The 267,328-nt window shown below is 56.4% G+C and overlaps 20 protein-coding genes across 34 annotated transcripts; 13 read left to right on the forward strand and 7 right to left on the reverse strand.

Moving 5' to 3' along the window:
* The first annotated feature begins 4,042 nt into the window (after positions 1-4,042).
* ZNF385C (zinc finger protein 385C) lies at positions 4,043-58,522 on the forward strand. Of its 2 annotated transcripts, none has more exons than XM_086766518.1 (9): positions 4,043-4,180; positions 10,082-10,330; positions 45,412-45,554; positions 49,676-49,786; positions 51,819-51,990; positions 52,463-52,807; positions 54,091-54,278; positions 54,473-54,586; positions 55,310-58,522. In XM_086766518.1, exons 2-9 carry the CDS (start codon positions 10,084-10,086, stop codon positions 55,532-55,534), a joined length of 1,545 nt encoding a protein of 514 aa, XP_086622644.1. In that variant the 5' UTR covers positions 4,043-4,180; positions 10,082-10,083; the 3' UTR covers positions 55,535-58,522. The 2 variants fall into 2 exon arrangements, with proteins under 2 accessions (XP_086622644.1, XP_086622645.1); XM_086766519.1 differs by having other exon boundaries at positions 54,473-54,571.
* On the forward strand, positions 33,153-40,153 carry C25H17orf113 (chromosome 25 C17orf113 homolog). Of its 5 annotated transcripts, none has more exons than XM_086766513.1 (4): positions 33,161-33,284; positions 35,976-36,140; positions 36,225-36,604; positions 37,905-40,153. In XM_086766513.1, the coding sequence occupies exons 3-4, from the start codon at positions 36,473-36,475 to the stop codon at positions 39,435-39,437; spliced, it is 1,665 nt and encodes a 554-aa protein (XP_086622639.1). In that variant the 5' UTR covers positions 33,161-33,284; positions 35,976-36,140; positions 36,225-36,472; the 3' UTR covers positions 39,438-40,153. The 5 variants fall into 5 exon arrangements, with proteins under 5 accessions (XP_086622636.1, XP_086622639.1, XP_086622637.1 ...); XM_086766514.1 differs by having other exon boundaries at positions 33,247-33,284; positions 36,076-36,140; XM_086766510.1 differs by having other exon boundaries at positions 33,153-33,284; positions 36,076-36,604.
* Positions 58,523-58,562: 40 nt separating the features above from the next.
* NKIRAS2 (NFKB inhibitor interacting Ras like 2) lies at positions 58,563-60,662 on the reverse strand. The gene is made up of 3 exons (XM_086766528.1): positions 60,490-60,662; positions 60,002-60,243; positions 58,563-59,598 (listed from the first exon to the last, which is right to left on the reverse strand). The coding sequence occupies exons 1-3, from the start codon at positions 60,581-60,583 to the stop codon at positions 59,359-59,361; spliced, it is 576 nt and encodes a 191-aa protein (XP_086622654.1). The 5' UTR covers positions 60,584-60,662; the 3' UTR covers positions 58,563-59,358.
* Positions 60,663-61,196: 534 nt separating this feature from the next.
* DNAJC7 (DnaJ heat shock protein family (Hsp40) member C7) lies at positions 61,197-81,528 on the forward strand. Its single transcript, XM_086766524.1, has 14 exons — positions 61,197-61,305; positions 71,070-71,158; positions 71,685-71,809; positions 71,904-72,017; positions 72,597-72,671; positions 74,164-74,282; positions 74,624-74,777; positions 75,438-75,602; positions 77,563-77,654; positions 78,781-78,854; positions 79,353-79,499; positions 79,686-79,838; positions 80,304-80,366; positions 81,235-81,528. Exons 1-14 carry the CDS (start codon positions 61,223-61,225, stop codon positions 81,270-81,272), a joined length of 1,491 nt encoding a protein of 496 aa, XP_086622650.1. The 5' UTR covers positions 61,197-61,222; the 3' UTR covers positions 81,273-81,528.
* A 5,233-nt stretch (positions 81,529-86,761) lies between these two features.
* CNP (2',3'-cyclic nucleotide 3' phosphodiesterase) lies at positions 86,762-93,267 on the reverse strand. 2 transcript variants are annotated; one of them, XM_086766521.1, is made up of 4 exons: positions 93,135-93,267; positions 90,405-91,074; positions 89,731-89,873; positions 86,762-89,162 (listed from the first exon to the last, which is right to left on the reverse strand). In XM_086766521.1, exons 1-4 carry the CDS (start codon positions 93,135-93,137, stop codon positions 88,710-88,712), a joined length of 1,269 nt encoding a protein of 422 aa, XP_086622647.1. In that variant the 5' UTR covers positions 93,138-93,267; the 3' UTR covers positions 86,762-88,709. The 2 variants fall into 2 exon arrangements, with proteins under 2 accessions (XP_086622647.1, XP_086622646.1); XM_086766520.1 differs by lacking the exon at positions 93,135-93,267 and adding an exon at positions 91,152-91,296.
* A 192-nt stretch (positions 93,268-93,459) lies between these two features.
* Positions 93,460-103,802, reverse strand: ODAD4 (outer dynein arm docking complex subunit 4). The gene is made up of 12 exons (XM_086766417.1): positions 103,673-103,802; positions 103,100-103,231; positions 102,635-102,788; positions 100,688-100,749; positions 99,666-99,822; positions 98,495-98,719; positions 97,281-97,488; positions 95,704-95,790; positions 95,279-95,475; positions 95,001-95,101; positions 94,433-94,511; positions 93,460-93,662 (listed from the first exon to the last, which is right to left on the reverse strand). Exons 1-12 carry the CDS (start codon positions 103,787-103,789, stop codon positions 93,460-93,462), a joined length of 1,722 nt encoding a protein of 573 aa, XP_086622543.1. The 5' UTR covers positions 103,790-103,802.
* Positions 103,803-105,929: 2,127 nt separating this feature from the next.
* ACLY (ATP citrate lyase) lies at positions 105,930-135,589 on the forward strand. 2 transcript variants are annotated; one of them, XM_086766488.1, is made up of 29 exons: positions 105,930-106,010; positions 114,080-114,249; positions 115,524-115,646; positions 117,142-117,204; positions 117,439-117,629; positions 118,589-118,668; positions 119,235-119,369; positions 121,209-121,323; positions 121,795-121,931; positions 122,316-122,377; positions 122,549-122,666; positions 122,826-122,980; positions 123,384-123,474; positions 124,637-124,666; positions 126,424-126,565; positions 128,436-128,604; positions 129,090-129,194; positions 129,449-129,645; positions 129,813-129,894; positions 130,250-130,360; positions 130,915-131,042; positions 131,236-131,329; positions 131,677-131,831; positions 132,511-132,661; positions 133,197-133,340; positions 133,539-133,652; positions 134,167-134,249; positions 134,489-134,565; positions 134,758-135,589. In XM_086766488.1, exons 2-29 carry the CDS (start codon positions 114,091-114,093, stop codon positions 134,850-134,852), a joined length of 3,306 nt encoding a protein of 1,101 aa, XP_086622614.1. In that variant the 5' UTR covers positions 105,930-106,010; positions 114,080-114,090; the 3' UTR covers positions 134,853-135,589. The 2 variants fall into 2 exon arrangements, with proteins under 2 accessions (XP_086622614.1, XP_086622615.1); XM_086766489.1 differs by lacking the exons at positions 105,930-106,010; positions 124,637-124,666.
* Positions 135,590-136,561: 972 nt separating this feature from the next.
* On the forward strand, positions 136,562-141,175 carry KLHL11 (kelch like family member 11). Of its 2 annotated transcripts, XR_015261121.1 has the most exons (3): positions 136,562-137,034; positions 137,123-140,408; positions 141,158-141,175. XR_015261121.1 is itself a non-coding variant. In XM_086766904.1 (2 exons), exons 1-2 carry the CDS (start codon positions 136,562-136,564, stop codon positions 138,717-138,719), a joined length of 2,070 nt encoding a protein of 689 aa, XP_086623030.1. In that variant the 3' UTR covers positions 138,720-140,515. The 2 variants fall into 2 exon arrangements, 1 of the variants encoding a protein (XP_086623030.1); XM_086766904.1 differs by lacking the exon at positions 141,158-141,175 and having other exon boundaries at positions 137,123-140,515.
* Positions 141,176-143,045: 1,870 nt separating this feature from the next.
* Positions 143,046-155,750, forward strand: NT5C3B (5'-nucleotidase, cytosolic IIIB). 5 transcript variants are annotated; one of them, XM_086766906.1, is made up of 10 exons: positions 143,070-143,188; positions 149,096-149,382; positions 149,566-149,664; positions 150,225-150,294; positions 150,769-150,815; positions 151,287-151,372; positions 151,548-151,637; positions 152,688-152,850; positions 153,845-154,045; positions 154,361-155,750. In XM_086766906.1, exons 2-10 carry the CDS (start codon positions 149,380-149,382, stop codon positions 154,469-154,471), a joined length of 870 nt encoding a protein of 289 aa, XP_086623032.1. In that variant the 5' UTR covers positions 143,070-143,188; positions 149,096-149,379; the 3' UTR covers positions 154,472-155,750. The 5 variants fall into 5 exon arrangements, with proteins under 5 accessions (XP_086623031.1, XP_086623035.1, XP_086623032.1 ...); XM_086766905.1 differs by lacking the exon at positions 149,096-149,382 and having other exon boundaries at positions 143,046-143,188; XM_086766908.1 differs by lacking the exons at positions 143,070-143,188; positions 149,096-149,382 and adding an exon at positions 149,395-149,410.
* On the reverse strand, positions 143,637-148,018 carry KLHL10 (kelch like family member 10). Its single transcript, XM_086766418.1, has 4 exons — positions 147,873-148,018; positions 146,855-147,344; positions 144,536-145,237; positions 143,637-143,864 (listed from the first exon to the last, which is right to left on the reverse strand). The coding sequence occupies exons 1-4, from the start codon at positions 148,016-148,018 to the stop codon at positions 143,637-143,639; spliced, it is 1,566 nt and encodes a 521-aa protein (XP_086622544.1).
* Positions 155,751-156,088: 338 nt separating the features above from the next.
* Positions 156,089-162,430, reverse strand: FKBP10 (FKBP prolyl isomerase 10). Its single transcript, XM_086766794.1, has 10 exons — positions 162,220-162,430; positions 160,604-160,749; positions 160,128-160,317; positions 159,694-159,839; positions 159,393-159,582; positions 158,947-159,092; positions 158,439-158,628; positions 157,970-158,112; positions 157,682-157,845; positions 156,089-157,380 (listed from the first exon to the last, which is right to left on the reverse strand). The coding sequence occupies exons 1-10, from the start codon at positions 162,411-162,413 to the stop codon at positions 157,195-157,197; spliced, it is 1,695 nt and encodes a 564-aa protein (XP_086622920.1). The 5' UTR covers positions 162,414-162,430; the 3' UTR covers positions 156,089-157,194.
* A 1,541-nt stretch (positions 162,431-163,971) lies between these two features.
* P3H4 (prolyl 3-hydroxylase family member 4 (inactive)) lies at positions 163,972-168,253 on the forward strand. Its single transcript, XM_086766795.1, has 8 exons — positions 163,972-164,451; positions 165,917-166,066; positions 166,305-166,476; positions 166,565-166,693; positions 166,801-166,946; positions 167,031-167,114; positions 167,271-167,412; positions 167,495-168,253. Exons 1-8 carry the CDS (start codon positions 163,972-163,974, stop codon positions 167,506-167,508), a joined length of 1,317 nt encoding a protein of 438 aa, XP_086622921.1. The 3' UTR covers positions 167,509-168,253.
* Positions 168,254-171,003: 2,750 nt separating this feature from the next.
* Positions 171,004-189,775, forward strand: JUP (junction plakoglobin). 2 transcript variants are annotated; one of them, XM_086766509.1, is made up of 15 exons: positions 171,004-171,074; positions 181,064-181,296; positions 182,266-182,519; positions 182,729-182,967; positions 183,431-183,632; positions 184,250-184,394; positions 184,802-184,905; positions 186,143-186,481; positions 186,861-187,016; positions 187,156-187,275; positions 187,468-187,618; positions 187,733-187,854; positions 188,140-188,179; positions 188,518-188,690; positions 188,907-189,775. In XM_086766509.1, exons 2-14 carry the CDS (start codon positions 181,071-181,073, stop codon positions 188,661-188,663), a joined length of 2,244 nt encoding a protein of 747 aa, XP_086622635.1. In that variant the 5' UTR covers positions 171,004-171,074; positions 181,064-181,070; the 3' UTR covers positions 188,664-188,690; positions 188,907-189,775. The 2 variants fall into 2 exon arrangements, with proteins under 2 accessions (XP_086622635.1, XP_086622634.1); XM_086766508.1 differs by having other exon boundaries at positions 188,518-188,687.
* Positions 189,776-197,115: 7,340 nt separating this feature from the next.
* HAP1 (huntingtin associated protein 1) lies at positions 197,116-203,475 on the forward strand. The gene is made up of 15 exons (XM_086766686.1): positions 197,116-197,212; positions 199,060-199,136; positions 199,268-199,384; positions 199,490-199,590; positions 199,728-199,836; positions 199,963-200,041; positions 200,168-200,298; positions 200,380-200,454; positions 200,528-200,665; positions 200,756-200,820; positions 200,917-201,084; positions 201,197-201,510; positions 201,611-201,829; positions 202,288-202,390; positions 203,094-203,475. Exons 1-15 carry the CDS (start codon positions 197,116-197,118, stop codon positions 203,473-203,475), a joined length of 2,175 nt encoding a protein of 724 aa, XP_086622812.1.
* Positions 203,476-204,221: 746 nt separating this feature from the next.
* On the reverse strand, positions 204,222-204,665 carry LOC147597759 (gastrin/cholecystokinin-like peptide). The gene is made up of 2 exons (XM_086766885.1): positions 204,467-204,665; positions 204,222-204,346 (listed from the first exon to the last, which is right to left on the reverse strand). The coding sequence occupies exons 1-2, from the start codon at positions 204,663-204,665 to the stop codon at positions 204,222-204,224; spliced, it is 324 nt and encodes a 107-aa protein (XP_086623011.1).
* Positions 204,666-209,366: 4,701 nt separating this feature from the next.
* Positions 209,367-210,782, reverse strand: EIF1 (eukaryotic translation initiation factor 1). Its single transcript, XM_086766876.1, has 4 exons — positions 210,631-210,782; positions 210,119-210,282; positions 209,894-209,995; positions 209,367-209,588 (listed from the first exon to the last, which is right to left on the reverse strand). Exons 1-4 carry the CDS (start codon positions 210,659-210,661, stop codon positions 209,544-209,546), a joined length of 342 nt encoding a protein of 113 aa, XP_086623002.1. The 5' UTR covers positions 210,662-210,782; the 3' UTR covers positions 209,367-209,543.
* Positions 210,783-229,320: 18,538 nt separating this feature from the next.
* LOC104474553 (keratin, type I cytoskeletal 14) lies at positions 229,321-234,596 on the forward strand. The gene is made up of 8 exons (XM_086766486.1): positions 229,321-229,830; positions 231,539-231,621; positions 232,166-232,322; positions 232,942-233,103; positions 233,199-233,324; positions 233,432-233,652; positions 234,142-234,179; positions 234,499-234,596. Exons 1-8 carry the CDS (start codon positions 229,321-229,323, stop codon positions 234,594-234,596), a joined length of 1,395 nt encoding a protein of 464 aa, XP_086622612.1.
* Positions 234,597-239,769: 5,173 nt separating this feature from the next.
* LOC147597761 (keratin, type I cytoskeletal 14) lies at positions 239,770-244,597 on the forward strand. Of its 2 annotated transcripts, XM_086766532.1 has the most exons (9): positions 239,770-239,876; positions 239,952-240,279; positions 242,045-242,127; positions 242,414-242,570; positions 242,821-242,982; positions 243,078-243,203; positions 243,311-243,531; positions 243,863-243,912; positions 244,418-244,597. In XM_086766532.1, exons 1-9 carry the CDS (start codon positions 239,770-239,772, stop codon positions 244,513-244,515), a joined length of 1,332 nt encoding a protein of 443 aa, XP_086622658.1. In that variant the 3' UTR covers positions 244,516-244,597. The 2 variants fall into 2 exon arrangements, with proteins under 2 accessions (XP_086622658.1, XP_086622657.1); XM_086766531.1 differs by having other exon boundaries at positions 239,770-240,279.
* Positions 244,598-250,460: 5,863 nt separating this feature from the next.
* LOC104473878 (keratin, type I cytoskeletal 19) lies at positions 250,461-254,046 on the forward strand. Its single transcript, XM_086766552.1, has 7 exons — positions 250,461-250,994; positions 251,370-251,452; positions 251,707-251,863; positions 251,962-252,123; positions 252,460-252,585; positions 252,723-252,949; positions 253,900-254,046. The coding sequence occupies exons 1-7, from the start codon at positions 250,461-250,463 to the stop codon at positions 253,985-253,987; spliced, it is 1,377 nt and encodes a 458-aa protein (XP_086622678.1). The 3' UTR covers positions 253,988-254,046.
* Positions 254,047-261,451: 7,405 nt separating this feature from the next.
* LOC104479080 (keratin, type I cytoskeletal 19) lies at positions 261,452-266,600 on the forward strand. The gene is made up of 8 exons (XM_010119632.2): positions 261,452-262,027; positions 263,022-263,104; positions 263,635-263,791; positions 264,051-264,212; positions 264,614-264,739; positions 264,853-265,079; positions 265,395-265,537; positions 266,336-266,600. The coding sequence occupies exons 1-8, from the start codon at positions 261,452-261,454 to the stop codon at positions 266,359-266,361; spliced, it is 1,500 nt and encodes a 499-aa protein (XP_010117934.1). The 3' UTR covers positions 266,362-266,600.
* Positions 266,601-267,328: the final 728 nt, after the last annotated feature.

Here is a 267,328-nt window from a genome sequence, read left to right on the forward strand (position 1 = left end):
CGGGGGCAAACCTGAGGGCAGTGACAGGGCACTCGGGGAGCCTCTCGCTCCCGCTGAAGCTGGTGGGACCGGACCACGTGCTGGTAAGCAAATTTTCCCCAGGTTTGTCCTAGAGCACACGTTCATCGTCGTCAAGCCTGATGCTGCTCCCCGGATGCTGTGTCACATCTGCTGTGACTGACGCGGAAAATCCAGCCCTTACCTTTCCAAGCACTTTTCCAGGGAAGTTATATTTTGACAAAGTCTCATTTTGACAAAGTCTCATTTTTATACAGCAAACACAGTGCTTGCCTGTGGAAGCGCACCAGGCGTTTGTCAGAGCCGAACTGCCTCACGGTAATGCCTGCGCCGCGCAGATCGCAGAGATCTGTTTGCAAACAGCTTTCGTTTTTGGCACAGGGCTTTTTCCTTCTCCCTCTGGTGAATCCCCTTGCCAGCAGCTGTGGCTGGTGGGTGCCACCCAGCTCAGGCTCAGCCCAGCTGGGCTGCGTTTGGGAGGGGTATAAGAAGATGAGGGGCATAGCTATGGGGGTTTTGGGAGGGGGTGCCCTGCCTGGCTTCGCTGCTATCACTGCTCCTGCATCCCGGCATCCCTGAGCAGGGGTTGCTTTGTCCCCACCATGCTCCGGTACGTCCTGATGTGCTGTGTCGTTTGGGGAGGGTCCTGGCCTGGGAAGGGAAGTTGCTTTGGCTTGGGTGGCGTTTGGTGCAGCTCCCTCTGGAGCCTGAGCTCTGCCGAAGGCGATCCTGAGGTGCAGGGCAAGCCTCGGTTGAGACGTGGGCATTTGGATCCCCATGGTGTGGGCTCCGGAGCCTCCTCCATGAGGTCAGGTGCTTGATAACTTTTATTTTTATAAAGCAATGAGCTTGTTTTGATGGGCTGCTCCAAAGCACTGCGTGGATTTAAATGGATCCTGTTGCAAATACCTTTATCTGATACCCCTGCGATGCCTGGATTTCAAATGTCACTTGCTTAGCACTATGAAATATTTAATTTAGGTTGTAATACAGTAGCCTGCGAGAGCTCCGACTTAAATTGGAGGCCTCCTGCGTTAGTCAGCAGCTATCTACACACTCAAAAGCCACTTTCTGCCCCGAAAAGCTCCTGACCCGGCTGCGGGAGTGAGGGGAGCTGGGAGGGAAGACCCTGCCCACCTTTGCTGTGGGTCAGCGCTGGGACCCGGCGTCTTTCCTGTAAGTCATCGTCGTGGGTGTCCCCTGCGTCTCCCGGGGCACGCATGGGTGCGGGAATGCAACTGCCGCCATGCTGGTGGCTTCGTGCCTGCGGCGGTGGCCGCGGCTGGCCCAGCCTTCTGTGCCCACGGTGGGCATGGTGGTGGCTCGCCGGGAGCCGGCAGCCCCTCGCCAGGGTCAGGGCTGCGCTGCGAGGCGATGGCAGAGCTGCCGCGGGCACGGTGCATGGGCTGGGCCGGCAGAGCCGGAGCGTGGCAGGCACTGGGCTGCGGCTGCATCCTGCCCGGGTGGGCTGGGATGTGGGGAAGGGTCTTTCCTCACCTGGGAACAAAAGCTTTGAGCGGTGCTTGCCTGGCAAGGCCTCCGAGCTTTGCTTTCTCTCCTTACGTGGATCCAGCACAAACCCAGCTGTAACGAAATTCAGTTTGGCTTTGCAGAGGGAGCAGCACTGGCCGGTGCTCTCTGAATTGGGACTTTTAACATTTAATGCCATAATCTCATTCTGAGTCCTGTGTGCGTGGGAAATCATCTTCTCCAGGAATTCACTCATGGCAGCCTCAGCAAGAGGGGCACGAGGCGCTGCGGGGGTGCGGACCCCTCCCCGAGGCAGAACGTGTTTCTCTGTATTTCATTTTCCAAGAGAAAATACTTGCGGCCAGTTCGGCGAGGAGGCCGGCGAGGGTCAGGATCGGGGCAGGGTCACCTCAGGCGGCACGGGAGGGACGGCGCATTCGGGGAACTCGAATGCCAGCAAAGCTGTGCCGAGGGCGGCATCCCCCCGTCGTTATGGGTCTGTGCGGGTCGGGGCTGCGGTGGGGTGACAGGAGCCAGCCCCGTGCCCAGAGGAGATGTTGTCATCTCACAAGTGGTGTCTGGATTTGATTTCAAGGAGATTCAGGAGAAAAAAAAAAAACCTGTTTGTAGTGACTAGGGAGAGCCCCTGAGGAGCAGCTCGGCCAAGACTTGCTCCGCGGCTGCATCGGGTTGCGCTCCTCGGGTCTATTTTAAGAAGCGAGCGGCGCAGAGGAGCAGCCGGAGCCGTCACCTGCCAGCTCCCTTCGGCTGGGCAGTGTTCCTCCAGCAGCCGCCCTGCGATGAGCGGCATGCTATGGGTAACATCCTTGCTTTTTCCCCCAAAGCTTGGTTGAGCCACCTGGTTTATTCCTCTCCTGCCATTCACTTCGCATCCCGACCTCGCTGGCTCCTCCGTGCCCTGGGTGATGCCCGCACGCAGCCGGTTCACCGCCGTGCCCTGCCCGCCTGCGTCCTCCTGGAGCTCTGCGCCCTCCTGGCATCGCGCGAGGGCTCGGTGCTGGGTGGCCACACCGAGGGCAGGCACGGTTCAGCTCACAAAGTTTGTCAAGGTGGCTCTGCCCTCGTCTTTGTGCTGATCATAGGAAACCTGAAGGATTTTGTGATACTGCAAGCTAGGTGTTCCTCAGCCGGCAGCCTGCAGAGAGCGGCCGGGGGGAACGGGAGCTGGTTGGGATGATGAACCCCTGGGGATAAAATCTCAACCTTCCTGCCTCCGTTTGCTTTGCTTTCACCCCCCCAACCCCCCCAGCTGGTGCGAGAGCGGTGGGTGGCTGCCGGGAACCCACCCAGCCCGAGGGGCGCAGGGCCCAGCTGCGGCGTGTGCCCAGGGCAGCGTGCTCGCCGCGCCCAGCGCCATCTCATTTATCGTTCTGAAAAGATGCAGCTCGTGTCCCCTGCCGCCGCCGCCTGTTTTCTCTCATCGCCCCACGCTCTGTCCGTTTGGTCCCCGCTGAAGCTGGTTAATTGGCTTGTGACTGATGCGGCGTTAAAGCTGAGAGATGGTGGGACCCATTCCAGGGGCTTCCCAGGTGGAAGGTTCCTGGGGTGGAAGGGCACGTTCTCTGCGCTGGCGTCTCCTTCGGTTCGGGTTTTAGCTGTCCTCGCCGTTCAGGAGTGGGGCTGGGATCTGCTGATTCAGGGGACGCGTGGCCCTGCGGCGTCGATGATTGCTGATGTGCAAATGAGAGGACAGGCGCAGCAGCGCTGGTGTGCCCGTGCAATGCCCTCTGCGTGCCTGGGGTGCTGCGGGATGTCCTGCTGCCCTTCAGTGCGTGGGAGCGGGGCTGAGGGGGCGACCCTGGGGGGGATCCCAGGGTAAGAGCCAGCCTGGGTGGTGGGGGGGCTCAGACCTGAGGATGGTCTGAGCCCCCTGTGTGCCCTGGTCCGCGTGCCAGGAGCTCGCCTGCAGCCCGGAGCTCTTTGGGAGGGCTCTCTCGCGCTAATCCTTGCTCTGACAACGTGTGGTTTATGTGCTGATCTCAAAATGTGCCTCGCTCCGGCATTAGCAGAGCATATGTTGGGGCTGGGAGGGGGCAGGAGGGGGCTGGTGTTATGAAATGCTGAAAGTGATGGGGGCATGGCCAGGGCTCTCTGAAATCCGTGGCCTGCCCCTGTTTGCTCAGCTCTCAGTCCAGGACGTCAGAGCGTCCCTTGGTGCCGTAGCTGGGCTCCTGGGCTGCCTCTGTCCCGTGGCAGAGCGCCCGCACGCTCGCTGTTACCCTGCATCCCTCTACCAGCGGCCGGTGCCTCTTTACGAAGCTGCCCGGGGGATTTTTCTGGGTGGGAGCTCAGAGGCAGGCGGGGAAGCTTCCCCCATCTCCCCGTTCACCACCAGCGCCGATGTCAGGTGCGTCCGCCCGCTCTTGGCTCAAGGTAGCTCCTCGGGTGCAGCCTCCTGCCAGCTGGCACCCGCCGGCCCGCGTGACACTCGGGGCGTTTTGGAAACTTGCTGAGCCGCAGGCTGGTGCTCGCCCCGGCGCTGGTCTGGAGGCTGCTGATGAGGGCTGATTTAGTGGCGATCGAACCGCGTTTGAAGCGCTCCTTGAAATATGAGACAAGCGTCGGAAACTCTGTGGGCGTAGGGGTGTCTGCGGCGCCCTGACGGCCGCGGCACACGGGCAGGAGCCGGCTGCGAAGGACAAGGCTCAGCGCTCCCTTTGCTGGTGAGCAGGTAAGAGCTGGGGGGCACTGGGCGCTGCCTCTTTGGTGTTGCTTTGTCTTGAATCCAAATGGGTGGGTGGGCTGGAAATCGCCTGTGCTGGCGATGAGGGCTCCTCCGCAACCCGGGGAGTCCGAGGCTTCCCGGGGGCTCTGGAGCGCGGGCGCAGCTGGGGTCTGCCGTGCAGCACTGACCGGATCACGGAGCTGCTCCCAGTCTTAAACCGCCCATCCGCTGAGATTTACACCTGCAAGCCTGGGAAAGCTCTTGGCTAATTGGTGCCTTCAAGCTGGTTTAACGGGGACACGCTGTCAGGTCTGCCGGCAGATCTCGGTGGGAAAGCGCAAACCGAGCTGGGAACGTGACGCGGTGGTTGGAGCGGTGCTCGGGCAGCGGCTGTGGTGTTTGCTGGCTTCCCTGCGGATCCTTGTGGATGCAAGCAGGGCCACCGCAAACCCGGCCGTGGCTGGAGGGGTTTAAGTGAGCTTTGTGACAGTTGTCGGTGGCGACTTTCATGCTAATTCTACTTCCCTTGCTTTTATTTACTATTGCGTGCGCTCAAGCCGAGACAAGGACAGCGATTCAGAGTTATGGAATCACGTGAACTCAGATCAGATTGTCTTTTTTTAGATTTCTCACTCTCTTAGCGAGCTCATCCGGACTCCGGGTTGAGGTGGTGGTTTCCCTGATTCCACACGGCTGGATGGGACAGATCCTCAGAGGAGCGATCTTGGTGCCGCTTTGGCTCCGTGGTGCGGGCGGTTTTGCTTGGGTGGAGGTGCTGGCCCAGTAAAAGACCCACGGGATGCAAATCAGTGCCCGTGACAGGAGGGGGCCTGGAGGTCCCTGCTGGGATGGAGCTGGGAGAATGATCCTGGGCTGCATTGGCGCAGAAACCTCTGGCCAGGCTGCGTTTCACCGCGCTCCCTGTGCCCCAGGACGGCACGGCTGGGTCTGTCCTTGGGTTATCTGGGGTATCAGAGTGGAGGCAAAGGATTCGACGTGCACTGAGCCCACTTGGTCATCAGAATTTCATAGTTTGGCCAGAACCCTACCGTCCCCGGGACTCAGCTCATGCCCAGGCAGCTGCTTTTCTGGGTGCCAGCCTGTTCCCCCTGCTGAAAAGCAGATTTGGGGGGCTCCAGCACGGAGGGTGGGTGGCGGCAAGACCTCTGCCACGTGCCCTGACCTCCAGCTCCTCCTTTGCAGGCTGAGGGTGCGTAAATGTGTCAGCATGCTGCAGATGGCATCGCCCTTGCTAATCCCCTCTTCGCTCCTCCCTGCCCGCGCCGGGGCTGCTGTTGCCCGCCAGCTCCCGGCCGAAGGTGGCCAACTCGGCACGGGGTCTGTACTCGGTGGCACGGCCCAGGGGCTCGCCGAGGCTCGACCCTCGCCGGCTGCGGAGGCGAGGGACGCCGCGTCCCCAGGCACGCGGGTGCATGTCACGCGGAGCCGCTCTCCGGTGCCCACAGCCTGCACGGGAAGCTGTAGTTTCCGAAGAGCGTGGTTTGTATTTCGGAGTTGGACTAAGGGATGTCCCAGCGTGGGGCTGCTTCGGAAGCCCAGCTGCTGACCGCGGAGGGCAGCCGCAGGGACGTTCCCTGCCGAGGGGACTGCAGGGCAGGGCAAGCCTGGCTCCGGCAGCGGCAGCCCGGAGGCTCCCAGGGTGCTGGGAAATGGGATCTCGCTGCCGTGTGCACGCCAAGGGCAGGGCTGGGCCTGGGGAGCTCAGTTGGGGTTCTCCAGGGGCTGAAATTAATTTGGGCTGTGGCATCAGCTCAACAGTTACCCCGGCGCCCAGGGATGCGGCGTCCCTGGGGCCAACGCCAGCGCTGGGACAGAGTCCTGCCGCCCGTGCAAATGCATCTGACCCAACTCCCAGGAGGAGAAATCGCTGTCGGCGGGGAAGTGTGGTCCGCGGGGCGGCCAGGGAAGGGAGCGGTGGCTGCGAAGGTCCTGGAGCGGATGAAGCGGTGTGTTCTTGCCCCGCAAAGCCTCGCTCTGCCGCTTCCCTTCCACCCACGCTCTGAAAAGGAGGGGAGCTCTGCCGCCACATGCTCTATAAATCAGTGCTTCTTATTTCAGATATTTAAGGCCTGGATTTTAAATTCTCTCTAACATTTGTCAGCGCTTTACAGCCTTTCGCAACGTGTTTATGGTGTTATTAAAAAAAAAGAGAGGGAGAGACCTGAGGTAATGGGCTACTGTACAAGAGTATAAAACTGATCTTAAAATTATGAACTGATCTTAAAATTATGAACGTGCTACTCCGGCTGGGGGGAGCCACCTGACCGCTGGGAGCGCGGGGGACGAGGGGACGGAATCCCAGAGCGGGTTTGTTATTCCGGGCGATCACGACCAGCAAAAGCGGTGACGACTAGAGGGGGAAAAGTTCTCTCGGACTGGGAGATTGGAGCCGCAGTCCTGGGCTAGGACTGCGTGTCAGTGGGGAGCCCGGGGATCGGGGACCAGTGTCCGGGGCGGGGGGCTCACTGTGGTGGGCAGCAGCAGTGGGAGGACCGGTGCTTTGACGCAGCGCTTGCCGTGGCGGTGACACCCAAGCCGCTCTGACCTTCTTTTATTTCAGAGAGATTTGGACATCTGTCAGGGAGCTTTTCGCACCCAGCGGGAGCCTTTCGTCCCGCTCGGTGGGTGGTGGGGCCGGTGGAGCCCTGGGGGGCTGCGGGCGAAGGGCAGTGAGAAGTGAAGGGGGTGGGGGGCATCGCAGGCCCAGGGAGGTGTCGTCGGTGCTGATCGGCCTGGTGAAATCTGGGTGGAGGTGGGCGAGTGCTGGCTCAGCCCCCCCATCCCGGTGGAGCTCCTCGCCCCTTGGGAAGACCACCCAAAAGAGGGGGCTGCTCCTGGTTGTCCGTGGAGAAGGCGAAGGCTCGGCTTTCTTGGCCCTGGGGCGGGATGGGGCGGTGGAGCTGGGATGCGGTGACCCTGTGCTCGGTGCTGGGTTTGGCTCAGAGCCCCCCGGTCACCTTGGGGCTGGGGGGGCATCACTTAACCTTCATCGTGCCTCACTTCCATCCTGTGAAAGGGGTGACGGCCCCCCAAAAACATCCTCAGTGCTTTGCTCCAAAGGGGAAATCTGCCCCAAAGTAGCCGTCAGTCAAGAAGACGCAGGTGCTGTGACCTGTCCCAGCCAGGAATCCCCAAATTTATGGTCCTGACACCTGAGAAGCAGAACAGGCACAGCAGAAATTAAGTGAATGAGACAAGCGTGCGCTCAATTAGGACAGACCTTTTAAACCCTGCAACGAGAGCTGGGACAGGGAGCTGCAGCCTAATCAAAGCAACAGCAGTTCCTTTTTTTAAGACAAGGCAGACTTTTGGGATACTTTGTCCACATAATGTTCCAATTTTAGCTCCGTGTCCCAGGATGTAATTGCATTAAAAATACCGGGGAGGGGGAGGATGCCAAGGGCACCCAGGGACCTGGCGCGTTGCGCCAGCGCTCCGTGTGTCCCGCTGCGTCCCTGAGGCCCCGGTTCACATTCCCAATGCTGATCATCTCCCGGATCTGCTTTGCGGCTGCTCCGCTAATGGTTATTCTGGTACCGGCCACCTCCCTGGGGTCCCGCGGGGCTCCCTGCCCGTCCGAGTGCAGTTGGGCATTGATCGCTGTGAGTTTGGGGGGTGGGGGGTGACCATAAATGATGTGGTTTGGTTGGAGTGGGCAGCTCTTGGTGCAGGGCAGCTCTGTCCTGCTGCTGTGCCAGGCCCCAGCATGCCAAGTTTGGGAGCTTTCCTTTAAAAACCATCAGGTGTTTCCTTTTGGGTTTTGTAAATAAAATTTAAATTGTTTGGGGTTTTTTTTTGGTTTTTTTTTGTTTGGTTGGGTTTTTTTGGGTTTGGTTTTTTTTTTTTTAGTCTTTCAGGGCTGTGCCCTGTTTTTTTTCTCTTGTCTCAAGCACAAGGGCTGTATATTTTCTTCTGTTTTCATTGAAATGTGAAGTTGGAGCCTGAGGAAAAAAAAAAATCCTGAGGTCTCTAGAAAGGAATCCAGGGTTAACAGGTACCAGAGGGCTGCACGCAGATTCCAGGCTCCTAAATCCTTCTGCCAAAAAGTAGATTTACTTATTTTTAGTATCATCCTGGTTTTAGGTATGCTGCTTAGTGCCTTAACTGGTGAAGCAGGAGTGCCGCTGGCGCTTTTGGCTGAGCACAGAGGGGTTCAGGCTGGAAGGGATGCTGGTGGCTGGTCCAGCGTGGCTGGCTTGGAGTGCGCTGCGCGTATCCCGGTCCATCCCCACGCGCGGATGTTAATTCCCACAAAAATGGCGTTAATCCCTTTGGGTGATGGTGGTGGGTGTGGGGCGGTGGCATCCTGGGGGTGACACGGGGCTGGCCCCACTGGTGAGCCGAGCAGGGTGGGGGACAGCTGGGACCCCCTCCATCCCTGCAGATCCCGGCTTTCACCTCTGGCTCAACTAACAGCTCGTGGGAAAACATTCCCTTCATTTTTGCCAAATACAGCTTTTTTGGGAGCCGCCCGCTGTCGCCTCAGGGAGCTGGATCTGACGCTGTGGGAATGCTGACATGCGTGGGGTGCTTGCCGCGCCCACGCGCTGTGTGTTTGCGGGGGGCGAGCAGTTCTAGCTGCCCCCGCCGCACCGCGGGCCCGGGCCGGGCTGTTGGGGGCCGCTGTGCGGAGCCACGCGTGGGGTGGGGGTGGGCGGGCGGGGACCCACGCGTGGGGAGCGGCGCGGAGCCTCTGCGCCACCCCGGGGCCGCGGCCGGGGCTGCAGCGCCGGGCTCTGCGCGGCTGCGGGCGCTCCCCACGCGTGCTGGGTGCGTGCGTGGGCAGCCCCCGCAGAGCCCACGCGCGCCGGGCCGCCGGGGAAGCGGAGGCCCTTCGTGGGAAGGGGTTCAGGTTCGAATGGGCCATTTTAGGGAGAAATCACGGGAGAGGAGCCTGCGGGGGCTCGACGCGTCGCCTCCCGCAGCAATGGTGGGCTGGGAGCCCTGGGCCCGCAGTGGGCGTGGGAGCCGTGTCCAGGGGGATGCGCACGGCCTCCCGCCGTCGGCTGGGTGGGGTTTTCCAGGACGGTGGCAGGGCCGGCCGTGGCGTTGGAGGCTGCCGGTTGTCTCAACAAAAGGTCTGGTCTGGTCCCCACTGGGTGCCCCAGCATGTCTCCAGCGTGCCTTTGGGGCCTGTGTGGCCCCAAAGAGGGCTTGGCGCGGGTGTCTTGGTGCGGCGTGCCTGCGTGTATCTGTATCGGGCAGCTGCCCCACTCCAAGGTGGGTGGTAACCAGATTGCAGGGCTCGGGTGACCTTCGTGCCTCTCCGAGGCTTGGTTCTGGATGTCCCACCAGCTCCCGGTTTGGGGTGGCTCCCCTGGAACCGGGCAGCGGGGACAGCGCGGCTGCGAGGTGAGGGCCGTCCCGGCTGGCCTTGGCTCCACCGTGGGCAGCTCGTCCCCATGCGGGTCTGGGAGTCAAGCTCCCCGAGTTGGTCTCTGCGTTCGGGACAGGCACCCGCTTAACACGGGCGAGAAAGCGCTCCTGGCTCGATGTGCCCGTGCCAATCCTCCTCCTGCCGCGGTGGGGATGGGCTGCAGGATGTCGGAGTGGCACACGAGTCCTTCCAGTTGAGTTTCTTGCCTGCGGAGAGTTGGTTACCATCCCAGCTCCGCCTTGGGCCAACCTACGGTGCTGTCCAGGTGTGGCCAGAGAGACTCTAACTGACACGAGGAGCGTTGTCCGGTGCTAGAAACTTGGAAGAAGTGGGTTATTCCCAGCTCCGGGACTATCTTCCTAGGAATACTGCTGCTCACGTTGTCTTGCCTATCTCAGCTCCTTGCCTATCTCAGCTCCTGGAGTCCCCCCAGCCCCAGGCAGCCTGAGACGGGTTTTCCTGCCCCACGTCCCTCTGTCCTCATGGCGGGTCTGTCCTTCCTCCCGCAGGCATGAAGCGACCCCTGAGCCCATCCCACACCCCCGAAAACGGGCTGCGGCTGGTGGAGGCGGCCGGCTGCCCGCCCGGCCAGCCCGAGCAGCGCATGAAGCGGGAGAAGAAGCACCAGTCGTTCACGCTCTGCGAGGTCTGCAACATCCAGCTCAACTCGGCCGCGCAGGCGCAGATCCACTACAATGGCAAGTCCCACCAGAAGCGCCTCAAGCAGCTCAACAAGGGCAAGATGCCGGCGGCCCAAGGTAGGAGCCCATCCATCAGGTTGAGGTTGCCCAAAGGCTGCCCGTGCTCTGGGACAGCTGCTCCACTGGGCCTCGTGCGCTGGATTTTGGGGGATGTTTGGGAACGCTGTGTTGTGTCCTCGGCGCCTGTTGCTTGCTGGTCTGCCTGAACTCGAGGGGCTTCCCCACCGTGCTGTCACTGCTGGCCCTCAAGTGGTTGTGGGGCCTGAGGGCCCCGGGGACAGATGGATGCGTGTGGGTCCCGTCGGTGTACCAGTGCAGTTGCTGGTGCTGTGTCTCCATGAGCATCTTCCTGGGTTTCCATGGATGGCTTGTGCTGATGGGGTGAGTGCATTCAAGGGCAGAGCGGCTGTTGGCTTCTGGGTTAGGGTCTACCTGCTTTCCATCTTGACCCTGTTCCTCCTGCCGCGCGCGTCTGCTGTAACCGTGCTGAGTTTGGCTGCTCTTGACTCAAAATGCTGCTTAGATTTTGGCGCTGAGGGTTAAGGGTGGACTTCTCGAAAGCTCTCAAGTGACGTTTTCAAATATGGTTGAAGATTTTCTTGGAAACTATGATCTTCTGAGACTTCATCTCCATTTTTCTGTTGGAGTGCTCTGCACTGGCAGCCCCTGGCAGCCTGCTGTGCCCTCTGCGCAGATGTTCTGGCAGCGCGTAGCTGCTGTGGATCCCACTGGCCCTGCGGCGCACGTAGCATCCTTGGCAAATTGTCCTGTCGTACTGGCTTGTGGTGGGGGATCTCGCTTCCTTCCTGCGGCCCGAGGAGGGCTCCCGTGGTGCGTTTGCGCAGGGAGGTCGCTGGTCTCTCGTGCAAGGGGAGCTGTTACCCGCCGTTAGCTCACCGGGGTCCCAGCGAGCGCTGGGATGTCATCTGCTGCGACACTGACGCTTGGTGGGCCCTACGACAAAACGTTCAAGCTGAGCCATCCGCAGTTGGCGTGTTTGACGGGGTCGATCCGTTCCTGTGAGACAGAAAGCACCAGTGTTGCAACAAGGGCAGGTTCTGTTTTCTGTTTAGAGGCCGACGTTCAGCACAAAGCCACTTGACAGAAGCGGCAGCCAAGGCAGCTCCGTGCTTGCCCTTGCCAGGGTGTTTTAGGGTCCCTGGTTTTGTTCCACCAAGCATTGAGGTGATGGGCTGGGCGCACCATGGGTGTCGCAGCCCTGGGATGCCAAGCTGTCTCTCATGGGATGTCCCTGGGCCCGTGTACCCAAATGCCGGGGGCCGAGATGCTCAGCGCCCTGTTTCACTCGCTGTCGTCCACGCGATGCGGTGCTGGGGGCGTAGCGATGCGAGGCTGCTGTGAGTTGGAGGGGGTTTCTTTTTTTGGATAGCGGAGCTCCTGTTCGTCACCTAATTGTTATAAAGCACCTCCGTTGTGTGAAGGCTGGCGAGAGAGCAGCCCAGCATTGTCCCTCTGGGCAGGCTCGATGTCCGCTCAACGTTAGCGGCTCCAGGAGGTGCAGAACTGCCTCTGAACCGGTTGTCAGGCTGCGGGGAGAGGAAGGAATATGTCTGCTGGTGGCTAGACGGAGCCTCCGCCGAAGAGCACCGTGGTGATCCCCGTCACGCCGAGCCCCGCTGACCGAGTCTGGCTTCTTCCAAAATGTCACCCTGGTGCTGGCAGCCCTGTTGCTAGCTCTCCAGGGCGCTCTCCGAGCGTACAAGAAGAGCTGGCACTTGCCCCCGGGGGCTGCGTGGGTGAGTGGTCCCGGCCCCTCGCCCGTCAGCCGTGGTGGAGACGCTGGCACACGGCGTGTGCCGTGCCGCTGGGCGGGACCTCGTGCGAGGACAAGGACTCGCTCGCCCTCTGTGCCGTCTGTTGGCCTTTCCCCGGCCTGGCCCTGTGCAGCTGACTGCTGCGGATTTTTCTCCTGCAGGAAGGCAGGGAAACGTGCCCACGAATGTCACCCTGCAACAGTGCCGGGCCAGCGCTCCCCGAGCCGTCGGCCGCGAGGGTTTGCGTGGTGTTGGGCAGCAAACTGAGGGAATTTGTCCTTCCTGGGGCTGGCGCAGAGAACAATGCCCAGAGGCCGGTGTCCCCACCCCAGGGCTGGCGCTTGTCCTGGGACCCCGCTGCCCCTCGAGGAGGGTGTCACTGGCTGCGCACCCTGCGGCCGCTCTGTGGGGAGCAGCGGTCACGGCCGGGGGATTCTGGGTGCAGCCCCCTTCAAGGGCAGCCGGCTCGGTAACCGCCCTGCTTTCCTTACAGACTAATTACAAGTGGGATTAATGAGCTGAGGTCTCCAAAGCGTTTTGTAGCTAATTGATGCCTTTATCTGGCACGAGGGTGAGGAGAAGTTGAGGGGATGGGGAGAGGGCAGGAATATGCTGGAATCCTGTAAAACGGCGTGTTCGGTGCCAGCCCCCCGCTCCCGGGCGCCCTGCACCCCGGCTGCCCTTCTGTCCCCCAAGGAGCTGCGCTGCTGACGAGCAGGGCTGGAGTTCAGTCCCAGATTTGTCAGGAAACATTTGTTTAGTAACATCTGAAGGGCTGGCGAACGAATCTGCAATGCTTTTTGCCAACAGCAAAGCGGCCGCGGGCTGCGGGGTGGTAAAACCTGCTGCGTCGCCCCCCCAGCCCCGGGTAGCAGGACGGGTGATCACGGCAGTGTCCCACACGCGCGCGACGTGCGACGCTCTGCGGGTCCCGGGGTGGATGCTGGGTGCCGGTGCCTTTGCTGCTATTCTCACTGGTGGATTCTGGCATGTTGCGGGGGTCTTAGGTGCAAACCCGGACCCGTGCTCCCCTCCAGCACTTTCCATCCTGCTGAGCACCGAATTTCCTCAAAGGCAGGAAAGTGCTGACGGGACCTGGCTCGCAGCCGGATCAGGAGGATGCTCAGCCCCAGCGAAGCGAGAGGGTGGGCAGCCGGGCGCTGAGGTCGGTGCCAGGGCCCTGGCTGCGGTGCCCTGGCCTTGGCAGACCCCTGGGGATCAGCCTGGAGAAATACCTGCTCCTGCGCTCGCTGGAGACCGGGCAGGCTGGAGCCGTAAATTCCTAGGATGGCAATGGTCGTCTGTGTGCCAAACCCTGCCCTGCCTGTGGTGGTTTTGTTTGAGCAAGGTCTGGGATACGCAAAGGAGCTGCTCTGTTTGTCATCGTTCGCTGACAGATGGAAATATTGCCTGCTATTTTAATGGGAACAGGGCTCCTAAATTCCAGCCCGCAGCTTCCCTTGGACCTGTCTCGATGGGAGGCTGTCCAGGGATGCGTTTCCTACCGAGCCAAAGAATCTCGGAGCATGCAAGTATGCTCTTGGTACTTCTGCACCGTCCCTGACCTCCGCCGGCGTCCGGGGCTCCAGCAGACAGTCGCAGCCGCGGGGCTTTGCTGCGCTGTCAGCCTCACGCACGCTTGGCTCTGCTGTTCAAGGTGAAGTCGGCTTCTGCTTGGCGCAGGCTGCGATTTGCTTATGTGGGGAAATCGCAGGCGGCATCTGCTCCCCTCGCCTCCCCATCCCTCCTGCCCACCCCGCGGCGGTGGAGGAGCGGTGCCCATGCAGGACGCCGCTCCCGCTGCAGCCTTGCTCCGCTCGGCCGGAGCCGACCCTCATCCCCACGCTTTTGGTTAAAAATGTCATTTCCAGCTTTGTCACTGACAACCTTTCCCAGCCTCCTGAGGCGTGAGCCCGGGGAGGTACGTGGCTGCAAATAGCAAATTAGGGCTGGGAACTGACTGACCTGAGGCACTGTCCTCCCCTCCCCATCGCTCTCCTCCTGGAGCCTGTCACCGGCCAAGCCAGCATCTTTGGGTGCTGAGAGAAGGCACCGGCCTGCGGTGATGGGAGCAGTCGCCCTGTCTCCGTCGGCTCGGCGTACACCCAGCCCTTGCTCGGGCTGGGAGGAGAGAGGGCGACTTTAAAGACAATGCGTTAAATGAAATAACTGAGTTAGGCGAAGATGGGAATCTCGGAGCTGGAATCTCTGTCTCGCACTGACATCTACAGCTACATCAAAGGCAGCTTTCGCAGACGCCGCTCGATCTGTTCCCGTTTCCCCTCTGGCTTCTCCGATCGGTTATTTCTGCAAAGGCTGTAACGGCTTGCGTTTCAGGGAGCAAAGCTGTGGAGGAGCTGAGCTGGCAAACAGATGCGATAATCAGTATCATTACAATTTATTAGCTCCCTGCCAGAAAGACCCCGAACTTAAAACCAAATTATTGTTTGTTAGGCATTTTCTTGCAAGGCAAATCACAGATTTCTGTTGTCTCGTGTTGAATTGCAGCACAGCGGCAATTAGATAATGGGATGCCCACAGATGAAAGATGTTTTCGTGTTGCAGATGCCAGTTCACATCCAACTGGGTCACGAGTGATTTAATTACTGCCTGTGATTTCCAAGTGAGCTCGGTTTGCTCTCGGTGTCCTTCTGCTCCTGCGTGCAGGAGCCCCTTGTTCCGGTGCCGATAGAGCTGTGCTTCCCCCCCAAAATGGGGAGCAGCAGCCGCCGGTGCGGCCTCCAGCACGGTTTTTGTGCCGGCGCAAACTGCAGGGAGCGGGCAGGGGCTGGGGGACGAGGGTCTGCTGCCTTCCCTTCTTCCTTGGATGACCCCCGGGGCTGCCCGTCGCAGGACGGGCTGAGCCTGGAGCGTTTCAGGAATTTACTCCTTTGCTCTTCACTGCTCCCAGAAAAGGCCCCTTCCGCCAGTGTCCCAGAAAAGTCACGGGATGTAAAGAGCAGCTCACGCTCCCTCGCTGCCCGAGCCGGCATCCCCGGGCCCTGTCAGCTCGCATCTCGCTGAAACGCGGCGGGGAAGCGTTCTCCTCTGTAGCGGGAGTCTCCCAGCTGACAGCGGCTCGTACCCTCTTGGCCTGGGGGCGGTGGGTGCTGGAGGCAATGAGAAGGACCCCCTGCCCCAGCATCTCCCGTGCCGGGGGGGTCTGAGCGAGCCCCGAGCCCACCTCAACCCACCCTTCCCAGTCCTGGGGGCTGCTGGGCTGCTTCCCCCAAACCCAGCGTGGGGGCTGTGTGGGCAGGGTTGGGCCAAAACACCCGGCGCCAGCTCTGCCCTGGTGTCGCGAGCAGCGTTTTGTTGCCAGACCCCTGCACTGCATCCCCACCCGCTCGGCAGCGCCGCGCGGCGGTAACGGCTCCTTGCGAAGGGGAAGAGCCCGGTTTCCCCAATTAGCCGCTGAAATGTCTGTCTGTGCGCGTTCACGGAGCGGAAAGGCTTGAGATGAGCAGGGAAATCGGTGTGACAGCTTCAGCATCGCTGGGTCCGCGGCGGCGGGGGTGGGCCTGGGGAGGGGAGCTGGGGACCCCATGGGAGCCGGGGCGGCTGGCGGTGGGAGCCGTCTTGTGTTGCACAGGAGGTGCCAGCCAAAACCCCCGTTTTTGGCAGCAGGCAGGGCTTCTTGGGGGTGCTGGGGGGACTCGCTCGCCTCGAATGGCTCCTCCGGCACAGCCTGCGGCACAGACCTAGGCTGCAGCACGTGAAGGCTTGTATATCCAGACAAAAGCGATGGTTGCGGTGTTAAACTGCAGGAGACCCCAAAGGGTCGCGGGGTGCTGCGCTGCCGAACGACGCCTTGGCATCTCCCGGGTGGCCGCGGGCCTGCGTGAGCTGCTCTCGGCTGCAAACGGGGGTCCCTGCGGCCCGTCGCGCTGACCAAGGGGTTTGTGGCTGGGCTGGGATAACCTGACTGTAGACAAGGCCTGAAAACCACCCGGAACATCGCCTGGGAAAGGCACGGAGAGCAGTGGAGAGAGGGGAGCCGGGGGGGTCTGACCACGAGCAGTCCGTGCGGTGTGTGGCGGCTCCGTCATCCTGCTCCGTGTGCTCCGGCGCCCGGCGTCTCCGAGGTCAGCTGCGGGCAGCGTTTCCTCCCGCTGCTCTCTGTTGTCGGAGCTCTTCGGCTGTTAATTACCTAGAAAATGGGTGCCAATCTAATTTTTTTTCAATTTCATGTTATGCATGGAATCCTTTCATTGTCTTTAGTAAACAGGGCAACGCTCTGGGGTGCTTTGTCTGCAATAAAACCCAACGTATTGATTTAAACAATATGCAAACACGCAGGATTAGTGTCTAATTGAGGACTACTCGGGGTGCAACGGCCGTGTCGACGCCGGGGCCAGGGCCGGGATGTCCTCGAAGCCAGGGCAGGCTTCGAGGGAAGGTGCCTGGTTCTTTCGGTGGTGGGAAGGTGCCTGGTTCCTTTGGTCATCGCTGGCAGCCCCGGTCTGTGACCAACCTCGGCAGCCTGCTGGGAGCCGCACCAGTGATGCCGCAGCGGGGGAATGTTGGCTTTTCTGGCTTCCTCCTTAATTCCTACAGTGGTTTACTGCTTTTGGGAATTTTTGGAGAAATGTGGCAAGGAGCACAAAGGGTCCAGCTGGCCTGGGAGGGCCACGCAGGCCCCTGAGTGTAACCTTGGCTGACAGGATGAGTTATAGATATCGGGGAAAAGAACAATTGGGAACGTAAAGGAGCGGCAGGCGTGGGGCTGGGGGGCAAATGCTTCTGCTCAACCCCAGCCGGGAGCTGAGCCTGTCTGTGTCTGTCCCGCGGATGCTGCTGCAGCATCCCAAACTTCAAACCGCCATCGGCGCCCGCCCGGTGTGTGAGAGGGTCTCTGATGTTCAGCGGCAACGGACGCCGCGCCCACCCGTGTGCGGATCGATAACCTCGCGGCCGCGCGGCAGCCGGGTTCGTGTTTTAAGCTTCTGTAAATTTAGCAGAGGACAAGCATACGGAGTCCTCCTGCTCGGCTGGCCTCGGCTGCTCCCTTCGGCTGTAAGCAAAGATGATTAAAAATAGCTTTTTTCAGATCAGATTTGAATAACCTGGCATCTCAGCGGGGGAAATTTAATGGTTTTTTATGTCTTGAAGATGTTTGCTGGGATCAGGTGCCGTGTGAAGAAGCGCGGTTGTGTAATTGTACATTTTCCTTCCCTCTACTCCCAGGCTTCTCCCTTCCCTGTCAGCCTGGGCGCGGGGAGGTCCCTTGTCACCAGGAGTTGAAAGAAAAGCTTCATTCCACTAAATGATCTTTTTATACAAAAAAAAGTCATTTTGCATGGGGGGGAAAAGGGCCCAGGGGCACCTCTCGGCACGTCAGCCTCGTGCCAGCCCGTTAATCCGAAGAAAACTGTTCCCTTTTTAAATCCGCTGAAAATACCCCGTTAACTTGCTCTCTCTCTCTGAAAAGCCCAGCTGTTCAGCTTATTTGGATTAATAACTGTATCATAATTAATCTCTGATTTTATTGTGTCGGGAACTTCAAATAAAAATAAATTGATTAGCTGTTAACTTTTGCTAGAAGGATTTTCTCGATGCGATGCCTTCCCCATCAGGCACTGCCCCCTCCGCTTTGCACCCTGATTTCTGGCCAGAGGCTTCAGGGATTTATTTATTTTTTTTTTCTCTGACACATTTATTCTAAAATCATCCTTAAAATTTAAAGTCTTGGCCAAAAAATGACGCATTGAAGCTCTGGGGCTTTGGCTGTGCGAGTGCAGCCCGGCGCAGGCTGTTGTGTGGTGCTCGGAGGAGGTCGGAGCCCCGCTGTGGTGGGGGGCTCACGGGGCCAGGGCAGAAAAAAAAACCCAAAAGATACCAAGCCAAAAGATAATGAACTAAGATAATATATATCAAGTATAATTTTTGGGTGGGCTGGCAGCCTGGTACCCGGGGCGTGGGGGTTGTTTGGGAAGGGAGCCGGAGCAAGCTGCGGTGTCTCAATGCATTGATGGGAAATGGAGTGGGGGTCTCGCGGGAACCGGCCCCGTGTCCGAGAGGGCGAGAGATGGCAGAGGATGAGGAGGGTGCAGACGTCGGGGCGGGGGAATGGGGTCGTTTGGAAGTGGAGTCCCCAGCAGCGACTGCTGGCTGCACACAAGTGTTGGAGACCGACTCCAGCCCCCAAATTGTCTCCCGAGTGTGAAATGGCTCTGACCTTCACGAGGGGCTTCTCAGGGGAGACCCCCATCCATCCATCGAGGACAGGGCATTGCGGAGGAGCAGAGAGCTTTGATCCCAATGCCTGGTCCTGTGCTTGGCTGGTTCCTCCTCTGATAATGGGCCAGTCAAATTTTTAGTGCTGCTTCCCTCCCCCTGCATCCTTCTTTCTCTTAAAATCGCCCTCATCGAAAGGCTGCGATCATCTCTGGCAGCTGGGATAAAGGGATTTGGTCCGTTGAGTCCTGGGAAGATGCAGCAGCCAGCGCAGCGTTCCCGCGCGTCCAGCTCACTCCGCTGCGGGAGCTCCTGGTGCCGGGGGTGGTCTGGGATGAGGTGCTCAGGATGGGCTTTGGGGAAGCCATCGGCTTAAATCACAGCGTGGGGTGCCCGGGGGCTCTGGCCCTTGGCTGAACCTCCCAGGGGTTTGGTTTGTTCCCGGTGGGACCGCGTGTGGGTGCTGCGGCCGCGGGGTCACGAGGGGAGCGGTGAGGGGAGCAGCAGCCGGTGGGCAGAGCTGGGGAGGCAGAGGCTGTGCTGTGTACAGAGGATGCTGCTGGCCGTGGCGACTTTTCCCAAAATCGGGAGGAAATTGCCTCGTGTTATTTTTAAGCACTGTATTTTGTGAGCCAGTTACTCTTAATCTTGGATTTTGCTGTAATTTTCTTCCATTTGGTTTGCTATCAAGTTGCAACAATAGCGTTTATGGCCACTTAGCTCGGGATGCGTCGCACGTGATGTTAATTAGAAGTGGATTAAGAGCGACGGGGAACACGCAGCCGTGGAGTATTTCCCAGTTTCCTATGTAGCATCAGCTCAGCAGATTGGGAAGAGGAAAGCCTGGGATTTATTTTAAGTGGGGGAAAAAATGGTAAAAGTTGCAGCGCGTGGTCCCAGAGGGCTCCAGCAGCAGTTTCGAGCCGGGGCTGAGGTTCCTGGTGAAGGGGACGAGGCGTTGGGGCTGTGCTGGGGCTGCTGGGACCCCACCGCGTCCCGTCCTGCTGGAGGGGGCCTGGCTGTGCCCCCCGAGTGCTCGGGCTCTGCCGCCCAGCGCCCTGGTGCAAAAGTACGGTTTGCTCCTCAAAACGTCCTCAGAGAGAGGTGAGGGACCGCGGGGGGACGTGACCGTGGGGGCGGCTCTGCTGTTCTTGGTGCCCGCTGCTCCTCTGCACGCGTGTGCACACGCGTGTGCTGCTCTGCCTGAGAAAAGGAGGGGAGCGCGTATTTTAGAAAAAAAAAAAAAAAATAGAAAGCAAACAGGGAGGGAGGGAGGGAGGACTGAGCTGGATGAGGCTGAGCAAAGGTTTGTGGGTAGTGTAAAGCTGTCACTGTGATTTAGGGTCGGCTGGTTGAACTGGTTTATGTTCACAGACAGTAAGTCGTAAGCAATATAAAATTTTCTATGAAGAGGTGATCTTCCCTCGTCATGCTTTATGCCATCTTTCCCAGAGTGATCGCTCCTTTTTATAACCCCGTGGTGTCGCAGCGCGGTTGTGCGGAGAGAGAAAACCGGGTTCTGGCATTTTGAGAAATGGCAACGGCCCGAGCCCCAGGGGCTGGGTTTGTGCCCGGCGGGGCTGAGCTGCGGTCACGGTGCTGGGCTCCCCCAGCCTGACTCCGGCACCTGCGCTCGCGTTTTGGCTAGGTAAGGCCAGGCACCGCCGCTCCGGCCCGGGGCCAAGGGGACGGAGGGTCCGTCATGCTCGGCAGCCGCGCCGGGAACGCGCAGCGTGGCAGGACGTCACTCTGCCCCGCTGCTGGGGATCGCGCCGATGCCGCTATGGGACGGCCAATATTGCAGAGAACAGATCCATGGGTGCTGGGTGGGTTGGCCACGCGTGACCAGTGCACGCTCCGGAGTAGCCAAATTTCCCTCCAGCACAAGGGCCAGTGGCCGTTCCCCTTGGCTCCTCCCGGGGCGGCTTTCGGCGCGTGAGGTGGTTCTGGTCTGCTGGAGCAGGACAGCGTTTCACTGCGGTTGTGGCACAATCACCTTAAATTAGAGCTCCTTCCTTTTTCTTTCCCCCCAAAGCGTTGCTGCTCTGTGAAACCTCAGCGCAGCGCTGCCCCAATTCACCTTTGCTATTTTCTACAGCCACAGATTTACACGTAAGAGTTTCATTTACCTTACCGTTGGCACGTCGGTGGGACTGTCCCGGCATGCTCTGCGCCGTGGCGCTGGGATGCGTGCTCGTCCCCGTGGTGCTGCTGCGCAGCCGGACGTGGTCCCCGGGACCCCCCCGAGGGGCACGGAGCCGAGCGGGGACCTTGCGGGCAAGACCAGAGCCAGCGTCACCCCCTGGCTAGCGAAGCATCGAGAAGATTTTGGGTAGCTGGTTGCCATGCCAACCCCCAGCTGAGCCGATATGGGGGCTCAGGAGCCCTGTGACACCCCCCCACCCCGCCGGGGGAAATCCGCATGGGGCTGGAGGGAACCGGCGTGGCAAACGCTTTTCATCCTCCAGCCAGGAGGATGAGGAGGGAGGAGGAAGGCCCAGGTGCTGTTTGGGGCAGCCCTTGGCTGTGGGAAGGGGATAACGGCGCTGGGCCTTGTTGGATGCTGCGTGGACAGAGCTGCCGACGCTCTGCCTCCGGTGCCAGCCGTGCCGGGCGAAGGGGGCACAGCCGTGCCAGGCGAAGGGGGCACTGCCAGCTGTGCGAATGAACACTGGGTCGGAGCCTGGGAGCTAACGGCGGCTTTCGGAAGGTGTGGGATTGCACGTGGCTCCGCAAGCTCACGTCACAAAACCGCTTCCAAATGTTTCCAAGCTGTCTATGCCGGCTGTCGGAGGTCAGGTGCCGGGTGGGCTCCGTGCTGGCAGCACCGGGCACGTCTGTGCCGGGTTCGGCTCCAGGCTCCTTTCCAGCAGCGCGGGATTTCAAACCGAGCGCTGGGTTTGTGGTCTGTGCGTGCGTGCCCGGGGCTCGGTGGCGTGCACAGGGTTTCCTCGTGTGCTGGAGAGTGGTTGCAGGTGAAATCCTCTGCCCCGTTTCTTCCAGGAGGGGCCCTCCTATATCAGATGGAAAATGTTATGCTCCCGCCCTGGAACTATTTACAGGTGTAATTTCCATCCCTCTTACTGATAATTAAATATTTTTAGGTCATCCAATTTCTGCACCCTATTTGCAGACCTGGCCTGGATGCCGTCGTAATTAGACATCTCCCTGTGAAAGATGATTAACGCGGGCAGCGGCAGCGGCCCCAGAGCTCCTCGGCAGCCCAGCCCGCGGCGGTTCCTGTGTCCCAGCAGTTGCTCGTCCTTGGGGCTGCTCGCGGGCGTCCAGCCTGGGCCATGTTGGAGCCCCGTCCCCGCAGAGGGTGACAATGGATGGAGCAGCCCTTATTTAACGTCCCCGGATCTGGGGACAAGGTGGCCGTCCTCCGTGGTGGCACGCAGGCAGTGGTTACTGTGGCCTTGGTAAAGGGCGAGAATTTTGAGAATACATGTTTAAGCAATTCTAAGCTGCTTTTTTTGAGGTGGATCCTTACTAAAGAGAGGGGAAAATAACGTTTTAATGCCTTCCCCTGCAACAGCAAGGCCCTTAACGGGATAGTTTCCATCAGGGTTTAAAGCTGAGACTTTGTGGAGGAGCTGGGATTAATGAGAGGGCAATGCTGCGCTCCGCTCCTGGAACGGGGAAGATTAAAGCAGCACAGAGAAGAAAAGCTGCGGCGTTTGGCTGTTACCGTGGTTCTTAGCACACGATGGGACCACACCTTCCCTTCGTGGGGAAAATGGAGGTTCAACCCACGCCCCGCCTGGGCTCCTGGCCGGGGGCGCGTGTGTCCCCCCGGGACGGTCCCCCCACCACACAGACAAATGCACCGTGAGCTTCCCTGGCTTCCTTTGCTCTTTTTAGTTGCATAAAAGCAGAAATCTGCAAGGAAGAATTAATTTAAAAATCAGGACACCCCGATCCGGTCAGAGTGGGCACCTGCCCGCGGGCTGGGCGGTTTGACCTGGTCCCTGTTTATCGGGGAGGGGGGGGAACGCGAGCCGCAAACCCCGTCGTCTTTGTGTGAGAACCCCCCGGGGGGGAGGATTCAGCCCTGAAAATATGTTATCTTAATCCTGAGCAAACTCGGGAGCGGGAAAGGTCAGCGCCCGCCTTCCCGGCCTGGCGGGATGAACCGCCAGCGGCGCTCCGCACCTGAGCCCACTGCTTCTGCCGGGGCTCAAGTTACGGAGCGGAAGAAAGCCGATACACCTCCTCCAGCTGGATCGGTCTTGATCCTATCTGGCATCTTTCACCCCCAAATTATACCCTAAATCCTTGGTGAACAAAGTCAGCCAGAAAGGCTCGGCAGACCTGGGCGGGGGGGGGCTTCCTGCTGGTTTTTTTTTTTTTTTTATCCCTCTGTCTCCCTTCTCGTTTATTGATGTGTTCATTGCCCAATTCTGGTCTCTATTTGCCAGGCTGCTTTTGGAGTCTAAGGCTGTGGAGAGCCTGTCCTGGTTATCTCTCAGCCAGCAAGGAGTTTAACGCTGCCCTCAGTAGGTTTCAGAGTAATCGCTCTGTGGTTCCTGGAGCCTGTCCTCACAAAGAGCCCAGAGAATCGGTGGCGTTAGGGACAGCCCGTGCCCAAACCGGGCCTGATGGATCCCAGCCGGACCTGTTCTGCGTCCCAAGCACCGTCTCCATCTCCCTGCCCTCCCTTTCCCTTTGAGCCTGAGCTGCAGGCTCGGCTCGAGCAGACTTGCCCGAGCAAGCCCGTCTCTATGGTGAGCAGAGGCGAACGCTCCCGCTCTGACTGCATGTTTGGGATTTGCCTTTCCCGGGATGTGCGTGATGAGCTGCAGGCTGGGAACTGCCAGGGGGCTGCGGCCACGCTGGGGCAGGCAGCCTTGCCTCCGCTTTCCTCACCGCGCTCTCCTAACGCTCTGCCGTCAGGGCCCCTGAGGTTAGGTATCGAAAAGTAGTGACCGCGGGGGGTGCGCAGCGTCTGACTCAACAATGCCCGTGGGCTTTGATTATTTTTTTTTTTTTTATTGCCTCCCACGCTGTTATGCAGCCAGCTGTCATGGGCCCCTGGGCAGGCTTGGGTGAAGATGCTCGGCAGCGGCAGCTCCGTCGCACGGAGGACGTTGTGGGAAGCATTGGCCGCGGGCTTTGGTCCCCACTGGGTGCGGGGTGGCTGGCGATGCCCTCGGGAGGGCAACGTGGGTCTGGGCCCAGTGGGTGGGTTTGCGCTGCTGCCGTCGGCCCGTGCTGGGGTTCGCGTACAAATATAGCAAGTTATGCATTGGCCAGACCCACGCTGCGTTGCTGGGAAATTTCAGTGATCCGCTGCGGCCGGGCAGGGGAGGGCAAGAGGCGTTAATGGCAGGGGTCTGTAATCACTACCTGCAATTAGCCTCTGCTCCAGCTGGCCTCAAAGGCTCGGCCGTGACATGCCACCATCCCACGCCGCCGTTCCTCTCTCCCTCCCCTCCACGTCCCACCAGCTCGACCCTTTCAGGCGCAGCGATGCCAGCCAGGACCTGCGCACCTGGGTGGGGTAAAATCGGCACCGGCCGGAGCAGGGGGATTGTTTATTGATGAAACGGCTGCGCAGAACCGGAGGGGCTGCGCAGGGCTGGGCGTGAGGCCGGGCGGAGGATGGAGTGTGGGGGTTCAGGGCCATCCGGCTGTCCGGTCGGTCCTTGCCAGCGGGGCTGGAGGTCAGGAGATGTCAAAGTTGCCTGTGGCTTGCGGTCATCCTAAGGGAAAGACTAGCCCCCGGGTCGTTGTCAGCCCCCCGCTCCTCCCGGTCTTTACACCTCCGCTCCCCTCTCTGCTTGATGCTTGCTTGCAGTAACGCCGAACTGCTGATGACATTAAACAAATTAATATCGGGTTTAAATAGCCTGCCAGGAGGCTGGCAACAGGCGGCGCGGGCCCAGCTGTCAATCCCAGATTAGTGAGTGCCCCGGCTCAACTCACCGCTGCTGCTCCCAACCCCAAAAGCAATACCCCATGGTGGGAACGTGAGTGCCCGGTGCGTCGGCACGCTGCCACCGCCGTGCTCGGGGCTTTGCCGGCGCTGCCCCGGTGCCACCCGAGCCGTGTGGGTGTTGGGAGCAGGACCCACGCGCAGGGGGGCCCTGACCATTTTGAGTGCTTCACGGAGCACCAAAATGTTAGAATTTACCCCGAGAGCGCCTGGTCTGGCTGCGGCGCCTGGGAAGGGAATTTGGCATCTCGTGGTTTCCATCTTCGGTTTTGTTCGGCTGGTGGCTGGAGGAGAGGGGTCGCTGCCCAACTCTGAGTTGTCTGGCTGGAGGGAAGCACTAAATCCCTCCCTGTGCTCGCCTCCCTTTCGTCCCCAAGCTGCTCCGGGAGGACATGGATGTTTCCTCTTTTCGCAGGGGGGTTTGTCATTGTTTCCCTCTTTAGCAGCACCGCGCAATCGACTCTGAACCTTCCCTCCTGAGAAGCGCTGGAGGCTGTGGGTTCAGCACGGAGAAGGTGCTGCCATCGGGGCGTCCAACTGCCTCAGCCAAAAACGATGGGGAGGGCAGCAAACCGTGGGCTCTGGGGCTTACACCAAACCCCAATCACGGGGGGCTGGGGTGAGCCCCCCATCCACCCACGTCACCCCATGAGGTGATGCCGCAGCCGCGTGGGACTCTGCGTGTTTCCAGCGCTCGGGGCCCAGGTGGGGACGCTGGGCAGGGGCACGCGGCTCCCGGGCCGCGCAGCCCTCGTTGCCCCTTTCCCCGCGGGGCCGCGTCGCCTCTGCCGGTTGTCTGGCACCCGAGGGATGGCGTGGGGCTGGCTGGGACGCTCGGGCCTCTCTCGGGTGGACAGGGGGAAAAGGGACGAGTTCGTGGCGCTGCTCTCGGACAAGCGCCGGTGTCTTGGCTGTGAACCCCAAAAGCTGAGGGGTGCGCGGGTGACCAGGGTGGGGATGGGCTCCCCGGGCCCACGAGGCTGCTGGGGTCAGGTTGGGGCTGCCCGCATCCCACCCACGTGTGACCCTGCCCCACTGGGGGATTTTGGGGAGCCGCTCCTGGGGGTGGGGGGCAGCCTCCCCTCCCTGAGCAAAGCCGGGGGTGGGGGCATCGCTGCCCCATCACAGCCCCCTTGGGGGGGGTCACTCGGAGATCCTGGGTGGGGGGGCTGCTCCCCCGTTAATCCCGGCACCTCCGGCTGCTTCTCCCCCCGCACCCCGCGTCCCGGCTTGGGCCGAGGCGGGGCCGGACGCGGGGGCGAGGGGCTCGAAGCTGCTGATGGGGGGGTGCGGGGGCTGCGGGCGGCCCTCCCCTCCCCTCCCCTCGCTCCCCGCCCCTCCCCGCCCTCCCCGCAGCCCAGCCGGGCGAGCCGGAGGCACCAGCAGCGCTGAGGCGAGGACACCGGATCCGAAAATGCTTCTCGGTGGGTGAAACGCAACTTTCCCTCCCCCGCGGGAGCAGCCCCCCTTCCCCACCCGCCCCCCCCACCCCCCGCCATCGCCCCCCGCTCCCGTTAATCCGCAGGAAAAGCCGTTTGCGGAGCTCGGTGCGCAGGGGGGTTTGCGGGGGCGATGGGAAGGGGTCTGGGTGCCATTGGAAGGGGTCCGGCCGGGGCGGGGGGGGGCATGGTGGAGGACCCTCACCCTGCTGCTGTCCCGGGGATGCTCCTGCCCGCACGGACCCAACTGGAGCGTTCCCGCAGGCAGCCGGCTCTTGCCGAGTTACTTGGGCTTGAGGAAATGGAAATAAATCCAGGTATGAGTTGTTCTTTAAGGAAAAAAAAAATGTCTATCTAATTGTTTCTCTCCTGGGTGGTTCCGCTAAGGTTACGGGGAGGGGGTGCCTTTGCTCCCCTTGGCAATTTTGACCACAGGCTTAACTTCATAGCGAAAAATTGAGGTGGGTTGTTTACTGCTCCAGAAATACGTGGTGCTTGAGGAGTCCGGGCTCGGGAGAGAGGGGCTGGTAACAGCCTCAGCATCAAATTCCAATATTGATTCACCTGGGGGTCCCCGTCCTGCTCCCATCCAGGCTTCAGCGTGCTAATTTGCCCTCGTGAGATTTTCTTCTTTCTAAGCAAATCAGGTCGTTGCGGTTCCCTATCGCCATCCTGCCCGAAAACCCATTTAAAAAGCTGTTCTTTTTATTTGCATCAACTAAGCCGTGTACCGTACACCCACAAAATGGTCCCTGCCAGCCCAGGCGCACATGCAGCCTGTTTCTCCGGCTCCCAGCCTGCTAATCCTAATTACTTACGGGATTCAAGCTGAGTTTGACTCACTGCATCTTATTGATTTTTCCCAGGGCTGCGAAAAGAGGAAGAAACGGGTCGTGCGCTGACACGGCTTTATTTTTGCCCTTGCTCTTCGTTTGGGGGTCAGCTCCGGTTTCTGTTTCTGTTGTGCCCGCCACGCGAATGTTTGATGCTTTTTGTGTGAAGCGAGGCTGGGGGGGAGCGACCGGCGGCACGGGTGGGGGTGCTTTGGGTGTCTCGGGCTCGCGGAGCAGAGCTGCGGCAGCAAGCGGGGCGTAATGCTGCTCTCGGACGCATTCCACGCACAGATGCGGGGCTGGCGGTTTTATTATCGGTGTTAACTTTCCAGCAGCTTGCTGGGGACGGAGCATCGCCTGCGCTGGGGGTCCTTGCGGGCAGCGGTGCTGGTTCTCTCCATGCATATACATACACATGCGGCGTGCACATACATGTGAGCATGTGTCTCTACATGCTTCCAGGCCGCTCGTTTTCCTCGGGTGGCGTGTTGCTGGCGTGTGCTCATGGGTGCCCGTGGCTGTAGGAACCGCGGGTGGCGTTCTTCGAGCTGCAGTCCTGCCCGTCAGCTGTCTCCTGTGGATCACTTCAATTTTTCTGATAGTTTGAAACTCAGTCTTTGCTCCGTGAGCTGTCCTTCCCTGTATCTTTGGAATCTGTAACGCTACTTGGGATATTTGTCTGGAATACTTGTCAGGTTTTAAAAAAAAAAAAAAAAAAAAATCAACCTCCCTAAAGCTTGCTTTTAGCCTTGTGGTCTCAAACGTGTAGGAAACGTTGTAAAACCACTAAAGCTTCAGTTTTGAACTGGCACTGCCTCGCATGGTGCCAGGGGCTCGCTGTCGATCTTGGTGCCGGGGCGGACGCGGGGCCGTGGCACTCTGGGTAGGGAAATGCGGTGGCTGCTGCCGGCGAGGGCCAGGCATCCTCTCCCTCGCTAGGTATGAAATCTCTCTTCAAAAACGTGGGGTTTTGTGGTCACCTGGCTTCACTCCGTGCTGCGGCGCAAACCGGTGGCGGGCAGCGCAGCGTGGGACCAGGCGTGGGTCCTGATGCTGCTGCTGCGAGCTTGCTGTTGTTAATTGGCTGCTTAATGAGGCTTTGGGTCTGTGGAGGGGCTGAGGGAGAAGGGAGCCTGTCCCCACCCAGCGCTGGGTCTGGCTTTGGGGCTCCTTTGTCCGATGGTGGGGCTGAGCTTTCCCTGAGGCTGTTTTGGGTGGATTTCCCTGTAAACGCAGCAGCTGTTTTGATCGCCAGGGGCTTGCTCCGAGAAATGTCCTGGGGAAAGCATCTGTCCCCTGGTTCCCACCGTGAGCGACACCCAGGGAGGCACGGGGGGCTCTGAGCTCCTCCGGCAGCCTCAGCCTCCCCTTCGGAGTATTTTTAGATCAAGCTGTCATCTAATCTTGACCTCCAGTATGATGTGGGCTAGAAAATATCACTGCGTTTCCAGCATCAAGCCAAGGGTATAATTCACTATTTATTTATTTTTTTTAGACCATTTTTAATTCTGCCTCACCTTGTCGGAGCGGTGGGTTGCTAACGGGTGTTTTGAGCAAACTGTGAACTTTTTTTTGAAGTTTCTGCAGCGAGGATGCTCCCAGCAGGCTGCTGGCGGCTGCGCTGCGGGCAGGAGGCTTTGATGGTCCATTCCAGTGCCCGCCCAATGTCCATCAGCTGGTCATGACTGCAGGGGCTGGGTATTTAACAGATTGCTTGTTTTTTTTTTTTTTTTCCGTTTTCTGAGCGGGATGTTAGAACGAGTAGGCTGGCTGTTCCCACTCTTCTCCGAAGTGGTTATATTAGCACGGTCTGGGTAGGAGTGGCGGAAATTGCAGTGAAATACTAGCGGTAGGAAATAAAAAATCTAATTAAAAAATGATGACAGATGTGTGCCTGCTTCCAAACCCTGGGTACGGCCAGCCTGGCCCCGGGGCAGCGCGCTGGGGAGTTACACGCTTCTGCAGCTGTCAGCGCAAAGGCAGCGGGCGCTGTGCTCGGGGCGCCCGGGAAATAACGCTGCGAGCGGGCGAGGGAGGCGAAGGGCTTTGACTGTTATAAAACTTAGAAGTGGGGGAAATATGTAAATAGATTGGGGTTTGAAAGTCCTCTCAGCCCCCCAGGACTTGCACCCCTGAGGTCTGAGCCGGCGGGACCCCCTCCAAGCGGGGCGATTTCCCGTTTTGCCCCCCTGAGCAAAGCTGGGAGGGACTGGCTGAAGTGGTTTCAGCGCTGGCGGGGCGTCGGGCACAACTGTGACGCCCTTACGCGCGGTGGTTTGGGCCTCGCCGCGGTGGTCTGCGTGCATCGCTTCCCGGCACGTCTGATGTGGGACGTGAGAGGGGGCTGCCACCCTCCCGCGGCTCTGCCACCGACTGCCGGGTGGCCCCGGCCATGTCACTTACCCTGGCCGAGCCCCTCGGTCCCCTCGTGGCTGTGGCTCTGCTCGCTGGGGGCCCTGGGGAAGGGCGTGAAGGAGGCACCTGCCTTCAGGTGCTTCAGTAAGAGAAATCGTTAATTTTCACGGCTAATGGAGGAGACGCTGCGCTGTGAAAAATGTGCGTTGGCTCAGAGGCAACTGAAAAGGCTGGTAGAGACGGGAGCCCCTTAATTTGTTCTAAATTGGTTATTACACTGAACAGTGAGAAAGCATCAATTTCAGAATCTTTTCTCTCTTTTCATTTCTGTCAGTCGCTCCCTGGCCGTAATGAGTTGGACTCGGCTGTAATTTTTAGGATTTAAACGATGCCCAGAGTAAAGGCTGAACTAATCCAGGGCTCTGGTCTCCCCTCTGGGCTCTCCGCATTTCGGAAGGACCCCCACGCCCCAGAGGAGAGGGGGATGGTGGGCAGGGTTTTGGGGAGCAGAGCCCGGATGAGTGCTGGGTGCCTTCTTTCTGCCGCCGCCCCGCGTCGGGATTACCCCGGCTCCTTCCTGGGTGCCCGTCACGGAGCCTTGGCTGGGCTGCGCCGACGCTGGCAGCAGTGGTGTGGGGGACGCCGAGCTGGTCGGGGGGTCTGCAAGTGGGAGGCATGGCTGAATTCTGATTTTTTCAAATCGTTAGCTGACATCCGGGCAGAGCTGGGAATTAAAATCCAAGAGGAGGTGGGCTTGGCACTTGTGGGCACAGGGTGGAAAAGGGGCTTCACAGAGCCACTCCTGCGTCCAGTTTGCTCCCCAAAAATGGTTCATTACACCGGTTGTGTGGGGTTGCAGCTCCCGGGGTGCTGGGTGCTGCCTTTTGAGGACTGGGAGGGAGCCCAGGGTGGGAGGTTGCCTTGTCTCTGCGTTTGCTCTTGCTCCTCAACAAAAAGGCTTTGCCCTTCTCGGCTGCTGCATCGCAGGGAGAAAACTGGCCCTGTCTCTGGTCGGAGGAGTGTTAGCCTGGAGGGGCACGGGCCCCCACCTCCCCAGCCCAGACAAATAATCCAGTTTGTGGCTGTGCCCGGGAGTTGGCAGGGATGTCATCTGAGTTTATTTCAAGGCTCATTCCCTGCCAGCTCAAGTCACGCAGCAAAAGGTTGTGACAAGGCTGCGCGGGGGAAGGCGGCGCGAGGCAGCATCCTGCGAGCTGGTAATGGCTGGGGGATGGAGGGGGTCCCTGTGTCAGCTGCTTGGGGGGGCTTCCTGCTCCACGAGCACCCCGTGGTCTCCAAGACCCGCTGCCCACCCAGGCCACTCTGCAAGGACCTGAGCTGCCCAAGCCAGAGCCCCTGTGCCTGGAGCAGCAGCCCAGGAGCAGCCCCCCTACACCCCACGCACCCCGGAGATGCGCAGGAGAGCTGCGACGCAGCAGGGAAACATCAGGGTGCATCCCGTCCCATTCTCTACGCCGGGGCACCCGCTCCTCCCCGTCACCCTCCAGCCTCCGCAGTGATCCCGTGCGAGCAGCCAGCTCTGCCCATCCAGGCAGCGGATGCCGGGGCGGGGGGGGGCGCAGAAGTATTTTTATTTTGTCTGAGCTGACACGGTGCTGAGCACTGTCTCCCTCGCGGAGGGATGGCTCTCTCCTACGCAAGACAGCGGCTCCTCACAGCCTGCCTTCCTCCGCCATGCACAGCGGACATTAAATCGAACTGTCAGCACCTTCGGGTGCGAGGGACGCTGCGGCGGCAGGCGCAGTGGGGCTGGGGGGGCTGCTGTGCGCCCTCCCGTGCACCCCTCAGCTCTTTTTGGGCCCTGTCGCAGAAGGGGAGCGGGGACCTGCAGGGCAGCATGCGCCTTCTCACCCCCAAAACCCTCCGGGTGCTGCACCGACACCGCGGCCCTCGGGCAGCGTGTGGGGGCTCTCCGGCCCTGTCCCCATGCACAGGGGCAGCCGGGCACCGTGCGGTGAGCTGCCGGGGGACGGGGCTCTCCAGGGCTGCCAGCATCAGTTGTTTGGGGATTTGATATCTTTTTGGGGTAGTACGACTGCATTTTCAGTCTCTTCTGTTCGGCTGCGTACAGATTGCAATGAAAAACCCTTGGGGAAACGCAGCCGATGGGCACCGGGCTGAAGTGCGGCAAGGGGGTGCCAGGGCCTGGCCCCTCGGCATCCCGAGCGGGAGCTGCGTGCCCCAGGTCCGGTTCGGCCGTCAAAGGCGCAGGGCTCCGGTGGAAACTGTGGCTCATGGGGCAGCGGCCGCCCTCGTGCCATGCTGATGATAAATGTGCGCGTGCAGACGGGGCACCTGCCCGCCGAGCTCTCTAGGCACGTCACGAGGGAGAAAAATAGCAACGATCAAATCAAACCAAGGCTGCTGCTGCAGAGGAGTAAGAAGTATTTCCATTTCGGCTCCTTTAGGAAGGACGTCTGACGTCTTGCAGGGACGCAAGGGCAGGGGCACTCGCCAGGGTCAGGGGCCATTTTCTGGCCACGCTCAGAGAAGAGCCTGGGCCGTGCTGCGATGCCGCGTGCTGCCGTGGTTGGTTTGCCCAGCGGGATTTTGGTGTCCTGACTCGTCCCCGTTGTTGCTTTTTTTGAGCGGTTTTGTTTCCCCGCTGCAGATTTTTCCTGCCTGTCTCCCTTTCACTCGTGGTAGTTGCAAACGACCGTGCGTGTATCTGGTGCTGGTGAAAGCGGAGGGAAGGATGGGCAGTGAGTGCTTTTCCCAAATCCGCCTGTTTTCCAGGACTTTGCGTGGGGCTCCTTGGCGCTCTCCCTCCCCATCCCTCTGCTCCAGGTTTGGGTGCCTCTTCCGTGGGTGCGGGATCGGACTGGGCTGCTCCCTTTAGGAACCGGGGTGGGGAAACAAGGTGTTCCCGGATGGAATCCCCCGGTGCTTTCGATGGGTCCCAGTGCAGGGGCCAAGCGCTGCCGGTGCTACCGGCCCCTGCTGCTTCTTGTCCTGGGACGGCTGGCCTTTGCAATCCCTGCTCCGAACCAGGGGATGCGGCAGCCTCCTGCCTGAAAACTGATTAAAAAGGCTAAGTCCTCTTTTCTGCCTTGCATTAGCACAAGAATAAATAGTGCATATTTTCACCCCTGGGAGCCCCTCTCTGGTTTCACCCAGCTCCTGTTAGCATTAACCCTGGGCCGAGGTGGCCAGGCAGGAATGTCCCGAGCAGGAAGAGCCTCTTGCCCCGGGACATGTTGAGGGGCTTAAAGAGAGGAATTCGGGGGCTGTCGTCCCCTCCCTGGTGTGGAGCCAGCCAGAGCCAGGTACAATGCAGCTCCTAATCCAGGCACGGACTGAGGGGCCTGACTACGCCAGGAGAAGGGGGAGTCAGGGCTGAGAGCATCCCCCAGCGCCCGGGCACCGTGTCCGTGCTGAGGGGCTGCGGAGTGGGTGGGCTGTTCCCATCGGGGGTCCCGCGCAACACCGGTGCTCTTTGGGATTTTAGTGTCGTCGGGAACCTTGTGTGGAGGAAAGCAATATTGGTGTAAAATCCTAAGTTGAGGAGCTCTAAATTTCATCTGTGTTTAGTGCTAAGAGAAGGGGGTTTGGCATTAGTGGAGCCGCCGTGCTCGTTAGGGAGCCCCACCTGAGGGAGTGGGTGCCAGCGCCAGTCCCAATGCTGGTCCCGCGGCTACGGGCCAGGACCGCCGTCAAATGGGGTTTGGGCGGGTGCTTGGTTCGAGCCCCGCTGCAGCGTGCGCCCAGGGGCTCGGACCCGGATTTTGTGACAGCTCGGCGGCTGCGGGCAGGCCTGGAGAGCTGCTTTGCCCCCCGGCTGCCCGCTCGCAGGGTGCTGGGGTCCCGGCTCTGCCCAAACCTGGGGACACCCATCCCGGCTGGACGAGCCTTTGCAGCTTGTCCCGCTGTGTGCGCTCAGCCCTCGGCCGAGGGACCCGGGCTGGGGGTCCCCGAACTGCGCGCCCCACGTCTCGGGGGAAGGCGTCCCGGCAAGGGGACGCGGGTGGCGTGCCGGGGGCCGAGCCCCACGCGTTCCTGCTCCCTGGGGTGGAGGGGCTGCAGCCCCTCGCCCGGCCACCTCGCCCACCTTCCCGGTGGCCAGACCGGGGCCACGCGGCCTTCCCGGTTCCTGGCCGCCGCTAGTGGCCACTGCCGCCGCGGGCTGCCGGGAGCAGCGGCGCCGCCAGACAGTCCCCGCCGCAAGATGGCTGCTCCCGTGCTCCCGTGAGCGCGGGCCGGCAGCCGCTGCCTTTGTTCCCGCCGCCGCCGGCTCCGGTGGGGCGTCCGGCTGCGAGCACCGAGGGGGCTGCGGGGGCGGGGGCTGCGCTGCGGCTCCCGACCTCCCGGGAGCTTCTGGGGTTTATTTCTTTTTTTTTTTTGTTTGGTTTGGCTTGGCATCGTTTGGCTGGGTTTGGTGTTTTTTTTTAATTAGGTTTTCCTTCTTTTTTTTTTCCTATTATCTGGGAAGTTGGCAAGCCCCCTCACCCCCAAGCTTATGGCAGCCTTTCAATGGTACGTATGTAGGGGGAGGGCGGGCGTGCGGGTGGGGCACGCAGGGCCGGGTGCGGGGGTCGCGTCCTGCCCCGCTCGCCCTCGCCCGGCCGGGCACCGGGTGTCCGGCAGCCGGGGCCGCTGATGCGCCCGGGCGCGAGGCTGGGAGCAGCGGCTCGTCCTCTTGCGAGCAAACCCTGGCCAAACTTCCCCATGGAGAGCGCTCCCGCCCCGGCTGGGGGGTTCGGTGGGGTCACCCTCGCTCCCCACACACGCCGCTGGGTCCCCGAGCAAACGCTGGCTTTTCCCGAGGCCGGCAGCGATGTGCACGGTGAAGGGTGCCCGGGGCTGGTGCTCTGCTCCATCCCGAGCTCTCCCAGCCCAGTGCACCCCAGACACGAATTGCTGCTTTTATTTTATTTTATTTTTTTTCCTTCTCACGGTAGCAGTTTTTGCTGGAGCGAGTGCTTGGCACTGGGAGCAAATGGGGTGGGTGACAGGGAGGGAACAGAGGAAGCCACCCCCCCGGGGCCGCACACTGCCCCAGTTGCAGCCGGGGCGTGCCAAGCTCGACGCCTGCCCGGCGCGGCGACGGGGTCAACAGGGCTGGGGCGGGCTGGGCACGTGAACCACGAGCGAGGCTGTCAAAGGTGGCAGAGCTGTCCCTGGGCGCAGGCACCTCGTCCAGCTTCGGCGCGAGCCCTGAGCCTCGCCAGGCTGCTGGCACGATCCCGACCCTGGCAGAGCCTGCGTCCCTGGGGAACGTCTGATGGGTGCTGGCAACTGCAGAGGAAACGTTCAGCAGGACAGGTCTGGGCTTTGACTCTCATGTGACAAGTCCGTCGCAGATTCCTAATGAACGTGCTTCTGAGGAGACCCTGCTCTGGCCGGCGCTCGGCAGCTGCGGTGCGGCTCTTAGACCAGCCCGAGGAAGCAGCTGCAGGCCAAATTTTGGACTAGCAAAGCCCTACTCTGAGCTGGGCTGGCTGCTCGGGTCCTTCTGTCCCTGTCCCCCTGCCCGTGCAGAGCTGGCTGGCAGCTCCCGGCTTGCTGGAGGTCAGAGCTCCCGGGGCTGGGAGCGGAGGGTAACGCTCTGAAGATGCACATGTGCCTGGTGAGCTGGGACGGGGCTGCTCCGGGAGCCAGGGCCGTGACGCAGCTTGAACAGAAGCCATGGGAAATACGGGCGCCGAGGGTCCGCACCGTGCCAGCCTCGCAGCACCCATCTCTGCTCCTCTGCCAGCTCCTGTCTGGGGGCTGGTGTTCTCCTCTCTGGACAGAGAGGGGTCTCCTGGCCTTCGATGCCTTTTTACCAGGTTGCTGTGGTTTCTGTGATGGAGCGCTGCTCCCGTCCGGCATGGCAGGAGGCTTTGGTCTGGCTGGCCTCCATCGGGAGGAGGAGAGGGGTCCCTGAGAACCGGGCGCAGCCAGAAGAAACCCGCAGAGCTGCGGGAAGACTCACGGCCCGGGCTGGACCTGGGGGGACCAGAATGCGGCAAGCAAGGATGGGGACTGCTCCCGGGCACCGCAGGGGAAGCGCAGGGGCCGAGGACGGCCACTGTCACCCCTTCCCCTCCCGTTGTCGGTTGAGGGTGTTCCTTGGCCCTGGGGAGGGTGGCAGGGCGAAGGGAGCCTCATGGCTGTGGTGCCGGTGGCTCCACTGCCACCCGTCCGGCATTGCCCAGGGCACCCCGAGGGAACCCCAGCTCCACGGGAGCTCTAACGCCTAAATCGTGAGGCTTTCCACTTCTGTGGTAATGGCTCTGGTTCTTGGTTTGTTGTTTTTTTTTTCTTTGGAAAAATCCCGAGTTCCTTCTGGGTTTCTCAGTAAGTCACACTGACTGACAGCATTCCCTGGCTTGCTCTGCTACTGAATGTCCATTTTCCTTCCTGTGTCTTGGTTCCCCACCTTCCCCACCCTGTGCTGGGTTCCTTCTCCTCCTCTTCCTCCCGCTGCCTTTATCAAGGCTCAGTTTGATTTATTTTCAATCCAGTTCATGGAAGAATGCGAGGATTGGGCTGAGTGGGGCTTAAGTACAGGGAGGGGGTTAAGTGGATGCTTAAATACTTTTGCTGCCCGGTTTCCGTACGTGTGTAAGTGCTCTGCAGGCTCGGGCTCTGGTAGGTGTTGGGGAGCCCTGCGCGTCAGCGCGACGCTGGGCCGGGGCACGGGCTGCCGAGTACAGCCCTGCTGCCGCGGGACGCAGGGTGGCTGTGGCGATTTCCTGGGACGAAGGGATGAAAACACACACATGTGCGTGCAGCCCCCCGGCACGTGTTTCTGCGTCACGCTCGCTCAGCTCTGCATCTCCGGCCCTCGCCGTCGGCGGCTGGGGCTGAGCGCTCTCATTTCAGACGTTTGGTTCAATGCTGGTTCCGTACCTTCCCAGCTTCGTGGGCGTGGGACCTCCCAGCCGCGGCGTGGAGGTCTGGTCTGATGGGAGGCGTGCCTTGCTGCCCCTGTGATTTCGAGGAGGACCACGCGTGCGTGCCGGTCCCACCGCTGACACCAAGGGCTGCCGGTGACACCAGTGAGGTGCTCGGTGGGATCCCCGCCACGCGGCGCTGGGGCTGTCGCACAACCCTGCCCTGCGTGCTGCCGCTGCCGCCGTGCCACCGCGGCTGTTCGTTAGCAGCCAAGAATAAACGATGAGCACAGGCTGAGATTTGCAGGGCCCTAATCCCTTTCCCTTGTGTCTCTTTCATCTCCAGTCGAACCAGGAGAGTTGTAATAGACCTTCTTACTAAATTAAATGTAGAGGCTGCTCCTCCAAGGCACGTTTTGGTTCAACCGTAGTGTTTGATTTCCCAGCCACAGCAATATGGTGCCTCCAGGGAAAAAGCCAGCTGGGGAAACTTCCAATTCCAATAAAAAGTGTAAGCGCTATTTCAATGAGCACTGGAAGGAAGAATTTACCTGGCTGGAGTTTGACTATGAGAGGAAACTCATGTTTTGCATAGAGTGTCGGCAGGCGCTGGTGAAGAACAAGCACGGTAAAGCGGAGAACGCCTTTACCGTGGGCACGGACAACTTCCAGCGCCACGCCCTGCTGCGGCACGTCACCTCCGGCGCGCACCGCCAGGCGCTGGCGGTGAACCGGGAGCAGCTGGCTTTCGAGACCCGCGTCCACAGCCACCCGGAGCTGCGCTCGGTCATCAAGGTGGAGGTGAACCCGGCGAAGGTGGCCGTCCTCACCACCGTCTACTGGATGGCGAAGGAGGAGATCCCAGATGAGAAGTGCTCCTCCCTGCTCGACTTCCAGAAATTCAACCTGTGCCAGGCGCTGCTGGCCTCCGAGCACAGCGAGTACTACCACCCCGGCAGCATCAGGGAGATGCAGGTGTGTATGCCGGGCTGGGGGCTCCGCACCCGCGTCTGACGGCCGCTTTGGGGCCAGCCGGTGCCACGCGGCCACCTCCCTTCACCCACCGCGTTTGGCAGAGCGGGTTGGGTGTCCACACTCACCAGCTGCGGCGGGGAGCTCCGCGCTTCCCAGCACCCCATTGAGCGTGGCCGGCACCCGCTTGGCTTTGTTTCGGGTGCTGCAGGAGCCTTAAGTGCGAGCTCCCATCCCGCGGGCCCCGATGAAACAGGGAGGCAAGCGACACTCCTGTTTCCAGTATTCCCAGTGGAGACTGAAAGTTCCTCCACATTAAACATCGATGCGACACTTGGTTGGTGTCATTTCTCGTTTTCACAAACCAGGAGAAGGCGATGGGCTCCGTCAAGGGAGCCTTGGGCTCATGCTCACGCGTGCGCTTCCAGACACGCAGGGCGAGCAGAGGCGTCCTCTCCCGCCAGCCTCCCAGGCTGCTCGGAGGGTGAACGCTCAGGAGTTCGATCAGCACACGAGCACTGTGGGTTTTTCCTCTTTTGCCCGAAACTGAGTGATCAGAAAGATCAAGTTTAGAAAAGATTCTTTTAATTTTACGAATGCTTCATGCCTGTTAAAATCAAATTGACTTTTTAGTGAGTCCTGGCTGTTTGCCAGGCTTTTACATCTATAAAGAGCCGCGTTTTGCTGCAGATAGACTAAATCCACTCGTTAGATTTCTCAGCCTGAACGCTACTCGCAGCATACGTGCACACCGAGGAAGTTTTCCCTTCAAACTGGGCGTTTGCCTGCAAAGGGGAAAACGGAGCAAAGATGGAAGGGATGCCGGGAAGCTTTGCTGCTGTTCCTACCCATGCTTGACTTGTCAAGCGTAGCAACGATTTGAACTGAGGCAGCAGGTTTTGGGCGTCTTGCCTGTCTTGGGAGCCCGGGTGACGGGGACGGCGGCTCGGTGGTGTTCAGTCGGGGTGAAGCCGTGGGGCTCCAGCCTCCTGGCCCATGGTAGGGACACCCAAGCTCTCTGCGGCTTCACTCAGAGCTTGGGCTGCAGGCCAGGAGCGGGAGGAGAGAGCGTATCGGGCCAAAAAAAAGGGATTTCCAGCTTGTGTACGTACTCGTAGATACAACGTGCTCAAGGGCTTCTCTCTGACTTGGGACCTTGCGCCGCTTTCGGGGAGATCTGTGGGCAGGAGCCTTGCAGCTTGCTCTGCGCCGGGTGCGGTGCGTCTCCTGCGTGCTTTTGAAGTTCATTTGTGTTTCTCTTTCCCTCCCCGCCTGCCCTCCGCATCCCCTTTCGCTGGCTCAGGCAGCGATCGCCAAGGTCCTGCACAACGAGGACAGGCACAAGATAAAAGCCTCGCCATTTGTTGGGCTGGTGGTGGACGAGACGGTGGACGTCCTGGAGCACCGCAGCCTGGCCATGTTCACCACCACCGTCTCCCCGTGTAACGGGCAGACCTCCGCCACCTTCCTGGGGAGCTTCGAGCTGCCCGCCGGGGAGGCCTCCACGGTGGCGGGCAAGGTGGGTGAGGTGATGCGCTCCTTTGGCATCCCCACCATGAAGATCACCTGGCTCAGCGCCGACAGCGCCTCGCTGGTGGCCGAGCGGCTGAGCGGGGTGGGGACCGCGCTGACCTCCCTCTGCCCGCTCCTCACGGAGATGCACTGCTTGTCCCACGGGAGCTCCCTGCTGCTGGCCGAGAGCATTGTCGGCATCGAGTACCTCCAGAAGTACGAGACCACGGTGGATGCCGTATACAGGCTCTACTCCAGCTTCAGGGGGGAAAGCGGTGGCCTGCAGGAGCTGCGGAGCGTCCTGGACCTCTGCGAGATAGACCTCGGGAGCCCCAAAGCCATCCACTGGACTTCTATTTTCCCAGCTGTGGAAGCCATCGATTCATCGTGGCCCACACTGGTGCTACTGCTGGAGAGCGAGGCAAAGCGGTCACCCGTGGCCCATGGCCTCTGTGAAGAACTTAAGAAGTTCCAGTTTGTGGCCTTCACTAAGATCCTCCTGGATGTCCTCCCCATCTTTCAGAAGCTCAGCCGCTTCTTCCAGATTGAAGACTTTGACCTCTCCATCCTGAAGCCCATTGTCTCCGCCACAGCCACCACCCTGCAGGCCCAGAAGAGCGCCAGCGGCCAGAACCTCCAGGAGTTCCTCAACGAGATGAACGAGCACCCGCAGGACGACCGGGAGAGCGAGAGCCGCCTCTACTACAAGGGCGTTGAGTTGGCCAACTGCTCCAAGGTGCACCTCAAGCACTTTGAGCGCCTGAAGGAGAGCTACTTGGAGAGCGTGCGGGGCAACTTGCTGGACAGGTTCCCCAGCAGCATCCTGGAGGCCATCAGCTCCTTCTCAGCCATCTTCAACCCCAAGTGCTACCCTCAGTCTTTGGAGGACATTGGCAGCTATGGGGTCAGTGAGCTGAATTTCCTTCTGCAGGCTTACTCCCGGGTGGTGGTGAGCGAGAGGGCCCTGAGCGATTTCCCTCTCTTCAAGCGGATTGTCTTCAGCCTCAGCCAGCTCTCCTTCAAGGACCTCTGCGTCAAGCTGGTCTACAGCAACTCTGAGATGCATGAGCTCTTCCCAGACTTCGCTGTCCTGGCAGCCATTGCCCTGGCCTTGCCGCTGGGCTCCGTTCTCGCTGAGAAGATCAGCCGGGGTCGGGAGCTGCTGAAGCGCAGCCAGTCGCGCTGCGTGAAGGATGAGGGTCTCTCCAACCTAATGAAGATCGCCATCGACGGGCCAGCCATCAACGAATTTGACTTTGCCTTGGCCATCGAGTACTACGAGAGCATGAGGGAGTCGGGGTTCATCGTGGCGCAGGTGAAGTGAGCGGCGGCTGGTGGAGGCAGAGCCCTGCGGGCAGGGAGCTGGGTCCTGCAGGCAGCCCCACGCGCCGGCTCCACGCCGTCTTGACACCGCTTTTCCCCATCGCTGGTCACTGCTGGGGCCAGGCAGCTGCTGGTGGATGGTGACCTGCTCCGTGCTGGGAAGAGGAAACAGGATCCTTCGCAAAGCCACGCCAGTCCCATGACCGCCCCTCTCTCGTCCCCCAAACATCTCTCTGAATTGGCCAGAATTTAAAATCTTGGGGCCACCTCAAATCCGAAATTGCGATGAGGTTTTTTCCGAGGGTTTGTATTATTTTATTTTAGGGAGATGAAGGCAAATCTTCTCTTGAGCTCAAATGTCACGTTGCCTTTGCACAACAATACCCAGCAGCTTTTTCTTAATACTCTGCAAAAATATCTGATTTTTGTTGCTTTGGAGCCTGGAGAATGAATGCAGAAAAGGCAGCGCATCTTTCTAGCTCTGTGGCAAACCCCGCAATGCCTGGCGGTGTCTTGTTGGTATTCCTTGCGCACGGCGTGAAATATTTTTAGCAGTGGCATCAAGTCATGATCATTTCAGGAGCAAGAGATTTAGAGAACGGCATTGTAACGGCCGAGGAAATAGTAACTTTAAAATGCATCGTTATGTATATATGTGTATGTGTGTATATATATAAATATATATAAATATATATATATTAAAAAGCTCTATCTTAATTTTCCTAGTGTTTAAAGTACAAAGATGTTTAAAAAGACTTTTTTTTGCAATGACAGAATAAATTATAAGCAGGGGTCTAAAAATAATACGTAGTGAATTCCTGGTCTTTTCAAAATGGCATCACGTACCTGCGTTCCCTTTGTGCTCCAGCCAAAGAAAGTCTTCTGACATCTGCTCCCGGGACAAACCCGAGTTGTTTAGCTTGGGTTTTTCCCCTTACACGTTCCTTACACGGCAAGTGAAGCCGTCGGGAGCCTGTGGCGGGTGGGGGATCGGGCTCGTCTGCTGTCGGGGTCTGGGTGCGCGAGCGCGGTGGCCGAGCCAGGCGGTTGGTGACACGTTGCGGGCTACGGGGCTTCTCTGGTTGTGGCCTGGAGGGATGTTTCCTTCAGCGCTGTTGGAGCGGGGTGAGAAGACCCCTCTGAGCGATTTTAATCTGCAGTAAAGCCGATGCAGCGGCCTGAGGCATCGCATCGGTTTAATACCGAGTGCTGGGATCCTGCTCCGCTCCTTCCCTGGGTAAGTTGACGCTGTCCTGCGGGCACTGGGTCCGTGTCCAGCAGTATTTGATCCCGTTGTCCATAGCGCCGATGGTCTCCATTGGTCCCACGTGGTGGCCTCTGGCTGGGACTTGTGCTGCAGCAATGTGGAAGGGCTGCGTGGGAGCTCGGGCTGGGCGCTTCCCGTGCTCCGGAGCGGATGGACCATGCTGCCGGTGCCGGATGGACCTTCCTCTGCCCCTGCAGCCGCTGAGGAGCAGCCTGGACGGCCGGAGGGCTCACATGGCCCCGGGAGCAGTGCTCTGCACGGCTGCCTCCTCCGCTGGGGTCCCGCTGTTTCTCCGAGGGACGGTTTGCCGTCTGTCTGACCCAACAGGTACTGTGCTCCCGGACTCCCATGTCGGATGTGTGGATGCCGTGTTTGGGGTGCCTGGTGGTGTCTCGCGGGCTCCCATGGGCACGCTGTGCCCTGCGCCTGCGGTGGAGGCAGGGCAAGCCAGGATTTCTGTCCTCGGGGCTGGCGGTAGGTGACCGCTGATGGCCCGGAGTCCCTGTCCTTCTGGCTGATCCGTGGGGTGGAGACGCTGGTTTGATGGCGAAGGCTGCTCACTCACAAGCATCCCCTGGTTCGGGTGTGCAGTTCTTGGCGAGCCCATGTCCTGTGGGCTGGGCTCTGCTGCGGGCTGCTTTCTGTGCAGGCTGCGCACGCGGAGGAGGCGGCTGTGGCTCTCGGAAGCTGGAAATGGGGAGGATTTAGCAGGGCGATGCTCACGACGTGCGCCGTCCTCACGTTCCTGGGGAGGCAGGGAGCCGGTGGCAGTGCCAGAGCTCAGAGCAGCTCTGCGGCGCCCAGGGCGGGAGCTTGGCCCTTCCCTTTCCGTTGGGCTCCACTGGAGCTGGGCAGGACAGAGGGGCCATGTTTGGCCGGCGCCGGTCCTGCTGTGGCCATGGAGCAAACCCACCGTGCCGGGGCAGCCGCAGCATTGCCGACTCCAGGGCTGACAGATCCACTGCTCTGAGGTCCAGGTCGGGTTGCTGGGTCTGGTGGTTCTGGGAGCCCTCGGCAGGGCAATCTGGTTGTTACTGGCGTTCCTAAAGCCAAACTGGAGGTGCTGGGGGTGGTCTGGGCCCCGAGCGGTGCTGGGCCTGCTCCGGTGCTGCGGTTGTGGTCCAGCATCGTGACAGGGCATCGCTCCTCTTCCACCAACAGCCTTTGGCACTGGGGAGCGTGCGTGCCTGTTTCCCAGAGAGTCTCCTGGAAAGAACTGGAGCGAATTCAGCCCGTGCTTGGCCGGAGACAAAAGCTTTAAAGCCCTGGGTAAGGAATTTGAGACGCCACCAAAATTTGCGGAGAACACCTACCAAATGGGAGGGAGCCAGGCTGCTGCTGTGTGAGTAAACAGCTCCCGTCTCCATCTGTCCTGTGCAGACTCCGCGCCAGATGCTCTCGCGAGGCAGCCGGCGTCTGCGGAGACGGGTCCTTGGCAGATTCTTGTGTCGGTATGAAAACCCACGGCGTTGTCCCTGCCGCTTTCGCAGGCGTTGCTTGGAGGTTCACACGTTGGTCGTGTTGGAGCACAGCAGTTGCTCTGATCTGCTTCACGGGGAGAAAATCCGCCACAGACATGCATGCGGTTGCTGTGCGGTGTGAAGAGGTGTTGGGGACAGGCTGGGGACAGGCTGGGCACGGTCCTGGGTGGGCTTGGTTCAGTGAAGGACTGAAACATGTCTTTAAATTCCAAGGGACCCCTCTGAGGGTGGCATGCCTGCGGGACAGGAGCTGGGCTGAGCGGATGGCTCCGGGCTGAGCCCAGGGCAGGGGATGTGCGGCATCGCAGCGGTGATGCCGTGTGGTTTGGCGTCTTTCGGTCAGGCCTGGGTGCTCAGTTAAGAACGGCTGTGCACCCTCCCTGCAGAGCCCCCCCAGCAAAGGGACCCCCGAGGCTGCAGTGGCTCAGACCCGACCATCGCTCAGGGGCTAATCAAGCGGCTCGGCGCAGAGGGTGTCCCCACACCGCAAGGACGGGCACAGCCACCCGCTCCAGCTGGGGAACACGCGAGATTTCAGATCGGTTCACGAGTGTCCTCAGCTCGGCAAACCCGAGCATGTCCCGTCCTGGCAGGACCCACAGGGCTGACGCCACAGTGCCGGAGCGCGGCCGTGTTTGCTGCGGAGGTGGGGGCTCCTCTGCCACAATGTGGGGAGAGACAAAGACAGCGACAGACCTGCTCTAGAGCTGCAGACCGAGCATCTGGGGATGCCGTTCACCAGCGAAGCCCACCCGTGCCCGTCACCTTGGGTAAGGTCGTGTCATTCTATCCAGACCTGGGGGCCTTGCTGCTCTCCCCAAAGCAAATCCCCTTGATTGAGTGTCTAATTAATACCTAAAAATACAGCCCGCAGCTGCTGCCGGAATCTGCCCTGCAGCAAAGGTAAGGCAGGAGCCGCAGCGGTGCGGCCCCATAACCTTGGGAAGGTGCCCCAAGAGCATCGTGCAAGCGCTGGGTTTTCCTCCTTTTGCCAGCTGCGGGTGCGTGGCCTCTCCTCGCAGGGTGCCTGAAGGACGGCGACGCTGCCAGAGGTTTTTGGCCCTTTTCCTGCTCACCAGTGGCAGAACCAGGAGGGAACAGCCCTGTCCCCTGCTCAGGGTCCCGTCTTGGTTGGGGGTTCTGGGCTCTCTCCTCTCTGTGCCCGTTTCACCCCTGAGCTGCAGACCCGGTCCAGAAATACGTTTAATCGACAAATCTGGGCTCAAGGATGCGCCAAACCAACTCGGGGTATCGCGGCCTTCCCGCGTTGGTGGGCAGGCGGTGGCCGTCCCGGGGATCCCGTGTCCCCCCCAGCGCCCCCGGGCCACGCGCCCGCCCGACATGGGAGCTGCTCCCTGCGGAGCGAACCCCTCGGCCGTGGGGCCATGCGGCGACAGGCGGGTTTCACCGGGGTGGCGGCGTTGGCTGGGCTCCGAACTCCCCTTTATTCGGTTACCGATGGTAGGGGCAGAGGCGTTCGCCCGCCCCCATTCCTCCCAGCGTGAGATTGAATTTGTGCAGAATTTTAAGGTCGGGGCGAAGCGTACTGACAAAGGCAAGCAGAAACCCTTCAGTCCAGCCCCAAACGCCTGCGTTGCACCCGCCGCTCTCGCGCGGGGCCGCGGCTGCGTGCGTGGGCCGGGGGGTCCCCGGGGGCCGGCTCCCCAGGCCCCGGCCCTGCCGTCTCAGATGATTTGAGGCAGAAACACCATTTCACGCCTCAGAAGGTTAATTACACATTGTTCACCCATTTCTGCTTGCTTTTACTCCCTGCCTTGTCGCTGTTGCTCTATAATTTTATTTATTTATTTTTAAGCAGTTTCACAGATTTCCCTTCTGGGCGACTCCGGAATTAACTCGATCAATGCACGCCTGATGAAGCAAAATGTAATTTTTCCCTGGGGCCAGGCCTGACTCGGGGATGGCTCCGGTGCCGCCGAAGAGCCGCCCGTGTGCGCTCTCCCAGAAAGAGGTCGTTGTCGCCCGCAGGCCCCGCGCGCTTGCTGCTCAAATTCAGAAAATCTTTCGAACTTTGAATTTCAGATTTGTGTCTCGACTCCAGCACCAGCCTGGTTTCTGCCAATGGAGGGTTGGGTGTAGAGCGAAAAAAAGCAAAGCGTTACGGGGCGAGCGGCACCACCCCGCTGCGGCCTGGGGCCCTCATCCTGCGCAGCCAGTGTTGGGGCGCGGCTGCCAAACCAGGCTGGAGGAGGCGCAAAGCCGTGCGAGATGCCAGTGGGATTTTCTGGCTCGCGGCGATTTCAAACCTTTTCTGATTTATTGTCTTTTATTCATTTGGCTATTCCAGTTTTCCCCCCCTCCTTGCTCTCAGAGCTGTGCACGGGTGCGGGAGCCCAGCCCGGACCCTCCACCGGTCGGAGCATCCTTTCCGGGCGGGGGGATGGATGAATCCGGGTGGAAAACCCACTGCGCTCGGGGTGCTGGGACGGGTTTGGGGCTGGAGGCAGAGCCCTTCTGTTTGACCTCCCCTCCTTCCCAGAGGTGTTCTTCTTTTTAAACAGAGAATTATTAATAACTCCAGGCTATTTTTATATCACACGCCAGAGCTCGCGGCTGGTTTGCGGGGGACGATGCAAAGTGGGCGGCAGCGCCTGCCCGGGGAGTGGGCTGATGGCTTGGGATGGGGGAGGCCCGTCCCTGGGGGTTTCCACCCAAAATACCTGCGGAGGGGCAGAGCTGGGGTGCCGGAGTGGCTTGGCCGGGCTCGGGGACACCCAAAATTTGAGACCTTTGCAAAGCCGGGGCGGTGCTGCGGCAGGGGCTGCTCGGATCTCTGCCCCCCACCCAGCAGCATTCGCAGGGATGCTTGGGGCTGGGGCTCTTCTGGCTGCTGCCTGCGCCCAAAAAAAGCACAGACCCGGGTAAGGAGGAGCCCCCGTGGTGCCGGTGCAGGAGAGCCCGGGGAAGGGGCTGTTTTCCAGAGCGGGGGCTTTGACACCTTTCCGAAGGTTCGCAGCGTACCCCTGCGCATGTCGACACTCCCAACACGAAGGTGACTGTGTTCGGCTTTGAGCTGGGATGCTGGTTTTGAGCCCAAAAAGCAAAGGGGTGCCTGGGGCCACCCTGGCCTGGGACCTTTTGCCGAGGAGTGTCCGGAGCCTGCGGCAGATGGTCCTCCATGCCGTGTCCCCCCCCCGTGCTGCGTCCCTGCGCCGCGAGCAGGAGCCACCAACGCTAACGCCGCTCTTTCCCCTCTGCCCGCCCAGGTCCCTCCGGACACAGCAGCCCCCTCCTCGCGTCGTTGCCCATCCCTGGCCGTCCCCTTCATCCCCCCCTGGACATCAAGCACTTTCTGACCTTCAGGCTCAACGGGACGTCACCGCTCAACCTCTTCCCCAACTTCAACACGGTGAGTCCCCACGGGCGGGTGGGCGTCGGCTGCCGGACCCCTCTTCTGCACAACACCGCTCCTCAAACCCCGCCAGAGAATTTGTGGCTCGATTACCAGAATTTGGTAACTAATTGGCCGCTGGATGCTGGTGCAGTGCACCTGCCCTGCCCATAGCTTGGAGCGGTTCCTGCCCAGCCACTGCCTTATGTGTGAGAATTAAAAAGATGATTCGTTTTAACCGAGATCAATTGGAATTTCCTCCTGGAATCAATAGTAATGAAGTAGCTCTGGAGAGCAGTTCGTTAGTTGAAAAATGAATAAAGGAAATGAAAGAGAGAGAGAGAGAAGGTGTATAAAGATACAAGGAGCGTGGCTGGTGCCGCGTGGCTGCGGGCGTCGGGCGAGCCTGGTCGCTGTGGGACTTCTCCCACCACCCGGCTGCCCTGTGCCTCTGGCTGATGGGAGGGATGGGATCTGCTCCGCGAGCCCCTCTCATGCCGTGCTTTGGGTCCCTGAACGCCAGGATTCCCCTGGGACCCAGCATCACTGATTTTTTTGGGATGCCAAAGGGCAGCGGCAGTGGGGAGCAGGACCCGGGGCTGCTCCCCCCTCTCCCCCGCAGAGGCAGGGCGGACGGTTCTGGGTTGGTAAATGCCTGTTTTTTTCCCTCTTGAGCCTGGAAACAGGACTTTCCTCGGCTTTTTCCATGCTTGCTCGCTGGCCTTTTGTACAGGGCTTTGAGATTAAATGTGCTCGGAAGGTGCAAATTATCGCCGAGACCTTCAAAGGCAGCCGCAGAAATTAAGTACAGGATTCCTGCTGCTGTTGAATGGGAGTCAGACATCCAACTCCTTTAAACTCTTTTGAAATCTCGGCTCTAGCCTGTCTCTCCCCTGCGCTAACAAGCAGAAACACAGGAGAGGAGGAATTTTTTGACGCCGTTAAGGTTGCTGCTCTTTGTCTGGGCTCCTTTTTATAGTCGCAGGAGTCAGTAGCTGACTTGAACCAGACCCCGTTGTTTGTTCTGCTTGGCTCCTGCCTGCCCCTGCCTTGGCACGTGTTCTCCAGAGTTGCGTTGCTTTAAAAAAAAAGGAAAAAATTTGGAAAATGACTCTCTTGCGCTTGCTGGAGCCCGGGGGAACTCCTCTGCTGCGGAGGATGAGTTGGGCACGGGGATGGAGACGCTGGGGGAGGCTATCCCGGCTCTGCGGGCACCTTGAGTTGATCGCTCTGAGCTCAGCCCCGAGCCCAGCGCGCGATGCTGGCTGGGCAAAGCCAGGCCTGGTCATCCGGGGCCGGGAGCCTCCCCTTCGGATGCGTTTGTGGCTGAGGCTGGGCAGGCAGCTTTGCAGGGAGCCAGAGCAGAGTCCCCGTCCTCGTGGGATGCAGGGCTGGAGCATCGCTGCGACCCGGAGCCGAGCTGGCGGCTCCTGGTTCCTCTGCCCAAGTGAGCGCGATGCCGGGTCACGGACTGCCCCTGCGTGATGTGGGAGGGGGTGTCAGTCTGGGTATTTTACTTTTTGGGAGAGCTGCCGTGTCTGAGGAGCTGTAAAAAGAGGTCGGAGGGTTTGCCCTTGCTCACCCAGCGTTGCTGGCGATGCTGCGCAGGATTCGGTGTTGCCCTGTGGAGCAGGAGCTGTTTGCGACTGCTCAGCCGACTGCCGTGCGCTTTGAGCAGGTCACAAGGCTCTCATGAACCCAGCAGATGTTTTATTTTGCAGCGAGCGAAACCTTTCCAAGCTGAGCTCTCCTGCCACTTAAAGCAGCAACGACAGGGGGAAAAAAAAAAAAATCCTATTGCAACACAGAAGGCACATCTCGTGCTCGAAAGGCCCTTTGCAGCTCTTGGGGTGCTGCAAATCCCCGGGACCCAGCAGCGCCTCGTAAAAGCACGGCAGGAGACGCGATGCGAAGTGATGCTGTGTCCCTGTGAATTCCGGTGGGAGCGGAGCGCAGGGATCTCTATTTATATCAGGCGGAACATCCAGGGATAAACAAAGTAACGTGAGTCAATAAGAACTGGCGATAAAGCGGAGATCTTTACTCTTCGAGCGCGCAGTGCCCACAGCCTGCCGCTGCCGTCAGCTCCGTTCTGCTGGGAACCGCCGGGAAGAGCCCAGCGCAGCCGGCCGCGGGTGCCGGTACGTACCGCGGCACAGGCCCTCGCCGGCCCTGCAGAGAGCTGGGGGTCACTTTCGTGTCGGGAGCGGCAGTGAGTGCAGACGTTAGGGAGACGTCGATGGTGCGTTTGTGTTTTCATTCGGGAATAGCAGGAGGGCTCCGGGTGCTTCGGGTGCGTTTGGCGCTGCGCGTCGGAGGGAGCCAGGCTGGGGCCGGGCAGTGGGGCTTGGCAAAAAAGCGCTGGGGTAAAGACCCGGGTTGGTGCCATCGCCTTGTGCCCCAGGAGGACGAGGGGGCCCTTTGCTGGGACCGCTCAGCGCTGCTGCCCTGGAGTCAGTGCTCGACCACGGCCCTGGCGCCGTTGGCTTCGCTGGCGGGTTTGGGTTTGTGCCAGGACAGTCTCTGGCCGGCTTTGCATCCTCGTGCCGGCATCTCCCTTTCTTCTGCATCCTCCTCTGCCTCCTGCCCGGTGCTTGGGGCATGGATGAGGCCACGGGAGCTGCCAGAGCTGATGCCGCTGTGAAGGTTAGAGCCATTTTTCTTTCCTTTGCGTGGAAAAGGAGAGTGTTTCTCTTGAAAACAAGTGCCAGCCCCGCTTCTGCCCGCGGCCTGGCAGCGCAGGGAGGCTGCCCGTAGCTCGTCAGGGGTGGAGCAGCACCTTTGCCATCTGTAGCTTCCTCCGGGTCTCCGCTGAACCCCGAACGCCTCTTCGTTTGTACGCCAGATAAGTGAGCGACGTTTCATAGCAAACAGGCACTTCATTAATCACCTGCTTTTACCATTCCGCTCACTCCTGGAAAGGAATTTGGGGTTTTGATAATGGCTCCGTTGTCCGGGCATGTGCCTCGAAGACTGATGCACCTGTCTGAGCGACGAAATGGCTTTGCGGAGAAATACGATCGCCTGAAAACCCAGGGCTCTGCTGACAGCAGGACTCAGATAAGATAATCTTCCTGTGCCACAGGGTAGGGGAACAATGCTTGCATTATAGATTGCAGCCGCGCTCAAACAAAGAGGTTATTCTTATTTTTCCCCCCTTAATAAATGTATTTTGTTTAAGACAATTACGGCTTTTCCAGCAAGTTTGCTGCCTGGGCTGAGGAATGATGCCGAGGCCTCGGGAGAGACAGAAGCACCGGGGGCTGTCATCAGCCTGCACGCATCTGCCTCGCCGCGGACACGGCTCGCTGCGGATAACTGGGGCTGTCCTGGCTCCGCGCGCGTGCCCGCCGAGATACCAGGGGCTGCACGGGCTTGCGAGTCGTCAGCCTTGTTGCTCAATTCGAGCGGGCAAAGCGCGCACCTGACCGGCAGCGCGGCAGCCCCGAGCGCTTTACCGGCACCGTGCCCCGGGCGAGCGGCGGGCACCGTTGTCCCCCCGGCCCCGGCGTGGGCGAGCGGAGCCACGCGTGCCTTCAGCTTTGCACGGGGACGTTTCAGCTCCGTGCCGGAGGGCACGTGGAGGATTAACGGCCGGTTGCTCGTTTGATCGCCTCTGCCCTGTTTTGGTGGTTTCTGCTGCTGCTAAGCCTCTCGGAAAGCTGCCCTGGCATCGCGAGGTGGAGGGCGGCAGCTGGGAGCTCAGATGGAAACCGATGGTTTGCCACCTGTGACACCGGTGTCTGCGGTGGGGCGAGAGGGGACGGGGGGCTCGCAGGGGAGCGTGGTGGGGCCGGGGAGGATGGGGTCCGCAGGCTGTGCCCCCGCAGCGGCCTTGTCCCCTCTGCCAGACCACAGCAGGCGTTTGGCTCCTGCCAGTTTGGTTTTTTCAGGGATGGTTTAAAAAGGACGAGAACAGGCATCGACACCGCGGGCGTTGCCCTGTGCCAGCGAGGCTCCTCTGCCACCCTGGCCGCTCGCTCCTTCCAGACACAGGGCACGAGCCCCGCCGGCGTTCACAGCGGCCCCTCGGCGAGCAGAGCGGGTGCAGGGGACAGCCGGGTCGCCGTGCCGTGCCGTGCCGGGGCGGCCGTGGTGGCGTGGCACCCAGCCGCGCTCTGCCTTCCCTCCCCTTCCAGATGGACCCGGTGCAGAAGGCGGTGATCAGCCACACCTTCGGCATGCCCGCCCCGCTCAAGAAGAAGCAGTTCATCTCCTGCAACATCTGCCACCTGCGCTTCAACTCTGCGGTAAGCGGGGCTGGGGCTGGGTGGGCGTGCGGGGATGGTGCCAGCGCCGGCGGCGGAGCAGGAGCGTCCCAGGACTGGGGCACGGCGCAGCCCGTCGCGCTGACGGCAGCTCCTCAGAGCTCTGCCCCTGCCCTGCTGACATTTCCACCCGCATCTCCCTGCGCGTGGGCCCGGGCGCTCCCGGCGCTGCCGTGTCCCGTTTGCCGCGCTGGCTCTTTCTGCTCCTCACCGTTCTGTTCAGGTCTGTTCCCTGTCTTGGTGTTTGGGCCAAAGCTGCTGATAACAACCTGTGCAATTTTGTCGGGTCTTTGGGAGCGAAATACCATCTTCCCAGCCTCGGCTTCCCAGAGCTCTGCTGTGGCAGCTGGCGTTTTTTCCCAATCTTTTATTCTAAGTAGATCAACTACCTTGTAGAGGGGAGGAAGGAAGCATGCATTGATCCCTGTGGTAGTGAACTGCAGGCAGCGCATCTTTTGTGGGGAAAACTGATTTTAAAAAGTTTGGAAGGGAATTCTCGCTCGAAGCTGGCAGGAGCGGGCTGGGGGTTTGGGAGAAGAGCGGAGCAGCGAGAGCTTCCACACGGCAGCGCTGGTGCGAGTCCACCCGCTCCTCTGCGCCACTGCTGATGGCGTGCGGGGCAGAGATGGCGGCAGGGGCCTCCCGCGCTCATCCCAGCCCCAGCACCTACGTTATCTGTGGGGCTGCCGGCCTGGGAGCATCCCCATGGAGCATTCCCGGGCAGCGAGCCCCCTGGTAGCACGGCCCCCAGCCCAGTCTCTGTGCCGCGGAGGTGCCGTCGCGGCCTGGCCGAGCTGCATCAGCAGAGCCCGGGGCCGGGTGCCGCTCTGCCAGCAAAAGTCAGCGTTTCTGGGCTTAATTATTCCGCTCCGCAACCGAGCGGCTCGGGGATAAGTGTCGCTTTCCCGTTCCAAGCTTCATCCCGGCTGGAAGCGCAGTGCCGGGACAATCAGTCCCACCACGCGCTCCCGCACTCCGTGCCGCTCTGCCCGTCCCTGCGTCCCCCCCCGAGGTCACGTCCCGGTGCAGACCCTCGCATGCCGCTGGTATTTCGGCGCGGAGCGGCAGCGGTGCCGGGTGACCTACTTTGGCTGCAGCCTGGCCCGGCCCAGCCCCGTTATCTGGTGGGAGGTTATTGTTTTTGCTAATGAGGGCCCGCGCTCGCTCGGGCCTTGCGTGTTCCCACGTACCCCGCCGTCGCTGCCCAGCCCCAGACACCATTCCCAGCCCTTGGAAAGCCGCGGGGGGAGGGAAGGGATGCTTCTTCCTACCAGGAAACCTCAGCCGGCCTCCGAAAACGCCGTGCAAATTAATCCGTGCTGCTCAGTGGTACAGCGTTTTAATGCATATTGGGTTTGCTTTCCGTAAATCACTAAACTTGCGGCTGTTTTGGGGACAGTGTGGCATTGTCCCTGACGGCGGAGTACACAAATGTGCAGGTGACTTTCTTTTGTGTACGTTTTTATCAGTTCAGTGCAGGCATGAACCCATCAGCACGCGCTTCATTATGCAGCATTCGCTGGGAGAAAGGAGCCCGTGAACGTGAATTGCATGTCGGACACCCATTAGGTTACGATGGGGGACGTGTCCTCCTCACCAACGTACTTTTAAATTTTATTTTTACAGCTAGCCATTCATTGGATGGTTCTGAAGTCATAAATTTTACTTGAAAGCTTCTTTTAAAAGTGGCTGGATGCATTTAATCAGAGCAGGGTCCTTATCTTGGTTGTGCAACGCGATGATGTCTGAGCGAAGCGATACCTCAGCCCGAACATGTTTGTGTGCACAGTAGTCTGGGGGGAGGAAAGCAGCTTTGCGCTGCACCGAGCCAAAAATACCAAAAATACCACCTCCAAGGCAGCCCTGGCCCCGGCATCAATGTCATCAGGGAGGGGGCTGCACTGGAAACGTGTCCGAGCGGCCGCGGCTCGGGGCTGACGCCTACCCCATCCTCCCCGTGTCCGTCTGTCCGGCCGCCGCACCGACACGGCCGTCTCCGTCTCTCCCTCCCCAGAACCAGGCGGAAGCCCACTACAAGGGCCACAAGCACGCGCGGAGGCTGAAAGCCATCGAGGCCATGAAGAACAAGCAGAAGGCGGCGGGGGCTGCGGCGGTGGCTGCCGGCCGGGATGGCGCAGCCGATTTCACCCCCAGCCCCGAGGACAGTGGGGAGCCCGGCGGCACAGGTACGCGGGCAGGGGCTGCGGGGGAGTCCGGTGTGAGCGACCTGGCCGGTTCCCTGGGGTGCAGCGGCGTTTGTGTTCGCAGCCCCGCCGTGGCCGCGGCATCCCCAAGAGCCTGGTTAAATCCCGGCACGCGGCAGCCTCGTGTCCGAGCATCCCGCCACGGCCAGCTGCCGGTGGGGCTGAGGAGGGCTGCTGCAGGGCCGGGTCCCCCCGAGCTGAGGCAGCGCCGGAGCCCACCCAGGCTTTTGTGCTGAGCCCGGCTGCCATGAGCCACAGATGGAAACAGGAATGGGAGAAACTTTGGGAAGAGCCGTCCTCAGCAGGGATGAACATGAGCAGTGCCTGGGATGGTCACGGGGAGCGCAGAGATGCTCTCTGAAATCCAAAAAACCCATTCAAGCACAGAGAACTTTCCCTTTCTGCCCATTTCTTTCTTTTTTTCCCCCTTTCTCCCTTCCCTTTCCCTCCCAAGCTCAAGCCAACGGCCTGCAGGAGCCGGAGGGCGAGTGTAGCAGCCTGGGGCTGACGCCCAGCGCCGAGGAGTCGCCCGCGGAGCTGTCGGGCAGCGTCGCCTCGCTGGGCTCCCCGCTGGCCTCGGAGCTCTCAGAGGGCACATCGGATGCCACCAGCGTGGCCTCCTCCGCCGCGCAGGTGGCTGAGGCGCAGGCGGCCGAGGCGCAAGCGGCTGAATCAGGTGGCAGCATCAGCTCGGCCCCCGAAAGCGAGAAGGAGGGGAAGAAGAGCAAACAGCACCTGTACTGTCCCACCTGCAAAGTGACCGTCAACTCCCTGTCCCAGCTGGAGGCTCACAACACCGGTAAGGGCATCGCCCACGCGGGGGGGACGGGCCCCTTGCAAAGCCCAGCCGTGCCCCGCCGCCAGCAGCCTTGCAGGGCAATGGCGAGCGTTAATGAATGTTGCTTCGATTAAAAGGGTTAATTAGTGTGGCTTGCAAAGATAAGCGACAGTGTTTTACCTGTGCTGCAGCTGATGGAGTGAATTTTAGCAAGGTCAGATGATATCCTATTGTTTGGGGCTGGCAGGCGTCTGGGGCCCCAGGGTCCCCTGGCAGCTGGACCCCCCGGGGACGGTGGGGGGGGTGCAGCCACTGCAGTGCAGGGGACCCCCCAATGGGGCCTGCAGCTCCTGGCTCACCCCTTTAGAGGATGCTAAACAAGAACGGGCACCCCAATTTTAAAGGGAATGGCCTCCTCTCCCCCAGCTCAGCGAGCACTGGGAACCAGTTCCCCCAGCACCAAGCACCCGCTGGGAGCCGGGGCGGCGGCAGCAGCCACGCGCAGGGTTGGCTCAGGACACCACGGCGGCTTAGCTGCCAACGTGTCCTTTTGCTTTTGTCAGCTCCGGTTACAAATGTAGGAGCTGATTTGGGGAAAAAGAACAAACAAACAAACCCACAGAACGTTTGCAGGCTCGCGCTCCTCCGTGGCTGTCACTGGCGCTCGAGCTCCTTGCTTAGCGCCTTAAAAAATAGAATGAATTAGCGGTGGCTTAAATTACTGGCCCACCCCCACCCCGCCGTCCCGGCGCTGGCAGGGGACAGAGCGCCCTGTCCCCAGGTGTGTGGGGATTTCGGGTTCCTCCTTCCCCACCTCCTGCGGCCCCGCTGAGCTATTCCTGGCTCTGCAGCCGGATCCTCTCTGACCTTGGGCGCAGCTCAGATGCTGCAGCACGGAAGGCGACGCGTGCCCGGCTCTGCAGACTGTGCTAGCGCCCGGGGACAGGCGACGGGCTCCAGCACGCACTTAAAATAGCGGTTTCTCCGAAGGTCTGGCGTGTGGAGAGAGCAGGGGGGGGTCATTGGGAAGCCGAGCGTTCCTGGTCTGCCTGCGAAGCGCGGCTGGCCACGAGAGCTCGGCAGGGCTGGGGAACGGGCTGCCGCGTCTTCCGCGAGAGTCCGGACTTCCAGGTGGCTCCTTGTCCCCTCTGCCAGGCACAGGGAGGTGGGGGCAGCTGGGTCCCAGGGGATGGGGGACGCACAGTGTTGCCGGGCCGGTTGCTCGGAGGGCGTCCTTCCCGCTGCCGTGGCGCTGGGTTTGTTTGCCAAGTCGGCGTTTGCCGAGCGTTCCCTCTGCCGCCCAGGCGCCAAGCACAAGTCGATGCTGGAGGGTCACGCCACCCAGATGCGGCGAGGCCGAGGCAAGCTCCTCTCCCGGGCCGGGCACAAGTCCAAGCGGATCGGCAACAAGGGCAGCATCAACATCCAGAACAAGGCGTTTCACTGCCAAGTGTGCGAGATCTACGTGAACTCGGAGACCCAGCTCAAACAGGTGACGATGGCAGGCCTGGCGCGCGCCTTTCCCCTGGGAGCACAGGAGCACCGGGCGCGCGGACCCCTCTGCACAGGCGCCGGGGGCTCGGGGTGGGTGCCTGCCGGTCCCCTGCGAGAAGGCGATGGGTGTCACCCGCGCGGTGCCGCGGCGCTGCCCTGGCTCCGGGTGATCGGGCTGTTTTCCTCTCCTAGCACATGAGCAGCCGGAGGCACAAAGACAGGCTGGCGGGGAAGCCGCCCAAGCCCAAGTACAGCCCCTATAACAAGCTGCAGAAGAACGCTGCCCTCGCAGTGAGTATTCTCAAGGTATCTGTCTGCCTGCAAATTACCCGCTCGGTTTGCTCGCCGAAACAGCACTCGCCGCATTAGCCATCTCTTCCAGTGGGACGCAGGGCCTGCTTTTCTCAAAGCCTCAGTTCCTATGATCGCATCTAACCTGCTCCCCTCCGGGAGGGCAGGCTGTAGTGGTGAGAGGAGTTTTGAGTCTTTATTTGTGGAAGGAAATCACGGGAATAACGTGTGAGTCCTCTGGCAGCAGCATTCACAACCATTCTTCCACCAGTTTCACGATTTCTGACCAGGAGAGCTGGGGTGGGTGGGTGGCTGGGGGCTTGAGGCGTGGCTCAGTTAAACCAAGCCTAAGCGTCTGCTTGCAGGGACACATGGCTTAGCAGAGAGATTCACGGCAAGTGTCATCCCAGGGCACCAGAGGAACGCACTGACGCAGGGAACGGCCCAGCCATGGCAAGAGCCAGGGCAGATCTCTGGGACAGTGTGGTGGGGCTGGGGACCTCCAGGGGAGGTTGTCACGGCTGGGGCATCCCTGCGTGCTCTGACCCGCCGGCGGCTGAGCCGAGGGACCGGGGCTGTGGGATGGAGCCTGTGTTGGGCCGGGGCCGGGGGCTGCGTTTACCGAGAGCTCAGCTGAAAGCAGACGTGGGCAGGGGCCACCTGCCTGGCCCGGGGAGCTGGGGGCTCCTGTGCGGCCGCGTGCCTCACGCTGTCTCTCCTCCTCCTCCCTCCCTGCAGTCCAAGCTGGCTTTGCAGAAGCATCTCACCAAAACCCTGGCCACCCGCTTCCTGCCGAGCCCACTGACCGCCGCCGCCGTCTGCGCCATGCCTGGCCCGCTCGCCCTGAGACCAGCCGCTGCCACCACCCTCTTCCAAGCCCCGATCCTCGGACCAGCCCTTTTCCGAACGCCGCCAGCCCACGTCCGCACCACGCCGGGCCCCATCGTCTTCGCGCCCTACTAGAGCCGCTCGCCTGCCGAGGGTCCGTCTGCCGCGGGCCAGGCTGTGCCGCGGGGGCTGCGCGCCGCGGGGCGGCACTCCCAGGCGGGCTGCTCTTCTGGCTGGTGAGAAACCATAGTCGTAGACATCAACCCCAGCTTCTCCTTTGCTTCGAGCGGGCTCCTGCTGGAGCAAGAGACCCTGGCAGAGCCCAGCCAGCCCCGCCGCGCGTCCCCGCCGCTCCCCCAGCCCGTGCCAGCCCCCGCGCTCAGCAGAGGAGCCCATCGCACGACTGGGCAGCACATGGGAGAGGACGGTGCCTGAGTCACCAGGATTGTCTCGGTGGCCAGGGGCTGCCCGTCCTTGGCCCGCTGGCTTGTTCGTCGTCCCCGCCAGTGGCCAGACTGGAAGAAGAGGAGCTGGTTGGTCCCTACGGGAAGGAGCATCCCTCTGGCCAGCTGATCCTGCCAGCCCAGTGGGAAGGGAACTGCGAGAGAAGCCTCAGCCCAGTTCTTACTGGGAGAAATGACGCCAGCACAAGCAGAAAGTTGGCAGTTCCCCTCTCAGACCAGGCTGGCTGTGCCCTCGCCAGCCCTGCACTTGCCTGTGCTGGCCAGGGGTTTCCTTGCTGCCCACCAGCCCCCTACACCCCACAACCTCCTCCATCCCACCAGCCAAAGAGCCCCGCCGTGGCGGGCACCAGCCACACCGACTGTATCTTCACTCCGAGAGCAATAGCCCAAGCCCAGGGCCGGCACCTCCTCCCTCCGAAAGCACACTGCCCCCGCCCTGGCCCCCGAGAAGCACACAACCTGGGCACGCGGCCGGAGACGGGCCCCGCTCCAGCCCAGTGAGGACAGGAGAGCCGGGCCGCCCGGCGTGGGCTCCCCGAGGAGGTGACCCCGTTCTCTGTGCCAGCTGTTTGCCTCTGTCCCACCCGCGGGGGACAGCCCTGCCCCTACCTCCCGGGAGATGCTGTGAGGCTGAGTGAATGTCCCTAAAGCACTTTTGGATCTCCAGTGAAAGGCAACGCTGCTTCTCACCTGCCGGCCAGCCGCCGTGCCCGGCCCTCCAACCCCATCCCCGTTAGGAGCTTCCAGGGAGTTGCCGATGACTCCCAAAAACAAAGGTGTCCCCAGCAGCCCGGACAATCAGGTACGAAGGAGCAGGCGGCACCCGCAGCTGCGCCTGGCGCTCTCCCTGTGACGTTCCGGAGAGACCCCGAAGCCGCAGCTCTGCTGTTCACTGTGCTCAGAAAGCCCAGCGATGACCTGGTCTGAAAACTGTAACCACGGCGCTCCGGGTTCCCAGCGCGCTGCTGTAAATAGAAATATGCAGGAAAGTTGCAACCCAAATGGACCTCACGCTGGAGTGACAACCCACCCCGATCTATGCAATCCAGGGGGAGCAGCTTGCCCGCCGCATTCGCTGTCTGCGTTTTACTTTGGTGCTCACGCTGTCCGTACAGCCAGGAGTGGTGGTGGGGGCAGGAGAAACAATGCAACGCTTGGCTCTCTGCAGACGATTCCCTTCCCATCTCCTGGCCCCGGCTGCCGGCTCGGAGACCTCCGCTGCAGCCCGCGTTCCCTCCCAGCCCTTGGGAAGAGGCTGGTTTGTGCACCGAGGAGTCCGCACGCACAAGCACGCACATCCGACGTCTTGGCCATAAGCACTGCCTGGATTTCGGGAGGATTTTGCCCAGCGCGCTCCAGCGATGCTCAGGACGGGGTCCTGGCAAAGGGAGGCGCATGGGAACCGGCCAACGGGTAACTCACGCAGCCAAAATGCTTCTGCTTCCCAGAGCTGGAGCCTCGGGCGAGGGCAGGAATCCTGCACAGAGAGAGCGGGGCGGCACGGAGCCATACGCCTGCATCTGGGGGGCCCGTTTCCCGCCCCGTGGGCAGCGCTGACCCGCAGTGCCACTGCTGCGCTCCTGCTGCCGAGGACAGGAGCGCGAGGGAGCCCCTGGGTACGGCTCCATCTCCTCTCTGCCCCAGGGAAGGAGGGAAGCGGAGAGAAGGCACCAGGAGAAGAGTGAGCTTGTTTGCAAGGCTGGAGATGAAGACAACTGAAAGGTCCTACAGTGGTGGCAGGAGAGCAGCTGAGAGAAGGAAGGCTCCCAGCAGCGCTGGCTTTGACAGGGAGATGGTCCCACAGCCCAGGGGTCACACACAACCTGGACCCCACGTCCCACAGGACAGGAGCCTGCGCTGGCTGGAGCCCGCGGGCGGCGGGAGAACCGCAGCCCCGACAGCGTCACAGTGCCAAGCAGCCGGCACTCAGCCCGGCTCCAGCCCTCCCCGGCTCATCTCACCGTGCTCTTCCCCAGGCCGCCTCGCTGGTCACTCCCAGCCCTGGCCACCGCAGAGAAGGGCAGCGTGTCCCCTCCCGCGGCAAGCCCACCAGCCTCAGAAGCGCGGGGAGCCGGGAGCGGCAGTGCCGCAGCCTGTGGGAGCCGCTCGGCACCGGTGGGTCGTTCCCCTGCGTTTTGTTCTAAAAAAGCCTGAGCTGGAGCCAGCAGTGGCTGCTCCCCTCACCCCTCCACAGTGGAGTCCAAATCCACTCCTACACTCGGCACTTTAACCCCTTGAAAGCCATTCCTTCCAATAACAATAATACTGCAACGCGCTGCGTAAGAACACGCTCCCTCTGTCGCGTCCCCCCGCCTCCAGAAACCCTCCCGTGCTGTCCGAAGCATTTACTGCCTTTGACTTAGCGTACGCTGTACTAGGTAGTAGGGCATAGTCCGTAGCGCTCGATAACGTGTGCCCCTCTGTAAATAACCTTGGAGTGATGTGAACAGTTTGATTCAAACAAAAAAAAAAAACAAACCACCCACAAAAATGGAATAAACAGACTCTAGGGACTTGGCCAGTACCCCTCCTGTAATGTTCATTGTATATTTTTTTGATGTACTATAACTGTTGGGACAAAAAAAAGAAAATATTTTGATAATCGAATCTCATTGCTTTATTGTGTTACTCAGTAAATAAAAGGAACAAGTATAAACAAGCCAGGGCTTTCTCGTTTTTTGGTTTTGTTTTTTTCCCCCCCCCCCAGACCCAGACTAACTGAAGGGAACACGCGTTGCTGGGCAGGACTGGGACACCTTTCCCTTGTCTTGTGGTGGTGGTGAAAGGAGAGTCAGCACCGCGGCAGAGCTGCCAGAGCCCTCAGCGTCAAGGCGCGCCGGCTAAGCGTGGTCCCAGCTTCTGCAAGGTCACGACTGAGCCTGCGCTCCGGGAGAGGGCTGTGGCGTGGCGGATGTGGGCACCCTGCCCTCAGTGCCAGCACCTTGCCCCGCTCTGCTCTGTGCCTTCACTGGGGCAGGATGACGGAGTATTTCTGCGCGTAAAGGAGCAGCCAGCGCTGCTGGGTGAGGGGCGATCTGCTGGGGAACACCGCAGAGCCAGCTGGGGTAGGAGGAGGGAGAGCTGCCCCGCTTACACGGCAGCAGTAAATACAAACCAGAGCCGCTGCGGAGAGGGAACGGATCCCCGCCTGCTGGCCAGCCCTGTGTTGTGCCTCCCCTCTAGCAGCGTACGGCCCCCGCGGCTGCCGGCCCGCACCCAGAGAGCGGAGTGGCATCGCTCGGCCAACCCTGGCTTTTCTGCAGCACCTCCAGACCTGCAGGGGCTGGGCGGTGAAAAGAGCGGTCCCTGTCCCAGTGCAGAGAGATGGGTCACCTCTCTCGTCCTCAAAGACCATCCCCAGCCCTGGGACATCCATTCCTCGTGCCACCGTGCTTCCCCGCAGGCTCTGCGGCGCCAAACAGGCTCAGCAGGAGGTATGTGCAAGGGAAGGAGGGAGTGAGGAAGAGGAGATGGCAATGGAAGGGAAAACAAGGCTCAGCCATCCATGGATCCGCTGCCCTTGTTCTTGCGACTCAGGGGAAAAGCAGACTTGCTTTGTGGCTGCGTCATCTTACTGGCCAGGTAGATGAACGGCTCAATCAGCGTACGCCGGTCTGCCACGGACACCTCCCACAGCTTCACCTTCTCGCCCTTGGCCCAGTGCTGGGCTGCGTCATGGTCCACCCGGCGCTGCTCCTGCAGGTCACACTTGTTGCCCAAAACCACGATGGTGACCTGTTCACAAAAGGATGAGAACAATTCCTGAAGGGACCAAACGCAGAGCTGAACGGTGCTGCCTGGCTCTGCTTTGAAGACCCTCAGCGGCAGGGCCAACCTTGCGGCTCATTCCCCGGCTGGGCCGAGGCTTTTTAAAACACCGCGTTTCCCAGCACTCCCCCTTCTGGCAGCTTCCCCGCCTGTTCGGGGCTGTGTCTCTCCAAGCCCAAAGCGGAAGGGCCCGTTGAGCGCTTGCACACGCAGAAAGCATCCCAGGACAACAGGTGGTTACAACTGACAGTCTTACGGGACAGGAACCCCTGTCACTGTCCTGTGACAAGCCAGAGGAGAGTCTCTGGGTGCAAACTTGAAGAAAGGGAGCAGATCCCACTCTGCAGCCCCTTTCTGCTGTGGTACTCACCTCCTTCTTGTCTTTGGACTTGTCAATCTCCTTCTTGAGGAGCTCCACCCGCTTGAAGGACTCCTTGCTGTCGGTGCTATAGACCAGCACGTAGCCGTCCGTGCAGGAGAAGCAGTGCTTGGGAAGCTCCAGGCCGTCCCGCAGGCCCCGCGTGTCGTAGAAGCGCACCTGCTCACGCACCCCCCGGTCTGTCTCAATGGAGCCCACGTAAATGTCCTCCTGGGTCTCGATCATCTCAGAGCCTGCCAGGGAGGTGGGCAGGGGAGATGTGGGGACCCCGGCCGGGGAGCTGGCCCTGGCACAACCTGGAGAACTGCCCTGCCGGGTAGCCTGGGGCAGGACCGGGGGTCTTTCTTCCTGACCCACCGTGTTTAGGGGGTGTTCGTGCCCATGGGGTCACGGCCCGGCCCAGCTGCAGCACGGGGCTGCCTGGCACCCAGCGGGCAGGCGGGCCCCCGCCAGGCTCCCTCCCCGTTCCCCGCACTCACCAACCACATGGTTCCCGTACAGGAGCTGCTCCAGGATGGACGTTTTCCCCACGGAGGCCTGGCCGCACACAACCACCTTGCAGCTCTTCCCCATGCCGCCTCACCGAGGGCCGCGGGAAGAATCCGCCTGCCAAACACGGCTGTCGGGGGAGGGCTGCGGGCCGGGGGGCGGCCAGGCCGCTCGGGGGGCGCACCCGCGGCCCAGGCCGGGCGGGGCCAAGGGCCCGAGGGGAGGCCGGAGGCCCAGCCCGCAGCTGCCAGGCCCCGGGCGGGGAACGCGGCTGTGCCCACAGCCGGCCCAGGCCGGCGGGGCGAGGCGGCCTGCGGGGCTGCCCACAGCGGGCCGCCCGGGGCAGCGCTGCGGCCGGGCCGAGCCCAGAGGCCGGCGGGGGCCCCACCTGCGCGGCGGCGGCGGCGGAGGGGGCGCGGCGGCCTGGCGGGCCCACAGCGCCCCCTACTGGCGGGCGGACCGGAGCCTGCCGGGCCACCCCGGGCCGCGGTGACAGCGAGGGGGGAAGGGGCCTGGCCCGGCCCAGCCCCGCCCCGCCCCGCCCCGCCCCGGTGCCCGGTGCCCGGTGTCCCCATGGCGGGCAGGCCCCGGGGACCGCTCCGCCCCGGCCGTGCTGTGCTCTAGCCGGCCCGCGCGCCGCCGCTGTCAGCGGAAGCCCCGCCCCTTCCGGCGCCGCGCCCGCCCCCGCCGTCCCGCCCCTCCCCAGCCCGGCCCGGCGGTAAGATGGCGGCGGCGGCCGAGTGCGATGTGATCATGGCGGCGCCCGAGGGACCCGGCGAGCCCGAGAGCGAGGAGGAGACGCGGAGGTAGAGCGGCTGCCGTGGGCCGGCCTCGCTCCGCCGGGCGAGGGAGGCGGCGGCCGGTGTCGCTCCCGGCTGGCGGGGCGGGGGCCGGGCCGGGCCGGGCTCCCTGGGCCAGGGGAGCGGAGGGAGCCGCAGGTGCTTGGCCGGCCCTCCCTGCGCGGGTAGGCGGCGGGGGCTGGCGGGCAGGGCCCCTCCGGCCTCCCCCGGCGGGCAGCGGGGGCTCTGCGGGGGCGGCGGGGCCGGGGTGCGCGGCGGGGCCCGGCCCGGCCCGACCCCTCCGGCCCGAGGGGCACCGGGCAGAGCAGGACGCGTCCCGGGCGGGCCCCGAGGGCAAAGGCCTTTCTCCACGCCGGGCCTCGTCCCGCGGGGAAGGGCTGGCTGCTGCCCCCCGGAGCCCCGCGGCGGCGGCCCGGGGTCCGCCCGGGGCTGTGACACGAGCACAGGCGGTGCGGGGCTGTGCGTGCTGGGGGGCGACGCTTTATTTTGGGATGTCTTGGCTGCGTGTCCCAGGATTAGAACGTACGCCCTGTAGTGGAGTCGGGCTGTCTCCAGGCCGCTGGAGCTTGAGTGTCCTAGAAATAGAAATAACAGCCTTTCTGTCTGGGGGCTGCACTGGCCGCTGAGGACGGGGAAGGGATTGAGTTGTGGTGTAGAAGGGGAAGCTTCAAACCGTTGGGTTTGAGTGCTCTTTGCTGCTTCATCGCCCCCAATTCCCTCGTCCCCGGTACCGCTTGAAACCGATGGGCAGCAGTTTTCCCTCTGTCCTGCCATTCTGTGGATAATGGGGAAAAAGGTCGGTTGCAGGCGTGTGTTTGGGCAGAGTCCTGCTCCAAAAATGTTGTCGTAATTAAAAACCTTAGCGTTTCAGTAGCTAGTTTTTATCTAAAGCGGTCTGGCGCACCTTGCCCAGGGGAGCAGGTTGCTGTCACCTAAGGCCTGGGGGTGGTGGGAGTCCCAACCTTTCTTGCACGTTCTCCTCTTAAGAGGAGGTGGGCTGGTTCCCAGCAGCAGCTGAGCACTGCAGTCTCTGCAGGCAGTGAGATGAGAAGGTCCGATGTCTAGGAAACTCCGCTGGTTCTGCAGCATCTAACGCTGGCGGTTGGTTATCTCCTGGGGAACTGGGGAGGAGAGAACTATTTCTGTAGAAGGTGAGGCAATTGCTCTAGAAAACTACTCGGTGAATGGAATTAAAAAGAGGAAACAAAACTGAAAGTGGCCTCTGAGGAACAGCCTTTTCAGAATAGTATTGGTGGCCTGGGGCGTTCCGTGCTGCTTGTTTACTGTCGGAAATTGAAGGCTGAAGGAGCTGCGCTGGGAAGGAGCTGGCTTCCTGGTGATGTCATCCTAAGGAGTTAAATTAGGTGTTGCTGAAGAGGCACCTGGGTGTTGTGCGTAGAATAACAACAAATCGCGTGGCCTGTAAAGTTGGGAAAGCTCTTTGTGGTAAGTCATTCCTTCCTTCAGGCTAATTAAATGCAATGTTTGAAGTCTCCGAGTGTAAAAACCGTACTGAAGGCACAGTGGTCTCCTGGTAGTGACCTCCCTGCTTCCCAAGCTTCATGGCAGAAGTGACGGGCACAGGAAACCGCTCATGGGTAGGATGGGCTTCTTGGGAAAAGCTGGGAAGGATTCGTGGGCAGCGTTTGGTCCTCGCCCTGCTCTGAGGGGAAGGCTCAGCTGTGAGGAGCAGAGGCGGGCTGGCGTCTGGGTTTTTCTTGGTGTGATAAGGCCAGAGCCGTAGTTCAGGTGATCACCATGAAGCAGTTTTGTCAGGTACTTTCACTATGTTTCCTGTGTTGTGGGGATATTAACCCTTTCTCTTGCTAAAAGAGAAATGTGTGAGGAGGAGATGATTATTCTGCTCCTGGTTATTCTTCTTGGCTGCTCAGAAGGTGCAGGCCTTACACGCTCATGCCTTTCTGCAAACCAGGGCAGGTTTTCTTGGCGTCCTGTACATTAAGCTCTTCTCTGCTTTGGCCCTTCCTGACTTACAGAAATTGCCGAACTTCTGTGGCTTAATTGATTTCATATAATTTAGGGCGATAGTCGCTCTATTAGGGAGAGCAGTTGGAGGCTTAATTAGGTGTCTGATGTTTCTAAAACATCTTGAGCTGTGTAAGGGCTGTGCAGGCACTCTGTGTTAATGGCCGTGCACAAACATCCACTTGAATCTCATTTAGTAGAGCCTTTGTGGTGTCTCTGTGCTAACTTCTATTAAAAAATCAGCAAAAATAGGTGAAAACCTTTCCTGAATCACTGCATCGAGGGTTTCCACGTTCTGTACTTCTGTTTAGGGATTACAATGCGACAAGACACAGATCCTTTGCTTAAGGACTCACCTTCATCTAAATGCCCAATTCTGTTCTCTGTGGCTTAATAAAAATTAGGAAATGAGCAAAAGTGGAGATCTGTATTTCAGAATGATGGGAACGGATGCACTGAAACAGCTGAGAACATGCCAAACGGCTGGCTCACAGGTTGTTTAAGGGACGGGAATAGAGTGTGGTCACAAGATAATTATTGTCTGCTGCTGCATAAATTGTTGGGGTCCTTGTGGAAAAGGGTTGATGTAATTGCATTAATTTTGTCTGCTGGGCAGTAGTGCTGTTAGTGCCAGCTCCTCTGCTGGGGAGCAGCCGATGAGCAGGGGTTGAGGAGCTGTGATGCAGTCAGAGACTGGTCCACCCCCAAAAAGTAACTTTTTTTTCCTAAAAAAAAAAAAAATTTTCAAGGTTTCTAACCTATTGGGAGAGTTATTCCCTGGGCCCAGCTGGTCTGCAGGCCTGAGGTGGCTGGAATTCTACCAGGCAGAATTTCCTTGTCATGTTCCTGGCAGCTCTGCGTTCTGTCTGATGTGAATGCTTAAGGTTGGCTCTTCTCCTCATCCTTCAGCACTGAAGGATGTGGAAGCCTCTTAAAGAGAGATGTCTCAAATTGTTTGGAAGACATCATTATGAAATTACCTGCACAGACTCTTGCTTTTACAGTGTTTCTGCTGCAGGTTTCAGATGCGTTGATGCCTCAGTAGGAAATCAGTTAACCTGAGGAAAGCAATGGATGTGAAATCTGCCGCACAAAGTAAATTGTGCGGAAGTCAAGGAGGTTTCAGACCTTGCCTGACTTTGGGTCGCTAATTAATTTAGCGGATGTTGCCTGGAGGTTGTCAGGTGTTGGTGAGTAGCAAGAATCTTCCCACTGCTATTTCACATGAAATAAGTTGCACCTTGGTCAGGCTCCTCATGAATAAATGTCATTATTTGGTGACTTTCCCAGGGAGTGCTGGCAGGAGTGAGGGGCTGGATCAGTAGCAGGGGCACCGTTGGTGGGCAAGCGTTACGGGATAGCCTGAAGAAGCTTTCACTATTCCTGGTCTACCTGTAAATGGGCACCTGAGTTTCCCAGGCTGTAGATCCAGTCTGTTTTACTAATATGTAATTACTTTATGATCTTATGATAATACAAGGAACAGCAGACGCTGCTCACGTGGCTGTTTACTCTCCCATGTGTTTGCAGAGTACTTGAGTACTCTGAATAAGGGAATTTCTTTATACAACACGAAAAGCTGCTCAGTACCTACAATTCCAGCCTTCTCCTCTAACACGAGACACGGTTTGTTAGCAGTCGTGTTGTAGGTGCAGTTGAATTACCGTGTAATTCTTAAAACTGGCTGGCTTCCTTCATTTACGCCTCTGTAGAAAAACACACTCTTGAGCTGGTTCTAGGCCCTTCCGCGCGTTCTCACGACAGCGACGGTGCCACCCTGCCAGAAATGGTGGGGCCGCTGTGAATTGGGTTAATACGGAGCTCTGCGAGCGAGGTGTGTTACGTAACTGCGCAATTAAAGTTCAGGGCTCGTCGGGCCGTTCTCACTTACGGCTGCGGGGAGAGGTTTGGTTCATTTCTTTGATTTCTTGCGGCTTTGGTCTTCCACGTTCGAGTTTGTCCTGGGGTACTGGGAACATTCTGGGGTGTGTGGCAAGGACAGCGTGGGGTTTTTTACGCGCCTTCTGGATTAAATGTCAGTTATGTTGCTATTGTCTGCTCTTGTGAGGCTGACCTTTCCTTTTGTGTTCTTGCTGGTGAGTCTTTAGACAGATACAGACTCAAGATTTCCCTGGTTTGAGGCTGTGAGTAAATGTAAACCCCCTCCTTGTTCAGTGGGGGGTGCTGACGTGCAGAGAAATGTCTTGCATGGTGTGTTGTTCTGCTCCGCGGTCACTGTGGTCTCCGCAACAGGGTCAGCCTGGTGCTGCCTGCCTGCAGAGGCTGGTCGTAGCGTACGTTGGATATGATTTTGTGTGGTTTTCTGCACCGGAGATGGAGAACACGAACGCTACCGATGGGAGATTATATAGAGAGAAATGTATATATTCCCTTCGCTCTAGTCCTCGGAGTGTAAAACCTAACCCGGAGGAGGGGTCTCCAAAGCGTACGGGGAAGCACACCCTGGGTATCTCCGTGGCCCACGTAGTGTTTGGCTTCTCTTCCGAGTCCTGAAAGAAGGGAGGGGAGAGTATAGGATGTCCAGTGGCAAATATGACAGCTAATTTTAAGCTCTAGACATCGCCTGCTGTAAACTGTATTGAGATCACCCAACTTATTTTACCCAAGCAGCTGAATAACATCTGACAGCTGAGAATCTGGGCTGGATTTCAACCAAAAAAAATGCCAGATAAAGGCACGGTATCCCATTAAAGAACAAGACTCTGCAGGAGTTGTTTAGCAAAGGCAGGTGTGTTCCTTTTGTCAGAGCACCTCAAAAAAGATTGCTTGGCCAGGACAGGATTTTGGAGCCTCCCTTAAATCTTAGATTTTTTAAATTTATTTTATTTTTGTCACTGTTTCGTAATGGAGGCAGGAAATGAAGTAGGAGTGAGGGTCGAGAGAGCAAGTCTGCCACCTGCTTGGCTGCTGAATTCCTGTAGCTGGGTGGTGCTGCCGTACCTGCGTGCACGGGGTCTCTGTCACCACCCCAGATCTCGGAGGTGCTGTTTGTCCAGATCCCACAAGTTTTGGACAACGTAGCAAATGAGGTAGGTCTGCGTATGTCTCCTGAGGAGCTGGGGTAGGAGGGGTGGAAGCCACGATCAGCGCTCGAGCGGGGGCAGCCTGTGGAAGCTCTGAGGAGGAGGCAGAAGTTGTTAGGCAAAGGTGGGATTGTGTCACTGGTGCGCGGGATGGCTGCTTCTCATAGCTCTTCTGTTCTGGGAACGAGCAGGGGCTGCACTCTCGGCAGGGCACAGGGAATAGAGGGAGCCTTGTGATGGTTCCTTCTCCCATCAGGCAGGCAGCGAGCTCCTCGCACTGCGTCCTCTGAGCCGTGCAGTGCGCGAGGGGAGCGTCAGAGCACGCGGCTGCTGCTTGTCTTGATGGCAGGTCCTCGAGGGTGACAGGGATGGGAGTACGTGAAGAATTAGGGATCCTGACAAATGTTATAAAAGAAGAAGAAAAAAAAAAAAGACTAGCTCACAGGGAGAGAGTTACTCCAAACAGTCCCCTCCTTGTGAGCCTGTGGTGCACACAAGCAATGAAAGACAAGCTTCTTCCTGAGATCCTTGGTTGCGACTCTTCCCTGTCTTCTGTGTCCAGCGTGGAGAGGCCTTGAGAAGACACCAGCCTCCGCTCACAAAGCAACCCATTCAGCCAGGATCGTATTTTTAGCAAAGCACGATTCTTCTTCAGTTTCAAAAGTAGCAAGTGGGGAACGCAGCCTACATCAGTGCGAGATGCAGAATGATCTCATTCAGGCTGCAGCATCTGTTTGGATTGAAACAATTACCAGTGATATCAGGAGATCTGAATTTTTTTTCTTGTTATAGCCGGAGACTGTGGTAAACAAGAACTGTTTTCTATGTCAGTGGAGCACAACTGGGGAGAGATGCTTCTGTTCTGTGTCTGGGACCTTGGACCACAAGCCTTGCGTTTCCAACAACTGTCTTTGCATTTGTGTTTTGGAGGCAATTTCCTTTTTCTTTCCCCATCTTTTTTCGTCATTAAGCTTTAAGCCGTGTGAGCAATAGAAATACCTGTGTACTTCCTTTCCCCTAGTGTTGTCTGAGGCATTGTGACTTGTTATATCAATCTGTGTCAAAGTAAATGCTTAAAAGGAAAATAAGCCAATAAAAAAAGAGCAGAAAACAGTAATTCTTGTGTTCGCCTGTTTTCTCTACCATCTGATAACACCAGTGCTTTGTAAAAGTTAGTTTTGCCCTGTATCTGTTTTTCTTTCTTCCATTTTCCTAGCTCTTCCCAGCAGTTTGGCAGACGGGATGCTCTGGCACCCAGCCCTCTAGCTGAATCTGTTAGGCAATGCTTTCTCATAACATGACAGGTAAAAGCGCTAGAAGACTAAAGTCCCTGTGAGTCAGGGACCGACAAGCTAAGGAGGTTCGGTGTTAGCTCAGAGGTATGAGTTCTGCCATTCACGCTGTCCACCCTTTTCTTTAGACTGTACAACAGAGAGCTTCTGGGAGAAGGTACTTCAGTAGGATATGTGATTTTTATTTTCCATTTATCATTACAGAAACACAGAAACAAGAGAGTAAAGTTTTGGTTAAACCGCTTGCTGCCAAGGTTCCAGAAGTGCAGAGTTGCTGGTTATTTTTTCCACTGTATTTTGAATGTTCGTTCTGTAATATTCAACAAAGGTGATTGTGTTTGGGTGCATTTTTAATCATGCAAAGCGTGAGTCCTGCTGCTTGCGATAGAGATCCATCTGACAGGCACGTAATCTTTTGTGGATCTTGTGGCCCTAGGGAAGGAGGAGCGCAGAGGGGTGCTGTACCAGCAGCTGCCTGCCGTTCAGGATTTGACAGCGTGCTGGCCTCTGACGAAGAGGAAGGCTGCAGGACAAGCGCCTTTCTTCGGCGAGGCGGTGGGAAGGCTAGGGCGGAGGAGGTACGGCGGTTTCCCATCTTAGATGAGCGAGTTCACCGCTTGCTGGAACGGGAGTGGACGCAGTGGGGACGAACTGAACCTGGGAGCCGTGACAAGACCCTTCCGAGGCAGTGGAGCACGTGTGCTAAACTGTTCCTTTGCTGCCCTGCTACTTATTCATCTTATTTCAAATAAACACGGCGGTGTGGCTGTGTGTTCTTTCCGTGGTTTGACATCAGCAGTTACAGCAGGGGTGCATCTGCTCCGTCGCTGGAGCGTAGCTGATGGCGAAAGTTAAAAATGAAAGTGAAGAGCACGCACTTCACTGTGGCCCGCGGGCCCTCAGCATGGCAGCTCCCTGTGTCTATTGTTTTGCCAGCTGGCAAAACTGCGACAGCTCAGTGAAAACAACCCTTTGCATGAGGGGGTTGTGTGGGAACGGCCAATGGCGGGCCTGAGTGAGGTTAAAAACACGTGAACGCGTTTCAACACAACTCCCTTTGTTCTTCCTCTAGTGGGCTTGCTGATCATTGCTCCCGTTCGCTGGTGGGGTCCCTCCTCCTCGCTCCGGCTCCTGCCCTGCCTTCACCGAGATGTGCCCTGGGAGCGCGGGGGCTCTGGCAGCGCTCCCCGCCCCCGTCAAGGGCTCTGCGGCTTGGGTTCGGTCCGTCCAGGGTCAGCGGTTTCGGAGCGAGGGCAGCTTCCAGTAGATAAATGCATTTCTCACGTGAGGATCTGGTCTCTAGATGCTTCCAAAATAAAAGTGGAGGGCGGCGGTTGACTCTTCCCAAATCTGCTCTGCACCCTCAGGTCTTGGATTTGACAGCTTACTAAAACGTAGGACTAGTCTGTAGTCTCCAGTTTTTATTTTCTGTACTGAAAGAGGTTTCTCCCTGTGGTGCATTCTAACAATACATGCTCTATAGCTGGAGCAACTTTTCCACTCTTTGAACGTGTTGTAGCTGCAGCCTTCAGTGAAGACGGTTGACTTCTGTCTATTAGGTTTATTAAGGATGGGATTTGGGAAAGACAAAAGCCTGCTTACTCTGGGCAAAACCTAGTCCTGAAGCATGCACAAAACTACAAATTTCTCAAAAATCAGATGTAAAGGTACACAGAAATACAGAGGAGATCACTTGTATTACACTTTCTGCTATAGATGAGCCTGAATTTTTAAAGCTAAAGATTATCTCTGTTTGTAGTACCTGGTAGACTGGAGACTGGTTCTGACTCAGGCCTTTGGCTGTTACAGAGTGGCCAGGTACAGAAATAAAGCCCCCTCAGCCACAAGAGCAGCTGAACAGCTTGTGCTTGCTCTGGAGTTCGATGGAGGTGTTTGTATGGAAAAAGTCCTGTGACTCTTCCCTCTCTAGTCCCATGTTCTCCGATTCGGCTTGCTTTTCTTTACCTTGGGTTTCCCTGTAAATAGCTTTCCTGTAGCAAGCGGTGCAAAGGGACACCTTCCTTTCTGGACCCTTCTTCCAAGAACAGGCTGAAGCCCGACGTTTCAGCACAGCCTGGAACCGACCCGTGTTTGAGCCTGCGAGCGCAACTCCGCTCTGGCAGGCTGGAGGGTCACCTGGCTATTTTAGCTTCCGTGGCTTCTGCTTCACTGCTTCAGCAAAGGCTATGTTCAGATCAGTTGGCGGTTACGCAAGAGGAATATGATGGCCTGGAATAATCAACTTTGGCTGTACTGCTTGCGGTATGGTCAGTTCCCCTGCGCAGGTGATCCCCGTGGCTGGGCTGCTCTAGCAGAAGCTTACTGGTTGTTGAAGGAGAGAGTAGCTGAAGCTCATAAATATGCTGGCTGCGTCCCTGGTGGGACGTTTTGGATGGCATCTGAGCTGGTATGTGTTCTGACAGTTAGAATTTGTCTTCGAGGCAAGAGTTCTGGTTGTGCGAGTGCTTTGGGGAGTGGACAAACAGCGTCTGGCACTCTGGCTACAGCAGTGAAGTCCCAAAAGCACAATGCGAGTCTTCACTGCTGTGTCTTAGAGTGGAGTGATGCTTCTTTTGAGCTGGCCTCATGGATTTTACGTGTTAAACTGTGTCTGGGAGAGGAAGCAAGTGAATTAAATCACTGAATTGAATTCAGTGAAGCTGAACTGAACTTCGGCACCGCAGTACAAGTTCCCTCTCAGTCTGCTTATCTAAAATTGTGAAGATAAATGGGAGAAGAGAGAGAGAAAGGTTTAATTTTCTTCAGGGGAAACTTTGCTTTCAGGAGTTCAGGAGATGCTACTTTAAACCATATGTTGTGTGTTTTTAAATGTCCTAAACTGTCTCTGCAAATGGTTGCTCTTGAGTGTGAGGACTATTTCTGGACCTGTTGCCAAGGCAGTGCCAAGCTTCTTCTTGAGGCTTGCACCCTTATTTTTCCTCTATTTAGCTCTCTCTTGAATGTAGAAATTGTTCTTGGCCCTGTTACTTAAGTATGTGGGACTAATTCTGAAAGATAGACAGCACGCTGTTTCTTGACTTTGCTGAGGTTCTGCAGCACCTTACAGGAGCAGGCTGGCTTGATGAACCATGGGCAGCTGAGTTCTGCTGGGCTCTCGAAACCAGTGCATCTGAGACTGAAGGGAGGGTGCTCAAAGCTGGCTGTAGTTTGCTGTTGCATTCCTGTAATATTCAGCTAGGTAATATCCCTGAGTATCCCTGTCGCAGCCCTAGTAAAGCGATGAAGTGTCTGGGAGCCAGCAGGTCACAAGACATGCTGTTTTCTCATGAGCAGTGTAGACAGAGAAAATCTCACAGCCACACCTACAAGCGTTTTGGAGCACTGAGGGGTTGTACTGGGGTTGCTCGGGGATCAAATGCTTGGTCATGGTCAGAATCTGTTCTGATGCTCAATTCCTCTTAAAATGTGGTGTTTTCCTTCCTTTCAGAGAAGCGGAATCGTTCAAGGAACAAGGAAACGCGTACTATGCCAAGAAAGATTACAATGAAGCATACAACTATTACACGAAAGCCATAGGTGAGAACAGTTGATAATATTAATATTTGCTGAATACCGTGTCTAAAAATCGAAGCTGGTTGCCAATTAAGAATACACCAGCAGGGTTTCTAACACCACATACTGGATGAAAACTTTCTGCCTGCTTTCAGTACCTTGCGCAATTTCACCACGCTGATAATGCAAGTCAGTGCCGACGCGGGTGACTGCAGCACTCCTCTGGTTTTCGTCCAGCCAAGATATTCTCAACACGAAACCAGTCCAGCTTTTCCTCTAACAGAGAGTCATGGTGCTGCCTGACTGAACACCGAAAACTTGTGTTCTTTATGAGTTAATTCCGCATATAGCGCGGGGAGCGATAGTTTTATGGCTTGCTGTCAAAAGAGCTGCTTGACCGTCATGCGTTATCTCAAGCCACTCAGGTGCCGTGTTACAAATTGAGAAAAAAATGTGATTTTTTGAATCCAACCATGGCTTTTTAATATGTTCTACAAGTCGTATAGTTGCGTGCATTACATTAACAGTCAGTGCCCTTCATCTTCTCCAGACACCTGTCCCAATAATGCCAGTTATTACGGTAACAGAGCTGCCACGCTCATGATGCTGGGGAGATTCCGAGAAGCACTGGGAGATGCTCAGCAGTCTGTCAGACTGGATGACACCTTCGTAAGGGTACGTGGAAAACTCTGTACTCCTTATTTGGGTCTCAATACCCTTGTCTTCACCTTTTGCAGCTCTTGCAACTCCCTTTTCACTGTCTTCTCAGGGCCATCTACGGGAAGGGAAGTGCCATCTTTCCCTAGGGAACGCCATGGCTGCCAGCCGCTGCTTTCAACGAGTTTTAGAACTAGATCATAAGAATACACAGGCGCAGCAAGAGGTAAGAGGTTCTTAAATTTTAAATATTCCCAGTAGATGGGGCTGTGAAAAGGAACAGATTGAACTGGTAAGCGTTTCACTCTGAATTTACAAGGTGGAATCACGGTCGTTAGCAATGACTGTTCGCACGCTGTGAGGTAATGGGGAAAAAATGAGATGCTGTCGACGTCTCCATACCTGGTTTTCAGTAGACCACCAGGTTGCACAGGTACTTTTGTGTGGGTTGTCTCTTCTTAGCAGAAAAGCACGGAGGCTAAGCTGGTCTTTCACCCAGCACTCCAGAGGAGAAATGGTGACTGGTGGTGACGGAGCACGGAAACGGGTGGTGCAGCATGTAGACCGCTGCTGCCGCTTCTGTGTCTCGTTCACAGGCATGCATTTTCCTGGACTATCAGTTAGGTCTCTGGATTTCAAACTAATTTTAATGCTGGCAAAAGTATTCATGTAATCTGCATTATTGTTCCATGGTCTGCAAGAGTTTTTGCTCTGACACTTTAGGGGTTGGCTGCTTAAATGCTACTTGATGATGTTTCAGACCAGTGACTGTCCTCCAACACTTGCTGCGTTCTCTGTCTTTCAGCTGAAGAACGCCAGTACTGTACTTGAGTATGAAAAAATAGCTGAAGTGGATTTTGAGAAACGGGATTTCAGGAAGGTGAGATTGACTTGTTTCCTGTGGCATGATGAATGGACAGAATCTGGCCAGTTCAGCCAGATGCGTGCCTAATTTCCCTGCCGAACATTAGCTGGGTCCTAATGGGAGGTGCTATTGAAGCAGGGCACTTTTGAACTGTATAATAGCTGTGAAAATGGCAGACCCCAAGTGAAAAGTGAAGAAGGTGACTGGGTCAGGCTGAATGTCCTCTGTTACTCTTTGCAGGCTGAGTGGAACCATGAATGAGCTGTTTGATACAGATTTTGTCAGCAGCAGCATTCGATCACGCTTTGCTCCTAAAATGCATATCCAGGATTCTTCTTTCGCTACTCTTTTTAATTTAAAACAAACAAACAAATAAAAGCAGTCTGTCTGCCAGTATTATAGTGAGGGTCATTGAAGGAGGAATGCAGATCTGCGTGGGCCATTCTCCGTTACTGTTTCCAGATCTTTCTTCCCAAGGGCTGTAACGGGATGCAGCTGGTACTGACCTGATATAACAAGAAATGACAGCACGAAATCTGAAACACACCAAACACTTCTCATGCAACTGTTTCTGTTCAGCGGATGCATGTAAGGCCAAAGTCTGGCCCAGAAAGGAGATTGTCCAGCACATTAAGCTCATTGTTCAGGCTAAGTTTAAGATTTGGGAAGGGTAAATCCCAGCTTTGTATCACCTGGTTGTGAGGAGCAAAAAGGATGTGTGGTCAATTTGGATTTTGTGTGTAGGAGTTTCCTTGCCTATATTGCATGTTCTGGGCTTTTGCGTCTCTCCCTTCACTTCTCCCGTCTCACTTCACTGGGGAGGCTTGCATGAAATGGGATCTTTGTTTCTGGAGAGCTGCTCTTGCTCCTTCCTCACCCAGAAGCCGTTGGCTTCTCAGTCTGGAGCACAGTGCTTCCCGCAGCAGGCAATCGTGATGTCACGGGCCGGGGAAGCAGATGAACCTTGGTGGAACAATGACCCTGTTCTCGTGCAGATGTCCCCACCAGAGAGGCAGAGATGGAAAGGACCCATTAGATCACCCTGCCCATTGCAGTCAGACCAGTGTAAGATCAGTCCCTGCACTGTACTTTTTTGTGTTTTGTCCAGTCCAAACTGTCTCAATCTATTGAATTTCTGTCCTTCCCACATGTCTTTATAATTCAGGAAACAGGGGCTGAATTGTCTTCCTTGGCTTTTTCTTTAGGCCCTACAATTTCAGGAGAGTTAAAGGGATGGACCTCCTACAGGAGTCCCTTGAATCTTCTGTGTAGTGCTGTGCCACAGACCTTTGTACACAAAGCCCTTTAAAAGACAAAACAAAAAACTTGCACATGAGGAAAATTTTCTAGTGAAACATGTCTCCAGCAGCAGAAGAAACGGGTGTTTGCACACTTATCTTCCTGTTCAAAGACAAATATGAAACCTCAGGCGTAATAACAGTGCAGCCTTTCAAAGTAGGTCTTTGGCTGTTTGCTTTGCTCACATTTGTGTTTTTTCTCACACCAGGTTGTATTTTGCATGGACCGTGCTCTGGAGTTTGCTCCTGCTTGTCACCGATTCAAAATCCTCAAGGCTGAATGTTTAGCGTTATTAGGTCGCTACCCAGAAGCGCAGTCTGTAGCAAGGTAAGCATCTCAAGGTCTAGAGTTTGAGTAACAGCTGATGGTGCGTCCTGGCTGCTGCTTGTTTTCCACAGCCCGAAATGAACGAGAAAATATAAAAAAGAAAGTCCTTAATGCAAATTATGATGAGGAAGAGTGCATTAATTTATCCCCTTTAAAGTTAATCTGACTGGGAAACTGTATTTAGACTTGGTTAATATCCAGCAGTCTTGCTTGAGCAAGGCATGCTTTTTGCACGTCCGTACCATGAACTTGATAAAATAACTACATATCTCAGAGGAGGAAGAATGCTTTTGGGAACCAGAATGGGGAAACATTTCACTATTTGGATGTGTCTGTTCCAGTGACATCTTACGAATGGACTCAACGAACGCAGACGCTCTGTATGTCCGTGGTCTTTGCCTTTATTATGAGGACTGCATTGAGAAGGCGGTGCAGTTCTTTGTCCAAGCACTCAGAATGGCTCCTGATCACGAGAAAGCATGTCTTGCCTGCCGTGTAAGTTGTGAATACTGGGGATGGGACTGCAAAAATTACCAGGATTTTTTTTAACCAAACACCTAACATGTTTCTACTGGATCAGTCCCTTCTCTCTCCCTCAGCATTATCATTCCCCAGATCTCCGGCAGCAAGCAGTCTGTCCAGCCCTTCCCAAAGACAGCCAGCTGCTGCTTTAGGTAAAACCAGGAGCTGCTAGAAGCTCTTTCTCAGAAGACTGTGGTACTTTGAAGACTGCCTCCCTTTCATTCTTCTTTGTTCCTTGATCAGATACAGGAGCAATAAAACTAGGTCTATCAGTTCTAAAAGAACTTCTGACTTTCAGATTCAGTATTAGTGCCTACAGGGTGACTTGCATTTGAGTGCTGTTCCTTTTGTGTTGCTCCTTCCCTCATTTCTCCTCAGTTGTAGTTCTTTGACTGACTTGTAAAATCTGTTTACTTGTATGAGGTCTCAAAAAGCAAGGTCCCATTGCTTTTTTTTTTTTAAATACAAACATTTACCTCTTATCTTAAACATTAGACAACCTTTGTTCCTGTAGAGGATGTTTGTAACTGTCACTGGCAGTTATGTTTGAGGACCCTCACCCATCAAAATCAGGTGCTTGGTACCCCTGAACCACTTACCTCCTGTATTTATCCAACATATATTTTCTTTCAGAACGCCAAAGCACTTAAAGCAAAGAAAGAAGATGGGAATAAAGCCTTCAAAGAAGGAAACTACAAACTAGCATATGAACTATACACAGAGGCACTAGGAATAGATCCAAATAACATAAAAACAAACGCCAAACTCTACTGCAACCGGGGGACAGTTAATTTAAAGGTAAGAAGTGGTCACTTGGCAGGTAGTCCATCGTATTCCTCACCACGTAGTTTATAAATTGCAGATCACTAACTCTGGAAAGCCTAGGCTTCTCTGGCTACTGGGGCAGCTGGATCTTTCTCGTGCTGTAGGCAATGCTTCAGGTTTTTGTACTTGCACAATGAGCGAGTCTGTTCCAAACAGCCAGCGAAGTTGACTCCTGAAGAAACAAAACTCAAATACTTGAGCTTTGCAGAGTGGGAGGGAGAGGAGGAATGTCGTTTGGCCTGATCTTAATCAGCATAAAGGCATCCTTATTTGTTTCCTTCCTGGTAATGAGGTCTTTTATTTTCTTATTCTTCTTGTAGATCAACTGTCTTTATCTTTTGATCTGAAAGAATATGACCTAATTTAAAAACCCTGTGCGGTGTTTCCAAGTTTGCTGTTGTATTTCAGTCATACGCTATCCAGAGACGCAGTCATGTGATAGCGCTTCCAGTTTCCACCCTGCGTTTCCTCCAGGCGTGTTTCCTCTTCACCTGTCTCTGTGTTGATGCCTACACTACCAGCAGTGGGGTTTTCCAACGCCCCTACCTGGTCAAGAGACAGTCTGTTCTCAAAACCTGGGAAACGGGATGAGCTGGAGGCAGGAGTCACTGGATATTTTGCGTGGCTGTTTGAAAACAAGCAATGCTTTTGTCACCGAAATCGGGAATCAAGCTCCTTAACACCAATGTAGCAGTAAGAAGCAGGCATTCTTGATTGCAGCACCGGATGCACGGGGGATCCTTCCGTCTAGCGTGCGGGCCGGTTTGAAAATCCAAACGAAATATATTCAGTAATTTCATACATAATCATCAGCAATTCCCGGAACATTGATACATAATTATCAGTTTTCCCCACCCACTTGTGCATGCTGAGCCTTTTGAGTTGAGGGTCTTCTGCTGGTCCCAGGGGTCGTCAGAGCATCCCCTCCTCGAGTTCACTGGCTGAACCCCCCCTTAAAATCTCCATCTATGGTCTTGAGAACGGGTCGTGTTGCTCCTTGACTTTTTTGGCTCCAAAGTACTGGCTCAGGGCCTGTTTTCACATGTTGTTATCAAGGCCTACTTTTGTTCTACCACCCTTCTTAATTGCCCCAGATATGCAAGGCTAACTCTTAACAAGTGAAATATTGTATTTGCTTAACAATTCTAAAACTCCCCGTTCCCTCTAAGGATTAATAGATTACATACAAAATTTAGCCTATGTGACTGCAGTTTTGTAGTTAGCAAAAATCACCTCATATTGATACTTAATTTTCAAAAATCATATTGTTCTAAAATTATGTTGATTAAGCATTTTATGTCATGTAACACTTAAAAAAATTAAATATTTTAAAGTTTATTGTCCTGTCTGGGTATTAATTTAGACACAAAATAACTTCATTTTCAGATGATTGTCAGGAAGATCTTTGTTTCCAAGTGCGTTTTTTAAAGAGAGAGGCACCAGGTAGTTCTGCCATTTCACTAGCCAAGCTTCTCATTTTTCCCTAGGGGACAAAAACTCTGTTTCTGGGGGACAGGAAAAATGTTCCTAGATCCAGACACACAGTGAGATTTTCCAAGATTCTTTACACCTTTCAATTGCCTAAAATCACAATAGTACTTAGCAGGATTTGTTCTCTGATTGGAATTCGCTTAACTTCTGTCTGACGTTGTAGAATCATAGAATCATAGAATGGTTAGGGTTGGAAGGGACCTTCAAAAGTCATCCAGTCCAACCCCCCTGCAAGGAGCAGGGACATCCCCAACCAGATCAGGTTGCTCAGAGCCCCGGCCAACCTGGCCTGGAACGTTTCCAGGGATGGGGCATCCACCGCCTCTCTGGGCAACCTGTTCCAGTGTTCTATAACTCGCATTGTGAAAAATTTTTTCCTAATTTCCAATCTAAATCTTACCCCCACTATTTTTTTTTTTTTTTTTTTTTTTTTTTTTTGTAGCTTAGGAAACTTGAAGAAGCAATAGATGACTGCACGAATGCAGTAAAACTGGATGACACATATATCAAAGCATACTTGAGGAGAGCACAGTGGTGAGTAGACCTTCATAACAGCCACGCTGAGCAGGTTTGCGAGTAGGAGCCTCATTCCTACAGCCCTGAGGGACAGGGAAAACCACCCTGAAGCTGAAGTGAACAAAGGTTCTGTCTCAAGAGACCTCTTCCTTACGCTGACGAGGAGGCAGGGGAAGCTCTGTGTAGTCTGTCCTACCTGCGTGCACCTGGGACTATCTATAGATGACTGTATTTAGGCAGGATTTGTTCTAAAGCTTGACTTATAGACTAGTGTAAGACCTGTCCCAGAGAGCGCCTCTCAAGATTTTTCAGAAGGGCTACTGCAGGTAAGAGATCTTACGCTGGCAGAGCTGTTCGTGCTTCCAGCAAACTAGATTTTGAAATGAGATGCCCTGCTTCCCATAAAGGAGAAAGCAGCTGAGACTGTAGGTGTCTCAGCTGTACAAAGGATGTTCAAGTCTGTATGTCTCCTTTGTAACTTGGCACCAACCAGGGAAGTAGTCAAAGCTCTGCTCTGACTACGGATTTATTTGCTCCTTTTCTCGATACTGATTATTCTCCAGTTTGTGGCAAAGCTACCCGGCTTATAGATGAAACAAAACTGATATTGCAGCCTTCCTGTTGCGCATTCATTTTCATTTACAACCTTCAGTGTTCTCCTCAAGCTCCATCTCAGTAATTGCTGAATTACAGTAAGCAGTTAATCTGTGAGTAAGGCTGAAATGCCGATAGATGGCCGTACGTCCCTCTCTGAGGTGCCAAGATTGTCACTTCTAACCAGTACCGCTAGCGTGTGATTCTGCACCAGCTTCCTTGAAATTGTTCTGGCTGATATTAGTTCCTGTGGCTGGATAAAGTAATTGTCAAATCATTAAAGTAGAACTTGTGCTGCCAAATGAGATTGCAGTCTCTACTTGGAGCCCAAAATACAGGTTCCTGTGCCAGGATTTCCCACAAAGAGCAGGTGTCTGGGCTTCCAGTCAGCCTAGCAGTGACCCTTTGGGGGCTCCTCTAATGACTGCTCTTTCTGCAGTCTAGAGCACGTCTTTTTCTTAATTCATATCCATCTAGAAAGCTTGTACCTGGACCCCCTTTTGATGTTTCCTGTGAAGTACACCTTGGCCACCATTGTTTCTTTCCACAGTTACATGGACACAGAACAATTTGAAGATGCCGTAAGAGACTATGAAAAGGTTTATCAGACAGAAAAAACGAAAGGTTAGTATATTGGCATTCTCTTTGTGTGGATAAGTTTCCCTTATCTGGCTTTTTTTTTTGTTGTTGTTTGTTTTGCTGTGTTTGCTTATTTTTTTCAGAATCTGGTTTCTCTCCCAGTGCTGAATGCTGAGAAGATAACTTAGCTTGTAGCTGAAGCAATGCCCTAGCTTCGGAATATCTGTGGTTCTTATTCTTAGCTGTCATCTTGCTTTTTTAGTAACGTAAAATGAAACAGAGTAACCTTAGTCTTTGTGGTTCCGTTTCTAATATTGGTTTAATAGCACTGAGATGTTTCCCTACATTTGGAAACAGCCTTGAGCAGATGAGAGGCTTTAATTAGATCCCTGACTGTAAATCCAAGTGGATTGGTTGGTTACAGCACTTAAATGGCTCTCGGATCCTTTAACCCAGGTCATCTCAATGTGCTGGTCTTCATCTCTTTTAAAGCGGGAAGCTGTGCTTGACACTAAAGACGCTTTCCTTTGCGCTTGTTTCTAGAACACAAGCAACTTTTAAAGAACGCACAGGTGGAACTGAAAAAGAGCAAAAGGAAAGACTACTATAAAATCCTTGGGGTTGACAAAAATGCCTCTGAAGACGAGATCAAGAAGGCGTACAGGAAAAGAGCACTGATGCATCATCCAGGTACCCACAAACAGCCCGTTTGTTGCTTTGATCCCCTTGTGCCCTGCACAACCGTCGCTCAGAGGCAGGAATAAGTATGAAGAGGGAATCTCTGGACAAACAGCATTTCTGTGACAGTAGCTGGGAACGTGGAGCAGTTCCTGTTTACACTAAAAGCCGCTTTTCTGCTTGTTTTTGTGTCCCTAGATCGACACAGTGGGGCAAGTGCAGAAGTACAGAAGGAAGAGGAGAAGAAATTTAAGGAGGTTGGTGAAGCCTTTACCATCCTGTCAGATCCCAAGAAGAAGGCCCGCTACGACAGCGGGCAGGATCTAGAAGAGGATGGATTGAACATGGGAGGTAAGATATTCTATCGTGGCAGCCTTTAAAAAGACTAGACCATTTAGAGTCTGCCTTCTCCTCTACAGCAAACCTCCTGTTTGTAATAATCCTGTGAATTGACTGGGTTTGGTCTCTGAAAGCATTTGAATTAGCAGATCTGCACTGAATGTTTCGAGTTGTGAACAGTCTAGGTAGTAGCTGCCATTGGGCAGAAGACTTTCAGTCTTAAGTGTAAAATAGCTTATCCAAAATTGTTAGCTTGCCCCTGTGACTGAAATTCTGACAGCTGTTGCTGTTACGTGTTTCCTGCTACTGTTTCCTCTACCCTGCTGCTGCATAGCAGTGCTCAGAGCAAGCTGTTTGTAGCTTCTCCTCCACTTGTGAAATGCTTTGTGGGCCCTCAATTAAATGATAGTTTCTAAATTGTGAAAACTGTGCCTGGCTGTTTCGCTTCAGCTCACAACTTCCTTTTCTTCCCTGTAGACTTTGATGCAAATAATATCTTCAAGGCCTTCTTTGGTGGGCCAGGTGGCTTCAGTTTTGAAGGTAGGTGAAAGTGTTCTCCTGTCAGCTGTGGAAATGTAAGTACACGAATCACTGGAGAGGGCGGCTGAATTTCCCAGAGTGGGTGTACAGTTTGAGAACAGTATTTGACTTTTCCACGTAAAAGCATCTTAAGAGCTTTTGGAAATTTCTGTCCACACAGCGTCCCAGCTGATGGCCAGTTCTGGTTCTTCTACGTTCAACAGCAACAAAGCCCAGGGGTTCCCCTTTTCTAGAAGTGTGTGTAGAACCACCATCTGAGTGGTGCTTTGCTGCTTGGGAGTAGTTGACCATAACTTGGCTACAGCTGCTGGTGCTAAAGCACCGAAAGGCGATTCTTGGCCAGAAGTCATGTCTGTGTGTATCACACGGCTCTCTCCCCTGGTTTCATGATGCTGTGAATCCTCCTGAGGGCCTCTGTGAACATTTTGAGGTGACTGGAGGTGATGAAGACGCTGCTGCTCAGTGTCCCTTCGCACCTCGTGTGTGGTCAGGCTTTCTTCACACACCTTGGAGCAAGATGGCTTTATACAGCGCTGGGCGAGCTCTCAGCACTTGGCTGGTGTCAATATACCAGTGTGTGTTCCTTAAGGTCTTTTGTTAAGTGAATTTTGAGAAGTCTCACATGCTTTGTGTACTGTTTACCTTCCTCCTTGTAAATCTGCCTCCTTACCCGTATTTTCAGCAGTCCACTCTTTCACTTGTCAGAAATTAGCCGCTGGAAATGCCTAGCAAAGTTCTCCTCTCTCCTGCTTGTTCAAATGCTTTTGTTTGAATTAAGTACTGGCTTGGCGTCGAGCTACCACAGATAGTGATTAACCATATCACTTTGAATTTTGAAAGTGCTAATATATTTCATTTTCTTTTTCAGCTTCTGGGCCTGGAAATTTCTTTTTCCAGTTTGGCTAAAAAAAAAAACCCACACACACATACCTGATCTGCTAATTTTAATCTTGAATACGGACATAGATTCCTTCCTTCATCATGTCTCATTGTACTTAGAGCAGTTTCATTTTTCTCGGTTGGAGACCTCTGTTTTGTGTGCTTTTGTGTGTGAAGAGGAAACCAGCTCGGGGAGGGGAAGGCTTGTGAATTTTGTTTTACTGTTAACTTTATTAAAAAAAAAAACCAAAAAAAAATAAAGCTTTGAATCTTTTGGTCCCTCCATGCTGGCCCGTACTTTCAGACTGTTCCTGCTCCTCAGCAGAGAGGATTTCCCTGAAGTCCTCCCAGAATCTCAACTTGTGAAGGGTGAAGTCATCTCCTGTCTTGTTTTCATTGGCTCTGAAATGCAGTATGGCAGCATGTCTAGGGTTTATAGTAACTTGTGAGTGATCTTAATCTTCTGAAAATCTGAAAAGATTGCCAAGATTCAATCAAGTTCCATACAATCACAGTTTACCTGCCAACTGTCCTTTTTTTGTGTGTGTCTTTTTTTTTTTTTTTCCTCCCATGGTTCTACCAGAAAGGTACACTTGGGCATTAACTTAAATGATAATGTGTGAGCTTAACGGTTTTGTACCAGAGAAATGCTGCTTTGGATTTAAAAGAGCAGCTTGTGTGAGAATTCCCTGTGATGCAGCTAGAACTAAGGGCTTTGTGCTTCCACTCCAAGAATTGTCCTGTTGAAGGGAATGTTGACATTGCTCTGGGCTCAATTTCTTTACCGTATGCTTTTTTAATTAATCCACTTGAACACTTAATATTTGTGCTAAAACTTGATTTTGTTGAGCTTGATGTTTGATTTTTACTGATCCATAACATGGATGAGCTCTTTCTAGCTCTGAAGAAACGCTAAGTAATATTCAGGTGAATAATTGGAAATGGTTACTGTGTGCGTGCGGCGGTGTGCTCTCTTGATGTTTACAGGAACTGTACAAATCTGTTCAACCAGTCAAATAGTTCTCAAGTAACGTACTAGTCCAAAGAAGCAAGAAAATGCAAAGTAAAACTCTGAACTGACAGTTGGTCGCTTGCTTCTCTTGCACAATGTCAGGACAAGTGCTGGAGGGATGAGCCGAAAGCCTGGAGCTGCGTGCAGCTGCGCTGTCTGGAATTGGAAATGGATTTGGCTCGGTGGCGCTGCCGGTTAATGTGAATGCTGTGTTATCTCTCATCATAAACGTAGTGTCACAGCAAGACCTCAGCTGGGAGAGGACTCTGCTTCCAGAATTCTTCCCTTTTTCCCTAGAGAGTGAAGAATGGTTTTGACTAGGTGCTTTGTTCAAGCTCAGTACTGGCCATGCAATGGTTCTGGCGCGCGGTGCGGGCTGACAGAGCTTTGGGCAGGCTGGCTCGGAAGTGGGGTCTGAGAGAAAGCGTGGTGGCGCTGGGCGACACCGGCGAGGAGGGGCAGAGTCTTGGCAGCGTGGCTGTGTCTGGAGTGTTTGAACTGACCTGCGGTAGCGTGGTGACCTTTGGAGGGCTGATTTTTTTTTTTTTTTTTTTTTTTTTTTTTGCTTGGCTGAGAGAAACGGGTGTTCGTGCAGATACATGCAAGCCTCCTTGCTAGAGAAACCTGGCGCTAACTCTTCTGTAATACCTGATTTAACTTCTTAGTGCAGGAACAAAAATTGCAATGAAATCATTGCATGAAACGATCACTTCGAATGCGAACATCTTTGTCTTCCTTCCTTTTGAGGGCTGTACTTGTCCTGTTGTGGGACAGAGTTGCTAGACTGCAAGTGAACTTCATTTCCAGCCGTTGCAATAGTGTCATGGTGCTGCCGGGGACTACAGTCCCGCGGTCGTGTTCTGTCAGCATTTTTGACAATCCGCTTTCATAGAGGGAAGACTTAAGGGCTTAAATTCTAGTACTGCAGAATAAAGGAAGTGTTTTATAACTCGAAAGTCAGCTGTTAAAATTAGCTGATATTAAGTAATATTTCCAAAAATAGACTCTACAACCTTTGTGCTGACTTCCTTTGCACCAGTGTAATGTGATGGACTTCTCCGGATTGCGCTGAAAGCAAAACAAGCTCCTAGCATCCTTCAGACTCTGAAACCTGGGGAATTGAAATTCCGGTCTATGCATATTGATCCTTCTCCAGTTCTCATGGCACGCGTAAATCGGAGTTTACAGGGCTTGTTTTAGCGTGGCATTCTGGATTCGTAACGTCTTGTCCTGTATGTATTGCTGTTACTGTACAGTTTGGACTTTTCTCAGTCGTTTATCACCATGCAGAGACGTGTCCTGCATGTATTTGTCAGTGGTTTTTATTATTTCCCCCTCCCTCCGGTTAAGTACGACAGGCTTCCTCCTCTCCAAGCTTTGAATGAGACTGTTCCTTGGAGGACAGAAGTGGAATGGCTTTTCTTCGGAGAGGAAATGTATACAGCAGATATTTATAAAACTGTACATGAATGCATGATTTAATGTCATTAAATATTAATATGGTGAGTGCCAAGACTTTTCTAAGGAGTGTTATCATGTGATTCACCGTGAAGGCAAGCGCGTGTTCCCCTCTGCACGGCACGCTGGGGTGTGAGCGGTGCTCAGTGACTCCCGTTACCTCAGGGCAGCGGCGCCTGGAGATGGAGGTGCGGTGGCCTGGTAACCTCCATCGCGTCCTGGCGCGGCTTGGAGACACGGGACTCTGTTTCTTTCAGAAAGATGTGGTTAGATGTGTGCTGCTCGAAACGCTGCTGGTCATACCTGGTAGTTACGGACCGTGCTTGTGGGTTGTACTTCGTACGTAGCACAGGGAACCCGAGTGCCGTTTTCTAGCTGCTACCGCTCTGCAGACCTCCCTGGCTTCCTTCGGCTTGGCGGAAGCTGCCAGATGTAGGAATTTGCCACAGAGATAATGAAGAGTATCTTAAGGTGATCGTATGCCTGTGCTTTTTCTGGAATGATTCAGAGCTGAGGAAGGCGGTAGGAGGCGGTCGCTGTAGGTGATGCCCGTGAAGCACAAGCACAGCGGGACGCGCGTGCGCCGAGCCTCGCTTAGAAGGTGCTGTTCCTACGTGTGACTGTAGGTCACCACGCGAACGTGGCACATGGAAGGGACCGATGGTAAAGCCCTTCCTTTTAGTGAGAAGAGTTCTTTCTGGAAGTCGGTTTTTGTAGTTACTGAAAGGTTTATTTTTTGGCATGACAGCAAGAGCCTGAGATGTAGGTAAACGTGCACCCAGGCTGTTCCCGTGTGCCCTGCGCTGCCCGGTGCGCAGCCTGAGCCACAGGGGCCGAGCAACTTCTGCTGCTTGGTGCATTTGTCCCACAGCCTGCCAGCCCCCGCGCGGCGTTTCCGAAGGGAACGGTTGGTGCTGTGAGAGCTCCCGCACCCGGGAAGGACGCGGAGATGGCAGAGCTGACGCAGCTGAAAGCCGGAGCGGGTGGGTGGGAAAGGGAGGGATCTCTTGGCGGGCGCGATGGGAGTGGTTGAACAGCTCAATAACTGGCAGAGTGGCCGGCGCCTTCCTCCCTGGATGTTGTCGAGTACGGGGAAATGGTGTGAAGCGTGGCCCCGTTGGCTGACTCCAGAGCATTTGCAAGGACGCGTAAGGAATTGCTGGACTGTTGCGCTTGCCCTCTGATGGTTCTTTTGCCGAATCACGATACTCGTGGTGTCTGAGCTGCTGTAGGGGTCGTTTCAAATAGCGAAATACAGTTGCATTCAAATGAAAATGGAAGCAACTTCATGCTTTAAAATGGAAAACACGCATCAGTAATGTTAGTGTGTGGGAGATACTTGTGTGTCCAGTGGCCTGACCTCTAGACCACAAAGCCTGGGCTTGTTTGTTTTTTCTTCTGTGGATTTACTTGACAAATCTGATGCTGTGTCAGCTCCACCTTTTGTGGGGGAGTACTGGGGGAGTCCTTTTCAGATACGCTGAACCTGGACTCGAAATCGGCTGTAAAGACCATTGAGACGCTTCTGGCTGCCCACTCTGACAGGCTCTTTTTTTTTTGGCTACACCTGCTGCATAGGAAAGGACACGGTTTTGCTTGTGAGCTTGGAATTGTCGCTGTAAAGCTGGATCCTTAGTGCTAAAGGCTTCAGACTGTTTTGTAAATACATTAGTGCACGGGGGAAGGGGGAGAAAGAAAAACAAAATGTTTTGAGCCAACAGTATTATCCATGGAATACTGCGAGTCCTTCAGCTTTCTGTATCCGACAGGGATACAGAGTGAAAGCCGCTGTGCTGTTATTTCGTTTCCGATACGGAAACTGGCTCAGCCCTCGTGCCCGGCTGCAAGCTGGAGGCTGCGCTTGGCCAAATCGCTCTTCAACCAATCGAACAACCAAAGCGTTTGGTTTTGCTTTTCTTTCAAAATGATTTCCTCAGTTTTGGGAGTAACTAAAGATATTCACTTATCTTCAAGTGGATGGCTTTCATCCCCTTTCAATTTGTGCCTTGTACCCTCCCCTCCCCGTCTTAGGGAGAAAGAGCAGCTCGTGCGCTGCTCCAGCCGGGGTTTCTCAGGCAGCGCTGAGGCCGGCCTCGGGCTGTTGCGGCGGTGCTGTGGCTGAGGCTGACAGGCGGCAGGCTGGACCGCGGCAGCTCTGTGCCCCCCGTTCTGGAGGGCGCTGGCACGCGGCAGCGCTGTGTTCTGGAGGTGTCCCTCTTGTCCCCGCTTACCAGGGCAGCGGGACCTGTGCTTGGCTTTGAAAGATGCTGCGCAGCGCTTTGCCCTTCCTCCACGTAGCCTGGCTTTCCCCGCTCTGAGAGAGTCGGGGACGGGATTGTCCCTTCATGCGTAGCGCTAGGCGAGTTTTCACTCGAGTGTAGATCCAGCCTCTGAAGGAAACGCTCTGTGCGCGGGGTGCCAAGACGAGGCATCGTCCGCACGCAGTGTTCCTGAGCTTCGGGGTGGCACAGGCAGTCAGCTGTCGGGAGCGCTGGGCGTGCAGCTTGGCTGCAGCTCCGGTGTAGCCTGTCTCGCCTCGCTGACCCCGTCTCCCTCCCCGCTCTCACTCAGTAGCTCGTGCTTCAGAAGAGAAAAACTGCGTGAGGCAGCGTCGGAGGGGTTGAGTGTGAACCAGCAACCCGAGCGCCCTCATTGCATGCGTATCTGCTTTGTTGTAACGACCTTAAGGAGTAGTCAAAACCAAACCAGATGCTGATGTGAAGCCAGCTTGGAGAGGACGCCAGCCCCTGTGCTGCAGTATTTATCTGAACCGAAATTCTGAATGTTTACCTCAGTGTAAATACTTCACCTTTCCGGCGGGAGGAAAGGGGTATTGCATGGAGCAATCGCTGGCCCCGTCGCTTTGCCAAACACGTCATCCTCTCTAAGACAGGCTTCACGTCCGCGTGGACGCTGTCCCTCTTCGGCCCCTTACCTTTCTAGGATGTGAATGGTAAAAATGTGAATATTTGTTGTTTACTTCATTAGGCATAACTCATAATGATGTGTTTATATGAAGAATATCACAGACTGAAGCGAAACCATATGCAATTGGTTTACTTTATTATAAACTGTATATGATGTACAAACTAATAAAAACTTAAATGACCACAGTCTCACTGTTGTTCTTGAGCAGACAAACGAAGTATTCCAGCTGTGCAGCTGGGTGCTGGATGTGATCTGGAGTGTCGGGTTGTTCCCAGGGCACTGGAGGGGGAGGGAGCTCTCCTGGGTGGGCGCTGGTAAACACGTTTTTAAAGTTCTGATGGAATAAACCGGGGTGAGGTTGCTGTTAGGAGAGGCCCAGGCTGAACACCGGGCTCTGGCCCCTCTGCCGGTGCAGAAGCTTGCAAGGGTTTCTCTGTGGAAGGTAAGGGAGGGTACGGGTGCTCTGGGGGGGGGGGTGTATATCTAGAATTTTTTTTTGTTATAGTGAGAATTTGATGTCATCTGTCCTTGAAACAGCAGGAGGCGTTTTGCTGTATCAGTAAACCTGCAGAGCATTTACCAGGTGAGCCCCAGAGCCCTCCTTGCTTTTGCTTTAAACACTCAGAGGAGAAACGCTTCCTGCACAGGCAGCACCGGGCTCCCCGAGCGAGGCTTTCCGTGCGCACCCGGCTCCAGGTAAGGTGTGCCCGCACGACAGCTCCTTTACGGATACACACATCGAACACAGTATTTACATCTGTTAATAGGGGATTAATTGCACTACGCAGTTCTCCAAACGCTGAGCCATAGCGTGAGCTGAAGCTGTCCTGACCGGAATCGTTAGCTGAGCGTTGTGTTACCGTCAAGTAGTGACTGTGTACCCGCTGACCCACGGGCAGCCAGTCTGGCTACGAGCAAAACCTAAGTATCAATAAAACAGACTTAATAACTGAAGTACTCGATCATTAACCTTTTTTCCAGCCAATGGTTTAGGTTTGAGCAGACTTAAGTTACGCAGTTACGATACCTCCGCTTACTTCCTAAATTACGATGTTACTGCCGTCCTAACGTTTAACATTCAAGTGCATTAGAGAAAAGTAGTAAAATCTTGCATGAAGTACAGGTCTATACTTCAGACATGATTTTAGTTTTGATAAAATCAGATGGAAAAGACATTAGTTCATCTCTTCCACTCCCTGCCAAGGCAGGATTGTTCCCTACAGGGTAAGGCCACTGGGCAGCCCGTGGTCCAACCCACTCTGACGCGTGAAGCAAAATGCCTGGAGCCGTGCTGCAGGAACTGGATGCCTCTCCTGGTATTTAACTGGTTTCCTGTAAGGTCTGTGGTAGCTCTTTAAGAAATCATCTGGCAACTGCCAGCTCCTTCAGTCTGCTCGCCAGCATGTCTTCCCCGCGATGAAGGAAGCCCTCGTGTGCGGACGTGAATGGGAGCAGAGCCCGGCCCCAGGCTGTGCGACACCCTGCTGCCCTCCGCACGTCCTCTTCCTGCAGGCTAAACTGTGAGTAACTGCCGCGCGGGACAGAAGTGACCCACGGCTGGGTCTTGCTGGTTTTTAGCCAGGAATTCGGCTACGGGAAGGACGGATGTCCCGTATGGGTAGGGGGAGAGACATCCCATAGTTCGCTTCGCCTGGCTTCAGACCAGTTACGTCCAGGCTTTGGTCTGCCACTGCTCATAGTGCTGACACGTCGCGATCTAACGATTGTGATTCATAGGGAAGCTATAAAAGACCATAGCTGATCTTCCTCTGAGGAAGAAAACAAGCAGAACAGCACAGCTAGCTCTCTCCAAAATTAAAAATACACTCGGCATTGTTACTGCAATTATTGACAGCAGTTATGTGACAACTTTTTCTCTGTCAGTCAAGACCTGCTTGTTTTCTTCCTCGTTCTGAGGCTGATGAACTCTCTCCCCAGAGAGGCTTCACACTGGGGTTGGCAAAAGGGCTTGCTTTAGTAAAGGTAGAATTATTTCTCTTTACACTTTTTAAGGTTACAGGAGTTACTTGCCTTTTAAAAACAAACACACTACCCTGGCCGTGCTCCTAGATGATGGTGCAGGAGCTAAAAGCAGAGCCCCGTTTGTTGGTGCTCTGCGTTGGCACAAGTTTTCCTTTTCCGTAGTAACCTGAGAATATTGCCTTCACGTTGATCTTTTTGGAAAGGGTGAGCATCCACATACCGTTATCAAAATACAGCAGTTTCCCTCCTCCAATTTCCCCCATTTCCTCCCCTTTGTTCCCCGCCTTTTCCAGTTTCACAAACTCCAGCAGATCCAGCCCAGTCTGGACTGCTTCGACGCCGTTGGCGCAGCCGAGGGTGATGTGAGCCCGGCTGCCTTTCGGGAGGTTGTCGGTGGGCAGGATCTTATCGGCATCTCCGGGCCACAGCAGCAGCTGCTGTTCGCTCAGCTCCACGCGAGCGCCCACAGTTTTTGTTGTGATGAAGAGAGCGGAAATGGACAAGGTGAAGCCTTTGCCATAGGAAGCCTTCACAGCCTGGGAGAAGAGGGAGACAAGCCCAGAGCACAGCTTTAACCGCCTGCGGAGAGGTGGGATTCACAGCGGTGGGGCTGGTGTTGCTGTCCACCAGCTCGGGGTCTCAGCCGATCACAGCAGCGCTCGCTTTGACACGCTTAAGGCACTGCGTGCGACTAGAAGATCATGGCCTGAAGTTCTTGCTCCGTGAACTTGGAGCTGGTTACATCTTTTTCCTTCACAAATGCCAATATTTCACTTGAGCTTATCTATTTTGAAATAGTTCAGCTGGTCATGTAAATACCTTAATTCATATAATTCATTAATACCTTAATTCATCGCCGTTCAAATCGAGCTCATCTCCATTTTGGAGATGATGCTGGAAGGCGGGGGCGAAGCGGGGCAGGAGCATTTCGTTTGGGAGCTAACAGGGAATAGCCACCCTCTCTCCCACAGTCGGGACCTTTCTGCTGCACAGGCCACACGTTCCTACGCTGTCCCCACAGTGACCCTCTGGCCCCAGCCCACCCCTGCGGGGAAGGGGGAGGGAGACTGGGGTGGCGGGGAGGAGTCAGAGCCCGGTACTCACTTCTTGCTGTGCATATTCCTCGGCTCCAGCTGCTTTTCCGAAGTCGGTGTACTTTGTGGTGCAGTGTAAGACGCCGGGCGGCCTCTTCACAAAGTAGCTGGTGAGATCAGTTTTTATTTTGGGATCATCGATAGCAGCAGCAACTGCAAATACAGGGAAGCAAAATTCTGTCAAACAATGATCCCCCTGATGTCAGCCTGGCAGCCTGAGTCCCCTCTCAGCTTTTTTCACCAACCTGTCCTTTACATTTCATCTTTCTTGCTGCTGAAAAGGACTACAGGGATCAGTAAAGCTCCTTGCACCTAGGCTAACCGCGGATGCAGCGAGAAAACAGAAGCTCAAGGCTTGTCTGAACCTTGACGTACGCATCCTGTCAGGGACGCAAGCGTTCAGTCTTTCCCTTTCCTCCTTGACTCACCACAGCTGCCATCCCAGCCCAGCTCCCTGCAGTGTCTCAGCTAAACAGACTTCTTAATGACACAGATTTTCCTCATTTTTACTTACAAACAGCAACTTTGTCAGCTACAGGAAACAGATTAGTAGCTTTAAACAAGTTTTCTTGTTGCTAACTTTAACTAGAAATTAACTTTAGAAGCTGACCAAGCTTGTTCCGTTTGCCATGCGTTAACATCCCACACACAGAGTACGAGCTTGGTAAGATATTCCATACATACAGTATTTACTCTCCTTTTTGAAGGCTTTGAGACTTCCAAGCTCATCCAAGAAGGCCTGGCCAGCCTTCCTCAGGATCTCTGAACTTCTTTTGCTCAAAAACCACCCAAAATACATGGGTAGGAATTCCTTCTCCAAGCTCGGCTTCATCTTCTTCAGCTCTTCCACTGACAGTTTCCATTGATTCTTTTCCTTCAGCTGCAAGCAATCCATGCGCCACTGGGTTTTGGGCTCGGCAAAGACGACTTTGTACCGGTATTTGTCAGCGATATCGAAGAGCTGGTCCAGTCGTTCCCTCTCGTGGTGAGTGTCGTCCAAAACGATAACGCTGATATCTCGTTTGCAATAGTCAACTAGATCCTCATCCACCTTTGAATATTCTTCAGGAATGGTGCTTCTTATCAAAGGGGTAATTTTATAGCTATCAACGGAGATGACCTTGCAGGCATCTTTATACCGATCTTGGATAGCGTGGGCAAGAGTGGACTTCCCACTGCCCGGCAGGCCTCTTAAAATAAAAAAGGTTTTCGATTCTTTGACTGTGGAGATGGTATCTTCATCGTCGAGGAAAGGGAACTGCAGGCTTTCGGGTCTGTCTTTCGCTGACTGAGTAGACATTTTCCTAAATATTTTAGGCAGGAATGTGTGACTCTTCTTTGAGAAGCCTCTGTTCTGAAATGCAAGAAGAAAATATTTTGCAGGCTAGCGACTCCCAGGAGGCCGTGGGTTCCCCCTGCGCCGGCACGCACCACTGAGCGCCTTTGCTGGGAGGAGGGCGCAGGGAAGGTCTCTGCCCCCACGTCCCCTACGCTCAGCTGCCCCGGCTGGTCCCTGTGCTGTCGCACCGGCACAGGCTGAACTGAGGAGCTTGAAGATGTGGCTCTGCTCCCGCTCCGGCCTTGCCTCGCTGCAGCCCTGCCTGACCAGGAAGGGGAAGTTTTACCCATCACGTGGCAGCAGCTGCGGTTTCGTAGGCACCACCAGCTCCAGAAAGCTACAGCCCGGGCAGGGTGCTTCAAGCATCAAATTTATTTCTGAACACTTAAACAAACACTTGTGGCTACGCGATAACAAGGGTGCGGTGTGCTGTGAGGAACTCTGCCTGAAAAGGGGAAACAAAAGTCCTGGGAGGTGGTGACAGCTGCTGCAATCTCATCCCTTCATCTGAATTAAAAAAAAAAGTCTGCAAGGGGATTTCAGTCTGTTCAGGGATCCTCTGTCCCCACAGGAAAGGCTCTGAGTGAAGCCTGCGAGGAGACAGGCTCTTGCGTTAAGAGCTGCCGTTTCTTCACGTTGTACTGAAGATCAGCACCCCACATGCCTCAGGAAGGAGTTTAAGCTCCTCCTGTGATGAGCTGCAATTGAAACTCCCCTCTCAGCAGCTGCGGAGCCAAACACGAAAGTGAAACCAGCCCTTCCGCGCACCCAGCAACGTGCTGGCATTGGCAGCAGCGAGCTGGGAAAAGCACTGCTGGGGAGCTGCCCTCCCTCCTGCCAGCAGCTCCGGTAACTGGAATCCCAGATTAATTCCCAGCAGGGCCTGGGGAAACACGAGACTGGAAGGAAACGAGGGATTTCTCCAACAGCATGAGTTTTCAGCAGAACCAACGGGGCAGCGCTGTTTTCTTGGGTCACTATGTGACCTCTCCACCTTCCTTCCCTAGCTTCCTCCCAGTCCGTGACCAGTGCCCACTCTCCAGCCCAGCGCTGTGCCAGCAGCCCCGGGAGCGACGCTGAAGGAGTCAGTTTTGCCTTTGACGCAAAAATCGAGGGGCTTTGCAAACTACATACGTTCTCTTGCCTGTGGCATAAAAACACAGCTTTCCTGTTTGCAGGGTGAAGACATCGTTTAAAACCCAACAGTTTGGTTGATTAACTTTTCTATGTCTCGTTCCAGAGGTGGAGGTGGCGTTTGGTTCCAATGTGCCCTGGGACCAGGACTGAGCCCCTACTTGCTCCATGGATGTGCTGAGCCAGGGCCGCCTGCCCTGGGCTCTCCTCCGGCACGGTGACCCCCAGCGCGCCGCGACGGCCGTGCCCGCTCCCCAGACCCATGCGGGGTTCCTCCAAGAAGAGCTGGGACCCCTGCACCGGCTCCCCCATGGATTTGGGGCTCCCGAGTCATCGTAGGAGAGGAAGCGACCACCGTGAGCGGTGTAAGTGTCCCGTGTGCCACGGGAGGTTCGGGCGGGACGCGGCGCTGGGCCTGGTGGGGTCGGGCCCCGGGTGAGGGGCTGGGGCTGGGCCAGCCCCGCTGTTTTGCCGCGGGCAGCTGCTGGCGCTGGCAGTAACTGAGGCCGCTTTTCAAAGGCGCAAACAAAAGAACAATCATGGAGAACACCCTCCGGCCCCATTGTTCAGCGGCCAGCTCCGAGGACAACGGTGGCGTTCACGGGACGGGCCCGCGTGGACAATGGCCCCTCAGAGACCCGCGCCGGCGGCCCCCCCGGGCGGACAATCCCCCTATTGAGCCCGCGCCCCGGCCCCGCCGTCCCCACGAAGCTCCCGCTCGTCCCCGGGCTCCCCGCGGGACAGGGACTCGCGTGGAAGCAGCGATGCCCCCGGGGATCGGGGGGTGCCTGTGGGATGGGGCGGCCCGCGACCCCCCGGGACGGAGCCGCTGCAGCCCCGGCTGCCTGCCCGCCCGCCCGCCCGCCCCCCCCCCCCCCCCCCCGCTCCTCCCCCTCCGGGAACCGAATCCCGCGCCGGGAGGGCCCCGGCCCCGCGCTTACCATGGTGAGGGCAGCGGCCGCCGGTGCGGAGCGGGGCGGCGGGACAGCGGCTCTGGGGCGGGCGCGACCGCGGCCCCTTTCATAGCGCCGGGACCCCCCCCCCTCCTCCTCCTCCTCCTTCTCCTCACCCGGCCCCGCCCGTGGCCGTGCGGGCGGGGGGGGGAGGGGCGGGGCGAGCCGGGAACCGGAGCCTGGGGGCCGCCGCCGCGCGTGTGCGCGCCCCCAGCCCCACGCGTGGGCGCGGGGTGGGACAGGTCTCGCGTGTAACAGCGCTTTATTATCTCGGGGCAGGGCTGCCGGCCGCCGCCTCCCGCTCCTTCCTCTCTCATCCCGTCTCCCCCCCGTTGCTCCCCTTCCCCCCCTTTTCTGCTGCGTTCCCCCCCTCTCCGTTCTTGCCCTGCTCTTCCTCAGCGTTCCCGGCCGCTGCTCGCTGCTCCTCATCCTCCCGGCTCCCCGCGCCCCGTTGGCTTTGCTCGCTGTCCTTCTCCACGCTGCCGTCCTTTGCGTTTTCACCGCCGCGATCGTAATCTGCGGAGGAAAACGCGCCCTTAGCCCAGGTTCCAGCACCCAGGAGCGAAGGACCAAGAGAAGGGCTCGGTTTGTGCGAGGCGCTGAGCTGCGGGGCGGCACTGCGGGGCCGTGCGGGGCTCGGCGGCCGAGCCGCGGGGCCGGGGGACGCTTGGGGAGCGCTGCCACCTCCCGCCCGACACCGGCACGGCCAGGGAGCAGCACGCAGGGTTCGGTACTTCCACAGAGGTTTCCATTCCAGGCTTGTGAGGAAACCAAGGCTTTCATACTGCGCGGGGTGTGTGATGCTGATGATGGTTTTGAAGGCCTCAGCGCTACGGATCTCATTTACAGTCGCGTTTTGATACTATTTTACTTCTGCCTGCGCCCACCGTTCTGCGTTCTGGGCCCTAGAGCTGCTTTCAGTGTCATTAAAAGCCTTTTTTTTTTTTTTTTTTTTTTTTTTAATGGATGGCACTGAAGAGTGAAGCCAGGCTGCTCCACCGTTATCAGGGCCCTGTTGATATCGTTTACTTTGGTTTATACCGGCTCAGGATGAAGCCTTCACTGCCAAAACACTGAAGCCACACATTACAACTGTGCTGTGGCTTCACATAGAAATTAATTCCCACTACCGTGTACTAGCACAGAGGGTGCAATGTGGGCCAGGAATTTGGATGCTCGCTACCTGGGAATGGGGTGCTTTGTTCCCATGCCTTGGTCTGCACTCTAGAGCAGGAAAGTGGGGAATTTTTATATTTCTGGGGTGCAGAGGTCCCAATGACAACTACCTTTAAGAGAGTAAACTGTCGTTTCTTCTCTTCTTGCCTTCTGCTCTTCAATGAAGCTTTTGCTGACATCATCTAAGGACTGGAAGCAATACAACTCATTAATAAAAGCTCCAGAAATGCAGTTACATACCTAAGTTTTCCCTGTTTTCTTTTGATCTCTGCTCTCATTACCTGCTCCTTTCCTGCCTGTTCTCTGTAACAAGATGCGTTTCCCCCTGCAGTGATGACTACCTGTTAGCATCTCTTAGCCACATCTCATTCCCTGAAGATTCTCTCTCTCTCATAATCGTTTTTCTTCTGGCAGGAGAACAGGCTCTGCCTCGCTCTGGACGCCCAGGAGGGATCACCACAGGTAGGTGTCTGTGCTGCGACCGGGGCCTGGCAAGCCGAGCGCGGTCAGTGAAGGAGCTTTCATAACTTTCAATGTGTAACCTGTTTCAGAGGCCACGTTTTCTCCCTCCTGACACACTAGTGATGTTTTCCCAGCGCGCAGGACGCTAGACAATAGTTACAGCTAACTTACTGATGCTGCCCCAAGCTCCTCTCTTCTTTGCAACCACCCACGTACCATAATGATGGCCTTTTGAGCAGCTCTGTCATGAATAAGCCTTGCTTTCTCAAGTGCTTTCTCAAAGCTCAGGATTGCAGACCAGTAAGCCTTTAATTTTACTGTAACAGACAAATTAAAACATCTGGTTTAACCCAAGATCAAGAGAACAACAACAGTTAATCGAGCAAGTCTCAGAGAGTTACTTTGGCTGTTAAATCATGGAGATGTTTTCCCTGAGATGCCGAACAGACAGGCTGCCTCCATCCTTACAGCAAAATTTGTGCCAACACCTTTACCTTGTGCTTGTGCCACGAGTACAGTAGCATCAAGCTGCCACTCAACATCTCCCGCTTCCTCTGCTGCCTGCAGGGACTTCTGTCCGTAATTTCGGGCTGCTTCAGCTTTATTCAACTCGAAGTAACATCGGCCGATTTCATGGAACAGCCAGCTCCTCTCCAGGCTGGATTTTGCCATTGGAATCTTCTCCTCCCAACTTCAAGCAGAGAGTAAGAAAGGCAAGAGTCAAATTTACCCAATCTCACTAGGTGCAGTTATCGTTTCAGCCACTCATCCTATAAACAAAGGGTTCTAGGTATTGTTGGTATGAAAAATTTCACAGCACCCCCTCCTTGCCAGCAGTACGAATAAGCAAACTGAAAATACACAATCTATTTAATTAAAAACACGGCCTTATGCTTTTTCTGTTACTAATTTTACATACGCGTCAATAGCTTGCTGGAATTTGCCGATTCTGGCGTAAACTCTGCCGATGTTATTGAGGGCTCTGGATACGGCATCCGGCAGCTCGCTGCGTTGGAAACAAAAACAAATCGTAGTAGCTGACATCGTCTTGTTCCTGATACAGTCTGCACCTTCTTCAGCCTTACATGTTTTCTGTGGTGCTCAACAAGACATCAGGCCAAGTGTTGAGAATTAGAGGTAAAGGACCAATGTCAGTCAGAAAATTATAAAATCAAGGTTGATTTTTAATCTTATCTACAGCTGTTGCAACTAACACCTCTTAAGGCACAGTGGAAAATTGTTTAGTATTGTCTTTGATTTTTCTGTGTGTGTGCAAAGGCTGGCAGTCCTTGTGAAAGTCTGTCCACTTTTCTTCGCCTCAATTGCCTTTTGTTGCCTCGTGGGTCCCACGGAATTCCCTTACCAGCTCCTGGCTCCCCAACACTAACAGATTATTTCTGTCCAAGAGGAAACTGAAGACCCAAAGCCGTGTCTGCAGTGTTTCTCACAGACTGCTAACGCCCTGCTCCCAGTGCTCTGAATGTGCCTGCGCCCCATGCCGGAGGCAGCTCCTTCTATAAAAATGTAGCCCGTGGACTTTTAAGTTTTTTCCTTAATTATTCCTCGTTCTCATCCTCGGCAGTGGCCTGCTTTGACTACCCTTACCTTACAAATGGAAAAGCTGAAGAAAGGAGAGAGTAAATACACATCGCTGGGGGCGATGTGTCACCAGCTGTCGCCCTGCTGAACAGCAGCCACCAGAGGGCGAGGTCCCCGCAGCCATCGCTGCGTTCCTGCCCGTTAAACGCAACTTTAGATGGGTTTTTAAAAGGACTAAAATGATGCATCTCATTCCTGCCTCTCTGCTGCAAACGCTGAACTTTCTTTGGCGTAACTGGGGAGCGGAGACCATCAGGCGAGAGGCAGAGATTTCCTAAACCATTATTCATTTTTGAAACAATGTCAGTTACATTTTAAAAGCCCTACGCTGTATTGGCAAAAATAAAACCAAAATTACTTCAATTCAAGCAACTATTCACTATTTTCTCCTGTGCTTTGCAAAATTCATACCAAACCTTAAGACTGCATTTGACTCCATTCCGTTTTAGCTGAAAGAGCTGCAGAGTGTGTTCTGTGTGGGCAGGTAACTGTACCTCCTAGATAAATATTTAAAGCCTGCTATTGTGGTTTGAATGTTAATGATTTTAAGAGAAAATGTAGCAGAAAACTTGTGCAATTTAGAGCCTGACCTTCCTGAGAAGGAAGTGCGTACTAGGGGCTAAAGGGCTGAGGTTTGTGTTCTCTTTTCTTGCTTTGCTTCAGCAGAGATTTTGACGTACCATGTGGTCTTTAAAAATCTGCTTCCGTCTCCTTATTTTGAACTAGAGGAGATAAGAAGTCTCTAGAGACCATGACGCTTGGGCAGAGTCTGACTGCGTTGCCCTGTTAAATCTCCAGGTGAGCACTACAGCATGACCTGATGCTAAAACACCTTGGCAGAGGTATTTTCCTCTGTACTTCGGATCTTTTCACCATCCATGTGAACTCAGCACTTACTTCTGCCTGGCATATTCCAGATCCATTTGGTGGCTTTGCAGAGCCGCCTCCATCTGGCCCATCTCTAACTGCGCGTTGCCAATGCAGCTGTGGAGGTGTCCAATCAGTTCATTCTTGTTGGGAACTTCATCATCTGACCACTTTTGTATGGTTTTTAGCAGACGCTCAGCTTTCTTCCAGCTTTCTTCAGGGGAGTCGCCGCTCAGCACTAGAAACAAAGAGGGAAGTTTAATGCTAGGATGTGGACACAGTAATACTGAGGAAGTAGGACTAAATGCAGTTGTGTAAGCCTCAGAGAAATCTTGGGAAAGGTTAGAGCTCCTAACTCTTCATGCATCTCCTACACTCCTCCCTCCAGTCTCCAAGAAATCTGCCTCTGGGAGGTGGTACTTCTGACCTTCCCCTGGACATCACTTCCATCGTAGCAAGTAAGGGGAGATGACTTGATAACACTTCACACTTGCTGAAGAAAAATAAAGGAGAATTATGCTGCTTGTCTGAAGGTTTTGAAAGCTCACAGTTACTGCAGCAGGGCAGCCTGGTCTCGGAGTTGAAGTTCCAGCTACAGTACTTAGGTTTTTATCTCCTAAATGAGCCCCTTGCACCTTCCTGGTGAGCTCTGTTCGTTGCGCCCAGCTGGGCTGCAGTGCTGCAGGAGTCAGACGGCAGAGTATTTCTGACACTGCCTTCACAGGACTGTTGTAGCTTACAGGAACTGAATGACAGTAACGACTAAATTGTTTCCCCTGGGACGTAAAATATGTAGCACAAGAAGAGAGAAAGAGACTAGAAGTGGCTGAATTACTCCTTCCTTCCAGACCACTGTGTTTCAGCTTCTTAATCTCTCTACAATGGTATTTTTGAACTATAGAAGTTATTAACTCAAGTGGCTTGCATTCTCTAAACAAATTCTCAGCCAGAGGCATTTGCTAAGCATGCAGCAGTGGCCTCCCTGGCTTTGATATCTAGATGGAGTCCCGAAAAACCATCAGCAAGGCCTCAAGTACAGAAAAAGCTAAGAAAAAAAAGTCTTGGATTCTGTATCTAAGAAGGCGTTGGGAAAGGTGAAGAATACAAAAGCAAATACTTCCCCAAACCTGCCCACTAGTGGTTGTTAATACTTGCACTGCTTCTGTTCTGGTCTGTAATTACTGCAGCAAATAATTACATGTGCCAATCATCATTTTCTCACTGCTTCCAGCCAGGATACCTACAGAGATCAATGTCCTCCATAGTCTTCTCAATGTATCTGGCAGCCTCAGCTGGTTTTCGTTTCTTGTCCCGGATCCACCTTTGCTGCCTGAGCTTGCGCTCTCTCACACGGGCGTAAATGGGCTTCTGCTGCTGCCAGAATTCGCTGCGGGTCTCCAGGTAGGAAATGCCATTCAAAACCAGGTCCGCTACTTTGATCCCCTGTCTTGTGCTGCTCTCCATCAAATCTGAAAAGAAGAAGATGGTAGAACCCAGGAGAGTATTAATGTACGTGAGGGGTTAAGCAGTGGGGGACTGCTTGTGAATGTTTTTCTGCTCTGACAAAGAGATAGTCCTAAAGATCAAAGTCCTCGGTGTTCCTCAGAACTGGTGCGATTAGGAGAGAAGTTATGGAAACCTCCCTTGCTGTGTGACCCGTTCAGTGTGTTTCAGTGAGCCACAGCTGGGGTTCCCGGCCCCTGTAGTTGCTGCCTTCTTTGCCCCCCAAGAAGGGGCCCAATTAATGGGGGCGGGTTGTGATGGGCAAGCACCCGTCCTCCTGGAGAGAACCGTTGTACGGGGTATTTGTACTGGAATGGCGCTTTGAAAAGTGTTGTAGATGAGATTCCAAGGTGGAAATGGAGAGAGGGCTTTTACATGCCTGGCAACCAGATCGCCCGCATGTATTATTAATGCTAGTAATACCGTAAAACCTGGGAGTAGACTAAATTGTTAATTACTTCTTCACTGGATAAAGAGTTCTCTAGAAAAATTACTAAAGAGGAATCACCCTTCTGCCTCGTTCTAAAATAAGAGACTTCTCCAAATCCTGCATCTTGATCTTAACAGCGTTTGTAACAAAACCACAAATGAGTTACAGTCTTCTGAGCCGTGCACTTAATACGTTAGTGGAATTTATCATTCTCATTAGCACGGATTGCTTTGAGTGCATTTATTGTTCGTTATAAAAGGCCTGCCATCTAATTAATGTGTCTGAGCAGATTTCCTTCCCCATGAATGTTGGGTCTGGCTCCACAAATACTTGTACTCTCCAGACACTTGGCTCTCTCACGACCACTGCAAGCGCTATGTGAGCTCTGATATAAATAAGGAAGAGCACTCATAACGATATAAAAGAAGAAAAAAAAGAACCTGCTGAGAAAGAACATTTAATTAAATACAATGGAGAAAGACCTTTATCCTTGAGCAACTTTTCTAGGTAGGCCTTGTCAGCATAAAGCTCTCCAAGAAGCTGTCGCTCTGTTTTTGAATTTTTCACAGGCTTTTGTTTCCTTGTCCATTTTTGATCCTTAGTTAGTCTGATTTGGAGTTTCTGATTTGCTTTTCTGCTCTACAGTGAGAAAAAAATATAAAGGAAGTTGGAGGAGATTAGTGGGGAACACTAGAATTAGCAGAATTCTGTTTACACTCTATATAAGCCAACTTATTTTTTAAATAAAAGCAAAAAGTCAGTGTCTCACCAATTGCTTTGGTCGTGAGCAACTGACATTTTGCTCCCAGTTGTGCTCCCTCACTTCCAAGAGCAGGAGAAGGCATTATAGTAAGAGCACAAAATAGTTCTGCCCCAGTGTCTCGTACTGGTCTGGAGGGCCAATTTCAGTGCTAATCTTTAGGTCCCTTCATACCAGTTATTTTTACCACTGACTGCCTGTCATTCCAGCTGAAAGAAGCAACGAGCACTGATTTCAAAGGGAAATGCGGTTTGGTGTCTCGGAGGAACACGGCACTGCTTCAGTGGACCACCCCAAAACGAATCAATGGAGAAAGTGTCCACTATCAAAAATGTGAGGTTTTAACGTCAGGTAAAACCAAAGTAAACATTGGCGATAAGTGTACTCCGGCTCTGACCTCAGTGCTGTTACTCATTAGCCTTTGGTGGGCGACCAGCACCACCCAACAGAAACAGGCTGACAGAGGAATTTCAAACTGGGCTTTGCTTCTCCTGGGTTGCTCTTCCCTGCCCTTCTGCCTTCCCCTTTCAATTTTGTGTAGCTTGAGGCAGAACTGCATTAAAAGCAGGTGCTTAAATACTCTCATAACAGATCAGCGTGCTGCTTACGCTCAGAAGGCAAGGCCAGCCACGTCCCCATCCGTGTTGCTGCAGAAACTATTAACCCTCCAATGCCTATTTCAGAAAGTATGAGCATTGTAATAACTCTACTTAGCTTCTAAAGCCAGAGCTCTGCAGTCTGTACCTCCGCCTGCCTGCTTATAAAGCACAGACCCTCTTTATTCTCCAGTTTAACTGAGGATGGACCTGCAAATACAGAGAAAATACTTGTTAGCGTTCAAGAATAGCAGCGCAGAGGCTTTAGAAATTAAAATGACCATAAACGTGCCAAGCCTATAATGTGCTGTTTGAAATAAAGCTTTCTGCTAATTATTTGATATGAAATATGTGAATGCTGGTGTGTTCTGTAAGCAGGGAATGCAGCTCACAGACGCAGCTCCTCTCAGGATTTTAATGTCTATTTTCACATGGCACCAGGGTGCAGGTTTCCTACGGAGACCCGCTACATCCTACATGGAAACAGAGAAGAAAAAGGCTGACAGGTTCTGCTTGCGGGATCACAGCTGAAGCGTAAAATGGAAGGAAAGCCCCTAAGCACGGGCATCACCAGCAATCCAGAGAACTATTTTAAAGTTTTTGTGCACTGACACTGGGGCAAAACTCCCATTTAATTCTCATTCTGACATCCAGTTCTGCTTTTCGCTCTGGCAGTGGAGGTAAGAGTGAAAAAGCAGCTCTGATTTGGCCTGGTCAGAAGGAAGCAAAGAGCTTTGCATGCTGTTGTAGAAGGATTTCCTTCAGCGATGCGCGTACACGTGTATCACGGAAGGCAGGTGTTTCTGAATCTGCCAAGTAAAGCAGTTTTGGGGGTGTGTTAATGGGTGTGCATTTCCCAGCTGTTTAAACATCCAGATCGAATGCTGACGTGTTTCCCTGCATCTTGCAGCTACCGCCTGATTAAAAAAAAAATGTCTTCTGGGTTTTTAATGTGTTCATTTTGCCTCCAGCCCAGGTGCCTGAAGGCATTTAAAGCTCTTAGCTCAGTATATCAGGCACAGCAAGCATTTCAACTGAGAGTCGCAAAGATATCTAGGCATTTGCATTCAGCTGAGAGAGCGGCAGTAATGAAGGAAAGCAAGCTAGAGCTGGAAACTTTGTGTTTTACATCAATAGCACATCTAAAAGAGCTTCAGGCTTTTACGCAGCTGGGAGATGGAGTTAATCTGCAGCGCTGGAGGTGGACTGGCATTTTGAAACTGATTTCAGGGAGAGCAAGGCACTCAAACACCTCTGCGCGTATGGGCGTGCGGCAGGGTGGGTCCTGGCTCCGGGAAGGGACAGGCTGTCGCGGATCCACCTGAGCTTGTCTCTAACCAGCTGGGCGGGTTTTACAGCAGCGCTGCCAGCTCTGGGCACGTGCGGCAGCCCCAGCTCAGGCGTGTCCGTGCGCTGAGAGTGGGCGCACGTCCTGTCCGTGCTTGTCGGCGTATGAGAGCATTGCTAAGAGAAAAACTAAGGGAAAAGGGACAAGTTCTCAGTTTGCTTTGAACATGGCTGGGTCCTTGGCCTTTCCTGGCTCCTGCAGGATTCCGTTCTGTGATCTAAACCAGAAATTGTGAAAGCAGTGCTCCATCGCAATCGTCAACAGTTTCACTGGGCTTATGCAATGTAAACTGGAGGAAAGTCAGGATCTCAGGAAGGCCAGTCTCAGGCAGCGAGGCAAATTCCATTACGAACTGTGACTATTGGGATAAAGATCTCAAAATGGGTTCTGCAATCAGTCGGGCTGTAGGATGATGAGCTGCTTTTTTCTGTGTTACCTAGAACATTTTCATAGTGACTTTGGAAATTTAAGTTAGTGTCATAATTTACTTATATACAGTGTCTAATAACCTCAGTTACATGACTAGACATTCATGTAAAAAAAGGGGATAGAAAAAAAAAGAACAGAGCTGTGCTCTTTTTGGTGCTTGCTGGTTTCATCTGAGAACAGCCACTGAGCACACGAAGCCAGAAGCAAAGAGACTCTGTTGTCACGTCCCTGTGTCACGTGCAGAGCTAATTTGCCATCAGCTGTCTGCCAACGAGCTTCTGGCTGTGCTTGTAGGGGCCATAAAATGAAAGACCTTACTTCCAACGCAGTTGACAATTGCCTCCTGGGATTTCTCGATCCCCAGCCTGAACTGCTGTAGTTCTGGACGTAGTCTGTAGCCGCGATGATAAAACACTAACGCAAATTCAAAATCACCCATGGCATATAATGTCTCTGCTTTTTGGTAAAGTCCCTAAAATGACATTGGGGGGGAAAAAAAAGAGAGAGAGAGAAAAAAAAAAGCTTCAGAGATCTCAATTAACTCCTCAGCTCCTCAGTAGGCAGAAGTAGGTGCCCTATGCTATTGCCATCTGCCTACAATAAAGTCCAGTCCTGGAACTCTGAGTTGTTGACTAAGCACCCCCACTTCTCTGGAAGCAATAGAAATGTCAAGGGTGTGTTTAGAGTTAGCTGTTTCTAAACAATTCTGTCTTCTAGACCCTTCAGAGTTTCACGGACCAGTCCTTGGCCACCCCTAGACTCTCACCACTTTGTGCTGTTTACCTTGGAGAACGTTTTGTCATTTTGGAGAGAAGCTTCAGCATCTTTCAGGGAATTTTCTGTGTCTCCAAGTTTCAGGTAACATTTTGAGCGGGCAACGAGACAGTACTTGTCTCCTTGTCTCAGCTTCAGCGCCTGGAAGGCAGCAGACACGGAAATGTCGTCAGCGCTGGGCTCAGCAGCACAAATACGCGTGTTCGGTGCTCCCTGCTGTGTCCCAGCACGGATCTTGGTGATGGATGAGGATAAAAACACAGCATTTTTACGGACAAACAAATATTCCCTTGGTGTTCAGACGTTCCCTCTGCTCAGCTTACCCCCTCTTTCTGTGCCGCAGGTGCTGCGCTCCTCTCTGAGCACTCCCCCACGCGAGACGGGAGCTGTGCCGCCTCCCTGCGCGCCGTGTCCCTTCGTGCCACCACCCCGGCGTGCCGCCACTTCCCCTGGCCCGTGAGTCAGTCCTCCACGGCCCCCGGCTTCCCTTCGTGCTGCCACCTCCGCCAGCCGCCCCCACGCGCGTCCCGTCGCCAGTGCCCCCTCCCGCCATCCCCACGCCCCCCGCCCCGGCCCCCTCACGTTGTTGAAGCAGGCCAGGGCCTTCTCGTACTCGGCCCGGCGGCACAGCAGCGTCCCCTCGGTCATGAAGCTGGGGAAGGTGCCGGCCGGCACGGTGTCCTCCTCCTCCTCCGCCATGGCCGCCGCCGCCGTCGCCTGGCAACCGCTGCCGGGCAACCGTTCGACTCCCGGCGCTAAGTCCCGCCCCCAGGAGGTGACGTCGCGGTGGCGCGCTCGGGGAGGTTTCCCGCGCCCCGGCAGCGGTTCCCGCGCTGCCGCCGCGCCCCCGAGCGCGGCCCCGGGAGCGGCTTCGGCAGGGCACGGCGGGCGGGGGCGGGGGGGCGCGTTCTGGGTGGATCGTGCGTGGGCCGGGTGCCCAAAATTAACACGCACACCCGCGTGTGCGTGGGACCCCCGCGTTTCCGCAGCGGGGCGTCGGGGAGGCCGTGCCGTGCCGTGCCGGTCACGGCGAGTCCGCACAAGCGCGGCGGGGGCGGGGGCGGGCAGCGCGGGGTGGGCTGGCCAGAGGCGCGGTGTAAGTAGGGCACGCGTGGGTGGGGGTGCGTGGGGAGGAAATGCACGTTTTCCACCCAAATGCGTGCCCGCTCCGCCTGAGGCCGGTCGGGGCTGCGCGCCGGGCGCTGGCCGTGCCTCACGCTCCGTCTCTCCACACCCGGCCTGGCAGACCCACGCGGGATCCGAGCCACGGAGGGGTTTTGTGGTCACGCCCGCGTTTTCAAAGCCCCACGCTGGAGCCGCGGCCCAGAGAGGAGGGGCGTGGGAGCGCGGGCGCTCGGTAAAAATCACTGTGCAAGAGCAAGGGCGTGGGTGCCCTGGTTCCTGCAGGACGTGAGGCCGAACGGGCTCCTCCGCACTGCCGGGTCCCGGGCCAGTGCCTAGCGCAGGGCTTTCGCCGGGGCAGCCTCTCGCTGGAATTCGTACGTCCCATACTTTTCGGTATTTGCTGGTAGCCCCTGGTACCGGTTTCATCACCGCAGTGTCCGATTCCGGACAAACGGATAAGAGATGCTGCAGGTTCTCTCCTCCTACCAACGCCTTTAGTCTTGACTTTATTTCGGCCTTGGGTAGGACCCTGCCAAAATTAATGTTTGAAGCAGTTTGTTTCTGCCAAGTGACTCAGAGGGGGTGTGGTGTGTCTGTCCTGCTCGGAGACTCCCACTCGCAGCCTGTAAGATTCCACTTCGCAGGGAAAATCAGCGCTGCTGCTGGATTCTGGATGCAGTGACGGTCCCGTCCTCGTGCCCTGGCTCCCGGGACGGGGCTGGAGTGGCTGCACAGCAGCGCAGCGTGGGAGGGAGGCGGGGTGTCTCACGCACGGGGGATGAGGCAAACACCAGTTGAGCTCTGGAGTGGGAGGCCAGCGTGACACACCCCGGTCCCCGGGGAGGCGGGCAGAGAATTTGAGACAGTTCCCGTGTTTGGTAACCGTTCCTCGCTGGCACCGCCGGGTGTGACACGCTCTCCGCAATGAGACAGGCAGGAACATCGTGTCTGTGTCCCCCAGTCCCGCTGCGTGCCATGGCTGTCACAGGCGTGCGCTCCGGTCCGGTGACAGTGTCGTACAGGCCGCGGCAGACCTTGCCTCTGGACCAAAGCCATCCTCTTGTCAGAGAGACCAGAGACCACTCTGCTTCCCTTTAGCATGACTGGTGCATGCTTTAGTCACAGGCTGGAAATACGGTGGAAAAAATGAATGCGCGAAGATTGTTTCTGGCAGGCAGAAGGGACATGATGGCTCAGTACAAGATGAGCGGGGAGGCGGGGAGCAGGGAGGCAGGATGGCTGCTGGCTGCCTGAGGCCTCGCACGGCTCAGGTCAGCAGCGTCTCTCCGCTCTGTCGTTGTCTGTACGCGTTACGCTGCCCCGCGATAACCGGCTGGCCGCTGCCGGCCGCTCCCCGCCGTAGGCACGGCCAGGCCCCTCCTGCCCGCGCAGTTCCGACACCCCCGCGGGAGGTTCCTCAGCCGGGGCTGTGCGACGGGGCGCGGGGGCGGTGGGGCCGTTCCGGCGTTGGGATCCGGAGCCAGGCGGGGCGGGTGGCCGGCGAACCCAGCGGTGCTGGTGCCGCGGGCCCTCGCTTCGGCCTGGGGAGGAGGGGGAGACAGCAGCGAGGGGCGGAACTACGACTCCCACAAAGCCGCGCGGCCGCGCCCCACCGGCGGCGGCCAATGGGCGCGCGGCTGGCGCTCAGGCAAGGCACACGTGACGGCGGCGGCAGCCAATGGGCGTGGGCGGTGTCCGTAGCCCGATGGGCCGGGGAGGCCGCGCCGCGCCGCAGCGAACAAAAGGCGGCGGCTGCGGGCAGGGTGCGGGGCGGCGCGGCTGAGCGGGTGCCCAGGTGAGTGGCGGGGCGGCTGTGCCCGCCCGGGAGGGCGGCTCCGGCTGCCAGGCGGCGGCGGCGGGGCCTTGCGGGGCGCCGTTCCTGCCGGGGACGGCCGGGCGAGAGCGGCGGGGCGGGCGGTGCCTGCGCGCCCCTGGCCGGGGCAGGGCAGGGGCCGGTGGCGCCGCTCGGTGGTGCCGGGCGGTTCCGGCCCCGTTAGCTCGCGGTGCAGCGGGCTGGCCCCGGGCGGGGGGTACCCGCAAACAAGTAGCAGGTTTGCGGGCGGGAGCGGAGCAGAGGGCGTCCCGGTGCGGGACAGAGCCCCGTGCTCCCCCCTCGCAGCGCCGTCCCTGACCTTGGGGGAGCCCGGCCGCCTCTCAGCTGAGGCTTCTTCGTTAGCCGGGGGAAAAAAGGCGGCTGTGTCCGTGCTGGGCGAGGTCTGGACCGGCCGGGGCGTTCCTGAGGCATGGTCTGTTATAAAAGTCTCCTTTTAATTGACGAGGGGCTGGGAGAACGGTCTCCTGTCTGCGCTAGCAGCAGCTCCAGGCTCCGGCTTGGCGTGTTCCTTCCCTTCATCCCTCGTCCCGGGAGCCCTTTGCCAGCACCACATGCCCCTTTTCCAGAACGAGGATCCCTTGGCGGTAGCTGCGGAGGCAGCAGCCCCCTTTTGGGATCTCTTTCCACTCTTGCGCTCACAGGAGGGTGGACAGCCCGTGTCTCTCTTGCACCCCGTGAGTGGCTCTGACAGCTCCAGGTGCTGCGAAATGGCTGTTTTCCAGCTCTTTTGTTTGCTACCTGCAAGCATCTGCTGTTTATCTTGCTGCTTTGGAAATTCTCTTCCTTTTGTCTGGGTTTCTCTTTTCTCTGTTAAACAGTTTAACATAGCTTCTAAAGAATGACAGCTTGTGTGCCCTCTGAATGTATTGTTTGTCGGGACCTGTCTTTACTTAATTTCCTTAATTGGGTTTGGAGCTCAGAACATCACCTCTGCTGTCGAACGCTGCCATTCAAACCCTGTAGAGTTTTCTGCCTCTGAGACTTCTGTACGAACACGCAGGAAGCGTGAGCTCCAGCCTCCAGCTAGCAGCGCTCTGCCTGTGTTAGCAGCTCAGCTTCAAGTGGGAGCCAGTGCGAAGGACAGCCACGGCTGGGAATCCTGCCCAGCCACGCAGGCCGGAGTACGCACTGCCACTGTCTGCTTTGCAGGTGATGTGGGGAAGGATTTAAGGAATAAACTGGTTAAGGACCTTCCCAAAGGCTGCAGAATAAGATGATCTTTAAAGACAGTGTTCCAAATACCCCACTTCTGGCAGTAGGTGCTTACCACGGTGTTTGGAGCCTGTCTGCTGCTCTCCCTTAGCCAGGCTTGACTTGATTTGGAGTCTTGTTCCCCTCCCTGGCTGCTGTTTCGTTCTCAAAGGTTCCACGTCTGCAGGGAACCTCCTCCAGAGCTGGGCACCCAACGTGCTCACCACCTCAGCGAGGGCACTTGCTTGCATCAGACCTGAACGGTGCCAGGCATTTCATAACGCACAGCGCTGAGGTATCTTGACCCGTGAAGTTGGCCGACTGCTGCAGAGCCTCTTCTCTTGAGCTCTCTCCCTGTCCTCTGATGAAAGCGTGCGTGTTTGCCAGGTGGAAGCTGATGTAACTTCTCATGCTGGTGTGGGCTGAAAATACTGGCTGATCTTGAACTGTGTTAATAAATGACCTGGGATGGAAGGGGAAGGTTGCTTTACAGTGTGGATTTGTTGACATAATTCTTGGGAGAGAGGGCATGAAATCTTTACTGCAGAGGGAGTCCTTTTCTCCTGACAAAAGCATTGCTTGGGTATGATTGGAGTATGGTACTGATCTGGATCTAAGAAAATTCCATGCATGAGCGCCCTGTTCTGTATGAACACAAACCAGTGAAGCTCAGAGTTATATCTCTTGAGACCAGAAAGGGTTTAAAGACAAATAAACTAAATCAATATTTGGTTTTTGTTTTATTTTTTTTTTCTCCCCTTGCAGAGCAGTGCCATGTCATCTGATCTCTTTGAGAGTCAAGGAGCCTTCACTTGGCTCCTGTAGTCAAGAATGCCCCTTCTTCCTTCCCCATCTCTTTTCCTTTGGGCTGTATTGTGTTTTCCTTTCAGCTAGTCCCTGGTGTATCGGGGCAGATGTATCACTTGTGTCACAGCAAATACAACATCCAGCTCTTTAAGCCTTGTCTAGCTTGCCACCATCACACTGTTTTTTCTCTTGTCAATACACCTGAGAAACTTTCCCCAAGCATGGTTTTGTTTGTTTGCCTTTCCTTATTTGATAGGTGATGTTTTGAGGGTTTAAGTGCTTCTGAGCCCTTGAAGATGTTATCTAATCCATTTCTCTTCCTTGCTCTGCACTTGCTAGTGAAGGCTGATAACTAGCACTTTTTAAATCAGTGGGTATGGATGATGATAGAAAGGTCTCTGATGTGTTGCAGAGAAGCTGTTTGTTTTAGAGCCCCAGTAAGTGAACACCAATCATTTGTGGAAATTGGTGATGCTTCCAGAAACAACTTATTCTTACACGAGTAACCCGCTTGTCAAACCAAGAGTAGGCGTGTGACATCCATTCAGCAGAGCTCTTTGCCTCTGCTGAAGAAGTAAAGGACAGCGTGCTACAAACACAAGAATGGTCCTGACTCCACAGCTGACCCAGCTTTCAGCTGGAGATTGGACAAGGTGACTTCCCGAGGCCCCTTCTAACCTGTACGATCCTATCATCTGTTGCATTTTAACTGAAAAGTTCATGGCACGTACTGTGGAAAATGCTTTAGAGTGGCAGGAGGTTGTCCTTCACTCTGCAAATTTGGCCAGGGACCAACTGTGTTTCCATCGTGCACCCTTCGAAGGAAAAGGCAAGGCAGTTTATAGCTGGATCTGAAGGGTTGTGATGGTGCAGGTACAGCATGGATCTCGCAGAATGACCAGCAAATTGTCTCAGGCAACCAGAGAAGCATTGTACTTTAGAAACTTAATTCTATCTGCCCCTATCCTACGTCTTGTGCACCAGAGGATACACGTTAAGAGCAGACTGGAAAAGGCATTTTGTGCTGCTGACATGAGTCTACAGTTTTGTGTGGCGGCTGCAAGTTCTAAGAAAACTGCAGTTCAGGCTTACCTCATAAATCATGAACAGAGCAGTGTCTGGGAGTGAATCAGTAGAAGAAAACATTACCCTATAGCTTGTATTTGTACAGAGAAAGGTGTTTGGTTTTTCTTCTCTGCACCCCGCTCCTGTTTTTCCTCAGAGGCGCATCCATTGCTGTCTTCAGCGCTGGTTGGTACTGCAGGTGCTAAGCATGCCTGAAAATAAGGTGATCCATGACAGATGAGAGTCCTAACCTGCCTTGTTTTTGGGAAACTGCAAAGATTCTGCTCCTCTAGTTCTGTGTTGACCTGCTGTCTGTGCTCATGCTCGGTGTTTGCAGAACAGATGCAAGCGGTTATGGAGCCTGCTCTGATTGCGTCCTCTGGTTGCTGAGGGCCCTGCACCAGCACATACAGCTAGGAACTGCTGATGCCCTATGGATGGCTTTTTCCTGCTGATCTTTTAGCTTAAGAATTCAGCAGACTGAAGCAATTGTTTTGTGCTGTCTATCCCATGAGAAAGGCAGAGTTGGAGCAGTGGAAAAACTAGTGAGGGGCGTGATTAAAGCCTTGCTAATGATTAGGAAATGTCTGGGTGAACCATAGGCACATCAGGGCAGAACAGCCTCATTCCTGCTGGGCTTCTGCCACAACAGAACGATTTTGTCACTTTTCATCTACTGCTGTTGTAATAAAATTGGGAGAGAAGCTAGGGGAGTAGCAGAATGTCATGGCATAAAGAAGGCCAGTGAAGTTGGAGAGATGAGCAGCTTCACAGTGCTGTGCCTCATGGGAATGCCCCTGCATTTTCATCTTCTGTCACTCAGGTTTAGGTAATCTCATGTACGTCACTGTTATTCCCACTGCCTTTTTTTTTTTTTCCTTCTTTTTTTAAAGACCTGAGGGATGTCCTGGGTCTGGTTTCCTGCAATTGCAGACAACTACATCTTGGTCATTGGCATAAGTAGCCATCAGCTTGACTGTTTTAATTTGTAAATGTGGACTGAAGATCTGCGATATTGTTCCGGGGCTCTGTGTCACCCTGGAGAAATGAAAAATGCTCAGGGTTTTGGGTTTGTGGGTTGTTTTTTTTTTTGCTTTTTTTTTTTTGTTTTAAGATTAAGAAATATGTTTGTCATTTTCTTTTATCCATCTGCTTCTGCTGCAGTGAAATGTGACACTTTTTTTTTTTCTGGGATTGGCCTTCAGTGTATTGTAGAGTCGGCAGTTGATGGATTTCGAAGGACTTTGAAAGCAAGGGTATTGCAGCTTACTACTAGACAAAATAAATAGCTGCAGGAAACTTGGGAGCAGGATTTTTTTTTTTGCAGAAATAGCACTGCTTTAAAGCAAAAATTGTAATGGAAAGTTTTCAGCACTACAGTACAGATGACTTACTGTGGCATGTGTGCACACAGCTGTGAAGACGAGGCAGCAGAGTGGGGTTCGTGGGAACTGAGTACGTCGGTGCATGTTTGCAGAACAAGGTTGGTCGGGGTTTTTTTGGTGCGTGGTTGGTTTTGTTGTTTTTTCTTTTTCCTAGGGGGTGGGTTTAGAGCTCTACCAGCTACTGGCCCAACATACAGCCCCTTCCATCGCTTTGGAAGGTCTTCCTCTAGCTAGCCTGTGGCTGACTGACTGTGTAATAAAGCTGTAAGCTTTTGGTCAGAGAAGCTGGCGTGTTCTTTTTGACAGTGCTTATCTGATGCATAATATCAGTGCCTCATAATTAAGAAGAAAAAAAAAGCTGTTTCAGAATGATACCATGAAACTGATCCACAACTAATGAGGATAAATGCAAACCAGTTCTGCAAACCCCCTTGGAGATTCTTTGTAGTCTGAAGCAGCAAACTCTAGTTGGCTTCTAATAGTTGAGCCATTCTGCCTCTTGCAGCTTCCTTGCTAATAAAAGTTAAGCACTCCAAGCAACTCTGCCAATCTTTGAATTTTTAACGCAGATCACAACACAGTTTACACTCCTACATCTTTGTGGCATTTGCAGGGCAAAGATGGGCGGAGAACTGCAACTGGCAGTAGACTGGACTCTGTACAGCAAATACCCAGTTGCTCTATAAGCCGGAGAAGCCCTGTCTGCAACCCACCCAACACACGGGCCATCTGTCAGCTCCCTTACGACGTGTCTGGGCCCTGCTGCTTACCTGGTGCAGATCTCTTCCCCTTCGGTCTTTTACATGCTTTGCACTTCTCTTTTCTTCCCTTCAAAATTCCTGAAAGCTGTGGTGGTTTAACACCAAGAAGAGATGAGTGTTTGTCCAACCTCAGTGTCCACGCTTAGCTGACAGCCAGGATTGCAGCCTACTGAAGGTTATGCAGGAAGCTTTCCAGCTCCTAAAATGTTGGAGGTTAATCCACTGCTACCCAGCATTTCCCCTTCCCTGACTCTGCTTCCTCTTCCAATACATGCTGCTGTTATTTGTTTCGTGACAGCTATGTATAAATTCTCGCCTTGACGTAACGACGTTATCTCAATGTTCCTCCATCTTTTGTGATTAGGAGCATCCAAGGGAAGTTCTAGATTGCTTCTAAAGTTACTGCAGAACTCGTAGTCCCAGGACTTGACATAATTCAATAGCTCTGAATGGTTTGGAGACAGCTATTCCCACAGCATCTCTGAAGAGCAAATACGCGTGTTTAGGAATGCCTTTTAGAGAGCTAACGAAGCAGCCTTAGCATAGCATTTGTGGGGCTTTACATTAAAGGGGGCTGCAAGGGAGGATGGAAAGTGGGGTTATTTTTAGCAGACTAAACATTAGAATCACAGAATGGTTTGGGCTGGAAGGGCCCATTAAAGCCCACCCAGTCCAACCCCCCTGCCAGGAGCAGGGACATCTCCAACCGGATCAGGTTGCTCAGAGCCCCGTCCAACCTGGCCTGGAACGTTTCCAGGGATGGGGCATCCACCGCCTCTATGGGCAACCTGGGTCAGTGTGCCATCATCCTCAGTGTAAAAATTTTTTTTTCCTAATATCTCATCTGAATCTGCCTCCCTCTATTTTGAAACCATTACCTCTTGTCCTGTCCCAACAGGCCCTGCTGAAGAGTTTCTCCCTGTCTTTCCTGTGTAAGTGTTCATGGCAACAGGAATGGGGTTTTGATTCTATGAAAAAAGATAGGGTGCTTCAGAAACATGACCTGATGCTGTTCTGAAACGGGATTAAATTGGAAGCTGCGCTGCAGTCATGTTGGAGTTTGACACAACAGTAATTCTCTGAAAGCAGGAATACTGTGTTTTTAACATCTCTTGTCCTTCCTGTAGCTTCCCATTTTCTATTTTAGCACTGCAATTGCATTTGGAAAGATGTTAGCAGCAAATCTGACTGCCAGTTCTTCAGCCTAGCTTTCAGTAACAGTACTTACTTAGTCCCACTTGTCTCAATCTAGAGGCATAGAGAATGCAACCTCCCTCCTGCTACTCTTTCCTGCAGAATTAGTATTTTGTCTGTTTGGTGGGGCGGGACAACACGACACCAAACTTCTTTCTTCCTGCTAAAGGGGAAAAAGACCTTTATTTCTAATAATGGCTAATTATTCTGTGCTTGTTTCAACCTGATGAATAATCCAGTTGATTACTAGTGGTTATTACCCAGAAGGTAGCACAAGAAGTAACTGTGGAATTTAAACCTGTTTCTCTCTGTGGGTCTTAAGCAGGGCATCTATTTTGTGACGACCGTTGTGACGACTGTTGGCTCTGCTTACAGAGCCATTCTAATACTTCACTGTCTAGATACTCAGCATCTGAGCTTTTCTTCCCTGCGTCGGTGCCTTTCTGCTTTGTACCTCTCCCAGCAATCATCCTAAGCGTGCTTTTGTGTTTCCTGCCACACTGGCTGTGCTTGGGGAACAGTGACATGACCTCCAGTCACTCAGAATGTAGTGTAAGCCACTGCTGAAGCTTCTCTGTCAGCAGTCTGACCCCTTGGAAAAATCCAAACCACTAGTTGACCTCTGGTCACAAGGCTCAGTTCTGATGTTTGACACATGCAGACAGGTTCACTGGCAGGAAGTGTTCTTTTAGATACATTTATTTTTAGCTGCAGTAAACATTTATCTTTGACACATATTACTTTGTTGCAGCATATCAGAAAGAAAAGTTACAATCTTGAGATCAGAAACATTTTACTTACCTCAGTTTAGAATACACTCTTCAGAAGAGAAGAAAGCCATCTCCAGGAAACACGTGAAATTAGGAATTATTTTTTAAATTATTTTTCTCAAAAAAAACCCCCAAACTGTCTTACCTTAATCTTCTTTGTTGCTTTGAGCATCTTATTCTGTATGGTGTGAACCTGCTTCCAAGGCACCAAGGTTCTGAAACAAAACAAAACCAAAAAATCAATCAATGATGTAAATTGTTCCAATTTTGATAATCCTGGCCGTGTTTCTTTTTCCCTTTAGAAAAAGGTATGAGGGATTGCTAATTTGCCTGCAGTCAAGCTCAGACTGGAAATGTGGCATGCCGTACGAAAACAGGTGGGAGGGAGGGTTTTCCTCTCCTGCTCCCTTGTAGTACCTGGTACTGAACTGAAAGAAATGACAGTTGTGTTACACAGATCCACAACAACAACCTGAGGGTGCTGTCGTTTGAGACAAGTTGCCTTAGCCGAGCTCTCCCCCAGACCGGGGGGATGCTCTGAGCTGGCAGGTTTGGTACGGACACGGTGGTGGCTGGGACAGGCTGCAAGGGCTGCACCTTTCCCTGCAGGCAAGGCAGGACCAAAGTAGTGTTGAGGGCAGTGGAACTGGGGAGAGGTTTTCAGCAACATGGAGCAGTTCTTGCTTACAAGGCGAGTTTTATAGCCTTATTTGTAATGGGGAGATACAGCCCGAGCTCTGTATTTGCTGTAGTTTTGCACTGAGCTAGGTGATTTGGAGTTTTCTGTGAGAACTGGACTTGGTTCCTGATTACTTTTTCTTTTTTTTTTTTTTTTTTTTTTTTTTTTCCCAATTCAGACTAGGTAGCCATGTCAGCCAAAGCCATCTCTGAGCAGACGGGGAAGGAGTTCCTGTACAAGTACATCTGCACATCCTCTGCCATCCAGAACCGTTTCAAGTATGCTCGAGTCACTCCAGACACCGACTGGGCACGACTCACCCAGGACCACCCCTGGCTTCTGAGTGAGGTAAGGAGAGTGACCTGCCTTCCCGTCACGGCTGATCTACGCGCAAACCTCAGCCCACCTGAGCTGCTCCCTGTCAGGCACAGCATGTCATGCTGTGGCAGGTTACGAGCAGAACTGTGCTCCGGATCTTTCCTGAAGGACCGGTCACTGCTGCTCCGCAACGTTTGTTTGCGACACCGATGGAGAAACAAGCCTTGCTTCAAGGCTGTTGGATCGCTTTCTGGGGGGCCCGCTTATAAAATTCCTTTAAGGACTGTGAAATACATGAGTAGAGAGAACTGCAAACAAGAAGCTTCTGATAACCACCCAGAAGTTAAACAAGGGTAATTCAGACAAAGCGAGAGTCTCTTGAGATGTCAGTCTCTGTTCTCATCCCGTGCTTTCTCCACGGCTAGCTCTGCGTCCAGTTAGGATACTGCTTAGGTTTCCTGCGTCCAAACGAAATGTCAGGAAAAATTTTGGTTTTTGCTTTTTCTGTGCAAGATCTTTTATCTCTCTTTGTGTTTCGTAGTCATGTACTATCTGTAGAGAAAACTTATCCAGAGCTGCTCTTGTTTGTTGTCTGTGCTGGCTCCTTTCCCATGGCTAATGATATTAAGTCATTGGTTCGTAGAATGTAAATGCTTCGCAGTCCTTTACTGACTGATAGAACCCCCGCGCTAAGTAATTAAATGTGCCGTACTCAAGGGCATGAGCGCATTGCTGGAAGACATCAGTTTTTCTAAAAAGACTTGCAGAAAGCCAGAAGGGAGCAAGGATGCTATACAGCCTTTGAGGCAGAGGTCTGTAATGCTAGGGAGGGGTTCAGGGCCCAGCAGAAAGACTGCAGTCAGCATTCTGTACGGCAACATGTTATGTTCTGACTTTACACGGTAAGTTGCTGAAGTTCCAGGACTTATCAACTGGACAGGAGAATGGCACACGTATCTTATTTTTAAAAAATATATATTTGCAAGCTAGAGATAAGAGCTACCATCAGCTGATTCAAACATGCAGGGCATTGGCTCTAGCCAGCCTCGTCTGCGACGGCAGAGCTTTCTTTGCGGGCGGCTGACTGTGCTTGCTGTGTCGCTAATAGCTTCTCCTTATGAGCCACAAAAAAAGTTGCAGACTTGTTGCACCAGGAGATACATTTGCCAAGAGATTAAAGAAATTCTGCAAGGACACTTGCTGTACAGAATTTAAGTTTTTGTTTTACTCTCTGCAGAGAATCACTTGACCAAAACAACTTTCTAATGCTTCTTTCTTTCAATCCCTCTTGCGCAATGCTGTAGCGTTTGGTGGTGAAGCCAGATCAGCTAATAAAGCGGCGAGGGAAGCTTGGGCTGGTTGGAATTAACCTCACTCTGGATCAGGTGAAGGTTTGGCTCAAACAGCGTCTGGGCCAGGAAACCACGGTGAGTGCCATGCTAGCAACAAAAACGTAAGCCTTTTTTGGTTTGGTTTGGTGGTGGTTTTTTTAAATTTTTTTTATTCTGTCTCTTCTACCTACTTGCATGATAGGAGCTGGTGTGCAGATCTCTCTCTTGCTTATGATGGTGCAAATGCACGTTATGCTGATGCCAAAGCAAGTGAGAAACTGTCTCATGTGTCAACTTCCTGCTGGTACACGAGCACTGATAAATGACACAGCCCTGTGCTCCCTGCTACCGTCCGCTGTCCAGGTCTGCTACACAGGGCCTGCGTGGTGGGAGCTCCGCAGGAATAGGAACCGTTTGGAAAATCCCTTCCACTTGGGAGTCAGCAGTTGATGGCTCAAATGCTATGTCTAGTTGGCATGGTGGCTTCACTTTAATACCCAAGGCAGATTTAACAAGACAAGTATAAAAGCTGTCATAAAATTGTCCTCTTCCTGTAGCCAGACAGCGTGTTTTGGCTGACGATGGAGTGTTACATCAAGTCCTTATTTTAACTCAGTGCTGCCTTGTAATATTTATCCTCCTGGGAATGACACTGCAATGCTAATGATAAAGAAATGCCTGCCATCCCAGCTGCAGTGTGTCAGGAGCTGATGGAGTTGATCTGCCTCAAGAAAACTGATGCCTTGCCCCTACTGTGATGGATTTGCTGCTGGCTCCAGCACCAAGCCATGCAGCCAAGCCAGTGAGGCTTGCCTGAAGGCCATCACGAAACAGCAGGCAACTGCATCTTGTGTGCCTGCCCATCAGGAAAACCAGGGATGTTGAAGTTGCTTCTTTACCGCAGTACAGCAACCACATCTAAAGGAAGGGCTGTGCCAAGGACTTGTGACCAACAATGTTTGCTCCTGAAGCAGTGTCCTCAGGAGCAGGGGGTATCTCCCTTGGCCTGTTGCAGCAGAGTCTCTTGAGCCAGGAAACCTGGTTTTGGAGAGCGGAAAGCACCCATGAAGGACAGTTCCTGGGACCTTGCTGTAGCTGTCTGTCCCTGTAGGAAGAGGCTAAGGGGTGCTTTTACTCTTCCATGCGAGTGCTGGGCAGAGGCCGCTGCTCCTGCTAGCTCAGGATTTCCCTCCCCTCTGACTTTTTCAGAGCTCCAAGAAGCAGCTCGAGCCATCGCATTTCACCCTGTCCTAAGCAGTGCTCTGTAAAGGACAGGAGATGAGGAAGAGCCATTCTGGTGTAGTCTGGATAGCCACCTGTCCTGTTAGGAAAGGGGAAGATGACTGACTCCTGGCAATTATGAAGTTCAGATATCCTGGAGTGGTGCACTAGTGTGTCTAACAGTGACAGTGCTTGATGCTGTGCTGGAGGAGGAGGAGGAATATGGTTCCTCAAGAAACACGGTGCAGAGGTGCTTGGGAGGAAGTGATTCTAAAGCAGTGTTGATTAATTCTCAAAGCTTGCCTTACATTGTCAGAAATGGGGATACTGGACAAGTGTTTACTGTGTTTGTCTTGTTTTCTGCCTACAGATCGCTAATGCTAAGGGAGTCCTGAAGAATTTTCTGATTGAACCCTTTGTCCCTCACAAACAGGTTAGTATACCAAACAGAGCATTAAAAAGTGCTTTTCAGTCTCTTTTGATGTACATGCAGCTTAGATTGATACAGTGGAGAAAGCAGAAGTTTTAGAGAGTGCTGTGAAGCTGACAGTGTCGATGCATGTGGTCAGAGCAGCGTGCAGGCGCAGCGTTACTCCACGCAAAGAGCATCTTCTTCAGGGTCTTCTCTGAGTGCGACCTGCTAACGTTTGTGTCTGGGTCTGTGCAGGAGGAAGAGTTCTATGTGTGTGTATACGCTGCCCGCGAGGGAGACTACGTACTCTTCCACCACGAAGGGGGTGTGGATGTGGGAGATGTTGATGCCAAAGCTCAGAAATTGCTTGTGGCGGTGGATGAAAAGCTCAGTGAATCGGATGTAAAGAAACATCTCCTGCAGCACGCACCAGCAGATAAAAAGGAGTAAGTACAGATGCCCAGTTCTGGGCATGGCCAGCCATCCGGAAGCTCCTCTTCTTTATTTCAGTGCAGCCATCCCCTCGTTCTGTTTCACCCTGAAGCTTGCTCTCCTACCCTTCTTGCTGCTCTCAAGTATGTGTCGTGCATCCTGAATCCAAGTTTTTTGACCTTAACTGAACCTCTTGTAAGATTCAAAATAAGTGTTCATAGTGCTCTGAGCCTTCACTTGACAGGAGCACTTCTCAATCTGCTGAAGTCTTGACCTCTGAGATGCTGGAGACATGTATTGAATTTTGATCTTTGTGCCAGCAAAGAGTTTCTCTTGTTTAATATAGAAATGCTGATAAGATGTGAATCTGACTGCTAATTCAGAAGTTACCCTTCCTTACTCTGGCCTTGTCTAAGAAGGTATTCTTTTGCTATTTCTACGCTTACTGCAAGCTTATCTGTAGATCTCAAAGCTGCTTCTGCATCTCCTTTAATTAGATGCCCATAGCTAGTTATCTGAGTATGAGTCATGATTTTTCCAAACGTAACGTAATCACTGATGGCATTGTTCAGCACTGCAAGGCTGAAGAAACCTGTCACCAGTATAGTTTACTGCAGTCTCTTCCCCAGACCAGCTAACAAAGCTTACTTCTGATGAAGATACGTATCTGACAGAGACAGTGATGCACTTCTGTCTCTCTGTGAGATTAAACAGACTGGACATCTGACAGTTGTGAGCGACTGTGTTCTCAGCAGAGTTTGATGGAGTGTAATTAAGATGAGTCATCAAGGTCTTCCTTGCCTTGAGTCATCGCCTAGGCTTCTTCCAGAGAAGATGAATGAGAATGAAATAAATTGATAGAGAGTAGATTTGCAGATTGCCCCTCATATAAATGAAGCAGAGCAGGCTGTGCTTCGTATTTGGCTGCTTTAATGAACTTGTGTTGATTTTTTTTTTTTTTTTTTTTTAACAGCATCTTGGCTAGCTTCATCTGTGGTCTGTTCAACCTTTATGAAGATCTATATTTCACATACCTCGAGATCAATCCATTAGGTAATGAAGTTTCTGGGAGCAGGACTTTCTGTTCTAGAACACTGAAACGCATACTTTATCTTTGTTTTATGTAGCTAGCAACAATACAGCTGGCATACGCAAAAGAAGTATGAAGGTGTCTGGTGTGTCCTGGAGTTGTTAGTCGAATGAATCCAAAATGAGGACTGCTTGCAGGTGTTCTCTGTTATGTAATTTCTTGGTGGAAATGGAAAAATTCCATTGAAAGGTGTGTCAGGTCAGAATTGAAGGACATAAAAATTGCTCTGTTGGACCAGAACAAAACAGCACCTGAGCCAGGGCCTGGTCCGTGACCATGGCTGGTAGTTAATTCTTACGGGAAATCTCTGGATTTGGTAAATACAATTAAATGACTGATGTGGAGGAAGGGGAACAAAGGTGACCTAGCTTTTGTAAGGATCTCTGTATAGTAGCAAATATCATAAGTAAATGTGTAATGCATGTTTCTGGATAAAACAGAGCTAACTCTGTGGTTTTGGTTTGGTTTTGTCTGTGGGTTTTTTTCTTTTCTTTTCTTTTTTTTTTTTTTCTCTTTTCCCCCAATGTAGTAGTGACTAGTGATGGCGTCTACATCCTTGATTTGGCTGCAAAGATTGATGCAACTGCTGACTACATCTGCAAAGTGAAATGGGGGGATGTGGAGTTCCCCCCTCCCTTTGGCAGGGAGGCTTACCCAGAGGCAAGTAACAACCCACTCTGGCTCAAATTCCCCTACTCTGGACTACAGGATTAATTCCTCACTGCTTGTACGTGCATGGCGTTGGACATACACATGCATATGTCCAAGTATTTCTCTCTTACGGGTTTTGTCACTATGTTTCAAGGACTTTGGCACTGCTGTCCACAGGCTGCTGTTGTACTAGAACTTCTCCCGATAGCACTCTGAACTGCAATTGCTTTCCATCTTTGCGTGGATGTTGTTTCAGTTACTTTATTTAATTCAGAATTGACTTTTTAAAATGGAGGCTTACATTTAACTTCATTCAGCTGTGTGCCAAAGTTCTGTACTTGTACAGACTTCCTTAGATGGTTCTTGCCTGCATTGCTGCCCAGTCAGCACCACTATTTTTTTGTGGAAGCACTGGTTATTGACAGCACTGTGGCAGCTGATGCTCCCTCGGTGTTTCAGTTTCTGAGAGCAGAGTAGCAGCTGTGTGCAAAACCTGCACATGAGCATCAATCCAGAGGAAATAATTACCATCTCTCAAACGTCAAAGTAAAAAGTTAACATCTTAATACGCCTGTTTTCCTGAAAAGTGATGACCAAGAAAAGACCTGCGGGCAGACTTTTTGTTTTAAAGTTAGAAATGCCTGTTTCTTCTCAGAATCCTCTGGGTTTGTACTGCTGGTTGCATAAACAATGCTTCACGCAGAGCCTCACAGCAGCTTCAAAGACTGTTGGAAGTAGAGCTCTCTCCTTAATTGTTCTGATACTTATTTCAGGTCACTGTTCTGCTGTCTCCAAAAGGGTATTTGTCCTGACTTTTTTTCATTTTAATAATTATAATTATGCTTCAGTTGGGGAGGGTTTTTGTAACATCGCCAGGAGATCCATTTAGCTGTTTCTCTCCATGTAGCCTGCTGGATGCCAACACTTAACTCAATTTGCTCCTGAAAGGATCGGTTCAGTTTTTGTCTCTGAATCATCCCCCTGCAAGCCACTGTGAAGGTTATTACAGCAGTGTCTTTGCTGAGAATTTTAATGAACCCCAATGAAGTGCTTCACAACAGGCAAGCAGGCTGCGATACAGCCAAATTACAGCTCTCTTAGTGATTACGCTCTTGGCTGCAGCACAGCCGGAGAGTGTGTAGCCATGGGTGTGTTGATCTTTAAATTTCCTCTGGTCTCAATATACAAACAAGGTGAGAACAAGACTTTTCAGTTCAGTTTGTGGAACCATGAAACCTGGGAGCTTCCCAGGGCTGGCTGAGCAGTGGAGGAAAAGGCCGCAGTTCATGGAAGGGCCAGTGTAGCGCAGCCTAGTGAAACATAACCGACAGTCAGTGGCATTTTGAAAGTTTTTAATGTGCAAACAGGAAAAATCATTTGTAGAGTGCAGATCCAGAAGCAGAAGTAATATCAAATTTATGTATAGCTATCACTTGTGACTTCACCTGGGACAAACAAGAGACAAGCCAGCAGGCCTTATAAAGACAACACAGTCTTTGCAGGATGTGACTTTTTTTCTTCCCAAGACAACAGAAATTTGAGCGCATGCTCAGGTTGATCGCTTTTGAATTTGTTACAGGTAGAATGGTGCAAGCTGTCTATATCCAGTCCAATTCTGGTGTTCTGTCTTGGAGAACACCTAACACAAATCAGTCCTGGCCCTGAGAGAGAAAGCTGGGTCTCTGTCCCTTACGAAAACGGTGTTTGTAGTTCTGCTCTCCCCTTGGTTGTAGTGGAGAGGAGATGTGGGAGCTCTGCGTGTCCAAACAGGCCCAGCACTATGAACCCTCTGGTTTTGAAAAGGAGGATGCAGAAAGAAGATTAAATTAGGTGCTGCTCTGTTTGCAGGAAGCCTACATTGCTGATCTGGATGCAAAGAGCGGAGCCAGCTTGAAACTTACTATTCTGAACCCCAAAGGCAGGATCTGGACCATGGTGGCTGGTGGCGGTGCCTCTGTGGTTTACAGGTAACAGGAACAAGGTTTCCATAAAGGGGGCTGGATTTATAGTGCTGGAAAAAAATAACTGATGCAGCCTCTGGAAAGGAGACTCTTCTAAAGCCATCTTTTCCCTGCCATGAGTGCTTGGGACCTCTTCAGAACGAAGATGCTATGCAGATTTCTTACCAAGATGTGAAATGTAGTGTCTCTTAGGGATTTAATTTAATTAGGTGGAGATATGGTTTCTTTTTGACTTGGAGAGAAACAAGCTAGCTGAAAGGTAATATCATTGCTGTGGTGGTCACTGAGTTCCCATCGTATTTAGGAAGCGTAACAAGATTATTAATGAGTGGCCCCAAGAGGAGAGCAGCTTTGTTGTCAGCAGACAGCATGATCTCTCTGTTACAAGTCCTACTTTCCCAGGAATTTGGAATGCTTTATTAAGACCTTCACAGTGACTCAAATCGTAACTGATCTCTGAAACAACTCTTTTTACAGTGACACCATTTGTGACTTGGGTGGTGTGAACGAACTGGCTAACTATGGGGAATACTCGGGAGCCCCCAGTGAGCAGCAGACCTATGACTATGCCAAGACTATTCTCTCCCTCATGACACGAGAGAAGCACCCTGAAGGTAAGAGAGTCGCTACAATTTCCAAGCTGCTCAGCTGTGAAGCTGCGTGTGGGGAAAAAGCTGAACAGATCTGAGCTGTTACTATGCTTAGACCTCCCTGCAGAGCTTTTAATGTACTGCTGTCTTCCAAGTGAAATAGTGATGGATTTCTGTCAGCTCCTGCTTCAGAGACAGGAGCAAATATGGCTTGAGATATTCCTACCAGAAAAATTCTTGCGTGGTACAAAGCTCTTGCCTTCCAGGCTCCGCCAAACACAACTTCCTGCAAACTATTGGCTAGTCTGAACTCCAGCATTGTTTCGCTTTATGTCCTAAACTGCTTCATGATCCCACAGTACGCTGTGTCCTTAAAACAGTTTGATTTATGTGTCTGTCTTCCCTCAGGTAAAATCTTGATCATCGGAGGCAGCATTGCTAACTTCACCAATGTAGCAGCCACTTTTAAAGTAAGTGACTTCTCAGAAGCATCAGCAAATGCTCACAATCATCAACCCCAAGCCATTCTGCCCAGTTCGATGTTGTGCTGGCTGACAGCGCATGTCTTCCAGGAGTTCCTGAGATGATGAGACAGGGTATGCATCGGGCTGCCCAGCTCACCTGTCCTGTGTTTCTGTTAGGGCATCGTGAGAGCGATTAAGGATTACCAAGGCCCCCTGAAGGAACATGAGGTGAGGATCTTTGTGCGAAGAGGAGGCCCGAACTATCAAGAAGGGTTACGTGTCATGGGAGAAGTTGGTAAGGACCAATGATTCCCTTAAGTTTTGTTCTCCCATCTTGTTTTTTCCACCTGCTTTCTGCTGAGTGTTTTCAAGGTTAAATGTCTCACATCAGCAGGTGCTCATCTTGTTCATTTTCCCCCCCAAAAGTCTGACTGTTCTTTGTATGCATACACAGGGAAGACAACTGGGATCCCCATCCACGTCTTTGGCACGGAGACTCACATGACTGCGATTGTGGGCATGGCGCTCGGCCATCGGCCTATTCCCCACCAGCCGCCCGTTGCAGCCCACACCGCCAACTTCCTCCTCAACGCCAGCGGCAGCCCTTCGGTGAGTCCCTTCCCCTCCATGAAAGGGAACGCTTGTGAGGAGACTCCTGAAGGCAGCTTCCCTTGTCTGAACTGGTCGGAAACGGATCTTGGCCACCATTTGTACGAAGCTCTAGGAAAACTAAAGTGACTCTCCTGCATGGTTTATTGGGAGGGGCCCTCCCAACATCCACCTTGCTTATGCAGAAAATGGGACCCCTCAAAACCAATGTGGCTCTTGCTTCTACTGGAAACTTGCCCATTAAGGAGTCTTCCCTCCCTTGACTAAAACGGTCCTATCTCCAAATTAACTTTCTTGGGTTTTCTTTGTAGAATAGCAAAGACAAAGCGGCCATCTCCTCCCGCAGGCTCTGAGCTTTATCTGGCACACTACCCCGTACTGACTTGGCTTCTGAATCTTTCAGACTCCAGCACCAAGCAGAACAGCTTCCTTCTCGGAGTCCAAACCAGATGATATTGCTCCAGCCAAGAAGGCAAAACCAACAGCACCTCTTGGTAAGTTCTCCATTGAAAATGATTGCTAGGAGTTATCTTCTGCTCCAAAAGAGAGAATGTGGACCAGACTAATGTTTTTTTCTGGGTATAAAAGGGAAGCAATTTTGTGTTACCTGTCTATCTTTGTTCTGAATTTGGTTAAGTGCTTTCAGCATGTTGTCACTTGTTGTGCTGTTGTCCTACACAAGGTAAGTCAGAGTTGCCTTGATCTGGGATGTTCCATTGAAATAGTCCACACGGTTTGAGAACTCCAACAGTCCTATGTCCTGTTATGTGAGGCCAGTGGATAACAGCTTAGAGCATCTGTGCGGTGGTTGCTGAATTGAGGCCTGCTTTCCAGTTAAGTACGTGTGGGGTGTTCCCACGGGATGCTGCTGGAACGGCGTAGGTATTCAGAAAGTCCTTGGTGTGTGCTGCAGCTTCCTGGATGAACACTGTAGTCAGTTCAGCAGAAGTTGAAACTCATTCCTCGCACATTTACAGTTGGAGGCTTTCAGTTTTGGTTGTTTCTGTTTTTGTTTTTTTTTTTTTTTTACTGAAGTTTGTTGGAAGCTTCTTTAGCGTGGTAAAATGCAAGAGCTTTGGCAGCTTTTTGCTTGCATTTGTTGGAAGCCTTATTGGGTAAGAGTACGTTGTAGGGGGGAAAAACAACAGCAGTATTGGGCAGGTACAGAATGTGATAAACGTCCTGGTCTTCTCCCTTGAATGTGAGGGGTTACTGGCCTCATTTACAACACTATGGCATGATGACAGCAAGATTCCAATCAGATTTCAGTGAAACTGGAATCGCAAAACCCACTACTGCTCTCTTGATTATTGTGCATAGAATTTTGCATGAGCAATACTTCAAAAATATACTGAAAATATAAGAGCCATGGAGCTTGCAGTGCAAGGAACTGTCACCTGAACCTGAGATGTGTTTGTGCTGGGATCAGCAAAAAGTTTCTAGACAGCAAAATGCAAAATACGATGTCTAGATATGTGGAGGGGAAGTACAGTGGAGATTGTTCCAATCTGCTTGTTTTTTAACAAAAGCAAACCCAGGAGGATGAGCATTGTGGGGAGGAGGGAAGCTGCAGCACCCTGCCGCAGGTGCCCTGCTGTCGGGATGACAGCACCCGACTCTGTCGTATTGTTGCATGAGTGATTCTCTCTTTAACAGATTCAATCCCAGCCTCAAGACCTGGTTCAGGTAGGACACGTGTGACTAGCTGAATGTGTCTGGCCTTGCTGGCAGCTGACTTTTTTTATTTTTTAGTTCTCAGTTTTGTTGCTGTTTTTTCTTCAAAAGTTTGCAGTGTTGTCTGGTCCTTCCCTTCCCTTCTGCCCAGCATATTTAGCTATCACCATATGAACTTTTCATGTGTTTTTTTCTTTTTTTTTTTTTTTTTTCTCAAGTGCAGATCACATACTCCTTTGCACAAAAGCTTGTTCTATCTGGGGGAGAGAGGGACAGGTCTCAAACAAACTCTACTCTTTCTTCCTTTCCCCCGCCCCCAGTCATTAGGGAGAAAAACAGACCTAGGCATGTTGTGAAAAGCTCTGTTCTCTTTGCTTTCCAAAAGAAGGAATCACTAACTGTGCCTAATAACTGGCCTTTTGTTTCAAAGGGGAACAAAATAGTGCAGGTGCTGCGCTTATGAGCCTTGAAGGGCACAGAAAAGTTACTGAATGAACTAAATATTCTTGTTGCCTTATCGGTTCAGGAAACCATTAAAGCTTGTCCTCAGTGCAGTCGCGGGGACTTTAAGCACTCTCTTGAGCCTGTGCTGGATGAGAATAAACTGCTGAATCGGGGGCAAAGCAGACAGAGTTTCAAGCCATCTCCCCTATCGTAAGAGGATGGACAGTAGAAGATTCTTCCTTGTGTCATTCCGGACAAATAGCATCATCTTTCTGGGCCTGCATTTTCCTGTTTCTGTGAATACCTTGCAGCCACCTGCACGATAAATGAAATTTTTCAGGGTAGGCAGTTTCCTAATAAGTCATGTGGCAGTGCGTCTGAAATGTGAACGTGTGGGACTGGAGAACAGTGACTGATTTCTTGCTAAAGCCAGAAGAACAGTAGCCTGTTTAATCTCTAATGCTATTTATCTTTTGGTTCAAAGCCAAAAATAAATGAGCTATAGACTGAGCTGGGATCAGCAGTGGGATCAGCTCTTGAGTTCTTAAGAGTTTTAAAATGAACTTGCCTGGAGTGACAGGGAAGAGCTCAGTGTTTTGCTGTCACAAGTGGTGTAAACCACGTTAAGCAAACAGTCCATCCTGACTAGCTGAACTGTTGCCTTTCCTGTGAGTCAGTGCCCTGAAGCCAAGTTTTGGGCCATATATAAATTCTTGGAGCCATCAGGTTTGTGTTGGAGTCTGATCATCAAAAACATCTGAAAACAAAAGCTGAGTATGTAGAGCTCCTTTGCTTTTTGTCCCCTTCACTTCCTACTTTTCTTCTTATTTCCTATCATCCTACTGTGGTGCCCCGACAAACACAGGAGTCAAACCTCCTGTGGTTCTCCCAGATTGCAGGCCGTGTGCAAATAAGTAAATAAAATTCAAAGTTCCCTTCCTCTTCAGCTTTGCAGAATAAAACTATGTGGGAGGAACATGAGTGGCCCGTGTGAGAAGAGGAAGAGGCAGTTTTCACTTCTTTACTTCTCCTTTCCTACAGTAGCTCCCCCGCTGTGATTAAGCACTTGCCCGTTTTGTGAAACCCAAAACCTGGCTATTGTGTTCAGAATTCTGGGAAGGGGGATGCTGCTTCATCTGCAGTTTCTTCCTTAGTTTGGGCAGTGCGCCCACCACATCCTGCAGCTCACTGGTGGGGTTTAGTTTGGAGGGAGGGGAATATGCTTGTCAGTGGACATCTGGCAAAGTTGCAGCTCTAGTCTTGTGCAGATACACATTTTAAATGTGTTTGGGTTTTGTTTTTATCCCCGCCCTCTCTCTGAGCAGGTAAAGCTACAACCCTGTTCAGCCGTCACACCAAAGCTATCATTTGGGGGATGCAGACGCGAGCCGTGCAAGGAATGCTGGACTTTGATTATATTTGTTCCCGGGACGAACCTTCAGTAGCTGCCATGGTTTATCCATTCACGTAAGTAGCCTGTGTTGCAGTCAGAAAATAATGCAGGCTTCCCTTAAATTCTTCTGTTAGCTTCTTCCTCTCCTAGTCTCCACTGTTCTTTAGCGTAGCTCTGCCCTAGTCTACATCTCTGCTTTAACGCCTGCTCCTGTGCCCCCTTCCACCAGCAGGTTGGCTTTGCAGACTCCTTCCCATTTCCCTCAACCACTGATTTCAGGCTGCTGTGTTGAAACAGCTTAACGTTAGACACACAGTTTAAATCCCACTTGATACTCTTTCAAAGGGTGTTCCAATTCTGCTCCCTCACTCAGCAAGTGAGGAAGGCATGACTAGTTGGGCTTTCTTTAACATCCCACTGGCTTAGCAGAGGCAGGAAAAGGCTACGTAAGGCTTCTTCCACTCATCTGCTGTTTGCTGCATGCTTGTCTGAGACATCTTGATTTGTGCCTGCATCAGCTGGAGTTTTTCCCTCCAAATATTAGCCAGAATTGGAGCAGCTGTGCTAATAGATTAAAGCAGTCTGTCATGTAGCCAAACAAAACAAAACAAAAAAAAAATCCCGTTCATCTTGTTCATACTCTTTCCTACAGTGGCAGTAGTTTCTTAGCAGGCAGGAAGTGTGTGGATGCTGCAGTGGGATAGAGAGCTCTTGTGGTATTTATCCTCTTTTACCGTATCCCCTCAGCTACTGGGGATGAGAGAGGCTACTGGCTATTGCAGATTGCCCTCGGGAAGAACCTCCAGAGCACAGCTCTGCGTAAGCTGTTTTGTTATTGTACCTCATGAGCGTGTGTGGGGGGTGGGTCTCCCTGTCAAACAGGGGAAGGAGGGAGAAGGAAAGGAGCGGCTGTCAGGCTGCTGCTTAGACAGCGAGATGGGAGCCTGCACAAAGCTAGGAGGCCTGTTTCATTTCTGTGGTGTTTACAGACATCCAGGCTAGCTGATGTCTAATCAACCTCTGTCCTGCTGAGAATTTTGCCTCTTGACAATTAAGTACCTTGTGCTGTTAGTCTGCAGCTCTGATGATAATTGCAGCTCTGTGATGCCTTCTCAGCACGTGCAGACCTCAGGGTGCTGAAACAAAGTGCGGGCATAGCCACATCGATAGGTGAGTGGCAGCCCCTTGCAGCGTCGCAGTTGTTTAATGAAGAAAAAGCCACAGGGATTAAAAGTTTAAGGCTACCTATAACTACCTGATTCTGCTTGACCTTTTGGAGGAAGCCAGGCTGGCAAAACCTGTAATGTTCGGTTACAAAGGTGCCAGTATGGGAACACAGCCAGTACCTCTGGACTCTTAAATGACTGAGTGGTGTAGACTTCAAGGAGGCTCCAGTTGGAGCACCTACCATATATAAACCACAATACCTACAGTGAGCCGTTCCTGGGTGTATCTCCTTCAGGGTGTGTGGGGCAGGGGGGGTAGAGTCTTACTGCAGCAGAATTGCAAAGCTGACTGGCCCTCACATTGCTGTTCACTGCAGGTATTAGTTTCCTCTTCCCCCAGTTCAGTATTTGTTCCAGCCCAGTAATGCAGCTTTGCATGCATCTCATTCATTACTCTTTCTGTGCCTCATTCTGTCTTCCAGCTTGGAGTAGAATTGAGGCTCTGGTAACTTCACTGTGGGAGAGCTTATTCATCTTGCTGGATGCCTCTGTCCCCATTAGCCCGTCTCCTTCCATATGCTGCTCTGTTCTATACTCTGAAGAACCTTCTGCTGTTAGTATGGTCCCTCCCCATGTACGCTCACTTGCTAGTGAGTGTCTCACAGTCAGTTTTGGTGTCTGAGAACTGGGGTTTGTAAACTCCTCTGTCTGCATGCACTGTATCCCCTTCTTTCCAGTAGCCCTAAGGGTCAGGGCTTTTTCATCTTCTCCTCCACAGTGGTGACCACAGACAGAAGTTCTATTGGGGACACAAAGAAATCCTGATCCCAGTTTACAAGAACATGTCAGATGCCATGAGGAAGCACCCAGAGGTGGATGTTCTCATCAACTTTGCATCTCTGCGCTCTGCTTATGACAGCACTATTGAAACCATGAATTATCCACAGGTGAGTGAGGGATCCAGAAGAAGCTCAAGAAAAGAACGCAGATCTTGTCAGCAGGGTACCAGTGTTTCTTAAACTGTGATGGCACGAGCAAATTGTCTTGGTCTTCCAACTTGGCAGATGACTACCTCAGTTCTAACTCCTTGTAGATGCTAAGGTGGACACTGGAATTCCATAGCAAATTCTCATGCTGGAATTGCAATTTGTGTAAGAGGAACTTGGCGCCTCTTGGTTAGGAGCAGTTACTTTGGGTTGGTTAAAATATAGTGCTGCTCTAACGTGCGAGGGGGAGAAGAAAATTATCTGAACAGTGCATCGAGACTGCTGTGAAGATCGCAGCAGACTGCGGATCCACATGCTGGGCCTTCCTGTATCCGAGTACGCAGCGTGAGCTTCCAGAGGCCTGGCGAGAAGCAAAAGCTGATCATGCGGTTCTTTTAGGGTGGCTGCACAGGAGGTGACTGATGTTTTTCTCTATCTCGATGCAGATCCGCACCATTGCCATTATTGCCGAGGGCATTCCAGAGGCCCTGACACGCAAACTGATCAAGACAGCTGATAAAAAAGGAGTCACTATCATTGGGCCTGCAACTGTAAGGACTGATGACCTTTTTCTCCTCTTGTCCATCTGTCTTAATCTTCAGATCAGCTTTCTCTGAAGGATAAAGTATATCCTACAATCCATTTTGTCTTTAGTCATACAAAGTGCACCTTAATTTCTCACCTTAAGGTCAGGTTACTGTCTTGCGTTGCTTGTATCAGTTCTGATAAGACTGTCTTACAGAAATGTTCCTAAGTCTCATGTACATCTTAAAGGGCTTTGTATCTTGTTCTAATTTTCTTATAGGTTGGTGGGATCAAACCAGGTTGCTTTAAAATAGGCAACACAGGAGGCATGCTGGATAACATCTTAGCATCAAAACTGTACCGTCCTGGCAGCGTGGCTTATGTTTCACGGTCCGGAGGAATGTCCAATGAGCTCAACAACATTATTTCCCGAACCACTGATGGGGTCTATGAAGGGGTGGCCATTGGAGGAGACAGGTAGGAGTCCGCATCTTCAACAAAGACACTGGTTTTTAAAGTCAGTCAGCAGAAGAGTTGGTAGTAATTTGGAGGAAGAAGGGCAAGTTGGCTGTTAAATTTTTCTTCTTTCAGAAAAGTTTATGAAATAAGTTCAACTTCTGCCATTTCTCCCGTATTCTACACAGATATCCTGGTTCGACTTTTATGGATCACGTCTTGCGTTATCAGGATACTCCAGGAGTGAAAATGATTGTAGTACTTGGAGAGGTGAGTGAGACCAGTTCACTCCTATCTTAGAAATACCCCTGCGGTTTGTTTTGGGAGCATCTGACCTGTCTGCAAGGATGCTAAATAACAGCTACAAATAAGTGGCAGCTATTTATACTTTTCTTGAATATCTCCATTTTTATTTCATGCTTCTTTAATCAAAAGAAATTGAATGTATTCCACAGACAAAGCACAGCCTCTCCTACTTAAAAAAAAAAAAAATCAAGTAAGGAGGATTTGTTCTGAGAAAAAATATCCAAGTAATGCTTCCATGTGCGTCTCAGAATTTTCTACCAAATTTTTCTACCAGTTTTTTACCAGCTCTCTACCAGCTCAGCTGTCTCTCTCTCTGCAGATTGGAGGCACAGAAGAGTACAAGATCTGCAGGGGTATTAAAGAAGGTCGTATCACCAAGCCAGTAGTGTGTTGGTGTATTGGTACTTGTGCCACCATGTTCTCTTCAGAGGTATGTGCAAAAATGGAGGCAAATGCATAAAATAAGTATATATCCATGACAGGAAGGGGAAAAAAAACCAACCAGACAACTTCTTTCACGGTGCCTAAACCTTCCAGAATTGCAAGTAGCAACTTCACGTGCAAAAGTTAATTAATAAAATGATACAAGCTTTTTGTGCTTCTGTAGTCTGCCTCTGGAGATTTCTGAGGGATTCTGTGTACATGTAAAGAGAGCCCAAAGAGCGCAGGGAATGCAACAGATTCTCACAGCCGCTCGCTTCTGGAGTGGGAATGGGAAGGATGCATGTTAAGCAGCCCTGGAGAGTGGGGGAATTTAGGATGTCAGTGGACGAGCCTGGAGTGACTCCACGTTGGAAAATGCCACGCATATTGCAGTGTTGACTGTAGGTGCCACCAAGAGTTCTGTTAGTCCAAAAAAGAGGGCAGATGTGCAGTCACTGGTATTCCTCTGTCACCAGTTTCCTAGTTAGTTCTTTATTCTGTTCTACTCTCTGCAGGTAAAAAAATTGTATTCCTTACTGCTCTCTCTTCTCTTCTTCGTAGGTGCAGTTTGGCCACGCAGGAGCTTGCGCCAACCAGGCTTCTGAAACTGCTGTTGCAAAGAATCAAGCCTTGAAAGAAGCTGGTGTGTTTGTTCCCCGCAGTTTTGATGAGCTGGGAGAGGTCATTCAGTAAGTCACGTTAACAGGGTACCTTCAGCAAGGGACAAAAACTATTAGGGCACTGATTCTAGCCTGAAAAGGAACAGATTCCTGCTTAAGGAAAGCAACTTCTACTCATTCTGGGGTTTTAAGGTCTAGATTAAGATCACTTCGCTTGTATCTCTTAAAAGGCCTTAAGTTAACAAACGGATTCTCTCCCTAGGTCTGTCTATCAGGATCTTGTGGCCAAAAGAGTGATTGAACCAGCTGAGGAAGTGCCTCCTCCAACTGTGCCAATGGATTACTCCTGGGCAAGGGTGAGCTGTGCTGATTTACTGCCTTAGAAGTAGACAGGATGTTTGCTGTGATCCTGGGTGTTCTTGGCAATATTGGTGTTGCCCTGGGGTTATATCTGATAAAAAAGGAACTGCTATCATTGGGCCTGCAACTGTAAGGACTGGTGACCTTTTTCTCCTCTTGTCCATCTGTCTTAATCAATGTACCCTTTATTCCGCGTCCTGCACTTTATTTGTGAGCTTGCTGGCTGGGCTGGTTCTAGGCTGTGGAAGCTGCTCCACAGGCAAGCTTAAGGCATCGTTGTTTGACCACTCTGCCTCCTACTGCCCCTTGCTTCTGATGTGGATCTCTTATGCTGCTGTTTCAGGAGCTGGGTCTGATCCGCAAACCGGCTTCCTTTATGACAAGTATCTGCGACGAGAGAGGGCAGGAACTCATTTATGCTGGGATGCCAATCACCGAAGTCTTCAAAGAAGAGATGGGAATTGGAGGGGTTCTGGGCCTGCTCTGGTTTCAAAGGAGGTGAGGCAGCTTTTGTCAAAGTTCCCAAATTCTTTTGCCTGAAGTTTTGCTTGTTTATTAATAGATTGTATTGTGAATGTGGATTCATTGGAAAAGTCATCTTTGTCCCCTCCTCTGACACCACATCAGCATTTCAAGCCTTCATACAATGTGTTTTAGTCTTGGGATTAAGTTTTCCCCAGGTTTTGTGGTGCACTGAGGAAATTTCTCTCTTCTAGGCCAGTTTCACACTCTCTTTGCTAACCAGCCTACAGGGAACCAGAATGGCAGGAGGCTGCTGCCTTCATCTGATTACGCTTTCATTAGAGGCGCTTCTGGCACTAACTGGAATCTCCGGCTCAGCAGATCAGGAGGAACAGAACTGCAGCACAGCCTCACGGCTCCCCTCAGGGAGACCCACAGAGCTCAAGGATCGGTCTGCTGAGCATGTGCAGCCTCAGCACACAAACCTGACCCTCAGCTCTGAGCTAAAACGGCTCCTGGAGAAATGGAATAAAAATCTGATCTCTGAGAAGGATGCTAGGATGCACTGATGGGTGTTGTGACCCTACGGCTCCCTTTCTCTGTCCTACTTCTTTCAAGCACACACCTAAACCAGAAGTCACTCTCCAGTATAATACCAAGTGTCTTGTTATTCAGTTTTTTTACAATAAATGACTTTGGTCTCTTTCTTGCTCAGGTTACCAAAGTACGCCTGCCAGTTCATTGAGATGTGTTTGATGGTCACGGCTGATCACGGGCCTGCTGTATCTGGAGCCCACAACACCATTGTCTGTGCGAGAGCTGGAAAAGATCTTGTCTCCAGTCTCACTTCAGGCCTTCTTACTATCGTAAGTACCTAATATCTGGAAGATTTAGCTGCGTTGCTCATTACTCTGCCTACGTCTTGTTACTACTAATTTAATATTTAATCGGCTGCAGAGCCGCGGACAGGTTGTATCTGTTCACTGACACTTGGAATTTGCTGAATTCAGTTCTTAATGTCATGATGCTCTCAGTTTAAAGCCTAGTCCCTTTTAGTTGTAAGCAAGACTATTTTGATGTCTCTCATTTGAGTCTAGAAATATTTTGTAGAGGTCAAATTTCTGTCAGCATTGTCCCTATATGGCTGCCTAGTCTGTTCCAAGACTGACAAGTGAAAATGTGACTAAATCAGATTTAGATTGCATTTCCCCCACGCTGTCTCTAGCGTTGGCTGTGTATTGGCACTCGTGTTGAGTTACAAATGGATGCTTTATCTCAGGTGCCCAAGTTATTTCGTGAATGCCACAGTGATGGGCAGGGTGGATGAGAAGATAATCTCATGCTTGTTTTGTACCTGAACTGGGGAGTCCTGTGCCATAATTCCCTTTGTATCGCACCCAGGGTGACCGGTTTGGTGGAGCACTGGATGCTGCAGCTAAAATGTTCAGCAAAGCCTTCGACAGTGGGATTATCCCTATGGAGTTTGTGAATAAGATGAAGAAAGAAGGGAAACTGATCATGGGCATTGGACACAGAGTCAAATCAGTAAGAAAGCTACACTAGTACAAACTGGAGGGGTTGTTTTACGGAAGGGTGGGGAGAGAAAAAGCAAAGGAAAGAAAACTGGCCACTTTCAGAGGCAGCTATTTACCCAATTCTCCTAAACCTACAAATAGTAGAGCTTATGGCAGGTACCTGTGTAAGAGGCAACATCGGTGACTGCAATGTGTTCTTAACTTCCAGATAAATAACCCAGACATGAGGGTTCAGATTCTCAAAGACTACGTGAAGCAGCATTTCCCTGCCACCCCGCTGCTGGACTATGCACTTGAAGTAGAAAAAATTACAACTTCAAAGGTGAAATGCGCCAGTGTTGAGTTCCTCTTGAGCACTCTTTCTTACGGGAGGAAAAGTGACCAGGGGCTAATGCTGTAGTTTAATTGCAGTGCTTCATAAATTGTTGGTGGTGGTTTTGTTTTTCTATGGTAGACTTGTGGCCAAGTTCAACTACAGTTTGGTAAGGCTGAAGGCATCTGTTGGACATCAGGAAAACGCTGAACAACCAAACACCGTTATCTGTGGTGTCCACTGGCCACACTGGAACTGTTGTGTTTAGCTCTAAGGCAGAGCTAGCACATGTGGTGGGCTGTGGCAGATAATTCCTGTGGTTTGAACCAAACACAGGCCCGTTCTTTAGGGCTGTTTTTCTGTCGTTCGTGTTAAGCAAAGCTCTTGCTCAGAATTCTCCATCGCGAGGCTTGTGTGTCCACAGTTATGGGCAAGCCTCAAGTTACTAAGGATGAAAGTTGCCAGATGAACACAACTTGCCACTGTTAACGTCTTGACTGGGGTGTGTTTTCATTTCCTGCAGAAACCAAATCTTATCCTGAATGTAGATGGCTTTATTGGAGTAGCCTTTGTTGACGTACTCAGGAATTGTGGCTCTTTCACACGGTAAGTGTGTCATGGGCTGAGTTCTCCTGGATCATGGCCCTATAAAAGTGATGGGAGCCATACTGCCAGCTGGGCTTTCAAAATGACATTGTGACGGAAATACAGCCTGTGCTTGGGGGAAGAAAGCTTTCACATGAATTTGGTGTTGCTACTGCCACCAAAGCAGACTCAGCCTTTCTAAGATTGATTCCTTAAATAGATCGCTATGAGGGACTGTTTAATTTTTTTTTATTTTGCAGGGAAGAAGCAGATGAATATATTGATATAGGAGCTCTTAACGGCATCTTTGTACTGGGCAGGAGTATGGGATTCATTGGTAAGTTTGCCGTGTTCCTGCGCCTTCCCATCCTACTGGGGATTGCTGCTGTGGCTACCCCTGCCACCGCAAACATGAGACAGACGTGAACCTCTGGGGGACTCGGGTCTAAAATGCGAGTTGTAGGAATCCAGAAAAGGCAAAGTCAGAACAGGAACAGAAGTCTTTAAACACGAACCACTCTTATTTTAGGGCACTACCTGGATCAGAAGAGACTGAAGCAAGGTCTGTACCGTCACCCGTGGGATGACATATCCTATGTTTTACCAGAGCACATGACCATGTAGGGTGCCTGTAGCATTGCCTCAGAATGTCACGTCAAGATGACAGATGCCTGCACAGAGGACAGCCACAAAGGGGACTCTGATGTATACCATTGGAGCTGCCTGGTCAGACTGTGTGAAGCAACTGTTTATAAGAATAGAAACTTACTCTAATAAAAACCAAAACTTGTGATATTCCATATGTTACCTGCTGTATTTAATACTGTCTCTCACCCTTTTATTTTTTTCTATTTTTGTTTATTTTTTGTTTCCAGAGAAGATTTTAAGGGGTTGGGGGAGAGTTTCGCTCATAGGCGTGGTCTTACCGAACTTGCCGAAGATCCATTAGTCTGGTAACAAGCTGTCACTTTCCCTTTCATTGGGAAAAGTGTCCATCATTCCCATAAGCCATGACTTGGGATTTTTTGCTGTTGGTTGTTTTTTTCAATTTTTTCACTGTGTTCTCATCTTCAGTCTGGTTGTATCCTGAATACTGGGACCACTGCTGATGTATAACCAATGTTACTCGAACTCTGGTGTAGTAATTTAAAGTGTAAAGTTGTAACATACTGCTGTTAAAACTGTGAAGCTACATGTGTCTGTATTTATGCAAACAACTTCTCATTTACTGTTAGATTGCTGGTATATGGAATGTCACTCGTGTTACCTGCAGATGCAAAAATAATCTCAGTAATAATTTTAGTGTCCTACTTGTCTGTGTATTGTAACCTAACTCAAATAAATGATACACTACTAATTTACTCTCTTTTCCACTTTTGGCTTCTAAAAGTCGGTCCTAATCAGTGTCTAATGGAATGTGTGACAAACTGGGAGCTAATCACTTAACAAAATGTGGTTATTTCTCATTACGTGTCTTCTAGTTGATTTAAAAGAGGGGTGGGGAACAAAACAAACACCATACAGACTTATCCATGTTTCAGTGTAGGTGAAAAAGATTAAATCTATCAAAGTAGAGAAGAAATACGAGGAAATAAATTACCTGTAATTTATATAGCATTATAGAAGAGTTAGGGAACTGTATCATGTTGTATAGTAAACATGAAATAATCTACTATAAATGAAATAATCTATTTCTAATTAAAAAAAAAAAAAAGGTCTACCTTAGTTGGACTGAGTGCATTTGTCCTGTAACATCCCTACCCTGCAGCCTTGCCTGAGACAGCACTGTTAAGGAGGGGGGAAAAAAAAAATCATTAAAAGGATAGCTCAAGGCTCTGAAAACAACCCGTGTCTATTTCTTGTCTATGGCAGCTATGTAATTTGGCAAAGGGATCCAATTCCCTTGCAACTGCGACGTGTGCAGGAAGCTACCTTTGTGCCGTGCAGGCCCAGCAGCTCCCTCCAGGGGTTTTTGGCGTCCCGGGGCCGAGCACAGCCCAACCGCCAGCCCCTCTCCCGCCTTTGGCCTGGGGCGCGGGGCCTGGTGCTCCTGCCGCCGCGCCGGCCCGAACGGCCTCCCAGCTCGCTGGGGAGCGAGAGGGGCGTTCACCTCGGTCGCACCCTTGCTCCCTTCAGCTGACAGCGGCCCGGGCTGACGGGGAGCAGGATGGGGAGCCCCGGCGCCTGTCACACCTCGCCCCACCCCGCGGCCCCGCCGCCATTTCACCTGAGGCGGCGGCGCCCCCCGCTCCTCCTCCCGCCAGAGGGCAGCGCCGAGCACGACGCGCGCGCCGCCGGCGCCCCGGGCGCAGGCGCACTGGCCGCAGCCCGCCATGTCGGACAAGATGGCGGCGGCCGCGGCCTCCCCTCAGCCGCAGCCGGGCCCCGGCCCGCCGGCCGTGGAGGCGGAGGGCGGGGGCCCGCGCGGCGGCGGGGTGGATGGAGAGGCGGAGGCGGAGGAGTTCGGGTGCCCGGCGCACTGCTCCGACCTGGCCTGGCGGCAGAACGAGCAGCGCCGCCACGGCCTCTACTGCGACATCACCCTGGCCTTCGGCGGCGGGCGGCCCGGGGCGGCCCGCGAGTACCGGGCGCATCGCTCCGTCCTGGCCGCCGCCACCGAGTACTTCACGCCGCTGCTCTCGGGAGGCTTCGCGGAGTCGCGCTCTGGCCGCGTGGAGCTGCAGAAGTGGAGCTCGGAGGGCGGCCCCGATCCCGACACGGTGGAAGCCGTCGTCGGCTTCATGTACACCGGCACCATCCGCGTCAGCCCCGGCAACGTCCACGAGGTGCTGGAGATGGCCGACAGGTGAGGGGACACGGGCCCGGGGGGGCTGGCTGCGACCGGACCGGCGGCAGCTGGGCCGCAGCATCACCCCTGTTCGTTTGTTCTGCAGGTTTCTGCTGACCCGGTTAAAAGAGTTCTGTGGAGAGTTTCTGAAGAAGAAGCTCAACCTCTCCAACTGCGTTGCGGTTCACAGCTTAGCCCACATGTATTCCTTGAATCAGCTGGCCCTCAAAGCTCAGGATATGATCAGGAGAAACTTCCACAAAGTTATCCAAGATGAGGAGTTCTACACTTTGCCCTTTCACCTCATCAGAGACTGGCTCTCAGACTCGGAGATCACAGTGGACTCTGAAGAAATCCTTTTTGAGACTGTTCTGAAGTGGGTCCAGAAAAATCCTGAGGAAAGAGAGAGGTACTTTGAAGATCTCTTTAAACTGCTTAGATTGTCTCAGATGAAACCCACTTACCTTACTCGCCACGTCAAATCTGAAAGGCTGGTGTCAAGCAACGAAGCCTGTCTTAAATTGGTGTCTGAAGCCGTGGAGAGTCATGCCTTGCGGTCTGAGAACTTGCAGTCTGGTAATCTCCAACATTCCGCTTGTCCTGTAGCGTTGTTGCCACGTTTTGGACAAAACATGGATGTCATTATGGTGATTGGCGGTGTGTCGGAGGGAGGAGATTACTTGAGTGAGTGCGTAGGGTATTTCATCGATGAAGATAGGTGGGTAAACTTACCGCACATACATAACCATCTTGATGGGCATGCTGTTGCTGTGACAGAATCTTACGTTTATGTGGCAGGCTCCATGGAGCCAGGGTTTGCCAAGACTGTAGAGAGGTACAATCCAAACAGAAATATTTGGGAGCAAGTCTCAAATCTAATAACCAGAAAGCATTCTTTTGGCCTTACCGAAGTTAAAGGAAACTTGTACAGTATTGGTGGACATGGCAATTTCAGTCCTGGCTTTAAAGATGTGGCCATTTATAATCCTGAGCAAGACAAATGGCTTAACCTGGAGTCAGCACCAAAGATTCTTCGCGATGTCAAAGCTGTTTCTGTAGAAGACCGGTTTGTTTATGTTGCTGCTCGTACCCCAGTTGACAGTGATAGCGAAGATGGATTGAGGGCGGTTATTATCAGATACGATGCTGAAACGAGGCAGTGGCAGGACGTGGAGTCCCTGCCGCTCATTGATAATTACTGCTCTTTTCAGATGTCTGTTGCTAACACAAACTTTTACCATACGGCATCGTGCTGCCCCAAGAGTTACCCGATAGATAACGAGGAAGCCAAGGTAAAGATCTCTGGCAGGGCCTCGGATGAAATACTTGAAAGCTTACCCCCAGAGGTTCTTAGCATTGAAGGAGCAGCTATTTGTTATTATAAAGATGATGTGTTCATCATCGGGGGCTGGAAGAACAGCGATGATATTGACAAGCAGTACAGGAAAGAGGCCTATCGTTACTGTGCCGAGAGAAAGCGCTGGATGCTTTTGCCTCCTATGCCTCAGCCTCGCTGCAGAGCAACAGCCTGCCACGTGAGGATTCCCTTCAGATGCTTGCAGGGAACGCAAAGGTACCCTATGCCGCAAAATTTGATGTGGCAAAAAGATAGAATAAGGCAAATGCAGGAAAGGCAGATGCAGGAAATACACCGACACTCCCTGAGCTTACGGAGAATGCCACGCTCGCAGATTGAGTGCTAGTTTCTGGAATATCGCTCCTGATGAATCTGGGAAGTACTGTGCTAAACCATTTTGTTAGGCTTGGTATGTCTTTATAAGACCCGAGGGTGCTGTTTGCAGCATCTTTTCTGTATTGAAAGTTAAGAAGCTAAGAAATTGAGGATGGATGGGAATTGAGAAGCTGTGTGAATCCAGCAGTATTACTTAATGGTGCCCAGGGAAATCCTGTGGCCTGTAACGGGCCGTAAAATATTTCTGGGAGCATTAAGTCCGTTATTTCTCTCTCCAGATCTTTGTTTTCAAGGATTTCTGTAGAGGTGGTCTCTAACAGTTCTATTTTGAAAGTCAAAGCTCTGTATCTTAATCTAGCCGTTACATTTGTGTGTGCTTGAGAGCACCTGTTTTATTTGCACTTATATATTGACATTCCTTTGGTTCTCTCCTTCTCAGTGACTAAACTCCGCGTGTATTTGGTGTTAGTGTACTTAGCTTTCCCAAGTTGGAGGCAAGTGCAATAGTTATAACTATGTCCGAAAAAAAAAGCACAATCTTTCTTTATAAAGTTACTTCAGGATGTTTCTATGTGCATTAAGTATTCTGTATCTGTATGTTCTAGAAAGGCTGCGGAGTTTGTTTATGAATGGATAATCGGTAGAACATCAGACACTTGCTGAAACAAGGACTGGAGGCAGTAGGGTTTTTTCGGGTGTATCTGGAGATGCTTTGAGTTTGTCTTCGATCGTTTCATTAGAAACAGGGGTCGTCAGCCTGATAAAAGGAGTGAAATCCAGCAAAATAGCCGCCCACCAACACTGACTGTTCAGTTCTGTCAGCATGGGTTAGCGAGAACGAGATTATTTCACAGGAACAGATTGAAACCTGTGCGACCTGTGGGTCCTTTCTCAGACGTTGCATGCGTTTTAATTCTAGTGAAAACGTGATCAGAAGAACCCCTGCGAGCCTGTTTCCAGCCTGGCTTTGACAATCAGTACCCTTTGCCTTCGGTCTGCTTTCCCTGGAAACTTTTACAGTAGCTACGCTGCAGTGCTCCTTAACAAACCCGCACTTGGTGTTCCTCTTGAAGTGAGGTGGTTGAGTTTTCGTAGTCTCTAAGTATTTGAATTTCCCCACTTACTGTATCGGGAAGATTTAAGCTGATTTAAACACCTTTTGGCTTTTTGAGGTGGTTTTACATAAATCAGTGCCCTGATTGGCTCTGGTTTGCTTGCTGCTGTGCTCCCAAGAAACAGAACTTGGAATATTTCCTTCAGAGTGTCACTGCCTCTCAGTTAAATGTCCCACTGAACATTCCTTCTCCCTGATCTGAAGAGCTCCGGGATGGTTTAGGTTACTGGCGGATTCAGTGCATCCTTCCTACCTCCTTTTCTTCCCCATCCTTCCCTTTGTTTGAATGTTCCAGGTTTTTGCATGCAACCCAACTCAGGATCATAGGGAAGGGAAAGGGAGGAGTAACCAGGGTGTTCCAAAATTTGTGTAGACAAACGTTGTTGGAGAATCTGTTTACTCTCTTTGGTTCATATGATGATTTGCTGATGGTCTTGATGGGGGCAACGTCTTTGTGAAAGAACTTCTAAACAGTTTGGTGTTTTCGTTTGTGGTTTGTTTTTTTTTTTAATTGTTTAGCTTTCTGAGCTGATACTTCTCATTTTCCAGTTCAGCAGGCAACCTAGATCATATCTGAAACGATGGGTAAGTCTTTCAACCACACAGTGCATAAAGGATTCTCTGATAGTACATCCCTTAATGCTCCACTTTGCAGTTCACTTGCCACTGTGCATATGAATAACTTGTCTTTTTTGTAATAGGCTAATCTAGATTACATTGTACAATGCTGGCCTAATGCAAGAGAGGAAATAGGAACGCTTGTTCAGGCTTAAGGCTGGTGTTCAGAAGTGGCTGTTACCAAATCCGCTGGTGCAGGCCTGCACGCAAGGGGTTAATCAGTGGAGTTTGGCCCCTATACTCTTGCAGATTTGTCTGGATTTATTTAAAAATTACTGCCTCTACGGCAGGGTTTGTGAACAGAAGTGTGAAAATGCCTCACGGCTTTAGCACTAAATCCGTTGATTTAACCTGAATTGGTGGGAGCTGATTTTAAGGTACTTTACCGGACTTTGCACAGAAAAAACTGAGAAGAGTTGACGTTCTGCATCCCACTGACTTTGCTGCGGAGATGTAACAAGCAGTTGAAGGATGGTAGTTTGTCAGACCACCACGGCTCTGACAAAGCCTGTCAACAAATACACTTTGTAGGGAGAAACACCAAGACTATTATTTCCGTTGAAATACGAACTAAATACTTGAATGCGTGGCAGCGTGCAGCAAAGTTAGATGTAGGAACAAACTTCTTGCAGTCTTTCTTTTTGTAAGCAAAATTGATATTGCACTTACCCTAAGAACTGACATACAAGCTGTATCGTTTACGAAAAACATTCCAGTCAAAGACAACGTCAAAACAGCTTCGTGTCTGGACAGCTTCCCGTGTGAATGCCAGCCATGATGCTGTACGTGGTGCACTCTGTCTCCATACGTTCTGTTTGCATGGTGAGTGATTTGGGCACTGTGAACAGCACCAGTTTGCTCTAACTTTTGCTATGCCAACTCTATGGAATTTTTAAGTGGTAGGGTTTTTTTTTTTCAGCCTTGACTTTAAGTGGACCAATTGCATTGCACATGACTTTTACCTGACAGGTCTAACTCTCCGTTGTATCACATGTCGGTGTTCGGAGGAGTTGTGTTATTGACTGACAGTAATTTACCCCACTAACCTGTGAATCACATAACCAATTCCTTGTGGCCCATGACTGCTGTAGCTTGCTGGGTGTTTATAAAATGACCCTGTAAACAAAATCTTGGGAATTCTTTCAGTGTGTTTGTAGTGGCTAGCTAAATGTCAGTAAGATCCTAGTGTGTAGTGAGTATTAGAAGGCTGACTTCTGGCCTTCCTAATGTAAAAGAACATCAGGTGGAGTTTTTCCTCCTCCTTATGACAGTTGTACCTCTACACCCGTACTGAACACGTGCCACAAAATGCATGTTTCATGTCCTGTCTTTCTGCTCAAAGTATTAGTGGAGTAGGACCCATCTTGCCTAGCGCTCGGCGGTCGTCGTAGTGATTTCTAGGTGCCATGTGTGTGCATAATGCTTTATAACAACCTGAGTACTCTGTTAGTCTGCTGGGTTTGTGTGTATTTTTAATAACTCTCTTGCACATGGTAGGATACCACTCCAGAAATGAAGAAAACATGGCAACTTCTTAGCATGCGTTACACATAACTATGCCAAGCGTTCTGCTATACTATGTCAATGTCATTTTTCTCCGTTACAGTAACTGTTAAAATTGGAACTGTTGGCTCAACTTGTGTGTCACCCATCACTCCTGACAAACTGAGTCACAAAGAATTAGGTTATTTTTAACACAGCCTTGTAACAGCATGTTGTAACATTCAATGGGCTTAAAAAGGCAAGCTGAAAAGTGGTTTATGGCTTAGATTTATTTTCAGCTATGTCCACATGATGTTAGGCTATAAATCATATCTCTAATTGGACGGTCCTGAGCGGAAGTCTGATGAAACAGGTGCTCTTGAGGATCTAATCCTGTTACTAATATGAATGTAAAGTGTGGAACTAACGAGATATTTGAAGACCATTAATAGTCAGGTATCCTCATAGGTCCCTGTGGCTGTGGATCGCGGCAGCTGTACTCCTGTTGATATAAATGTAGACTTCAGCAGATTGCTCGGGGAAGCAGCGCTCCTGTACTTACTTCCAGTAAGGTAAAGTAGTGTGTGTGTATAGGCCCTTTGAAGCAAATCCTACTGTAATGTTCTTTACCTTAAATACACTGTACTAAAGTTATTGTAATAAGTGAATTAATTAAAATAAACCTTTTATTTCTCTAGCGTTCTGTTTGACCTTTTATTTTTTAAGTTGCTATGGCCGATACGTGCGTTTTGTGGTGCCATAGAATGAAAGTTTTAAATACTAATTATTCTTTTGGCCCGTATCAATTGTTCTTATTTTAGAATAAGTGAATACATTCACTTGCTGCTCAGAAGACTTTATTAGCTAAGTGGAGCTGTTTATACTGGCAGGCTGCTTGTTGAAGAGGTGACCGTGACTGATTTGGAAGAGTTGTCCGCTTTGCCGTCTCGACTGGCAATGTACTCCCTGATGTTAGACAGACCCGGCACCACACAGCAGCTCAGAGCGCTACGGTATATGGTCATGTCTTGAACATTGTACCAGTCGTTAGTGTTTTCATCGTAACACTCGACGTTGAAAATAGTAGTAAAACCGTTAAAGCCACCGACCACAAACAGAAGATCATCCACCACTTCGATGCCAAAGTTGCTGCGAGGATTGAACATGGTGGGCACTGTGTGCCATGCGTTGGCAACGGGATTGTAAGCTTCCGCGCTCCGAAGCCGGTTGATTCCATCGAATCCTCCCACCTGTGAATGCCAGAGGTACGGTTTAAATAAGCCTTTCCTCATCTGCCAAGTCAGCAGAATCATTTCGCACACAAGGTGTTCGCTGGTCCTGCCTCACTGACTTCCGTTTGAGCATTGCTGAGAGCATATAATCTCAAAACAGAGTGCTTGCTTACTGCAGACTGCTCCCATGTTCTTTCTGGCGCTTCCAAAAGTTATTTTGTGCAACTGCCAGATTTAACGCTTCTACAGAGTTTAAAAGCAGTGCATGGATAGGGTAAACAGGACCAAGCAGATGTTCTGTGTTCCTAATGCTGTTAGCAGCAGCACAAAATAATTTCTTTGCTGCAGCAGCTTAAAAATTGTCCACACATTTTTCATAGCAAGAAATGTGCAGGTGATAATATTCTCAGGAGCTGTATCAACCATTCTGGCTCTGACCTTCCCTAAATCTCACTTTGAAGCAAACGGCTAGCTTGAAAATCTAGGGAACGCACATTAGCGAAAATAAGTACTGCAGGTGGTCGGTGGTGGTATAGCAGAGGTACTGCTTCTTCCTTACCGCGTACACTTCGTTTCCGTACGCGATCACCCCCACTCCGCTTCTTCTGGTTCTCATTGGGGCTATGAAGGTCCATTGGTTTGTTGTGGCATTGTACACTTCAGCTGTGATTAAGCACTCATTTCCGTTGAACCCACCACATATATACACCTGTTTACAGGAGGAAAAAAAAAAAAAAAGCGTGAGCAGGCTGATTATACCCTTGGTGGGAGAACACATCGAGGAGAAAATGAATGGTGTGGCTGGATTTTGGGGTTTTGTTTGGTTTTAAGTTTTTAATAGGAATGGTCATTCTGGGTTTCAGGTAATAGAAGGACGGTGAATTATTCAGGCCAGCAGGGTTTAGACCCTTTATTTCCTGAACTGCATGAAGCTGACAGGCATGGTATTGTGGCCAGGAGAAGTCTGGCAGCAAGTGGGCTACCGGTGGTACCAGCTCTGCAAGAGTTTTACTGCTCCTGTCTGCATCTCTGCCGCACCAGTCAGTTGCTGCCTCTTAAAAGAGCTTTTTATCTGTAGCTCCAGGATTTACTGAATAAGGTTTATGTGAACTTTCTTCCTCTTTATTTTAAACGGTGCATGACGTTAAAGAAAGCATTTGTTGCCTTTCCTGCTCCCACAGCTCCTCTTTTCTATCTAGATGACGAACTCGGAGCGGTGGTTGTGTTTGTCACTGGCTGAGCTCCATGAAAGTCCCTGCCACGTGAAAAGACAGGCACTTGCTCACCGTGTAATGGTGCACACTGATATTTGTTTGGTTCCTTGTCCTGTGCACCATACTTCAACCTTAACCGCTTTCAGTAACCTCACGATCCATTTACCTTTTCGTGCAGCGTCGTTGCGCTAGCATCGCTTCTGTGCTCGTGCATGTTGGCGATCAGCGTCCACTGGTTCGTCTCTGGCTCGTACCGTTCCGCTGTGTCAAGGCGTGTGTATCCATCAAACCCTCCCATGGCGTAGATGAAGTTGTTGAGGACGGCGACGCTGACGTAGCAGCGCCGTGAGTGCATGGGTGCAACCTGCTGCCACGTCTTCTGAAGCGGGTCAAACCGCTTGACGCTGTTGAAATAATCCATGCTGTCAAATCCTCCGATAATGTAGACGAAGCCTTTTAAATAAGCTGTGCCGTGATAGGCGAGGGGGCTTTCTTGCTGACATGTGACATTCACCCACTTGTTTGCACGGGAATCGTATGCCTCAATGGCGTTGGTTGGGCTCCCCCCGCTCCAGCCCCCAACGGCAAACAAGATGGCATAGGGCAGGCGAGGCCGACTGAGCGGGTTGATGAAATCGGAAGAAGATGGGCCGTGCATATTGAGCTTGTACATTTCTGTCAGTGTGTTTATGATGAGAACTCTGCACTCCTTGTTGTCCTTCACGTAATCATGCGTTTTGACGTTGTTCATGAAGTATTCTGCTTGCATCAGTGCCAGCCGAACCTGAAAAAATGCAGAAAGGTTGGAGTATCCATGCAGGACGCCTTGGTGTCCTTGGGGGATAGCTCCAGTGCTGGATGGCTTTGCTTACAGTTGTCTAAAGCTTATTAGAGAATTAAATGAGTAGGTTTTAGCTATTCCAGAAAGGAGTGTGCAAGGGTAAATCATTCAATTTTATGGCAGGGAGTCTGCCACTGCTTTCCTGTGTGCAGACAAACTGCCCTAGCTGCTGTTTGCGTAGTGTAGCTTGTCTAGGCAAATGCTTATAAACTTTGTGTATGTACAGGTAATGCCATCCCGTGTGAACTTTGGCCCTTCCTGAGTGTGAGGAGGAGTTCAACTTAAGCTCTAAACATGAGGAGACGTGCGCTTAGAAGGTCTGCCCCAACCCCAGCCGCGGATCTTCACCCCGTGCCCCCGCGTAGCAGTAGCCTAGCAGTCTGAAAGCTCGCCTCTTTGTGAGCAGCGTTCCGAGGCTGCGGTTTCCTCCGGTCTTACAAGAAAAGCAAAGTGGCTCTGGCTCAGCTGCTCCGTGCCCAGCTCTGCAGAGCCACCTTGGCCCACGCCACGTGTTCTGGTTTTATTTAGTGAGGGCAGGCTACGGTGGCAGCTTCTGTACGAAGCTGCTAGAAGTTGTTTCCCCTTTGTCCAATGGACTCAGCCAGGGAGAATATTCTGTGATAATGCCTCTGCACTAATGTATTTAAGAAGGGGAAAAACAGGGGAAAAAAAAAAGGAGAAGATGTGAAGATGCTGAGCAGGGGAGGCGCGAGCCTTGTGGGCGTTGCAGGCCTCACCCTCTGGCCTCCCGCCGGGCAGCGACTGGGCCCAACTCAGCCCACTCTGCAAGGAGTGGAGAGGAGATGAGATGTGAAGAGACCCTGAGAGGCATCTGCCAGCCTGTTGTGAAGAATTTTTCTTGTGAACAGAACGGCTGCAGATGCCAAGGTCAGTGAAGAATGAGGGGGAGGAGTAATGCTGCTCCTGGCTGAGATTCCCCTGCAGCCTGTGGTGACGACCATGGTGGAGCAGGTTGTCCCCCCGCAGCCCATGGAGGTCCACGGAGGGGCAGAGATCCCCATGCAGCCCATGGAAGCTCACGGAGGAGCAGAGATTCACCTGCAGCCTGTGGAGGACCCCACATCGGGGCAGGCGGGTGCCTGAAGGTGGCTGTGGCCCGTGGAGGCCCTGCTGGGGCAGCCGTTCTGGAGGGACTGCACCCTGTGGAAGAGATGACCCACGCCGGAGCAGTTCCACGAAGGACTGTGGCCCGTGGGAGGGACCCCATGAAGGAGCAGGGGAGGAATGCAAGGAGTTCTTCCCCCAACCATGAAGCAGCGGCGTAAAACAATGCGTGATGGACTGACCGCCACCCCCATTCCCTCTTCCTCCCTGTGCCATGCAGGGGGGGAAGGTGGTAGAGATAATGTTAAGCCTGGAAGAGGGAGGGGTGGGGGGAGGTTATCTTGTTCTCTGTCTCATTATCCCGCTGGTTTTAGTAATAAATGAATAGTTTTCCCCAAGTCGAGTCTGTTTTGCCCGTAACAGTAACTTTGAGGATTTCTCCCTGTCCTTATCTCAAACCTCGAGCCGTTTTTCTTATATTACCTCTCCCTATTCTCTGGGAGGGTGGGGGGAGTGAGAGAGAGACTGCACAGTCTGGTCCCGATTGGGACTGAACTACGACAGCACGACAGCACCGACCTTGCTCAGCAAGACTGCAATGTGCTGCTTCCTGTTCTCCGGGTCGTGATCGATCCATCTCAGAATTGCCTCAAACACCACATCTTCTTGTTTCACATTCAGCTCATCCTTCTCAATGATGTGCGCTATCTCATCGATGGAGAGGTCTAGAAACTCTCTAGACACCTTGGTCATCTCCTCAAAGTGATGGAGGATGAACGTAGAGGCTGCTTGTCGCAGCTCAGGACAGTGGTAATAATCTGTGAGTCTGGAGATGCCGATGCAATTTTCCAGGCATAGCTGGGATTTCAAGAACTCACAGCACATCCTGATGATGCCCATGATATTGAACTGATCTGCCGCGCTTAGCAAGCTTTCAACGTTCTCCGGTGTGACCGGTACTGTCCTGGTGTAGGCGTACTCGATAATGAGCCTCATCATTTCAGGTGTAATGCCGGGGATTTTATATACTGTCTTCTCTGCGGCGTTCCAGCTGCTGGTAAACAAAGCCCTGAAAAAAACAAAGCAGTGGTGGGGGAAAAAAACCAGCTTGGCTGCATTAAACCCTGACCCTGTTATCCCCTTTGCCTTCTTCCCCGGGAACTGATTGGGGCACGAGCAGTAGCCGTGCTGGGAGGCCATGTAGTTTATTAATTAATGTTTTACTAGCTGGTTGTTTTAAGAAGGAGTCACAGCCTCCGGCTGTGGACAGAGAGCAACAGGACAAGCGGCCACCTGGCTTGAGCGAGAACACCAGAGAGTAATGGCGTGCGGGGAAGGAAAACCTCCTGCCCGATGGCAAATACGCCAGGCTCCCAGCCCTGCACCGCATCTGGGTGTTCGTCAGACACCGATTCCAGAGCTGCTGTTAGATGCGAGGCTGTGGATTAATTCTGGTGTCCGGCCAGGTAGCAGGACTGCGGGTGGCTGCTGGATGAGAGTTTTAGGGCCGATGTAAGCGCTGGAGATATGTTAAGGCAGCGTGCCACAGACTAGGAAACGCTGTTTGTCCCCATCCCCTCTTGTTTCGAGCACTGACCTGAAATACTGGCTGCAGCTACAGAGGATGTTCTTGTGAGCATTGAATTCAGTACCATCCACGCTGATGATCACGTCACAGAGTTTCCCTTCCAAGCGAAGCTCATTGAAGATGGTGCAAGCCATAGCACTCATCTTCCTCTCCATGTGTAAGGATGAGTATCAGGTGGGCGTCAAGCTACCACCCATGTCCAAGTGTGAGGTTGCGGAAGGTGCTTCTCTCTGAGGTGCTAGAGGGCTTTGTCCTTGCCCTCCAACATCGCCTCTGAAGCCCTGTTTGGTGGTTCTGGAATGTGCCCCGTGATGAGATCACAGACGCAGGAGGGACCCGAAACCTCCCGTGGCAGTGGTGCCTGGGCTGGCGGGGCTGCGAGCCCCTCCGCAGGCAGTGGGGTCCTCCCGGCCCCTCGCTCCGTGGCTGCCCTCAGCCTTTGCTCAGCCACAGCCCAGATGATGCTGGACTCTGGACATACACCCTGTTGATGGCTGCTCTGAGCAAAACCAGCCTTGTGATTCCCCTGCGACTGTTTAATATTATTTAGCTTGGGTATAAAGCTAAACTGCTTCTGAAGTGTCCTTGTACCAGCTGACAGGGGAGGAAGCGGAGCCTAGACCTCAGGGGAGGTTTGGATATTGGGAAACACTTTACTGGAGGAGCGGTCAGGCACTGCAACAGGCTGCCCAGGGAAGCGGTGGAGTCACCATCCCTGGAGGTGTTCAAAGAAGGTGTAGATGTGGCCCTGGGACATGGTGTAGTGGGCATGGTGGTGCTGGGTTGACGGCTGGACTTGATGATCTCAGAGGTCTTTTCCAACCATAACGATTCTGTGACACAGGCCATCTAACCTCAGTGTCGAAGCCACAAAACCTCTGTCACTGCCGTGCCCGTTGCGAGTTTGGAGGAGCGGAAGGTGCTGCCTGGGGTGAGGAGAGCCCCATCCCTGGCCTCACTGATGGCCAGCTGCTTTTCCTCGGTGCTTTGTCACGTCTGGAGGTAACTCGGGAGCCCAGGGGCACCCGAGGGCCTCAGCATAGCTTGGAAAACGGTTCTGACTCCTTCACGTCACTGTCGGTGTGGGGTTTTTTTTTCAGTCAAATGAGTTTTGTGGTAACGCTGGGGAAGGCCTGACGGCAAGAACACAGCCCTTGCCGTGTCCTTTGTTATTTTTTTTCACCCCTAACACCCTTTATCTCTCCTTTCTCTTTCGCCTTCCCGGCTCGCAGCGCGTTGCGGAGGAAACGCGACCGGTACCGGCAGCGGGGGCGGAGGCGCAGCCCCAGCCGGAGCGCAGCGGGCGGCCCCCGGGTACCCTCCGGCCCCGGACACCCGCCGCACGCCCTGGGTACCCCCCGGCACTCCTGCTCCGGCCCTGGACAACCCCCGGTACCCCTTGGGTCCCCCCCCGGCCGCCCCCGCCCCAGGCACCGCCCCCGCACCGGCTCCTCCCCGCGGCTGCGCGGCCCCGGCGCGGCCCTGCTCGGCGCGGCGCGGAACGGAGCGGAGCGGGATGGTGAGCGCGGGGCCGGGCCTGCCGGGGGGTGAGCAGCGTGGGCCCGGCTGGGGACCCCGGGGTGGGGGAATAAAGGCTGGGGCAGGGCTGGGGCGCGGCGGGGGCTGAAGGGCACCGGTCCCCCCGGAGCTGCGTGGGGGTCACTGAATGGACAGCGGGGGCGGGGGGGGTCTCTGCCCGCAGGTGCCCGAGCTGGAGAATCCCACGGTCCGCATCCAGCAGCCGGAGCGCGTGATGGGGATCATCCGGTCGCTCAGGGAGCGGGGGACCAGCAAGCTGCAGGTACCGGCCGTGCTGGGCTGGGGCGGGGGGCGCTGGCCCGGCCTGGAGCGGGCGCTGCCTCGCCCTCACGCCCCGTCTTCCTCGTCAGCTGCTCCTCTTCCTCAGCACCCCCCACTCCCGCCCCGGCCCTGGCCCGGCGACTCCAGCCCACGCGCGAGGAAGCCGCTTCCCACAGGGTTTGTGGATGAGGGGGCAGGGGGGCCGGGCTGGCTTCCCTGTCGAGCCCCGGCCGGTGGCTCCTTTTCTTGGCTGTTATGCAAGCTATAAGTACGAGCCAGTCCCCAAACACCGCCCCCCCCACCCACCAGGATTAGGCCATTTGGTGCTGATAAGAGCTCTGGGGTGGGAGGGGTGCTGGCTGGCTCTGATGAGGTGCCTGCTCCGTGGTGGGCAGGAGCGTCAGCATTCCTTGCTGCTGTGCCCCGCTGCGAGTCTGCACCCACACATCGGACCTGCTGCCCAGGATTTGCTTCCTTATGGGCGCCAGCACCGTTGGCCAGCTACAGCAAAGGTAGAGTGTGCTGGGTAGTGCATGGATTTGGTCTTTTCTCGCCTTCCAGGTCATTTCCGACTTCGACATGACGCTGAGCAGGTTTGGGTGCAATGGCAGGCGCTGCCCCACTTCGCACAGTGAGTTGAAGCCGTTGTTTTTACTGTTGCTAATTCTGTTTGCTTTCCGTGTTTGTGTTCTTGGTCTCTGTGGCTCTGGTTATCCTCTGCCTCCCTCCCTGGCCAAGCCTGACTGTGCCATTGTCTTCCCTCTCGGTGCAGCTCCAGGCCTCGGCTGCTTGCAGAAATGGCTGCTGGCCCCCGGGCAGCCCGTAGCCCGCTGCGGAGCTGTCTCCTGGTCCTGCTGCTTCTCCATCCTGCTTGCATCCCGCAGCTCGCTAGTGTTGATGCTGCTCTCTCCCAGCCGAGCAGTGCCCTGCGATTAGCGTGTGCCGCAGGGTCACAGTGGGAGCTGCTGTGCCAAGACCCCGCAGTGAGCCCATGCACACAGCTCCTTTTTGGGAAGAGCTGGCTCTGGAGATGCAGGATAGCTGCCTTTTAGGAAGCTTTGTGATGTTTCTGGTCTACAGCATTGGCATTTTATTGTCTTTGCAGATATCCTCGATAACAGTCGTGTTATCAGTGAGGACGGCAAGAAGAAGGTAGGTGCTGCTTTGTAAGGCACAGCTTCTTGGCTCTGTGGTTTTTGTCCCTGTCACCCCTCATCAGGAGGTTGTACCGGCTCGTGTGACAGCTCTCCAAACTGCGCCTTGCCACTGGGACAGAGCGGTACAAGTGTCTGGGCTGCATTTCAGCCAGTAGTGACGGAAACAGAAGTTAAAAAGGGAAATTTAATTTGCATGCTCAGCTGTGGGCATTTTCAGTCTGAGGAGGAAGGGTGGATGGGTGTGCGTCTGTACCTGCGGTGTGTGGAGGAAGGTACAAGTCAGCCAGGCTGCTGGAGCGTTAACGCTTCCAAATCTTCAGATTTTCTCAGAGCAAAGCTGCTCAGTGAAACTGTTTGGGTTGTGTTTTCCATTAGAAAGTGTGGTGCTGTGGAGGAATTCAGAAATGCTTTTTTGTTGTTGTTTACAATCTCTTTAGGTGTGACGTGCACTCTATTCTTTTTCCAGCTGAAAGATCTGCTGCACTATTACTACCCCATTGAAATCGATCCCAACCGGACCCTGGAAGAGAAGCGTCCTCTCATGGTGGAGTGGTAAGTGCTTGTGTGTGATGAGCTTGACCTTGGCAACTTCTTGCCCCCAAGGGCTACAAGACACAAGGCTTGAGCTGTCTCTAGGCTTGGCAGCAGGACTGGGAAGTTTGTGTTGCTATTTTTCTGACTGCCTTGAGGTTGCTGCCCGGGAAGCTCACTCTGCTGCCTTTCCCAGGTGGACCAGGGCCCATGAGCTGCTGTCACAGCAGAAGATTCGGAAGGGTGACATAGCCCAGATTGTCAGAGAATCGGACGTGATGCTGAGGTACGGGCTCAGGGTTCGGCTGCCTGCAGCCCTTTCTCTCCTGCCTCTGTGCAAGCAGGTCTCCTTGCTTTCACCCTGATCTGCACACGGTCCCCACGGCGCAGCAGATGCAAATCTCCCTTCCTTCCTGGGGCCGAGCTCTAATGAAAGAGCTGAAAGTCAGCGCCAGGAGCCACAGCCTGAGCTCCCTCCCTGGCCACAGGCTGTTCAGAACCCACTTCCACCTCCCTTGAGTCCTGGCAAGAAGCAGGCGAGGGGACGGGCGATGGGCAGAGCTTCCCTGTTTGCAGGGCAGGGGAGGGAGACAGCATGCAGCTTCCCTCTTCCAGGAGAGATTTTCTCTCCCCACACTGTAACTGCTGGGCCGTATCCAGGCCCTTGGCTCAACATCAACAGCACAAAAATGTTGCACTAAAACTTGAAGTTAAAGCTGGCCTTGGTAGCAGTGATCCTAAAACTGTCTCACAGAGGGTAGGTTTGACTGAGCTGCCAGTCTCAGGGAGGAGACAGTGTTGTCTGTCTGGGTTTCCATGTGCCCAAGTTCCCCTTCTGCATGGAAATCGTGTCCTGGCAGACTGGGGCTGTTACAGGTTTGTCTGATCATCCTCGCAGCCCGTCCGACCTGTTGCACGTCCCTAATGTATGGTTTCTGAGTGGGCTGGCAGTGCCCGCTCTCACGGGCACGTGTGCAGGCACGCTGTGCCTCGTGCCCCCGGCGAGAAGCTGGATGTGTTCGGGAGATGCTGGGCAAATCGCTCGTGTGCTGGGTGTTCTGCGCAGCGCCCTGCTCGGACGCTGCTCTCAGGAGGAGCCTGAGGTTCTGCTGCGCGCCCCTTGCACACACAGCGAACGCCGCAGAAATGTTGGTGCGACAAAAAGCTCCTGCTTTTTGCAGAGCTTATGCTTGGGGAAGCTCGTTTCTGTTTGGGAAGTCCTGGGCAGAAACAGGAGCCTCGCGGCTGGGCTGAGGGTGCTGCCAGCACACCGAGCGCCTCGCTGCGAGCTGGGAGGTGATAACGCAATACTGTGTAACGGACACTTCTGCTCTAGGGATGGATTCAATGAATTGTTTGATCAGCTGCACAAGTACAACATCCCCTTGTTCATCTTCTCTGCTGGCGTCGGTGACATCCTCGAAGAGATTATCCGTCAGGCCAACGTCTTCTACTCAAACGTCAACGTGGTCTCCAACTACATGGACTTTGATGATAACGTGAGTTTCCACATCATGTACGCGTGGTGAACTCGTAGAGAGGAGAGTTGTTTGCCTGGAACGGAGGGCTGCAAGACGTTTAACAGAGGCACTGCTAGGTTAAAAGCTGCCTGTTAACATTTCTAAGTGTTCAATCCCTGTAGATGGAGCTGACCCTTTGCTGGGTCGTGGGAGGGCTCTAGGGGCTGCTCCTGGCCTCCTCCCCCGTTTGCTCTGCCTTCAGGGACTGCCACCGTGGCAACCCTGTGACCATCAGCGCTGGGGGGTGTCAGAGGTTCCCCTGCCCTCGCTGGGAGGTGGATCAACAGTGAGAGAGAGCAGAGGACGGGTGAGGTGGGCAGGCAGAGACCAGGAACAGCTCAGCATCTGCTCACCCTCTTGGGGACTCGTCACCTTTCAAACTTGCTTTTTGTGACAGAAGTGCGCTGTGCCCAGCGCCGCCTGCTTCATCCTGCTGCAGGGTGAGGACGGAGTTAACCACAGAGGTCTCTCCTGATCTGAAGGCCAGATGTCCTTTAAAGCAGCTTGGAAGGTTTTTGTTGATGTACTAAAGCCTGAAAAGTCCCAATGCACATTAGAAAATTGCACGTCTCTTACAATGAAGCCCTCTGTTCCCACGGGTGGTGTGTTGGACAGGCTGTCCTCGGGGAGCGTGGGACAACGTGACAGTCCTGCCTTCTGCAAGGGCCCTGCGCTGCCCTGGGGCTCCCCTGGCTGCCGCTTTCCATGTGTCCAGGGCAGCACAGAGCCCTGGTCTCTAGGATCTCTGTCCTTTGGGTTTGTTCTCATCATCTGGGAAGGGCTTGCCCTGCAGAAGGGGACTCCTGGGGACTATCTCCAGGCTGTTTCATGGCTGCTGGGTTTCCAGACTCGTCGGGGGCGTCTCTGAGATGAGAGCTGGTGCCCTGTGAGCGTCTCCCCCGTTTGCCCGTTCCAGAAAGGGTACTGAGGCTGCGGCACAACGGAGATCAACTTGTCCGTCCTGTTTGCGCAGGGAGTCCTCACGCATTTCAAGGGACCTCTCATCCACACCTACAACAAGAACAACAGCGTCCTGCAGGGTACGGAGTATTTCCAGCAGCTGAGCACGAGGACGAGCATCATCTTGCTGGGGGACTCCATGGGCGATCTGACGATGGCAGACGGCGTTCCCAGTGTGGAGAACATCCTCAAGATTGGCTTCCTCAACGACAAGGTGAGAAGCAGTCGTCTCACTTCCCCGTCAGCCTTCCCTAGGTGCAAAGCAGAGAGGGGCAAGCAGCTGCCCGAGTGATTTGGGGGCTGCGAGAGCTTTATACAAGCTGTGGTGGGGTGTGCGGAGGGAGCTGGGGGTGTCTGCTGAGCTCCTGGTACACCCGGGGCGTTCTCAGGGTGGTTAGCGACCCCTCGTCTCAGTAGCATCAAGACACGCAATGCTGTGGGTGCAGTATCTTCATTCTCGGCCGCTGATGTTTACAGTCCTCTCTTCTCTCTGTGGTTTCTCCACCCCATCCCGGTGGCCACGCTGCAGGTGGAAGAGCGGAGGGGGAAGTACCTGGATGCCTACGACATCGTGCTGGAGAGCGACGAGACGCTGGATGTGGTCAATGGGATTCTCCGGTACATCCTTACCGAGACGTGAGCTGGGGAGGCAGTGTCCCAGCTCCAGCCCCTCAGCAAGACGCCTGGGCGGTGAATGTCCTTCCCTTGACAAAGCTGGAGTGGATCTTCTGGTACCTGCTGGGCTCCATCCTGACACTGGGCAGGCTCCCTGCCCTGCCTCTCCTGTGTTGTGCACATCCCGACCTCACTAACGCCCTTCGGTCCACCCTGGAGCAGGATGGGAGAGATGGAAGAAGCTTCTCCGCTGCCTTTACCCAACCTGTGCCCAGCCCTGCTTCATCCCGCTCGGACCTCATCCCGCTCGGACCTCATCCCGCTCGGACTTCATCCCCCTGCCAGCACGTGAGGCCACAGCAAACCATGTCATGTTTCAGGTAAAGATGTTCTGTGTTCCCTTCAGCGGCTGAGCACGGAAATAGAGATCGTTTGCTGGGGCTTGAGGACAAACCCATTTTAGACGGAAGCTGTTTAGTTTTACTGTGTTCCTGTCTAAGAAAATACGTCTCTCGTCCTCTTTTCTGTGGGCTTCCAAGTGCCCAGGCTGAGCTCTGGGGGTGCTGCCCACCGATGGGCTGGCGTAGCGTTGCCCACCTCCACGTCCCCCACGGAACCCCTGCAGCTGCCTGACCCATGCCCCAGCCCTACTGTCCCTCTTGCTCCGTTATAGTTCTTGCTGTGTAACAGCAACAACAAAAAAAGGCTTTCCCAGTCATCCCAGCTCCTCTGACACTGCTGAACAATGCCAGAAGGACGTGGGGGGGGTCGGGCTGGGGGGTTTGGGTGGCAGCGGCAGCTACAGGCTGGGTGCTGGGAGCGGCGCCTTTGCGGCCTGTGGGTGTGGATGGGGCAGAGAGGCCAACAGCAGCGTTTTGCGTTTTAAGGAATATTTTAGCTGATCATGTTTCTGTCTTAAACTGCTGGGCTCATCCTGGGCTCTCGGAGCAGCAATAGGGAAAAAACCCTCTTATTTCTGTGTAACCTCTGGGAAGGTAAGGAGTGAATCTGTGGCAGCCCCGGTTCAGCACGGGCCAAATTCAGACCCTTATGTGGGAAACTGCTTCCATGTCCCGTCCTGCTGCCCACTCCGATGGCGGCAGGAGGCCGTGCTGGCACGGGGCGAGCTCCCATATGGCTCTGGGAGCCGTCACTGTTGCGGTGCGGCCCAGCGCAGGTCGGTAGCCCCTGCCCTGCCGCCTCTGGACGGGGCAGCTCTGGCACGTGAGCTCCAGGCTGCTCCAGGTTCAGCCCTCGCTGCCCTCCACGTTGTGAGTTGAGTAAATGTGACTTCTGTAAGTGTAGACTCTGTTCTCCGTGTGGAAATAAAAACTTTGGCTAAAGCTGGGCCACAGGTGGTTTATACCCAGCGCCGAGGAGCCGCTCGCCTCCCCCGGGCTGGCACTGGTGGCTGCGTCTCCGCTCCCCACCCCCAAGCCATCCCGGTCCATGCTGGAGCCGAAGCACAGCCCGTCCGTGCGGGAGGATCGGTTTGGTTTCTCTCGCTCCCTCCTGCCGGACCCAGCAGGTGCTGGAGTCTGAAATCCCCCCCGGCGCCGCGCTCCCAGGGAAGGGCGAGGCTCGTCTCTGCCGGGACACGCAGGAATGCTGCACGGCAAAGTAACCTGACACAGAGGCACACTCCTTGGAAACCAGTAGGAATTATTTATTGGGTAGAAGTCATCGTTTGATGGGTTCACTGACCCTTTGCACTGTTCCGTTCTTGCGTTTCTTTTCTCTCCGTCCGCAAGACATGCTGTGGGAAAGCTGTTTGAGCTGGTGGGAGGTGATGGAGCTGGGCTGGTCACAACTGGCAAACGTGAGAGCCCCCAGTTAATTAGCTGCGTTTAGGTGTCAAGATAAAATTGGGCTGGTTTTTCCTCAATCACTGTGGGGTGGGGAGGGTGGGGACAGGGACAATGCTGCTCCCTGAGGGGCTGGGTGGGAGACGTTTTCTGTTTCCCTTCTCCTGGCTGACGAGGGGCTTGCCAGCTCCCCTCCCTGCTGTCTCATGGGGCCCAGGCTTTCTGGACCTGCAGATCCATGTGGGGCACCTGGGTTTTGCCTTGGGAACCTGATTCCCCCCCGGCCTCTCGTCCCAGGGAGGATGGCAGCAGGGAGCAGAGGCTGGGCCAGCAGCAGGAATTGACACAAAAGGCTTTTCCTCCTTCTTTAGAATATGTGTATAGAAAAAACCAAACCCCAACCCTAAGCTACAAAATTCTGTGGTAGAAGTGGAGGGGAAGGCCAGGAGGCAGCACGGGCAGGCGAGAGGCTGGAGCGGGATGTGCAGTCGCTGGCTGAGGTCGAAGGGGCTCAGGGAGGGGACGCTGCTGCCCCGGCCCTTCCATGGGGAGCTGAGAGCAGGGGGTCAAAGCGGGGTTTGGCGGCAGGGCAGGGTGCCAGGGTCTGGTCCTGCTCCATGGCAGGGGGGACGGGCAGTGGGAGGAAATGTGGGCGCTGACGTCCCCGTGGGATATGGAGACTCCCGAAAACGTGGGTGTTTCCCACCTTCTTGCCTGGGTTTATTAGCTGGGGGTTGGTGAGTCTTCCTGCCCGGGAGGAACACATCAAAAAAACCCTCAGTTAAATTATAAAGGAAAAAAAAAAAAACAAAACAAAACAAAATGCACCCTCCTGCAGAGATGAGGAGGGGCAGGGGCAGGTTCCCAGGGCAGCCGGTGGGGAAGGCCAGCTGTGGCGCAGCGGGGACAAGTCCTGTCTCTGGGGGAAAGTGAGCTCTGCTCCTCAGAGCTCCTCGTGGATCTTCTCCTGGTCCTCGTCCGACTTCAGCTTCAGCTCCTCGGCGGTGATCTTCCCGTCCTGGTTGCGGTCCTGGTTCCTGAACATATCGGCGATGACTTTCTCCGGGTTGGAGCTGGGCATGAGACGGCCTTTTCCTTCTGCCACCTGGGTCTTGATGAAGGTGGAGAACTGCAGCGGGGAGAGGTGAGAGATGCCACTTTGCTCCGCGCAGCCGGCCCCGGGCACGGCAGGGAGCACCGTGACCCACACTGAGGGCAGCACCGGGGCAGGGACGAGCACGGGCTGCCCTCGGTGTCCCTGCCCGGTCACAGCCCTGCCGCACCCAGCGGTGATGCTCCGGGCTGGTGGGTTTTCCTGCTTCCAAGTGCCTGGGGCCAGCAGTGCCCTTTGGGATGGGGTCCCCTGCACCCCCTTTTCCTCCCGCGTGCCATGAGCCCACGATCTGGTGGCACTCGGGCCCCACGCTCACCTCTTCGGCGGGGATCTCCCCGTCTTTGTTCAAGTCCATTTGCTCGTAGAGGCTCGCTGGTGGCTCCCCGTGCCAGATGAAGAGGTAGCCCTCGGGAACCCCCTCCTCCATGGAGATCAGCTCCACCTCGAAGCGCAGCACGGCGCTGCCTGGCACCCCGCGGGCTGAAACGCAAGTGAAGGTTGCGCACCGTGGCGGAGCCCGGCAAAGCGCCGGCCCACGATGGGCGAGAGCAAGGCAGAACCCCCCGGTTTGCAACGCGCAGGCAGCCGCACGCCGCTCCCCTACCTCCGCTCTCCCCGTGGGCCAAGTGTGGGGGGACGATGAGCACCCGCCGCTCCCCCGCGCACATGTTGAGGAGGCCGCTGTTCAGGCCCTCGATCACCTTGTTGGTCCCCAGCGTCACCTCCTGCGGCTTCTCGTAGTCGTGGCTGCAGGAAGCACAGAGATCGCGCAGCTGAGGAAGCCCCTTGGACCCAGTGGGCAGCCCCGCTGTGCCCCAAAATCCTGTGCCCTTTGTCCCGCCATGCCCTGAAGTCCCTCACCCCAAAACCCTGCACCATCTGTCCCACTGTGCCACAAAATCCTGCACCCCCCACCCTGCTGCACAATCTCTGCGGCTCCCGATGCTCCAGTGCTCCCCATTGCAAAGAGCTGATGCTCCCAGTGCTGCTTTGCTGCCCATCCGCCTCCCAGCTCAGCGCCTGCCAGGATTTGGCCCCGTGAAGGAGCGGCGTGCTCAGGGCAGCCCACGCACGAGGAGAAGAGCTTGGTGCCATCCAGCAAGGAGCAGTTGTAGTGGTAGCGGACGAAGTCTCTGTCGCGGGTGGTGACGTTGCAGCCCTCGGGCCGGTACACGGTCTCGATCTCCACCGCGTCCGCGGGGTTGTGGAAGTCGATGATGTGGACGTCAAAGATGAGCACGGCCGAGCCGGGAATTTTGTTCCCTGGAAGAGAACGAGAAGAGCTGCTGGAGGGCTGGTAAAGTCTTTCCCTGCTTCTTCCCATGCCCCGTGACGCGTCCGTCCCTTGGAGCCCTGGCTTTGCACGTGTTGGTGTCAGCCGTTCCCCTGCCCGCGATGCCCCCGCGACACCCGGAGCCCTGGGGATGGAGGTGGCCCCCAGGCTGAGGAGTTGGTCCCGCTCTGCCAGCGCTTTCCCGACATCAGCCCCGCGGCGTGCCGGTGCGCGGGGCTGGAGGAGGGAGTGCGCAGCCCGGAGCTGTGCCGTGCAGGAATGCCGCACCCCGCAGGGCTGCCCTTTACCTGCTCCGTTCTCCCCGTAGGCCAGGTGTGGGGGGACGACCACCCGCCGCCTCTCTCCCACGCAGACCCCTTGCAGGCCCTGGTCCATGCCGGGGATGATGTAGCCCTTCCCGATGTAGGTGTTGTAGGTGTGATTGCGGGAGTAGCTGCAGCGAGAGAAGCCCCCGGTGCCGTCGTGCAGGCAAGCCTGGCCCGTCAACTCCAACCCCGTGCCCCAACCCGCACCCCTTCTCCCAGCCCCTGCCGTGCTCCCCCTGGAGCCAAACCTTGCTCCTAGGGACGCAGCAGATGGGTATTGTCTTTTTTTTAGCCCATTTCATGCCCGTTGCCACCCTCTCCTCCACCTGTCCCCCGGATTCTCCAGCCGTTCCTTACAGGTGGCTGCTGAGCACGTGGGAGGAGAGGACATCGGGGATGTTCCTGCTTGGCCCCTGCCCTCCCCGTACCTGGAGTCGAAGAGCGTCCCGTCCATGAGCGTGCCGTTGTAGTGGTAGCGGACAAAGTCCCCGGTCACAGCCCTGCGCTTGCAGAACTCCGGCACCTCCAGGTGCTCCAGGAAGATGCCGTCCTTGGGGTTGTGGAAGTCCACCAGCAGCACGCTGAACACCAGTGAGGCCTGAGGTGGGATGACGGTCCCTGGGGAGGGGATGCGGGTCAGCCCGGACAAGGGTCCTGGTACAATACAGGGGGCTCCATGCGGAGCTGGGAGGGAAGGGGCCGGGCACGACGGGGCGATGCCCAACTCACCGTAGCCCTTCTCTCCGTAGGCCAGGAATGGGGGGATGATGATGCTCCTCTTCTCCCCGGCGCACATGCCCAGCAGCCCCTGGTCCATGCCCTTGATCAGCCAGCCGGTGCCCACGTAGGTGTCGTAGGTGCTGTTCTTGCTGTAGCTGGTGGGGAGGAACGAGGAGGGGTCGGCTGTGGGGCCACGCCAGCTCCCCCAGCCTGAGCGGTGACGCACGGGGGGGCTGGTTTGGGGGTCACAGAGCTGCACCAGCCCTGCCGAGGTGCGGGGAGGGAGAGTAGGGGGAGGCAGCTGTGACTGGGGTGCAGCCTGGGCCCCCACGCCAGCGTCTCCTGGTCTCTGCCATCCCCAGTGCCCCCAGCCCCAAGGCGGAGGGTGCACCAGTGCCCCGTGCCCCGAGAAGAGGGTGCATCCCAGCGCCAGCGCCCCGTACCTGGAGTCAAAGGGGGTGCCATCCAGCAGCGTGCCGTTGTAGTGGTACCGCACAAAGTCCGAGTTCTCCACTGTCCGGTTGCAGCGCTCGGGTTTGGAGAGGGTGGTGATCTGCAGCTTGTCGTTCTTGTTCCAGATGTCCAGCATGACCACGTCAAAGTACAAGGTGGCATCCGGGGGGATCAGCCCCGCTAAAGGGGCGGCAGCAAGGACAGAGCACCTTAGGTGGGAGAAGCGCCGAGCCCGGCCAAACCGGGGGCTCTGTTCCCTGAAGCCGCCCTGAGCCGGCGGCTGCTGGCCATGCGTGCCAGCCCCCAGGAAAGCAGCGGAGCCGGGGGGCCGGGACCCCTCATTCCCTGTTCAGGCACCGCTCGCCCCGGCCATGGAGCTGCCTTTTGCCAGCACCTGCAGCTGGGTCCCCGCTCACACCGGTGCCGGGGGGTTTGCTCCCTCCGTCCCCCCGCCGCAGCCCCTTACCCACGCCGATGCTGCCGTAGCCCAGGTGAGGGGGCACGATGAGGTGACGCCGCTCGTTCACGCACATGCCCTGCAGCCCCCGGTCCATGCCAGTGATCAGCCGCCCGACGCCCACCACACCGGCCACCGTGGCCCCTCGGTCGTAGCTGGGGGAAAGGGACAGACCTGTCAGCGACGTGGCAAAGGGCAAAACCCACTTAATGCCAGCGCCGAGGGCTCGGGGCAGATCCGGAGCCAAAACACGAACCCTGCGGACACCGAGGGCCGGTGCAGGGCTCCTGGGTGCAGAGCCAGGGGCCGGGACGGCCCCTTCACCGGGGTGTGGGTAACCCACCGCAGCCCGCGGATCCCTGTGCCACAGGCAGAGCCCCCGGCTCACAAACATTGATCCTGACGGGATCGATCCTGCGCTGCCCGGTGTGGAGCTGCCTCCCGCGGAACCGGTCAGGGCTCTGGCCGGACCCTACACGCCCAGCACCCTTGGATGGAGGGGAATGGGGATCGGGCCCTCTGGGTGATGCTTTCGGCTGGGACCAAACCCAACAAACACCCTCCCCAGATCTCACCCCGGAGCTGGGCTGGGGGCCGGCAGCTCCTGGCCTTTCTGCTGCTTCCAAATCGTTTTGCATATGGCACGTTTGGAGCTTTGTGCAGCGAGGAGGAAAGAAGACATCCCAGGCCTCGTTTTTAACCTGCAGATCTGATTTTATTTTTAAATCTTAAAATACTCCAAGAAGAAACTTGGGGCCATTTCAGACAAATTGAAATCCTTCATCCCCTTTAGCGCGCAGCCGATGCTTTCCCCCGGCAGCACGCTGCAGCACTTGGGACAAGAATTATTTTAGCAGCGAACGTCCCCGGGCTCTCGGCTCCGTTACTTTCTCCCCCTTTCACGCTCGTGAGAAAGGTAAAACCCATTTAACCAGAACCGAATCCCAGCCCAGCACAGCCCAGTTTGTTTCTGTCCTTTCACGGTGCCCCTGGTTGTCCCCTGCTCGTGGTGGGGCAAACTGGGGGCTGCACCAGCACAAACCAGTTCACAGCCAGCGTGAGCGGTGTGGGATCGGTGCGCGGGCCGAGGAAGGCCAGCTAGCGTGAAGCCTCTTAGATAATGAAGGGGTTTCACCGCTGCCACGTCTCAAAGCACTACGAGCGTCCTCCCGGCCCGCGCAGCACATGCGAATGTGTGGTCCTGAGCACAGAATGGCTCGCTTGGGGCCAAGTCCTGCCCCTGCCCGAGATGGGCATCCCTGCGCCCTGGAGCTGGGGGTGAGTGGATGCCATGGGCACCCGGAGGGCTCCGCAGGCTACTCGCCTGGGCTGCTGGAAACGGGGTGAGGGGGCTGCACTCGGGGGCTTACTCGGGGCCACGCCGGGACCCCTAGGCTGACGCATGTATGGGGCTCCCTGGGCCCCCCATCCTCACCCCCAGAACCCGCCAAAAGCCCTCGTTGGGGGTCTGGGGGCTGGCTGCTGCTGGCCTGGCTGCCAGCCGGCCCTCGGGCACGCGCCAGGGCGAGAGGCGCGCGGGCTGGGGAAGAAGCATGCAGGGATCCCCGCCGCGGTGCGCAGCGCGCCGGGGCCGCATGCATTCGGTGACGAGCCGAGGGCTATACCTGGAGTCAAACTTTTTGCCATCTTTAAAGGTCCCATTGTAGTGGTAGCGAATGAAATCCCCCATCTGGACTTCCCGCAGGCAGATTTTGGGGATATAATATCTGTCTATCACCACGTCTTCCAGGGGGCCGGGGTCGCCCAGCCCCAGGGCCCCCAGGACGCCCAGGAGGAGGATGAGGCTGCCGGGGGCCATGGCGCTGGGAGGCTGTGGCTGACGGAAGGGCTGGCGGGGGGGAAGGCGGGGCGGTGGGGCCTGCGCAGCCCCGTTCCGTTCCAGCTGGAATTTCTGTACACGTGGATGCGGGCCTGGCGCCGGCCTCGCCAGCCACGCTCCCACCGCCGGTTGCCCCACGGCATCGCCGGGGTGATTCCCCCCGAGAGCCGGTGGCAGCGGGGCCAGGCGGGGAAAGTCGGAGCAGCCAAGCTCCATGTCAGAAGGGATTTTTTTTTTTGTCTCACTTTTTTTTTTTTTTCCCTTTTCCTGGGCAGTTCCTTCTGCAGTGGAAAAAGCTGAGGCGAGCTATTCGGAAGCAAGTTTCTGCAGCTGGAGGTCCCATCCCAGCCCGCTCGCCCCGGGTCCTAGCGCTGGCTGCGCTCCTCCCAGCAGCCTCTGCCCGGCTCTGCGGCTCAGAGACTCTGCGGAGTAAACACAGGGAATGAACTTTTTAACAACATCTACCGCTCTTCCGTCTGCTGCCGACAGGCTTTTTACTGCCTGCCAATGTTTTAAAATGTGAAACAGCCCCTCGAACTGTCTTGCAGAAACTAGACCCGCGCTAAATGCACACGGACATGTGGCCCGCGCATCCCCGCTCCCCCCAAACCCATCGGAACCCTCGGAAGGTCCCGGGTGGGAAAGACGACAGTCCATAAACCCGAACCGAAACTTGGCTTCTCCAAGGCACAGCGCTGCTGGTGAGAGCCCGAGCAAAGCGCTATCAGCTCTGGGGTGCTCTGCAGCTCCCTGGGGCACCGCACGTGGCGCTGGGGGGACTTGGGGCTCCCCCACGGCACAGTGGGGTCAGGGCCTGGCTCTGGGGCAAGCAAGCGCTTGCTTAGGGCAGATGCCATCCCAGCCTGCTGGGAGGCGCTGGGCACTGCGAACGGCCTTGGCTCTGCGGGGAGAAACCTCGCCAGCATCCTGGCTCCTGCCCCGCGCTGTGACATCCCTCAGCACCGCTGGCCGGCCGGCAACTGAGCGCTGGGCTTGGGCTGGGGCCAGCGTGGCCGTGCCAAGGCCTGGCGTGGTGCAGCCCTGGGGCCTGGGATCTGGCACCGCGCAGGGCACGCGGCCTCCGCCTTGGCAGCAGCCAGCAGCGAAAGCAGCTCGGGGCGCAGCCGGCCTGGGGGGGTCCAGTTGGCTACTGGGCGCAGAGCAGGGTGGTCCTGAGCGCAGCCCGCAGTGCCCGGGGGCTGCAGCACGGGGTGCACCCAGCACAGCCCGAGCACCCCCGGGCCCCCGCAACGCCGAGCGCATCGTCCGGACCTCGCGGCGTGGGGCGCACCCTGAGCGCGGGGCGCGGAGCCGCTCCCCGCAGCGTGGGGCGCCGGGCAGGCGGCAGGAAGGGCGCAGCTCCGCGCACCGGAGCGCGCAGCACCGAGCATCCCCCCTGCGCGCACCCCGCGGGCCCCGCGCCAGCCGCGCAGAGCCGCACTAAGACCCTGCGCGCAGCGGTCGCGCACCGCCCCTTCCCCGCCGCCCGCCCCCCTGCGCGGAGCGCTGCGCGGGGCAGTGCGCGGCGGCGGCGGGGATGGGGGGCGCGGCGCCGGCGCTGCTGCTGCTGCTGCTGCTGGCGGGGCTGTGCGCGGCGCAGTACGAGGAGTACAGCGTGCGCGGGTTCCCCGCGGCCGCGCTGGAGCCGCTGCAGCGCGCCTACGCGCGGGCGCTGGCGCAGTACGCGGGCGCGCAGTGGGCGGAGAGCGCGCGGGCGCTGGAGGCCAGTTTGCGCCTCCACCGCCTGCTGCGCGACAGCGAGGCCCACTGCCACCGCCGCTGCGCCGCGCCCGCGGAGGGGGGCCCCGCGGAGGAGCCCCCCGCGGAGCGGGACCCCGCGGCGTGGGAGTGGGAGCGGGAGATGCAGCTCTTCGGGTGGCTGCTGCGCCGCGCAAGCTGCCTGCGCGCCTGCAAGCGCGAGCTGCCGGTGTTCCAGCTGCGCTACCCCCCCGCGCAGACGCTGCGCGACTTTCAGCGCCGCCAGCCCTACCAGTACCTGCACTACGCGCTCTTCAAGGTGAGGCGGCGCGCAAGGTCCGCGCAACGTGGACGGGGTGGGGGGGGCTTCCCCGGCCCGGGGGGTGACGGGCGTTCTCTGCCTCTGTCCCACTTCGGTCTGCGCCCCCGCTTGCACCCTCTGTCCTGCGCCCCCCCTACTCTGCCCCGGCCCCATCGGGCACACCCCTACCCATGCCCAATCCTGCGCCCCTCATCCTGTGCCCCTTGTCCTAAACCTCGACACCCCCATCCTGCATCCCCCCCCATCCTGCATCCCCCGTCCTGCGTCCCTTCATCCCGCATCACCTGCCCTACACCCCCTGTCCTGCGTCCCCCCATCCTGTGCCCCCATCCTACACCACCAGCCTGCACCCCCTCATCTGCACCCCCAAACCCTGCTCCCCTCTCTCCTGCACCCCGCTGTCATGTGCTTTCCCGTCCTGCACCTCCATCCCGCACCCCCTGCCCCACACCTCCCATCCCGCACTCCCCGTCTGCCCCCCCCCAGCTCCTCCATCCTGCCCCCGCGCCGTGGCACGTCAGCATCATCTGGGATGCATCAGGCGGGACGTGAGGGGTGCGCCTGGGACCGGGGGCCCCTGTGGTTGGGGGTGTCGTGTGTCCCCCCACTGCCTCACGTTGCACGAGGTCCCCCTGGCCGGGCAGAGCGTTGCCGGGGGAGGGGGCCGCAGGGGCTGCCCCGGCCGAGGGGCCCGAGCTGGCGGGTCGGGTGCCACCACGATTGCTGCGGGACACGTGTCTGGACGCTCCAGAAGCGCTTGCTGTGGCTCACGGCGTGGACGTGGAGGGAGGTTTCGCCCAGGGTGACCCCCCCCCTTTGGCCGGGGCTGCTCTGGCAGCGGCGCCCCGCACCCCGGGCACTGTTGCTGTCGGGGGCCCGAGCTGCGCTGCTGGCCAGCTGCCGGCGCGGATGCTGCGTTAGCGCTCAGCGCCGCTGCACGCACACCTGGCAGCGGCGAGGGACAGCCTGCCCTAGATACCGAACGCCTTCTCCTCTTGCTGGCTCCGGCCAAAACCCATTTCGTGGACAGTTCGTCCATCCCCCCGCAATTTCCCTCCCCTGAAATCGCAACCCGAGAGCTCCCAAAGCGGCAGGGGAGTGTGGCGGCGGGCCCGGGCTGGCGGCGGTGCCCCAGGAGCGGATCTGTGGATCCAGCCCGTAGCACACGGATCACTCCTGGCTGGACCTGGGGGTCCGCGAGGGCCTGAGCCATCCCTGCTCCCAGCCGTGGGCACAGAGCGGGAGGTTGGTGCGGCTGGGGACAGGCAGCCGCCACACATCGGCTGGATTTATCCGTGTGGTCCCGGATCCCATCTGCCCATCGCTGGCAGCGGATGACCGGGCTCGGGGCTGGCACCGCGGTTGCTGGGCTGTCCCCTCCCGAGGACCCTGCAGCCCCGGGGTCCGGCTGGGCACTGAGCCCTCGTGGCGGCCTCTGCACCGGCTCTTCCTCCCTCCCCAGTCAAACAAGATTGAAAAAGCGGTGTCGGCTGCCCACACCTTCCTGCAGAAGAACCCCAAGCACGAGATGACCTTGAAGTACCTGAACTACTACAGGACGATGCTGGACGTGGACGAATACCTGGTCGACCTGGAGGCTCAGCCCTACGAGGTGACGAAGGGACGGGGCTGGGGTGGGACTGGGGCTTCCCGGGCTCAGCGCACGCCTGCCTGCCAAAGCCTGGTCCTGCCGAGCCCCGGGGGAAGTGGCCCTCCCCTGTTGAGCCCTGGTTGCTCCCCTGCTGCCCCCCAAAAGAGCATCTCAGCGAGGCACCTGCTGGGAAGGGCAGGGCAGGGCGGTGCGGCCGGCAGACAGAGGAGGTGAGCGGTGCCCGCTTGGTCCCCGGCAGCCGATATTCGTTCGGTCGGTGAAGCTGTACAACAATGGGGATTTCCGGAGCAGCGCAGCTGACATGGAGCAGGCGCTGGCCGAGTACTACAAGGCGTACGAGGACTGCCTGGCCGGCTGCGAGGGCGCCTACGAGCTGCAGGAGTTCAAGGATTTCTACCCTGCCATCGCAGGTGACCGGGCCGGGGGGCCGCGGGCTCGTGGCGGAGGGCTGGGGGGGGGCCGATGGGGTGCCGTGCCTGACGCCTGCCCCCCCCCCAGACCACTTTGTGAGCGTGCTGCAGTGCAAGGTAGACTGCGAGACCGAGCTCACCCCCAACGTGGGCGGCTACTTCGTGGAAAAGTTCGTGGCCACCATGTACCACTACCTCCAGTTCGCCTACTACAAGCGTGAGTGCTGGCGGGAACGGGGGGCCGTGCCCTCAGGGCGCCCCAGGGTGCTGCAGACCCATGGGCGGGGTGTCCTCCCCCGCGTCACGCAGCGCTGCTCCCCTCAGTGAACGACGTGCGGGACGCGGTACGCAGCGTCTCCAGCTACATGCTCTTCGACCCGGGTGACGCCGTCATGCAGCAGAACCTGGTCTACTACCGCTTCCACCGCGAGCGCTGGCGCCTGCAGGAGGAGGACTTCGAGCCCCGGCCGGTGAGGACCCCCCCAGCCCCCTGTCCCGCGGCTCTGCCAGCGGCGGTGGGGCTGACACGGCCCCCACTCCCTCCCCGTGCCCAGGAAGCCGTGCGCTACCACAACCGGACGGCCGCCCAGAAGAAGATGCTGGACTACGCCAGGCAGTACCTGCAGGCTGACGACGAGGTAAATGACAGCGCAGGGTGCTTTTGGGGGTGCCGGGTGGGTGCTGTGGGTACCTTCCTTGGGCAGGGGCTCCGACCCCCAAACTAGCCCTGGAGAAGAGGCTGCGGACGGGGCCACCGAGCCCCGCTGCCTCCTCCTGCCCATCCCGTCCTGCAGATGGAGCTGGACGGCGGAGAGGGGCCGGAGGCACGGGACCTGCCCTCTGACGGCGAGTTCGAGGGCGAAGGCGACTATGAGGAGGGCTTCTTCGCTGAGTGGTGGCAGGAGCCCAAGACCAAAGGGGACAAAGCCGACGAAGGTTCCTGACGCGGGGCCGGGGGCTCTGCCGCGGGGCGGCTGCTGCCCGCGCCCCGGTACGATGGAGCCCTCCTTGTTCGCAGAGACCCTGCGATGAGCCAGGCGAAGGGGCGCCCGGCCCCTACGGAGCTGGACGGCGGTGGCCCTGTGATGCCATCCTGGGGACGCTGGGCTTCGGGCTGCTGCCAGCCACCGCGCAGAAACTCGGGCTCGCCGGGAAGGGCTGATCCTGCCCGCTGCCCTGCGGCAGGGCTGCCTTCGCCATCTGGACACCCCCTGCCCTGAGCGCAGCCCGATGCCCATCGCTGGAGCACCGGCACCGCCGAACCTCCCTGCCCGCCCGGGAGCCCGTCCTGGTCCACCGCTGTCCCCAGTGTCCCCGGAGGCCCTGGCCGGCGGCGACGCCCCGCAGCACTGGGGTTTGCCGCGTGCCTCAGCTCCTCGCCGGGACCTGTGGACGGTGCGCCAGGACGGACCCCTGCGCTGTTTCGGGGGGCTGCCCCTGCTCTGGCAGCGATGCACGGTGCTGCCCCCTCCCCGGGGCTCCCCACAGCTCCTGCCCTGGTGTCTCCGGCCCCCCGTCCTGGCAGCCGGCCCCCAGAGCTCGATGTCCCCTCAGAGCCCACGGCCCGGTGCTACAGCCGGGCTCCCGGCATCCCCATGCCGCCCGGCGAGGCTGCGTTGCCCGTGCCCTGCGTGTGCCTTGAATTTTCGCCACACCAGCCCTCTGTAGCCTTAAGCTCCGTTAATTTAATACTTCCCGACTTGCACAGTCGCTTTTTTTTTAATTATTATTATTTACTGGTGCTGAACTTTTAATAAAATCCGGACCGGTGTTTTCACGGCTGCCTCTGCCTTGGGGTGTGCGGCCACAGGAGCTGGGTGCCTGGGGTGGGAGAGGCTCTGCCGTGGGAGAGGGAACGATGGGCTGGGGGGCTGCATGCCCCCATAAAGTGGGGGAGACCCCGCAGGGGGGCTAGGGGTTCTCTAAGGGGGCTGTGACCACCCTGGGACTCTTATAGGGGGGTGTGACCCCCCTGTTGTGCACAGGAGGCTGCCAGGCGGCATGCGGGGCTGTGGAGGGGCTGCCCCCCGATATGGGTGTTTGGGGTGTGATGTGCATCTCCTGCTGGTTGGTTTGGGGGGGGTCACCCTGACACTGGTCCTTGGGGGTGCATCGTCCTGCTGCTGGTCTGGGGGGTGCAGCCTGCAACCCCCTAATGCTGGTCCAGGGCTGCCGGCTGGGATGACCCCCTCCCGCCTGCGTTTCGGAGCCCGTTTTGGAGGCCGCCGTCGCCGCCGACAAGCCTGTGCCTGCCCTGGGCACGGGGCGTCGAGCAGCGCGCGGCCGCCTCACTCCTCCCTGCCGCGCCGGGCGCGTTCCCGCTCCCCGTGGAAGTTGGCTGCGAGGACTGAAACCGAGAGGCTGAATCACCGCGTTTGCCCCGGGAGAGGGAAGGGAAGCAAGGGGGTGGCGGGGAGGCTGCCAGCACCCCACCCTGCCCCGCCCTGCACCTCCCGTTCACCAGGGCTCTCCCAGCTCTGCCCTCCCTGCGTGGGCCGGGGCACGGGGCCGGGGCTGAGCACCCCCCAGACCTGCGGGCAGGGCTCGGGGGAGGCCGCGCTGGCGGTGTGAGCAGCCCGTCGCACCCCGGCGCAGAGCAGGGCTGTCCTGTCCCCCGGGAGGAGTGGGGTTTGTCACCGGTGGGTCACGGGCGTCCTTGGGAGGGGAGCATGAGCCCACGGGGCGCGGCCGGCAGCGTTCGCGCCCGGATCAGCGGGAAGCGCTCAGCCTGGCGTCGCAGCCCGGGGGGGCAAAGGCTTGTTTATCTTCCCAACAAGCTGAGCGAGGGTGGCACAGGGCCCACGGGGCCTCCGCCCTGCTCTGACGCGCACCTGGGCACGGCGTCCCCTGGCCAGCCCCAAACTCAGGATGGGGCACACAGCTCCTTGATCTCACTCCCCGCCCAGAGCCAGGCCAAGGGGTCCCGGGGGCCCCCTCACTGCTCCCACCGCAGCGGCTGGGTGCAGGGGTGCCGGCGGGGTCTGGCACTCTCGGCAGCGCCAACCAGGAGCGGCAGCTCTGCAAGCAGCCGTGTGACCGTGGCGACGGCCAGGGCTGCGGGCACGGCCACCGTCCCCCATGGCGTGGGGCTGGCAGAGCCGGGCTGCGGAGAGCTGCTGCGGGGCAGAGGTGGGACGCGGGGGCACGAGCAGGGATACGGAGGTGGGATGCGCTTCCCTGCCGCCCTGACCATCAAGAAGGAACATAAATGAGTTTTTTGCCCGTCCTGCCATGCCCGTGCCGTGCACCCCGTTCCTCCTCACGCTGGGGGTCTCTCGCCGTGCTTTGGGTCCCCTGCTCCGCGCGCGGTGATGAAATCCTGTTTCCTTGCAGGGGCGTTCGGAGCGCCGTCTCTCGCCTCCCTCCAGAGCCAAGATTTCCCGGCTGAGGCAGTGCCTGTGGCCCAAGGCGGCAGAGGATTGTGCGGGGGCTGATGGCAGCGGGGTACAGGATGTGTCCCCTCGCCCGCATCCCCAAATCTGGGGAGGCGGAGGCCCAGGGATCCCTGCCGTGGGCTGGGAGGTGCCCTGGCTCTTGGGTGCTCGTTGGTGACTCGGGCGCTGGGTGACGGAGGCTTCGCCCGGGAGCGGGTGAGCGGGGCCGCGGCGGCAGCACCCGGCCGGACCAGTCCGGCCGGGGACGGGGTGCCGCAGGCCGCCCGTGCCCGGGCCCTTCCCCGGCGCCTCTCGCTGCCGGGCTCCTGCCTCAGTTTCCCCACCGGGGGGGTGCGGAGCCCCTTCCCGGGGCTGGGCCGGACCCCGCGCTGCCACCCCCCATGCCCAGCACCGATGGACGCAAACCCGTGCAGGGTGCGGGAGCAGGGGCGGCCCACGCGGCGCCCACGGCTGCACGAGGGCTCGGTGGGGGCCGGGCCAGCGGCAGGGCTGGGGGGCACCGGGCGCTGCCCACGGCCCCGCGCTCCCCCCCCGGCTTCCCCAGGCCTCAAAGCGACGCCGCACCCCCGTAGGACCGGGGTGCCGGCAGCCCACGGGTGATCCCGGATTTGCGTGGGGAGAGGCGGGCGCTGCCCCGAAGGGGGGGACACGAAGGGGCGAGGCCGTGGGGGGGCCCGGCTCCCTCGCAGGAAGCCCCGCACCCAACGCCTGCCCCGGGGCCCTTCGCTCCCCCCGGGCACACCGTGGCGCGGGAGGGCTCCCCGCGCACCCCGCGATCCCCGCACCCCGCGAACGCTCCGGGGGTCCCCACACCCGCGGGGCTGCCCCGCCCCGCTGCGCAGGGGAGGGTCCCCGGCCCCGCCCCGTGACGTCACCCAGGTGGGTCCCCCGCCTCGCGGCCTCACCCTTCCCCGCCCACCGCCGCGCCCCGCTGCCCAATCACCTGCCGGCGCAGGGCGGGGCGGCCGCGCCCCCGCCAATGGAGAGCGGATAAACACGACCGGCGGGGGCGGTGCCCGGCCCGCCGCGGGATTGACGGGCGTGCGGGCGACCCAATAGCGGCCGGGCTGCGCGGGGAGGGGCGGGGCGCGTGCCGGGGGCGGGGCGGGGCAGGGCGGGGCGGTGCGCGGGGCGCGGCTCGCCTTTTGTTCGGGCAGGAGCGGGGCGGGCGGCAGTGACCGCGGAGGGCGAGCGGCCGCGCAGGTGAGCGCCGGGGCGGGGGTCGGGTCCGCCGCGGCCGGGCCCGGGGGGGGGGCGGGGTGCCGAGGCCGCCGGAGCGGGGCCAGGCGTCCCGGGGCTGGGCGGGCTCCGCCGCGCGGGGTTGGGGAGCGGCCGCGCCCCGGGCCGGGGGGGATCCGGGCGGCCCGGCTCGGTCCCGCCGCCGCCCGGGGCAGGGCTCCCCGTAAGCGGCAGAGCTGGTGCGGAGCCGTGAGTCCGACTCGTCCCGCGTGGGGCCGGGCCGGGCCGAGCCCCGCGGCTGCTGGCGGCCGAGCCCAGGCTGCGCGGATCCGGTCGGGCGGGTCCCCGGGGTGAAGCCCCCGCGGGCGGCCGGGCCGGCCGGGCCCCCGCTCCCTGCCCAGAGCCGGTTTGGGAGTTGTGCCCCGGGCCGGTGCGGCAGCGTGAGGCGGTGGCTTCGTCCCGGATGCGCTCGGTGCGGTGACTCTGCGGGCGAGGAGGCGTCGAGCAGTGGCGGGGCTGCGGGCGCGGCCTTGGCACGCTGCTCGCCCAGGTGGCCGTGGTGCTCTGGCTGCCAGGGCTGGCGTCCTACGAGCCTCACCAGATGGCCGCCTGCCCGCTTGAGGCTGTGCCGGACGCGCCTTGGCACCACCATTCCCGGGCTGCCCCTCGCCTTCCGCCAGGGTCGTGAAGCGCTTTCCCCGGGCTGCCATGGCTGGGGGTCCCAGGGGGTCGAGAAGGGACCGGGGTGGCCTGGTGTCACCGGGCGTTGGGCACCGCTCAGTTCGGTGGGGCGGTTTCCCAGCCAAACCCTCCTGCAAGTGGCTGACAGCGGATATCCGTGCTGGGAAATGTGAGGGGAGCGAAACTCGGCTGCCTTTTTGTCTGGTGTTTGCAGGAGAGAGCACTTTAATTGCGTTAGCTGAGTGATTAGCCTAATTAATCAGGCTTACAGCACAGATGAAAGGATAATGCTGAAATGTTGCTGGGAGTTGCCCGGAGAAGGAAAACGCTGTCATACGAGCAACTTGGAGAGAGGTTTGTGCCACAAGAGGAGTGTGAATGCCAGCTGGGATGGCATAGCTGCCTGCCAGGGACAGTCCCGGGTGACCTGCGCTGCCGTTGTCCCTGCACAGGTGTGAAGGCAGCAGCCTGCACCCGCTCTTGCCAGGCTACAGGGTCCCTGCGCCCCACAGGCTTCTCCGCCCAGGGCACCTGGGTGAGCCCTGTGAAGGACGATGGGGGCTGGGGACGCCCCGTGACCCAGCTTGGTCTGGCCTCTGTGGCCACTGCACGTCCCGCTCCAGCCCACGTCGCCCTGGTTTTGGCGCTGGTGCCGCTTGCCAGCCCTGACACCCGGCAGCGTCGTGTCTGTCCGCCGTGGGGCTGGCGGGGAGCCGGGGGCGAAGCGTCTCCCTGCCAGCTGCTGCGGGGCTGGAGCGGTGCCGGGGGCGTTCGCTCGGGGCCGTTGTCTGCGCTGAGGGCGGGTGCGGTGCCTGCGGGGTCTGCTCCTGGCCCCACTGTCGGGGTGGGCGGGTGCCCAGCCCGGCTGTGCTGTCCAGTAACGGGGCAGGGGAGGTTTTAAGGTCCCTTTCAGTGTCCTTGTTTGATCAGAGTTGGCTGGAAGGGTGCGGGGTACCCAGCGAAACAGTCTTTGCCCATCAGAAGCCTATAATCGTTCTTTGCTTTGGAGGATTTCCATGAAGTGTCATGAAAAACCCATTTTACTGCTAATTTGGCTTAAACAAGTTGGCTGTCAGGATGGGAGTGCACAGAGCTCCTGGCATCCGTGGCTGAGGGGTGTTTTCCCCTCCAGGGCTGGCTCCTGCGTGGGTGCTGGGGGAGATGTGGGTCCCCAAGGCTCGGGGGGTGCTTGGGGGCAGGTGGGGCGGCCGCGGCGGGGCCCTCCCTGCCAGACAATGGCGTTTATGGTCTATTGTCTGGGCGGTGTGGCGCATCCTCGCCGGCTCCAGGAAGCGCGTGTGTCCCCGGTGGGATCGAGCTGGGGTCTGCCAGGGCTGGGCACGTGAGCCGTTTGTGTGCCGTGCCCAGAGCCTGGGCCACCTTGGCGGCACGGGCGGCTTGTGGCTTGGCTGCGGACCTCGGAGAATTTCCCCTCTGGTTCTGGTGCAATGTTCAGTGCTGTCCTAATCCCATTAACTCTCCCCTTTGTTTTCCCCACCTGAAATCCTTAATCAGCTCTAGCAGCCGGGGCAGGCAACCGAGGCTGTTCCTGCGACGGTGGCTTCCCTTCAAGGCTGTGGTTTGGTGTGGGAGCTTTGACGGGATTTGGCTTTTTATCGCACTTCCAGATCTCCGGGGTTTAAAACGGCGCTTCTGCCGGGCGCGCTGCCGCTCGCAGATGGCAGAGCCTGCAGGAGCCGAGCTGCCCTTGGCCCCCGCTTCGCGAGCTGGGGAAGCGGAGGCTCTGTGCGGAGAACTTGCGAGACTTTAATTGCAGCATCTGTACGGAGGCTTGAAGGTTTAAATTAGACTGTCTTCTAATTAGCAGAAGTTAAAAAGAAATCTAATTTCTTTTAAAACAATGTGAGTCTACCTTGGACTTCAGCTTTTTACCTTGATTTCAGCGGGTGCTTTCCCACCCCACAGGGTGTGCGGGGCACCCAGTGTCACCCAGAGCCAGGCCTTGCGTGGTGACTCTCGGTCCTGTGAGACCGTGGGGTGTCCCAGGCCGGTCTGTGGGGTTGGGGGCAGCTGGGAGGACACCGGGGCTGCATCGGTGCCTTGAATCGCTGCGGCATTCTCTGTTTTGGGAGGGTTGGTTTTACCCCCCTTCCTCACAGACGCAGTTTGGTGAAGCAGCAGAGGATGGTGGACACAGGTACTCACTCTCCGAAAAAGTCTTAAAACTTGACCTTAAGCAGCTAAAAAACATGTCTGTGCTTAAACTGGGATGGCTTCAGAGCCGTGCAGGTGCCTCCGTGGGCAGAGCTCCTCGCCCCCTCTGCTTCCCACCTCTGGCGCAGGAATGCTGCGCGGCTCGTCGACGGCTGCGGGGAGCAATGAAGATGTTTCTAATTAGGCGGAGGATTGAAATACCCTTCTAAATATGCCAGCACGATAGGTTTTGCTGTGGCTGCTGACAGGCCTGGAGGCATTTCAACACGCCTGGGTCGCTCGGCTCCAAAATCGCTTTGCGAACCAGGCAGGAGCCCGACGCTGCGGATGCTGGGGCTTGTCGGGCAGCCCTGCGACGTCTGCGCGCGTTTGAACCCAGCGAGTCCTCTGGCTCCTTCCAAGATCCCGAGCTGGCAGCTGGGCAGAGGTGGAACGCTCGGTGTTTTCCGAATATCCCGCGCCTGGGTGATCAGCCCCGCGGGAGGCGGTGGAGGCGAGTGAGCAGCGGTGCCTGCTGCGGTGCCGGAGAGGGGCACTGGTGTGGGATGCGCCACGGTCCTGCGTGCCTTTTGGGGGTGGATGGCTGGATAAAGTGCGTGTGCTTCGCTGGTGGGGGAGAGACCTTTGGCTGCTGTGAGGAGCCCTGCCGTAATCGCTGTGACGCGTGGGCAGAGCCCTGGTGACAAATCATTAACTTGCTCCGACAGGCCGGCTGCTGACGGGTGTTGGTGATAATTTCTTGTGAAGCGTCTGAACTTTACAGATGTAATGCAATGGGATGGAGAAATTAAGCTGGGGCTCGGCAGCTCCCGCATCCCTCCCCGCTGCCTCTGCTCCTCTGGCAGCGTCGGGGCCGGGTGGCAAAATCCTGTGTTTCTGGGCACTGTGACTGGAGCTGGGAACAGCCTGTGAGCCTCGAAGCCTAAATTTAAGGCCTGCAGTTATATTCTTAAAGGGCAACTTGTTCTTTGTGCTCTTTAAAACAAAATAATGGTGTTTTATTTTAATCCAGATGGAGTTATTGTGATTAATTGCGCCCTGCCAATTCTCCTTTCCATGGACAAGTGGCGAGTTCCCATCTTTCCCAGCAGCGTTTCTAGTGAGATCAGCAAACTTAAATTGAGGAGGGGATGCGCCCACGTGGGTCCTCCTGATCCCGGTGTCTCCGTGGGTGGCGGTGTCTGTACCAGCGCCTGGGGATGGCGGGAGGGGAGATGTGCTGCCGGAGAGCCTGTGATGGGAGGAATGTCCCTGACCCTCCCTGGGCTGTGGTCCTGCCATGGGGGACCGTGCCGACTGGGCACGACTCAGGAGCTGTGAGAGGGGGACCTGATCCCAAATCCACGCTGCCGGATCCGTGGCGGTGCCCAGCAGCATGGGGCAGGGAGGTGACGCTGGGCGAGCTGGGGCTGCGTGGGCAGTGGGGCAGCCCCAGGGGTGCGGCAAACGGTGCTTTGGCACGGCTTTTTGCACGAGTCCCGAGGGTCCGGCAGTTCCTGGGGCCGTGGTGCCCCGCACGAGGGCTGGGCCACCCCACGATGTGCTGCGGCGGTGGGGGGTGCGATGCCTGGCGTTGTGTATGCTCTCGCAACGGGAGAGCGCTTGACGGATAACACCTTGTCATTTTGTGATGTGAGGTGCCAAAATATTGCAGGCTGGGCTCGGTGCGTGCTGGAGCTGTCAGGAGCTGTTAATTTGGGCGAAGGTGAGGCGCTTCCAGAGGCTGGGGGGACGTGCTCTGCTTTGATGAAGAGCTTCAGCCGAGCGGAGCGGGTCGTGGCGGAGAAGCCGTGCTGCTGGGGCCGGCTCTGCTGCGGGAGCCTGGTCTTGCCACGCTCGGGGGGGATGTGGCACCCCCTGAATAGCAGGAGCAGCGGCTTTGTGTTGGGGCTTCCTGCAGCTCAAACCAAACCTCGTCAGGAGCAACTGGAAAATCACTGGGGTCTTGGAGCCTCCCCCAGTGAGGGAGCCCAGGTCTGAAGAGCGGCTCTTGCACCCCTCGCTGCCCTCCCTGGGTGACCTGAAGCTGTGGGAGCTGGTGTGGTGGCCAGGAGCCGCTCCGGATGTGTGAGTGTCGGTGAACAAAGGCCATCGGCCGCTTTGTGTGCGGGGCTGGGGCTGGGGTGGCCTTGTGCCCGTGCAGCTCGCCTTCTGCCAAGCGGCTGGTCCCCCGTTGCCTGTCTCCTCATTAAACCTCAAGCTGCTCTCGCTCCCCTTTGAATTCGTCCACTTATCTCTGCTGTAAAGCCCCACTGAAAGGGCTGGTCGTAGCCAGGATCTGACTCTGATGCTTCCCATTGATGCTGGCGAGGTCTTGAAAAGCTCCTTTCTCTGCCTCCTCCCGCTGCGCGGTCCTGCGAGGGATCCTCTTCAAAACCACCGAAGCCTTTGTACAGTGCCGGGTCTGTTGCAGGGAGCTTTGTTAGCTGCGACCCCAGCTTCATTAGCCGTCAGTACAATGGTGTCGCTTCTGGGCAGGGGGTTGGCGGCGGTGGGGGACCGTGGGGTGCAGCTCTCCCGGGTGCCCTTGCCCTTCGGAGGGCTCGGGCACCGCGGCTGCAGGGGCTGCTCTCCCCCAGCCCCGCTGTCGGAGCGGGCGGCCGCTCATCCCCAGCTGCTCCAGGAGGGTGGGGAGGACTGGAGGTCGCTTGCGTGTAGCGTAAGTGCTTCTAAAATAAGATTTGTTTTCTCACACGGCGTTTCTTGAATTGCCTTAACTGCATCTTTCCTTTTCTTAAAAGCCGAGTGACTGTCATTGCGGTGGCTCGCACGTTTCCCGCAGCTGAGCTCAGCCCCTCGCGCGCGGGGGCACCTCCACACTGCCGCTCTCCGCTCCCCACAGGGCTGGGAAGGACGCGAGCTCCGCAGAGGGCTGCCACAGCACCTCGGCCGGCATCCCATGCCGCCCCGGGACGTGCTCGGGGTGCCTCTCGCACCCGCTGCCGGGGACGTGGGGACGCGGGGGTGCTGTGTCCCTGCTCCCGTGGGATGAAGTTCCTGGGCACGAAGCAGCGTTCACGGCTTCCCCGCTGCTGTTTTGGGCAGCTCAGCCCTACGTCTGCCGGCTGCGTCCCGCCTGCGTGAGGCCGAAGGCTTCTCCTGGCAGCCGGAGGGAAGGGGCCGGTCAGGCCCGGGGCTGCGTGTTTGCCGGAGACTTCCGTCACAGACGGTGTCTCGGGGGGGACGATGCTGCCTGGACGCAGATCAAATGGCTCTGGGGGCGGATGAGCCGCTGGCCGGTGCCTCGCAGCTGCGGGAGCTTCCTCTGCCGGCCCCAGCTGCGGGAAGTGGTGGGAGAGGGATTAACCTTCTCCTGGCTCTCCCCTGCGCGGGGGTGGCTGGACCCCCGTGTCCCGCAGCTGAAGCTCCTTGTGTGGCTCAGCCCGTTCCCCATCGTGGGGTCCTCCCCGCAAACCTGCTGCCCCTCTGTGGATCCCCCACATCTACCTCGCTGTTTCCGGGGGCGAGTCCTGTTTCCCTGGGGTCCCGGCTCTGCGCGGAGGGGCTCGGTGGTACCCGTCTGCCCTTGCTGTGCCCAGTTAATGACACCTGATGGGAGGGGGAGATGGGCCAGGCTGAGCAGCAGTTGTCATACTGCCAGGCCTGGCTTTGGAGGGGGCTGGAGCCCACCTGTAAGAGGCAATTTCGTGTGCAGGGTAACACTCTTTGATCAGAAAAACTCGGAGTTGGGCCACGAGTGACAAAATCTGCTGTATACATGATCTTCTGATGTAATCATGTAGAAATAGTATATAAGGTTTAAAAATTCACAGAACTTTCCACAAGGCCTTTTCTGTTCTTAGAACTCAGCGGTCTTAATGTCCGCAGAGTTTCACATCTTCAGCACAGCATTTCTGTCTTGTTCCTGCTCTGCTTCGAAGAAGTTATCTTCAGGTCATCGCGTCTCATCTTCCTCCGTCAAGGCTTACGGTCTGGAAAGCTTAAAAATACGCTTACTCAAGCAAAAATCAGTTGATTTCCTATTTGTTAGCACTGCCAACATCTGTAAAGGTTAATTTATCAACTGTTGTCTGCTGATTAGCTTTGACCAGTCTTGTGATGGTCTTGGAAAGGGGATGTAGCTGAGAACCTGTGTTCTGCACTTGGTTCGATGTAGTGATGGACTTCAACACCACCCAAGCATCCCCTGTGCTCGTGGCTGACCCTTCCACATATTTTTCACATGTGCCCCAAATACCCCCTGCTTCTCCCTCCTATGTGAACTGCTGCCCTTCCCTCTGCCGCTTGTGGGGGTCCTGCCGCACCAAAAGCATCGCCCAGCGAATGGCCCCTGCTGAAGCTGAGCCCGGGTGTTACCGGTGTCCCCTACCCGGGGACTGCCCGTCTCGCTGAGGAGGAGGGAGGACATCTGAGGACAGAGCCCAGCTGTGGAGGACGCGGGAGAAGCTTGCGTCTGGCGCTCGCTGAGCGATGAGCAGAGGATGCTTGACGCAGGGTTCAGAAAATGTCACTGCTCGCCACTGGAGCATCTGATGTTTGCTCCACTGGCCCCATCACCTCGGGTGCTGCTGGCCTCGCTGGCCACCCGTGACGGTGGGCAAACCCCCTGGAGGCTGCCGGTGGGGTGATGGTCCAGGGGAAGGACCGGTGCTGTGTTTAACAAGGTCCCTTCTGGGGAGCTCCTGGGGAGGGGGAGTCCCCAGTGGCCCCTGTCTCCTCGCCGCAGGGCGCCATACTCAACACGGTGCTCGTTGGCTCGCACCCTCTCTCCTGCTTGGAGCTTGGCTGGGGCCCGTCACCTGAGCGGGTGTCTGGGCTCCGGGGAGCTTTGCTGGCTTTTGATGTCTCTGGGGTGCCGGCGGCGCAGACAGAGCAGGTGGTGGGGGGGTGGCTCGTGCATAATGCAGGGCTCTGTAAGAAACTGGTGTCTGCGCTGAGCTCCTGGAGGTTTGAAAAATTAAGCGCCTGTCGAACGCCTTTAAATCGTAGAGCAGCCGTTACCAGTCGCCTGACGGTGCAGGCAGCACCAGCCCCTCCTGCCAGCTCCAGCTCGCTGCTGCCCGGGGGTCCCTGCCCTGCCTGGGTGCTCGGGGTCCTTACACCCCCTCTGTGGTGCGGGGACCTTTCCTGCCCTTGGCTCCCCTCGTCCGCTCCATCCAGGGCAGCTTTCCAGTGTCGGCCTGGGGATGCCGGCGTCCCTCCGGCTGCAGCCGGTGCTCTGCACGCCAGCTCCTGGCTGGGACGCGCGGTGGCTGGCGCCAGCTCCTGCTCCACAGCGACTTGTCCCGCTGGTGCCAGCAGCACGCTCTCCCGCCCGCCGGGCTTCCTTGGGCATGGCTTGGCGTTGCTTTTCTTGGGCTTCCCAGCACAATTTGGAGGCTCTGCCACTGTGGCCAGGGTGACCCAACTGGGAGGACCTGCTCTCCCAAACACCAACACGACAGCTCGTGAATACGCTCGGGGTGCGCGGCACAGGGCCTCTCCTGGCCGAGCCCTGCTCTGGCATGGGGCGGGGAACAGAGCTGGGCTCGCCCCTCGCCCCCGGCGCCATGCGTCACGCACCGATCGGAAACCCCAGCTCCCGCCCGCGCCCCGCCGTGGGAACGCTCTGCCCCCGCTGCCCTCCGTGAGCGGGTCCCTGTCCCGGCGCCGTACGAACATGCATTATGCACAACCCAGCAAAGCCAGGGCGGCGCTTCGGCTGCGCGTTGCTGCTTGGCAGCTCAAAAAATATTGAGTTGACGGGAACAGTGCCCTGCCGTGGCTCCGGGAAGGGGGGTGGAGGGTGGACACACTGGGATGCGGGATGCATCTGGCTGGGGGGACCAGAGCGTGGCCTCCCACCCAGCCACGGGGCTTGTGCCCAGGCTGGGATTTTTCCCAGTTGATGCCAGCTGTGCTGTTTGCGAGGGCTCGGCTGCTCCTTGGGAACAGCCGGCAGCGCTGGGGCGAGCTGCGCCAAGCCCGTGCGCGCCGTGTCCTGCCGGGCTGCCCCGCGTAAGCCGCGTCCTCGGCCACCACCTGACGCCCTGACTCAGCCGCCGGCGTGGCGGGGGGCTCGGTCCCAGTTCCCGTTGTTCCCCCGAGGAGGGTGCTGGGGCCCGAGGCTGCCTGGCTGGTCCCCGTGAGGCCCGAACTGTGCCGGACGCTGGAGCGGAGCCAGGGGCGCGCGGCCGCCCTGGTCCGGCTGGCTGCGTGAATCAGTGCCGGTGGAGGTGGTAATTACGGCTCTGCGTGGAAGCGCGGCTGCTGCGGTGCCCGGCTCTGCCGAGCGGCAGCTGCTCCCCTCGCCTCTTATCGCCGCCGGGACTCTGACTCATCCCCACCCCTGCGCGGCCGGAGGAAGGGGCAGAAATCCCAGCGGTGGGGCTGCTCCCGGCCCTGCTGGGATGTGGGGCTGGTGACTCACAGCCCTGCGGTGTCCGCCTGCCCCGATGAGCTCAGGGTTAATCCGTGAGCCATCCTCCTTCCCTCTGCGTCCCCAAAATTAATGACGAGGGAAACTCAGCCCTGTTCGCAGGCGACCTTGCCTGGTTTGTCCTGAGTTTTGGGATGTGCTGGGCTGCCATGGCGTGGTGCTCAGCACAGCGTGGGCAGCGCCCAGCCCCGGACCGCGCCGTGGGCGCTCGTGGTGCTGAGCACCCAAGGGAGAGCCAAGCCGGTGGCTTCACCTGGTTATTTTTAGGCGCTTTAGGAGTGTCCCAGAGGGCTTCTAAAAAGATTCATTTTGCTCTTGGAGCCCTGGCCCTGAGGCTGTCTCCAGCTCCCTGCCAGGCCCCGTCTCTGGAAACTGGTCTCTAAAAAGCTCGTGGGCGGCTGGGGGACCCTGGAGCGGGGGGACCCGTCTGTGGGATCCCTCAGTGCTGGGCAGAGCCTGCTCACACCCTCGACGCCGAGGCAGTGAGACACGGCGTTGCGTGGCAGGCGCTGGCCGACGGCGCGTGGTCTGCGCCGGTTGCAGCCGCGGTTCATGCCTGAACACGAGCGGCGAAGTGCTGAGCTGTGAGTTCGTCATCCTGCTGCCGCCTTTCATCTCGCGTGGGGGAGGAGGGCAGATAGCGATCTGCTCGATCCGCTCGTGAGCTGCGCAGGGGCCGGCGGCTGCGACGGGGTCTGCCACGCGGTTCGGGGCGGGAGGGTGCTGTGGCGGCCTGGGCTCTGCCGGGGGCGTAACTTCTCCCCTCCCTGCCCCGCAGAGCAGCCATGGAGGTGATGAACATGATGGAGCAGCCGATCAAGGTGACGGAGTGGCAGCAGACCTACACCTACGACTCAGGCATCCACTCCGGCGTCAACACCCAGGTACCCTCCGTCAGCAGCAAGTGCCTCGGGGACGATGACGAGGTCTACGGGAAGCAGTACACCATCAAGAAGACCACCACCACGAGTTACTGCCAGGGAGGGAGCCAGGGCCAGAGCCAAGCGCAAGGTAGGGGCTGTGGAGCCGGGCACGTCCGCGAGCTCGGCTGCTCGCTTCCTGCCTTCCCGTGCCTCCCCCATGAGCCATGCTGCTTCTAGGCGCTCCTCCGCGCCGCCTTCCACACCCCGGGAGTTGTTGCTGCCTAAAATATGCTCCCTCCTGTCTTCCTTCCTCATGCCGAGAGGCTCTTGCGTGGGAGCGGCGCGCAGCCAGCCCGCGGTAGCGCTGAGCTGCGCACACACACATCCCAGCGCGCCAGTGGGTTGGCTCCAGATAGAAACAGCTGATCCCAGCCCACGGATCGGCTCTGCTGCCTGTCTGCCTGCTCGGGAAGCCTGTCTCAGCGTGGCTGGCAGAGCTGCCGGCGTGTGCCGTAGAGCCCCGCCGGCCGGCCCGTCTTCTCTCGCTGCTGCGAGGGCGAAGCAGGCGGAGACGCAGCCCCCAGCACCCAGAGGTGCCTCCCCCAGCTTTGCCCCTTGAAAGAAGGCAGGTTTGCTCCACTCGCCTCTGCGGTTCCCCCGTCAGCGGTGGGCCCTGGCAGGTTTAATTGCACTGTGGAGAGGGACGAGCCCTCCCGAGCCCCACGCGGTCCCTGTGCCGCAGAGGTGGGCACCGTGGGTGGCTGCTGCAGCGTCTCTGCCCCTTGGGTCACGCTTGGCCTGGCATCTTCAGTCTCCATCTCCTAATCCCAGTGCCAGCTGGTCCCAAGTTGCAAATATCCTTTATTTTTTAATTAATGGGCCTTGTGTGACAACTGCCTAATCATGCTGCCTAATTGAGTGTCGTCTTATCTCAGCGCTGCCGTCTCTGTTTACGCTTTGAAGCACTGGCTCCTTGCAGAGCGTGCTGGGACTGCTGACGTTGCTGGTGTCGTTGCGCTGAGCTCTTGCTCAGCTCGTTGAAATTGGAAAGCAGGGTTGGGGAGCGCTCCTCGGAGAGAGCCCGAGTCACACGCTGCCTCCCCGTCTTTCCCTGCAGCGGACATGGAGGCTCAGCTGGCCATGACCCGGGCCCAGCGTGTCCGGGCTGCCATGTACCCCGAGACGGTGGAGGACCGCTCCCTGCTCATCACCACCCAGCTGGAGGGGCAGCAGACCAACGTGCAGCGCCTGGCAGAGCCCTCGCAGATGCTGAAATCGGCCATCGTGCACCTCATCAACTACCAGGACGACGCCGAGCTGGCCACCCGCGCCATCCCGGAGCTCACCAAGCTGCTCAACGATGAGGACCCGGTAAGGAAGTGCGGTTTGCCTGCGCGTGGCTCTGGGCTGCTGCGTGGCTCTGCCGTGCCGGCTCTGCCGCTCCAGCACCGCCCTGCCCAGAGCGATGCCAGGCAGCCCAGGGCCAGCTCTCGCCCAGCAGACTGGGATCCCTCCTGTCCCCGCTGTGATGGGCAGCAGCGGGACCCCCTCCCACCCGCCGGTTTCTCTCCCCTCCCCAGGTGGTTGTCAGCAAAGCGGCCATGATCGTCAACCAGCTCTCCAAGAAGGAGGCGTCGCGCCGGGCGCTGATGCAGTCGCCGCAGATCGTGGCGGCCGTGGTCCGCACCATGCAGAGCACCAGCGACCTGGACACGGCCCGCTGCACCACCAGCATCCTGCACAACCTCTCGCACCACCGCGAGGGCCTGCTCTCCATCTTCAAGTCCGGCGGCATCCCGGCCCTCGTCAGGATGCTGAGGTACGGAGGTGCCGGCAGGGGGTCCCGGGAGGACGGCAGAGCCGAGCGGTCCCTCCTGGGCTGGCAGCGAGGTGAGGGAAGGGCTTGTGCTGCCCCTAGATGTGGGTCCTCCTTCTGCTCACACCAAAACGAGGGAGTGGGACACCTTGAGCCTTTGAGCCTGGGAAAGCCCCAGGGGTTTGCTGCAGTTGGAGCTTTTATGGAGGCACGAGGAGGGGAGTGGTCTCCCACACTGCCTTGTCCGTGGAGATGGGGCTTTGTCTCTGCTCTGCCCTGAGGAGAGGTGTCCCTTCCCTGAGGGCCAGCCCAGGGCCATGTGTGACGTGGTGGCCTGGCAGCGGGTCCTGCTGAAGGCGCTGGGTGGGAGTCGGAGCTCGGGGCAGCTCCGCGGGCTCGGCTGGCAGCCTGGCGAGCCCGGAGGCAGCTGCCCGCGCTGAGGTGGCTCTGTGCCGCCTGCCTGCAGCTCGCCGGTCGAGTCTGTCCTCTTCTATGCCATCACCACCCTGCACAACCTGCTGCTGTACCAGGAAGGCGCCAAGATGGCCGTGCGCCTGGCTGACGGCCTGCAGAAGATGGTTCCCCTGCTGAACAAGAACAACCCCAAGTTCCTGGCTATCACCACCGACTGCCTTCAGCTCCTTGCCTACGGGAACCAGGAGAGCAAGGTGGGCACAGGAAGCCTGGCGTGCCCAACAGCGCGGGGTCCTGCCGGAAGGAGGGCAGGAGGGGGGTGGTTGCCCAACCTTGCTCCACGCAGAAGCCCAGGAGTGCGGGGGTGGGAGCTCCCGATGTGTCAGCCCGTGTGCTCCTTGGCCGCAGCCGGCAGCGGAGCAGTTGTGCATCCGACCTCTCCCAGGTGGAGCAGCCCCAAAAGCGCAGACTGTCCCAGTCTGGCCGGTAAATCGACTCGGCTGGGTTTCTTCCCCCGCTGCTCCGGGCAATGCATCTTTGTTCTTTGGCTGCTCCTCTCCTCCTACGCACGAGTCGTCCCAGCCTCGCGCGGAGGTTTGGTTCCTGGACCTGCTCTGACGCTGGTGGGGGTGGGAGCCGCTGCCCGTCCTGCCTGCAGCGTGGGGTGAGGGTCCCCGGTGTGCAGGGCTGGGGTGGCCGGGGGGGACGGTGGCAGCACGCGGCCCCGGCGGGGCTGTCCTGAGGCACTGCTGCGTGCTGAGGCGCTGGTCCTGCCTGACTTGTGTGCTGGCACAAACTGGGGAAAGCAGAGTGGTGGTCTGAGGAGCCCCGAGCTGCCGCACGCCCCGACCCTGGCCCTTCTGTTTTGCAGCTGATTATTTTGGCCAACGGAGGACCCCAGGCGCTGGTGCAGATCATGCGCAGCTACAACTACGAGAAGCTGCTCTGGACCACCAGCCGGGTGCTCAAGGTGCTGTCAGTGTGTCCAAGCAACAAGCCCGCTATCGTCGAGGCCGGTAAGAGGGGCTGGGGGGCTGCGGCAGAGCTGGTGTCAAACGGGAGGAGCGGTGGTGTCAGGGCGATGTGGCTGAGGATGCCGTCTCACTGTTGACGTGCGGGATGGGCTGATGCCTCGCACGGCCAGGTGAAACCACCTGTGTGTGGTTTCTTGCTCTGGAAGGCTGCTGGGGTGCTTTCCTGGCACTGTGCGTGGGCAGGATCCGGCCCAGGTGGCCGGCTGGGAGCTGTCTTCCCGCACCGCGTGTAGCCCCTGCTAAGCCGTGAGGCCACAGCGTGCGTTGGAGGCGTCGGTGGGGTGGTGCCCAGCCCGCGCTCGCCGCGCAGTCCCGCTGTCTGTCCCTTCTCCTCCCTGCTGGGGCAGCTTTGGGTGTTGATAGATGGGTGGTGTCTCCTTCCCCGGCAGGCGGCATGCAGGCGCTGGGCAAGCACCTGACCAGCTCCAGCCCCAGGCTGGTCCAGAACTGTCTGTGGACCCTGCGAAACCTCTCCGACGTGGCTACCAAACAGGTGAGTCTGCGGGACCCCGAGTGGTGCTTTGACGCAGCGTTTCAGAGGCTTCTCTGTACCGGCTGCCCCTCGCCCTCTCCTTGTGCCAGGCTGAACCAAAAGCGACGTCCTCGTGCCGTTTCCAAGCCCTGCGGGCTGCGGCGGTGCGCGTGCCTGGCAGAGCGAGGGGGTGCCCAGCCGCCCCCCAGCCCCGCTGCAGCAGTGGTTTGCCTGGCGTCGCAGGATGCTGCTTCCTGCCCGTGGCTCATCCCATGCCAGCCGGCTGCCGGCGCTCCGGCCGTGTCCCCGCTGTGGGACTGAGGCCACCGGCAGTTGCTCACGTGCTCAGCGGGACATCGCCGGGGCTGCTGCTTGTTCTGAATCGGGGAACCCTGGTTGCCTGCTCAGCCCCTTCCCCAGCGAGGGGACCGCCGTCGAGGCAGCTGTGCCCGTGGGGCTGAGCGGCGGCCAACGCGAGGGTGACCCCGAGCTCTGCTCCGGGGCTGCTCTCCCCAGGCCTCTGCCGCCTCCTGATGTGTTCCCCATCTGCCGGAGCCGCCTCTCCCTGCGCGTTAGCGCCTGATGCAGCATGGAAACTATTTGGGCTGGAGTGTAACCGTCCCCTGGCTCTACCGAGTGAGGAGGGGACAAGGCCATGGCGCCTTTAACTCCGTCCTGCCCCGCTGCTGGCTGCCTGCCGGTGTGGCTGGGACCGCGGCCACCCCGGGACCGCTCGTGGAGCGCTGGCGGGAGCATTGTTTGCGCTTCCCAGCAGGGAAAAGCTGCTGGAGACGTTAAACTCTAAGTAAAGCCGCACATGTCGGCAGCAGCTGCTGCTCGCGCCGTGCCGGCATCGTGGAGAAGCAGCCCTGGCTGCGGGACGCGCGAACCCTGCCTCTCCGCCATTGCTGCCTGCTGCGGCCCGAGCAGAGCCGGGGACGCGTGGGGCCGGGACGCAGGGTGCTGGGGGGTCCGCAGCGAGGGGTGTGCGAGCTCCAGTGAGGGCGGCCGCACAAGCGCAGGTCTGGAGGGAGAGCACGGTGGCGGGCTGGGTCCTTTCTGCGACAGCAGGAGCTGTCCTTGTGGGAAGGGACTCCTCCGAGGCCGCGCATCCGGCCCGTCTGGGGGACGCAGCTGCGGTTCCCCACGCTTGGACGAGAGACACAGGGGACGGGTGCGGGGCTGCAGCCCAGCCGTTGGCTGAACCCAGGTCCGGCTGCATGGGATCTGGTCCAACCTCCTGTCCCCACTCCCGCAGGAGGGCCTGGACGGCGTCCTCAAGATCCTGGTGAACCAGCTGAGCTCCGATGACGTGAACGTGCTGACCTGTGCCACCGGCACCCTCTCCAACCTGACCTGCAACAACAGCAAGAACAAGACCCTGGTGACGCAGTCAAACGGGGTGGAGGCCCTGATCCACACCATCCTGCGGGCAGGCGACAAGGAGGACATCACCGAGCCGGCCGTCTGCGCTCTCCGGCACCTCACCAGCCGGCACCCCGAGGCCGAGATGGCGCAGAACTCAGTGCGGCTCAACTACGGCATCCCTGCTATCGTCAAGCTCCTCAACCAGCCCAACCAGTGGCCACTGGTCAAGGTAAGGGGCTGGAGGAAACCGGTGGCTGGGCTCGAAGCCATGGTGGGACGCACTGCTGGGGCGGGTCTGCAGCTGGTGCCGTGCGTGGAGCAATCGTGGGCTGCTGCCACTGCAGCCCTGCTTCTGTTGGGCTGTGTCCTTGACGGAGGAAATGGCTCGTGCCGGCTGCTCGGCTGGAATCAATACTCCCCCCAGCCTCCCCCGCGGAGACCAGGCTGGATCCGGTGTGGGAGGAAGCTGAAGTCAGCCTGAGCCGCAGAGGGGGATGGGTGGGACAGGCAGGGGGAAGGGGGGCCTGGCCGGCCAGTCCCACGGGGAGCGCGCAGTACTCCAGCCCGCGATCGAGATGAATCTCTCCTTCCCGCCCCCTCGCCTCCAGGCTACCATCGGTCTGATCCGCAACCTGGCCCTGTGCCCGGCCAACCATGCCCCGCTCCAGGAGGCCGCCGTCATTCCCCGCCTGGTCCAGCTGCTGGTCAAGGCTCACCAGGATGCCCAGCGGCACGTAGCGGCCGGCACGCAGCAGCCCTACACAGTGAGTCCCCGTGGCAGGGTCTGCCGGGGGTGCCCTTCTGCCCTGTTCCTGGCACAGCCTGGCACCCCAAAAGCCGGCCTGTCCCTGGCGGGTAGCCTGTGCCCCCGCTCAGGGTGGTCGTGTGCTTGTACCCTGGCAGGACGGAGTGAAGATGGAGGAAATCGTGGAGGGCTGCACGGGGGCACTGCACATCCTGGCCCGGGACCCCATGAACCGCATGGAGATCTTCCGCCTCAACACCATCCCTCTCTTCGTGCAGGTCAGGGGCTGGGGGGCCACGGGGCCACAGGGGCTGCACTTTGCCACCTCCCACGTGGCCAGCACAGCCCCACGGAGCCGGGGCCAGGGAGCTGCGGTGCTCGACTGGCAGCGTCCGCGTGCATCAGGCCGCGTCGGGGGCTTGATGGCCTTGCGCGGGCTGCTTCACGTTGCCACTCATCTCTCCTGACAGCTCCTCTACTCGCCAGTGGAGAACATCCAGCGCGTGGCGGCTGGCGTGCTGTGCGAGCTGGCCCAGGACAAGGAGGCGGCAGACGCCATCGATGCCGAGGGGGCTTCGGCTCCGCTGATGGAGCTGCTGCACTCCAGGAACGAGGGGACGGGTGAGTGCTGCCGTGCCAGGCCCCGTGCCGGGGGCTCTCTGCCACCTGGCATCGCCCCTGGCGTTTCGGTGCTGCGCGACACCAGGAGCTGAAGCTGCTCCCCTTCCCCTGCAGCCACCTACGCAGCTGCCGTGCTCTTCCGAATCTCGGAGGACAAGAACCCTGACTACAGGAAGCGCGTCTCTGTGGAGCTCACCAACTCCCTCTTCAAGCATGACCCGGCGGCCTGGGAGGCGGTGAGCATCCCGCTGGGCGCGGAGACGAACTCTCTTCCCTGGGGAAACCGGTGCCTCTTGGGATGGATGGCCCCGTCCTCCCTCCAAAAGCTGCCGCTGCCGCCTCTGGCCAGAGCTTGGAGAGGCAACCAGCAAACGGGGGGAGGTGGGAGGTGGACAGGCTCTCCGGCAGCCCTGGGTCGCGGTACCCGCTCCCTGGGGCGGGGCTGGGCACCACGCAGCCCCCGAGCATCGCGCACGTGTGAGCACGTGTCTCCTCTTCAATTCTGTCACCTTCTTTTGTAGGCTCAGAGCATGATCCCCATCAACGAGCCCTACTCAGATGGTGAGTACGGCGCCGGCTCTTCCTGCAGGGTCCCCCGTGGGCTGTGCTCTGGGGGGGCAGGTGCCTTGTCTCACCAAAGCCGGGCTGGTTTGAAATCCTTCTTTGGGCGGCAGCCAGCAAAGCGCCAGCCTGGCCCGCCTGGGGATGCTTGAGCAGGATGCTCAGCACCCCGGGGAGCACGTGCAGCCACTCCTGTGTGTGCCTGGGCTGGCCCGGAGGTTTGGGGCGGTGGGTGGCCCTTGTGTCGCACGCTGCCGTGAGTGGGGGGCTGGGAGGGTGGCTGAGGCCTGGAGAGGTCTCACTGCGGGAGCTGAGGTTGCCGCTTCCCTTCCCCGCAGAGCTGGACCCTGGCTACCGCCCCATGTACTCGGGCGACATCCCACTGGACCCCATCGACATGCACATGGACATGGACGGGGACTACCCCATGGACGCCTACAGCGACGGTGTCCGAGCGCCTTTCGCTGACCACATGCTCGCCTAACCCGCCCCGCAGCCCCTGCACCAGGTAGTCGGTGGCATCTCCCCGGGGCGCGGGCGCTTAGCGAGGGCGTGCTCGGCCCTGGAGCGGGGTGGGCGGCCGGGGGAGGCTGCGGTGCTGCCGCGGGGTCCGCAGTGCTGCTGCGGGTCGGCATCCGCATCGCCCCACAGGCTCGGGGAGCCCTTGGCTCTGGTCTCCTCCAAAATCCCCCCTCGGTTGAGTAACGGGAGCTTCTGCCGCGCGCAGGTGTTTTCTCCATACAGAAGAGGGCGGCCCCAGAGCTCAGTATTCGCAAGAAGGACTTGGGAGACAGAAGTGCCTGAGAAGACAAACTTTTCCATTCCCACGAGAGGTTTTATTTTTGATTTTTTTTTTTTTTCTTCGCTCTGGGTCTGTGGAGAAGGTCCTTCCTCCTGGGACTGCTTCGAGCACCTACTGCCGCATCCAGCATCCAAGATACTGTTTCTGAAGCTTTAAAACACACAAACCCCACACCATTAGCGACCTTTCATTGGCAAGATAGTCTTTTCTATGAATATATATTTCTTTTTTATTTTTAATATGGTGCCAACGGCTTTTGCCGTCTTTAAGTTCGTGCTTTCTAACTTCCCCACTATTTGTTCTGCGTGTTAGCGTTCGAGGAAAGGAATCTAACACGGGAAAACCCTTTGCTTTCTGCAAACTCTGACTTAATCAGGCCAATCCGGAGTTTGCTGAAACCAAAGGGTGCCGTGTCCCAGGACCTTCGTTTTAGCCATCGGGATGTCTGCGGTTTAATTCTTTCCGATCAGCTGTTGGGGAGCTGATTTGTGCACCTGCCTGTCCTACCAGTACCCATAGGGGAGTGACTCCAGCATTAGGAACCATGTCCTTGTACCCATCTCTGTTGCACATTTTAACCCGTTTCCCTTCTTTTTGGTGAGTGGTGTGTTTCCGTCCCCTCCTACCTTATCTAACGCATTTTTTAAAGAGGCTCTAGATCCGATGGTGGCTTAACGCTTCCACCGGAAAAGGATGGACAGTTACTGGCGTGTGGTTCAGGAGTGGAAGATTTTATTATTTCTGTAAGTTGTTTTTGTATAGACCAAAGCAAAGAATAAAATAACCCTCCCAGCCCCGCATTGCCCTGAGCCTGTTCTTCGGTCGGCTGCGGAAGGTCAGCGATCCCCTTGGGACAGCTCGGTGAGGCGCAGGCCACCCGCTTGCAGCCCCGCGGCGCCGGCAGCAGCTCCCAGCGCCAGCCCTGCACCCGGACTCGCTGCCAGCCCTTCCCTCGCCCGTCGCGGTGCTGGGCTGTTAGCATGCCGGCTCCGTACGGGCGTCTGTCTGCTCTGTCAGGAGGTAAAATCTCCCAGTAATTAAGATGTTTGTTCATTAGGCAGCATCACCGGCGTCTCTTCCGTGCTGCTGCGCAGAGCTCGCTTTAACGAGCTCTGGGGATGAACGCGGCGGTGGGGAGCAAGCCCCGCTGATTGATGGAGCCGCGAGAGGCCGGGTTAAAAAAGTGATTTACTCAGTCAAACCTGGTCGCCTCCTTCAGCAGCCTGGCTCCACAGCGGGAACAGATGGCGGCAGGAAATATCCCCAGCTGAAACGCTGCCTGGCACCTGCGCCCAGGAAGGGAGATGGGGAAGCAGCGGTGGGCAGGGATTGTGCTGGGAGGTGGGAATGTTCGCAGAGTTACCCACCAAATTCAGGGCTGCCCATCTGCTCAGCGCGGGACAGGGACAGCCACTGCTGGGGCCCTGCACGGCAGGGATGCAGCCGTGCTTCCTGCCGCGGCCCGTGCCAGGACCAGGGATGAGCAAAACACCAGCAGCTTTCCGGGCAGCCCAGGCAGAGCCGAGTGCGCTTCCCGAGGGCAGCGGGGCCGGAATTGCTCTGCAGCTCACAGGACGAGGCTGAGGGGCCAGCCCGGATACAACGGGGCTGCCGGGGGGCACTGCTAGGATTTTTTGGGGGAATTAGAGCTGCGGGATGCCTGTACCAGGACAGTTGGAGCTGCTTGCGGGGTCTCCCAGGGAGCTGCATTCCCGGGGAGCCAGGGTGGGCAGAATCGGGGTGAGGGGGGTCCCTGGGAGGCGGCGAACCAGACTACAGGTCCCAGCATGCCCAGCTGCGCTCCGCACCTGCCCGGGGAGCGGCTTCTGTTATCGGCGGGGCCGCAGGAGCGATGGGCGAGGGCCCAGCAGCCGCCTCCACGCCCGCAGCAGCACCCAGCGGTGAGTGCGCCCCCGGACCCCCCCCCCATGCACCGAGACCCACCGACCCGCTGGGACCCCCACGCACTGAGACCGCCGACCCCTGGGACCCTCAGTGCACCGAGACCCCCACTCTCTATCCCTACTCCGGGGCACACCGGGTCCCCGCTGTGGCCGAGTGCGCTGTGCCACCTCCGGGCACCCCGAGGCCCCGGGCAGCCCCCGCGGGCGAGCCCCGGGCCATGCTATGCCAGGTCCACCGGTCCCCCGGGGCCATCACAGGCGGCGGCTGCTGGAGCCCCCCAGAGAATTTGCCTTGTCTCCCTTTTCCTGGCGCTCGGCTGCCCCCGCGGCCCCACTCCCACTCGTGGGCTCCGACACCCGTAACACATTTCTACACTTTGCCACCGAAGCCTTCACCCCTCGCCCGGGTGAGATTTCCCGCTCCCTTGGCGTTACTGGTCTGGGGTCTGCAACAGGGACGGGGTCCCGGGGATCCCAGGGGTCGGTTTGACCGCAGCAGAGCCCGGCTGGGGAGGGGGCTCGGTGGCAGCGGCCGCCGTCCGGCTGTGCTTTGTGGTCGGCGATGCCTGAACCAGGAAGTTTTTGTGGGAGAAGGGAGCGTTTCCCCGCTCGGCAGGGAGAGGCTGACACTGCTGAGGGTGTTTCTGCAGGGGGAAGGGACCGGAGGGGTCAGGCCCTCGGGCACGGGGGTCTGTGGCGGGGGTAGAGCGTGGGGTGTCGGGGGGCGACGACAGAGCTGAGCTCTGGGCTGAGGAGCCAGTTCCGGCCGGGAAGCCAGGCAGCAGGTGGGACAAACTGCCGGGGCCAGAGTCCATGCCCAGTGGCCTTGGGTGCAAGGAGAGACCCATTTCTGAGCGATGCTTTGGGCGGATGCTGTCGGGATGGGACGGAAGGGGCTGCGGGAGCCCCATCCTGGCCATGGCCATACCCTGCCGCACACCACAGCGGGGATGCTCCCAGCCCGGGGGGCTCTGCGGGGGGACATCCCCTGGGCTGTGGCAGGGCAGGGCTGTGCTTGCCCCTGTCCCAGCAGCGGGACTGAGCCACTGCTTCGCCCTCGCCCCGTGTGTCGGCCCCACTGCCCTGCAGCCCCCCGAGCCTGGTGCTTGCAGAGGCTCCCGGCTACTCGCAGCCTCCCCAGCCCCAGGCTCCTGCCGCAGCAGCTGAGGGGCAAAAATAGCCCTCAGTGAGCCCAGCCGCCCCAGCGCCGCTCAGCTGCCGCCGGCACCCGGGGCCAGGGTGGGGAAGGGGCTTCGGGTTGAGGCCAACGCGACCCCGCTGTGAGGCTGCGCGGGAGGCAGGGAGGCGCCCAGGCAGGAGCTGCGTGACGGCATCGGGGCAGGGCAGCGAGCAGCCAGCGCAGGCCTGCATGTGCACAGGGGCGCGGGCTGAGCTGGGGCCCCGCGTCTCCTGGCCCGCTGTCGCTGGACGGTGCCCCGGACCCACCATCCTCCTGCTCTCACCCCGCTCCCCGCCAGCTCCATTGGGCCAGGTCTCCAGGTTGTCGCTGGTGGCCAAGGGGACGGCGGGGTCCAGGAGGGCGATGGGAGCTGCCGGCACGTGTCTGAACAGGATCGCCCGTGGGGTGAGTTAATGTACGTGCAGGAGCTGGGCCAAAAGGAGACGCTGGGCTCTGGCAGCCCCGGCCAAGCGCTGACTCAGCAGCCGAGCTCCCTCCTTAGAGCCGGCGGCAGCGCGGCACCTCAGCACGGTGGGTCCCCTTCCTTCTCCGGGAGAAGCAGGGAGGGAGAGGGTCTGCGAGTCTGGGGCTGGGGAGCTGTTCTCTGGGCAGCACGGTGCAGGATGGGGCCGCATAGGTCTGGTGGTCCCAGTGTGGTGGGCAGAGGGCTGTGGGGGTGTGGGTGTGCTTCGGGGTGTCCCTCCTGTCCCTGCCCTGCGTGCCAGGGTGGATCAGGCCTCGCTGGAGGGAGGTGCAGGGTGGCCTGGCCTGGGTGCTGTGCATGTGACAGAGACCAGGAGCACATGCCAGGAGGGAGGGCAGTGGTGCCCTGGCACAGTGGTGCCAGCAGTGGCTGCAGCCCGAGCCAGGGCCACCGGAGGTGACAGGAGAGCAGGAACGTGTTGGTTTTATGGCCCGTCTCGTGATGTGTTTATGGCTGGGATGGGACAGCCGCAGATGCTGCCCAGCCCTGCCCTGGGCAACCTGGCAGGTCCCTGCTCTGCATCCTGGTGCTGATGGGGTGGAGGATCGCGGCCGAACTTTGGTCTGCAAGGTGGGGCTCCCGCGAGAGCTGCCGGCACCACAGCCGTGTCCACCCACTGCCCAGCGGCCCGCTTCCGCAGGCAGGGACACGGCTGCCATCCTGGGGGGAGCAGGGTCCTGCCCGGTCCCTTCAGAGCATCCTCTCTCCTGTCTGGTGCTGGCGCTGATCCGGACATCACCAAGGGTTTGCTTTGGTGCTGAGCTCCCGCATCGCGTAGCAGCTGCCGCGGCGGTGGCGCTGAGCAGGTACACTGACGCGGTGCCATCCCCAAAACCGCCCCGCACTCAGCAGCAGGTGGAGGCTGAGCTGGGGCCTGCCTGGGCACTGGCTGTCCCCGTCGTCCCCCTGTCCCCGCAGCAGCCCGCGGGCTGGCTGGGGAGCAGGGACGCCTGAGCCCTCGCCGCGCTCTCCAGGTCTCCGCAAGCCCCCGCGCCTGGCAGATGCTGCCCCAGGGAGGGGGTTTGGCCAGCCAGTGGGATGCTATGGGATGCGCGGATGCTTGACCGTGGGGCTGGGGTGCAGGATGTGTCCCCGGTCCCCAGCGCATCACCCTGACAGCTCCTTCTCCCCAGGCAGGGGCCGGAGAAGGGACTCTGCTGCCCGCCAGCGCCGCTCCAGGGAGCCGGGGAGGAAGGTGCTTCTCCCCATGGCAGCCGGCCCCCCCACGTAACGCCAGCCAAACTGGACACCGCGGTCCCCCAAGAGACCCCCCCCGGCCAGCACCCGCCCGCCCACCACCTCCCACCCGGCCCGGACTCACGGTCCACTGCCCTGCCCCGCGCCGGCCCCGCACCCCACGGGTCGGCTGCGGGCGGACGCCGCGATGTCGCCACCGTCACCGGTGGGTACAGCCGGGCCGTGCTGGTGGCTGGTCCTGGGGATTGGGGTGAGGGGGGGCGAGGAGCTGGGGCAGCTCCGGGTTGGTCCTTCGTGCTGTCTCCACCGCGTGGCCGGTGCTGAGCCACCGTCCCAGCACCCCTCGCCCCACGGCGACATCCCCGCCATCCCTGCCCTGCGGTCCCCGCGCCGCTCGGGAGGTGGCAGCAGGACCCTGCCCGCAGGCAGCGGGGGGGGGGTTTTGAGGGGGAGCGGGGGGGTCCCTGTGTGCCACCCTTAGGGGACCCCAGTCCCTCCACGAGTGGCTGTGGGGACAGAACCATCAGCCCCAGCCCCCGAGGGGACAGACTGGGCTGAGGAGTGCGGGAAGCGCTGCCCCACCATGGCCCCTCTCCTGCATCCCCCTCCTCCCCGCTGCCCCCCACCCGCGGGTGACACCGTGTCCCCCCTGTGTCCCCAGAGCCGTGCAGCGGCGATGTCCCCGAGGTGGAGATTGTCAGCCTGCTGGGCGAGCCGCTGCCCCGCTACACGCTGCGGGCCGACACCGTCTTCGGCTACGACCACGATGACTGGCTGCGTGCCCCCCCCGGTCCCCCAGAGCCCGTGGCGCCCCTCACCCCCCAGCAGATCGAGGAGACCCTGCGGTATTTCCGTGAGTGCCTCGTCCTGCGTGTGGGAACGCGAGGGCAGCGGGGTGTGGGCAGGGCTGTCCGGGCTGGGTCGAGGCCGCGAGGGCAGCGTGGGAGCTAATCGCCGCTAACGGGATTGACAGGCTGGATTTCCTCGCTCTGAACATCCCGGGCTAATTCTGGGAGCGGCTTCTGCTGAGCCGAGCTGAATGCTCGGAGAGAGCCTCCATCGTCTCCCGGGACCCTCTGCACCCCCTGTGCCGTGGCTCCCCAGGGTGGGACACCGGCAGGGGGACGGGGCAGGTTGTGCCGGTGGCCCCCGGTGCTGCTGCCCCACCAAATATGACAGTGGCTGCGGCTGCTGGCGAAGGTCCCAGAGCCGTGGGGTGCAGGCACCCAGGGGCAGGCACACACAGCCCCCGTGGTTGGGTGGGGGTGATGCCCCACTGCGCGGCGAGGCCCCTTCCCAGCGTGGGGTCAGGGTTCAGCGGGGGGCACGGAGGGATTATCTCTGCTTTGCTTCTGCCTCTAGCTCGCCTGTGGCTGGGGCAGGATTAGAGCAAGAGGCTGGGGGGTGGGATGTGGGGCAGAGGGAGACAGATGGGGCTGAGGCCCCAGCCCCTCTCCCACCCCCCTGCCTGAGACAGGCTGGGCTTGGGCCAGACCCCTCCGTCGTGCCCTGCCCGTGCTTGCAGCCTTCCCCATCCATCAGCTCCCTCCCCAGGCAGGCCGCAGGGCCACCAGCCCCCCCCCGGCCACCAGCACCCCCCTCCTCTGCAGTGACAGCAGAGGGGCTTGAGCCCCAAACCCCGTTCATGGTCTGCAGGACCCCAGGCACCCAGTCCCCTCTCCATGGGGAGACCGATGCTCGGCCCCCGGGAATGCCGTGGGTCACGTTTCTCCGTGCCTCCGACGCCACTCGCATGTGCCAGCGTGGAGGGGGCCTGCACCGCCTCATCCCTTTCCCCAAATCTTTAAGCTGCCGTCAGAAATAGCCCCCTGTAATCTGCTTGTGCAGGGACGCAGGGACCTGTCCGGAGGCGCAAATCCCTGGGCAGCGGATTAGGAAGAAGCGGCTCCCGCCTGCCCGTGCTGAGACGCGCGCTTGTGTCCTCGGGGTCCCCGGGGCGGGTGCCAGGTGAGCTGGCTGGGTCCCAGCCCTCACGCTCTGCCGTCACCGGGAAAAACATGGGTGCCAGGAGGAGAGGCTAGGACCAAGGGCGCCTGGTCCGGCCCTGGCTTTGGGACGGTACGGCGGGCCATGGTGTGGGGTCAGGATCCCAGCGGGCAATAATGGCATCGTGCGATGGTGAGGGCCAGCTCCAGCCCCTGCCTCATCGATTCACCCATTAGTTCGGTACTAATGAGGAACGGCAACGGGGGCAGGCAGCATGCGTGTTGGCGTGACCAGCATCACGCTCAGCGCGCCGTGGCGTGGGGTGCTCGGTGCAGCCCCGCTGCCCTCCCGCCCGCGAGGCTCGTGCTACGTGCCGGCCGGCTCCTCCATAATTCAGCGCAGAATGATTTATTCAGCTCTCCCACTTCCGCGCTGCCTCCGCAGGAGCGCGGCTGCGGGGGAGCTGGGGGTGCCAGGTAGGGAGCACGGGGCAGCCCGGACGGGGTGGGGGGGCCAGCGCCAGTCTGTGGTCAGGGGGGTCCTGAGTGGGGCAGGTTGGAGGGGGACAGAAAAACCCTTTCCTGGCTCAAGGTCCCAGCACGGCAGCGGGTGGCTGAGCGTGCGGGGTTTGTGGTGAGCTGTGCTGGTGACGATGGGGGGACACAGGCCCAGAGTGACGAACACGGCTGCTCAGGCAACGGGCAGGGAGCTATGGCAAAGGCTGTGCTGTGGCGTGACGTGATGTGACCGTCGTGGGGACCCCAGCCCCGCACACTGACTGGCTTTGGGATGAAGGACCCAAAACCTCTCTGTGTCTCTCCAAAGGGACAGAAGCTGTTTGTGTGAGACGTCTCTGGGGTCAGCCCTGCAGAGCTGGGACCCCCGCAGCGTCCCCTCTCAGCGGCTGGCGCTCACCGCCGTCCACAGGGACCCGTGTGCCCAGACCTCGCTGTGTCCGTGGGAGGTGGGACACAGAGCCCGGCTGCGCCAGCCCCACTGGGCTGGGCAGGGCTGTCCTGGTGGGTCCGTGGGGTCCCCAAGTGGGAAGCCCGGTCCCGGGGTGCCTGTTTGGGATCGTGTCCGTGGGGTGTCCCGAGGGAACCCAGGCCCAGGGTGCCTGTTGGGGAGCGTGTCCGTGGGGTGCCCAAATGGGGCGCTTGGTCCCGGGGTGCCTGATGGGGAGCGCATCCCCAGGACTCCCGTGGGAGCGTGCGGCCGCTGCAGCAGAATCCACGCCGAGGCGGAGAGAGGGGAGCGGGCAGCCCCTGGCCCCCCCCAACCGCGGCCACCGCCCCCGCCCCGCTCCCGCCCGGCCCCGCCCCCGGCCCCGGCCCCAGCCCCGGCGGGACGCGCGCGGGCAGGTGCGGGCGGACGGGGCGACCCTACAAATAGTGGGGAGCGGGCGGGGGGGGGCTGGGCGCGATGGAGATCTGGAGCAGCCCCGCCGCCCTCGAGGAGCTGAACGGGGACGCGGAGCGGGGCGACGGCGCCGACCCCATCGCCCGGGAGCTGGAGGAAGGTGAGGGCGGCCCGGGGGGCTGCGGGGGGGGCCGGGGTCTCTCCCCACCACCACCACCGCGTTTCCCACTCTACGCTGCGGGGTGTGCAGCGCCCGGTCCCGGCGAAGCCACCGCCCGGTCCCTTAGGGTCCCGGGGTCACCCCGGCCCCGGGAGGAGCTGCCCCCGCCCCGGCGGTGGCGGGACGGGGTGAGGGGTCCCTGCCAGCTCTGCGTGTGCCCGTGGGGATGGGGTTCTCCCCTCCGTGGGGTGAGGGTCCCCACGCCGCGCCGGATCGGGCCCGTGGATGGGGCGGTGTTTACGTGTTTGCCAGCACTGCAGCCCCCAGCACCGCCCGCTCGCTCCAACGGCACGGATGCTCATGCTCTAATTATTTCCAATTAGCGGCCCAGCGGCCTGATGAGGCGCAGTTGGGGACCCCCGCAGGGAGTGGGCTCTGCTGGGCTGCGGGGAGGGGGGGCGAGGCTGGGGTTGGGGTTGGCCCCTCTCCCTGCAGACGTGCCCACTGGCGTGTGGGGCCGGGACATGGGGCAGTGGGGACAGGACACGGGGGTGGCAGGTGGGGGCATCGCCATGACAACACACACATCATTACACAACCCCAGCTGGGGTGGCCTAATGGGATTTGCGTGGCTGAGCCTTTCCCGTTATCCCACTTTGTCTGTCCAGCTGGGGAGCATGGCCCCGGCTGGGGGTGTGAGTCGAGCCCCCGAGCGCAGCTGGTGCCGCTCTGCCAGGGGAAACTGAGGCACGCGCCCTTGGGGCAGTCAAACATCAGATGGGAGCATCAGGAGCAGCCGTGCGGGGCAGGCAGGGCCCGGGGCGCAGGCAGGGCCCGGGGCGTCGTGCTGGCTGCCGACACCCTCCCACCGCGCGGCTCCGGCGCTGCCATCTGGGTGCGTGCCCGGCGCTGTCTGGCAGCTTCTGCAGGCGCAGTTGGCGGGATCGGTGCTGGGGGGACAGACGTTCCCCGTCCTCGCGGCACCTCTCCCTGCCAGAGACCCAGATAGTGGCGGTGGAGGGGGGGAGGCTGGGCTGCACCCGGGGCCCAGGCCGGATGCGGCGGTGCTGCGTGGTGTTGGCGTGGCACGGGCACCCTGCCTGCAGCCGCCCACTCGTTGCTCACAGCTGCAGCTGGAGGGGCTTCGGGGTGGGTGCGGGGCGCAGCATCCCGAGAGGATGGGCTCGGCTCTGCCTCGGCCGGTGTCTCCAGGGAGAAACTAGGGCAGGGCTGGCTTCTCGGGGGGAGATCTGGGGGAGGGAGCTGGGGACAGACTGGAGGGGACGCTGCCTGCCAGCCTGGCTCTGTGTGGTGCCACGCGCTGCTATTTATGCTGGAGCTCCAGCCTGCTTTTTGCTGGAGATGTCACCTCCGATCCCGTCTCTGCCGCCTGCCTTTCCCCATCCCTCCTTCCCGTCTGCGTCTCCTGCGGAAGGGCTGGCACCCCGTCGGGGCTGGGGCGGTGGGTGCGGCGAGTGGGGCTCGGTGTCTTTCCCGCTGCCCCGAGATGCGGGCAGGGTCGGGGGTGAGGTGGGAGCACCCTGTTTCACGTGGGGCTGACTCAGCAGTGAGCATCCCTCCCCGCCTCTGCCCTTCACCATGGCCGGTGCTGCCAACCAGGTACAAGGTCACTTTTGGTGATGAGTGTGGAGCAGCTGTGTGCTGCCTGCAGCGGCCACCTCCCATTTCCTCCACCGTGTGACCCTGGGGACAGCAAGTGCTGATGGGGAAGGGGTGACAGAGGGCAGGAGGCAGCGGGGGGACAGTGCTGAGCCCTGGGACGGTGCTGAGCCCCCGGGCCGGCACTCCTGCAGTGTGGGGCTTCACCCTTCGCCCTTCTCCCCCAGTCCTGTGCGCTGAGCGGGTGGTCAGGATCACGAAGACCTACCACGACATCGATGCTGTCACCAACCTGCTGGACGAGGTACACCACTGCCTGCCCCACCCATGGGCTTGGATTGGTGGGACCCCGGGGATGCAGGGGTGGGCGAGGGCTGGGGAAACCGGGACAGAGCACGGGATGGGCCCTGGCCGATGCAGAGCTGCCCCTTGCAGAAGGAGCGGGACCTGGAGCTGGCGGCGCGCATCGGGCAGTCCCTGCTGAAGCAGAACCGGAGCCTGACTGAGCGCAACGAGCTCCTGGAAGAGCAGCTGGAGTTGGCCAAAGAGGAGGTAACGGCCCCTGCACGCACGGTCCTGGCCTTGGCCCCCCACACGCCCAGCCCGGGGGCCACCATGGTCCCCTTGGCCGTGCCCTGATGCCCCTTCCCCTCCCAGATAGCGCAGCTGCGCCACGAGGTCTCCATGCGGGATGACCTGCTCCACTTCTACACCACCACAACGGAGGAGAGCGAGCCCACCTCCGCCACCTCCACGCCGTGAGTAGGGGTCTCTGCCCCATGGCTTGCCCGTGGCCGGGCTGGAGCATTGGGCTGGAACCGTTGCCCTCCCTGGGGTAGCGCTGGGGCTGGTGCTCCCTTCCCTGGGTGCTCAGCGCCCTTCCTGCCGTCCCCAGGCTGCGCCGGCAAGAGTCCTCGCTGTCCCTGCACCAGTACTTCCAGTACGACACTTTGCAGCAGAAACTCAAGTGCCTGGAGGAGGAGAACCAGAAGCTTCGCATGGAGGTGGGCAGAGCCGGCTGGTGGGACGCCGCTCTCTGTGCCCACCGCTGCCGCGAGATCTGAGCTGGGCCCTGGGGGAGACTGGGGGTCCTGCCTGTTACACTCAGCCCCTCCGACCATCTCCCCTAGGCCACAAGCATTGCCACTGAGACCTGTCAGTACGAGGACCAGGAGCAGCAGCTGATGATTGACTGTGTGGAGCAGTTCTGTATGTGGGGCTGGACTCGCATGGGGGGGCAGCTTGGGTTGGGGGGGGTCTGCAGGCACGGCTCAGCATCCTTGCGTGGGCCAGGGGCCCGTGCCCCGGTGGTGACGGACCCCGGGCTCTCCGCAGCCGAAGCAAGCCAGCAGGTCGTGTACCTCTCGGACGAGCTGGCCCGCAAGGCGGAGGACGCGGTGCGGCAGCAGGAGGAGATCAGCCAGCTTCTGGCGCAGGTGGTGGACCTGCAGCAGAAGTGCCGCACGGTGAGCGTGTCCTGCCCACGCTAGGGGGTTCCGGGGGGGGCGCGGGGTGCAGCTCCCTGACCTGCCTGCTCCCACCCGCAGTATGGCTCGGAGGTGGAGGAGCTCCAGCAGCACTTGGCCGTGGCGAAGGAGGTGCAGCAGCAGCTGCGGACAGAGGTGAGCCTGGGGAGGGTCCGGCTGGGGGGGTCCTGCCCCACCCCCGTGCCTGAGCCTGCGTCCCTGCCCGCAGCTGCGGGACCTGCAGGAGAAGTACGCCGAGTGCGGGGGGATGCTGCAGGAGGCCCAGGAGGAGGTGAAGAGCCTGCGCAGCCGCACCCTGCCCAACAGCACCGTCGGCCGCTACGGCGTGCCCAGCCTCCTGCCCGTGGTGAGCGGGGGGCGCGGGCAGGGCTGGCAGCGGGAGGGCTGGGGGGCTTTGCTCTCCCCTCTGCTGACACTGGGTCCCCCGTGTCTCCAGGACTCGCTGGCGGCCGAGATCAAGGGAACGATGAGGAAGGGGACAGACAGCTCCTCGGAATACAAGTGGGTGCTGGTGTCGGCGGCTGGTGTTGGGCTGCGGCTGGGGGTCCCGGGGGGGGCTGGCTTGAGGGTCCATCCCCGCCTGCTTCCTGCCCGCAGGAGCTACCTGCGCGTCTTTGAGACGGTGAAAGCGGTGAACCAGGCGGCCAAAGCCAAGTCTTGCTCCGAGTCTCCCCACAACGCGTCGGGCTCCAGGCAGCTGTCGGCTGCCCCGTCTGGGGGGGGCAGCACCCCGTGCACCGGCTGCTCCGGCTCGGAGGGTGCCCAGTGAGTGCTGCAGTGGGGGCTTGGGTTGGGTGGGCTGGAGGAGCTGGGCTGTTGGTGAGATGTTGGTGTGGGACCATGGCCCCCAGCACCCTAATGCTGCGCCCGCCGGCAGGGGCGAGGGGGCTGCAGAGGAGCCCCGGGCGGCCCCGGGCCAGCGGGACCTGGAGGCAGCGGTGCAGCAGCTGTCGGTGCGGCAGCAGAGCCACGGCTCGCAGGAGCGCTCCTTCTTCGAGGTGGAGCGGGAGCACAAGCTGTGGCGGCTGAGGGATGGGGAGAGCTCCAGCGGCTTCCTCACCCCCAACGAGAGCATTGTCTCCACCGGGACCAACTACTCTGGGGGCTCGGAGCTCACTGCCGGCTCCGGCTTCTCCCTCGGCTCCCTCACCTACCTGCCCGACAAGCTGCAGATCGTGAAGCCCCTGGAAGGTGAGGAGCAGAGGGGGCTTCCCAGTGTGCAGGGCTGAAGATGCCGAGAGGGTCCCATGCCACCAGCTGAGCCCCCCGGCTGTGTCATCCCCCCCCCCAGGCTCTGTGACGCTCCACCACTGGCAGCAGCTGGCACGGCCCAACTTGGGTGGGATCCTGGTGCCCCGTCCCGGGGTGCTCACCAAAGACTTCAGGCAGCTGGACATCGATCTGGAGGAGGTCTACAGTCTCAACGACCTGGAGGAGGACGACGTGGACGCTAGCTCCTTCCAGCTGCTCCCTACCTCAACGCCTGCCAAAGCCAAGGAGCACCCCGGGGGTGAGCGCAGGGCGAGGGAACGGAGGGGACACTGCCCCGGGGCTGCCCCTGCCCTGCCCAGGCTGCTCCCCGCATCCCCCTGCGCTGTCCCCTCTTGCCTGTCCCTGCCACCCGCCCGTCCCCGCGGGGATGCTCCGTCCGCAGCTGCACGAGGGCCGTTCTGCGGCCGCCCTGGCAGGGTGAGCCCTCGCCCTTGCGCCAGCGTGTGCCCGCTGCAGCCCTGGCGCGTGGAAGGGATGGGGCTGTGAGAAACGTCGGCTCCTGGTCCCGCTTGTGCTCGCAGCCCCCTCCGCTGAGCCAAAGCCGGTCCCAAATGCTGCTGGAGATGCGCCCTACGCATGCAGCTTTCTCCTCCCAGCCCAGCTTTGGCTCTCCCCTCTGCCCAGGGCCCTGCTCTCTGCCTGTGTTGTGTCCCCCCCCGCCCCACCCCATAACCCCGTGTCTCCTGTCCCTTCCAGTGTTCCTCTCTGTTAACAACCTCCCCCAGACCCCGTCTACCTTCACCTTCACCACCTGCCACATCCTCCACCCCACCACCGAGATCACCACGGTGACACCCAGGTAAGGCGTGTGGCCCTCCACCGCCTGCGCTGCCTGCACTGCCACCCCGCCATTCCCCTACCCCTCTCCTCACCCCATGCTTGGCTCCGTGCAGCTGGAGGAAGCAGCGGGCTGGGGGCACCTGCAGCCCCTGAGAGATGCGCAGCACTTGAACTCTCCCCCAGCTCGGCTGCTGGAGTGGCTGCGTCCCCGGGGCTCTGCACCCACTTGGGGGGCTGAAGAAGACCCTTCCTCAGGGGCGACAGAGCCACGCTTGTCCCCGTTCCCTGGGCAGGGACATAGCTTCGCCCCTCTGCCTCACTCAGGATCTTTCCCCAGGCCGGGCTGGGGCAGCTGGGGTGCCCCCCAATTAACGAGGCTTGGCCCTAATGAGCCCCTGCAGGGCTTGCTGGGGGCTGGTGGGGGATGAGTTCACTGCGCACTGTTGGACAAAACCCTGCCTGTTCGGGAAGTGCTTGTGGAGCAGCGACCGTGTCCTGTCCCCTCCCTGCTGCCTGGGGGGTGGGGGGCATGGCCACAGCCCCTCAGCCCTGGCTGCCTCGGGGTGGGTGGGTGATGCTGTGAGCAGGGGGTCTTCCCCCAGCCCGAGGCTCATGAGGTGAATGAGGGAAGGGGGTCCTGCTCTGCCTGTGGACCCATGAGCAGCATCCCCCGGGCCAGGGCCCTCCACTGACCCCCGCCTCTGCTCTGTCTCCCCCTCCAGTCCACGTAACGCCATCGTGCCTTCTTGTGGGCCCTTTGAGGGGCTGAGCCTCCGCAGCCCCTCACCGCAGCTGCCTGCCCCCGGACCCCCCAGCAACCCTGTGGGACTCATCAGGCTCTTGCTGGTGCGGGGCATCTCTGCCTCGGTGCCAGGGACCGGGTTGTGGTGGGCTCCCCTGCTCCCCTCCCAGGACCTCCAGCACGCTGACACCCAGCCCTTCCCCACGCCCGGGGGGCAGGACGGACCCTCGCCCAGGAGCAGCATCTTCAGCTTGAACCTGGTGGAGAAGCTGCGGCGCCTGGGCCTGGACAAGGTGGTGGCCAGAGGGGAGATGTCCTACGCCCGGGGAGAGCGCAGGGGAGCGCGGGGTGCGCTGACGTGATGCTGCGGGACGAGACGCATCCTCTTCATCGCCCGTCCGTGGGGAAACGGGGATGGGATGGGCTTTCAGCCCCAGCTCCCGGGACCCAGCCCCGGCTCGTGGGGGCTTTGGCCGGGCCGCAAGGACACGAGCCCGCGGTGCCACGCGGCCCTAGGGGTCCCGTCTGCAGGGAGTGGTGTGGGGCGATGCTCAGGGCGGGGCAGCTGCCCCCGTCCCTCCTGTGGGGGTCCGGACCCTTTGCAAGGAGCTGGTTGCTGGCAAGAAAATCCGGTCCTACTGCAGCTGAGCCTGTCCCAGGAGCGAGGGGCAGCCTCCGCCCTTGCGCCCTGTCTGGGCTGCAGCAAAGGGCGATGCCCAGGTGGTCCCAGGGAGACTTTCCGCCCCTGGCCAGCATCTGGGCTGGATTTTAAAGGAGGGGGGGGATTTAAGCTCTTTCCTGCCCACCGAGTAGCAGTAGCACCCCCAGCTCGGGGGACACCTGCGGTGGGTATTTCTGGGGGCGTAGCTATGGCATCCCTCGCCCCAAGCCCTGCCCTGTCCCCTGTCAAATAAATGTGAAGTCACAAAGTGGCTCACGTGTCTGCCGCGGTGGGTCTGTGTCCTGGTGGGGCTGGGGGCAAATCCCACCTGTCTGCACCCCCCCAGCAAAGACGTGAGCAGCGGCAGCCGTAGTGCCAAAGCTTTATTGCAGGCAGAGACAGGCACCGAGAGTGTCGGTGCTCTGCATGGTGCGGTCAGCCCAGCAGCTACACAGCGTCGACCGAGTCCTCAGCGCTGCGGCGGCCGAAGTCCATCCAGTCGGGGTAGTAGTGGTCGTGCAGGGCCTGCGTCCCCTCGTCCCCGTGCACATAGCCCTTGTGCTCACCCAGCTCTGCCAGGGCAAGGGCTGAGGGTTAGAGCTGCCTTGGGCTGGGGGCTGGCAGGGAGCTGCGCTGTGCCTTATGGCCCCCCCCCCCCCCCAGCGCTGCCCACCCCGCGCCCCCCCCAGTACCTGTGAAGACGTGGGGCAGGAACCGGGAGATGAGGTGCTTCTGCTCCTGGGACAGGGCCTCGGGCCAGTCCCGCCGGACCAGGCTGGCGGGGAGGCGGCGGGGGACCCCCGCAGCCCCCGGTGCCTCGGCCGCGGGCCGGCACAGGCAGGTGGTCGCCGCGACGGCGAGGAGGAGGCCGATGCTGAGCTGCGCCTTCATGGCTGCGGGGACAGCGGGCGGGGAGCGGCGGCCGAACCGGGGGGCACGTGCTCAGCCTGCGACGAGGGGCTGCCCGTGGGGGCTCAGTCCCCAGGACCCCTCCCTCCCCCCCGGCCTGGTCCCCAGCTCCCCTCCGTCCCTCTCCCCCAGCCTCTCCCCAGTCCCCTCCGGTCTCACCTGCTGCCTGTGGGGCTCAGTGCGGGGCTCGGTGCGGGGCGGGCGGGCTCGGCCCCGTTTTTAACACCGCGGGGGCCCCACCTCGGGGCGGCCCCACCTCGGGGCTGGGGGGTGGGGGGCGGGGGTGCGGGGTGTGCTCGAACAGAGGGATGTGTGCACACACAGGCATACAGTGTGCACACACACCCACATACGTGTATAGTGCGCACACAAACGCACGCGCACATACACACAGGCAAACACGTTCATACATGGACTGAGTGGCCTGACAGCGAGCACGTGCATGCACATACACACAGCTACACATACAGAGTTATTTTCACACATAAATCCATACGGACATACATAAATATGTATCTAGGTAGAGCTACCCACACACAGCTTTGGTTGCATGTATGTACACAGAAATGTATGTCTAGTTATCGAGCTATAGAACACCCCCCACCATATACACACACACACAGATATATATATGTATTCATATATACATAGATATGCAGGGTCATAACCCCCCCCCCAGTATTTATGCATGCAGACACACACACACATATAAATAGCTTGCCCCCACGCTCTCCAGGCAGTCTGTCCCTGAGCCAGTCACATGCAGCTCCATACCTATACAGAGCTATAGGCACACACAGAGCGCGCACACAGAATTGTGACCGTGTGTAGGAAGGGACATCTGCACTGACTGACCACAGCACGGGGCATCCCTGTACGCCTATAGATGTGGGGAGAGTACCTATGGCCAACACACAGCTGTCTAACAAGACACATAATGAAATGCATACAGAGCCTATACAGACCCCCCCATCCCCCCCCCCAATATAAACGAAGGGCGATGTAACTGTGGCGCTACATACAGACGCCCAATATGTGTGGCTCTAGGTGGAGCACATATGGGGCAGCTGACCATGGTTATGTATAGCCCTATATAAAAGTCTGTGTCGCTATCCCCACACACACATATATACATGCACACAAGATGCTATGTCTAGGTTAATATACCCTATAGATTCAGCGGTAGATGTAGCTACAGACACAGAGAGAGCACGCATGCCCACGTACAAGCGCGTGCACTCACATACACATTTATACGGGTGGGAGCTCTGTAGGGCAAATGTGTCTTTCTCCACGCGTAGCTGGCTCTGTTAAAAGCACCACAGGCAGCAGCAGCTGTCCAGACAGGTGTCTATACGTATGAGACAGCTATACATAGCGATACAGAGCTACGGCGAGGGGGTGGATACACGTGTGTATGTGTGGGTCGCTGTGTATACACACGTATAGCTGTGCAGCCCATATGGGGCATTCACCCTGCTGCCACGCACATGCATGGTTTTCTTACTCTGCGTGTACATATAGATGTACTTACATGTGTGTGTGTGTGCATCTATGCACCCCCCCACCCAATTGCCCCCTAAGGCCTCCAGCCATAGGCGCACACACGTGTCGATAGCTATATGTATACATAGGCATACATGTGTGTTTAGACAGATACATAAGCTGTATCTAATACACCTATACATATAATACATATGTGTATACAGACACACATACAGCGGTATCTATCTGCATGCCTACATCTCTGTGTGTGTGTATCTACATATATATAAGGGTAGATATAGGTATAAAGACACGTGTGTGCGTGTGTGTGTGACAATATATGGGGCCAGTGGCCCTGGCAGTATAGACACATACATACATACGTGTATATGTGTGCACACATAGGTGTACTTACGTGCATATGTGTGGAGAGGGAGAGAGAGAGAGAGGGAGGGAGGGAGGGAGGGAGAGAGACCACTCCCTCCCCCCCGCACCAGGGCCAGCTGTCCCATATAGCCTCCATCCACGTCAGCCTACACGCATGCACGTTTGTATCTATACGTGTATATACGCACACATGGATGGCTTTAGCTAGGTACAGAAGCTACTGTACCTATTACACGCATGCATGTGTGTGTGTGTCCACACACACGCCCCCCGCTGAGCATACAGACCTGTCTACACCCCCACACTGCTCTGTATGTAGCTGTACGCACACACGCGTGTAGCTATAGGTACAGAGGTGTGTGGCAGCAGGGGCGCTCACAGGGTCTGGGGGTGCCCCGGTGCCCCGGCTGCTGTGTTGTGCCCGTCCCTGCGGTGTGGGTCCAGCACCGACCCCGCTGCAGACAGGCACCAGCCGACACCTCTCTGCCCTGGTTACAACCGCGCTGGTGCAGGGGTCCCTCCAGCGTCACGGGGTCCCCGGGGGGGGGGGGCTGCGCCTCTGGCCCTCGGGCGTGGTGGAGCTCACAGCTGGGACCAGCACAGCACTGGGAGCTGAGCCCTTTGCCCCCGGGCAGCCCATTGCTGCACCCCTGCACCTCTCCCCACACCCCAAAAAGCTTTGGGGCTTCCTGGAGGGGCTGCGCCCCTCTCACTGCCTCTGTGCACGGTGACAGAGCCCAGAGCTCCGGCTGCAGACACTCGACGCCACCCCAACGCCCTGCTGCCAAGCAGAGCCTGCTCGAGCGCCTCCCCAGCACCGGTCGCTTCTTTCAACATCGATTGTTCCTCTTGCGCGTGTTTACCCTCATCTCGTCGTATTTGTGGAGAACATTTGTCTCACTCCTTCGATAAAACACGAGTGACATGCGATGGGTCGGGTGCGCTTCGCTGTCAGTCCGTGCCCCCGGCGCTCGCCACGTTTGCCGAGAACGCTATCGGTGCTCCTCAAACAACCCCCAAACAAATGGCCTTTGAATGGGCGGGCAGGCAGCAGGGCACTGGCACCTCCCATCGATTGCTCGCTCTGTGGAGTGTTTTCTCACAAGGAACAAACAAATTGTTTCCCCATTTCTGGCTTTTAATGGCTCAATCTGGGCCAAATGAGCCGGCAGGGTGATGACGGTACAGCGGTCGCTTCCTCCAGTGCAACGGGCTCGGCCACCCCTTGACGCAGGTTTGCAGCCTGACCCGCGGGTGCTCGGGCTGGACCCTTCTGCACCACGACAGGATGGGCGCAGGAGAGGCAGGCAAGGCCGAGCTCACAGCGGCCCTCGCCTCCAGCTCTCCTGGCCCCCTCTGGGCCGCGCTGGCAGGGGGACGCTGGGCAAGGGAGGCTGGACGTCGCTGGTCTCCTCAGTGTGCTCGTAGCCGCCTCGTGTAATTGCCACAAATCGGTTTCTGAGAGCAAAGTCTGCCAGGAAAGTAAATGGCTCAAAGAGAAGCCAGCGCTCCACCACAGCGCGTGGAAAAGCGCTGGAAAGTCAGGCCGGTGGCAGGCGGCGAGTGAACACAGACTCCTGTCCTTCGAAAGCCGCCAGAAACGCGAGCGGGTGCCCAGGCAGCTCCCTGCATTTGTGCCATGCTGCAGGGTGCAGGTGAACCTCGCCGAAACATCCCCATCCTTGCAGCAGGCGCACATCCGCAGCCAGTGCTGCTGCCGCTGGCCGGACAGGGCCTCAGGGAGGAAAAAGGCCCCTCAGGTCCCAGCCAGGCTGCAGAGCCTGGCCGCAGCGAGCGGCCCCTCCTTGGCGCAGCAGTTTCTGCGGAAGCAGAAGTGCTGAGCGGGCAGCCAGGCTTACAGGAACAGAAGTGGCACAAGACACAGTACGAGGGTTAAACTCCAGCCCAGGAAGGGAACGACTCACCCCCAGCCCCTCGCAGGCTCCAGCTCTCAGGGAGCTGAAGGCCCAGCAGCCCGGGTGCTCACATGGGGTCCCAGAAACGCTGGCCAGGACCCCGCAGAGCTCTTGGAGGGCTGCACATCCCACCCCAGCGCTGCGGAGCCGCTCACGCTCCCACCAGCGAGAGGGCAGCTCGCCCAGCTGCTGCTCCAGCAGCACCAAGCCACTGCTTTCTGAAAGCAAGGCACTCCAGCTCCATAACGCAACTCAATCCACCAAGCAAATGCTTTTGAAAACCATTTTTATTTAAATAAGACTTTAAATACAGTACATAAAACATTAAAAATGAAACCAAAGGTCTGTTACTTCACAGGGCATTAGGCAGCAGTTGCTAGCGACACACAAGCTCCGTGGCTCTATCTACAATGACACTCGTTACATTAGTTCGGAATTGATCCCTTGTCAAAAGTTTAACCCAAGGTAACGGCTCCTTCACGCACGCCAGCCCGGTGTCTCGGGGTTTGCGCCGTACCAGCACCCGCCAGGCCTGAACAGCAGCCATCCAGCCTCGAAGTCCCTCTTGGGTTACTCCTCTTGCTCCAAGTCAAGCTTCCCCAGAGCCCTCTGCCAGCAGGAGCCGACACTGCCTAGAGGGAAGGTGCCATCTCCCCGTGCCGCATCACGGCCGGCGCTCGCTGCCTCGCTCCGTCTGGGACCGCGGGAGGCACCGCCAGATTTACCGTCCCTCGAAATGGAAGAGCAGCTGGACTGAGGAGCGACGCGGGCAGTCTCCGCACTGACAAGTCGAGTCCCTCGGCTTAGCTCGGAACATCTGGATACTTTTAGCTTCAGGCTGGACCACGCCAAACGCCCGATTTACCTCTGTTAAATGAGGGACAGCAAGACGAGATAGCATGGGCTCTTGTCAGTTTATTACATCACTGAATTACACTAGTCCAGACTGAACAGTGGACCCAAGATCATTACATTACACAAACCGGCTGGTTTTAAACTTGTGACAAGGGACAGATGGGCATTTCATGGTAAGGAAATCTTCTTGCATAAAGCTTCAGTGACCCACAGGCACTTAAAACCCATGGACTTTCAGCTGGTCGTCTTTAGCCAGTCCAATCTGCAAAAAAGAAAATGCGCTTTACAGCACGCCGAAGCGGAGAGGCCTCTGCGCGCACCCGCGCTCTGTCTACGCCGCAGACCTGTCCAGCTTCTGCCCGCCCCTAAATGAAGATTAGGCTGCAAGTGCAAAACCTTGCTGGATGGTATTTGCCTCAAGCAAGAATTTCAAGAACAGAGTGAGCGTCCTCCGTCAGCCTGCTCTTTTAACGCTAGGAAAATCAGAACCCGCGTGGCTGTTAAGACAGAGACTTAAGTTCAGTTTAAGAATTAGCTGGTGCATGGAGCAGAGCAGAGGAACCCTACCTCCACGAGGAACTGGCATATGTTCTTGCGCTGGTCACCTTGCAACTGAATCACTTCTCCATATTCAGGGTGCTCAATTACAGTACCATTGCAGGCAAATTTCTGCGATAGAGAGAAAAGTCTCCTCAATGCGATACCAACCGCTAACGCGCCCCCAGGTGCCACCGCAGCCCCCCAGGAGGGGGACCCACACGCCGGCGCCGCGGAGCCCGCCGCAGCCCCCACCTTTTTGAAGGCCTTCACCAGTTTCTTTTTATCGTAATCATCCGCGATGCCCTGGACTGTGGTGAGGGTCTTCCTGCCGTTCCGCTGCTGGATCCTTATATGGATGTAGTCCTCAGTGCCGGCAGGGAGCAGGTCATCACCCTTACTTGCATCAGCAAAGGGGTCTGCGGAGAGCGCCCGTCAGACCCCGCTCCGCCGCGCTCCCCATTGGCCGGCCCGCCCGCCCGTCAGGAGCGCTCCCCGCCCTCCCCCCCCCCCCCGCGCTCCCCATTGGCCAGCACGCCCACCCGTCAGGAGCGCTCCCCGCCCTCCCGCGCTCCCCATTGGCCGGCCACACCCGTTCCACAAGAACAGGACCCGCCCCCTCTTCCCCCCCCGCCCCCCCGCGCCACCCGGCTGACGCAACCGGCCCCGGGAATAGCAACTGCGCCACGGGGCGGGGCCGGCCAGGGCGGGGCCGCAGGCCGCTCCCCCGGCCCGGCCCGGCCCGGCCGCCGCACAAAGGGCCTCACCGAAGGGTTGGAGGTTCTGGATAGCGGACATACGATACGCTTCCCTTCCCTCGGCGGAGGCGGCGGCGGCGGAGGAGGCGGCGGGCGCGGCGGGGCGAGCGGGTTTCGGCGGAGGATGCTCTCGCGGCGGCGGCTCGAGACGCTGTCAGGGGGGCGGGACTGCCGCCGCCCGCTTATATACCCCCACTGTGACGCCAGCACGCACGGCAAGCGAGGGCGGCGATTGGCCGCCGAGCGGGAGCGTCACGCCGCACGGACGAGCGCGGCCGCGCCCCGGCGGGCCCGACGGAGACGGGCGCATGCGCGACAGAGGCCCGGGCCTGCCTCGCGCGAGGCGGCGCATGCGCAGTGCGGCGGGCGCCTGGCGGGGCCCGGGACCGCGCCGTGCCCGAGCCTCGGGGGTCCCTCGGGGTCGCGCCCGCCCCGGCCCCGTAGCCCCCGGCCCCCCGGTCCCCCCTCGCCGGCCTCGCCCGCCGCCTCTGCCTCCCCGGCAGCCCGCAGGGCCCCGCTCTGCGGCGGGCTTGCCGGGCTGCGGGGCTGGCGGAGCGGTGCCTGGCGGGGGGCCTGGCCCGGCCCCCGCGGTGTGCGGCACAAGCCCGGGCACAGGGCGGGATCGGGAGCTCGGGGGGAGACACGGCCCTGGGGTGCTGGACGAGACCCCTTGTGCAGCCCCCCTTGCCTGGTCTGCTCCGTCCCCCGACGTGGCCCGGGGCAGCGGTGACCGGCTGCAGTGCTCTCCGGACAGACCCGGGCGCGGGAGCCCAGGACAACGAGCCCCAGTTCGGTCGGCGATGTCCCCGCAGCCCTCGTGTCCGCACGTGATGGCCAAGGGATGCTGGAACGCCGAACAGAGGTGGCACCAGGGCCCGTGGCGCTCCCGTGGGCGCACGAGGTGTTTGCTCGCCAGCCCGCGTTGCGTGGAGGGGGCCTGGGTTTGCGCCAGTCGGGCAGTTTGATCTCCCGATGACCAAAACACGCAGGTCGTCCCCCACGCTGCCGGCCCGGGGGTGGCACTGCCTCGTCCTGTTCCCCCTCACAGCCTGGCTCTGGCCTCGCTGAGCCCAGCACAGACCGGCGTACCTGCCCTGTGCTCCTGCGCTGCGCTGCCACGCTGCTTCGGGGGTGACCCGTACGAGCGGCAGCCCGAGCAGCCTCAGCCTGATGTTTGTCACTCCGCTGTCACCACGATGGCAGCCACACTTGAAGCAAGTGCAGCGCCATACGCAGACAGGAATTGGGCTTCCGCGCTCCTTTTCCAAGGCTGCTTGGCAGGGAGGTGCTCTGCGGACAGCAGGGTGCTGCGGAACACGATGTTCTTGAGAGGGGGCCTGGGGGCTCTTGGATGCCGAGGGGAAACGCTCGAGGTATCGTCCGAATCCGACTGACAGGAAGCTTCTTGTCCTCTTCAAACATGTGAAACTGGCCTCCTTGCGCTTACTGCATTTCAGCTCAGCGGCTCAGACCTTGGCACACTGAGGGTGAGCTCAGTCGCTCTTTGCGGTCCTGCGTGGCCGGTGCAGCACGGCTGGCGGTGGCTCCTCACCTCCCCAGTTCCCGGCTGTGCTGCACGGCTGGGGGATCGCAACGGCCTGGCTGGGCCGGGACATCCCAGTAACCCTGGTCACGGCGCGTGGAGAGGGGCAGTCGCTGGCCTTTTGCGGCGTGCTGAGGCAAAGGTGTTTTCGATAGTGGGCTTAGCAGAGCGACAAGCCCAAATGTGACCTGGAGTGGGGGTCTGAGTCCTGATTTGGGGGCCAGGAGCCTGAGTCCTGGTGAGCTGCTAAAGAAAGACAATTTATTGCTTGCCTGGTGCCTGCTGTGTGGCTTGCAAACTGCCGAGCGTCTCCCAGCACTGGCTCGGCACAATGCGGAGCGGGGGCTGCTGGCAGATGAGTGTTGCTCCAGCTCAGAGATGTATTACATATTCTAAAAATACACCGAAACCCCAAAACAGTAAATCTCCTACACAATTAATGGGGTCAGGAGCCATATAGACGCAGACGGAGCACAAACTCTCCTCTGGGAGCTGGTTACAGCTGCGTACAGAGCGGGAATGTCATCCCCAGGGAGAGCTGGGTCTATGGCGGGGCCTCTGTTGGGCTGTGGACCATCCATCCCAGAGCTTGTCGGCTCCTTTTAGATCTGCGGCCTCAGCTCTCACTGTGTAGGCGTTCCTGCCCCGCTTTGGGAGCCACCTCTGAAATACTACGTGGTTTTGGCAGGTTATTGGCATCGGGGTGTGCTGCCGCCTGTGGGTCCTGGCAGCCATGGCCTGGTTTAGATGTCGCGTCATTCTTGGGGGCTTTATTTAAGATAAAGGCAAATTGTTTCTCTCGTACTAGGTAGAAGGAATGGTCTGTGTTGCTGCATTTCAGTGTCTCTCTGGTGTTTCTAAAGCATCCGTTGCTTTTGTACGTCCGTATGTGACAGATCAGCTGGAGAACTGGCTTACATTTTCACTAAAGTGTGAACTTGCTCCGTGACCATCATGAGCAAGCAGATGGTTCTTCTGTCTCCTGTTCTTCTGATCAGATTTTCGTTCTGTCCCAGAAAAGGAACCGTCTCTAGCAGCCAGTGTGGTGTATCCAGACAGCAGAGAAGCTGAAGGCATTTACCCTGCATCTTTCTGCGCATGGCATTTCAAAGTCCTTACTCCAGCAAAGGCACTGTTTGTCGCATTCAATGCCGAACACTCGGACGGAGTCGTTGGTGCCTCCTGTTTCATCTCTGCGGCTGGGCAGACTGGTCTCCCGCCTGATGTTCACATCAATTTCTCGTCTTTCGGAGCAGGATTCAGAGCAGGCATCTGCAGGCTCGGGTGGCTTCGGCTGAGCAGCGGGGCTGAGCCCCCTGCACCCTCCAGCCTCTGCCCGTCTGCTGGGTGCTCGGTCCCGACCTGCTCCCGCCCGCGGGACGTTTGTCCCGGGCTCCCCACGAGGTGGCAATGCTGATCTCCTTTGCGAGAGCCGCTCTTCCCGCAGGTGGCACCGAGTCGCTGCAGTTGATTTTATGCCCAGTTCCTGGCAAATCACCATCTCCCTGCGTCCTCTCCAGGCTCTGTGCACAGGAAAACCCCAGCGCGGGGAGCTGCCAGGTTTGGTTTAGGGTCAGCAGGAGGAGCAGAGAGGGCCCAGGGCAGCCTGTGTCCTTATTGTCCCCTCAGTCAGGGGGGCTCTGGGTCGCGCTTTGGGCTGGGGGTCCCTAGCAGCGAGTGGTACCCGTGGACCGCAGAGGGAAACGCTCCGGTGGTGAGGGCAGGGGCTGCCCAACATCCGTGCCCCCGCTAGTCCTGAGGATTTCAGGGGGAAACGCTCCCACCTGCAGCTGCGTGTGTGCGGCACGACGGCCTCGCCACCCTGGAGCGATGCAGCTCAACCCTGCGTGCGGGGGTCCTGCCGTGGTGGTTCCGGGTGCTCACGGGTGGGCGGCCCGCCCTGGGTTACTGCAGGTCTCTCCCTTTGGGGTCCCGCATGGCCATTTCACCCTGTGCTCCGAGGTGGGGGCCTCAGTGGCCCCCCAGCACACCTGGGAAGCGCAGCAGAAAGGGAGGAATCGCCCCTGCATCTCCCGCAGCTCAGAAATGCCCTCTGGGCCGGGACATTCCTAGAAACCAGCTTTTCTCCTCTCACATCCTTCCTCCAGCTGTGACTGCACAGACTTGGATTCGGGATGAGCTGGATTTTTGATGTGCAGCGTTTGATCCCATTAATCAGCAAAGGCAGCGCTGACAGACATGAGCCCTGGTGATTAACCTGTTCCTGGAAAGAGCTGAGGAACCCTGTTCCGGGGAAAGCCCAGCTGCCGCGGGGCCGGAGGCAGCACAGGGAATCCCAGACTGTTTGCTCTAGTGCCACATTCCTTTTCCTTACACAGCTATTCCTGACAATTCACATCCCCAAGTTTGCAAACCCTGGAAGCGTTTACTTCACAAGCACGTGAATCGATCTGTGCCCACCTGAGGCCGGGGCCGTGCCCTGCGGGACGCTCTCCCTGACGCCTGTCCTGGGCTGCATCAAGAGGAGCGTGGCCAGCAGGTCGAGGGAGGTGATCCTCCCCCTCTACTCTGCCCTGGTGAGACCCCACCTGGAGTACCGTGTCCAGTTCTGGAGCCCCCAGCACAAGAAGGACATGGACCAGTTGGAGAGGGTCCAGAGGAGGGCCACAAAGATGATAAAAGGGCTGGAGCAGCTCTGCTGTGAGGCCAGGCTGAGAGAGCTGGGGCTGTTCAGCCTGGAGAAGAGGAGGCTCCGGGGAGACCTGAGAGCGGCTCCCAGTGCCCAAAGGGGGCTGCAGGGAAGGTGGAGAGAGACTCTTCAGCAGGGCCTGGTGTGACAGGACAAGGAGTAATGGTTTTAAAATAGAGGGGGGTAGATTTAGATTGGATATTAGGAAAAAAAATTTTACGATGCAAGTTATAGAACACTGGAACAGGTTTCCCAGAAAGGTTGTGGAAGCCCCATCCCTGGAAACATTCAAGGCCAGGCTGGATGAGGCTCTGAGCAACCTGATCTAGTCAGGGATGTCCCTGCTCTGTGCAGGGGGGTTGGAGTAGATGACGTTTGAAGGTCCCTTCCAACCCAAACCATTCTGTGATTCTATTCTATGATTCTATCCCTCGGATGCAGCTGGGATGGAGGCACTGGACCTGCTGTAACGCGGACAGAGGTTGTGGATGCATCCTCCCCATCACCACAGCGTGTCCTGATGCAGCCCTCTCCCCTGCGATGCGCAGCAAGGGTATCTGCAGGCATGTCCCCATTCCTGTCTAACGCAGGGACCCCCATCGACCAGTTTGGCTCCTGACATATCACTGCTCCTGCTTTCTACTGGGGTTTATTCACCCTCCCTCCCTCCCTCCCGCTGCTCAGCTCCCTCTTCCCCTGGCAGGAGCCTTCCACCTGATGCTCAGCCTTGGCCTTTCCCAGCGCTGGTGTGAAACCTCTCCTCTCCGCGAGGTGCCAGGAGAGGTCTAAGCACCGGGGCTCAGCCCAGCCCGGCCCAGCCCAGCCCAGCTGCTGGAGCTGGCTCGCAGCCCGGCTCAACCTCTCCTGCCTGCGCTTGTGCGGGGGCAACGAGGGCGATGCAGCTTCCCCCGGCTGGGAACGTTCCCGAGGCAAGGCCGTGCCCGCTGGGTGGGTGCTGGGCAGCACCAGTGGGGTGGGGGGCTGCAGGGGTGCTGGGGGTGTCACAGGGAGGGGTGTCTGGGGGCTGGGGTACCATGGATCCCCTGCAGAGAAGGGGTGCTGTACCCTCCGCTGCAGCTCCGGCCGGTTCCCGTGTCGTTCCCACGGGGCCAGGATCAGGCCTGTCTTGCACCCCTGGGGATTCCCATCCCTGGCAGAGGTTCAGACCCCTGTGCACACATCGCTCAGCGCTCACTTTGCAGGGACAGCGCCAAATAAACATCCACCTTGTCGGGGTTGCTGGGGCCCGCACAGCCCCAGCCCTCGTCTGGGGACTCGCCGTCAGCCCAGAGCAAACCTGACACGGGAGCAGCAATGGCAGGGACTGGGAAGGGTGGGAGCAGCTCCCCCAGCCCCCGTGCCCAGCTCTCAGCGCACCAGCAGCCTGTTCAGCTCTGCCCGGCTGCGCGCTGCCCGCAGGGCTGTGGGAGGTTTGCGCTGAAGCAGACACCTGCTCATGGCCGGGCCGTTCCTGGGCAGCACAGACCCTGCCAGGGCTTCCCGGGGTCCCCAGCAGCTCGTGGGCGACCAGAGCCGCTGCTCTGAGACACGGTGACCCCTGTGCATGGGCCACACTGTCCCCAGAGACATCTCTGGGCCCCCCATGGCTGTCCCCTGCGATGGGGAGCAAGTCCAAGGGGTTTTCTGCAGTGGAGGGGCCCAGGCCAGGCGGCGAGAGCAGCAAGAGCAGCTGGGACAGGGAGAGCCATGACGGGTTTTTGCATTCGGTCTCTCCCGATGGAGGACAGGAGCGTGGTGCTGCCGGCACCAGGCACAGCCAGCGCTGGGCTGACTCAGAGCATCGGCATCGGGCTGCGGCGGGGCGGAGGGAGGGATTGCCCTGCACGGCAGCTCTGCGTGTTGGCCCCGGAACGGCCTGTTTGCTCACGCTAGCAAACGCGCTCCTGCCAGGCACGTCCTGCTGTTCTGCAGGTTCTCACACTGGGGCCAGGCTGTTGGGACAAAGAACTGCTCCGGGTGCCCCGGGAAGGGGCAAAGGTGCTGGGCTCTGCTCCCACCAGCTCCCTCGCTGGGATGCAGAGGAACAGCCCGAGACATGGGGTCCAGCCGGGGATGTAACTCATCTCCCACTGCTCCTGCCCTGCACGACTCCAGCCCTGCCTCCCAGCGTCCAGTTGGGAAGGGGCGACGTGGCAGCCCTGCCTGGCAGCCCCCCTGCTCGTGTCTTCCCCCTCCGCTCTGGCTGAGCCAGGCAGCTTCACCTGAGCCCGGAGCGAGCTCCCTGCTCCGTGCCAGGGAGAGAATTTGGGCCACGGAGGGACCCTGGGAAGAGTCTTTACTGGATGTCTTGTGGGCCAGGCAGGGCCCTGCTGAGCTGGGCTTCTGACATGTGGGAGCTCAGCACCAGCACCAGCGAGGTCCATGGACACAGAACGGTCCAATCTGGGCCCTTTCCTGCCATGCTGGGTGCCCGGGTATGGGGACACCCCGAAAGCACTGGGAGGAGCAGTGAGACCCACACACAGCCCCGTGCTGCTGACGCTGCCTCGCACAACGGGGGCCAAAGCAAAGCCCTCCACTACAGCACGGCAAGGGCCGAGGGGAAAAGCCTGGCTGTGCAGCTCTCCCCGCGTGTCCGGGGGCTCCAAGGCTGATGACAGGAGCAGCCCCCTCCCCTCCCCGAAGCATTGCTGCCTGCTCTGCACCGCTCTGTGCACCCCAGCCAGGCTGGGGGTTACCCTCCCGCACGTCCCAGGTGAGGAACCAGCCCTGCCACACGGCCAGCCCAGCTCGCAAACAGCTCGGGCATCCAACCCTGCCCTGGTGCGACAGGGAGGGGACACCGGGCTGAATCTACCTCTCGCTGACCAGGGGTAAAGTAGCTTTTTGGGGGTAACAGCAGCAGAAATGGCAGAGCCCGGCTGTCCCCGCTCTGCTGACTTGAGCAGAGAAGGGGCAGGTCGGGCCAAACTCCTTGGTCAGCATCTGCCTTGCTCTGGTTCCTATTTCCCTTACGAGGCAAAACCAGCGAGGGGGTGTGAATCCCCACGCACCTCCAGCCTCAGCCCTGCCCCACGGCCAGGCACACTCATCCCTGCCCACACACAACAACTCCCCGAGGGCCAAACACTGGCCGCGGGCCAGCCCTCCTTCCCGCACGGCTGGCAGCGCCCAGGCCTGCCCGCCCCGGCCCGGCACGACGCCCGGCGCTGCAGGGATTTGCCTCTTACAAAACACTTGGCCGTGGCAAGCGCTCTGCCTAGCCGGGATGGGAGCCGGCAGCGGGGCCAGCCGCGCTCTGGGGTCCCACTGCCCGGGCTCCCACAGGCCAGACCTGAACGGGGACAGACTGGCACCAGGGAAGGGGGACGGGCACAGCTGGGCTGCAGAGAGCACAGGTCGTGGTGGCAGAAGGACACTTGTGGGGACCCCAGGCCCTAGGGTGCCTGAGGTCCTTTGGAGCACGGCAGCTGCCAAGCCCGGGGCCACAGGTCACATTTGCCTCCATGTTCTGCAGCTGCCTGGCCCCTCTCTGCCTGCTCGCACTGCGCGGGGCTCTCCTGGCACCCTGGGGTTCTGCTTGTCCCATGGCACTGGGGCAGCACAGAGCTGCTCTGGCCCGTATCTGTGCAGGCCAGCATGTGCCGGCTGGCACAGGGAAACCTCGGCCGGCTCTGCCTTGGGGGTCCGGCTGCCAAGCAGCTCGGCCGCAGCCCCTTCTTTTGGCTACGAGATGTCAGGGAGCCAAGCACCCACCCGCCTGCAGGCCTTCTGGGCCTCACTCCGCAGCAGCAGCACCCCAGCGATGTCCCCGGGGGATATGCCCTCCCCAGGGGACCCCAAATCCCCTCAGCTCCCCTCGCCAAGGCGTCTGCAGGCAGTGGTGCAGGCTGGGACCTCCTGGCCGCTCTGTCCGCCTCTGCCCGCGCAGCCCCTCTCTCCGCAGGGGTGTTTGCCGTGGCCCCGGAGCGCAGGCATTGCCGTATTGGCGCCGCTCGGCCGCCACGCGCTCTGCCTTCCCGACGGCCAGCGCGCTCGCCCCGTGGCCCCCCCGCGCAACCAGGCCAAGATGGAGCCATTGCCTTTCCACACGCGACTCCGCTGCTGGTTTTGCTGCGCTTGTGCCACGGGCTCAGCCTTGCGCTGGCCGGGACGTAGAGCCATGGCGGCAGGCACGGCGTGGGGCAGGAAGGGCTGGCAGATCGAGCAGGTTTTGGGGCCCAGGGTCTGGGTGCCAGGGCTGCTGTTGGCATCCCAGCGCAGCAGCAGGTTCTCACCAGGCTGGGGCCAGGTTTGGGTGAAACCCCATGGGGCCGAGGTTGGAGGTGGAGAGGCTGCCCTGCTCCCTGGTCCCCCATTGCCCTCCTGCTCCAGGACAGGCTCCAGCTGAATTCCAGTCTTTGTCTTTGCTCCTGAACCAGGAGCAGGGATAAATACCGGCCCCTCCACAGCCTTCCTCGCCTGGGGGCTCTTTCTCAGCCCATTGGCCTCGGTGGAAGCAAACCAACCCAGGGGCCCAGGGCTGCAGCCCTGGAGCAGAGGACCCCCCAGAGCCGGTGGATGATGGGGTGAATTCCCGGAGTGTCAGTGCGGTGTTTCAGCTGACACGGCCGCCCTGCTGCGTCTCTGCCGTGGCTTGCTCCCACGCCCAACGCTGGGCTGTGATTAGCGAGGCGGGGCCTGCCTGCGCGTTCCCATCTCCCATGTCATCGCTGCCACCACCGCCCTGGCAGGCGCTGCCAGCCGGGTGTGCTGCCCCACGGGCCCCTCGCCCCATGGAGACGCCGCCGCTGCACTCCCTAATTAGGAAACCACCCGCTCCCTCCTGCTTGCAAAACACCTTGGACTTGGTGCTGTGCTGACGCCGCCCGTTCCCAGCAGCTCCTGCGACGTGGTGGAGGCCAAAATGGCCCCTGTTTCCCCCCGCTGGGCTGCAGCCAACAGCCCCGGGACCCTGCAGAGCCGATGCTCCAAATCCCGGCAGGGTCGGCTGTTTGGGTCCCAGCGCTCCGTCTGCAGAGCGAGGGACACGGGGAGGGGACGCAGGCAGGGAACGGCAGCCTGAGCATGGGGCGGCCCCGTGCCGCGGGACCCACACGCCGTGCACGGCGAACAAGGAGCCCCAGGTCCCAGGCCCCGTGCTGCGGGACACGAAGGGCTTGCTGCCCGGCTGGCAGTGCCAGCTCTGCGCTGCGTGCTGCGCTGGCCTGGCTGGCGCGAACCACGTCCCTGGTCCTGCCAATGGGCCATGAACCAGTGCTAGGCACAGGGCCTTGCTGCAGGACCGCTCACATTCCTGTAACAGCTTTTGCTGGTGCTCAGTACTGCTGTAGTGCACACCGGGCCAGCAGCAGGACACCAGTGCCGGCGTCCCAGTGATCTGGTGCTGGTCTGGACACTGAGTCACCAGCACAGGGTGGGAAACACGAGTGCGGCTGGAGGAGGACAAAGCAGGCGGCTCTGGCCAGGGCTGTGCAGCAAAGCTGGCTTGGGGAACCGGCTGCCTGCGCGTCTCCGCATCCAGGGGGACAGGGAAGGGCACGGGGGACAGGAGGGAGCCGGGTCCTTCCCCGCTGGTTTAGCCACTGGGAGGGATGGGATGTGTCCGAAGGGGCTCGGCGGGTCCAGGCCTGGCTGTAATTTGGGGAATGCTGGCTGCCTGCTGCCTGTGGGCAGAGAAGTGTCCCGAGCAGAACTGGTCCCTCCACCCCAGCAAGTCCCACCAGTCCCCCCGTCCCTCACCACAGCCCTGGGTGCTGGGTGGTCACCGGGGAGACGTCCCCAGCCGAAGCGAAGGTGAAGGTCCTGCCTGGACACCCGTGAGGTTCCCGACGCCAGTGCAAACCTCCCAGCTTCCAGTCACCACGACCCACAGGCCCTGACCCCCCATGGAAGCGCGGTGGGACCCCAGCACGGCACCCTGCACAGGGAACGAAGGCGCCAGCCCTCCCCGGAGCCTGCGGGAGCTCCCGGGGCAGCAGGAGAGGGGACGGGCTGGCTGCGGCACCCAGGACAAACCCGAGACGGGGCTGATGGGGGCCCCCCCTGGCCCCTGAACCCGCTGGACTCCCCGGGCAGGGCTGCAGCTGGGCCGCGCAGGTGGAAAGTTATTTCTCAGACTGGCTGATGGTGAAAGTTGTTTCCCAGGTGTGGCCCAAGAGGAATGCAAAGCCTTTGAAGTCCTCAGCTCCCCTGTAATTACCGGCAGACAAGTTTCAGCTTGGAGCTGGGCCGCCCCAGCCCCCGGCGTGGGAGCGAGCGGGGGTGACGCAGCCGGCCTGTCCCTGCAGCGCACACGTCCCCTCCTGCCCCAGGAACGCGCCCGCTGACTCATGGGGACTGCGGGGGCGGCGAGGCTGGGCAGTGCGGAGGGGAGCACCCACAGCCAGGGTGCTGGGCGGATGCACCCCACTGCAGGCATGGAGCCCCGTGTCCCCCAGCCCCGATGTCCCATGCGGTGGCTGGACACCCACACGCCACCCTCACCCAGGGGAAGGAGCCTCTCTGCGCCGGAGCGGGCAGTGTCCCAGTCCCAGGCCTTGGCAGACCCAGGAGAAAAGCACTTCCCTGGGTCTGTGGACGGGTCTGGCCGTGCAGGGGACAGGCTGGGCTGCAGCCTGGCCTGGCCCTTGCCCCAAGCATCCCTCACCCTACCAGCTCTGCAGGCACTGTCCCCGGGGTGTTGCTGCCGGGCCAGTGGACTATTTCCGACAGCTCCGAGCCAGCAGATGCCCAAGTGCCTCGGCTCGTGCGGCTCCACAAAAAAATGGCCATTGCACGGGGCTGACAGTATCTGGCCCGTCTCAGGGGAGACCTGTGCAGCCGTACGGCTGGAGCCGGGGCAGCGTGCGGGGGCCAGGCTGCCTCAGGCCCCCGGCACGGCAGCTTGGGGTCAGGGGCGCGGGGTGGGCATGCTGAGGGGGTTCCCAGAGTGGAATCACTCAGGAAGGAGCCCTGCACACCGCAGCCGGGTCTCTGCTTGCTGGTGCTGCGCAATTGGGGGTGGGTCACAGCCGCGCAGCGAGGGCTGGTCGCTGCAGCGGAGCGGAGACCGCAGCCACTGAAGGCCCTGTCCTCGGGGCAGCGCAGGGGCTGCAGGCGCAGCCAGGGTGCTAGAGGGACGCCTCCCTGCCAGCCTCTCACACGGTGAGCGGTGAGTGGTGCCATCTGGTCAGAATGACGTAGACGTGCATGCACACGCGTGTGCACGCCCTCACGCGCTTCCTCACACTCGTCTCCCTCCCTCTCCACCTGAGGGCCCAGCTCTGCCTGGCGCCAGCAGGCGCAGGCGCCAGCTCAGCGCCAGACGCAGCGACGCAGTGGCTCTGAGGGCCCGGCTGTGCCAGGAGCAGGAGCGGGAGCGGGCAACTGCAGCGGCCAGGGTGCAGAGCGAGGGCAGGACCCCCAGCCCCGGCTGCAGCCAGCACCGAGAGCTGCGGCACGCCCCGGTGCCACGCACGAAGCCTCACTGGCGTGGCAGCCCACGTCCTGCCCCTCTGCAGGGGGCTGCCAGCGGGCCCTGCGCACAGCGCGCCCCACGTCCCCTGCGCCGCAGGAGCCCAGTGTGGGGAGCAGCACTGGCAGGATGTGGGCAGGGAACGGCTGCCCGCTGCGGAGCAGCCTCTGTGCGCCCCTGCACACCCCTGCAGCCCCTGCGCACCCCTGCAGCCCCTGCACACTCCTGCAACCCCTGCAACCCCTGCACCCCCTGCAACCCCTGCACCCCCTGTACACAGCCCTGCACGTCCCAGCGCACTGCTGCACACCCCTGAGCACCCCAGCACCTCCCTGCACACCCTGGTGCGCTCCAGCACCCCCCAGAACACCCAGCACCCTCCCGCACACCCCAACAGCCGCCTCTGCACCCCCCGCACCCCCCCGTCTCCCCCGCAGCCGCTCGCAGCAGCGCTCCGCCCCGCCGCCAGCAGGGGGCGCTCGTGCGCAGGGATGGCGCCCTCCCGCAGCGCGGGCCCCAGCGCGCGGCGGGCGCGGCCCGGCGCGGCCCCGTGCGGGCCTTGGATGCGCGGCCCCGGGCGGGTCCCCGGCCGTGACCCCGCCTGGGCCCCGCGCAGGTCTCGGCCCCGCTGCCTCGGCTGGGCGCGGGGTCTTCCCCGCACTGGCACCAGCGAGGGTCCCGCCGCCCCGCGCTGCCGAGGCTGCGGGGCCGGGCGCCGCTGCGGGTTTGTCCCGCACCCGGCCGCCGCCACCCCGCAGAGGCACAGGCCTGCGCCCTGCAGCCCCGCAGCAAGGCGACACGGCCCGGTGCAGCGGGGACGGAGTTTAATTGCAAGCGTTTGCTCTTCCCCGCAGCGAGGGGTGGAGCGCAGTTACTTGGATTAAAAAAAAAATATTAACAGAGGCAAACGAGCGATTCGAAAGCTGCCGCTCATAATTACTGTTGCGTATCAGGAGGATCAGCCGCGCTCCAGGCGAGAGCGGAGCGCGCGGTGCCAAGCCCGGGCAGGGATCCCTCCCGGCAGGCGGCTGACGGGCTGGCGTTGTCTGTTCGCTTTGAACTGGCGTACAGAAAATCATTACTGGTCTGGGTGGAGCCCTGGACTGCGGCCAGGACACCTGCGGGCCACGGCGCGGCACAAGGGGCCAGTGTAGGCTGGCACAGCCGCGCGCGGGGCGGCGAGGCGGGGGGCTGCGGTCCTCGGGGGGAAGCGGGGATGGATGCGGGGCGGTTTCCGTTTGGGGAATCTCTGGTAGGCATGGGTTGTTACTGTCGGTCACGGCTTCAGAAAACTGCCTGCCAGGTGCGGATTAACGAGCGGCCAAGTAATTGCAATCGTGTGGGAAGCGACGGCGCAGCCTGGGTGCAGGGACTGCTTGGGGGCAGTGCGGTGCAGCTCCCCAGCGCAATGGCTCTCACAGCCGGCAGCCCCTTCCTGTCCCAGCAGCCACGGTGGCCTCCCAGGAGCGTTCCCCCCATGCACGAGGTGACCGGGCCCTTGGTGCTGCACCCAGGCCACGGCGGGAGCCTCGCTGCCGTCTCACAGGCCACGGCCACCGGAGCCCTCGAGGAGCAGGGAAAGGGAGGTTGGGAGGGGACCAGAACGCACGGCAAATCCGACCTGAGGGGCCGCACCAAAGCCCTCCTCCCGAGGGGACCGAGCTGAGAGCCAGGGTCCCACCCAGAGAGAGGGGCTTCCTCTGGGGACAGCGCAAGAAAAGCACAGCCCATGGGAGCAGTTTCCATCGCTCACACCCATCCTCCTGTGCGTCGGGGCTGCATGCGTGGGGTGGGTCTGCACAGAGGCCAGGACAAGCCCTGGGAGCGGGAGGGTGGTCGGTCCTGGCAGAGGCTGCTGTGGAGGAGTGACGGGGCTGGTGGGGTCCCTGTCACCAACACTGGGTTTGGCACATCCACCCGGGGTCCTTTGCCATGACCAGCTGCACCCCAGAGCAGGGAGAATAACGCCGTTCCTACCCTTCTGTGAGCGCCATTGTCTCCAGGCTGGTGCCCGTACCTGCCTTGCCCCGCTGCCAGCGTCACCGGCGTCCCCAGGCTGGGGTTCCCATCTGTGGCTTGGAGACCTGGCCTGGACTCACTGTAGGTGCAGCGGGTGCGGGCGCAGAGGACGTGGGAGCCGCTGCTTGTTGCCTACAGTCATCATGAGAAAGTGCATGTGCAACTCCCTGCCCGCTCCGCCGTGCTCAGCGAGGGGAGAGGAACGAACAGACAGGGTGTGATCGTCTTTCCACACCGACTGAGTGAGACATGAGGAAATGCAAGATCTGCTTGCTATGTGAAAGACAGACACTGAAAAAATAATGTGGGAAACTCCAAAGGTGGGAGTTTGCTGTGGAGATAGAGCCAAAGCAATCCGTGATGGCTGGGAGTTCGGCTCTGCTCAGACACACAAAAAAAATATTCTTTTGTCTAGAGTGAAGCAAGCACTGATTTGTTATCCACCTGTCCTCCGTTCGCCAGGCGGAATGACTCTGGTCATGCCTCTCCTGCAGCTTGGAGAGATTCACAAGGAAAACCTTGGTCCCACGCACACTGCGGAGCAGCTTGCCCCTCCGGCTCCGGACCAGGGAATCCCCATCTCTGGTCCGTGGCTCTGCCTATCGCCACTGGCCTGAGCCCCAGCTGGAGCACACGAGCTGGGACGTCACCTGCCCTTCCCAGGTAGGGGGGAGGCAGGCTGCTCGCAGAGCCCAGCTTGCTGGAGCGTGTTCCTCATCCCCAGGCAGGGGCAGAAGGGCTGAGCCACTCCTTGGAGACAAGACTGGTTGTGATCAAAAGCCATTCGGTATCTTTATTGCTAAAAGACGCCAGCAGAAAAGCAGAGCCCAGCCAGCCTTCGGTCGGGTGAGCCGGCAGCGCGATGGGCGGTCACAGCACTTGGGTGGCTGCAAGGACGGAGGCGAAGAGCTTGGACGAGACTGTTTAATGCCAGATGGGTCTGTGATCCCTGAAGCAAAGCAGAGGTAACGACATCGCTCTGCACTGCCCAGCCCCTTGGCTGAGCTGCTCCCTGAGCCTGTGAACTGGCTGTGTTCGCAGCGCTGATTCACTGGGAATCACTCCGGGATGGGGATCTCCTTGGCACATGCTGTGCCGGAACGGGCAGAGCGGGTCTCAGGTCGGGGAGCAGGGCTGTGCTCCAGCAAGGCGCTCAGGGGTGGAGGTGGCTTGTGAAGCATCAAATGACGCAGGGCCAGGACCTCGCCTGATGCTCTGCAAACAGCTTGCGCGTGGGCCAACGTGGAGGAGCATCACCCTCTTCCACACTCACGGAGGGGAGAAAAGGGCTTGTGGAGAGTGCAGTGCGGCCCTGGTGCAGGGTCCCATGGGCAGAGCAAGTCTGGCCTCACCACCAGCAGGACCCAGTTTGGAGGACAACACAGAGTTGCTCCCCTCGTCTTCCCTCCGGTCACTCCTTCGCCCTGCTGGCCCCATTGCTGCCTCCCCCCCGTCTACAGCTAAAGGGGACGAGGCCGTGCTGCCCAGCTCCCCTCCATCCCACAGGTGACACAGGAGGGGATCAAATGGCGTGAGCATCGCCCAGCGCCCTGCAGCCCGGGCCAGCCTTGGCTCGGCTCGCTGGCTGGCGGCTAAACGCCCTGAGCCCGCCCAGAGGGAGTTTCTGTTACACACACGCTGTGAAGTTTCCTTTCACGGTAGCAGATCTAGGATCGCTTTTTTCCCCAGATAATGTAGGGGGGCTGTCAGGACATGTCCTAGCAGATGATAAAGAATTAGCGGCTGAGATAGAAACAGAGACAGCACATTTCACTCCACACCTTGATATATTTGTTACCCATCTCGGTGGTGTTCAGACTTACAGAGCAAACCTGTCAGCGAGGGTGAAGCCTGTGCCTGCCATTCCGTACACGCAGGAGACATCTTTCCCAGGGCTGCATCCTTCACCTAGTTTCTACCGGGCTGTGAATCGCTGTGAAAGGCACTCAGGAGGAGCTGGCACTCAGGAGAAGCTGGCACTCAGGAGAAGTTGGCCCACAGGGAAAACTCAATGACTCCTAATTAGCTCTTATTCATTGCATTAAAAGCACAATTAAGCGCTATTGTTTGAGGCCAATGCAACGTACTGACCCTGGTCTTCTGACAGCAGCCCTCACCGCACTGGGTTACCGTGGGTGCTGCTTGTCCACCCCTAACCTATAATTTCAGCTCCCCTCCTATGCGAACCCCGGAGCTTGGTTCATCCCTTCCCCCAGCAGCACAGCGCAGGGACAGATAGCATCTACGGCGCGCTTCTCTCTGAAACCATCTCCTCAACATTATGATGTGGGTGGTTTTTTTTTTTATTTTTATCTCAAGGGAATTTATTGTGGGTGAGTGTTTCGCGAGAGCCTGGGAGATTGCGTTCTTCTGGGAACACGAAATAGCTGAAGCGGTGCGTTCTCCCCGGCATCATCAGCCCCTGTCGACAGAGCTGGCGCAAGGGGAACTTTGTGCTGAGGGTTTCTCTCGTAAGAGTGGGGCCGTTTTTTGCATTTTTGTTTAAGAGCTCAGCTAGAGTTCAGGGCAGCAAGAACATTGATCAGAGAAGACCAGAAAAAGCTGATAACGCAGGATGCTCTCCAGATCTCCTCCGAAGCGCCTGTGCCAGCCTTAATAAACAGCTTACGTATGGGCTGAGGTCGTGGTAATACAGAACACAGAGCCCTCAATCCAGGTGTTTCCTGCTTGTGGGGCTGTGGCAGGGCTTTCCCTCATTTTGTGGCAGTTGTCACCTTCAGGCCATCTCGTAACTTAGCCTGAAATGTGGAGGTGACCTGAGCGGGTGGCCAGAATTCACAGCACAGGTTTTGGCCCCCATGAGGGGCTCACAGCCAACGTGGGGATTGCCTGGAGCAGGAGGACGTTTGCTAGAGCAAACAGGAGCAAAGCGAGGGCGTTTGGAAGAACTCAGAGCAGGGGTGGCCGAGGGATGGCTCTTGAGCACAGCTCCCACACGACGGTGGTTGGGTAATCCCGTACCCCCCGCTACGGAGGGAAGCGGGCCAGCAGGAACGCTGATCTTCCCCCTGCCAGGTTGCCCCAGGACTGCGTGGAGCACAGTCGTCTGCACGCTCTGCCATTTGGCAGCGGTGGGTTGCTCCCAGATCCCTCAGCTGTCCGAGGGATACTTGTGCATCCCAAATCCCCAGATTTTGCAGCTTGGGGAGTACAAAATCCAAATCTGAAGCCAATCAGTTCTGACGGAATGCTTCCCAGAGCCCTGGACTTGGCGATCTGGTGTCCGTTTCTGGTTAAGCTGCTTCCTTGGTGGCCACCCAGAAAAATCACACCGCTTCTCCGGGAGCTGCTAAAGAAAGAGAGCTGACTCCCTATTAAGTTCTCGAGATCTAACAGCGATGCGGACAAAACGTTGTTTTTATTGTGTCCTTCAGAGAACAGAGGAAAGAAAGGAAGCACTATGAATTACCAAGGGTGAGGCTCTGGGAACGTTTTAGCAACTCCAAAATCAGTTTAAGTGCTTTAGAATGTGAAAACAGCCAGAGGGGCCACGGGAAGGAAGGCATCACCACAGGAGAGAAAGCACAAAAGGGTTCCTAATCCCTGTAACTCTCTTTCACTACCTGACAGGCACCTCTGCTAAAAGGCAAAATAACTTCTCTTATCCGAGGATGACATCGCTGGAGCCAGGCAGGCCAGCAGGTTGGGTGTGCGATTTTCCACTGTACGCTGCAGACCTGGCGCCGCATCAGTAAAGGTTTTTTTTTTTTTGCCCAACAAAGGATAAAACAGTGCAGTGTCTCCCTTCCTGATTCTCTGCTGCTTTTTTTTCACGCTAATACCTGTCCAGCTGCATGACTACAGCCGCTGTGCTCAATCCCTTAATGGCACGATGCAGGCGTGGCGATCGGGGTGGCTGCGTTACCTCATCTCTGCAGATCTCTTCTGGCTTGTCCTGTCTGAACCCTCCGCTTCGCAGGTGGTCGCGGTGTTCTTGCTCCTCGCTGCTGCGTGTGTCGCGCTTTGCCCAACAGTGCTGGTCCTGCATTGCATCCTGCAGCTGCAAATGTGTAGGAAAAAGCTTATCTGCACGCAGGCACGGGCACCGGTAAGGATTTGTCGTACTCTTCCTATCAGGAATTGCACAAAACGTGGCCTGACAGTGGGTGTCTCACGCAGCTTCACTCCTTTTTCTCCGATTTAGGCCATTTAACATTAAAACCTGCCCCAGTGATGATATAGAAGTACTTGTGGCAAAGAAGTTTTTAGCTTCTACAAACCTTTTAGAAGTCACAGCCTGCTTCTGCGGAGTTTGTGAGAGGCGATGCAGCAAAGCAGGTGCCACTGGGAAACGTCAGACATCTGCCTTTTAAACTGACTGGAAACCCACTGGTGCAGGGACTTCCCAGTCTCTGTGGAGTGATTCACCCTAGACCAGTATGTAAGCAGAAAATACAGGACTTTCTTCTCTTTTGAGCTACAAGATTTCTGCCAAATATGGTATCAGTAAACAAACACCACCAGGTCTGTGCTTGTCCCGGGACAGAGGTCCTGGTGGGAAGGTTTCCATCTGGCTTTGGGTCAGCCCCTGGAAAGATCATGCGCAGAGCTCTGATGTCAGCAGCTTTCATCGGCTTCAGACCCCTTAAAAAAGCAAATAAGTAGATTTGTATGTTTTTAATGATACGAGACACTTGTGGGCGACTTGGCACACCACAGAGGATTCACTGGTGTTACTTCACGGAGGAGCGGTGGGGTGGAGCCGCAGCGAGCACCGCTGCGTCTCAGGTGCGACAACGAAATGCTAAAACGTAGCCGTGAGCGAGGAGCCTTCGCTCTGAATCACGCTGGCTGCTGGGAACTACAGGGGAAAGAGATCCTGTGTGTGCCCTAGTGCTTCTAGTGGGATGTGACAAAAGACATGAAATCGGGGAGAGAAAAATGATGATTCTGGAATTTGGCTCTGGTTGTCGGGGGTGACGAAAAGCGCTGGGAACGCCTCCTGGCCAGGTATAAAGGGCTCCAAGCCAGGGGGAAGCCAGCACTCGCTGTCTGCGCTGCTGAGCCGCCTGCCTCTCTCCAGCCCTCCAGCCGCCGCCAGCCTTCGCCATGAGCACCACTGTCAGGCAATACTCCTCCTCCACCTCCCTGAAGGGATTCGGGGGCCTGGGTGGAGGCTCCAGCAGGCTTTCCTCCGTGCGCGTCGGGGGAGGAGGGTACAGAGCCCCCAGCGTCCACGGAGGCTCCGGCAGCTACTCTGTCTCTTCCCGCATCGTCTCGGGGCTCGGAAGTGGCTACGGGGGCAGCTACTGCAGCAGCGTAGGAGGGGGCCTCGGTGCTGGCTTTGCGGGTAGCTATGGGGCTGGCTTTGGGGCTGGCTTTGGGGCTGGCTTTGGAGGTGGCTTTGGAGGTGGCGATGGCATCCTCCCGGCTGGTGAAAAGGAGACGATGCAGAACCTGAACGACCGCCTGGCTGCCTACCTGGACAAAGTGCGTGCGCTGGAGGAGGCCAACACCGACCTGGAGGTCAAGATCAGGGAATGGTACAAGAAGCAGGGACCTGGCCCGGAGCGCGACTACAGCCCCTACTACAGGACCATCGAGGAGCTCAGGAACAAGGTAGGATGCTGTGCTTAACACCGTGGGACGTCTTGTTAAGAAGGAGGAAGCAGAAACACTGACTGAGGGCCACAAAGATGATCAGAGGGCTGGAGCACCTCTCCTATGAGGCCAGGCTGAGAGAGTTGGGGCTGTTCAGCCTGGAGAAGAGGAGGCTCCAGGGAGACCTGATAGCGGTCTTCCAATACCTCAAGGGGGCCTACAAGAAAGATGGGGAGAAGCTGTTCAGTAGGGCCTGTTGTGATAGAACAAGGGGTAATGGGTTTAAATTAGAAGGAGGTAGGTTTAGATTAGATATTAGAAAAAAATTTTTTACAATGAGAGTTGTAGAACACTGGAACAGGTTGCCCAGAGACATGGTGGATGCCCCATCCCTGGAATCGTTCAAGGCCAGGCTGGATGAGGCTCTGAGGAACCTGATCTAGTCAGGGATGTCCCTGCTTCTTGCAGGGGGGTTGGACTAGATGACCGTTGAAGGTCCCTTCCAACTCTAACTATTCTATGATTCTATGATTCTATGACTGCTCTCTCTGTCATTAGTAAGAGCCAACCGTGGCGTAAAAAGTGTGAGCACGCAGAGCGCCAGGCTGGAAGTTCAGAGATGTCTCAAAGTCAGCTTTGGATTACATCCCTCTAGATGGAGTAAGCAGCAGTTCTCACTGGAAAAACAGATGTAAAAGGACAGAATACAAAAATGAAGAACAAGAGACAAGTCTGCTTAAGATGAATGTGCAGGGAAAGCTGTAGGTGGGCGCAAACCATGAAACATTGATGTCATATTTGTAAACATTCACTCAAAGAATTTGCAAACTTGGTTCAGCTCCTCTGTATTGATTTAGATGCCAAAGAAAAAAACATGGAACTGACCAATTTTTTGCCTTCTTGTGGCAGTCGCTGTCCCAGGGCCAGGCTTGATGCAAACCCACCAACCCAGGCAGCTCTGGAGGGATTTCTCTCAGTTCTGGTTTGATTCCCACCACCCCATTTTGAAGGAAATACTCAAGAGTTGACTTTGTTCTTCTTTGTTACTTCTAACGTATGAACTGCCCCATGCAAACACGAAGGGAGGCTGTGTACAGCCGGAGCTGCAGGGGTGCTGGCAATTGATGCAGGGAATCCATTTTCCCTCCGTCCCCTTGGCCCCGTAACTGATGTCCTTCCAAACCCCACCTTGAACCTTCTCCCAGCAAGCATTATTTGCTCCTGGTTTTGTAATATAAAAATCAGAAGCTGTAAGCACCTGCTCGCTGCATTTTGCTCCATTTCTGTAGTCAAGAAATGAAACCCATCCCTGAGCAAATGGACACAAGGTTTGCCAAGCACAAGCACTCTGCCGATGCATCCGTCCTGCCGGAAGAGTCGCACGGCGCTGTGGGTGCGGGAGCAGGTGATTCCTCCTTGACCCTTGCATAATCTGCACCTGCCCTGAAGCATGGGAACAAATGCCATCATCAAATCTCACACATCTTACGTGGCTTCCTGCTGCCTTTTGAAATACTTACTGACGAATTTTTGGAAAGGGAGATCACAGAGCAATCGTCCCCTTCCTGCAGTCACTCTCAGCTGAGTCTCCCTTGCCCTCATTCAACCCAAACTTCCCCAAAACTATTCCTGTCCCGACAGTCTCGCTTAGGCTCCCATTCCTTGGTCAGCCAGGAAGAGTTCCTGACACTCATTTTGTGCTTCTCCTTTATCCTCCCCCCTCTAGGTCCTGGCGGCCACAGTGGACAATGCTAACCTCCTCCTGCAGATTGACAACGCCAGGCTGACAGCTGATGACTTCAGGACCAAGTAAGCCATGTTTCTTGGAAAAATGGAACAAAGTCTGCAGAGATGTTTGATGAAATGGGGAGAAAAGCCCATCCAAATCCCAAAAGGGCAATGTGGAAACAAAGCCTTCAAAATGGAAGTGTCATTTCCAAAGCAGTAGTTATCTGAATCTGTAGGCATTTAGGGATTGTTTTGCTTCCATCCAAAACCTCACTATTTTATTCCCATTGCTTGTTCCTCTGTGGTCTGACCTCTTCAGTACAGAGAACTTCCACTGTGCCTCTGCTGTGCATTTAATTTGTGTGTGTAGCTCAACAAAGCCCATACCCAGTAACAAGGCCCAATGGTACCAGGAGCAAGGTGACGTTACAGACTCAGAGCGACACTGTTCTGTCATTTGTTCCACTGCTTTCACCATCAGAAGGTTGTCCATGCACCATTGGGGTCATGCAGTGTTGATACTATGCCAGCAGCAGCATGGAGGAGGCAAACAACAAACCAAGGTGTTCTGTCCCTGGCTGGGCAAAATCCTATGTAACTTCCATGACTGTTCTTGTGTCTCCAGGTTTGAGACGGAGCAGGCTCTGCGCCTGAGCGTGGAGGCTGACATCAACGGCCTGCGCAGGGTCCTGGATGAGCTGACCCTGGCCAGAGCTGACCTAGAGATGCAGATTGAGAACCTGAAGGAGGAGCTGGCCTACCTCAAGAAGAACCACGAGGAGGTGAGCGCAGAGCCAGGCTCAAAGAAGTCCAGCCTGGGCCCAGAAGTATGAGATTTGGTCCAACCTTTAATACTATGGTTTGGGTGGGAAGGGACCGTTAAAGCCCACCCAGTCCAACCCCCCTGCCAGGAGCAGGGACATCTCCAACCAGATCAGGTTGCTCAGAGCCCCGGCAAACCTGGCTTTGAGTTTTGAACTGCCAGGAGGGAAGATGAGGAGTGCTGGTAAGGAAGTAGGGATGATCCGTTCTGGATAACAGTGCATCCTCTCCAGAGCCTGTATAAGACCACTTGTTATCACAGTAACGTCCGCTGTAGCTGTTAGAGATTTATTAAAAATCCTAGCAGCTCCAGGCCTGGAAGGTCTGTCTCCTGAGAAATGAAACCAGCTACAGGCTCTGATTTACTGTCTGAAAAATTAACTCAAATGGAGATTTCTTTAAAATTCTGATTATTTTATTTGTGATTGTGGAGCAAAGGCTCCAGTTTGCTCCCTGTTGATCTGCCTTAGAAGTACGTGCTGAAGGATGCGATCTTTGCTGGATAACTCTGTCTGGAGAGGAACGTCCTTATATGCTGATTGTTGGATGGCGTGAAGATGTGTTTCTCTCTTCTGCCAGGAAATGAATGCCCTGCGCGGGCAAGTGGGTGGCGAGATCAGCGTGGAGATGGACGCTGCTCCTGGAATCGACCTCACCAAGATCCTGGCTGAGATGAGGGAGCAGTACGAGAGCCTGGCGGACAAGAACCGCAGGGATGCCGAGCAGTGGTTCTTCAGCAAGGTGAGCTGGCTCGCCGGCAGCGCAGCGGGGCGTGTGGGACCCCGGGTTGTGCCCGCTCACCGGTGCTGGAACGGCACGGCTTTGCCTTGTTGCAGACAGAAGAGCTGAACCGGGAGGTGGCCATCAACACGGAGCAGCTTCAGAGCGGCAAGACGGAGATCACAGAGCTCCGGCGCACCATCCAGAGCCTGGAGATCGACCTGCAGTCCCAGCTCAGCACGGTACGAGGGGCTGGCTCCTGCGGGGAGCGGGCGCACAGGAGCATGGGTGCTCCCATTCCTTCCACCCTCCGCTCCCCCCTGAGCGTGTCCCTCTCCTCTGCCTGCAGAAAGCAGCGCTGGAGGGCACCTTGGCTGACACAGAAGCCCGCTACGGCACCCAGCTGGCCCAGCTGCAGGGGCTGATCACCAGTGTGGAGGAGCAGCTGGCCGAGCTGCGGTGCGACATGGAGCGCCAGAACCAGGAGTACAGGGTCCTCCTGGACGTCAAATGCCGCCTGGAGCAGGAGATCGCCACGTACCGCCGGCTCCTGGAGGGCGAGGACGCCCAGTACGTGGCGGGGCTTCTCTAGGGAGGGCGGGCTGGGAGGAGATGAGTAATAGCAAAGGAAATAAAAAATGAACAACCTGCGTTCCCTGGAGGATCCTGTGAGCCCGTTTCCTGACCCATGGCATGCAGCAGGGCCTCCCTTTTCGGTTCCACTGGCCCAGAACAGCCCAGTGGTTATCACTGCACTGCAGCATCCCTGGGATCACTCCCCATCCCTCCAGCGTCCATGTGATGCTGGGGAAGGAGCAGGTGCCGCTGCTGCTTGTTGCAGCGCAGACGTGTGCTGCCTCTGTGCCCGAATCCCCGTGGCACACATACATCCTTAGCATTTTCTGCCTTTAAGTTTTGACACCAGCCAGTTTCCAGAAAGGATTTTAATCACATACTGGTACAAGAAGAAAAGGCGGGGTTTAAAATAATGATTTTGTCTTAGAGACTACTCACTTTTTTTCTGTTGCTGACCATTCTTCCTCTTTTCTCCTCCTGTAGCATGTCTTCCCACTACGTCTCACAGCCTGTGAAGGAAGGTAAGAACACGTCTTGGCTGAAGGGCTGATCACACATTGCTCTGTCACATCCTAACCACATTCTTAGCACAGACTCTTATTTACTCATTTACTAAAATTAGTATTTTATTATATTTTCAAAATGTGAATTGACATGTACCACTCTTAGGATGTACCAAAATATGGTTCAGAACATTATCTGTTCAGATTGAAATGATACTAAAACATACCGTGTTTCTGAGGGAGTTGTTGGTCATAGCAAATTTACCCATGAAAATCTTTAAGACACTTTTTCTGCTTCCTTCCCTGGAAATAACAGTTCCTTCTTTCTCTGCTGTAGCACCTGTAACTACCCGTCAAATCCGCACCATCTTTGAGGAAGTCCAGGACGGGAAGGTGATTTCCTCCCGCGAGCAGATCACCCAGGCTGCCCACTGAGACGGCGGGCTGGTTTGCCGCTCGCCTCGCAGAGCAAAGCAAAGGAAGACTCCAGCTGATGCGCTGTGGCTATGCGGATCACGAAACGCACCTTCTCCCTTTATCATGCCCCTGCTTTTCTCTAAGCACTGTGCTGCGCTCTGAAATCAAATAAAGCTTTTCTTCGCACTTGTGCAAAGCAGGGTCTTGTCTCGGTGCTCTGAAGAGCCAGGCTGTGCCGCTCCTGGAGCTCTGGAAGGAGCAATATTCCCCATCATCGGTGCCTGGACGGTGGGGCCAGGACACCCATGCTCCTGTAAGACCTGAGACCTGGCTGCTTCAGTGAGGGCAGCTCATGTGGTGGAGGTCTAGAGAGGAACTGATGACATGGTTGTGGGAGGGGAAACTTGTGGGAGTCTTTGTGTTTCATCTCAAGATTTGGAACTGGGACTTCCAGAGCGAGGTAAAGCGCTGCTTCCCCAGCTGCAACAGCAGAGCTGGAGTTTTACCTCAGTGACTCCAAGCAAGAATGTGAACACAAACCAGGTTACGCAGCCAGGACCCTGCAAGCAGTTCCGTCCCAGCTCTGCCTCAGCAGCTGCCGTGCAGTTCGAATAAGAAGCTTTGCAGTAAAATCAAATGAAGACGTAGATGTGGCAGGGATACACTGGCTGACGCCCCTCCAGAAATATAACCGCAGCTTAGTTGAATTCTCGCTTCCAAAGGCACTGCTAAGGGGTGAGGAAAACAAGGGAGGGTAAGTGGTGGGTACGGTCTGTAGGAGCGAAAAGATTAAAACTCTTTTGGGAGTTGTTTCTGGCCCTCCCCACTGTCAGTCGCTGTTCCTGACGCAGCAGTTCATGTTGCCGTCAGCTGGCCCAGCCGTTCCTGGAAAGCCAGTTCAGACACATTCTTGGCTGGATTCTGCCACGTTTCGTACTTCATCAATTCAGTGTCTAAATCGATGGGATGATTCAGAGAAGGCTACTTAGTGTGTGCACGAATAGAGCTGGCCACGCAGCTTTAAGACCCCTTCCCAGAAAATCTGCCTGGATTTTATGGGGAAATAAGAGATAATTCAGGGTTTTTTTTCAAACCATTGAAAGGATCCCGCAGTGATCATCTACACCACAAGCAGAGGCGGCAGGGGCAGGGATGCTCGGTCTAGAGGCAGCCCACGCTGCAGCCATGAGCTCTGCCCGGTGTTGGCGGGGGCTGTATCCCCCCAGCTCACGCAGAGCAGACCCTCTGCGACACGGGCAGGGCATCGGCTGCCCTGTGCGCCGTGGGCAGCAGCCCCGCGCGCAGCAGCCCTGAGCGAGCCGGCTTAAAGCTCTCCCAGCATCCGCCAACTTGAGGTAGACACAGCTTTGGGTTTGAAGCTTACCACTGATGAGCAGTGAGCTCATTTCCACTCAGATTCCACCAAAGGGCACGTAAACACAGCCCAGTCAAGGAGCACTGCGGTCAGGAGAGCGGCTCCCACTGCTGTGTCACTGCACGCGCTCCTGGTGTGTCGTGGATCGGCCACCAGCAAGTAACAGGGCACGATTCCTGACCCCAGGCTCTTCCAGCCACAATGGAATTGCATGCTCTCCGCTCCCACACCCTTGAAGGAGCTGGAGGGGTGACCCTGAGGGGTGCTCCGTGCGCTGAGGGCAGGTGCTGAGCAGCCCCGGCTCAGGCGCCTGCGAAGGGTAAGGGCAGACGCAGCCCCCAGTTAATGCTGGGGGCTTCCCAGGTCACCTCTTAGGGATCCCCTCAGTCTCCTCACGGATGGGGCAAGACCACCAACGCCTCTCACAGCTCCTCCGGCCGCCACCCTCGTGATGCAACACCCGCCGCGGGGATGCTGAAGGCACCTCGCTGGAATTCATCCTCACTTTGTACTTTTCTCCTGGAAAAGTCTGGGCGCAGCCGTGTTGCTATAGAAACAACAAATAATACTTTGCTAACAAAATCTCCTGCTTTAATTACCCCTGCTGCTGCAAATTGTGAGGGAGGTGTGGAAAAGCGATGCTGATTCTCTCCTGCCTTAAGCATTAATAATTAGGCCCGACCTTAAGGAACCCGCTGAGGAGGGAGCTGCAGGCGGCGGCGTACACAGACAGGCAGCGGCAGCTTGAGGCAGGTTTCAGAAAGTGGTGTTTTGTTACAGAAAGATGATTTGACTTCTCAGGCTACACCGAGTTCATTTGACATAAAAGACCACTTTCTAAGGAGACATTAAGGCGTAGCTTTTCGGCTCACTTTAGGGAACTCTCCTATGATAAGCTGATATTAGGGTAAGTTTTCTAAGCACACTAAAATAAACAGGGAAGTGGTTTTCTCCAAGTGGTTTCATCTACTGGGTCTGCTGATGTGTGTGTTTGGAGCCAGACCTTCATCGCCATTTTCCTCCTGAAGACAGAATTGCACGCTTAAACACCACCGTGCTACCTGGAAATCACTGCTGTGCCACAGAACCAGCGTTCTGCTTTTGCACAGGCTCCTGGGCTGCACGTGCTCATGAAACGGGGGCAGAATCTCGTTTATTAACAGTCAGCCTTTGATTTTTAAAGAGAGCGCGGCACAAACAGTATGCAGTCATTTGTGGTTGTGTTCCATGGGAGGTCATGTAAATAACACCTTAGAATTTTTAATATGTTGGTTTAAGTCTTAATTAACACTTCATTATTTTAATTGCTGCCTTGTGGTATTATCAAAATGCCATAGATATTTTGAGCAATGTGCATTTTTATGGCACGGTGGTGAAATAGGAAACAAAAGATGAAAGAAAAGGCAATTCCTTGTAGAGAAGGAACGCGCCGTTAGCCTCGCAACGCTGTGAGTTACCATCCTGCGGCCGGTCTGCGGGAAGCTGATCGTTGCTCCAGGCTCATCAGTCCCAAAGGCTCTGCTCACGTCAAGGCTGAGGGTCTGGACTTGCACGGGGGCTCTGCACTGTTTTTGTCACTGAGGGTCCCCTTTTTTGTCACTGCCACACTCAGCGAGGACAGCCCATGAGTTCTGCCCTTTTGTATGAACCGGGAGAAGGTGAGGAAATGCAGACAGAAAGCACATTCCTCGGAGCTACACATCCTAGCCGCCCCCGCGCCGCTGTGCCTCTGCCATCTGCACCTGGGGAGGACGAGCAGGACGTGGGCGTCCGCTGGCTCTGCACCCCATCTCCTGGCGCTCACGTGACACGAAGATGCTGCTGCTGAGAGACTGAACCCGTCCTCCAGCCAGAGCAAACACAGTGGAGGTTCCAGTTCCCCAGTTCTCCAAGTCGTACAGACTTGTCTCCATTCACCAGTGACAAACGGGAACATCGCCAGCTATGCTTCTCCACAGCAGCCAGCTCCTGATTCACATTCCACTCCTCTATCATTTCCAGTGTTCTTCAGATAGAGGGGAGGGAGTTTTGCCCTTTAAAGCTACTTAGACATCAGAGAATATAGAATCATAGAACGGTTTGGGTTGGAAGGGACCTTGAGATTATGTAGTTCCAACCCCCCTGCCCAGGGCAGGGACACCTTCCACCAGACCAGGTCACTCACAGCCCCATCCAGCCCGGCCTTGGACACTGCCTGGAATGGGGCATCTGTGCAGCCTATGCCGGTGCCTCTCCACCCTCCCAGTAAAGAATTTCTTCCTTATATCCAATCTAAACCTAGCCTCTTCCAGTTTAAAGCCATTATCCCTTGTCCTGTCACTACCTGCCCTTGTCAAAAGTCTCTCCCCACCTTCCCTGCAGCCCCCTTTGGGCACTGGGAGCCGCTCTCAGGTCTCCCCGGAGCCTCCTCTTCTCCAGGCTGAGCAGCCCCAGCTCTCTCAGCCTGGCCTTGCAGGAGAGCTGCTCCAGTGAAGGTACCGTTGTTGCTTATTTCCATACTCTTACCCCCCTCCCTTGGCAAATGATCTAAGGAAGAACTTGGCTGTTGGGAAGGGGTTGTTGGGGCCTGTCTGCGAAGACAGTCAAACAATTCTCCGTGAACACACATGAGAAATATCTTCTCCTCCACACCCTGCATTATTAGCTAGTGACACTCAGATTTGTGGTTTCTGCCCGTCACGCAGGTCAGCACTCAGAACAGACAGCGGAGCTTTGACCATGCCTGCTGCACTCATTTTTTGAGCCTCCTCAGAGGCAGCTGGTATCTCCCGTGAAGCTCTGTTTACCTGGGAGCTGTGAACTCCAAACTCACCCTGAAGTTGTCCTCCCTAGTCACAACTGATTGAGATGTTCATCACAGAAAACGTCGTTAGCATTGGCTGCTAAGCTATGTTACTGTCAACTTTGTGCTCTTGTTCACCGTGCTTAGAGACCAGGAGCTTTTTTCCTTACGCCCTTCATCTATTTCATGCTATGCCACCTTTTTTTCTGGAGCATCCCATCATTTTTAAGTTTTGCCAGATAGCAGCCATTCCCTGCCCTTTCCAAATAGTTTGCCAGGCTCTCATTCCCAAAGAGCAAGATGAAACACCCACACTTACTGCCTTTTCATAGTCCTCCACTCTTGGGTGGTCTCTGAAGCGAAGAGAAGAACTGGATGAGCCCTGAAGCACAAACTCCCTTGTAATTGCTTTTTCATTACAGAACATCTCTTCCTCTGAGGATAAAAGAGAGGGCTCGCATTTCTAGGACTGGTAGCCAAGTTCCTTCTAGCACCATTGCACTCACGAGACTGCAGAGGTGCAGGGCTTCCCGACACGGCTGTTGTCCCTGCAGGAATGCTGTGTGTAAAACCTAAGCAGGGACGGGAAACTGTAGTATCTGGGACAAAAAGACACTGCAAAAGAGATTCTGACTTACTCCATTGAAACGCTGCCTGAATAGCTGTGTTTCAGAGCTAGCAGTACCAAGCAGCATTAAAATGTAGCCTTGAGCGAGGAGTCTCCTACTTTGAATCACACCTGACTATTTACCTGGAAATGGAAGAAGCAGAAAGACGCCCTTTGTGAGAGAAAAAGTTTCTAGTGACAAAAAGCATTAATAGAACAAAGGTAAAAATGACGATTCTGGAAGGTGGCTCAGGTTTTAGGAGTGACGAAAATCATTGGGAATGCAGCAGAAAAAAAAAAAAATGCGGCAGGAACGCCTCCTGGCCAGGTATAAAGGGCTCCAAGCCAGGGGGAAGCCAGCACTCGCTGTCTGCGCTGCTGAGCCGCCTGCCTCTCTCCAGCCCTCCAGCCGCCGCCAGCCTTCGCCATGAGCACCACTGTCAGGCAATACTCCTCCTCCACCTCCCTGAAGGGATTCGGGGGCCTGGGTGGAGGCTCCAGCAGGCTTTCCTCCGTGCGCGTCGGGGGAGGAGGGTACAGAGCCCCCAGCGTCCACGGAGGCTCCGGCAGCTACTCTGTCTCTTCCCGCATTGTCTCGGGGCTCGGAAGTGGCTACGGGGGCAGCTACTGCAGCAGCGTAGGAGGGGGCCTCGGTGCTGGCTTTGCGGGTAGCTATGGGGCTGGCTTTGGGGCTGGCTTTGGGGCTGGCTTTGGAGGTGGCTTTGGAGGCGGCGATGGCATCCTCCCGGCTGGTGAAAAGGAGACGATGCAGAACCTGAACGACCGCCTGGCTGCCTACCTGGACAAAGTACGTGCGCTGGAGGAGGCCAACACCGACCTGGAGGTCAAGATCAGGGAATGGTACAAGAAGCAGGGACCTGGCCCGGAGCGCGACTACAGCCCCTACTACAGGACCATCGAGGAGCTCAGGAACAAGGTAGGATGCTGTGCTTACCAACACATCTTCATTAAAGTAATGTTTAAAATGACGACCCTGTTCCTAAAAGCTGAAAGGAAAAGTATTAACAAATGACAGGTAATTGGTCGGAGATGAAAAAGCACAAAGCATTCTTAGAAATAAGAGTCATATTTGATAAGCAGCAGTTTCTTGATCACATCCTCCACAAGGCACAGAGATGGGTTTCCTATGGACTGTGTCAGCGTAGGGACAAAGACGGGGCAGGAAAGCAGGAGCCAGAAGCCACCAGACCCTGGTTCAGGTTGCCTGATGCTGCAGGGCGCGTGCCGCCACGCCAGTCACTTCCTGCCCTTCCCCGACGCTATCTACGCCCCAGGCACGCTCCCTCTGCCAGGCTGATTAAGCACTCTGCAGGCAGGGACTCCTTACCTCTTCATTCACTACTGAATGATCTGCAGAGATGCTAAGTTGTTCTCATCAATATCCTACAAATCAGATCTTTTCTAGCCTGACAGGACGCTCAAGGGAGAGGTTAAAAAGGAAAGAAACGGCCCTGTGGGATGGTTGTTCTTTGGGAGGTGCAAACCCAGGCACAAATGAAAAGCCAAGAGTCAGAAGATGCTGAGCTGGGGTAGGTGGCTTCAGAGGTGGTGAAGTCAGGCGCATGCTCTGCTCTGAAATGCAGTAGATAAAATCATGGCCAAGCCAATTTCTTTATTCTTAGCAGCTCCCTGGCTGATTTTAGGCAAAGGTCCTCAAACAAAAGCACCAGAATTTGTCCTTCCCTTCCCACCCTGCCATGCTGTCCTCCCTCTGCCCACATTACTCGTCATGAGCCGATTGCCCGGTCCTTCACCGCTGCCCACGCGAGGTGACAGCATCCCTAGTGAGCGCAGGTCGCACTGGAGGGATGGAGGCGTGGGTGGGCGGGCCACGACAGTACCTGGTCTGTGAGGGCCAATGGCAGGGAAATGGGGCAGCAGCCGCTGACAGGCGCGGGGGTCAACTGCTGGGGCAAATCACACACCTAGAATTTTTCAGCTCTTTAGCTCTTCTCTTCACGTTGGGGTGAAGGGCTCTTGCCTTGATATGCAAAACTTCCGTGCAAATTCCAGCTTGTCAGGCATGCTCTGATCTGGAACACAGAAACCTGTGGAGGCAGAAGCTGTCTCCAGATTTGAGCGATGGTCTCACAGAAACCCTCTGCCCATGATCCGGAGGGAGGCAGACCCTTCCCTCTCCTCCTGCACCGCAGCTGGGAAATCACCACATCAATATTCCTGGGTTATTGCTTGGATATCCCCTGGAGCATCAGAACTCAGTGAGAGCTTTTCATTAGTTCGTGGCTACAGAAATTGCTGCTCATTAAATGGCCAATCATTTTCAATTTCCCAGACCAAATATTTGCACCTCAGGTGTAATTACAAAAGCGAAACAATTTAGGCACAAGGCGCTCCTTCCTCAGCCCTTTCTGCCTTCTCAGCTGGGCTGTTCAGCATCGCCAGGCACAGCCCCGAGCGCCGGCAGGACCGTGAGCGCCTGGAGACGCTGCTCTGGCGGGGGAACAGGCTGTGGCACGTGTGGCCTTCACACGGCCAGATCGGTGCCGACGGGAGACGGAGCAGGGGCATCCCGTCTCTCTCTCTGCAGAGTCCCTGGGGAAGTTCAGCCCAGCAGGCAGGAGGTTCAGCGCTGCTTCACTCCTGAACGGGAACTCAGGCAGCAGCACGTCATTTTTTGGAACTACTTTTTCACTCTTTGGCTTTCTTTTATCCCCTCCCAGATTCTTGCTGCAACTGTTGAAAATGCCAACATCGTCCTGCAGATTGACAATGCCAGGCTGGCAGCTGATGACTTCAGAACCAAGTAAGTCCAATGTCTTCAAGAGTTCTTACGAGAAGGGAGGGAAAAGCTGGTCAGTTCAGGGCCGTTCTTTGCTTTCTGCAACTGAAGATGCTCCACCGGGTCACTGCTCACTACAAGTGCTGGACACAGCACTGTTGGGACATTTTGGCACCGTGAAGAGCCATGCATGCACATTTAATAAAAGATGCTGGGCAGAAACTTCCTTCCCCAAGGCAGGGAAGGAAACAACAAGAAAAAACCTGTATCAACTGGGCTCCACGGTGCGACCGTGCCTGTCTGTCCCCAGGTTTGAGACGGAGCAGGCTCTGCGCCTGAGCGTGGAGGCCGACATCAACGGCCTGCGCAGGGTCCTGGATGAGCTGACCCTGGCCAGAGCTGACCTGGAGATGCAGATCGAGAACCTGAAGGAGGAGCTGGCCTACCTCAAGAAGAACCACGAGGAGGTGAGTGCAGAGCCAGGCTCAAACTGGGACCTACAAAATGTACCCTGTGCACAGTGGAAAGCGGTCAGGTCAGATGTGTGGAGTGACTGCAATTAGGGCTGCTGGGAGACACTCAAGGGGGCAAGGGGGAGGGAAACAATCTCAGGAGAAGGTGTGTGGGGTTCATGTGCTGGGTGCAAATAAGAAATCTGTCATGATGGGAATATACTGATTTCACTATGACATGCATCATGTGTCTCTCTTCTGCCAGGAAATGAATGCCCTGCGCGGGCAAGTGGGTGGCGAGATCAGCGTGGAGATGGACGCTGCTCCTGGAATCGACCTCACCAAGATCCTGGCTGAGATGAGGGAGCAGTACGAGAGCCTGGCGGACAAGAACCGCAGGGATGCCGAGCAGTGGTTCTTCAGCAAGGTGAGCTGGCTCGCCGGCAGCGCAGCGGGGCGTGTGGGACCCCGGGTTGTGCCCGCTCACCAGTGCTGGAACGGCACGGCTTTGCCTTGTTGCAGACAGAAGAGCTGAACCGGGAGGTGGCCATCAACACGGAGCAGCTTCAGAGCGGCAAGACGGAGATCACAGAGCTCCGGCGCACCATCCAGAGCCTGGAGATCGACCTGCAGTCCCAGCTCAGCACGGTACGAGGGGCTGGCTCCTGTGGGGAGCGGGCGCACAGGAGCATGGGTGCTCCCATTCCTTCCACCCTCCGCTCCCCCCTGAGCGTGTCCCTCTCCTCTGCCTGCAGAAAGCAGCGCTGGAGGGCACCTTGGCTGACACAGAAGCCCGCTACGGCACCCAGCTGGCCCAGCTGCAGGGACTGATCACCAGTGTGGAGGAGCAGCTGGCCGAGCTGCGGTGCGACATGGAGCGCCAGAACCAGGAGTACAGGGTCCTCCTGGACGTCAAATGCCGCCTGGAGCAGGAGATCGCCACGTACCGCCGGCTCCTGGAGGGCGAGGACGCCCAGTACGTGGCGGGGCTTCTCTAGGGAGGGCGGGTTGGGAGGAGACATGTGATAGACACAAAACATGCTCTCTGGAGACTCAGTCCGATTGCAGCTGTCAGGGTTCATCATATTCCTACCAGCCACGGATGCCAGTGAGATGCTGTCACGGGCATCTTTCACTGCTGGAAGGGGCAGTGGTCCCTGTCCCCTCCCGGAGACACCAAGCGAAGCGGTGCCTTTAGCCATCGCTATGAGACTTTTCTCTTTTCCTCCTGCTTGAATATAGAGCCTGTATAACAACAAAAAAGGATTTTGTCCCTAACTTCTCTTGTTTGCCTCCTTCTCTTGTAGCATCTCTTCCCAGTATTCCTCCGCTATGGCCTCACACTCCGGCAGAGACGGTAAGAACCTCTCTTGCTACACATGATTATGACAAACAACTCTGAGATGTGCTTTTAGAGCAGCTGCCAGACCGACGGAGTGAAAATCACTCCCCGGGCACGCCGTGCCGCCTCGCTGGCTCAGAGCGACAGGAGTTAAGAGAGCTTGTCTTACAACTGCTAACCACAGGAAAAGGCTGCCAGGAAGGGAGATCCCTCGCACTCCTTTACCACTGGAATGATTTGCCCTAAATTGGCCTTGTGGTTGAGCAGCCAGCGCTCTGGCTTCACATAGACCTGAAAAATCAAGCGACATTGTACTTTTAGGGAATCAGCCTTTCGCCTTCTTGAGCTTTCCCATCAGCCTGGCTCTGCCCTCTTCCTTGCAGGCAGGTTTAAAGCAGCGTTTTCCAGTACCTCGTGGAATTTCCCCTTAAGGACATGCAACATCTGACAATGTCTGATAATTAAGAAATATCCCTCCTTCCCGCCCCCTGAATAATTGTCCTCCGCTTTCCTTCTGCAGTCATGACAACTTCCCGGCAGGTCCGCACCATCGTTGAGGAGGTGCAGGACGGGAAGGTGGTCTCCTCCCGGGAGCAGGTTGCGCTCACCACGCGCTAGAAGAGCAGGCAGCCCTGGGGACCCTCGACCCCAGGCTCAGGAGAGCAGCGAGCTGGACGCAGCACTGGCCATGTGTGATGGGGCTGTGTCAGAGAAAGTGGTCAGCTTCATTCATCCGCTTCTCCCTCCTGTATCACCCTAATTCGCTGGGGGTGCCATCGTGCACTCTGTACACATTTAATAAAGATTTTTCTCCTTGTTCATGCAACTGCAGACTTGTCTCTCGCTGATATGTGATCCCTCAAAGCCTCAGGGTTGTCTGTTCATGCCAGGGTAAGTCCTAAGGAACCACAAGAAGCAGCCAGCGAGAGGAAGGGAACGGAGGGATATGGGTTCCGCCTGGAGCACAAATCATTTGAGACAGCTTTTTCTACTGACCTCATTGCTCTGAAATACATGGGACTAGCTGAGACAGAAACCACCTAAGCTTGATACAAAATTAGGGCAACGATGGAAGGATGATCTTTAAGGTCAATGTGCCACACAACTGATAATTAAAGCCAAGAAAATAAAGCTCAGTTCTCTAACCTTTGGTATCATAAGAACCCCTTTCTCCTGTAAGCTGAACTTAAATGACTTCAGCAAGACTACCGCTGTCACGGGTACCCTTCCAAGGCACGCGCACAACATCAGGCTGGTTGGCAAATCTTACACACACATGCCTGCTGTCTTATTTGTCTTTAAATCGCACGATCAGGCACACTGTACAAAACCTTTGTACAGCTCTTTTCATGCTGCCTGAGGCCTGCACTTAACAGGTCCTAAAACAAGTATTGCTTAATCTGCAGAGGGATGAGTAGCAGTCACTTTTTATCATGACGGCATCTGGCAGATCGCTGCTGAAATCCTTGAAACGCAGGAGCCAGTCATCTGAGCCAGTCATCGTATGTCAACAATGTCTGCCAGCAAGCTGCCATTCAGGATTAAGTGATGCAACTCATGCAGGGACCGGATTTGCTTTGCCCACTCACTGCCTGGAGTCACAGGAACCAAAGGATGTGGGAGTGGTCGCACATTCACCGAGCGTGCCTCGTGGCCGAGGTGGCAGAGGAAATCATTTTAGACCCAAAAGCCCAATGGCACCACTTAGATCCTACGTCACGCTTCCTAGCCAGTGGTACTTGAGAGCTCTGTCCAGTCTTGGACCATGGCCTCCTGTTCATCACTTAAGTCAAGAACACAGATTTGGGCCTTAGACAAAAGGAAAACGTAGCAGTTCACAGTAAATCAACTTCCCTTTTCTCATAATGATGTACAAGGGGCTTCTGGGGCTGAAGTTAAGCACCTTTGTCTCTGGGATTATTACTGGTGACTCATTCTCCAGCCTCCACAAAGGTATGACGGCTCCTTGGTGGACAATTACAAAGGCACCCTGGCCTGAAGAACCTCTTGAAAAGAGTTGATGACGCTATGCTGGGCATGACAAGACAAAGGAGAGGGAAGGTGATCCAATAAGTGGGGAACCTGCCAGGGCTTTCCAGAAAAGGGAGTGTGGAGAGATGTTATCAGTCGGTATGATTGTTGAGCAATTACAGAAAAGGGAAGGAAATGCAACACAGAGCAGAGGTCATTGACTGTATCATGCTTTTCTCTTTGCTGGAATAACAGACTTTCCTTGCAGAAATAGGAAGTCTTCCAACTCAATTGAGCTAGAGCCATCTCAAAAATAAAAACTAGATCAAGAAAAAATGTCATTTACCATCAAGCTGTCACAGACTTTATGGTGATGGGTAGGGGTGCAGGCTGGAAACTCTGCTTGAACTGCAAATGTGCCATTCTTTTGCCATCAGAAGAGAGTTGTTATATTCCAGTTGTAAGTGGCAGCTTTTTCACTTTTGAACCATCTGTGAATGCCCCAAATGTATGAATCCAGAAAGGCTTTCTGAAAACCACAAACACGATGGATTAAATATAAGTGGGAGGCTAAAAGAAGGTGCCAGTTCAAGAGTATCTGGCTCTGCTGGCAGCACAGCACGGCACGGCCACTTCTGCAGCCAAAGGGACACAAGGGAGAAATTTATCAAGCAGCACATGGAGTTATCTTTGCTATCTGTCAGCCAGTGCTGATACCCACTTACATCCGCCAGCAGGAACGGCCTGAAGTGAAGACCTGAGAAGACCTGGGAGAGCTGCTGGAAAGCCCAGGTTTGTAATCAGTTGATTCAGTTCCGTGGGGGGGAATCTTATCAGGAGTTTTCCTTATTCGTCAGCATATATTTGCATCAAGGAAAAAGACTTAAATTCTGCATACAGCTCTGCATAACCCCATTATCATAAACAGGAGAGACATCCAAGCTCTGCACGGAAGTAATCACTGTGTTAGATTACAGTGCTCGGAAGAAGGGAAATATCACATCACTACTATGCAATTTATTTGTTGTTATTACTCTTTGCTACACAGTTTGTATCTGTGAAACACGGCCAAATTATCACGTCCAAGAGAGGGACAAACGCCGGCTTTGGAGAGCATTTTTCACATTTTCTGCAAGACGCCAGCACAAGAAGAAAAGCCCGGTTAGGGTTCAGCAAGGAGTTACAGGAGCAAGTCCTCAGGGAATAATGGTGAAACTTTAATGGACAAACAAAAACCAAGAACATCCTCGAAAGGTGCTTCACCAGCTGAGACACAGAGAACTACGCAGGATGTGCCCATGTCAAACAATCTATAACAGCAAGAATACTTACAAGGAATAATACGCAAAATCAGTGTCACGTTTCCACTCTTCACAGTGCCGTGCTGGCATCAGACGGTTGTTGCTGCAGTGCCCTCAAGAAGGAGGATGGCTGCTATTATGGCTTCCATTCTGCAAAGCATGAAATGGAGATTGGAGAAGCTGAATGATTTGCCTAGAGCGACTTGCAAAGCTGGGATCAGAACTCTGGAGCGTCTGGTGTTATCAGCAAGATGCGGATCAGTTTCGGTACAGCCAATAACGCACAGGAAAACAGTGGAATGACAATTACACCAGCAGCTAGAGAAGTAAATACCTTGTAAATAGCAAACATAAGAATTTTCCCGAGGTGAAACACCGGAATGTAGCTGGGAATGGGGAGGCAGGAGCTCGGGTTGCTGGTAGGGCTCCTGGTAAGGTGGGGGACACACGCAAGGCCAGGCTGGTGCGGTTGGGATGCTGGGCAGTGCCCGGCTCTCTCTTCCCTACCCTGGCTCTCCCTGGGGGCTGCTTCCAGCCCAAACCCCAGCTGGGGCTGGCAGTCACGCTGGGTGATGGGCAGCAGCCAGGGCACCGCAGGGACGCAGGGGTCTGTGTCCGAGTCACTGAGTCTCCAGGGAAGTTCTCCTGGACACGAACAGCTAGTGACTCAGGGGATGTTTGTAATAACGTGAAATGCTGGATCTCCTTCTTGGGGGCACATTAAACTTCCTGTACTTCATATGCATTAGCTTAAGAAACAATCTTAAGCCTTAAAATATCCTGAGACTGGCAAAGGTCTTCCCTCCAGGGAAATCTAATCTTTCTTTCTCATTTTCATTCCTCCTTTGAAGCTGCTCATTTTGTACGGCAGAACAACCCTTGGGAATAACTCCACAGCGCCCATCCCCTACCACCGTCCGCTCTCCCCTACACAGCACAGTACGAGACGCAAATATAAAGCTGAAGTATAATTCCTTTCCTTCTCTTTTGTACCAAGTTGATTAAACGGGAACAGCACCTTCGCCTCAGGGAGGCTTTTCTGCTCATTTCTTACTTGAAGTAATAATTTTTCCTTGGCAGGGCTGCGCTGCTGTTTCTGAAATGCCTGCTGGAAACCCTCGGAAGCCGTCGTTTCTCTCCCCCTCTGACTCCCTTGGGGCACAACGCTGCCTGCGAGGGGCTCACAAGTCACCCAAGGACGCTCGTCAGAGCCATTGCCCCTGGCTGGCTACAGGGCTGTGGTGAGCAAATTTCCGTCTGTAGGCTCCAGGCTGGAAGTCAATAAAAGTTAATTCCGGAAAGAGCCTTCCATTATGCATGTAGATGCTGTCATTAACAGATCTCCTAATAAAAAAATGGAAATCTCTTTGAATAAAATGAAGACTGTGATTGCTGGCAGGTCCTGAGGCATGCTCTGGTGTAAAACTAGAGCTGGTCTTAATAAAAATTCCAACTTTTGAATAGGAAAAAGCTACCATGAAGAACGTATGAATCCAGTAAAATCAAGACTGAAATTATTCTCCTTTCCAAATGCTGTAGAAATTGTAATCACCGTTGGTTACAGAGACCTACGGCAAGGTCTGAAGTTCGAAAAGGAAGAAGGAACAGGGACCGCTCTGCTTAGTTTTCAATAATTGAACAAAACCCAGACTCATTAACGTTTGAATTTTCCTCACTGAAAAATGAAGGGCTACGTATTGGAATTACATTTTAGCTCAGCATTAATTTTACACTTCTATGGAAAAAAGACGCACTCCCGCTCCAGCGGCGCGAGCAGCCCCGGGGCTGCAGCTGGGCTCCACGGCAGAGGTGCCTGGTTCTGACCGTGCCGCAGCCTCCGCTCAGCATCTCGCCGCCCCTGAGGCACGCCGCGGCACCACAGCGCAGGCTTCGCTCGCTAATTACGAACGTAACAAAGGATGGACATACACAGAGCCCACACCACATTTAAGGTGTCTGGATTTGCAGTGTGAAGATAAAATCAAGACTAATGAACTCACCCAAATGGCATAAGCAATATTCCCGAAGCCGGCTGCACCTGACGCGCCCTTTATGTGATGCGTCCAGGTGACCTGGATGCCAAAACCAACGCTGAACAACACCTGGGTGAAAGTCAGCCAATATTCGCATGGCTGTATTAATATTGCTAATAAAATGAAAGATTCAGATGACAAAACATTTTAATTATTTCCCTTCTTCCTCAACTCAGCATTTCAAGACTAAAAAGTAGGTTTAATATCTTTTAAAAATGATCTTTTCTAGTGTATTTTCTAAATTTAACACATTCCCCCATTATATTTGGAGAATTTCCATGGTGCTGCTTGGAACCGAGTCAGAACGCTACAGGATGAGGCTGCTTCGGAAATTCTCCACGTTACTGTTTTAGAAATCTTATGAAACACCTTATGCAGCCGCCCTCGCTCGGCAGTGAATATTCATAGCTAACTGCAACATTTGGTACTCAGGAAATGTCCTTTTCTCTTTTATTTTGGATAAATATTTGAATATTTTTTTCTGCCCTTGAAAGCAGCAAAACAAATACCAGGGGATCTCCCCTCTGAAAGGGGATGTTTCAATGCAAGCAGGAGAAAGAAGTAACAATCGCTCCAGTGCGGTATTTCTCTGCGCTCTTGGAGAGAAAAGCATTTCGAGGTCCAATGACCCAGATCCTGGCAGGTTCTCACTCAACTGACGGCCACGCAGAATGGGATGGGCCCTCGCTGCAGCACGCTGACGGAGAGGCAGGGTGGTCTCCTGGCTCTGCTCCCCGGGGACCGCGGGGCAGCTGAACGAGGAAGCACCTTCGCTTCTGGCGGCAAAGGGGTCGAACAGGCTCCGTCAGATAGGACGGCTTTCCCACAGCTTTCACTTTCCGGGCAGACTCGCCCACGTCAGGGGTGGATAATTGCTGTGATGCTTCATTCCCCGGGCACTCTCGGGCATCGTAGTTTTTTTTGTGTCACTGTTGTTTAGTTGTCATCACAAGTCAGACCTGATGATTCAGGAAGTAACATTTTTGATGTAGTTTTGAAACACGCTTCTGTTAACCAAAGCATCTTTCTGTTGTGGGATTTCTGGAGACAAACGCCTTTGGGGAAATATTTCCGGCTGAAAAAAAAAAAAATACTAGCCAGGTCACAAGGAGGAAGAATAAACAGCCCTTCTCTGGTGGCAACATCCAGGAGGAATGGTATAAATAGAGGACTGTGGGGACAGAGGGATCACAATCAGATCCCGCAGCAATCCGCGCAGCTCGCCTTGGGCTCCGCGTTGGATCCTGGTGCTCTCAGTATGAGCTGCGCTGTCAGGCAGGTCGTTACCGCCTGCTCCCAAGGCAGGAGCAGCGCCGGCAGCTCTGCGGCTGGTAGTGGAAGAAAGGTCTCCTCCGCCTCCTCGGGAAGACAGGCTGCCTATGACTTAGGTGGTGTGGTTGGCAATTTTTCCGGTGGCAGTTTAAGCGAGGGATTGCTTGGGAAGCAGCTGAGTGCCAGCAGTGCTACCGGTGGGAGCTTTGGAGCTACCCAGAGGGCTTGTCCTGCCCTTGGATTCAGTGGTGGAGGCATCTGCACTCGAGGCGTCGGTGGAGGCTTCACCAGGGCCAGCGCGGGTTGCAGCGATGGGATCTTATTCGCTAATAACGAAAAGGCGACGATGCAGAACCTCAACGACCGCCTGGCCTCCTACCTGGACAAGGTGCGGCTCCTGGAGGGAGACAACGCCAACCTCGAGTGCAAGATCAGGGAGTGGTACGCCAAGGTAGGGCCCAGCTGTGAACCACGGGACTACAGCTGCTTCCATAAGGAAATCGAAGACCTACAGAACCAGGTAAATAATTGTTTTTCAAGAATATTCTAGGATTTCTTTGGGCTTTGCTTTCACACGTGGCTAGACCGATGCCAAATGGCAGAGGCAATGTCTATCCCTCTGGCTGTGCCCATGAAGCAACGGTTTATAGGACACAGATGGCGTGAGGGAGGAGGACACCGCATTTACAGAGAACGGGAGTTTCAGCACAGCCTGCTCCACCAACCTGGCCCGGTTTCCCCAGTGTAACGCTATCTAACTGCGAAATAATCCCAATACATGGAATCATTACAAAACACGTGGGTGGTGTTACCCTAGACGGGTGTTTCCTCCAGGGCCTTCTGCAGCCAGAGGAAGCCACGAGCCCGAATCTCTCTCCTGTGCTTTCTTTTCCAGATCCTGTGCGCGGCCATGGAGACGAACAAAATCCTTCTGAACATTGATAACAACAGGATGACTGCTGATGACTTCAGAGTGAAGTGAGTACGGTCCTATGCCAGGTGAGGGGTTCACACGGCCCGTGGAAGGGTAGGTGAGCGATGGTGGTGGGGAAATCCCAACCCTCTGCTCGCCATGCTGCCAAATTTAAACGAGAGGCAGGGGTATCACTGATGTGGCCCTAGCATTGCATGCCTGAAGGAGGAGAACTTACTCTGAATTTTTTCCCCACAAACTCAACTCAAGGCCACAGTTTACGGACATGCTGACCTTTCTTTGTTGCCTGTGCCTTAAGGTACGAGACTGAGTGTGGTCTCCGGCAAAATGTGGATGCAGACATTTGCAACTTGCGCCCTGTCCTGGACCAGCTGGCCAGCTGCAAGACCGACCTGCAGCTACAGTGCGAGGCGTTGACTGAGGAGATGTGCTGTCTCAAGACAAACCACGAGGAGGTCAGATTGCCCCTTACTCTTAGAGAAATAAGAAGGAAGACGAAGGAAAGGCCTCCCGAGTGTCGGTATCACTGATACGGTGCACGTGTTGTCTGCAGGAAATGAACTGTCTCAGGAAACAGGCGACCGGAGATGTGAGCGTGGAGGTCAATGCCTGCCCTGGCCCAGACCTGAGGAAGATCCTGGAGGATCTGAGGTGCCAGTATGAAACGCTAATGGAGCGCAACCGCAAAGAGACTGAGCAGTGGTATGCCTGCAAGGTACTAGAGACACACAGAGCTCTACTCTACTCTGTCTGCTGCGGGAAAAGGGAAAAATGAGAGATTAGAACACTGACTGGAGATGTCTGAGTATCAGCAGTTCTGTCACGGATGTGCTCAGCATCTAATTGTACAGCCCAGTTTCAGTGTTCTTCTGTTGATGACAGAGGGGCCACTGGATGGTGTTACAGGGTCAGAAGGGAGAAAATGGCGGGGCTTCAGGTTTGGAAATCCTCAGGTGCACGCAGGGCACGCACAAGAAGGGTGGTGAAGCCCCAGCCACGATGAGACGCTGTGGCGAGGTGAGGAAAGGGGCACGCTTTTCTAACTTTGCAGGTGGAGGAGGTGAATCTGGAGGTCATCACAAGCAGCCAGGAGATTGAGTCGAGCAACAAACAGGTCACTGAGCTGAGACGTCAGCTGCAGGCCTTGGAAATCAATGTACAGGCCCAGCTCACCATGGTAGGTGATGCCACTACAACTCACACCTCAGACTCCCCAGCTCTCTCGAGAAAGCTGCACGACTGGAGTCGCGCCTGCACCCAGACGGGCTGAGCTTGCAGCATCCCCAGGTACCTTTGTGTTGTTTCCATTCTCAGAAAGAAAACCTGGAATCCTCTTTAGCGGAAACTGAATTTCGCTACAACAAATACCTGGCTGAGCTCCAGAGCCAGATCTCCTGCGTGGAGCAGCGGCTGGCTGAAATCCGGGCAGAAATGGAGTGCCAGAACCAGGAATACAAGACCCTCTTGGACGTCAAATGCCGCTTGGAGCAGGAGATCCAGACCTACCACTGCCTGCTGGAAGGGGGACAGCACGACATCATGTACGCAGGCCACAGACAGACCCGGGCACAGTAAAATCTCTGCTTTGACTTACGGGGATATGAAAATTCGTGATACAAATGGTGAAAGCAAGCCTGTGGTGAGGAACGCGTACCGACCTGTTACCAGACAGGGCCTGTTAGCAAACCACGAGGCGTTTGAGGATTTGGCTCTGAGAAATGTCTGGAGCGCAAGCCCCAGACCATTCCCCATGCTTGGCCCAGGGGAGGCAGCCAGGGGAGGCCCCGCAGCCGCCCCAGCCGCCCCGGCGAGGCGCAGCGCCGCAGCTCATCAGAGGGCGGCCTTCACCGTCGGCAGGGCTGGGTCTTTAATGAGCGCTGCCATTTGCCTGAGCTTATTGGCTTCGCCACAGCCAGACAGGGTTTGGGACTGGCAGTTAAATTAACTGAAAGAATAAATTAATGAAACATTTTCAGTTTCACACAGCAATTTTAATTAAAGTTTGGGGAAATTTAATTTGTATGCAAAGCAGTTGGCTCTTCCCCGCCTCCCACTGCCTGAGATTTTGAAAGGGTGAGGCGTGCTGGTAATCACATAAATGGCTGCAAACACACATGACCGGCCCGAGCACCCACCTGCTCCCAGTTTGGTGCCCTGAGATGGGCTCTCCTGGACTCTCCGGTCCTAAATTAGTTACAGGAAAAATCAGGTTTTGTTCCAAAATGCCAGTTGCAATGGATGAATTGACACGGCCAGAGCTTCTGTCAGAGCCTGGGGTGATCCTGAGTGTCCAGAGGAAAAGCCATTGCAGTCACCAGACAGCCAGGATGGGGGATGTGCTAATTGCTGCTCTTAATCACCCTCCTGGTTCAAAGGGGAAATGTGACTGCAGAGACACAGCTGAAGCCAGTGCTGTGAGCAGGTCCCAGGGCAGATCTCCAGGGTGGGAAGGACCGGGGCTTGGGTTACCAGAGCTGTCTCCTCTCCACAGAGGGCCGGTGGGAAGAGGAGTCCCTGCAGCACCAGCTGGAAGAAGCGGTGGGCTGAAAGCCGGCCTGTGTCAGCCATGCCTGCCCTGAGCTCCGGGTGAGGACGTGGAAGGTGAGGTGTCCTATGCGAGCGTGACCGTGAGCTGCCTCTCTGGTCCTACTGTGTACCTGGGGAAGAGGAGGATGAGAGAGCTCCAGGCTTTTCTGGGTGAAGAGGGACTGGAGACAGTTTATTTCTCTTGGAGAGAGGCAGTGCAGGGAGTCAGACAAGCAGGACCGGCGTTGTTGGTGGTGGTAGAGCACTACTCAAGCTATGGTGGAAAGCAGTGGCAAGGGATGCAGCTATGGGGCATTTATAAACAAGAGCTAGATGACCTTTAAAGGTCCCTTCCAACCCTGACTATGCTATGATTCTATGGATAGAAAATCCGTTTGACACTGGGGGGTTACCAGCAGTAAATGTGCCTACATAAGGCCTCCAGCACAACAGGAAAACGAGGAATCGGCGGGGGGCATCAGTCAGCCATGAATCTTTCACCAAGTATACAAAATGAAGCAAGCTGGGGAGAAGAGGGAAAATAAAGGTCAGTGCCAGAGCAAGGGGGGTGTAAGAGAAGCCCAAGCGTGGGGGAAACCCGCGACAGAGTAATGCTTCCTGCTCTCCCTTGGCAGGTCGCTGTAGACGGGAGAGCTTCCCTGCCAGCCCCGCTGCACACCCCCCGAGGAGGTCTCTCCAGAACAAACCATTTGGAAAAAGCAAGGCAAAAATAACCTGACAGTGCTCAGTTCTGCTTCTAGCACCCGTCAGAAGGGGCTTTGCAGAATGGCTGCCTTCCTGCCACCCACGCTGCCTGCCGTCTTCATCCTGATGCTGCTTCGATCCAAACCCTGGTCTTCACCTGGGCTAGTCTGTTTGGCAGTCGGTTGTCTGACAACTGCCACAGCTTGTCTCTAATAAAACTTTGCTACTACTGACATAGTCTTGAACCTGAGAAATAATTTCCACAAGTAAATTAGCATAAAAGTATTTTAAAAAATGTTGTGCAAGTAGTTATATTTATCATACACCTTTGGTGAGAAATCCACCTTTGATCCATATCCACAAAGCCATCATCACAAGGGAAAAAAAAATAAGGAATGTTCCCATCTGCCCCACTGCTCCTGCTGAACTCAGCGGCTGCAGGAGGATGGAGGAAAGGGGCCAGCTGATGCTGTGGAAAGGGACATTTGCTACTGGAGGAGAAAGCATAAGCTAAGACATGAAGTAGAATGTGATGAGGAAAAAAAGCATTCAGAGAGGCTGGACAGAGTGCAGGGAAGGAGTTTCAAAGCAGTCTGACTGATGATCTTCTATTGAAAGAGACTTCTGAGAGAAAACTGAGTTTTCATTAAGGTAGGTGTGGGCTAATATAATATAATATAGAACACCTTTGAGTTAATATGAATGTGCAGCAGCAGGATAAAATCAAGCTCAACAAGTTTTCCCAAATAATACTGAAGCAGTAATTTTGAAAGCAAGGCTCTGCTGGACTTGACACACCCTTCTAGTGGAGGAAACCGATTCCCAGAGAAAATGCTAAATGGAGAACCTCTAAATGGATTTTAAAAAAAAGCCAAACAGGAATAACCAGCTGGCAACATGTGGGAAGATAAAAGGGTGAGACAAATTAATATGTGGGAGATAATTTTTTTTAGAAGTAAGATACAATAAACAGCCAGTAAAAAGAGATGCCGGTATTTTATTACCACAGAGAAAGGAATTACAAACACATCCAGGAGCACAACTGCGTTTTGTTGCTTCTGCAAGCAAAGACTCAAGATCCAGCCTGCCCCTCCTCGCTGGCAGCAGCATCTGGCCAACGCGTCAGACGGGCTGTGACCGGTGCCTGCAATCTGTGCTCCTCATTGCCGGGCTCTGTCAGCCCCTTTCTGTAACGAAATATCGGATGGGTCTGACGACCAACCTCCTACAGAGGTGTAACGTGAAGGCTTCTAACAAGAAGACTTCAGGGGATACACTGAGTCTGAATGTGTGTCCATTTCCAGTTTCTGGAATGACAACGTGGGACAAGCCAAAGCTTGACCACACAGCGCTGTTCTGTGGGCAAAACTCACAGCAAAGACGGGACTTTCCCTTCGTGCTCCAAGTCTTTGCTCTGCAGAAAGCCTTGTCTGCTCACGTGTCACCTCTTGTGCTCCAAGCCTTCAACTCCAAGTCGCACGCCGTGTCTTTACGACTGCATGCTGTGTCTTTACGACTGCACCAGCACGGAGGGCCAGGGGTAAGCAGCCCCCGGACCGGCTCCAGCTGTCCCTCTGCGGGACGGCCTCGCCCCCATCTCTGTCCAAGTAGGAGAGAGTTGTTAGCCCTGTGGTGTTAATTGCTCTTACGAGCTTCTGGACAAGGCTCTTCGTTAAATACTTTCTCTACTGAGTTCTGTATGTCCTGTTCCTGCAGCACTAATTATCCCGTGCGTTTCAGCAGTAGTTAACCCCGGTGTTTACACAGTGCCTCTGAGGTCACTGCGTTCAACGCTACGCAGAAATCAAAAGCAGCCTTCGCTGTCCAATGTGTTTAGAACCTGGGCAGCGATGGAAATGACGACTGTGGAAACAGCACAGGAAGAGACAGGAGGAGAAGATAAATGAAATGCAGAGGACGCAGTGCATGGGACAACAGGAGTGACCTGGGACGCTGGCTGCAGGCAAACTTCTGTCGTATTCCACATACGCCGCCACTCACTCCAGCATCCAGGCAGCGCAGCGTGAGAGCGCGTTCTTTTCTCTTTTAATGTGCAGAGCTTGTAAAGTAAGAATGAATGAGCGTCTCAGAGACAGACAGAGACTTGGGCTGAAGGTATAAGACTGGGAGAGGAATCTAAGGATGAAAAGAGCACAGGGGGGTGCCCCAGAGAGGAGAGGAGGAGGTGTGTCAGCATCACGACCGCGGCTGCCGACGAGATGCACTGTGATTGTTCCAGCAGACGGGGTCTCTGCCTTACAGAGAGAGCAGACACACGCGAATTACACCAGCAGAAAAAATCCCTGAGGAGTGAACATTCCAGAGGCTGAAGACATCAGTGAAGAAACAGAAAGCAAGCAGCCAGTTCTGCAAATTGCTGATGCTGGAAATCAGCCATGAGCTAAGCACTGCGCTGCACAAGCGATTACCCCTGATTACAGGCACCACGCTTTTTAATAGCAGGCCATGTCCTGGTGTGAAGGACAAACTGTAATTTCTCTATCAAAGTCTGTGTTATAAAACAAGCAGCCAGCGACAGTCTCACTCACACCCACACTAACTCTCTGTGGGGTTTGGATTTTTGTTTAATGGCTTGTGTAACGTTTATAAAGAATTATCTAGATGAGTAAACTACTGCTGCAATACTACTGTGGCAGGAAATTTCTCAGCTCAGTACACTGAATATTATCATTTAACCTGCCAGTATGAACCACACATCGAAAGTTTATTGAAATTAAGAGACTTTTTAGTACAAGTATGAAATAAAGACAGGCAGGAGACACCCTGAGGAGGCTCTGGCAGGCCCACACCCGTGGCTGCCTGGCTCTTATCGTACCACTGCATGGTACCGGTGCAGGAAGCACCCAAACGCTCCAGCTCTGCGTGTCAGGGTCTGGTTTGACCCGCGTGGCTCTGTCAGCAGGGACCACAGGCTAAGGCCTTGCTTTTCTTCCCGACCTGCACTGCACTCAGCTGTCCACGCAGGAATGAAATTGTCCTTCACCCATCAGTATTCCCATCCCTCCTGATACCAGTTCTCTCGTACTCCTCTTTGCCGCGCTAATCGGTAGTGCTTCCAGAGACGCAGATGCTGGGAAGTCTGGCTGCACTGCTGTTGTGTGGTGTGCGCTGGAAGGAAATGAAAACCCTTCACAAAATGAACCAGGGAAGATTGTGAGACTCAGTAGGAAGAAAACTGGTTCTGTTCACTGCCATGTTCTACTGAACTCCTACTTCATCACTAGCAAATGTTCAGAGGTAGTTGGAAGATGTGAACAGTCAGCAAGAAAGAAACTGAAACAGAGTAATCACCTTGCTCTCTGAGGCGTATTTAAGACCTGGGATCATGCTGTTACCAAACTCATTGTGATAATTATTTCACTTGCCTTACAGGAATTTTGCTAAACATGGTGGTATAAACCAATGAGTCATTGGCCAGAAAACAGCCATGGTCTGCATTTGAAAGATGGGAGCATGAGGTCTAGAGCCGGCTCAGTATCACATCAAAGAAGTGTTTAATAAGTGATGCCTAATGGCTGTTATGCAAATTATTAATGGTAATTACAAGTGACAAGATAAAATCGTATTCCCGTGTGGTTGCACAAACATCACTGAGGCAATGCTTATGAAAGCAAAGTCCTGTCGAATGAGACACACCCTTCTTGTAGTTGACACAAGAAAACTTTATCAGCTTTGATAAGTAAAGCAAGCAGAGCGCGGAAGAGACAGGCTGACATTTTGCAAAAGGCTGTGCGAGGGACCGTCACAGTTTCCTCAGGACCAAACTCCACTGCCCACATCACCTGGCAATGTAACATCTCCCTGCCTCCTCCCGAGCTGCCCATCACCATGTGTCAGTATTTACACTTAGTACCTCTTCGTCCACTCTCACATCTCTCTTCTCTTCCATAATGCCCACGAGACTTGACAGCCTTTGCACTGACTGTGCTGAGACCGCTGCTAACCCACGCGGGCTAACGGCCTGGCATTGCTCCCTTTACTCCCATCTGTACGAAACCATTTGTGTCCTCCTGTCTTACATTTAGGTTGTAAATCCTTTGGGGACAATTTTATACCTCAGACTTGCACAGTCCTTTCCTGTGCAGAGTTCTGCCCCCCAGGGCTGTGCCCCTAGGCTCCGGGAATATGAGTAACAAAAGTGGAGGTAGGGAATCGGTTTAGTGGGGAAAACAGCCGGTGCTGATGGCCAACAGAAATTAATAAAATGTCTGGATTGCTTGGAGCCATCAACCAGAGAAAGCCGAGAAGCCCACAGCCAGCAAACACGCGCACACGCCTCGCCCAATGCGTGGCAAGGTCTCGGTGCCGAGGCTCCGAGCCCTGACATGGCCGTAAGAAGCAGAGCGATACCACCTGCGTGGAGTGAAACTACCATGCAGCTGTGCAAGCTGCCTGCCTGTCAGCAAACACAGCTGCAGCTATCCAGCATGAGAGAAAAAAAAACCCAACTGGTTTTAAAATACAGCTTGGTTAGTCAGGGACTGGCTTTTGTGTGCATTTGCTGTATCAGTTTTAGGCTCCATGTGCCAGTGAAACTGGCAGGAGCCCAGTAAAGCTCCAAAAAATGTAATTATATCCCAGACAGTAGTACTTCGGAAGAGCTGCCTGATTGTTTCAGACCTTCCCTGGTAAAATGTGACCAGGTTGCCTGTGGACCTGTCAGGCAGGACATATGGAAAAGGCTGTTCAACGATGGAAACCAGTCTGCTTTGTAGACCAAGATCTGTTCCTTCCTCCTGTTAGGTAACGGCTGAAAGAAGTAGGTGCAGGTGCTCCTTGCCCACCTGTAGAGAAATGTCCAGTATCTGCAACGTCACCTCGCAAACCTAAGACTCTGACGGGGAAAGAAAGGCAACCTCAACCCAGAGCACTGCTCTCTGGACTGCGATGAGGTAACTGCGGATGAGGAAAACCTGCACAGCAGAAGCAAAGCTCCAGGCAATCCAGACATTATATTAATTTCTGTTGGCTCTTACAGCCACACCTTGCCTTCAATTATATTCCTCAAAATGACGGATGAAAGCCAGATTGACTCCCTCTCTTCCTTTTTGCTCATGATTTTCACCACTGTGAGCCTAGGCTGTGTGGGGAGCATGGGGGATGCGTTGCGAGGGGGAGGATGGACTTGTATTTCAGGCACTGCAGAGGAATCCGTGCTCTGACAGACTCCGGCTCTGTCCTTGAGCAATTTATTTACCTGCACCACACAAATAATGAATAATCTAGGATGCTGCCAGCCTTGGGTAGGTGTCTTTTTATCATTTCTGATCTAAGTAAGGAAATAAATTCTCTCACTAGAGAATGGAGAATCCTGACTTACGCTGGTGAGAAGATGAGCACATCTACATGTGCTTGGGGACACTGGTGACAAGCCACCTGACTTCCCAGCAGTGAATGGGAGGTGGCCGAGCGTGTGAGTGTCGTTTTCTCTGCCCTCTGTCCAGACGTGACGGCTGCTCTTAGGGCTCCCTGTCGGGTGTCACACTCACCGCCACAGAGGATTTATCACAACTGCTCCTGTAAATACGGACATACTTGAGTCAAAGGTTGCTTGTGAGTAACAGTCGCTTGGAAATTCCACCCTGCAGGGACCAGAAGCCTCTGTCCCCTGGAGAGCAGAATATCCTCTCATTACAGCAGTCTGCTGGAGAGAGATACCGGCACTGGTGGAGCCAGTTCTCCGAACGCTCCTCTGGCTATTGCCTGCCTGACTCTGGAGATCCCGCTCCCACAGCCAGCTGGGCTGCGCTCATGCCTGACACCGCTCTGACAAACGCAGCCGGGAAATGCGAAAGGCTTCTCTCCTTCTTATTTGTGCTCAGCACAACCTCAGTAACGGCAAAGACCTGTGGGATCACACCTCAGTCCATCCAGGGAATCCGATACGTGGCCCATGGATACTCCCTTTCCTGTCATCTCTTTATCTGCAGTCACCACAAATTGAGGCAGCATGGACAGCAATTAAAGCAATTGAGAAACAGCTTCAGAGAGGAACTTTATACTGTTCAGCTTACCTCAGGCCTGTGTAACATCTAGAGCCAGAGACAAACACGGACGTCCAGCGTTTAGCAGGCCTGATCTTCGCAGGCTGAGAGCAAGCTGATTTCTTGTGTTTGCATGGCCTGAGAAATCTGAGCCACAAACGGGGAAGTAAAACCCCAGGGGAATTACTTCAGTGATTTAAGAAATCTCACAGTAAAGCACGTATTAGAACGACTGCCTGCCACTGTGCCAGGTGACAGGCACCTAAACCACGGTATCCTTGGTCTTTTCACTACTACAGCCACTTATCCACAGAATTTGTATTAATTTCCCATTTTTGTTCCACGTATTTTACCATAGCATGTGATATAAAAATGTTTATTGGACTAAGAATAAAATAAACACAAATTAATAGAAGATAAAAGGCACTTTGATGTTATAAATACCAATGTTTCTTCTTTGTACATAATCTAGGGCAACTTTTTTTCTGGACTTGTTGTAAAGTTTGCATCATACAAAAAGCTTATGACTCATAAAACATTATTTTACTTTTTGGAATAAGCTGCTGACATGTAAAGTATCTTCCTTGTGAACTAGGACTTCTAGAGGGAAACTGCCTATGGGCTATTTATTCTTGGCATAAACAGCAGGACTAGCCAGCCCCGTGGGAAGAAGAAACACCCCAGAGGTGACACCCCCTCTGGAAGGTATAAATAGCGATCTGCGGCACAACCAACCTGCAGTCTGATTCAATATCAAGCTGTGCATCTTGCTTTGGGCTTTGGGTTGGATTTGCAGCTGTCCTCAAAATGAGTTGTAGTATTAAGCAGACAACTGGCTCTCTCAGGGGCAGGACCAGTGGTGGCAGCTGTGTTATTGGTGGCGGTGGTGGTGGTGGAGGAGCACGCATCTCCTCAGTCTCTTCTGGAAGATACACGACTTGCGGGATAGGTGGGAGCCGAGGGTTTTCAGGTAGAAGCTACTGTGGTGGTGTGAATTATGGTGGAGGACTGAGCACTGGCAGTTTGGTTGGTGGAAACTACGGAGGTGGCTTAGGAGCCACTGTCCTCGGAGGATGTTCAGGCATTGGATTCAGCGGTGGCAGTGCTCGCTTTGGCGGTGGCATTGGAGGTATTGGTCTTGGTGGAGGGGTAGCTGGAGGTGGTTTTGCTGGTGATAGCATTCTTCTTTCTGGTGACGAAAAGGTCACTATGCAGAACCTTAATGACCGCCTGGCTTCTTACCTGGACAAGGTGAGGTGCCTGGAACAAGAAAACGCTGACCTGGAGTGCAGAATTAGGGAGTGGTATGCCAAGCAGGGCCCTTTCTGTGAGCCACGGGACTACAGCTGCTATTATAAAGAAATAGAAGATCTTCAAAATCAGGTAACATAATCTCTCAACTGCTTTCTCTCTTGTAAGCTTCTCCCAGGGTGTTGGTTCACAACTTGATGCAGTTATCAAGAGTAATATTGCATTGTTGTAAAATGCTTTTTGTAAACAGCCATTACGACAACTGTGTGTAGAAAGCCCTAGAGCTCAAGGGTAAAAACCGTGAGTGTTTGGACTGTTTCCATTGCTTTTACTCATCAGACAGATCTGAAGGGGAAAATGTTATCTTCACAGAACACATCTGGATCGGCTCAGCAGTCTTTCTGAATTAGGTTTGTGCCAAGGTGTTTAAATAACTGTATGCCAAGAAAGCAACTAAAAGAGATATAAATAATGGATCACATTAATTTGTCTGAATTTATATTATTCTGTCATCAGTCTTGCAGAATTCCAGTTAAATGCTATTTCCTTTTTTTCCCAAGTTTAGTCCTTCATACAGAATTGGGAAATACAGGACATCTAATTAAAAATAAGAACAAAGAGAGCATTGCCATAACACATTTTGAGTATATAACTTAAAATTAAAACCATTTGTTTGCAAAGTGTGTTTGGCAAAAATTCTAGGATGTCAACGCACAAAGAAGAATAAAGTGCAAAGAATCCAGGAAACAGAATGAGACAGACTTGCAATTAAGTCTTGAAACAAAGCTTTAAAATCTCTTCTCCATGAAAATCTCTTCTCCACAAAAGCAAGAGTTAGACTGAAAAGGTTCAGTGGACTGTGGCCACTGCTGGACAACACTCAGTATCCCTCCCTGACTGCATCTGAACCACATGTTCTAGCATTTAACACCTCCCCTGTACTTCACCGAACACGCACCCCTGTGACTGCCATGCTCCTTAACTCCTCCATGCCTGCTAGCCAGTATTAAAAAAAAAACACAAAAGAGACAGAGAAAGAGGTTAGGGCTGGTAGCACCGCTCAGCGGGTACGTTTGAGCCTGAGGATACAGGGAGGAGACTTCAGGAGTGAATATTCTTTTTGCAGATTGTCTGCGCAACCATAGACAACAACAAGATCATTCTGAACATCGATAACAGCAGGATGACAGCCGACGACTTCCGAGTGAAGTGAGTACCCCTTGGCACACAGCTGTCCCCTTCCTCGGTCACTGCGCTCCGGCTCGCAGAGCTGGGGAGAAGGAGCTCTCGGACAGGTCTCCTGGCAGCCTCCAGGCTGGAGGCTATGCAGAAAAGCTCCTTCATCCACTGCCTTAATTCAGGGTGGAAAGTTTGGGACAATAAGATGCTTTTGAGTGGAGATTAGAGTTCTTCAGAAAGCAGAAGGGATCTGCAGACAGGGCGCAGCACAGGTTCACCTGAGCCGCTGTTCCAGCACATGGCGTCTCTCCAAGGGGAAGCTTTTGGTTTTTCCTACTGGAGCGCAGAAACGCGGCAAGCCACCCCTCTATCCCAGTGAAACAGCTCCAGAGAAGGCAGATAAAAGCAGATTTGATGGACCAAGCCTCAGACTGCTTTTCTTATTGTCCTGTGAGGCTAGTCAGGAAAATACTGTGAGAAAGACAGTCAAATGAAAAAAAAAAGAGCAAGAGGTGGTGTCAGACACTGACGACTCTTTCTTGCTTTCTTCTCACTGCCAGGTACGAGACGGAGCTGGCCCTGCGCCAGAGCGTGGAGGCTGACATTAACGGCTTACGCCAAGTCCTGGATCAGCTGACTCTGTGCAGGTCTGACCTGGAGGCACAGCTGGAGTCGCTGCGGGAGGAGCTCTGCTGCCTGAAGAAGAACCATGAGGAGGTAGGGTCCTGCCCCTCTCGTGTCAAAAGCGTTAATTCATGTAGGATCCATCACCCTCCCTCCTCATGGTCCCCACCCCTGGGGTGCTGGCTGTGGAGGGGCAAGTGATTGATGGAGATTATACGTGTGAGCTAGGAGATGTGAACATCCAGCAGAGAGTGCCTCTGCCAGGGGCTCTGCTTTTCCCTACAGGGGAACTTGGTTCCCTCTGTTTTTTCCTTCTTTCTGCAAAACGACATGATCTGGTTGGTGTTTTCAGGAAATGAACTGTCTGAGGAAACAATCGACTGGAGATGTGAGCGTGGAGGTCAACGCCTGCCCTGGCCCAGACCTGAGGAAGATCCTGGAGGAGATGAGATGCCAGTATGAAACGCTGATTGAGCGCAACCGCAAAGAAGTTGAGGATTGGTATGAGTGCAAGGTGAGTAAATTTACACACCTCTGACTTTTCCAGGCTAACACCCAGGCAATGCTTCCACAGGGTATTACACATTAAAACCAGACAACATAGAGTAACAGCGCTTAAATGGACCACGTGACAGAAGGACACTCTGTGTCCTTCTCCTGGGGGGACGGGAAGTGCTGCACAGCAGTGAGGAACTCTTTACAAAGCAGCCAGTAGTGAGAAGAGCTGGACAGCAGTACTGTTAGAAGAGCAAGAGCAACGATGAGCAGAGTTTATGCTCTGTTAGAATGAGACGGCTCACCCAAGCCTTTCTCGTTTCATGTTTTTTGCTGGCTTCTCTGCCCTTTCCTTAACACTTAATCTGCCTTACATTAAACATTCCCTGAAGCTCTTTATTCTGGATTGGTGCTTTTCAGATTGAGGAGGTGAATCGGGAGGTTATTACAAGCGGTCAGGAGGTAGAGACATGCAACAATCAAGTCACCGAATTGAGACGTCAATTGCAAGCCCTGGAGATCGATCTCCAAGCTCAGCTCAGCCAGGTGGGTGGTGAGCTGGTGTAATGCTCACAGTAATGCTTTGATGTAAGAATTTGTAGTTTAAATGCAGCGTTTCTCATGCCTGTGTTTGTATTGCGCCACATGTCACTCCACAGAGGGACAACCTGGAATCCTCGCTGGCTGAGACGGAGTGTCGCTACAACAACCACCTTGCTGAGCTCCAGAGCCAGATCACGTGCGTGGAGCAGCAGCTGGCTGACCTGCGTGCAGAAATGGAGTGCCAGAACCAAGAGTACAAGATCCTGCTGGACGTCAAGTGCCGGCTGGAGCAGGAGATCCATACATACCGCTGCCTGTTGGAGGGCGGACAGCAGGACCTTATGTACGTAGGCTTGAGTCGCACCAAATGATACAATAAAATACCGTGTTCTGGGTATTCTGACATAAAAGCAAAGTGAGCAATAGGTGGAGGCACGGCACAGCTCCTTCACCCCCCCTGACCTATTTGGGCTGCCTGCTAACCAGCGGCGATAATCTGCTTCCCGACCCTGTGCCAGCCGTTGCCACAAGAAGAAAGGTCACTGCAATTTTCTGCCAGAAAGGAAAAGAGATTGAGAGCAGTAGCGACAATGAAAAACTGCAGTTCTAGTTTATCTGTCACTTCCTTCACTAAAATGTGATTTTCCTCTTCCCTCAGTCAGCAAGGAGGAATCGGTCAGTCTTCGGGTCTAGGAGGAGGAGTTGCAAGAACGAGTGGAATAGGAGGAGGAGGAATCATTAGAACAAGTCACACTTACACGTCATCTTCCCAGATGCCCTGTGCAGCTGCGGAGATACAAGGTAAGAACTGCAACACTCTGTAAGTTTTCCACGGTCTTCTCTATTCTAATGCAACAGGGACAGGCAGCACAAAGATCCTTCCCGTGTAGCTCACAGGTGGTAACTGAAAGATTTGCTGTGAGAGTACTGGGAAACACGTGTTGGGAGGCCACAGAGGAGCGGCTACAAGGAGAGCATTCAGGAAGCTGGGACATCCACAGCTGTGACTCTGCGGGGAATCACGAGAACTGCAAAAAGGGAGGAGGGGGAAGAGAGATGCAAAGGACACAGTTGGCAGGCAGGCAAGCCACAGAGAACGAGGAGAAAGGACTGATGGGAAATCTGGGACAAAGGAAAGAGTAGGAGAAAGCAGAGTGCCCAGAAATCAGGAAAAAAAAGCAGGAATCATGGGAACACTGGCAGAAAACTAGTAGTGCTATCTCAAGGGGAAACTTCCAGCCAAACTGAAAAAGAAAGAAAGAAATATGGCAACAGTCGGTCCAGGAGAAGGAGTGTGAGCAGGGGCGTTGCTCCGGCTCGGACCCTGATGCCATTCCCTCTTCCGGATTGCTGCTGGTGCAACGTCTGCAGCTGCCACCACTCGGCATTTTTGTGCCAAAGGGCAGACCACGCTCCAGCTACCTGCAAATCCCGCCTGCCTGACTGGCAGGCAACAATCAGACCTTTCCAGGGAGGGACAGTATTTATCTGAAATTCTGATTGAATTGGCTTGTGAAATGATCACCTGTGCAGAATGACAGCGTGAGAAAGAATCTATTTTTGCTATAAACAAAGTAATGTTTCCTTTGATCTCTCCAGTGCCTTGCAGAAGGATTTGTGATTAACTAGAGGGATGAGAATATCCAAGGGAACCATGAAGCAGAGCCATGGATGAAGAGAGAGAATATTTACCGTATGCCTCTGCAAAGAGCAAGGACCACGCTCTTTTGTGTTACTCAGCAATGCTAAGCAATGTGTCAGAGGGATAAGCAGAGCGTTGGGCCACATTCTGCTTTGTTTTGCTATTTGCTTTTCCCAGTCTGTATTGCTGCGCGTGCCCAACCACCATGACTATTGCTGGAGTTAACCAGTAGTATGATCACTACTGTACCTGCTGCTGAAATAATTTCTCTAATAAAACTTTGCTTCTGCCTGATGCAATCAAGAAACCCGTGTCTGGAAACTGAGTTCCTTCAGAAAAATCAGGTGCTGAGCCATGCACAAGGGTCACCTAAACTGGTCAGGATCATACTCCACTGGGAACAAAGCCAGTGGGAGCCAGAGAGTGGCCTCACTGGCCTTGTCCACCTCCTCCCTGTCACAGCCTGTAGCGTGCCTTGCCCGTTCCTGCATGACCTCCACGATCTACACAGACAGCCTAACTGGGGAGATGTCTGTGTGCTTCCCACAGAACCTGGTGCTAAAACACAATTTAAGAAAAATTTTGAAAGTCAGTGACGGAACACTGATGGAAGTCTAGAGATAGCTTGCCTGGGCCCCAGCCTAGTGCTGACACATCTGGCTGCGCCCTCTCACACTTCACCATCCAGTCTGGGGACTGTGATTAAGTTGAAGAGGAAATCTTGGTCTCCACCACTGATTTGATTTCTGCTGACACGGCTTATGTTCCCACCTGTCCCTTTATCATTTTATAGGGATCTTCCCATTGGGAAAAGGACTGGAGGCAAAAGCTTTTTTCCCCTATCTATTTTCACCTAGTGACTGAGTCATTTACTGGTCATCCCTCTATTTCAAAGAGTTTCAACCTGAACATCAAGAACTGCTGAAAGATCATACTTAGATGAAACACAC

The sequence above is a fragment of the Chlamydotis macqueenii genome, chromosome 25 (genome assembly GCF_036417535.1).
Source record: "Chlamydotis macqueenii isolate bChlMac1 chromosome 25, bChlMac1.mat, whole genome shotgun sequence".
Taxonomy (NCBI): domain Eukaryota; kingdom Metazoa; phylum Chordata; class Aves; order Otidiformes; family Otididae; genus Chlamydotis; species Chlamydotis macqueenii.

What these genes read in the sequence shown, in the direction of transcription:
- ZNF385C (XM_086766518.1), top strand. Translation starts at nt 10,084, where the DNA reads ATGAAGCGACCCCTGAGCCCATCCCACACCCCCGAAAACGGGCTGCGG. An exon ending in CGGAGACCCAGCTCAAACAG is followed by an intron (nt 54,279 to 54,472) that starts GTGACGATGGCA and finishes TTCCTCTCCTAG; the next exon opens with CACATGAGCAGCCGGAGGCA. An exon ending in TCGCAGTGAGTATTCTCAAG is followed by an intron (nt 54,587 to 55,309) that starts GTATCTGTCTGC and finishes CCCTCCCTGCAG; the next exon opens with TCCAAGCTGGCTTTGCAGAA.
- C25H17orf113 (XM_086766510.1), top strand. An exon ending in GCAGCATCAGGGAGATGCAG is followed by an intron (nt 36,605 to 37,904) that starts GTGTGTATGCCG and finishes TCGCTGGCTCAG; the next exon opens with GCAGCGATCGCCAAGGTCCT.
- NKIRAS2 (XM_086766528.1), bottom strand. Translation starts at nt 60,583, where the DNA reads ATGGGGAAGAGCTGCAAGGTGGTTGTGTGCGGCCAGGCCTCCGTGGGG. An exon ending in GTACGGGAACCATGTGGTTG is followed by an intron (nt 60,244 to 60,489) that starts GTGAGTGCGGGG and finishes CCTCCCTGGCAG; the next exon opens with GCTCTGAGATGATCGAGACC. An exon ending in AGTCCAAAGACAAGAAGGAG is followed by an intron (nt 59,599 to 60,001) that starts GTGAGTACCACA and finishes TTTTGTGAACAG; the next exon opens with GTCACCATCGTGGTTTTGGG.
- DNAJC7 (XM_086766524.1), top strand. Translation starts at nt 61,223, where the DNA reads ATGGCGGCGGCGGCCGAGTGCGATGTGATCATGGCGGCGCCCGAGGGA. An exon ending in GAAGCGCAGTCTGTAGCAAG is followed by an intron (nt 74,283 to 74,623) that starts GTAAGCATCTCA and finishes TGTCTGTTCCAG; the next exon opens with TGACATCTTACGAATGGACT. An exon ending in TCAGACAGAAAAAACGAAAG is followed by an intron (nt 78,855 to 79,352) that starts GTTAGTATATTG and finishes GCTTGTTTCTAG; the next exon opens with AACACAAGCAACTTTTAAAG.
- CNP (XM_086766521.1), bottom strand. An exon ending in CAAAAAGGAGAGTAAATACT is followed by an intron (nt 89,874 to 90,404) that starts GTATGTATGGAA and finishes CTGTATTTGCAG; the next exon opens with TTGCTGCTGCTATCGATGAT. An exon ending in AGGAATATGCACAGCAAGAA is followed by an intron (nt 89,163 to 89,730) that starts GTGAGTACCGGG and finishes CTCTTCTCCCAG; the next exon opens with GCTGTGAAGGCTTCCTATGG.
- ODAD4 (XM_086766417.1), bottom strand. Translation starts at nt 103,789, where the DNA reads ATGGCGGAGGAGGAGGAGGACACCGTGCCGGCCGGCACCTTCCCCAGC. An exon ending in TTATAAGCAGGCAGGCGGAG is followed by an intron (nt 99,823 to 100,687) that starts GTACAGACTGCA and finishes TTCTCACTGTAG; the next exon opens with AGCAGAAAAGCAAATCAGAA. An exon ending in TTCCAGCAAGCTATTGACGC is followed by an intron (nt 95,476 to 95,703) that starts GTATGTAAAATT and finishes CTCTGCTTGAAG; the next exon opens with TTGGGAGGAGAAGATTCCAA.
- ACLY (XM_086766488.1), top strand. Translation starts at nt 114,091, where the DNA reads ATGTCAGCCAAAGCCATCTCTGAGCAGACGGGGAAGGAGTTCCTGTAC. An exon ending in GCCATGGTTTATCCATTCAC is followed by an intron (nt 126,566 to 128,435) that starts GTAAGTAGCCTG and finishes TCTCCTCCACAG; the next exon opens with TGGTGACCACAGACAGAAGT. An exon ending in AAACCATGAATTATCCACAG is followed by an intron (nt 128,605 to 129,089) that starts GTGAGTGAGGGA and finishes ATCTCGATGCAG; the next exon opens with ATCCGCACCATTGCCATTAT.
- KLHL11 (XM_086766904.1), top strand. Translation starts at nt 136,562, where the DNA reads ATGTCGGACAAGATGGCGGCGGCCGCGGCCTCCCCTCAGCCGCAGCCG. An exon ending in GTGCTGGAGATGGCCGACAG is followed by an intron (nt 137,035 to 137,122) that starts GTGAGGGGACAC and finishes TTTGTTCTGCAG; the next exon opens with GTTTCTGCTGACCCGGTTAA.
- NT5C3B (XM_086766905.1), top strand. An exon ending in GAATCGGACGTGATGCTGAG is followed by an intron (nt 151,638 to 152,687) that starts GTACGGGCTCAG and finishes CTTCTGCTCTAG; the next exon opens with GGATGGATTCAATGAATTGT. An exon ending in TTGGCTTCCTCAACGACAAG is followed by an intron (nt 154,046 to 154,360) that starts GTGAGAAGCAGT and finishes GCCACGCTGCAG; the next exon opens with GTGGAAGAGCGGAGGGGGAA.
- KLHL10 (XM_086766418.1), bottom strand. Translation starts at nt 148,018, where the DNA reads ATGGAGAGGAAGATGAGTGCTATGGCTTGCACCATCTTCAATGAGCTT. An exon ending in AGCTGCAGCCAGTATTTCAG is followed by an intron (nt 147,345 to 147,872) that starts GTCAGTGCTCGA and finishes TGTTTTTTTCAG; the next exon opens with GGCTTTGTTTACCAGCAGCT. An exon ending in TTGCAGTCTTGCTGAGCAAG is followed by an intron (nt 145,238 to 146,854) that starts GTCGGTGCTGTC and finishes AGACAACTGTAA; the next exon opens with GCAAAGCCATCCAGCACTGG.
- FKBP10 (XM_086766794.1), bottom strand. Translation starts at nt 162,413, where the DNA reads ATGGCCCCCGGCAGCCTCATCCTCCTCCTGGGCGTCCTGGGGGCCCTG. An exon ending in GGCAAAAAGTTTGACTCCAG is followed by an intron (nt 160,750 to 162,219) that starts GTATAGCCCTCG and finishes CCTTTCCCCCAG; the next exon opens with CTACGACCGAGGGGCCACGG. An exon ending in CTACGGCAGCATCGGCGTGG is followed by an intron (nt 160,318 to 160,603) that starts GTAAGGGGCTGC and finishes CCGCCCCTTTAG; the next exon opens with CGGGGCTGATCCCCCCGGAT.
- P3H4 (XM_086766795.1), top strand. Translation starts at nt 163,972, where the DNA reads ATGGGGGGCGCGGCGCCGGCGCTGCTGCTGCTGCTGCTGCTGGCGGGG. An exon ending in TGGAGGCTCAGCCCTACGAG is followed by an intron (nt 166,067 to 166,304) that starts GTGACGAAGGGA and finishes GGTCCCCGGCAG; the next exon opens with CCGATATTCGTTCGGTCGGT. An exon ending in CCAGTTCGCCTACTACAAGC is followed by an intron (nt 166,694 to 166,800) that starts GTGAGTGCTGGC and finishes TGCTCCCCTCAG; the next exon opens with TGAACGACGTGCGGGACGCG.
- JUP (XM_086766509.1), top strand. Translation starts at nt 181,071, where the DNA reads ATGGAGGTGATGAACATGATGGAGCAGCCGATCAAGGTGACGGAGTGG. An exon ending in GCCCTCGTCAGGATGCTGAG is followed by an intron (nt 182,968 to 183,430) that starts GTACGGAGGTGC and finishes GCCTGCCTGCAG; the next exon opens with CTCGCCGGTCGAGTCTGTCC. An exon ending in CCATCCCTCTCTTCGTGCAG is followed by an intron (nt 187,276 to 187,467) that starts GTCAGGGGCTGG and finishes CTCTCCTGACAG; the next exon opens with CTCCTCTACTCGCCAGTGGA.
- HAP1 (XM_086766686.1), top strand. Translation starts at nt 197,116, where the DNA reads ATGGAGATCTGGAGCAGCCCCGCCGCCCTCGAGGAGCTGAACGGGGAC. An exon ending in ACCAGAAGCTTCGCATGGAG is followed by an intron (nt 199,837 to 199,962) that starts GTGGGCAGAGCC and finishes CATCTCCCCTAG; the next exon opens with GCCACAAGCATTGCCACTGA. An exon ending in TGCAGCAGAAGTGCCGCACG is followed by an intron (nt 200,299 to 200,379) that starts GTGAGCGTGTCC and finishes TCCCACCCGCAG; the next exon opens with TATGGCTCGGAGGTGGAGGA.
- LOC147597759 (XM_086766885.1), bottom strand. Translation starts at nt 204,665, where the DNA reads ATGAAGGCGCAGCTCAGCATCGGCCTCCTCCTCGCCGTCGCGGCGACC. An exon ending in CCTGCCCCACGTCTTCACAG is followed by an intron (nt 204,347 to 204,466) that starts GTACTGGGGGGG and finishes TTGCCCTGGCAG; the next exon opens with AGCTGGGTGAGCACAAGGGC.
- EIF1 (XM_086766876.1), bottom strand. Translation starts at nt 210,661, where the DNA reads ATGTCCGCTATCCAGAACCTCCAACCCTTCG. An exon ending in CCAGAACCTCCAACCCTTCG is followed by an intron (nt 210,283 to 210,630) that starts GTGAGGCCCTTT and finishes CGCTCTCCGCAG; the next exon opens with ACCCCTTTGCTGATGCAAGT. An exon ending in TATGCCAGTTCCTCGTGGAG is followed by an intron (nt 209,589 to 209,893) that starts GTAGGGTTCCTC and finishes TCTTTTTTGCAG; the next exon opens with ATTGGACTGGCTAAAGACGA.
- LOC104474553 (XM_086766486.1), top strand. Translation starts at nt 229,321, where the DNA reads ATGAGCACCACTGTCAGGCAATACTCCTCCTCCACCTCCCTGAAGGGA. An exon ending in TGCAGTCCCAGCTCAGCACG is followed by an intron (nt 233,325 to 233,431) that starts GTACGAGGGGCT and finishes CTCTGCCTGCAG; the next exon opens with AAAGCAGCGCTGGAGGGCAC. An exon ending in CTCACAGCCTGTGAAGGAAG is followed by an intron (nt 234,180 to 234,498) that starts GTAAGAACACGT and finishes TCTCTGCTGTAG; the next exon opens with CACCTGTAACTACCCGTCAA.
- LOC147597761 (XM_086766531.1), top strand. Translation starts at nt 239,770, where the DNA reads ATGAGCACCACTGTCAGGCAATACTCCTCCTCCACCTCCCTGAAGGGA. An exon ending in TCGAGGAGCTCAGGAACAAG is followed by an intron (nt 240,280 to 242,044) that starts GTAGGATGCTGT and finishes ATCCCCTCCCAG; the next exon opens with ATTCTTGCTGCAACTGTTGA. An exon ending in CTGGAGGGCGAGGACGCCCA is followed by an intron (nt 243,532 to 243,862) that starts GTACGTGGCGGG and finishes CTTCTCTTGTAG; the next exon opens with CATCTCTTCCCAGTATTCCT.
- LOC104473878 (XM_086766552.1), top strand. Translation starts at nt 250,461, where the DNA reads ATGAGCTGCGCTGTCAGGCAGGTCGTTACCGCCTGCTCCCAAGGCAGG. An exon ending in AGCAGTGGTATGCCTGCAAG is followed by an intron (nt 252,124 to 252,459) that starts GTACTAGAGACA and finishes CTAACTTTGCAG; the next exon opens with GTGGAGGAGGTGAATCTGGA. An exon ending in TACAGGCCCAGCTCACCATG is followed by an intron (nt 252,586 to 252,722) that starts GTAGGTGATGCC and finishes TTCCATTCTCAG; the next exon opens with AAAGAAAACCTGGAATCCTC.
- LOC104479080 (XM_010119632.2), top strand. Translation starts at nt 261,452, where the DNA reads ATGAGTTGTAGTATTAAGCAGACAACTGGCTCTCTCAGGGGCAGGACC. An exon ending in GCCGACGACTTCCGAGTGAA is followed by an intron (nt 263,105 to 263,634) that starts GTGAGTACCCCT and finishes TCTCACTGCCAG; the next exon opens with GTACGAGACGGAGCTGGCCC. An exon ending in TGAAGAAGAACCATGAGGAG is followed by an intron (nt 263,792 to 264,050) that starts GTAGGGTCCTGC and finishes TGGTGTTTTCAG; the next exon opens with GAAATGAACTGTCTGAGGAA.